This window comes from Rana temporaria, chromosome 3 (assembly GCF_905171775.1).
Source record: "Rana temporaria chromosome 3, aRanTem1.1, whole genome shotgun sequence".
NCBI lineage: Eukaryota > Metazoa > Chordata > Amphibia > Anura > Ranidae > Rana > Rana temporaria.
Genome location: NC_053491.1, coordinates 200003964 through 200292321, shown reverse-complemented (window position 1 = coordinate 200292321; position 288358 = coordinate 200003964). Strand labels below are relative to the sequence as shown.

Sequence of the window (288358 nt, the reverse complement as noted above, 5' to 3'; positions counted from 1 at the left end):
TTTTGTTGTAAATTTGAAATAAAATAAAAAATGTACTTGATTAAAAAAACAACAAAAAAAAAAGGTGGTATTGAATCAGGGGGTGTAAATACAAATGCATGCCCAACTTTTCAGATATTTGTAAAAAAAATTGGAAAACCATTTATCATTTTCCTTCCACTTCACAATTGTGTGCCACTTTGTGTTGGACTATCACATACAATCCCAATAAAATACATTTACGTTTTTGGTTTTAACATGAAAAAATTAGAAAAATTTCAAGGGGTATGAATACTTGTTCATATATATATGTATAGTACTATGTACTATAGTACTATGTACAGTATAACTGCAACAAATGCAACAAATGGTGTATTTGTATATCTCTATGGTGTTTGGCTTTAAGTACATATGAATATTCTTTAGGAAATATCTTGTTTTCCATGTGAAACCTGCAATGGATAGAAGGACTGGTAATAGCGTTAATGAAATGGAAACTGTACAGGGTCATAGCTGCTGCAATCCCCAATCTTAATGACTTGTTGAAAATCAATTGCTGGCATGTGAATTCCCATTACGTCTACAGGGCAAATAAGGACAGGGCACAATAACAAGGAACAAAGTAATCTGACTACTTAGGAGTACAATAGAAAACAGAGACTTTTGTTTGCTTGAATTATCTACAGTTATATATTCAGCAGCTGAATTCCTATTTATTTTTATTAATTTCTACAGTACGTTATTGTCTACTAATGGTAGGTTAGTGGACTGAATTAACCTTTCATTTTAGTGAAGATTTATTTAGGTTATGTTGTAATACCTTTTTTGAACTCATGTGTTTACCACTCCCTAAAATGAGGTCAGTTCAATAACAAGGTGAATAGAGAAGTGGATGTAAACAGCTATTGATACTGTTTACAAGGCTTGCAAACACACCCTCCTAAAGGAGCTATCTGATTGGATGAAAGCATCTTTTTTTATTACTCTGCATTTCAATAACATTTATAACAATTCATCTTTATCAATGCATAAAAAAAACTAATGAGTAACTGACTAAACAATTAAATCGCTGATCTCTTACAAACTATTTTAGTTATGATTTTATAGGCAATATAGCTCACACTTTCTGTGATTAAAAATCTTATGTTAGAATTTATTTTATGTAAAATCATATGTAGTTGTATGATTTTTTTGCAGTTTGAATTTACCATATCCTTAAAAATTTTGCATATTTAAAGTTGAACTTTTTTTTTTTCGAAAGTGGAACTACACTTTGGTTAAATTTTTTTATTTTATTCAAGTTTGTATTTTTAACCCATAAAAGTGTCTTCCATCGGTCTTCCAAATCACCTTTTTTCTTTTTACCTTAGAGGGGTTGAAAAGGTACAATTTTTTCCTAAATAGCTTCCTTTACCTTAGTGCAGTCCTCCTTCCTTCGATTTTGCTTTTAAATGTCCTTATTACTTCTGAGAAATCCTCACTTCCTGTTCTTCTGTCTGTAACTCCACACAGTAATGCAAGGCTTTCTCCCTGGTGTGGAGTGTCGTGCTTGCCCCCTCCCTTGGACTACTAGAGAGTCATGACGCTCTCTACATTGCAGATAGAGAAAATAACTGTGTGTTAATGGGCATCCTGACTCTCCCGTAGTCCAAGGGAGGGGGCGAGCACGACACTCCACACCAGGGAGAAAGCCTTGCATTACTGTGTGGAGTTAAAGACAGAAGAACAGGAAGTGAGGATTTCTCAGTAGAAATAAGGACATTTAAAAGCAACATCGAAGGATGAGGTAAGTGAAGGAGGACTGCACTAAGGTAAATTAAGCTATTTAGGGAAAAAAATTGTACCTATTAAAGGGGTTGTAAAGGTTTGTTTTTTATTTTCTAAATAGGTTCCTTTAAGCTGGTGCATTGTTGGTTCACTTACCTTTTCCTTTGATTTGGCTGGGGGTTAGTCAGCGTGCTCGCCCCTTCTCCTGGGACTACATCCCTGCGGGGATACACTGTGAATGTTCACAGCGTCTCCCCGAAGGGATGTAGTCCCAAGGGAGGGGGCGAGCACGCTGACTAACCCCCAGCCAGAACAGCTCGGATGATGGGTGCAAGCTTACTGAGGAAGAACAGGAAGTGAGAAATTCAGACAAAGAAATTTTTTTTTAGAAGGGTAATCGAAGGAAAAGGTAAGTGAACCAACAATGCACTAGCCATAGGTGTGCGCAAGGGGTGTGCCAGGTGTGCCTGGGCACACCCTAATCCTGGGGTTGGCAACCCGTCAAACGTGATCTACCTACTAATCGTGGGCAGGTGACAGGTAAACCGCGATCCTTCCTTGCCGATCCCCAGAATCTGGACAAGAAGGGCAGCAGGGCTGGGATATAGTGGAACCGATCTGTAATTTCCTCCTGCAGCAGCTGAAAGTAGGCTTCTCCTCCTCCCCCTCTCCCCAACATTCAGCTGTTACAGGAAAATACAGGGGGATCGGTACCAATATATGCCACCGCCGCAACCCCTTTTGTCCCTGTTCATCTTCTTTCTGCTGCCCGGATCCCCCTTGCTCCACCCCAATGTTTGAGGTGCACACCCTAATGCAATAGGCTGCGCACGCCTATGGCACTAGCTTAAAGGAACCTATTTAGAAAATAAAAAACTAACCTTTACAACCCCTTTAATGTAGAGAATGCATTAAGGTAAAAATCCTTAAGCCCTTAGAGCCTTTAGATTTAGAGTTTTGAGGGTTAGAACCACTGTCAGGTGTTAATTGTTGTCTGTGTCCCCTTTGGGAAGGTTCACCCACTCTAGAGTCATGATCACCAAATTCACTAGGAATAAACTTGAGGGTACATGCAACTTTAGGCCTCGTACACACGATAGGTTAAACAGAGGACAACGGTCTGATGGACCGTTCTCATCGGATGGACTGATCGTGTGTACAAAGCTTTAGAGTTTAGCTTTAAATTGTTCTATTGGTGTTATATTGCTGGGACCATGGAATTATTTAATTTTATTTAATTTTGTGCAATTGGACTTTCTTAGGAGCATTAAGCATTAAATGGAGCTCTTTCCACATTATCATTGCATGCATTTAGATTGTTTGGTATCACTGTATATATATTTGGTTGTGTGTTACTTAAAGGATATGTAAAGGTATTTTTTTTTTTTTTAAATAACAAAGATGTTATATTTACCTCCACTGTGCAGCTCGTTTTGCACAGAGTGGCCCCAAACCTGGTCTTCTGGGGTCCCTCGGCGGCTGTCTCGACTCCCCCTCGCAAGAACTCATTACCTTAATGCGGGTGAGCGAGCATGGTGATGAGTTGTTGCGGGCGCGCTCCTGTGATACAGCCGTAGGCCAAAGCCGCTCACTGCATCACTCGGCCATGCCCCCCGGCAGGCCGCATCATTGGATATGATTGACAGCAGCGCGAGCCAATGGCTGCGCTGCTTTCAATCAACCAATATAGACCCGAGAAGCCGACCGTAAGTAAACGGGGGTTCGGGGGGCGCTATTCCTCTGATGTTTTTTCATCTTAATGCATAGAATGCATTAAGTTGAAAAAACTTTTACCTTTACAACACCTTTAATCTGCTTCAGGTACAGCTGCTATAGCGTGAGTTTAAGGTTAGAATAGCACTTTTTTTTCTTCTTTTCTCTCTTTTTTCTATATTTTGAGATTTTTTCAATTCATTTTTAATTTCATATGACCGAAGTGTAACCTCTGTCATATGAAATTAAAAATGAATTGAAAAAATCTCAAAATATAGAAAAAAGAGAGAAGAGAAAAAAAACAAAAAGATATTGCTCTAAATAAGTTTATTTCGTGAAATCTAGGAAAGGTATTTTTTTTTATACAGAATGGTAAATTGCATTGTGGCAAGAGCTTGAGCACCCTACAGGTCCTTTCCTCTTATGAAGTTTGTCCTCACTTTACCTGCTATGTGAGATGTTTAACAAGTACTCATGCACTCACTGCTACTGTAGAAGCATTTTTCATTATCTGGAGTCTTTGATCATACAAAATTTCAGCACTGGGATAATGTAAAAAAAAAAAGTAAAAATCAGCTCTCAAACATGCTGTTGGCAGGGTTGGTATAGGGCTAAGGAATTTATTTAGAGTACACATTTACCAGCATTCTTGGTTCCAAAATAACTATACTAGCAAAGTCAACCCTTATCTTGTAATTTGAACTTGTCCTTCAGTTGTTTATGAGCTAAAATGTTTTAATTCCAAGTGTAAGACATGTGAATATATAAATAATATAATGGGAGCAGGGGAGGACTGAGAACTTTTAGCCTAGGGCGGGAGGGGGGCAAACACAACCAACTGGCTCATTCCTGGTAGAAACAGATTCCTGTAGGTTAAAGATAATGTTTGTGCTATGTGTGCCCTGATGCTGCAAGGGTGTGGGAAAAAAATTGGTGTCCCTAGGGGTGTTATTTTTTATTACACACCTTTTCACATCTTCCAGCATAACTTCATTTGTGTCTTTCTGCACATGGTCACACAACATCTGACATATTAAGATAGTGCTGGAATACTTCCCTTTGCCAGATGCTGTGATTGCAAGTCTGAAGTGAGGGCAGGTAGTTACATATAAAAAAAACATGCCTTATATCACTTACTGCAGATCCCACACTAATCAATGTCAGAATGGCAAAGCATATGCCCTGAAGATCACCAGCCTGACATATCTTATTAATAATACCCGCATGCCCACAGCAACGTCTGAGCGTTTAGTGATAGATGTCATGAAACGTCTGAGCTTTTAGTAAGCAATGTCATGCCAAAAAATGAGATAGCTACTGCTATTCTCTCCTTATAGCTACCCCATGGTGCTCTGTGGATCCTTTGTTTTGTATATTATTGTTGTGTGTGTTCATGTATACAGGACATGGAAAGAAGGCTAAGTGGCTAAACTATGCACGAAAATAAAGAAACTAGGGAACAGAAAAATGACAACAAGTTCTCTGGACTGGTGAGTCAAAAATTAAAAATATTTGGCTGTAGCAAAAGACAGTTTGTTCACCGAAGGGCTGGAGAGTGGTACAATAATGTGTCTGCAAGCAACAGTGAAGAAATTCAGGCAGATACTTATCCATCATGCCATACTAACATGAAGGTGTGTGATTGACCCCAAATGTATTCTACGGCAGGACAATGCCCCCAAACATGCAGCCAATGTCATTAAGAACTATCTTTAATGTAAAGAAGAACAAGGAGTCCTGGAAATGAACGTTTGGCCCCCCACAGAGCCCTGATCTCAACATCATGGAGTCTGTCAGGGATTACATGAAGAGAGAGAATGATTTAAGGCAACCTACATCCGCAGAAAACCTGTGGTAAGTTCCCTGAGATGTTTGGAACCACCTACCTGCAGCGTTTCTTCAAAAACTGTGTGCAAGTGTACCTAGAAGAATTTATGCTTTCTTGAAGGCAAAGGGTGGTCACACCAACTTTTAATATGATTTGGATTTCTCCTCCATTTTGGTAATTGATAAAAAATAAACGATTAAAACTTCTATTCTGAACCCTTTGCACAGTATACAATATATATATATATATATATATATATATATATATATATATATATACTGTATCTCACAAAATTAAGTTGTATAACAGTGTAATTTTGTTGTCCCCTCAAAATAACTCAACACGCAGCCAATAATGTGAGTACACCCCTAAGTGAAAATGTCCAAAACAGGCCAAAAGTGTCAATATTTTGTGTGGCTACCATTATTTTCCAGCACTGCCTTAACCATCTTGGGCATGGAGTTTATCAGAGCTTCACAGTTAGCACTGCAGTCCTTTTCCACTTCTCCATGATGACATCATTGAGCTGGTGGATGTTAGCGACCTTGCACTCCCCCACCTTCCGTTTGAGGATGTCCCACAGATGCTCAATAGGGTTTAGGTCTGGAGACATGCTTGGCCAGTCCATCACTTTTACCCTCAGCTTCTTTAGCAAGGCAGTGGTCGTCTTGGAGGTGTGTTTGGGATCGTTATCATGTTTGAATACTGCCCTGCCGCCCATTATCTGAAGGAAGGGGATCATGCTCTGCTTCAGTATGTCACAGTACATACCCCACATACGCCACACACGCTTGACACCATCTGAACCAAATAAGTTTATCTTGGTCTCATCAGACCACAGGACATGGTTCCAGTAATCCATGTCCTTAGTCTTGTGCATCATCTTTAGAAGAGGCTTCCTTTTGGGACGACAGCCATGCAGACCAATTTGATGCAGTGTGTGACGTATGGTCTGAGCACTAACAGGCTGACCCCCCCACCCCTTCAACCTCTGCAGCAATGCTGGCAGCACTCATACAGTAGGTGTTTGTGATATTGTGCTTTTAGCACGACAGCGTCGCGCTGATACTCGGCGACAGGGTGCCGAGATCTCGCCGACATCTCACACTCACTGGAATAGTGACAGCACATCCCAGCAAGCGCGTCATAGAAGCGACGGGAGATCCGACTTGGATTCCCGCCAATTCTACACGTGTGCGGCGTTTGTTATGAATCCTGAGGGGGAAGTCCCCGCCGGATTTTAAATAAAAATCCGGCATGGGTCCCCCCCTCAGGAGCATACCGGGCCCTTAGGTCTGTTATGGGTTGTAAGGAGAGCCCCCCTACGCCGAAAAAAACGGCGTAGGGGGTCCCCCTACAATCCATACCAGACCCGTATCCAAAGCACGCTACCCGGCCAGCCAGGAAGGGAGTGGGGACGAGCGAGCGCCCCCCCCCCCCTCCTGAGCCGTACCAGGCTGCATGCCCTCAACATGGGGGGGTTGGGTGCTCTGGGGCAGGGGGGCGCACTGCGGCCCCCCCCACCTCAGAGCACCCTGTCCCCATGTTGATGAGGACAGGGCCCCTTCCCGACAACCCTGGCCGTTGGTTGTCGGGGTATGCGGGCGGGAGGCTTATCGGAATCTGGGAGCCCCCTTTAATAAGGGGGCCCCCAGATACCGGCCCCCCCCACCCTAAGTGAATGAGTATGGGGTACATCGTACCCCTACCCATTCACCTGCAAGAAAAGTGGTAAAAACACAAATAAACCACACAGTGTATTAAAATATTTTATTTTTCTGCTCCGGAGGCCGCCCCCTGTCTTCTTTATTAGCTCTTTTACCAGGGGGGGCTTCTTCTTTGACGTCTTCGGGTGGGTGGGGGCCGCCGTCTGGTTCTCTTCCACCGCCGGGGGGGGTGGCTTTTAAAAAAGCCCCCACCCCCCCGGCGGGTTTCCTCCGGCGTCTTCGGCGGGGCTCTTCTTCTTCCGCTATCCCGACGGGTCTTCTCCGCTATCCGGGGGGTCTCGCCGCTCTCCGCTGTTGACTCGTCGCACCCCGGTTCTTCGTATCGCTGTCCGGTCCCTTCTTCCGTGCTGTACGTCTTCTCCTTCCGTGCTGTGATGAGTTCTTCTTCCGCGCTGTGACGTCATGTTCTTCACTTCTCTCCTTCTCCCGATGTTGACTCGCCGGTCCTCCTCGCTGAAATGACGGATGCGCGCCTTGCATCGGACCTATATAGGCCTCACAGTCCCATCATGCTCTGTACCTACCCATGTGATACCTACCACGTGGTAGGTATCACATGGGTAGGTACAGAGCATGATGGGACTGTGAGGCCTATATAGGTCCGATGCAAGGCGCGCATCCGTCATTTCAGCGAGGAGGACCGGCGAGTCAACATCGGGAGAAGGAGAGAAGTGAAGAACATGACGTCACAGCGCGGAAGAAGACGTACAGCACGGAAGAAGGGACCGGACTGCGAGACGAAGAACCGGGGTGCGCCGAGTCAACAACGGAGAGCGGCGAAGACAGAAGGAGAACCCCGGAGAGTTGAGAAGACCCGTCGGGATAGCGGAAGAAGAAGAGCCCCGCTGAAGACGCCGGAGGAAACCCGCCGGGGGGGTGGGGGCTTTTTTAAAAGCCACCCCCCCCCGGCGGTGGAAGAGAACCAGACGGCGGCCCCCACCCACCCGAAGACGTCAAAGAAGAAGCCCCCCCTGGTAAAAGAGCTAATAAAGAAGACAGGGGGCGGCCTCCGGAGCAGAAAAATAAAATATTTTAATACACTGTGTGGTTTATTTGTGTTTTTACCACTTTTCTTGCAGGTGAATGGGTAGGGGTACGATGTACCCCATACTCATTCACTTAGGGTGGGGGGGCCGGTATCTGGGGGCCCCCTTATTAAAGGGGGCTCCCAGATTCCGATAAGCCTCCCGCCCGCATACCCCGACAACCAACGGCCAGGGTTGTCGGGAAGGGGCCCTGTCCTCATCAACATGGGGACAGGGTGCTCTGAGGTGGGGGGGGCCGCAGTGCGCCCCCCTGCCCCAGAGCACCCAACCCCCCCATGTTGAGGGCATGCAGCCTGGTATGGCTCAGGAGGGGGGGGGCGCTCGCTCGTCCCCACTCCCTTCCTGGCTGGCCGGGTAGCGTGCTTTGGATACGGGTCTGGTATGGATTGTAGGGGGACCCCCTACGCCGTTTTTTCCGGCGTAGGGGGGCTCTCCTTACAACCCATAACAGACCTAAGGGCCCGGTATGCTCCTGAGGGGGGACCCATGCCGGATTTTTATTTAAAATCCGGCAGGGACTTCCCCTTCAGGATTCATAACAAACGCCGCACACGTGTAGAATTGGCGGGAATCCAAGTCGGATCTCCCGTCGCTTCTATGACGGCTCTGTCTCCATCGCGCAAGCCAGCTCGGCGCTGGCTCCCGCGATGGGGCTCGTAGGTGCTCAATCTCGCTGAGAAAGAGAGCGAGATTGACACAAAATCGGGTTCACCTACTGTACATCTATTTCCCATAGACAACCTCTGGATATGATGCTGAGCATGTGCACTCAACCTCTTTTGTCGACCATGGCGAGTCCTCTTCTAAGGCCTCGTACAGACGAGGGGACGAGGGGTCCGCCGGACCGTTTTCAGCGGAAATGTCCCCTCGGAGATTTCTGTCTGATGGTTGTACACACCATCAGACAGAAATCCGGGCGGACAGACAGCGCGGCGCGACGATGACACGGCGACGTGCGCGACGCTGGAAGGTCAATGCTTCCACGCATGCGTCGAAGTGATTCGACGCATGCGAGGGATGGCGGCCGGTCGGACATGTACGGTGAGTCTGTACAGACAACCGAACACGTCCGATGGACAGGATTCCAGTGGACATGTTTCTTAGCATGCTAAGAAACATTTGTCTGCTGCAAAACGGTGCGCTGGACAAATGTCCGCTGGAAACCTGTCCGGTCGGCCGTACACACGACCGAACATGTCTGCTGAAACTGGTCCGCGGACCAGTTTCAGCAGACATGTTCGGTCATCTGTACGAGGCCTAAGTGGAACCTGTCCTGTTAAACTGGTGTATGGTCTTGACCACTGTGCTGCAGCTCAGTTTCAAGGTCTTGGAAATCTAATAGCCTAGGCCATCTTTATGTAGAGCAAAAGTTCTTTGCCATGAGGTGCCATGTTGTGCCATGTTGAACTTCCAGTGACCAGTATGAGAGAGTCAGAGAGCGATAACACCAAATTTAACACACCTGCCCCCCCTTCACACCTGAGACCTTGTAACACTAACGAATCACATGACACCGGGGAGGGAAAATGGCTAATTGGGCCCAATTTGGAAGTTTTCAATCAGGGGTGTACTCTTTTTTGTTGCCAGCGGTTTAGACATTAATGGCTGTGTGTTGAGTTATTTTGAGGGGACAGCAAATTTACACTGTTATACAAGCTGTACACTCACTGCTTTACATTGTAGCAAAGTGTCATTTCTTCAGTGTTGTCACATGAAAAGATATAAGATATTTACAAAAAATGTGAGGGGTGTACACACTTTTGTGAGATACTGTGTGTGTGTATATATATATATATATATATATATATATATATATATATTTATTTATTTTAAATTTAATATAATTGCCCCCCATAGTTTCATTTAAGAAGAAGCTGGCTGCTAAAGTGATTTCTGATACCCAAATTATTAGAACAATACAGCCATTCTGTGTTATCAGGTATATAACCTGCTACAACCTGCTTTCCAGAAATTCAGATAAATTAGGGTCACGAAGAACAGGCTGTTTAAGCAACTATATTGTTTGCTAATACTTAACAATAATTTTTATTGGAAAATAAAAGTACATATTCTGTTATGGTATTGACACTGACTCCAGCTAAAACCATGTTGTTGACAGCAGATAATAAAGTGATGGATTTTCATGCCCAGAATAGATCTGCCTAAGCAGCCACCGACCAGATCATTATTACGCCAATGTACATTCACCAGCTTTTGTCTCTTTAAACTAACTGTGTTGACAGTTCCTCAGAATGGATAATCCAGCATGATTGTTAAGATACTTTAGTGGAAGCCTAATAAGCCTAATACAATTCAGTTGAGACCTTTACATTGTGTAAAATTCATTGTGAGCAATCAATCTCTTACCAGTGTTCGGAAACCGGATATTGATTTGTTGCAGGTTATTACTCTTTGCAAAAACGTAGGGCCAGATCCACAAAAGAGATACTCCGACTTAACTGCTGTTCAGTCTGTGTGTAACTTTGGAAACAATCCTCAAAAGGCTTTTTCCAAAGTTAGGCAGAAGATCCGGCATGTGTAATTGAATTACACTGCCGAATCTTAGGATGCAGTACCGCATCCGCCGCTGGGGGCATTTCGAGTCGAAATGCCGTTTCTAGTATGCAAATTAGCACTTAAGGCGATCCACAAAGCTTTCCAGCTTCGTTTTTGCGCCGTAAGTGTTATTTTGCAAGTGTAAAATTAGGGCTGGTTCTACAAAGTGTAAACTAGTCACACCTTGTAAAAGCCCATTCCAGCGACGGCATTTGGTATGCATTCCCGAGGGAGAACTCCACGGCAATTTGTAAAAACAAGACCGGCATGGGTTCCCCCCCAGGAGCATACCAGGCCCTTAGGTCTGGTATGGGTTGTAAGGGGACCCCCCCTACGCCGAAAAATTGACGTAGGGGGTCCCCCTACAATCCATACCAGACCCGTATCCAAAGCACGCTACCCGGCCGGCCAGGAAAGGAGTGGGGACGAGCGAGCGCCCCCCCCCCCCTCCTGAGCCGTGCCAGGCCGCGTGCCCTCAACATGGGGGGGTTGGGTGCTCTGGGGCAGGGGGGCGCACTGCGGGCCCCCCCACCCCAGAGCACCCTGTCCCCATGTTGATGAGGACAGGACCTCTTCCCGACAACCCTTGCCATTGGTTGTCGGGGTCTGCGGGTGGAGGCTTATCGGAATCTGGGAGTCCCCTCAAATAAGGGGGCCCCCAGATACCGGCCCCCCCACCCTAAGTGAATGGATATGGGGTACATCGTACCCCTATCCATTCACCTGTAGGCAAAAAGTTAGTTAGTAAACACACAACACAAGGCTTTTTAAAATATTTTATTATTCTGCTCCGGATGCCCCCCCTGTCTTCGTTATTAGCTCAATTAGCAGGGGGGGCTTCTTCTTCCGCTCTCCGGGGGTCTTCCGCTCTCCGGGGGTCTTCTCCGCTCTCCGGGGGGGCTTCTCCGGACTCCGGGGGGCTTCTTCCATCTTCTCCCCTCTTCCGCTCTTGACTCGGCGAACCCCGGTTCTTCTGCAGATGTCCGGTGCCTTCTTCTTCAGCGCTGGCTGCCTGCTATGTTTGTGTGTTAGCTCGATTTCAAACAGGCAGCCAGCGCGGTCTTCTGTGACGTCAGGGTCTTCTGTTCTTCTCCCCTCTTCCGATGTTGCCTCGTCGCCTGTTGTCGCTGTAATGATGGAAGCGCGCCTTGCATCACATTTATATAGGCATCACCGTCCCATCATGCTCCGGCAGGTACCCACGTGGTGGGTGCACGTGGGTAGGCGGAATTTTAGTTACACAGCCTTAAATTTCTAGATAAGTGCTTTGTGGATCAGGCACTTAGGTAGAAACTTTAAGGCAGTGTAACTTAAATGGGATTTTTTAAGTTACGCCAGGTTTTTGTGGATCTGGCCCGTAATTTTTAAATGCGGTACTAAATGCATCTTCTGTTATACATGTAGTCATTTTGTTTCACAAGCCCTATCTAAAAAACAGACAGCCCAGAACGACATGTATGTTAACTAAAATATTGATGAAAACCTAAACTTTACAGCTGTTCATAACTCTGCCCTTGCATTGTCTCCCTCCTGTAAAATATCAGCCTACTAGAGAAGCTATTCTAATGAGTTCCATGACAAATACAATAAATTGGTCATAAAACTAAGAGATGACCATTTGGCAATTTACGTGCCTATGGACTTGGATATATTATTGCTTATGACTCCGGTGTTCATTTTAAAGCATGTATATTGTGATAATAGCAGATAGAACCCACATTGAAACCGTTCATTAACCACTTACCCCCCGGACCATATTGCTGCCCAAAGACCAGAGTACTTTTTGCGATTCGGGACTGCGTCGCTTTAACAGACAATTGCGCGGTCGTGCGACGTGGCTCCCAAACAAAATTGGCGTCCTTTTTTCCCACAAATAGAGCTTTCTTTTGGTGGTATTTGATCACCTCTGCGTTTTTTATTTTTTGCGCTATAAACAAAAATACGACAATTTTGAAAAAAATGAATATTTTTTACTTTTTGCTGTAATAAATATCCCCCAAAAATATATAAAAAAACATTTTTTTTCCTCAGTTTAGGCCGATACGTATTCTTCTACATATTTTTCGTAAAAAAAAATCGCAATAAGCGTTTATTGATTGGTTTGCGCAAAAGTTATAGCGTTTACAAAATAGGGGGTATTTTTATGGCATTTTTATTAATATTTTTTTTTACTAGTAATGGCGGCGATCAGCGATTTTTTTCGGTATTGCGACATTATGGCGGACACTTCGGACATTTTTGACACATTTTTGGGACCATTGGCATTTTTATAGCGATCAGTGCTATAAAAATGCATTAGATTACTATAAAAATGCCACTGGCAGTGAAGGGGTTAACACTAGGGGGCGGGGAAGGGGTTAAGTATGCCTGGGTGTGTTCTTACTGTGGGGGGGGGGGGGGTGGCCTCACTAGGGGAAACACTGATCTTCTGTTCATACATTGTATGAACAGAAAATCAGCATTTCCCCTGCTGACAGGAACGAGAGCTGTGTGTTTACACACACAGCTCCCGTTCCCTGCTCTGTACCGAGCGATCGCGTGTGCCCGGCGGCGATCGCGCCCGCCGGGCACACGCACGGGAGTCGGGGGCGAGCGGGGGGCGCGCGCGCGCGCCTCCGGCGCCGCGCGCGCGCCCCTAGTGGCGGCTAAAAGGCAGGACGTCATATTACGTGCTCTCGCCTAGGAGAGCCACCTTGTGGACGTATTATGACGGTGCGGCGACGGCAAGTGGTTAAAGGAGTTCTCTACCATAACCATACACAGGGCCAATTTGGGTTTAAAATTTAGAAATTTTTGAACTGAGAGGAACCGCTGCACGAGGATATACGTCGACAAAATGGCACGGCTGGGCACAAGGGCGTACATGTACATCCCCTTTAAGATCCCAGCTGTGGGTCACGAGCTCGCCGCCGCCGGCGCTTTTGCGACCTGATCCTCTTCTCCATGACCGTCCCCGCGGGAACAGCGGACCAGATCGCTGCCGGTGTCCCACGATCTGGTCACAGAGAAGAAGAACGGGGAGAGGTAAGTGTAAACAAACCTCTCCCCGTGCTTCCTAGTGTGGCTGTCACTGATTGTCTGTTCCCTGTCATAGTGATACGACGATCAGAGTCATCACACGCACAGCCACGCCCCCCCACAGTAAGAACACTCCCTTAGGGCACACTTAAACCCTACAGCGCCCCCTCCTGGTTAACCCCTTCACTGCCTGTGCCATTTTTACAGTAACCAGTGCATTTTTATAGCACTGTTCGCTGTAAAAATGACAATGGTCCCAAAATAGTGTCAAAAGTGTCCGATGTGTCCGCCATAATGTCGCAGTCACAATAAAAATCGCTGTTCGCCGCCATTACTAGAAAAAATAATTATTAATAAAAATGCAATAAAACTATCCCCTATTTGGTAGACGCTATACATTTTGCACAAAGCAATCAATAAACGCTTGTTGCGATTTTTTTTAACAAAAATATGTAGAAGAATGCATATCGGCCTAAACTGAGGGAAACATTTTTTTTTTTAAATATTTTTTGGGGATATTTATTATAGCAAAAAGTAAAAAAATATTGCATTTTTTTTTTAAATTGCCGCTCTATTTTTGTTTATAGCGCAAAAAATAAAAACCGCAGAGGTGATCAAATACCACCAAAAGAAAGCTCTATTTGTGGGAAAAAAAGGACACCAATTTTGTTTGGGAGCCACGTTGCACGACCGCGCAATTGTCAGTTAAAGCGACGCAGTGCCGAATCGCAAAAAGGGACCAGGTCCTTTAGCTACATAATGGTCCGGGGCTAAAGTAGTTAAAGTGACACTAAACCCACATTATTTTACATCAATTGTTCTAAAATTTCAAGTATTTTCAAAAAAAGTCTACTACTGTTGTTTTCAAACTTTTTTTTTTGTCCTGTGCACTCTTTCAATCCTCCGCTGATGCAACTCACAGCTACTAGTGTAGAGTGAGCAGTGCCATTATTTCCGGCCAAATGCTCCACACTATGCATACTACAGTTCCCATAGCACTCAATGCATCTGTACGTAGATGTGTAGTCCATCTTCGGGGCGAGTAGAAAAGGGTGGCTATGCTCACATACAAAAGGGGGGGCATAAAGAATGAATGTAGCCATCCTAGAGCAGGAAGCCTGAGAAAAGCAGAAAAAAGCTTGCATTTGAGATATGAAACAATTGAAGTGAGCGATAAAGTATGTCTACTTATATTTAAACATATTTTATTTTATGAAAAAATTGAGTTTAGTGTTATTTAAAGTGCAAACTAATAAAAACTAAATCAGAATTCATCTTATTCTGCTCTGAATTCAGCTGAGTTACTTTACTTTGAAATTGTCACCTAAAGAACACTTAAAGTGTTTGCAAATATAATTTTTTTAAATAACAAACATGTCCTACTTACCCGCTCTATGCAATGGTTTTTCCCAGAGCAGCAGAGCAGCCCTGATCCTCCTCTTCTTGGGTCATCCACCAGCCCTTTGGGCCCCTCCCTCTTTCCAAGTGTCCCAATAGCAAGTCGTTTGCTATGGGGACACTCATGTGTGTTCGCTTCCAAGCTGGCTCTCTGTGTCCATAAGACACAGAGAGCGCAGCTGAGCCTCGCACCCTGCTCCTGCCATTATTGGCTGTGATTGGCAGCAGCAGGAGCCAATGGCATCTGCTTCAACATCTCAGCCAATGAGGAGGCAGAGATCCAGGAGAGCCTTTACAACCACTTTAAAGGCTGCTATATATGAATCGAAACAAGTACCAAATCCATTTATTTTGTGATGCACAGGGCTCATAAAATAAACAATAAATATATTTACCTTTCCTGACTGAGCCAAATCCTCTTTCATTTGTGCCTCATACACTCCCCTTCCCAGACACTGCAGCTCATTGTGGGAGAGTTTCAGCAACAGAGGCCTACTGCCAATCAGTTAAGGTCTGGGCAGTATTTGGTGTGGCCAAGGGCTGAATGGGCTGATTGGCAAGCTACAGATTTGTAGATCAGCAGTAACAATGCGGATAGCCACACCTCCTGTGACATGTCTTCATCCTAATACAGTGCAAGCAAATTCAGCCTACATGGGAGTGACAACTCTGCTCTAAATTCAGGAACAATGCAGCACTGTTGCCCATCACAGGATGCTGCATTAGGTGGATTTCACTGCAGGCTCAATTAGCTAGATTCAGTAAGAGTTAGGCCGGCGTATCAGTAGATACGCCGACCTAACTCGGAATCTGCGCCGACCTAAGTTTAAGTGTATTCTCAAACAGAGATACACTTAAACCTTGCACCGTCCTATGTTAGGGTGCAATATTTAGGCTGGCCGCTAGGTGGCGCTTCCATTGCGGTCGGCGTAGAATATGTAAATCACTAGATACGCCTATTCACGAACGTACGCCCGGCCGACGCAGTACAGATACGCCATTTACGTAACGCATTATTAGGCCTAAAGATATTCCATCAAATAGCTGGAATAGTAATGTTAAAGTATGGCCGCCGTTCCCGCGTCGAAATTAGAAAATTTTACGTTGTTTGCGTAAGTCGCCCGTGAATAGGGATTTACGTAGTTCATGTTTGAAACCAATAGGCCCGTGCGGCGTACGTTGCCGCAATGCACACTGGGATATGTAGGCGGACGGCGCATGCGCCGTTCCAAAAAAATGTCAATCACGTCAGGTCAAACCAAATTGACATTAAACACGCCCCCTCAGCCGAATTTGAATTAGCCGCCCTTACGCCTGCCCGATTTACACTACGCCGCCGTAACTAAGCAGGCAAGTACTTCGTGAATCATGTACTTGCCACGCAAACTTACGGCGGCGTAGTGTAAACACGATACGCTACGCCGCCGCAAAGTTAGGACGCCCTCTCTGAATCTAGCTAAATGAGTATTTGTGGGGGTTTGCAGGAGTACTAAGAGAAAACTGTAATTGCAGATTTACCATTAATTAGGTGCTGTAGTCCATAATTCTACTTTAGGAATAATGGAATTCATGGAGTAAGTATGAAAGGGTCCAGCACCCCATTTTTCACCTGAGGTGACCAGATCATTTGTGCCATTTTTCACTTTTTTATTTTTTTATTTTTTTTTTACTTGAAGCTTTGAAAGTTAGTAGGAGACTCAGCAAACCATATATTCTAAAGGCACAAGAACCCTAGAAAAAAAGTGTTAAAAAAAATAATAGTTTAAATGTTTATCAAAACTATATTTTCAATTATGAAAACACTAAAATTATTATGTGCACACACAAATACAACATAGCTTCCACAATTCCTATTAAATGTAAAAGATTAAAGTGATACTAAAGTCTCCTTTTTTTTGTTTCAAAATAAAAAAAATGTCATACTTACCTCCTCTGTGGAGTTGGTTTTGCACAGAGTAGCCCAGATCCTCCTCTTCTCAGGTCCCTCTTTGGCACTCCTGGCTCCTCCCTCCTGTTGAGTGCCCCCACAGCAAGCAGCTTGCTATTGGGGTACCCAAGCCGAACCACAGCTCCCTATATCCATTCAGACAAAGCTGCTGCCCAGCCCCACCCCCTCTCTCTCCCCATTGGCTCACTGACTTTGACAGCAGTGGGAGCCAATGGCGTTTCGCTGCTGTCTCATCCAATGAGGAGGGAGAGTCCCAGACAGCTGAGTCTCTGGTGCAACATCCCTGGAATCGGAGGGAGCTCAGGTAAGTATTGGGGGGCTGCTGCACACAGAAGGCTTTTTATCTTAATGCATAGTATGCATTGAGATAAAAAAAAACTTCTGCCTTTACAACCACTTTAGACTATATTCATGGTCAATTTTTATCAACAATTATTTGCAAAAACTGTAAATAAGCAAATTAGTAAAGTAAACATATAGCCAAAAATGTTTTTCCTTTACATACACTATAACCCATTGGTGCTCAACCTGTGGCCCTTCAGCTGTTGTGGAACTACAATTCCCACGAGGCATTGCAAGGCTGACAGTTACAAGCATGACTGCCAAAAACAGAGGTATGACGGGACTTGTAGTTCAGCAACAGCTGGAGGGCCACAGGTTGAGCACCCATGCTATAACCCATAACCACCGACTGACTGAATGCATATATGTAGTGGCACAGTGGTGGGCTTTATGCCATCGTGCCACATATGCATATGGCAAGTGTCACTGTTTTGTGCCTGGAGTGTGCTTAATTGCTCACCCCCAGCACTGTGATGAAGCAGGTCTCTTAGGAAGCCCAGTAAATGCCTCCTGGGTTTAAGACCCCATGTGCAGAAGAGGAGTGCAGAGTGTATGGAGGTGGGTAGTATGCGCAGGTGATAAATGCGGAGTGTATGGAGGTGGGTAGAATGTGAAGGTGATGAGTGCAGAGTGTACAACGGTGGATAGTATGTGCAGGATGGTGTCAGTAGAACAGTGCATACAATATTTTGATGGGACGAAGGCACCAATTTAAATAATTTTCTTATATTTATAGCACTTCTACATATCAGTAGAGCAGTGGATGGTGTCAGTAGTTTTTTTTTTTTAACATTTTATTAATAACAATAACAATTATTTTTTTTTTTTTTTTTCAAAATGCTTTTTGGGGGCTAGTGGATGGTCTCAGTAGTGCAATGGACAGTGTCAGATTTTTTAATTTTTTTTTACGATTTATTTTTGTATTTTTTTTTTCACAATGATTGGAGGGGGGTACTATTTTGTTTTGTTATTATTTTTTACAAATAATTTTTTTATATATTTTTTCACAGTGCTTCTGGAAAAAGGGGTGAGGGGGAAGGCGGGGTTTTGGGCAGTGGACGTGTCAGTAGGGCAGTTGATGGTGTCAGTAGTTTTTTTATTTGTATATATTTATTCTTTTACAATTAATTTTTTTTGGGGGGAGGGGGGGTTGGGGCAGTGGAAAGTGTTGGAAAGTGTCAGGGGGTGGTGTTAGTAGTTTATTATCTTATATTATGAACAGGAGACAGAGGCTCCTGCCCAATTTTAAACTGAAAAGTAAACACAGGTTACTCTGCTCAGTTATCACAGGACACATGAGCGATCGGTGTCCAATTCAGAAAAGGAAGGGGCTGGTAAATTACACATTTACCAGACCCTTCCTCTGCTCTCCATCCTGACACATCCTCCGTCAGCAGCTAGCGGGAGAGGAGAGGAAGAATGCCAGCTCTGGGGAGGGGGGGGGGCGAGGTGACGGAGGAGCATGACATGGGGTAGAAGGGGGACACGGAGGGAGGCCGAAGCCCGGAGCAGGAGGACACGGGGGACAGTCAAGATGATCAGTGCAGCGGAAGGGGCAGCTGCAAGCACAAATCTCCCTGTTTGGCATTTCAGCTGACAGGAAATGCAGGAAGGAGAGGAGGAGAAGCAGCTGTTAGCTGCTTCACTGAAGGCTATACAGGGAGATTGGCGCTTGCAACTGTACTACCCGCCGCAGCGATTGTCCCTGACTGTCAACCAGGGGATCATCCATGTGTGCAGTGTGGGTCAAATTGTATTTCAGTTATTTCTAGCCCACTCCTGTTAATCTTAAAACAGTATTAAACCACATACCTTCTTTTTGGGTATGTCTATACCTATTTTTCATATCTAGAGAGTGAATTCTTTGCCCATTCTTCTTTGCAAAATAGCTCAAGCTTTGTCAGATTGGATGGAAAGCATCTGTGAACAACTATTGTTTGTATTGCTATGACAATGCAGATGTTGGAAAATGAAAGTAAAATAACATAAACTACTGTCTGATCTCAGATTAAAATTCTATAGGTTCTGTCTGAACAGAGAAGACATGATAGGGGTTGGGAGCATGATGAGTGCCTGCCCTGACTTATTTACGTGTGTGTGTAAATTTGATCTTGAGCTATTGAGTTTTGTAAACAGCCCAGCTAAAGGTGCACTGTTAAAAATGTAAGAAGTGACCTGCTGGTTATATATGAAACTACAAAATATTGATATGCAATATTGCATATGTGGATAAGATTTTAACCTCTCAGGTTAAGAAAAAGTACAAAGGGGTTAGGGGTGTACCATCATCCTAGTATCGAAGATAAAGTTGACGGGTTCAGGGAATCCCCAGAAACCCTGAAAGACGACAGACAATGAGTGGGCGAGGAGGACTATACCGGTACGGGGTGAAGTGTTTATACTCAACTAGAGTGATGCAAAAGAATGGTTTAGAAAGATTTATTCACAAAATATACATAAAAAAGTTTTTTTTTAAAAAGAACAGACAATACATTTAAAGTACAGTACATATACAGCGATTAGGTCACCGGATGTGCAATCCCTTCAGAAATGAGGAGGGGGTACGGGTAAACCAGAAGCGCCATGAAACAAACAGTCTCGGGTCTCGACTAGTTTCGCGATTTATTCATCGCTTCGTCAGGAGACGATCTACAAGATGGAGTACAAGAAAAAAAGATCATTAACAAGAAACACATATAATTATAACTATGGCCAGTGGAGATTTGTCGGGTGGACCATCTCCGTAGGCCAAAACATAGTAAGCAGGGGGATTGAGGATCATGTCGCCTACCTATGGGCACAGCGTCCGGGTCTTCCAGCAAAGTCCTAGAGCGACCAACAATTGGGGGTTCACAAAGGGAATATCCTAGAAAAGACCTATTGATAAAGGTATATGTCAAAGGAGGATTAACTGGGCTTGCAGGTGATGGATGTGGGTTGGGAACAAACATGCAGTGCCTGAGATATGGGAAGGATTGTGCAGAGGGAGAGAGGGTAGGGGAACAGAAGGAAAGATGGGGAGAAGAAGGAGGGGAAAGGGAAAGGGTATGGGTGAAGGAAAGAAGAGAGGAAGGGTACTCTCAACAAATAAACAAAAAAGGGAAAGTGTGGTAGGAGGGAGTATATAATGGAGAGGGACAAAGGGAAAGAGGGAAAGAGGAAAATATCCCTTCTTTTCTTATTCCTCTTTCCCTTTGTCCCTCTCCATTATATACTCCCTCCTACCACACTTTCCCTTTTTTGTTTATTTGTTGAGAGTACCCTTCCTCTCTTCTTTCCTTCACCCATACCCTTTCCCTTTCCCCTCCTTCTTCTCCCCATCTTTTTTATGTATATTTTGTGAATCAATCTTTCTAAACCATTCTTTTGGATCACTCTGGTTGAGTATAAACACTTCACCCCGTACCGGTATAGTCCTCCCCGCCCATTCATTGTCTGTCGGCTTTCAGGGTTTCTGGGGATTCCCTGAACCTGTCAATATTGCATATGTACTTAATAATTATAAAATATGTATTTTTGTTTTGAACATAATAAAAAAAAGGAACTATATACAAAACTCTTTAGATTACTTTACTGTTAGTAAGCAAGGATTTGTTTTATTACACACCAAATACTGCCATATCTCTCAAATCTGACACAATTGCTGGTGCAGTTACATTCACTAAATGAAAATGTGTCATGATGAGCAACTTAAAGTGGAGTTCCACCCATAAATATAACATTACATCAGTAGTTTTAAAAAAATGTCATTAGTCCTTTAAGAAAACATTTTTTTTTTTTAGATGCCTTTAAAGTGTTGTTGCTAGGCAGAATAGTTAATCTTCCCTCTTCCTGCACCTAGGTGCTTAAGCTTCCTAACCTACACCGCACAGACTCCCGGGAATGTAGTGGGTGTAACTTTCCAGGAGTCTGTGTACTCCCCAGTCTCGAAGAATCATGTGACTTGGACAGTACAGGTGCTGAAACCTGATCTGAAACCTATTACACTGCTTGTGCAGCACTGAGCATGTGCGAGATCTGCAAGGCTGAAATCCAGGAAGTCATACAGTCTGGCTTCATGATGCCGACACTTAAGATGGCCCCAGTCAATTTCTATTTTATAAAGTGTCTAAATGCTGTAACAACCTAACAAAACGGACCTTAGTTTACAGACTAACTTTACTAGAATACATTAAGCTTGTGTATTACAGGGGTATTTATATTTAAAAAGTGAGATTGTGGCCAGAACTCCGCTTTAAACTTCAAATTATTCTCGAAATTATGATGTTATGCTAGTTCAACCACAGATGAGGCACTCAGGAATTTGAACATCAACTTCATGTTTTTAAATGTTTATATGAGATAGTGTATTTCCTGCCAGCTTTCTCAACAGTATCCTGAAGTGAGTTAATGAACTTAGTTTACAGTCCAGTATCCTCTGTCTTTTTTACACAAGTATGAACTCTGCAGCCAACACAAAAGTTGGCTTGTTGTCTCCAGGAAGGAAATGAGACTCCAAGAATGTGAGATTAGAACTCGGGCCAGCTTGTTGCAGATAATATTTTTTTTTATAAAATCTAATATTTACAGTATTTCACCTGAGGACTTTGAGTCCAGATAAAGTCTGTGACTGGTATGCAGCAGAAAGAACAGGATCTGTTCATTTCTATCAGTCAACGCTCTTTTTCAGAAGATGACCTATTGAACATTTCCAGGAATAGTTTTGCCAAGTCCATCAAATGCTTTCTTGGAAATACTCTTAGAAAATGGCTGCAATCCAGAAAGGATATGCCGAAAGCCCGGTCTGGATCAGAAGTTATATTTAGCTGCTAAATACAGTGGGCTGGATTCAGATACAATAGTGTATCTATCAGCCCGGCGTAACGTATCTCAGATACGTTACGCCGCCGTAATTTGGGGCACAAGTTCTGTATTCAGAAACAACTTGCGCCCTTAGTTACGGCGGCGTAACGTATCTGTGTCGGCGTAAGCCCACCTAATTCAAATGTGGAGGATGTGGGCGTGTTTTATGTATATTACTGTGACCCCGCGTATTTGACGTTTTTTTACGAACGGCGCATCCCAGTGCGCATGCTCGAAATTCCGCCGCAAATCGTCATTGCTTTCGACGTGAACGTAAATTACGTCCTGCCCTATTCGCGAACGACTTACGCAAGCGACGTAAAATTTTCAAAACTCGACGCGGGAACGACGGCCATACTTAACATAGGATACGCCTCATATAGCAGGGGTAACTATACGCTGAAAAAAGCCTAACGTAAACGACGTAAAAAAATGCGCCGGCCTGACGTACGTTTCTGAATCGGCGTTTCTAGCTCATTTTCATATTCCTTGCGTAAATATACGGAAGCGCCACCTAGCGACCAGCGTAAATATGCAGCCTAAGGTACGACGATGTAAGACACTTACGCCGGTCGGATCTTAGGGAAATCTATGCGTAACTGATTCTATGAATCAGGCGCATAGATACGACCCCGCACACTCAGAGATACAACGGCGTATCTGGATATACGCCGTCGTATCTTCTCTGTGAATCTACCCCAGTGTATTCTAGATGCATTTTCAGCTGCCTTGGGTTTTTTCTTTCCAGTATAGAAATTTTCAATGGGATCTGCTAACAACACATTGTAAAATAAAGATGCAACACACGGGGCGGATCAGTAATTACTAGTAAAAAAGAAAATAATAGTAAAAATGCTATAAATCTATCCCCTATTTTGTAGACGCTATAACTTTTGCGCAAACCAATCAATATACGCTTATTGCGATCTCTTCTACCAAAAATATGTAGAAGAATACATGTCGGCCTAAAATTAGAAAAAAATAGTTTTTTTTAAATAAAATGGGGATATTTATTATAGTACAAAGTACAAAATATTGTATTTTTTTCAAAATTGGTGCTTTTTTTGTTTATAGCGCAAATAAATTTTAATTGTAGAGATGATCAAATACCACCAAAAGAAAGTTCTATTTATGGGGAAAAAAGGACGTCAATTTTGTTTGGGTACAGCGTCGAACGGCCTTGCAATTGTCAGTTAAAGCGGCGCAGTGCCGGATCGCAAAAAAATGGCCTGGTCATTGGGCAGCCAAATCTTCCGGGGCTGAAGTAGTTAAAGCATGTTATACAGCACAGTGCTTGTGCTGTGTCATTTTCTATCCTCCCCACCCTGCGCTGACTCCGATGTATCAGGACTGCAGAACTCTGACACCGGAGTCATCAGTACGTGACTCCGTCATCCGCAGCCTGCTCTGTGTCTCCTGTGTGCTCTCCCCCCTCCTCTCCTCTCTCCCCCCTCTGCCTGACAGCACCCCGACCCTTTCCTACTCTAAAAAAAAAATAATGTATTTTTCCTCTATAGTTGCCTCTGATATATAACACTAAGCTCCCCAGTGAATGTATTTTTTTTCAATGTGCTGTATTCAAGGTACCACAGTGAAGCCACTGGAGCAGACCAGTAACACCCTTTACTCACAGTATGTCCTCGGTCTTGCAGTTTAGGCCCCTTTCACACAGATGGACTGATCGGGTCTGCCTGTCAGTTTTTTAGGCGGACCAGATCAGACCATCCATTGCTCTCTATGGAGTGTTGGATGTCAACAGACTTGTGTCCATTGATACCCGCCGACATCCGATCCGATTCTGTCCACAAAAAAACGATGGATGGGGATAGCCATCCATCTGGCGGATCAGATCAGATGACAGTTGGATTAGAAATGGACAGATGGATGTCAATTCGAAGTTCATCTCTACATTTACAGAGTAACAGAATAATCTGGGGTATAGGGTCATGATGCGGTGCACGTGAGGCGTGCGCGCGCTGAGGGAGGAGCAGCCCGCGCCGTGGACCCAGCCTGCAGCTGACGGAGGATGGAGGACGCCGGAGGATCTAAGGGTGTCCCAGCGGGGGCGGCTACGAAGCAGGGAGCGTGTCTGCTGAGCCGCTAGTCCGCCGATGGTACACCCCACACTGCAGCCTTCCTCCTGCCGTTCAGCCGAGCCCCCCCCCGCTCTCTCTCACCTCCGCCGGTCACCTGACTGGGACGACGTACTGAGGAAGTGTCGCTCAGTGCGGACGTGTTTGAGGGTGCCCAGTCCCTCGCCCCCCCCCCCCCCGCAGATACTGACATCTCTCTCGGATCCCTAGGAAGTAAAGCAACAGTCAGGTAATATCTATGCTGTATCTGCCCTAGCCGTGCTAAATGAGGTGAACAAGATGGGACTGGTAAGAGCTGTATATGCTGTATAAACCACTGTTTGCTATGCATTGCTTGCCTTCATCTGTTATCTAATCCCTTGAGAAGTGAGATGCACTATAAAGTGGCTATTGGAAACGGGACTGAGACACACTGATAAAACCCTGTTGGGGTAATACTGTCTAGGGCACAATATTATGATGGAACATAGTGTGGGAATTGTTATATGACCCTCTTTAGTGTCCTCTGGGTTGATTCCATTTCCATACTCGGTGGTAAAAACAATGGCCCCATCGCTCTGATCGTTGCTCAGTGACGGGACTTTGGGGGTACGGAAAGAGGGCAAGTATCTCAACCCCACAATAACGATAGCTATACCGCTCAAGCGCAAAATAACCAGGAAATTACACCTCAGAATACCAGAGTACCTCCCTAACAATTGACACACTCGGACGACAAGTCCCCAAACAAAGACATAAAATCATCTTTTCCTGCTCTTGCTCTCTGGCCGTGCTGGTTTTTCTTGGCCCGGGGGTCATTGCCCTGTAAGTGCGGAGGACCCCGGGTGGCAAGGTCTAAGGTATACCCCATGACCTATGGTCCAGCCCCATTTTTCCATTCACCTTTTTTTTTCCTTTTTTTGTTTTTTGTTGTTCTTTTCTCTCTTTTCTGTGCATGTGAAGTTTGGAGATAGAGGCATTTGTATGTTACGATGCATTATTTTCAGTTCTGTGTAACCATTGTGTTTTAGACCCGGCTTACCGCTGGGAATTTCTGACCTCAAATAGAGATACGACGGCTACACTGGTCCATTGCAGGCGGTTTGTTCGGGCCTGTACCCCCAGAGGCCGGGGGTAACCTTCGTTACTCAAGTGGTTATATCCAGAAAGCTCCCAGACAGAGCTGACAGCCTCTAACGGATAATAAAACGTGTATAGAGGGAGAGAAAGAGAAAAAGGAGGGGGGGATCTCCCCGTATTTTCAAACTGGGGAAACGTATCAGAGGTATTAAAAAACACAATATGAACAGGTCAACAAGGGGCTCCGCCCCAAAAATCTCTAAGGATAACCCCCCTACAAGTACCATAAGACACTACATGACCCCAGATGGGAGCACTAAAAGTCCAGGTTTAACAAAAAAAAACGAAAAGGCTGGGACATCGAAAAAGGTAGCCGGGGGGGTGGTTAACCCAGCTGCCGACACGTCAACTGAAGGCGAACACGAAGTCAGCCAAATAGACGAATTAAGAATAGACACGCACCTACCCACTAAGGTAGAACTGGAGGGGATGTTAAAGAGGCTGGAAATGGTGATAAGAGAAGATATAGGTACGTTAAGATCAGACATAACCTATATTTTGGAGCGGGTAGAGAAAGCTGAGACAAAAATGGTACAACAGGAACTGGAATTAAACCAACTAAAAGACCAATTCCACACAATGAAACAAAATCAGAGACTATTACAATATCGGTTAGAAGACCAAGAAAATCGCAATAGAAGGCAAAATTTAAGAATTCGATTCATTAAAGAGGAGAAAGGTGAAGATTTGAGGAAAATTCTTAATGATCTGTTTCTACCCCTGTTGGACAATGGCTCAGAGGAACCCCTTAAAATAGAACGGGTTCACCGTATAGGAAGAACCAGGGAGGGTGAGGGCAAATGGCCTAGGGACATAATAGTAAGGTTTAGACATTTTGAAGACAAAGCTGAGATTTGGTCTAAATTGAGAAGGAAACCTCCCCTGTGTTTTGACGGGGTGGAGATACAGATTTTCACTGACCTAGCATGGGAAACTCTGGCCAGAAGAAGGCATCTCAAACCTTTACTAGAACAGATGCGTTTGTCTAACATCAAATATCAATGGGGGTTCCCGGCATGCTTGATTGGATACAAAGATGGGGTATCAGCAAAACTGATATTCCCAGAAGATGTACCAGGCTTTTGTGGTAAATTGGATATGCCCATCGTGGAACTGCCCGGATGGGTGGAGTAGTCTTTTTGGGTGGTATAGAGAGTCGGGTTTGGTAGCGGACAAGGGGGGTTGGGGGGGGGGTGGGGTGATTGGGGGGGGGCGGTGAGGGCAGGTCCGAATCCTCACTCATATAAGATCAACTCCCAAGGACTCGTCCTTGGGGGTGAATGAGAGAGGAGGCGTTGGGTAGCTTCACCTCATTACACGAGAACCGACGGATAGTGGGGTGGGAGGATCCCTGCGGTTCAGAGGCGATGTTTGGGCCTCGTCAGGGGCAGGGGAAGGGGGGAGGGAGGGAGTGGGAGGGGAGGTTTGGAGAGAGAGAGGTGACTCTCCTCTTCCAAAAATGGGGTGGGATAGTGAACGTGGCTCCCAGTGGATCTGTCAGAAAGCTTAGCTTAGCGAAATGACGTAGGGATTTGAAATGGCAGAAGTAAAATATTTATCTTATAACGTAAAGGGCTTGAACTCAATAACTAAAAGACTGAAGATTTTGGACGAGATTGAACAATACAGAGCTGATGTAGTTTTTATACAGGAATCCCATTTGACTCTGGATTCTAATGTAAAGTTGTATTCTCCTATGTATCCTACCTGGTTCTACGGGGACGCCATTTCCAAACGCGCTAGGGGTGTAGCTATTGGTTTCGCTAGAGGGATTGGGTTTACCCTGGAGGCAAGGCTGACAGACCCGGAAGGTAGATTTTTATTCTTAAAAGGAAAACTGGGAAACACTGTCTATACCCTTGCAAATATTTACGCCCCGAATGTACACCCAACCCAATATTTAAGTAGAATCCTGGGCAAATTGAAAAATTTTGCCGAGGGGTATATAATCCTGATGGGGGACCTTAATTTCGTCATGAATCCGAGAGAAGACAGTACGTCCCGGGTGAAGGAGACAACGAACGTGCAATTACAAAAAATTAAACACAAGATTCATGATAGTCACTTAGTGGACGCCTGGAGGGTACTCCACCCAAACACACATGACTACACGTTTTTTTCTCCTCCACACGGAACGTATACCAGAATAGACCACATACTGGTAGATCATAGGCTATTGGACTTGATTACTGAGATGGACATTGGAATTATGACTATCTCAGATCATGCCCCAATCACCATGAAGATTAAAACATCCCTACAAAAGAGTGAACGGCCGAGGTGGCTATTAAACGACAATCTGATTCGAGACGAAGAGGTGGCGAGTAGGGTGGAAGCGGATCTCAAACAATTTTTTATCATAAATGATACTGAGGGGATATCAAGCGCAACTCTCTGGGAGACACATAAAGTGTACATTAGAGGGATATTAATTGCTGAGAGTGCCAGGGAAAAAAATGAGAGAAAAAGGAAGGCTGAGACCCTGACCAAAGACATAGCAAGCTTAGAACGTAAACACAAAGAACAGGGACTAAAAGAGACTTATTACAACCTAATCATAAAAAGAGACGCGCTCAAGGAGATCATGGATCTAGAAGCGAGGAAAAAACTTAACTGCATAGCCAGAGAGAGGTATCTTTGGGGTAATAAACCCAGTAAGCATTTGGCCAAAATGGCCCAAAAAAAGAAAACTAGAAATTTCATCGGAAAAATTAAAAGAAAAGAGGGGAACCTGGTCTATACGACTAGAGAAATCGCAGATACCTTTAAGAATTATTACGAGGAATTATACACAATAAAGCAGTCAGGGCTGCAAAAAGGGGAAAAGGAGGCCAAAATACGCGATTTTCTTGCAAAAGCGGGACTTCCTAGATTAGAGGAGTTTGATCGAGTTAACATGGATCGTCCCATAACCGAAGAAGAAATTAAAAATGTCTTGAAAAACACGACAGTGGGAAAAAGCCCTGGCCCCGACGGGTTCTCTGTCTGGTATTATAAGAGATTCAGTAAGATTCTAATACCAAGGATATGTAAATATTTCAACGGCCTAGGTTCAGAATACGAAACTAGCAGGGAAGCGTTAGCAGCATCGGTGGCATTAATTTTGAAAGAAGGGAAAGATTGCTCACTCTGTTCGGGATACAGACCAATATCCTTGCTAAATACGGACATTAAGCTCTTTGCCAAAGTTCTGGCTGAGCGTCTGAAAGGGGTTATGCATTATTTGGTGCACCCCGACCAGGTCGGATTTGTCCCCAATAGAGAGGGTAAAGACAATAGTATAAGAGCAATTCTCCTGCTTCAGAACATAAGGCTGAATGCGCCCCCAGGTCTATTCCTGTCGGTAGATGCCGAAAAAGCATTCGACAGGGTAGACTGGGGGCTTATGATGGAGACACTTACAGTCATGGGTATAGGCAATAGGTTATCCCGTTGGATTAATACACTCTACCATCATCCCACGGCTAGAATTAAAATCAACGGTACGCTATCGGAGGCGTTTGAGATGAAAAATGGGACAAGACAAGGATGCCCTTTGTCTCCCCTGCTCTTCATCCTATCCCTAGAGCCTCTATTGTCCACGATCCGAAATGACCCAGAGATCAGCGGGGTCAGAGTCGAAGAGGAGGAACACAAATTGTCGGCTTTTGCCGACGATATTTTATTTTATTTAACCAACCCGAGTAAATCCATCCCTAAGCTTTCTAAGATCCTGCAACAATACGGCAATATTTCAAACTTCAAAATTAACGTAACTAAATCCGAAATTTTGAACATAAACCTAAACAAAAGTGAGGAAAACCGGGTGAAAGAAATATGTGCCTTCCCATGGAGCAAAGAAATAAAATATCTTGGTATTAAACTGGCTAACACGGTACAGAAGATATATAAAATAAATTATGTCCCTTTACTAAACGAGATCAAAAATGAATTAAAAAGAACGGTAAACAAACCTATATCGTGGATTGGGCGCATTAATATGTTGAAGATGGTGGTGGTCCCTAAAATACTATATAAATTTTTACTAATCCCTATTGCCTTGCCTCAGCAATTTTTGAGAATTCTCAATACCCTTTTAATGAATTACGTTTGGAAAAACAAAAAGCATAGAATATCACTCTCTATCCTAAAACAGGGAAAGTCACTGGGCGGTCTGTCAGTGCCTGACATTAAAAGCTATTACAAAGCGGCGGTTCTATCTCGTGCGGTGGAATGGGCACGGGACAGGAAAGGTAAAAGATGGGTGCAAATTGAAAAGGCACAAGCTAGGTCACAATTGAATAATATTATTTGGATCCCTGCACAATATAGAGCACTGGACCACAAATCTTTTGATATAACACGGGACACCCTACGAATGTGGGACAGAACTCAGACACTTTTGAATAGGGAATTCAATTCTCCACTAATGATTTTAAAAGATAACGCTTATTTTGCACCTGGGGAAAAAAAAATAGGTGGTAACTGGATTAGGAATAACACGGTACACCTAGGAGATATCACAAAAGATGGAGAGATAATGACATACGAAGAATTGAAAGCTAGAACAGAATATTGGAATCTCGATAGGTGGCATTACTCCCAGCTGCATCACTTTGTGCGGCATCTCCCCCATCCTCTACGGACGGGGGCGGAGCTGACGCCACTCGAGAAGTTATGTCAATCGGAAAATTCCAAGGGCACAATCACTAAATTATATGGGATACTGGTTAAGATAGGAGCACGGGATGAAGCACCGTTTATACATAAATGGGAAAGGGAACTAGAAATCACGAGAGGGACAAACACTTTCCTGAGGATTATGCAATTAACACATTCCTCCGCAATAGATATACGAACAGCCGAGGCAAATTATAAATGCATTTCGGGTTGGTACATTACCCCTGATAAAGCTAACAAGGTTAGAACTGACCAGCCCGCTGAGTGTTGGCGGGGATGCCCGGAGAGAGGAACAATGGCACATATTTGGTGGACTTGCCCGAAAATCCAAATCTATTGGGACACAATAATAAGTCAAATAAAAGAGATAACGGGTAAGGAGATAAAGAAAGACCCCTGGGTAGTGCTCTTTCACGGGAGTCAAGAGGGTATAAAAAAATATAAGCAGTCCTTATTACCACACCTGTTAAATGCAGCGAAGAGAATCATACCAAAAAGGTGGCAGGAAAAGGAAGGTCCATCCCTGTGGAACTGGATAGACGCAGTGGAGGAAACTTATAGGTTGGAAGAGCTTAAGGAAAGTTTTTCAGAGACAAGCAATGACTTTAAGAAAAAATGGGAAAAATGGAAGGAGTACAAAAAAAACAGGGAGTTATGTAGAGAGTCTAAGGCCGGGTACTCACGACCAAACATGTATGGTGAAAGCGGTCCGTCGGACCGTTTTCACCATACATGTCTGCCAGAGGGCTTCTGTACGATGGTTGTACACACCATCGTACAGAAGTCCGCGCGTAAACAATACGCGGGGCGTGTCCGCGGTGTCGCCGCGTCGATGACGTGGTGTCGCCGCGACAATGACGCGGCGACGTGGGCGGCCCGCCTTTAAAATGCTTCCACGCATGCGTTGAAGTCACTCGACGCATGCGAGGGACGGCGGGCGCCTGGATTTTCTGCTTTATATGGTAGTGAAGTGTCGTCATCCCAGAGGGGACATGAAACAATTAGAGCATGGATAAGATTCTAGCCCCTCGCCGGATGCCGATACTTATACTTATTAACTGTGAATATATTGTATAAGTGAGGAAAAAAAAAAAAAAAAAAAAAATTCTTTTGAAGCCTAATGGAAGTTATGGCTACTTTTGCCTTACTCTGGCTATGCAAAAATACCACGCATGATGCAAACCGCAAATAAGAGACGTAAGAAGCATCGATTCATGAGCTGGTCTCTAGAATTTGGTAAAAGCTGAGGTGGAAAAAAAAAAAAAAAAAAAAAAAAAAAAGAAATGGACAGATGGTCTGTTTCCATCCGACAGCCCGTAGAGGAAAGTGAGTCGTGGTCATGTCCGCTCTGCATAAGCGGAGCAGACACAAACCAGTCATCCGCCTGCTCAGCAGGGATCAGCAGAGAGATCATCTGCTGAGCAGGCGGATCTGCTAGCGGAGTCTGCCAGTGTGAAAGGGGCCTTAAGCAAAACCGAGTATACTTCCTGAAGTCTGTGCCATGTATTGCTACTTGTTTTACCACTCACATTCAGTCTTTGGGCAGGTTTTAATCTAAAGGAAACTTCTTATGCCGCGTACACACGATCAGTCCATCCGATGAGAATGGACCGATGGACCGTTTTCATCGGTTAACCGATAAAGCTGACTGATGGTCCGTCGCACCTACACACCATCGGTTAAAAAAACGATCGTGTCAGAACGCGGTGACGTAAAACACAACGACGTGCTGAAAAAAACGAAGTTCAATGCTTTCAAGCATGCGTCGACTTGATTCTGAGCATGCGTGAATTTTTAACCGATGGTCGTGCCTACTAACGATCGTTTTTTTTCTAGCAGTTAGTAATCCATCGGTTAAATTTAAAACAAGTTAACAAGATGGTTAAATAAGCGATGGCGCCCACACACGATCGGTTTTGACCGATGAAAACGGTCCATCAGACCATTCTCATCGGTTTAACCGATCGTGTGTACGCGGCATAAGTGTTTACATTTTTTTTTATGGATCAGACTATCTATAAGTGAGAAAAGAGCCTGGAGTAGGTGTTTTTTTTTTTTTTTTTGGAGTGGCAATCCTGCATCACATGTAGGGATAACTTAGATCACAGTGTAGGCAGGGGGTAATTGTACTGCCCCTTTAATCAGAACTTTGATCAGCTGCCATGGAGAGCAATGGAGACATTTGGGGTCTAATAGACCCCTGAAGTCTCCATCAAAAGTACCTGTCACTGCCCAAAGCTACCACAAAGGGCTTGTTCACCCCTTGAGAAAGCAATAAAGTTAAATAAATAAAAAAGTAAAAAATAAATAAAAATAAATTAAAAGCACCCCCATCCTCCATACTCATGTGCAAATACATGTGAGCACGTAGGCCTGGCATGCATATATAAATGATGATTGCACCACGCATGTGAGGTATCGTCACAAACATCGGAGTGAGAGCAATAATTCGAATGCCTTAGCTCATGTTTATCTCTAAACTGATAACCTCTAAGGGTTTTGAAAGCATTGACTGTGGACAATTTTAGGTAATGTAGTTTGCCACAAGCATACGCAATTTAAAATTTTGACATGTTTGGTATTTATTTACTCGATGCAACATCATATTTAAAATGTTTCCAAAAAATTTGAGAATTATATTGTTTGTGGGCACTAAAATTCATTTAAAGTGGTTCTAAACCCTTACTTATACCCAGGGAAGTGGCTAGCCTCAGGTGATACACAGAGATGAAAAAATTCTACCTACATACAGTAGGATGTAAAGGAAAATAGTTGGAAACAACTGCGCTAAGGTAAGAGATCGGGATTAATAAGCAGCAATTAGGTTGTGTATAAACAAAAATAACGAATGAGAAAGAAAATAATTGCGCTAAACCCAAATATGCACTCGTATTAAGCAAGTGTATGTAAAAACCATTGTATCTATAAATAAATAATCCAATGGAATCAGGAAGTCAGGGTTACCTACCCTGCTGGTAATGGTGTGTATGAACCCAGTGGTCAACAACTTAAGTAGTGATAAACCATAACTTCAAAAATAATTAAAGTAAAATTAACAACATTAGTGTTATAAAGTCCATGAAGTCCAAAACTAATTTTTGGAAATAAATAGTAAGTCCATATGATGAATAAAAACACCCGTGAAGATTCCAGAAATATTGTAATTAATACACCAGACGTGAATCCTCCACCGATCATGCAGCTGCTTACCAGAAGTCTGGGTCCTGCCGGACCACTATCCACATATCTCTCAACCAGAGATTTTGTAAGGCAGTAGTAACTCCTCCACTTGCACTAAAACCACTCCGTGCTCAACGAGGGATATAGAAGACAACAAGACAGAGCTCCACATAGCATAAATCCGGGTAGTTTATTTTAAAAACAGCAGTAAGCATATATACATACAACTCACATTTAAGTTGAATAAACCAGCATTTGGCCTGTAACGCCGGCCGGACGTGTCCAGGAACAAAAGAAGGCCACCCGCTTGGAGAAATGAAGGGGATGGCGTCCACACGTCACTCACTCCACCCGACGCGTTTCGTGACAAGATCACTTCGTCTCGGGGTACTTATCATTTATCACTACACACCATTACCATACAGTAGGATGTACTCGTTTATCTGCAGCCCTCTCTTCCCTACAGCCATTCAAACTGAATAATTTATACAGCTTGTCTGAAGGGAGCTGAAAATACACTCTGCAGAGCTCAGTGAGAGCTGAACGAAGGGAAGAAATACACCCTCCTTTAAACATCACACAGGAACAAAGCTGAGGCTGACAATTATATGCTGTGTGCTTGACCTTTTTTCTCATGGTGTCAGATGTGACTCATGCAGTTAACAAAGGAATGAGAACGGACAGAAATGTTACTTAGTACTCTGGATTGAAACAGGCAGGCACAATAGAGGGATATGCTTTGTTCATAGTTTGTGTCAGAGGTTTACAGCCACTTTAAGTGTATAGTTTGCCTGAAAATTTGTGTTTGATAAACGCCTGTGCAAATATCGTATGACATAAAAAAAATTGCATTTTATTCTCCACGGCCTCTGATTTCAGAAAAATATACCGTATATACTCGAGTATAAGTTGACCCGAGTATAAGCTGAAGGCACCTAATTTTACCACAAAAAAAAGTATACGCCCAGGGTGAGAATGCAGCAGCTACCGTAAGTGCAAAAGAGGGTCAACAATGCCCATTTGCAGCTTCATTCTGACCATAAGCACACCTCACTGTGCCTATTTGCACGCCTCACTGTGCCAATTTGCACGTCTCACTGTGCCAATTTGCACACCTCACTGTGCCCATTTGCAACCTCACTGTGCCCAACCTCACTGTGCCCATTGCAACCTCACTGTGCCCAACCTCACTGTGCCCATTACAACCTCACTGTGCCTAACCTCACTGTGCCCATTGCAACCTCACTGTGCCCATTGCAACCTCACTGTGCCCATTGCAGCGTACCTGAAATTCTTGACAGGCTGCGGGCTTCCATTGTTTAAAATTGGCAGCTTCCCCCTGGTCCCGTCCCGTTCCGCGTTTGGCACTGTTTAGTGTTCCGCCTATCACAGACGTCTTCTCATCCTCGGACTCAGTTTCCCAGCAGACACTGCGTTCAGTGTTCCACCAATCACGGATGTTCTTCCATCCTCGGACAAGAGGACGTCTGTGATAGGCAGAACACTGAACACAGTGTCAAACGCCTATCACGGAACGGGACGGGACCAGGGGGAAGCCGCAAATTTTAAACAATGGACGCCCGCAGCCCTTCATGTACACTGACTCGAGTATAAGCCAAGGGGGGTATTTTCAGCCCTAACAAAAGGGCTGAAAAACTTGGTAATATTTGGGGATCTAAGTAAGTAAATTTTTCTAGCAAAAATTGGAAATATATTATTTCTTATTAGTCACTTAGTTTGTAGAGTTGCACATACAAGTTATTATTATTATTCAGTAGTATAATGGGGACAGTACAGTGACAATACAGTTCATTACTAGATGGTTAGGAGGGTCCTGCTCATGAGAGCTTACAATCTAATAGTATATACTGTATACCAGTTACTGCTAGCAGGTGGTGCTCTAGAGTCTGCGGACTGATAGTTTTCTGCAGTGTGTTACTTCCATATCGTAAACAGAGTATTGTTTCATCTCCTGCTGGATAAATCAGAGGGGGGACACATCTCCTTTCCTGGCTGTTTATAGTGCCCTGTATGAATTTTTAAACAAGCTGTCAAGAAGTGAGTAGCTACTTCTAGGCTTTCTTGTCAACCCAGTATGCTCTATATAGAAAATACAATTTGTATACAAGCAATGTTGTAAAAGACGAGATTATAACACATATAATAACATTTAAAACAAAATTATAGTTTCCCTTTAAGCACTATTCTTGTAAATACCAGCACCACCCTTCATGGCTGTTTATCAGACTTTCCATACTGCTCCCTTTTTCCTAGAAAGTTTAGTCAATCATTTGCTTGGGTTGTTCCATTTCAATGCTCATTATGATTATACAGGACTAAAAGATATCATACCTTATCAAGCTGTGCTATGATTACTTGACTTAAGATACTGTGGCTAGTCTACCATTCTGTTATACAGTAAACAGCAAGTTTGTTTTCTAGTCTCACAGCATAACACTGTTCTCTCTGTCACTACAGAAAAAGATGGGTAAAAATGAGGACGATTAATAATGGAGGTGCAAAATTACCACCAAAATAGAAACACTCAATGTCACTTATTAAGCTGCCTAATCTGCTATGTTTTTCTTTATTTGGAAAGTATTTTTTATTTTTATTTAGGGGTATGAAATAACATGAACCTTTTCACTGCCACTGTATCAACTACAGAGGCAGCAGTACCAGCAGGTGAACAACCTAATTGAGAGATGATAGCTGCTGCTCCAGGATGTGCCTCTATATGGTTGCTCATTAAGGTGTATATACACCCTGTTTGCGCCAAATACGCCCAGCTTCGACCACTCGTCCTGCCATTATGGCGCATTCGCGGGTCCTTTGCACATGCGCAGTAGCACACCTGTCTGCGCCGCGGTAATTCTCCTGACATGAGGATGCCGGGGGCAGCTCTAAAAGGGGCAGATTTGACTGGACTGACTAGAGGAAGCTGTGTCCTGGCCAGCCTAAAAAAATGCAGCTCTTTCTCCTCCTGGCAATCTCCCTCTAAAAAATGCAGTTCAAAAGCTGTTGATTACAGTAGAGCCCCTTTCCTCTGGACTGCTACCACAGTGCACTGTTGCCTGACTCAGTCTATTAAACTCTTACTGCTCAGAAGCTCTCTTCTCTTGCTGATATGGATGTTAATGAGTTAAGCACCGCAGGGCAGCAGCTATGGAGAACAGCTGAAGCCAGTGTTTCTCTCACTCGTCTTTTTTAGCCACTCACCAGGCTATATTATATCATGACCTGCTTAGCATATGCATCCTGGAAGAAGAGGACTTTGCATTGGATCAGAACTAGCATATTTGAAATACCTATGTACATCATATGCAGAATACTGTTGTAATGAATTTATAGTGCTTTTAAGGCACATGAGAGAGCAAGTAGAGGACAGCAGGAGAGAACACTACTAAAAAACTCGATGGAGGACAACTGGTTGCAGCAAGTGAAGTGCTGGTGAGTGAGGCACAGTCGGGAGGACTGGGGAGGCACCCATGAGAGAACTGGGAGATTGCAGTTTGAGATGGGTGCAGAACCAGAAGAGTGGACTGTGGAAAGGGCAGTGGAGGGAGGTCATTGCAGCAAGGCTGGCAGGGCCTGAAGAGAACTATCTGAGATTGGTAGCTGAATAGAGGACAGTTAGCACTGAACCAATTTGTACACCACAGGGACTCGAGGTCCCTGCCCACAAAAGGCAATCCACTGAGGCCTAGCTGAATTAGTGTTAGGCCTAACCATGCAGTGCTAGCTAGTCTAGAGGAGTAACAGTCTGCAGCAAGTGAAGCAAGAGTTGTGCTGGAGAGAAGACTGGAGGATATATACTGGAGTGTATATAGAAGTCCCAAGCAAATTGTGCTGAATCATCCTGGGCATCCTATAACTACCCTTTACCCATCCAAGTTCAATCCCCTCAAGAATATACAAAAAACAAACAAAGCTTATGGACTGTTCTATGTCTCTTAGTGATGGAGAGATTGATGTCTGGCTGGGCAGGGTGTCAGGTGAATTACAGTAATCAGCAACCCCTATGGGGGCATGGCTACAAGTGTAGTAAATATTCAGTATTGCACAGAAATCTTTTGTATTGATATACCAAAGGGTACAATGTTACATTTTTTGCTTACCTACTTTGTAAAAAGCCTGTTTTATGCTTAGAATGCTTGTACTATGATGTACTACCCTGAGCTCTTATTATACTGCAGCGGTGGTGCGTCCATAGTGGACGCAGGAGCGCTGCCCCCTCTCTCCCCTGCGCCTTCGGGGGTACAATACATAGAGATTCATGCAATGCATGAATCTCTATGTATTGTCACCTCTGCCGCCCACTATTCAGATGGCCGGCCCCCTGGTGAGCGCCGGCCATTTGAATAACAGCAGATTGTTGGTGTTTGGAAGTGCCTATCAGAGCCAGCGGCCTGTTTGCTCTAATCACCTTCTAAATAGTTAACCAGGTGACGCAGGGGGTGTGCGTTCCCTGGTTAACACTGACACTCGTCTCAGCCAATCAGGTTCACTGTGTCTATTTACCGGCAACCTGATTGGCTGAAGCGACATCGAGGGCGGGACTTGAGAGAAGATATTTAGGGAGCGTAGCTGACCCGAGAAAGGTATGTGCTGGGTGACGGGGAAGCAATCTGGCGGAAACTGCTGGGCACAGTGGTGACAATTGCTGGGCACAGTGGTGACAATTGCTGGGCACAGTGGTGACAATTGCTGGGCACAGTGCAGTGGTGACAATTGCTGGGCACAGTGTCTGCGTTTGATGGCACAGTGTCTGCGTTTGATGGCACAGTGGCTGCGTTTGATGGCACATTGAGGCTGCAATTGATGTTTTTTTTTTTTTGCGCCCCCCCAAAAATGTTGAGCACCAGCCGCCACTGCTATACTGTTTTACGTGACAGCAAAAGATAGCAGGGAACTCATTAATCTGATAAAGGATATGGAGGTAGGAGATCAAACGTTGCTGACCACAGTAGACGTTGAATATTTATATACCAATATCAGAGAAAGGGATCCTCTCAGTGCTACTTTATGGGCATTACAAAAATACTCGGACCTCAATGCCCCCAAATAGAATTCCTCATTAAAACTCTGGACACGACAATGACCAATAATTATTTGAGCCATACAGGGGACTTCTATAATCAAATTAAAGGGGTGGCTATGGGTGATAGCTATGCTCCTAGCATTGATAACATTTTTCTAAATAAATGGGAGGAATTTTTCCATACAATATTATAACAATATTATTAACAATAGATAGTATACATATGCCAAAGACAATCAGAAAGACATACTGCAATATAAAAATGTATATAGTGTATGACATATAACATATAAACACATATCAACACCCCTTGAAAACCCTTACCCATATGTGGTATGAACTAATATAAATGTTATTGGGTATAAAAGACCGGTGCAAGAACCTGTCACTAATAAGGAACAGAATGATATACCGGACTACTCAGATTGTTGGGCCCCTAATAGGAATAGCCATATCATATCCTCATAATACCAACAAGATTGTAGTCTGTGGTTTAATAATCCCCATCCTTGACTCCTGCAAGGGTATAAAACACATCACATGGAAAGGGTGGGGAAAGAAAAAAGAGAAGAGAAAAGAAAACGAAAAAAAAAAAAGAAAAAGAAAACAAACAAAAACCCCACAAAAGACAAAAAATAAGGAAAAACATAGAAGAGGGGAATGGAGGGGAATAATACCATCTATTGTTGTATACTTTTGTATGGAAATATTTCAATAAATTTAGATTGAAAACAAATAAATGGGAGGAAGAACAATTTTTTACCAACCAGTGGCCCCAACTTAAAATGATATATAGATGGCATCTTTATCGTTTGGGAGGGATCACAAGAGGAACTGCTACATTTTTTAAGACACATGAATCAAAATGATTACAATATCAAATTTACAAGCACATGGCATCAATCGTTAAGGGATATAACAAACAACAACTGGAAAAAATAGGGAACAAATAAGGAAAATTAATAGAAATACCCTGTTAAAACTCAAAACCAGGGAACCAACAAGGGAACGGTTAACCTTCAATATAGAGAAGTGGGAAAAAAATATAAAAAAATATTGACCCATATTGCTAAAAAACCACACTCTAAGAAATATGCTCCCAAATAAACCAAAGTTCATCTATAGGAGGGCACCAAGGTTGCATAAGATGCTAGCAAAAAATGTCCTGGATCAACCTGTTTTTTTCAGATGTCCATGCAATTTTCAATATGTTGGCAGAACCACTAGGACGCTGGCCAAGCAGGTGGGTGAACACATAGACAACATAAAGAAAGGCTTTAGACATCACAGTGTATTCAACCACTTTAGGTTGGTGCACAATAACAACCCTTCCCTTCTGAGATTCTGGGGTATAGATAGGGTTTGCCAGCACTGGAGAGGTACAGACATGATCAAAGAGGTGTCCCAAATGGAGACACAATGGATTTACAGGATTCAATCATTACAACCTCTGTGATTAACAGTGTACATTTTCAATAATATAAATTGTCCCAAAAAAGGCAGGAGCCATAACAAGCCTCCTGCCTACCTCCCCAGCCTGCAGCCTGTTCAATGGCTGTCTGATAATTAAAATTCAATATATCCAGGCCTATATCTTAAAGATGTATTCCAACTTTCCAATGTAGACCCGGAAGCCCTCCTTCCAAATCTCTGTGTCTAAAGGTGCATAGCCTAAATTCATACATTTTTCTATACGCCTATTAATACGTTTCCTAATTTCTTCAAAAACGGAAAATAAATCGAATTTCAACCAGACTAAGCGAGGAATTATTTCAGAGACAGAAATGTCTGAATGGTGAAATAAATCTGAAACAATAAATTTTAAGTTTTCTGTTTGCCAATATCATTACCTCCCAGATGTATAATCAATACATCTGATAGAGACCATCCATAAGTCAATCTTTCCAATACTGGCATCAATTCACTCCAAACCCCCCTCTTACCAAACCAATAAATTTGAAAAATGTTCGGATCCAAATCCAAATTTTCTCCATAAACTCTTTCCAATGCTCTCTTATGGGCCCAGAACACAAAGAAGTGTCTAACAATCCATATAATTTTCTGAATACCTGAAAGTCAAAAATGTAAATTAGGTCTAACATAGGAAGTATGAGCATTTGATTTCCATCTGCCGATTTTTTCTTTTGATCTAAGAACTCGTAAACATTTGTCTAATACTCTGCTGAATAGAAATTTGGTCAATGGTATATTATTCTCATGTACAAATAACAAATCCTGACCATGAAGTCTAATACTAATATACTTATTTAAGAGCTTAACTTGGCAAATTTTTGGAGTATAAAATTATAAATTAATCCATGAACCTATGCCTAATTGATCAGTTTTAGATCGTTGGAATAACATTTTAACGCAATGGTAATTTGTTTCCACTGCTTTAAACAGAAGGCCGTTTAAACCTTTCTTGTTGTGTGGTACGAGCTCAGAAATCCTCAAAAGCAGCGAAAAAGCCCCTTTGAACATGCAAGCCACAAATTTAGAAAAGCAAATACTTTCAGTTCCTAGACAGAGTTTTTCTAATAACTCTGGAGTAATTGGGTGTCTATTATAAACTGAAAATGTAGCTTTTCTATAACCTTTCATTGCTTGACGCATAAAGAAAAAACGAAATAGTGAAGCAAATCTGTATAACTTCAGAAAAAAGGAAACTACACATAATATTTTGTTAATATGTGACCATGAATATTTATTTTTCATCACAGTATTAAGAAAAGAAAGCGCTATATTTTCATTAAAAGATGACCAAGGTATATGATTGGAATTAAAATAGGATATCCATGAAAACCAAGCTGATGAATATCCTAACCAAGTGGTAGGCTCCAATGAATTTTTCATATTTCCATATATTAAATTACAGTATGTGCCAAAGATGTTGCATACCATACCATACCTATCCTGCCCGCTTCTGGGAGCAGTTCGAAGAAATCGTGTTATCTGTAACTGAGAGAGAGCATCTACTACAATGTTATCTTAGCCTGGAATGTATATTGCCTTCAACCAAATATTTAACAGTAAACATTTTGATACCAGATACCGTGGTAGCTTTGTAACTGGTGGCTATTTAGATGATAAGCAATTAATAGAAAACATCACTCCTTTATTATCTGTACTAATAAGCAAGCGATGGTCACTAAAATACTTTCCCCAAATTTCTACAGTTACTACAATCGGAAACAGTTCTTAGTTCTAAAACACTATTTTTCAATAAACCAAGATTTTACCACCGTAAAGGCCATTTTTCTGCACACCAATGATTTTTCCATATTGCAGCAAAAGCTATAGAATCGACAGATTCAGTTGCTAAGCAAAATACGTTATCTAAAATAAATTCATGCTGCAATATGGTTCTTCCATTAAAGTGTGTCACAATTTTTATCCATATGATCATGTCTTTCCTCATATCAGAAGACATGCATATAGGAGAATAAGGACTTTTTAAACCAGATATAGAAAAATAAAGTCTTCTTGAAAAAATCCTACCAACAGGTAAAATCCTGGTTGCAAAAGCTAAAGATCCTAGTGACTTTTGCATTTCTTTCAACAACATCTTTTTCTTAAGAATTTAATTTATAACTAGGTCAGAAATACTTTCCAATTTTTCCGGAAGAAGGGAAAATTCCATAAGGGACTTATCAATTGGAATTCCTAAAATTTCTAGGCAAGTCAAAGGTAGAACTTTTTTTCTTTTACTAATGGAATTCCAAAATTCTCACAAATGTTAAAAAAATAACTGTTAAAGATTCAGACAATCTTATGACCCATATGAACCAAGAAATAAAAAATCATCAAGTAGTGTAATACATATGAAGACCCAGAAATATCCGTACTACCCATTCAATGAAAGTGGAAAATGCCTCAAAATACTGTCAGAAAAGGGAACATCCCATCGGAAAGCATTTATCAAAGTAGTACATTTGTTCAAAATAATGTCCTAAAGAATTTAAACGTTCGGGTGAAGAGGCAATAATCTAAAAGCAGATTTTACATCAGTTTTAGCTAATAACCAATCAATTTTATCGCATCATCAAATGATGCATTTTCAACCGAACAAATCACATCAGGTATTTGATCATTAAGGGACTTACCTTCCGGAAATTATAGATGATGTTTAACTCTACATTTATTGGGTTATTTTTTGGGTAATATTCCTAAAGGTGATATTCTAAAATCTGAAAGGTGGGTTTTGTCGTCACACATACCTACCAAATTTTTGAGATGGGAATGCAGGACACCTATTAGCAAAAGTATGTAGGTATAGGACACACCCTCTTAACCACTTACCCACATGGCACTTAAACTCCCTTCCTAACCAGCCTAATTTTCAGCTTTCAGTGCTCTCACATTTTGAATGACAATTGCTCAGTCATGCAAAACTTTAACCATACAAAATTTGTGTCCCTGTTTTTTTACACAAATAGACCCGGTCCGAAGCTCCGTTTACCCACCTGGAGCGGCTACTCCCTTTTCCACCGCGGCCGCGGGACCCGCGGACCCGGTCACCTCTGGTGTCCCGCGATCAGTCACAGGAGCTGAAGAACGGGGAGAGGTGTGTGTAAACACACCTTCCCCGTTCTTCACAGTGGCACTGTCATTGATCGTCTGTTCCCTGATATAGGGAAAGACGATCAATGACGTCACACGTCCAGCCCCGCTCCCCTACAGTTAGAAACACATATGAGGTCACACTTAACCCCTACAACGCCCCCTAGTGGTTAACTCCTAAACTGCAATTGTCATTTTCACAGTAATCAATGCATTTTTATAGCACTTTTTGCTGTGAAAATAATGTCGCAGTCACGAAAAAAATCGCTGATCGCCGCCATTAGAAGTAAAAAAAATTTTTTTTAATAAAAATGCCATACAACTATACCTTATTTTGTAAACGCTATAGATTTTGCGCAAACCAATTGTTAAACGCTTAGGTAGAAGAATACGTATCGGCCTAAACTGAGGGAACATTTTTTTAATATCTTTTTTGGGGATATTTATTATAGCAAAAAGTAAAAAATATTGAATTTTTTTCAAAATTGTCGCTCTATTTTTGTTTATAGCGCAAAAAATAAAAACCGCAGAGGTGATCAAATACCACCAAAAGAAAGCTCTATTTGTGGGAAAAAAAGGACGCCAATTTTGTTTGGGAGCCACGTCGCACGACCGCGCAATTGTCAGTTAAAGCAACACAATGCCGAATCGCAAAAAGGGGCAAGGTCCTTAACCTGCATATTGGTCCGGGTCTTAAGTGGTTAATGCATACCAATATTCTGTTTGATTTGTTAGCAGCAGCTTGGCATTGCATGCCATTGCTGAGCCTATCATCTACTAAGACCCCCAGGTCCTTTTCCACCCTAGATTCCCCCAGAGGTTCTCCCAACCAGTGTATAGATTGCATTTATATTTTTTTCACCCAAACGCATTATTTAAAATTTTTCTACATTAAACCTAATTTGCCATGTAGTTGCCCACCCCAACCTATCACAATTTTGAATGCCCCATTTTGAAAACCCAACACCCAATGTATATTCTGAGGCATAATGAGTCTTTTCGAAGATGTAATATTTTTCCACACGCTTTTGGAAAATGTGGAAAGAAAATGAAAACGCATTTTTCTATGCATCTTTTACGGCACTGACAGGCGCTGATGAGGATCCACTGATAGGGTGGCACTGATGAGCACTTACTGATGGGCACTATTGAGCACTTTAGTGGCAATGTAGAGCACACATGTGGGACTTATGTAGCACAGATGTGGCTCTGTAGGGCACCGTAAAGCACTGATGGGGCACAGATGTTCATTGCTGGGCACTGATGTGGCACTGATGGGGCATTGCCAGCCACTGACGTGGCACTAATGGGACACAGATGTGCACTGATAGGGAATTGTAGAGCACTGATGGGCACAGATGTGGCACTGCCGGACACTGATGTGGCACTGCTGGACACTGATGTGGCACAGATGGGACACTTCTAGGGCACAGATCTGACACAGATGGGCACTGCTGGGTACTTGCAATATGGGGAAAAAAACTCACGCAGCCTCACGCTGCAGCTTCTCCCTCCTCTGCTCACATGATCAGTATAAGCAGCGGAGGGAACCGGACATGATGTCGGCTTGTTTACATTGATCGATCCGTCATTGGATGGAGCGATCACATGGTAAACGGCTGCTGTCATTGGCCCTTTACCACAAACTGTGACCCAGCGGACATGGACAGCACCGTGTGTGCGCCCGAGGGGGCACAAGGGAGCGTGATTCTGGGAGGACGTCATAGTACGCCCTCCCAGAGATATCGTGCTGCACTGTAGTCATTATTCGGCTATGGCCCGGTTATTAAGTGGTTAAAGGAGAATTATACAGAAAAAATACAATTTGTTAACCGCTTAAGGATCGCCTCCTGCACATATACGTCGGCAGAATGGCACAACTGGGCACAAGCACGTACCTGTACGTCCTCTTTAAGTGCCCAGCCGCGGGTCGAGGGCGCGCGACACGGTCCGAAGCTCCGTGACTGCGGCCGCGGGACCCGCGGACACGATCACCGCTGGAGCCCCGCGATCGGTCCCCGGAGCTGAAGAACGTGGAGAGCTGTGTGTAAACACAGCTTCCCCGTTCTTCACTGTGGCGCTGTCATTGATCGTGTGTTCCCTGATATAGGGAAGCACGATCAATGACGTCACACGTCCAGCCCCGCCCCCCTACAGTTAGAAACACATATGAGGTCACACTTAACCCCTTCAGCACACCCTAGTGGTTAACTCCCAAACTGCAATTGTCATTTTCACAGTAAACAATGAATTTTTATAGCATTTTTTGCTGTGAAAATGACAATTGTCCCAAAAATGTGTCAAAATTGTCCGATGTGTCCGCCATAATGTCGCGGTCATGAAAAAAATTGATGATCGCCGCCATTAGTAGTAAAAAAAAAATTATTAATAAAAATGCAATAAAACCATCCCCTATTTTGTAAACACTATACATTTTGTGCAAACCAATCGATAAACGCTTATTGCGTTTTTTTTTACACCAAAAATAGGTAGAAGAATACGTATCGGCCTAAACTGAGGAAAAAAAAGTTTTTTTTATATATTTTTGTGGGATATTTATTATAGCAAAAAGGAAAAAATATTGCATTTTTTTAAAATTGTCGCTCTATTTTTGTTTATAGCGCAAAAATAAAAACCGCAGAGGTGATCAAATACCACCAAAAGAAAGCTTTATTTGTGGGAAAAAAAGGACGCCAATTTTGTTTGGGAGCCACGTCGCACGACCGCGCAATTGTCAGTTAAAGAGACGCGGTGCAGAATCGCAAAAACTGGCCGGGTCCTTTACCTGCATTTTGGTCCGAGTCCTAAGTGGTTAAACCCTTAAGACCCCTTTCACACTGGGGCGGTTTGCAGGCGCCATTGCGCTTAAAATAGTGCCTGCAAACCGACCTGAAACAGCGGATTCTGTTTCTCCAGTGTGAAAGCCCCAAGGGGTTTCACACTGGAGCGGTGCGCTAGCAGGACCGCTCCAAAAGTCCCGCTAGCGGCATCTTTGGAGTAGTGAAGGAGCGGTGTGTTTACCGCTCCTCCACTGCTCCTTACTATTGAAAGCAATGGGAAAGCGCGGCTATACCGCCGGCAATGCGCCTCTGCAGAAGCACATTGCCGGCGGTATTAACCCTTTTTCGGCCACTAGCGGGGAGTAAACCTGCACCGCTAGTGGTCGAATACCGCCGCAATTCCAACGGTAAAGCGCTGCTTTGCCGCCACCGCACCTCCCGCCCCAGTGTGAAAGGGGTCTAAGTGTATTTTTTACCACTACTATTCCTTTTATATTGGTTTTTGACATTAACAAATGTAGCAATTTAGAAGTTGGATGAGTTACCTGAGTTCTCTTGTTCACTTAGGCCCCATACACACGACCGGATCTGTCCGCTGATACTTGTCCGCGGACCAGTTTCAGCAGACAAGTTCGGTCGTGTGTACGGCCTATCGGACCGTTTTCCGGCGGACATTTGTCCAGCCGACCGTTTTCCAGCGGACAAAAATTTCTTAGCATGCTAAGAAACCTGTCCGCTGGAAACCTGTCCGTCGGACATGTCCGGTCGTCTGTACAGACTCACCAGACATGTCCGATCGGCCACCATCCCTCGCATGCGTCGAAGTGATTCGACGCATGCGTGGAAGTATTTACCTTCCAGGGTCGTGCACGTCGCCGCGTCATCGTCGCGGCGACGGCGCGGCCACGTCACCGCGCTGTCTGTCCGCGCGGATTTCTGTCTGATGGTGTGTACAACCATCAGACAGAAATCTCCGAGGGGACATGTCCGCTGAAAATGGTCCGGCGGACCGTTTTCAGCGGACTGTCCCCTCGTCTGTACGAGGACTTACAGATATATTTTCCCAGTTTGGAGTGAGAAATCGGTACACTTTCTCCCATTTCAGCCCCTTCAGGACTCTGTCTGAATATCCTAAGCATTCAGGGTCTCATATCTCTGGTCGGTCGGGCACCAAGACTATAATAGCCTCATGAGAGATATTAGGGGCTCCCATCGCTCCTCTCTCTATTTGTACCATACCTTCATCTTCCTGCGTCATTCCCAGGTATGCCTTGTGATTCTGATGTGCTTCCTGTTGTTTTTCTTTCTTTTGTTGCAAGGTGAAATAGTACACTGCGATTACCTGCGGTATGTACAGATAGCTGCGATAAATCGTTACTGGACACAGTCAAACGTATTTCTTCTAACCACACAAAACCGCAGGAACTAAGCCGTTGCTAAACGCAGTGTGTGAATGGGGCCATAGGAATGCATTGTCTGAGTTTAGCTGCGGTAGATAACTTCATCTATCCACAGCTAAAAGCTGAATTCTATGTGCCCGTGTGAAAGGAGCTTTAAACACTAGGCCAAGCAAACTGAATCCAACCTCCAGGCAACACTTTTTAAGTAGTTACAGTAATGTTTTTTTTTTCTTTTTGGGATAAAGGTTTTACATAAAAGAATAAAAGCTGATCATTGTAAGCAACACTTTCAGTGTTCAATGATTTGCCTCAACCTTCTAACTTTTGTTGAAAAATAACAGACTTACAGGCTGGAATACCAGATTTAAATAAAAAAAAATAATAAAAATAATGCAGCCATCACATCTAAGAATTGGTAAGCTGCAATATACTAATTGTTTGCTTTTTGGTCCAATACAACTTTAAAGGGTCACTAAAGGAAAAAAATTTTTTTTGCTGAAATGACTGTTTACAGGGTATAGAGACATAAAAGTTAACTGATTTCTTTTAAAAATGATTAAAAATAGATTAAATTCAATCATATAATGTGCCTCTAGTTTCACTTTCGGTTTTAAACTGGTTTCATGTTCCTGTGAACTAGAGAGACACACAGAACAAAAACAAACAAATCCAGGGCAGTGTTTTGTTTTTAAAATGAATCTGATTGGTTCTGTTAAGTTTTAGACACACAGTAATGACAGCTTAGACCACCGTGAAAATCTCCCAGTACTGTGGTTATAAGGAAACAGGCAACCAGGAAGTGTGGAGACACAGCAGAATTACAGCAACTTCAAAGCAAAAACGAACAATAAGGACATGAAACCAGGACTGCAGTAAGGTAAAGGAAGCTATTTAGCTTAAAAAAAAAATTCCTTTAGTGATCCTTTAACACATAACTCCTGCCCACACCAATTTTCAGTACTCTCCCACTTTGAATGCCAATTACTCAGTCATGCAACACTGAACCCAAACAAAATTGTTATAATTTTTTTCACACAAATAGAGCTTTCTTTTGGTGGTATTTAATCACCACTGTTTTATTTTTTTGCGACAAAAGTGGAAAAAGAGCAAATTTAAACAAACAGGGGATTCCGCTGGGGACACCTGATGTAAGGGAGGACTCCGCTGGGGATACCTGATGTAAGGAGGGACTCCGCTGGGGATACCTGCTGTAAGGAGGGACTCCGCTGGGGATGCCTGCTGTAAGGAGGGACTCTGCTGGGGACACCTGATATAAAGAGCGACTCCGCTGGAGACACCTGATGTAAGGGAGGACTCCACTGGGGATACCTGATGTAAAGAGGGACGCCGCTGGGGACACCTGATGTAAGGAGGGACTCCAATGGGACACCTGATGTAAGGAGGGAGTCCACTGGGGACACCTGATGTAAGGGGGTGTTGTAATATTAATATATATGTGTATGTATTTTATATATTGTGTTATATGTATAGCACAGTATATATGTGTTACATACAGGATACAGGCATGCAAGGTTACACATCAAAGTGTGTTTGTTGACCAAAGGTGTTAGTGGCCAAACAAGATTTACTACACATATCAAAGGGGACAGATAATGACTCTGATGTGCTCAGGCCACCCTTGGTATCTGTAATCTAATTGCACATATCAAGGGAGACTTGTTGATGTTAATATGCAAGAATGCAAATTAGGGCATGTAATGACTGAAGCCGTCTCCAGCTAGGGTCATCATCTGTCACTCTGGGAGACACAATGTAGATCAAAGATGGCCAATCGAATTGCTCAGCTATTCAGTGGATAGGCAATATAAGCTGGCATTCAGTCTTGTCTAGTTATATTCTCTATGAATATGAAGGCACAGGTCTAGAATTGATCTAAGAGAAATGGGACTCTGAATTATATGTACTCTGTTGGATTTGTATCATCTGTGGACTTTGTTCTGTGTTGGAAGTCAAATAAATTGCACTCTCTGGAGAACTTGGGTATTGCTGCAGAACATAACTATCATACTAATACCTATATATGAATCATCTACTGGACACTATACTATATCACTACATTGGTGCCGTGACACTATAATATACTACTTCACTACAGGGGGGAGTCCGCTGGGGACACCTGATGTAAGGGGGGAGTCCGCTGGGGACACCTGATGTAACGAGGGAGTCCGGACACCTGATGTAACAAGGGAGTCTGCTGGGGACACCTGATGTAAAGAGGGACTCCGCTGGGGACACCTGATGTAGGGAGGGACTCCACTTTTTTGCCGCTGCTAGAGGCCTGTCGCCGGCACTGTGAATTGTCTCTGCCGCCCGCCATTTTACAGAAGACTAGCTATCATGAGGAAGAAACAAAAGGCGGAACACAGGCTCCGCCTCTTGGTTCTTTCCTTCCGCCTCCACAACCTGGTTTTCTGTAAATGGCGTGGAGACCATAAGGAGATGTAAGGCGGGATGTAAGGACATGTAAAGAGGAACTCTGCTGGGGACACCAGATGCAAGCAGGGACTCCGCTGGGGACACCTAATGTAAGGAGGGACTCCGCTGGGGACACCTGATGTAAGGAGGGACTCCGCTGGGGACACCTGATGTAAGGAGGGACTCCGCTGGGGACACCTGATGTAAGGAGGGACTCCGCTGGGGACACCTGATGTAAAGAGGGACTCCACTGGGGACACCTGTGATTTCTTCCCTAAAAGTATAAATGTTGCTCACCACCGCAAGCACCAGTCCATTTACACTGGCTCCATTAACACTATCTAGGGTATGTCTTTTTAAGATTTACTGCTTGAAGAAACATTAACAGGAGAGGTTTAGGGCATGGGATACTCCAAAACAGTTAGCAATTGGCTGTGAGAGGACAAACTTCTCCTTAAGCAACTGTGAATAATAGGGCCTCACAGCTGGGGGCCATAAAGCAAGCCTCTTTGGCATCTTAATACCATGTATCTCAAAAGCAACTTTTGCCACCCAGTGCAAGGAACACTGCACCATACAGGAGGGCACTCTTCTCTAAGCCCACAGTCTAGGATACTGCTGAGGACAGGAAATGGCCAGTATCTGAGACCCTATGCAACCTGTCTCAGTCCAAGCTACCTCTGGCACTTATATTCCAAAAGCACACAGTCACCGGAAATCAATTCAGGGTCATTACTCCCCAGGACAGCTTCCACCTTCCAGCCTCCTCCGGACATAGCCCAGTAAGTGAGACAGTCTTTCTCTAGACCAGATCCCTTTGGCAAAGTTCTGCAGTCACTTCCAAGTACCTGCTATTTCTGAGACCTCACAGAACAGCAACACAGGCAATAGCCCTCTGAGGCTGTTAACTCTTCTTGCTGGGGAAATCTCCCAAGGCTCCAGACTATTTATCAGCTTCCCAGCCACCAACTGGGCACATCACCCCAGGGGCTTGGCTATGCCCTGATCAATATTCAAGCTGGTTATTTGAATTCTCCCTGCCTAAGCTCTAGAAACTTCTTCTAGAGGCAAGGGGGCGCAATCAAATGCTCAGCCTGTGAAACCCTGATCAGACCAGACCAAACAATCACTGTTACCTTAATTGCAGAAGGAGCCAAAAACAAAATGTACCTAGCATCCTGGGCTAGAAGGGTGCTACATATACACACATCAATAATAAGGAAAAAGGAGTATGCACAGTTATGTTTCGAAGCAGGAAATTTAGGTTTTCTATGTGCAGGAAAGGAGTCCGGTTACACAACTCAGAATATAAATTTCATGAAAATATTATCTAGTTCCCCTTTAGCTAAAGTGGTCTTTTTTTTTTTTTTACCATGGTAATGGGCAGGAACATACAGAGGATATGTCAGCAAATTTTTGCTGTTGCTTAACTTACAATAGTTCAGGAAGTTGCAGTAAAATGGGAACTAAGCTCTTCGTTATATCATTTAAAGTGTTGGATTGCTGTTCAGTGTAGCACAGCTGCGGACATCTCCCACACCAGTCATCTATGGGCCATGTGCGGGGGAACAACAACTACAGGATGCCCATGTCTCCTTCTGCCAGCACTCTGCTGTGTCTTCTCATCAGATTTACAACAACAGATCCTGTGCTCAGTGAGGGATCCTTCAGATTCACTCATCCTATTCAAAACATTGCAACTGGGAGGGAACACGTTGTAGTAGCCACAGAAGACAATCTGCATCTCTTTAATCATAGGCTTGATATTGAGGCATTAAGACATCCAGGGTCACACGATGGAAGAAACAGAAGCTGTGAAGAAAAAGAAGACGCGTCACAGGTGTACTATAACAAAATTTTACTTGTGTATAATGATATTGTACTCAGTTGCTGGAATAAAAATTCAGGGGCGTGCAGGGAGTACAGTGTCAATAACCTGACTCTTCTTAAAGGATACGGTGATGAAATTGTATCATGTAACCCCGAGCATACTGCTGCAGGCTTCATTTTCCAAAAAGCCAACAAGATCTACTTTGTAACTGCTGCACCTTCCAAAAGGGAAACATCTGGAACAAGAACAGTGGTAATAAGAGAGAAGGGTGATGGTGACATATTTACATATAAAGACAAGGTTGAACTCAAGACTGTGTCAACTGTTCTAAACATTGTTGATGCATTTGAATGGAAGGGGAAGTTTATATTTCCATATTACCCATCTAATGAAATGAAGGCAAGACTGGTAGTTCTGGATTGTGAGGATTCAAGTCTTTCATTTAATTCTCAGTATAATCTGACATGTGGGACAGAGACGCAGAGAGGGGTGATTTTGTCTTCGTTTGCATTCGCCAGCTCTGGGAGTTTCTTCTGGGCTGGAATTTTTAGCACAAACAATAGTGCATCTCTCGATAAGACAGCTCTTTGCATCTACAACATCACTTTGCTGGAGAACAGATCCAAAGGTTGCATCTATACGGACTTTAATGTTAATAATGATTTCACCTGTGTGAGTATTAATACCATTTTATTCAATTCTTATTATACTTACAAAACCACTTGCTTAGGTCATAACTATTGCCACTGCTTTTGTCACTGTATTGATATTAACATTTGAAGCCCCGTACACACGATCGGAATTTTCCGATGGAAAAAGTCAGACAGAGACCATGTGTATGCCCCATCAGAGTTTTTCCATAGGATATTCCGAGGAATTCCGTCGGAGTTTAGATAGGAAACATGTTATCTTTTACTCTGATGGAATTCTGTCGGAGTTTAGATAGAGAACATGTTCTCTTTTACTCCGATGGAATTCTGTCGGAATTCCGATGTGAGTTTGGCCGAGCAAAAGCCGATCGTGCGTATGGGGCATAAGTCCGTTTCTGACCTTTATTACCTGTGTCCCACCATATATGGACCCATGAGTGTTGGGTATTCCCTAGCTGGTCTGTTTCAAGTATTTATTGCTTATATTTATCACCATAATTTAAATTTAAAAAAAAAATGTTCAATTGGGTCTGACCCATTTTTTGGATTGAGAAAGGGAGGGTTTTAACACCTGTCATTTTTTTCTGGCCGTGTCCCATTATGGATTTTTTCCTTGACTTTCTGTCCCATAGCCAAAGCAGAAAGTGAGAGGAAACTCATCCAAAGCATGGGCATCAAAATGTATGATTTTATTTCACTGGTGATAGTGATAAACAGGACAAATATAGAGGATGAATCTCTCTAACAGGGACACAGATTGCCATAAAAACTAAGGCTCGGTTCACACCTAATACTAAAGTGGCTCCCAGCAGGGGCCTGTGCGTCCTGGTTCATTGTTTCAGGTCCGATTTCAGCCCCAATTTTTGGCTGAATTCAGACCTGAAATCGACCAAAAGACGCACAGGACTCCTGTGCAAATTTGCACAAGACCTGCATTGGAGATATGTGAACTGGCTCCATAGAGAGCCGGTCACAATCCCTTGCTATTGCGAATTGGATGAGGGGATTCCGCATCCAATTGTGAACCCACTCTTAGCAGGTGAACCCACTCTATCGAAAAACTAAAATAAAAATGTTGCCTTCAGTTATACTTTAAAGTGGTTGTAAACCTCAGACATGAAATATGAACAAAGCATATTCCTCTATAGTGTGCACTTGTCTCAATTAAGAGCACTGAGTGTCATTTCTGTCTGCTGCTTTGTTCCTCTGCTATCAGCATGAATCGCTTCTGACAAGTTTTTCTGACACCAAGAGAAAAATAGTGACAAGGCAGGGCACAGCTTGTGATTAACAGCCTCAGCGTTGTTCCTGTGTGCCTATGGTGTCTCTTTCCTCCAATCAGCTCTCAGAGCTCTCCTCACTGAGCTCTAAAGAGTGTAACCAGCTCCCTGCTGCCTTTTTCTCGACTCTCGGACAAGCTTTATAAATTCAGCACTTTGAACAGTTGTAGAGAAGAGAGTGCTGCAGATAGACAGGTACAACTTATGTAAAAGTTGTAAAAGTATTCACCCCCTTGGCATTTTTCATGTTTTGTTGCCTCACAATCTGGAATTAACATGGATTGTTTGAGGATTTGCATCATTTAATTAAAAGAACATGCCAACAACTTTAAAGAAGTTTTTTGTTTATTGTGAAGCAAACAACAAATAGGACAAAATAATAGAAAAAGTCAATGTGCATAACTATTCACCCCCCTAAAGTCAATACTTTGTAGAAGCACCTTTTGCAGCTATCACAGCTCCAAGTCACTTTGGATAAGTCTCTATGAGCTTGCCACATCTTGCCACTGGGATTTTTGCCCATTCCTCCTTGCAAAATTGCTCCAGCTCCTTCAAGTTGGATGGTTTGTGCTTGTGAACAGCAATCTATAAGTCTGACCACACATTTTCTATTGGATTGAGGTCTGGGCTCTGACTAGGCCATTCCAACACATTTACATGTTTCCCCTAAACCACTCAAGTGTTGCTTTACCAGTGTGTTTGGGGTCATTGTCCTGCTGGAAGGTGAACCTCCATCCTAGCCTCAAATCACATACAGAGTGGTACAGGTTTTGCTCAACAATATCCCTGTATTTAGCACCAACCATCTTTTCCTCAACTCTGACCAGTTTCCCAGTCCTGACTGCTGAAAAACATCCCCACAGCAGGATGCTCTTTGAGTGATGTGATGTGTTGGGTTTGCGCCAGACATAGTGTTTTCTTTGATGGCCAAAAAGTAAAATGTTAGTCTCATCAGACCAGAGCACCTTCCTCCATACATTTTGGGAGTCTCCCACATGATTTTTCGCAAACTCAAAACATGCCATTTCGTTTTTGGCTGAAAGTAATGGCTTTCTTCTGGACACTCTGCTATAAAGCCCAACTCTATGGAGTATACGGCTTATTGTCGTCCTATGGTACAGATACTCCAGTCTCTGCTGGGAAACTCTGCAGCTCCTCCAGGGTTACCTTAGGTCTATGTGCTGCCTCTCTGATTAATGCCCTCCTAGCCCAGTCAGTGAGTTTTGGTGTGCGACCGTCTCTTGGCAAGTTTGCTGCTGGTCGGCAGGGAAAAGCATGAAGTGCGCTAGCATTTTCTGGTAGAGGTCTGTGCTGACTTTGGACTTGATAAAACACAGTGGACCAACACCAGCAAATCATCACTGACTGTGGAAACTTCGCACTGGACCTCATGCAAATTGGATTCTTTGCCTCTCCACTCTTCCTCCAGACTCTAGGACGTTGATTTCCAAATGAAATTTAACAATTTTCAGTCAGTGGTGATTTGGGGAGCCATGTCATCTGCTGATGTTGATTCACTGTGTTTTATCAAGTCCAAAGTCAGCGCAGCCATCTACCAGAAAATACTAGAGCATTTCATGCTTTATGGAGATGCTGATTTAGTTTTCCAGCTGGACTTGGCACCTGCCCACACTGCCAAAAGTACCAATACCTGGTTTAATGATCATGGTATCATTGTGCTTGATTAGCCAGCAAAAGGGAAACCTATTAGCAACGTATGTAGGAATAGGACACACCCCCTGACACGCCCCCTTAAAGGAGAATTACCCCAAAATGTTTTGGTTAAACCCAAAAGTGCTTTTTAGCATTACTATTCCTGTGTATTGGCTTTTGGAATTTACAAATGCAGCCACATCACTGCACCTGCACCCCTGCTGCAGGGAGACTGGAGAGTCCACTCACCCTCTGCTTCCCACTGCTGATCAACAATGGCCTTTGGGGAGAACCTACTGCTGATACTGCTAGCAGGGACTGAGCCACTGAGAGCAGGACACTAAGGCCGGGTACACACGAACAAACATGTACGGTGAAAGCGGTCCGTCGGACCGTTTTCACCGTACATGTCTGCCAGAGGGCTTCTGTACGATGGTTGTACACACCATCGTACAGAAGTCCGCGCGTAAACATTACGCGGGGCATGTCCGCGTCGTCGCCGCGACGATGACGCGGCGATGACGCGGAGACGTGGGCGGGCCTGCCATTTAAAGGCTTCCACGCATGCGTCGAAGTCATTCGACGCATGCGAGGGACGGCGGGCGCCTGGACATGTACGGTAGGTCTGTACTGACGACCGTACATGTCCGAGCGGGCAGGATTCCAGCGGACGGTTTTAAAACACGTCCAGGAATATTTGTCCGCTGGGAAAAGGCCCGGCGGGCAAATGTTTGCTGGAATTCGGCCCGCTCGCACCCACACACGACCAAACATGTCTGCTGAAACTGGCCCGCGGACCAGTTTCAGCATACATGTTTGGTCGTGTGTACGGGGCCTCAGTGTACCCAATCCATATTGCACCCTACACGGCACTTATTCCAAACCTAGACAGCACCTATACTACCCCTATGCACAAAATGCTCTTAAAGGGCCCTAGAGTTAGCCAGCTGAATAACAAAGAACTGCTGCTCCAGTCAACGGCGGATCCAGGGGGGGGGGCAACAGGGCAATTGCCCCCCCCCCGAGGCAATCATGTCACATTGGCTTTAAAAAAAAAAAAAAAAAAAAAAAAAATTTTCTTTTTTTTACTATTTTTTTTTAAACTGCTTTGTGGCAACGGCGGATCCAGGGGGGGGGGGGCAACATGGCAACATGGCAATTGCTCTCCCCCCGAGGCAATCATGTCACATTGGCTTTTAAACTGCTTTGCGGTGCCTGCAGCTCCCGCTGCCGAGTCTCTAACTCTCTCTCCCTCTCTCATCACCAGGGCTGGTAGGCTGCCTGTCCTGAGGCTGCTTTGAGCTGTAGCTGACTGCAGCGCTCCCCCTCTCTCCTGCGTGTATGACACCGGGCATCTCTGGCTGTGTGTGAGAGCTGGATCTGTGTTCGGCTGTGCTGCCTGTGCTAGACCTGCTCGTGTGATAGTAGATGGAACACTGATTGAATCAGTGTTTTGTCTATCACACAAGCCCGTCTAGGGTGGGACTTTGCTAGAGCCGAACACAGACCTACAGCTCCTGTTTGTTCCATGACACACGTCGGGAGAGGAGATACCTGCTGTGTGTGATCGAGGCAATGCCATGGTGAGTGCCATGCACAGTGTGGCTGCATTAATAGACAAAAGTGGGGCTGCATTCATATACAAAGTGGGGCTGCATTCATATACAAAGTGGGGCTGCATTCATATACAAAGTGGGGCTGCATTCATATACAAAGTGGGACTGCATTCATATACAAAAGTGGGACTGCATTCATATACAAAAGTGGGACTGCATTCATATACAAAAGTGGGACTGCATTCATATACAAAAGTGGGACTGCATTCATAGACACAAGTGGGGCTGCATTCATATACAAAAGTGGGGCTGCATTCATATACAAAAGTGGGGCTGCATTGATATACAAAAGTGGGGCTGCATTGATATACAAAAGTGGGGCTGCATTGATATACAAAAGTGGGTCTGCATTGATATACAAAAGTGGGTCTGCATTGATATACAAAAGTGGGTCTGCATTGATATACAAAAGTGGGTCTGCATTGATATACAAAAGTGGGTCTGCATTGATATACAAAAGTGGGTCTGCATTGATATACAAAAGTGGGTCTGCATTGATATACAAAAGTGGGTCTGCATTGATATACAAAAGTGGGTCTGCATTGATATACAAAAGTGGGACTGCATTGATATACAAAAGTGGGACTGCATTAATATACAAAAGTGGGACTGAATTTATACACAAAGGTGGGGCTGCATTCATATGCACAGTGAGGCTGCAATGGTGGGCACTGATGAGGCTGCATTGATCTCTTGTACCATGTGTTCAGTCTCTGACCATCTCTTATACCACGTCTGCAGTCTCTGACCATCCCTTGTACCATGCCTGCAGTCTCTGACCATCTCTTATACCACGTCTGCAGTCTCTGACCATCCCTTGTACCATGCCTGCAGTCTCTGACCATCTTTTATACCAGGTCTGCAGTCTCTGACCATCCCTTGTACCATGCCTGCAGTCTCTGACCATCTCTTATACCACGTCTGCAGTCTCTGACCATCCCTTGTACCACATCTGCAGTCTCTGACTATCCCTTGTACCATGTCTGCAGTCTCTGACCATCTCCTGTACCACGTCTGCAGTCTCTGACCATCTCTTATACCACTTCTGCAGTCTCTGACCATCCCTTGTACCATGCCTGCAGTCTCTGACCATCTCTTGTACCACGTCTGCAGTCTCTGACCATCTCTTGTACCATGTCTGCAGTCTCTGACCATCTCTTGTACCATGTCTGCAGTCTCTGACCATCTCTTGTACCATGTCTGCAGTCTCTGACCATCTCTTGTACCATGTCTGCAGTCCCTGACAATCGTCTACAAACTATGGGATAGATTTATGGCATTTATATTTAAATATTTTTTACTAGTAATGGCGGCGATCATTGATTTTTTAGCGGTACGGCAACATTGCAGCGGACACATCGGACACCTAATTGAGTTATGTAAGCAACACCTTATTTTCTGGCAGTGCCCCTCCCGAGACTAGACTCTGGATCCGCCCTTGGCTCCAGTAGTAATTATACTGCAAATCCCATTTGTTCCCCTGCCCCCTCCACTGCCATCCTCATTTTCTTTTGGACAGGGCATACCCAGTCAGTCTAGGACTAGCATCGCTGCCATAAATGCGCTCTGGTAGTATAGTTCCAGCACTCGGTAGATTAAACGTTACTACTGCTCACTGCTGCACTTGAGGTGGCCTTGCTACTGTTTATGCTGATCTGGATGCCAAATGTCATCTTATGCCTCATCCTTTCTGGTAATCACAATGTATGCTAAATTGTGTTATTACCATTGTTAATACATTTTATGTTTGGCTAGTTACCAACCATATTGCGTGAAAATATATTTAGTTTGTTGCCTGTTTTCTTTGATATAGCGCTACTACTGAGTACTAAGTGTTACGTTCAGTGATTTCCTGTGATAATGTATGTTTGTACACTCAACCTGGTGTGTTAGAGGGCAGTGAAGGCTGGTGCTCAACATTTTTGAGGGGGGCGCAAGCAAACGGAAAAAAAAAAAACAATTGCAGCCTCACTGTGCCCATCATACTCAGCTACTGTGCCCATCAATTGCAGCCACTGTGCCCATCAAAAGCAGCCACTGTGCCCATCAAAAGCAGCCACTGTGCCCATCAAATGCAGCCACTGTGCCATAAAATGCAGCCACTGTGCCATCAATTGTCACCACTGTTCCATGCCATCAATTGTCGCCACTGTGCCATCAATTGTCGCCACTGTGCCATGCCATCAAATGCAGCCACTGTGCCATGCCATCAAACGCAGCCACTGTGCCATCATTTATCACCACTGTGCCCATCAATTGTCACCACTGTGCCATGCCATCAAACGCAGCCACTGTGCCATCAATTGTCACCACTGTGCCCATCAATTGTCACCACTGTGCCATCAATTGTTACCACTGTGCCATCAATTGTCACCACTGTGCCCATCAATAATCAATTGGAGCCACTGTGCCATCAATTATAGCCACTGTGCCCATCAATTATAGCCACTGTGCCCATCAATTATAGCCACTGTGCCCTGTAAAATGCTGCCACTGTGCCCTGTAAAATGCTGCCACTGTGCCCTGTAAAACCTTTCTGGGGTCAGCCATCCTGCTTCCACCGTCCCTCGATGTCATCTCCCGCCCTCGATGACGCTTCAGCCAATCAGGTTACCAGTAACCAAAACCAGTGAACCTGATTGGCTAAGACGCCTGTCAGTGTTATCCAGGGAATGCACCCCCTGTGCATCCCCTGGATAACTATTTGGAAGCCGATAACAGCCTGAGGACTGTAATCGGAAAGCCTATCAGAGCCGCTGGCCGTTATTCAGATGGCCGGTGCTCAGTGGGAAAAGTGGGTGGCAGCAACAATACATAGATTCCTGCAATGCATGAATCTATGTACTGTTAGAGGGGCTGATGTTTTTTTGGAAGAGGTCAAGGCAAAGAACAGAGAACCCATCCTAATCAGCTGCTACAATGGGGGTAATGCTACAATCTGAGCTGATAAGGAATTTGATTGCACATTTATATAAAATCATGTCACTTTCACAATGTTGGGAAAATATAATAATTGTAAATATCTAAAGGCATGGGTTTTGCCTTTTCATTGTTTTCACAATTTGGTTACAATGGCCTTAAATCAGTAATTTAGGCTATATGTTTTGCTATTAGTTGGCATACATCTTGAAGAATTTGTGGTGTGCAAGTCGTATGGTATTTCAAAGAACTGAAACTTCCCCCTATCATTTATATGTGAAAGCATCTGCCGTTACATCCTGTATCGAAAGTAACAGCAGAAGAAGGTCATAAACGATGACATCCCATAACTCATGCAATTGTAGACACATTTGCTTGTATTATTAAAGAGAAGTGAGATTAAATAATCATGCTTTTTTGCACTATAGCAGATTTGATTCTTTATTATCATATATGCAGTTTATATTTGGACTGACTAAAAAACACATTCTGTATTTTCTTTTGGTATGTTGATATTTTGCACCTTTCTGATGAATTTTTCTGTAATTTGTTGATTTTAGGAAAATTATGATAATCCTTTGCCAATACATTCTAAACCAACAATTAGCCATGGAGACTTGACTTCAGTATATGTAATGGAAGTACAGAAGACATTGGTTCTGTTTCTTGGAACTGGAAATGGGCAGTTGCTTAAGGTGAATCAGAGAAGTCCACAGTTACTATAAACATAACATTAACGTTTATATAAAGCCAATGCTTTTTTTTTTCAAGGAATTGTAAAAGTGCTAAAACTTCTTGCTAATTTTTTACAGCACAAAACAACACAAATGTAGCACTAAAGAAACACATAGTTTTTATTTATGTAGATTGTAGGGGGGCCAGCTTGCTGAGCTAGAGAGGATCCACTCCTTTTGTTTGCCATGGCGCCACATTATCTTCTCTGGGACAGGAAGTAAAGGAAAATCTCCCCAATTGGATACTGAAAAAAAAAATGGTCGCGTGTAGGCAACGCGTTATGTGTATAAAAGACACCTGTCCACAGAATCTCTTTCTTCCATTCAAACCATCATAGGCAAGACCAAACACAACCCTATCCAACACAGTGAATACATCTTCACTCCTACCCACCTACACACCCCTCCCCTGCCAAAACACTTGTCAGCAAAACAAGTGACCTAATTTAAAGATTTTTCCTCTATTCCTGTTTCAGTGGCAATTAAAAATGTTGGATTTGCTAGTGAAAATGGCACTACGTGTAGGACAAATAGAGTGGGTTAATTTCCCCAGCAGTAGAATAGTTAGAATGACTGAAAACCTGACAGATCTTCTAACCTTTACACACTTCATCCATATAAAAAAAAAAATACTTTATATATACTTTTAAAATAGCAGATTTTCATAAATGTCCGTGGATGATTTTTTTTTACCCATACACTGTATAATTCTTTTCACAGCCAGTTATGAATAGTACATCCAGTGGTTGGTAATCCATTATTGTGTATGAGCCGTAAGATTACACAGCTGTAAAATATGAATGCTTCTGAAAGCTATGCTTCAATACACACACCACACATCATACACCATACTTGACACAAACACATACCAGTGTATATATTTGCCAGCACACCTCGAATCATCATATGTCATCTGAAAGTTTTATTAAAGAATGATCACATCACAGTGGACAAACTGTAATGTATTGGAACCACACATTATGGATTCCTTATGCCTCGTACACACGGCCAGTTTTCCCGTCGGCTTTTGGCCGGGAAAACTGCCATGGAGCACCGTGTGTGTGCTCCATGGCAGTTTTTCCAACAGGAAAACTGCCGGGAATCCCGGCGGGAAAAATTAGAACTGGCAGTTTTCCTATGGGAAACACTGCGGTGGAGCTTACACACGGCCAGGTTTCCTGGCCAAAGCTCTCATGGCAGTTTTTCTGTTAGGAAAACCAGCCTTGTGTAGGGGGGAAAAGCTGCCGAGCCGGTTCTCGGCTTTCCCCTCGGGTTTCCCGGTGGTAAAAATCCACCGGAAAACCGGTACGTGTATGCAGGGCATCAGGCTTGATTCACACCTAGGCATTTTTCGTGCTTTTTGCATTTTACAAATTTGCTCTACAGAACATGTTCCATAGGAAAACATGTTAAATGGGCTGTAGTTAAAATCTACAAAATGCAAAAAGCACAAAAAATGCATAGGTGTGAATCCAGCCTTAGTCAGGCATGTGATGACATGCCTGATGAAGGGTTCCTGTGTGACTCCAAAAATTTTTACTTTGTCCTTTGTGATGTGATTATTCTTCGATAAAACTTTCAGATGACATTTAATGATCTGTGGTATGCTGGCAAATATGTACATTAACCTGTGATGTCTCCATTGTAGCACCCTTTTATATAGGTTGCTAGTCAGTAGGGAAATGTAGTTTTTGGCTGGGTAGTAGTTATCCCAGTTTTTGATTTGTATAGTTGTGAACTGGATTTTCTCGCTAAGCTCATTTCACTGTTGTCAGTAGGTGTCACTGGGGGCTACTGATTATAGTATGAGGGTTCCCTGCCAGACTGAGTTATGAATATTCCTATCTCCCCCAGCTATCCCAGTAGGAGGTTCAAGCCACTGGGGCATGATGGTGGAAGGTTAAAAAAAAATGGGGAAGGCCATGTGCTCGCCCACTTGCCTCAGGCTAAGGCAGTGATGGTGAACCTTGGCACCCCAGATGTTTTGGAACTACATTTCCCATGATGCTCATGTTCTCTGTAGTGTAGTTGAGTATCATGGGAAATGTAGTTCCAAAACATCTGGGGTGCCAAGGTTTGCCATCACTGGGCTAAGGCCTGAGGAGCTGCTGTCTGGCTTTTCAAGCTGCTAGGTCCAGAAGGCCCACTGCGGCCTAGCTTGCCTATTTGGAGCACAAGACTACACGTCTGGCCCAAGAGAGTCACCATCTGGGAAAGCTGCATCTCTGAATGTTGTGCCACTGGTTAATTTGCTGTTTATCAGAATCCTGGCTGGGGCAGAGCCTAGGAGCCCTACCTATAACTACAGAAACAACCCGAGGACTTCACCCTTTAAGGATCCTGTCTAAGATTACTTTTCTAGAAGGCATCTGAAAGCTGAGTCTGGGTGGCTATCCCGCGGCTTCCTGAGTAAAAGACTGTCTGCAGATCTGAGTGACGTCTTTTTCTGTAAGGAGATAAGAACCAACGTAGTGTTATGGGGTACAGAATGCTTACCTACCCCCTAATCTGGCCTTTGCCCTCCAGTCTCAGGGGACAAGGTGCGCTATATTCTCATTTCTCAGGACAGTGAAGTTAGTGTTCGCTTCTTTAAATCTGCATTTATCTGAGTATCCCATGCCTTACATCTCTCCTCAGTTTACGTTTATTCAGCATTAAACTTTAAAAAAGACTAACCCCTAGAATGGTCACTGAGTCAGTGTGCGTGTTGGTGGGCTCTGCACAATCAGGAGAAGAACTCAGATTATCATCATTGTCTGGGTGAGTGTACTTTTATCATCTTTCATCATCATTAGTTATTGGCCCCTATAGGGGTACCGCTACACCAGTCTCCAACTGGCTGCAGCATCCGCTACTTCTGAGCCCATTCCAGGAGTGTGTGTGATGGGAATATTGACATTACAAACACATTCCATAGACCACATTCCAAAAGCACACTACACACCACATACCAAACACCAAACATACACACTACATGTGATGATGTTGTTGCCTTACTGACATCAAATAGCTTTTTTTTATGGTAATTATGCCCAAATGCAGGTTACTTTGGATTCAAACTATACAGCAAGCTGTCCAGAAGTTTTACATGAATTTGAGGATGAAGCTGCGGTCTTCAAAACAATGCACCTGGATCCTGTTAACGATACTTACCTGTATGTAGCCACTGTGAATGAGGTTGGTATTTTCTACTTGCTACAGTGATATCATAAACATATTCAAATTTTGCATGTTACTTCTAAGTTTTTAATGCAAAAGAAAATTACAATTTGAAGACCAATTTGAAGACCACAGACTTTTATTTTAGTTTCAAGAAAATTGCACCATTAATCTAACCTTAATATATATATTGTGAAAGGAAGTCAGGTAAATCTGGGGGTGTTGTCACAGACGGGAGATACATTTCTGCCTTGTTTAGAAACTTCACCAATTACTATCGGGTGTCAGCTGCAGAAGTAGCCAGAAAGGTTTAAGGACGTTGGATAGCTTCAGCTGTTCAGAATGAGGAAATTAAGGCCTCTATAAATTGTCCAGAGGATTACTACTCAATGCTGCATCCTGAGGCTTGTTGAGTTAAGGAGAGTAGTGAGCTGAGGAAGACTTCTGAAGGTGAAGTGGTAGTTGATATCTTTGCTGTGTGATAAGAAAATCAAAAAGACTATTGTTTTTTGCTGGAAGACCAGCAGTGTCTGCCCAGCAGTAGGCTGCGCCAGACTCCATAGGTAGGTTTCTGTGTTGTGAAGGTAGACGGCCCAAGTGGCCAGGGTTTTATTTTATGTTTTATTTTGTTTATGCTGTTTTGATGCTTGCACTTGTTTCCAGCAATATGGAAGAATAAACCATAACCCTTGTTTTTCAACCACCCACGGCTGCCTCTCTGTATAATTCAGTGTGTAGTGAACCCACTCAGGAGGTCACACACCCCGCTACCGAGCTAACCCCTACAATATATATATATATATATATATATATATATACATATATATATATATATATATATATAATATTTACAGTATCTCATAAAAGTGAGTACACCCCTCCCTTTTTTTGTTGACATTTTATTATATTCTTTCCTGTGACCACACTGAAGAAACGGCACTTTGCTACAATGTAAAGTAGTGAGTGTACAGCTTGTATAACAGTGTAAATTTGCTGTTCCCTCAAAAAAACTCAACACACAGCCATTAATGTCTAAATTTCTGGCAACAAAAATGAGTACACCCCTAAGTGAAAATGTCCAAATTGGGCACAAAGTGTCAATATTTTGTGTGGCCACCATTATTTTCCAGCACTGCTTTAACCCTCTTGGGCAAGGAGTACACCAGAGCTTCACAGGTTGCCACTGGAGTCTTCTTCCACTCCTAAATGATGACATCACAGAGCTGGTGGATGTTGGAGGCCTTGCGCTCCTCCACCTTCCTTTTGAGGATGCCCCACAGATGCTCAATAGGGTTTAGGTCTGGAGACATGCTTGTCCATCACCTTTACCCTCAGCTTCTTTAACTAGGCAGTGGTTGTCTTAGAGGTGTGTTTGCGGTCGTTATCATGCTGGCATACTGCGCTAAGGCCCAGTCTCCAGAAGGATGGGAGCATGCTCTGCTTCAGTATGTCACATGTTGGCATTCATGGTTCCTTCAATGAACTGTAGCTCTCCAGTGGCGGCGGCACTCATGCAGCCCCAAACCATGACACTCCCACCACCATGCTTGACTGTAGGCAAGACACACTTGTCTTTGTACTCCTCACCTGGTTGCCACCACACACGCTTGACACCATCTGAACCAAATCATTTTGTCTTGTTCTCATCAGACCACAGAACATGGTTCCAGTAATCCATGTCCTCAGTCTGCTTGTCTTCAGCAAACTGTTTGCTGGCTTTAATGTGGATCATCTTTATAAGAGGCTTCCTTCTGGGACAACAGCCATGCAGACCAATTTGATGCAGTGTGCGGCGTATGGTCTGAGCACTGACAGGTTGAACCCCCATCCCTTCAACCTCTGCAGCAATGCTGGCAGCACTCATATGTCTATTTCACAAGGACAACCTCTGTATATGACGCTGAGCATATGTACTCAACTTTTTTGGACGATCATGGCAAGGCCTGTTCTGAGTGGAACCTGTCCTGTTAAATCGCTGTATGGTCTTGGCCACTGTTCTGCATCTCAGTTTTATGGGTCTTGGCAATTTTCCTATAGCCTATGCCATCTTTATTTAGAGCAACAATTCTTTTTTCAGATCCTCAGAGAGTTCCTTGCCATGAGGTGTTGAACTTCCAGTGACCAATATGAGATTGTGAGAACGATAACACCAAATTTTACACACCTGCCCCCCTTTACACCTGAGACTTTGTAACACTAACGAGTCACATGACACCGGGAGGCAAAATGGCTAATTGGGCCCAATTTGGACATTTTCACTTAGGGGTGTACTCACTTTTTTTGCCAGCGGCTTAGACATGAATGACTGAGTTATTTTGAGGAGACAGCACAGTTTCACTGTTATACAAGCTGTACACTCATTACTTTACATTGTAGCAAAGTGTAATTTCTTCAGAGTTGTCACATGAAAAGATATATTAAAATATTTACAAAATGTGAGGGGTGTACTCACTTTTGTGAGATACTTTAATTTTATATATATATATATATATATATATATATACACACACACACACACACATACACACACACACACACATATATATATATATATATATATATATATATATATATATATATGCACAGTACTGTACAAAAGTTTTAGGCAGGTGTGAAAAAATGCAAATTAGGAATGCTTTCTGAAATAGAAGTGTTAATAGCAGGGTGGATTTGATTTAATTCAAGTCAATTTAAATCACTAGTAAAAAGGCTTGAATTAAATCAACTCGATTTAAATCATAATTTTTAAAGAGCAACTGTCATCTCCGTCCTGCAGTGGCTCCTCCTCTGACCCGCTGTTGACTCACCAACAGTCTCTTTCACCTTAATGGGACAGCTGGTGATGCGGCAGTGACACAACAAGGTGAGGGATGTGGCAGCAGCAGATGAGTGGATGCCCGCTAACAGGCGCTGCCATGATGGATCTGAAATGACAGGTGCACTTTAAATGTAAGGAATTATTCTTGCCGATAGTTGGAATCTTTAATATTTGCAAAATGATCAAAATGAAGGTTTCCTATTTAGATTAATAAGCTGTCAGGTCAGGGTGGATAAAAATAGATGATTTAAAAAAAAAATCAGATTTATTTTTTATTTTTATCAAATTAATTTTAATTAAATGCTTTTGGAGTAAAAATCTATCTAAATATAGTATTTCTTTTAAGATATATTAATAATTTAGTTTATTCAGCATGAAATGGAGCTAAGTTATATAGCATGAGGCTGTATATTCAAACTCATTCAATGAATCCACGCTCTGCAAGCTGAGATAACATGCACTGCATTGATGCATTCACACAATTTCACAGTAACCATGAGATAAATCAGTTCTGATATCCCTGTTTTACTAACCTGATAGCTTATTATTATAAATAACAAAACCTTAATTTAGTTAATTTTACAAATATTAACTACCAGCAAGAATAAGTTCTTACATTTAAAGAGCACCTGTCATTTCAGATCCATCATGGCAGCGCCTGTTAGCGGGCATCCTCTCACCTGCTGCCGCCACGTCCCTCACCTTGTTGTGTCACTGCCGCATCACCAGCCGTCCCATTAAAGTGAATGGGACTGTCGGTGAGTTAACAGCGGGCCAGAGGAGAAGCCGCTGTGGGACAGAGATGACAGTTGATCTTTAAAAATTGTGATTTAAATCGAGTTGATTTAAATCAAGCCTTTTTACTAGTGATTTAAATAATGATTTAAATCGACTTGATTTAAATAAAATCCACCCTGTGTCAGGTTAGTAAAACAGCAATATCAAAACCGATTCAATCATACAGTTTGTAATGTATATAGCTTTGCAAAACAATGAGATAAAAGAATAATCCTGAAATTTATTTTATCTCATGGTTATTGTGAAATTGTGTGAATGCATAAATTGTGTGAAATTGTGTGAATCAATGTTATCTCAGGTTGCAGAGCTTGGTTTAATTGAATGAGTTTACCAAAAATTGCAGAATATGCAGCCTCATGCTACATAACTAAGCTCCATTTCATGCTGAATAAACGAAATTATCAATATATCTTAAATAGAAAATTATCTTTAGATAGATTTTTACTTTACTGTAAAGCATTTTATTAAAATAAATTTGATAAAAATCAAAAAAATCTGATTTAAATAAAAAAAATCTGATATAAATCAAACAAATCTGATTTTTTTAAATCATCAATTTTTAACCACCCTGGTTAATAGCTTATTCTTTTATCAATTAACAAATGTAAAAGTAAATGAACAGAAGAGATATCCAAATTAAATCAATATTTGGTGTGGCCACCCTTTGCCTTCAAAATAGTCTCAATCCTTGCATTCTTCTAGGTACACTTGCACACAGATTTTGTAGGAACTCAGCAGGTAGGTTGTCCAAACATCTTGGAGAACTGACCACAGATCTTCTGTCTGATGTAGGTCATCTCAAATCCTGTCCTTTTATCCCAGACAGACTCAATAATGTTAAGATCAGGGCTATATGGGAGCCAAACCATCACTTTCAGGACTCCTTGTTCTTCTTTAAACTGAAGTTATTTCTTAAAGTATAAGTCCACCCTACTACTAAAATCTAAAGACATCCACAATCTAACACTAACCTATCTAATCCTGTAAAGAAGAAATAAGTGTACATACCTTCTTTAAAGCCAATTCGGTCCGGTCTCTGGCGGCGGAAGTTCTGCAGAGGACTCAGCCAACAATGACTGGGAAATTAATGGGTGACATCACCCAAAGAGTTACTATGGGGCTTCCATTTTTGTCTGTGTCCTCTGCATTGGATTTCTCTTCTGTTCATTTATATTTTGTTAAAGGAGTTGTAAAGGTTAATTTTTTATTTTCTAAATAGGTTCCTTTAACCTCCCTAGCGGTATGATTATTTCATAAAAAAGGTGCTGAAAGCGGTACCATTATTTGCAAGGAAATTTGGCGTTTTTTTAACTGTAGGCCTGTAATTCTTAGGAATAACTCACTTAAATCTGACCAAACAAGAGTCTAGGCATCCCGGGTATGATTTTTTTTTAAAAAACAAAATTATAAATTATAATTATAATATAATAAATAATTATAAATAATTATAACAAATAATAATATAATTCTAATAAAAATTATTCAATAATGTAATCAACTCAAAATCACAGAAATTTGCTCAGTTGCAGAATTGTCGCTGTCATTACTTTTATTTTTTTATGACGAATTTCCCCACAAATCGCTATCGCACAATTCTGCAAGTGATTATAATTTATTATCGCTGTTTTCTAGCTGATCTAAAACCATTTTTGACATAAAGGGACACTTTTGGTTGCTATGGACAATCTACAGTTTGCAGGCAGAAAGAAAGGTTTTTATTATATAAAAGTACATGTAGGGCACTGGGCAGACCACTAGGGACAAGGGGGGTGTGTATTTTTTACATACAGTACTGTAATCTATAAGATCTATAAGATTACAGTATACTGTATGTAAGGTGTTTGTTTACCTTTTTGAATTTGGCGCCGTTCTCCGCTCCCGTGCATCGTAACGTCGCAGGGAACGGAGATCGGCAGCACACAGAGGCACTGTGTGAATCAAGCGAGCACCCGCTCGCTCACACAGCACGGTGGCATCACTGGATCCAGGGACAAGGTAAGTAAACCAAGCTTGTGGATTCAGCGAGGCGAGCCCGAGTCTGACTCGGGGTTACCGATCGCGACACAAAAATTTAACCCCGAGTCAGACTCGGGAATACCGCCGGGGGGGTTAAGCTAGTGTATTGTTGGTTCACTTACTTTTTCCTTTGATTTCCCTTCTAAATGTTTTTTCTTCTTTGTTTTCTTTGTCTGAATTTCTCACTTCCTGTTCCTCCTCAGTAGCTTGTTCAGTAAGCTGTTCTGGCTGACTAAACACCGCTCGGATGATAGTGGCAAGTTTACTGAGGAGAAACAGGAAGTGAGAAATTCAGACAAAGAAAAAAAAATTAGAAGGGAAATCGAAGGAAAAGGTAAGTGAACCAATAATGCACTAGCTTAAATGAACCTATTTAGAGAATAAAAAACAAACCTTTACAACCCCTTTAACTGATAAAAATCAACTAGTAACACTTCTATTTCTGAAAGAATTCCTACTTTACAGAAATGTTTCACACCTGTATGAATATATACGTATATTAGAGGCACTGTGTGAAATTAGGCATATAGATTGCCTAAGCATTCCAATGAACACCAAATTTCACACATTACATGGAACATATAAATTGCATAATCTTAACAGTTACCGCAGTAATCATCACAATGGTTACTGCTGTAGTCATCTCATAAGCAGAGTCAGAGTACAATAATACATTTAGTCACACATTGTCAAAATGACAGAAATAGCATAAGAAACAATATAGCTGAAAACATTGTGTACATTTCTTCAACATGGCTTTACGCACACAATGTAGATTCCACATGACTAACATATGGAAACAATTGTTAGAATTGTATTTTGCCCAAAACTGTTATTTTAGGTTTTTGATGGATAACTGAGAGTTAAATAACTTATCAATCTTTTATATTTCTTGGGGACTCTATTGATAAAAGCTCTGCCCTTGAGCTACTGCTGGCCGTTAATCCTGATTCACACCTATGCAGGTTGCAGTTTGCATATTTCAGGTGCATTTTGCATCTTTCAATACACGTTTTTGATCCATTGATGTCTATGAAACCAAAAACCAGAAAAAAGTCCCTGGTCCTTCCCATAAAATGCACAGATGTGAACGTGACCCATAGGAAACCATGGTAAATGGACTGTAGTGTGTTTCTGCAAAACTGAAAATGCACTTAAAAATGCATAGGTGTGACCCAGGCCTTAGGCTGGATTCACACCTATGCATTTTTAGTGCGTTTTGCATTTTGCAGATTTGCACTACAGAACGTGTTCCATAGGAAACCATGTTAGATGTACTGTAGTGCAAATCTGTAAAATGCAAAAAGTACAAAAAACGCATAGGTGTCAATCCAGCCTAAGGGGTCCCACTTCCTTTGCTAGATGTCCTAATTATAATTAAGGAGAATGCAACAGGAGGTTATGAATTACACAAAGGTTCACAGAGCTCCGAATTAGGGCAGAAAGCTTATTTCTGTAGGAATATTCAGGCCATACAGTATAACAAGCCACTGAATTCCAGATTACACATATTCAAAGAAAATTTGCAGTGGCTTCATGATAATAAAGACTGTGGAAACAGTAGCATCACTAGGGTTGGTGTCACCCAGTGCGGAAAAAATTAGGTGTCACCCAGTGCGGAAAAAATTAGGTGTCACCCCCCTCCACCAACTATAGTCCCCCTTCCTCAGTACAGACCCCCCCGTCAGTGCAGACCACCCCCTCCATCAGTGCAGACCCCCCTCCCCCCTCCATCAGTGCAGACCCCCTCAGTGCAGACCACCCCCTCCATCAGTGCAGACCCCCATCAGTGCAAACCACCCCCCTCCATCAGTGCAGACCCCTATCAGTGCAGACCACCCCCCTCCATCAGTGCAGACCCCCTCCATCAGTGCAGACCACCCCCTCCATCAGTACAGACCACCCCCTCCATCAGTGCAGACCCCCCTCCATCAGTGCAGACCACCCCCTTCCATCAGTGCAGAACCCCCTCCATCAGTTCAGACCCCCCCAGTAAAGACCACCCCCTCCATCAGTGCATACCCCCTCCATCAGTGCAGACCACCCCCCCCTCTATAAGGGCAGACTCCCCCTCCATCAGTGCGCCCCCCCAGCGACGCGACTGTGTGGGAAGTTTCAATCCTGGTCACATAAAACTATAGATCCTTAGGGTCCTTTCACACTAGCGGACCGTTCGTCCGCTCATTATAAGTCCGTTAACGGACTTGTAATGAATCTCTATGGGAACGCGTCCGTTAGCGGATGGAGCATCCGCTAGCGTCCGCGTCAGTCGGGATCCGCTTTTCCGAACGGAAGAAACCCTATTTTTCTTCCGTTCGGCGGAGCGGAACTGATGCAGACGGACAGACGGTCCGTCTGCATCAGGTTCCCCATAGGGGACAGCGGAGCAGAGACAGGGCGGTCCCTGCACTGTGTGCGGGGACCGCCCTATCCGCCGACAGCTGAGCGGGGATCCCCGCTGAGCCGCCGGAGACACACAGAGCGGAACCGGAAACGGTCCGCTCCGTGTGAAAGAGCACTAACTAATAAATGTCATATAAGCTGTCAATGTGTTTTATATGGCAATAATGTATTTTGTATGTGTATGTCCACTACTTATGGTGTTTGACATCATATTTTCTTTGGTATTTTATTTGTAGTATACTAAAAATATCACTTATCTGCCTAGATTAAACGTGTGAGAATTGCAAAATGTGAACAATATCAATCCTGCAATGAATGTTTGACTGCAGCTGATCCACACTGCGGGTGGTGCCAATTAGAGAAAAGGTTTGATAATTGAGATTTTTTTAAATAATCTTATGCAGAAAACTTAGAAGTATACCTAAGCAGACCTCTCATTTTTTTAAATTAGATATTATATTTGTACTTGTTTATATTATAACTGCTGCCAACATTTGCTGTTTGTTATAATTACTTTTCTTTTTTATTACATGGAAAAAATATTTTTTAGGGCTTGTGTACATGGAATTTTGTTTGCATCAGAACAATTTTTTTCCTATATAAAATATTGGAAATGGAAAAGCAGCTTGAAGCAGTTTAGGAGGAGGTTAGATGTACCTGTAAAGGAATTCAGAAGTGTTGTAAAGTTCAAACTGATCTCAAATGTAACCTAAATGCATCTTAATCTATTGCAGTCAGGTTCAAAATAATAGCATGCGAATGTCTACAGAGAAGACATTGTGGTTTTGTTTTTATTGTTAAATTTAACCAGCGTGTTGCAGCGCTTCCTAGATTTCAACCAATATCACAATCCTATGTGCATATTACATATACCACTAATAAACACATTTTAATATCCTTAACAGTCTCTTAAATGGACATCTTGGGGCAGATCCACATAGAAATAGATGGGCGCAGCGTATGTGATATACGTTGCGCCGCTGTAACTTACTTTTGGCCGGCTCGAATCCCCAAATAATTTGCGCCGTAAGTTACGGCGGCGTAGTCTATCTCTGGCGGCGGAATTCAAATCGGCGATTAGGGGGCGTGTTTCATTTAAATGAAGCGCGTCCCCGCGCCGAATGAACTGTGCATGCACCGTTTCTAAATTTCCCGCCGTGCATTGCGCTAAATGACGTCGCAACGACGTCATTTTTTTTACTTAGACGTGAATTACGTCCATCCCGATTCACGGACGACTTACGCAATTTTTTTTTAAAAATTCAAAATAAACGCGGGAACGACGGCCATACTTAACATGGCAGGTCTAACTATACGCGACGAAATACCAGCTTTAACTATACGCCGGAAAAAGCCGACTAGAGACGCCGTAAAAAAATGCGCCGGCCGCTCGTACGTTCGTGGATCGTCGGAAATAGCTCATTTGCATACCCGACGCGGAAAACGACGTGAACGCCACCCAGCGGACGCCAAAGTATTGCATCTTAGATCTGAAGGCGTACAAGGACGTACACCTGTCGGATCTAACCCAGATGCCGTTGTATCTTGGTTTGAGGATTCAAACCAAAGATACGACGTGGTTAATTTGAAAGTACGCCGGCGTATCAGTAGATACGCCGGCGTACTCGCTCTGTGGATCTGCCCACTTGTGTCTTGTATGAGATTTCTCTGTGAAAAATCACCAGTGTGTGCTCATACTTCATCCAACTTTCTGTGTAACCACCACCAGATGCGCTCTCCCCTGAAGACCATGACCTCACATAATATGCAGCTTTTGTCCCTTCAATGGATTAGTTAGTATCTTCCAGGTGTTAAAGGAAACCTCCAATGCCACTGGGAATCCTCCGGGTTTCCAATATCCCTTTTCTTTCTCCTTGCTCTCCAATCAGTACTCTTCCTTCCAGACATGCTCCAGCCCTTCCCTCCTCTTAGCACCACATAAAGAAAAAGTACTAATATAGTGCTTTATCCTTAATAAAATTGATTCTGCTATCAAATGTCTTTATGTCATCCCGCAAGCCCCACCCCACAGGAACATGTAACTTCTTCAGGGGCAATCATATTATTATTTTGCTTGTACATATATATATATATTGGCATTATCTGGTACTATTTAGTACTTTTTCTTTATGTGGTGCTGAGGGGAGGGGAGAGTTGGAGAGTGCCTGGAAGGGAGACTACTGGTTGTAAAACAAAGAGAAATGAAAGGGATATTGGAAGACCGGAGGATTCCCATTTGGGGTCATTGTGACCCCAGGTTGCCGAGCTATGACCCTAGAAGCTCGATTTTTTTGGGGGGGTTTTATTCATTTTTTGTGATGTTTATGGCAGGTGAGGCATGGCTTCACATCCCTGACTGGTGATTACATCATACAAGACACAAGATATATGGTTAAGAGATTGTTAAGGACTTTACTATTTGTTTATTCGTGGAATATGTAATATAGATGTTGGTTGAAATCTAGAAAGCCCGACACCACATTGGTTAAATTTGGCTATTACCGCACATATTTGAGAGTAGGTAAAGTTCAAGCTGCTTTTATTCATTCATTCATTATTTATTTATTTATTTATTTATTTATACATTTATTTTTTGCAAATAATATTTTTGGTGAACCATAGCAGCTTACAAGGCAGCAATTGATATTGCTTTATTGTTACCTTTGTTGAGTACACCACGTCACCCTCTAATTGGAACTTCTTAGTTGCCAATAAGTTGGTGTCTTGAAGTTGAGAACATTCAAACCTAAGCTTGCTATTCTACAATGTTTAATTGTATACAGCTGAACTATCAAAATGAGATTAAAGCAGAGCTCCACCCAAAAGGGAAAGCTTGTCTGCCTCCTCCCCCCATTCCATTGCCATATTTGACAGGTACACGCTCCCACTTCCAGGTCAGTTCATCATGGCGAACTGAGCCGGAAGTTCGCCCCCCTCCTTCCCAAGCAGCCTTCTGGGACACTCCACAGGTCCCTGAAGACTGCAGTCCATTCACGAAGTGCAGCACAGTACAGTATTTGTAGTTGCTGGCTTTACATTTTTTTTGGGGGGGGGGGAGCCTGGAGCTTCTCTTTAAGCACAACTGTTCTCTATAGTCTCTATTAGTGGTGCTCAACTTTAAGGCCCCGTACACACGACTGGATCTATCCGCTGGGATTGATCCGCGGATCAGTTCCAGCGGACAAATCCGGTCGTCTGTACGGCCTAGCGGATATTTATCCGCGGAGATTCCTCGGGCCGATCGATTTCAAGCAGATATAAATTTCTTAGCATGCTAAGAAATCTATCCGCTTGAATCGGCTCCAGCGGATTGATCCTGTGGTCTGTACAGACTCACCGGATCAATCCATCCGCTCCCCTCCCTCGCATGCATCGTAATGATTCGACGCATGCGTGGAAGTACTTACCTTCCAGCGTCGCGCACGTCCCTGCGTAATCGTCGCGGTGACGGCCGGACACGTCACCGCGGATGAATTCCGCACGGATTTGGATCCGATGGTGTGTACACGCCATCGGATCCAAATCCGGAGGAGGAATCTCCGCTGGAAACGATCCGGCGGATCGTTTCCAGCGGAGATCCGGTGGTGTGTACGTGGCCTTAAGGATCCAAGGGCCACATTTGTATCCAGAAGTTGAGTTAAAGGCCACATCTGAACAAACCCCTTTACTATACCATGGTCAGGTTGTACAAAGCCGGCCAAAAGACTTGTGTCAGACGAGGATGCTAAAGTGTGCTTTGTTCCAATACAAATCTTATTCTGAAATGTTGCTCTTTTACTCTCACTAAAATTATGCTTTTGTTACAAAGCCCCTTTCTGAATTTGGCACACAAAACAGAAATGCAAATTTAAAAACCTTACAAACAAACAAAAAATTTGGCAAAAAATAGGGGAACAATTAGATAAAGGAGATAAGATAGTGAAAGTGATTCTGCGCAACGTATCTCACATTGCTGTGACACATAAATATAACACAAATCAAAGTGAAATAACACTGAATGGGTAAATATATATCCACTAAGTAGTCCGTGTATACAGGTGGTATAGGAGAGCTAAGTCCTGCTCAAATAGTGTCTAAAACTACTAAAATAAAATAAAAATCCGAACCAAAAATGGTAAATAAAAGTGATGTGAAAGAAAACCAAAACGAATCCTTCAGTGAAACAAATTCAGTGAAACAAAAATATTCAAAATTGTATAAAAGCTGCCAAATGATCCAATCAATATGCTGAGTATGCTGGATTAGATGTAGAGTGAGTGACCAGCAGATGAAGATCGAATCCTCCACTAGGCTCACTAGCCTCTTACCTCTAGGTAGATATAGATGAGCATCAGATCTCTCACACCGTGGTAATCCTTAAAGAGTAGTCCCTGTCCTTTCTCCCCTTGCGCTGGCACAACGTCTATAGATCCGTATAGTACTCCGCCCAAATACATACAATGGAGAGAGGGAACAAAAAAGGAACCTCCGATAGTGAAGCACAGTAAACCAGGTTGTGATTTATTAAACGGAAAAACCTGTGCTTACATTAAAAAATATACAAATGTGCAGCAATATTTAAAATGAGCGGCGTTCACAGCGCCGGCTTACGTCACTCCAGGTGTACGCCAATCCCTACGCGTTACGACACGACGTCACGTGTCTTCATCTGGGGCATCTGATTGGCGGACATTCTATTGTTTATATATCCGAGAAACCGGAAATAGCATCGCCGCCATTTTCTTGAAGTCCAAGTGATATGTATACACACTGCATTGGAATGGCATAGCTCCGCTTGGAGATTATTAAACGATATATATCTCCATGGCAACTAAATGTTAAACACTCGCTAGACTGCAACGTTAAGTCATATATGCCGCTGCATATCGGACAAACATGCATATAAAATTACAGGTTAAAAATACATATTAAAATGTATAGTAGAAATGTATATTTCCACAGCCACGGGAGGGAAAAGGGGATAATCGTTCCCATCCCAGAGGTATGAATATGGGAATAAATCCTCTCAAACAATTATGCTGTGGGAAACATAATCCATTATAAATATACAAATTCACCAAAAAAGGTGATAGCAATCATATTAAAACAGACCTATAGATTATTAAAAATATATTAAAAAATACTAAACGTATTAAAACGCAGTATTTAAAATTCATAATTAGTATATAAAAATATAAAAATATAAAATATAGTAATATACTGTAATCCCGATGGTAGATATTTATATATAAAAATATATAAAAATATATATATAAAAAAACCAAAAATATATATATATATAGGGGGGTCGCACACCTGGTTTGTCGCATCACATACCCACAATCTCTATATATAAACGATATTTCTATCTTAAGTATTCCTATTGATCATCATGTATAGACTATTTTCTCAACATACACAGAATGACTAAAATAAATCAAAAGTTACTAAGAAAACAATTGAGATCAAATTCAACGTTCATACCGCCCGGTACAAGTGTACGCATAGTATGAATCCATTTAGATTCCTTTTGGCTAATTGTACGAATCTTGTGACTCCCTCTCCAAGAGGGGTTATATTTTTCTACCCCCCAAAATTGTAATTGGGTGGGGTCACGATTATGTACTTGATCAAAATGTCTTGACACACTGTGTTTCGGAAAGCCCTTAATTATGTTCTCCACATGTTCGCTGACCCGAACCTTCAGGGCCCTCTTTGTTCTGCCAACATATTGGAGGTTACAGCTACATTGTAGCACATACACAACCCCCTCAGTGTGACATCCAATGAAGTCTTTAATCACATAGGTTTCCCCTGTATTTGTTGCCACAAACTCGGTCCGTTTCTTTTGAAACCTCTGTGATTTTCGACATGCATTACAATTCTTACATGGAAAGAAACCTTTTCCTGAAAAGAAGGTATATCCTGGTTTTGATGGTGGTTCAACCACTGTTTTCACAATCAAATTTCTCAAAGTTGGTGCTCTCTTGTATACTATCCTTGGCTTTTCTGGAAGTAATTGCCCTAAATCTTTATCTCCCTTCAAAATGTGCCAATGTCTCTCAACCAATTTGGCCACATCTTTATATTGAGAGTTATAATCTAGAATAAGAACCGGTGCATTTTGTTGTTGATGTATTTTCGGTTTATCCTGCAGCATCAGATTCCTATCTAGCTTACTGACAGTATCTATTTGTTCTTTCACCCATGATCCATCATAGCCTTTTTCTTTAAACCTCATGCCAATCATATCAGCTTGCAACATGTAATCACTCTCTTTCGTACAGTTCCTTCTAATTCTAATCAATTGTCCCTTCGGGATATTGAATAACCAAGGTTTAAAATGGCAACTGTCCATCGAAAGGTAACTGTTTGTATCAACATTTTTAAAATGTGTTTTAGTGACTACTTTGTCTTTCTCTATACTTATGTTTAAGTCCAGGAAGTCTATAGATTTCTCATCAATTTTCCACACTAGGGAAATATTCTTATCATTACTATTGAGTGTCTCCAGGAAGTTCTCCAGACCTTCTCTGCTCCCGTTCCACAGGATAATAATGTCGTCTATATACCTCTTATAGAGGGACAACTCAACTGGAGTATTTTCATATATAGCTGATTCTTCCCATAAAGCCATAAATGCATTCGCTACACTAGGTGCGAACTTCGCTCCCATGGCAATACCAATAGCCTGATGGTAATAGCTCTGATCATACCATACCGAAGGGACAATTGATTAGAATTAGAAGGAACTGTACGAAAGAGAGTGATTACATGTTGCAAGCTGATATGATTGGCATGAGGTTTAAAGAAAAAGGCTATGATGGATCATGGGTGAAAGAACAAATAGATACTGTCAGTAAGCTAGATAGGAATCTGATGCTGCAGGATAAACCGAAAATACATCAACAACAAAATGCACCGGTTCTTATTCTAGATTATAACTCTCAATATAAAGATGTGGCCAAATTGGTTGAGAGACATTGGCACATTTTGAAGGGAGATAAAGATTTAGGGCAATTACTTCCAGAAAAGCCAAGGATAGTATACAAGAGAGCACCAACTTTGAGAAATTTGATTGTGAAAACAGTGGTTGAACCACCATCAAAACCAGGATATACCTTCTTTTCAGGAAAAGGTTTCTTTCCATGTAAGAATTGTAATGCATGTCGAAAATCACAGAGGTTTCAAAAGAAACGGACCGAGTTTGTGGCAACAAATACAGGGGAAACCTATGTGATTAAAGACTTCATTGGATGTCACACTGAGGGGGTTGTGTATGTGCTACAATGTAGCTGTAACCTCCAATATGTTGGCAGAACAAAGAGGGCCCTGAAGGTTCGGGTCAGCGAACATGTGGAGAACATAATTAAGGGCTTTCCGAAACACAGTGTGTCAAGACATTTTGATCAAGTACATAATCGTGACCCCACCCAATTACAATTTTGGGGGGTAGAAAAATATAACCCCTCTTGGAGAGGGAGTCACAAGATTCGTACAATTAGCCAAAAGGAATCTAAATGGATTCATACTATGCGTACACTTGTACCGGGCGGTATGAACGTTGAATTTGATCTCAATTGTTTTCTTAGTAACTTTTGATTTATTTTAGTCATTCTGTGTATGTTGAGAAAATAGTCTATACATGATGATCAATAGGAATACTTAAGATAGAAATATCGTTTATATATAGAGATTGTGGGTATGTGATGCGACAAACCAGGTGTGCGACCCCCCTATATATATATATATTTTTGGTTTTTTTATATATATATTTTTATATATTTTTATATATAAATATCTACCATCGGGATTACAGTATATTACTATATTTTATATTTTTATATTTTTATATACTAATTATGAATTTTAAATACTGCGTTTTAATACGTTTAGTATTTTTTAATATATTTTTAATAATCTATAGGTCTGTTTTAATATGATTGCTATCACCTTTTTTGGTGAATTTGTATATTTATAATGGATTATGTTTCCCACAGCATAATTGTTTTCAGAGGATTTATTCCCATATTCATACCTCTGGGATGGGAACGATTATCCCCTTTTCCCTCCCGTGGCTGTGGAAATATACATTTCTACTATACATTTTAATATGTATTTTTAACCTGTAATTTTATATGCATGTTTGTCCGATATGCAGCGGCATATATGACTTAACGTTGCAGTCTAGCGAGTGTTTAACATTTAGTTGCCATGGAGATATATATCGTTTAATAATCTCCAAGCGGAGCTATGCCATTCCAATGCAGTGTGTATACATATCACTTGGACTTCAAGAAAATGGCGGCGATGCTATTTCCGGTTTCTCGGATATATAAACAATAGAATGTCCGCCAATCAGATGCCCCAGATGAAGACACGTGACGTCGTGTCGTAACGCGTAGGGATTGGCGTACACCTGGAGTGACGTAAGCCGGCGCTGTGAACGCCGCTCATTTTAAATATTGCTGCACATTTGTATATTTTTTAATGTAAGCACAGGTTTTTCCGTTTAATAAATCACAACCTGGTTTACTGTGCTTCACTATCGGAGGTTCCTTTTTTGTTCCCTCTCTCCATTGTATGTATTTGGGCGGAGTACTATATGGATCTATAGACGTTGTGCCAGCGCAAGGGGAGAAAGGACAGGGACTACTCTTTAAGGATTACCACGGTGTGAGAGATCTGATGCTCATCTATATCTACCTAGAGGTAAGAGGCTAGTGAGCCTAGTGGAGGATTCGATCTTCATCTGCTGGTCACTCACTCTACATCTAATCCAGCATACTCAGCATATTGATTGGATCATTTGGCAGCTTTTATACAATTTTGAATATTTTTGTTTCACTGAATTTGTTTCACTGAAGGATTCGTTTTGGTTTTCTTTCACATCACTTTTATTTACCATTTTTGGTTCGGATTTTTATTTTATTTTAGTAGTTTTAGACACTATTTGAGCAGGACTTAGCTCTCCTATACCACCTGTATACACGGACTATTTAGTGGATATATATTTACCCATTCAGTGTTATTTCACTTTGATTTGTGTTATATTTATGTGTCACAGCAATGTGAGATACGTTGCGCAGAATCACTTTCACTATCTTATCTCTATTTTTGTGTTTGGTAAAACACTGCTAGATTTTGCTGCACTGTATATTATTTGTTGAGGTGTTTGTATTTTAAGGATCTATAATAGCGCGGAAGCACTTGTCACTTTAATTAGATAAAGGAGTTAATCAAAACAAAATAGGGCTTAAATAGGAGTAATACATTTTTTTTTTTACCTAGCAGAAGTAGCTTTCTTTTATACATCAATGCTGAGCAGAACCAAAATGTGAAGCTGGTAGCTCGGTTCAGGAGTATAGTTGCTGCTCCATGGGGAGAGTTCTTTAGGTGTTCTATAGATCTGTGAAGTCACTGGTGTTTCTGAGTCTATCCAAGGTCTAGTCAAGTTTTATCCAGTACAGAGCCTAAATGAAGGGGGAGCGGTTGCCCCAAAGAGTTTTTTTATGACTTTTTTTTATAAACACTTAAAATTATCCTGAAATCTTTGATTTTAATTGAACACCTTTGAGTTGGGGCAAAAATAAGTAGCAAAAATAATTATTTGATCCCCTGTATGTTTTGTAAGTTTCCCCACTTACAAGGAAATAGAGGGTCTACATTTTTTTTCATATGTGTATTAGATTGAGACAGAATATCAACCAATAATCCAGAAAAAACATATGATGCAAATGTTATAAATTGAGCTGCAGTTTAGTTAGTAAAACAAGTATTTTATCCCCTACCAAAGAACAATAATTCTGGCTCCCACCGCCTCGCTACAGTAAGTGCTCATGTGGTACACAGATTTGTCCTATCAATTTAAGAAGGTGCTCCTTACGACAACTCGTGTATTAAAACGGCACCTGTTCACAGAATCTCTTTCTTCCATTCAAACCTCACCATCATGGGCAAGCCCAAAGAGCTGTCAAAGGATGTCAGGGACAAGATTGTAGACCTGCACAAGGCTGGAATGAGCTACAAGACCATCATCAAGAAGCTTGGTGAGAAGGAGACAACTGTTGGAGCGATTATTTGCAAATGGAAGAAATACAAATTAACCATCATTTGTCATCGGTCCGGAGCTTCTTGCAAGATTTTGCCTCATGGGTTAAGGATGATCATGGGAAAAGTGAGGGATCAGCCCAGAATTACACGGGAGGAGCTTGTAAATGATCTCAAGGCAGTTGGGCAGTTGGCACCAAACAAATACAACATGCTGCCTTGGATTGAAATCCTGCAGCGCCTGCAAGGTACCCCTCCTCAAGAAGGCACATGTAGAGGCCCATCTGAAGTTTGCCAATGAACATCTAAATGATTCAGAGAAAAATTGTGAGAAAGTGCTGTGGTCAGATAAAACCAAAATTAAGCTCTTTGGTGTTAACTCGACTTGCCATGTTTGGAGGAGGAAAAATGCTGACTATGACCCTAAGAACACCATCCCTATAGTTAAGCATGAAGGTGGAAACATTATGCTTTGGAGCTGTATCTCTGCTAAAGGCAAAGGCCGACTTTGCCACATTGAGGGGCCAATGGATGAGAACCTTCTTCCCTTAGCCAGAAGATGGGTTGTGGGTGGGTTTTCCAGCATGACAATGACTCAAAACATACAGCCAAAGCAACAAAGGAGTGGCAAAGAAGAAGCACATTAAGGTCATGGAGTGGCCTAGCCAGTCTCCAGACCTTAATCCTATAGAAAATTTATGGAGGGAGCTGAAACTTCGAGTTGACGAAATACCCGCACACTACCCGATGAATCCATATACAGGAAGCGGCCAATAACATAAAGGATTACTAAGGTTCGCCTGCCCCTGACAGTGACTCGAGCTGGGCATCGTCGCTTGGTGAAGGATTGGCTCGGGCAGCTTGGCTGCTCTAGTCCTGCAAAGGGAACTGAGTTCCTGCTGTGAAAAAAGTGCAGGAACTCCGTTCCCACGCGTTCCCGCAGGACTTGAGCTCTGAACCTACTACAAGAAACATTTTCCCTCTGTGCTTGCCAACAAGGGTTTTTCCACCAAGTACTAAGTCATGTTATGCTTGTGGATCAAATACTTATTTTACTCACTGAACTGCAACAATTTATAACATTTGTATCCTGTGTTTTTCTGGATTTTTGGTTGATCTTCTGTCTCTATCATTTAAACTACACGTATGATAAATATTATAGACCCTTCATTTCTTTGTAAGTTGGCAAATTTCCAAAATCTGCAGGGGATCAAATCATTATTTTCCCCACTGTAGTTATTTCAAAAGGCTTCTATCCCACCAAAAGGTACTATAAAGTCTCTGATTGGTAGTGCTGCTTAAATGGTCACCAGGGTTACACAGCAGAAAGAAACAAATCTCTCAAAAAAAATGGATATAAAACTAATTTGGGCACAGCGTTGCAAGAGTAATGGTCAGTGAAACTATCACAGCACTGAAAACTAAGAAATGGGCTGGTAATGAAGGGGTGTATTAACCGCTTAAGGACCGTGTCACGCCGATATACGTCGGCAGAATGGCACGGCTGGGCAGATCAACGTATACATACGTTGCCCCTTTAAGAGCGGCATTGTGGGCGCAAGCTCCGTGAGTCCGACCGTGGGTCCTGTGGACTCGATGTCCGCGGGGATACCCGCGATCATCTCACGGTGGGGAAGAATGGGGAAATGCTGATGTAAACAAGCATTTCCCAATTTTTCCTAGTGACAGGGGTAATTGTAATCTGGAGCGGTGATCAGTGTTGTGTCACACACAGCCCATCTCCCCTGCAGTTAGAAGCATTCCCTAGGACACACTTAACCCCTTAAGCGCCCCCTAGTGGTAAACCCCTTCACTGCTAGTGTCATTTTTACAGTAATCAGTGCATTTTTATAGCACTGATCGCTGTATCAATGACAATGGTCACAAAATGGCATCAAAAGTGTCCGATGTGGGGGGGGGCGTGACCGGAAGCCAGCCTGGAAGGAAGCATCCCCTGAGAGCTCCTCTCCAGCCCGCAGCGAAAAGGCAAAAAACGGGGGTAATTCCGGCCATCCATGGGCGGATCGCGGACCACCAGGTCCACTAAGGCTCGGGGAACATCCCAACCCCCGCCAGGCTCATCCTCGACCCTGAAGCACTACTTTCGGCCATCCGAAATGCCGCCGGGCGGAGGAGACAAGATGGCGCCGGACGCAGCTGCCTTCAGAACAGGGACGTCTCCCCCTCGCTCACCTCACCATCCAGACTCATCCCCGACCCGATCGAGGACATCCGATTCGCCGTCGAGCCCGGATGGCTCCCAGCAGCCGGTGAGTGGATCCCAGCATCCGCATCTCCCCGCCGCAGACCACGCGGCACAGGCCGCGGCTTTCTATGGCCCCCAGGACACTCAATGTACGGGGGCCTTCCCCCGCCTGCTCCGCACTGCCCCAGACCCTGAGTCGCAAAGCGGGGAACAGCTCTCCTCACCCACATTTAATCGGGAGGATTTCCCGGCCCTGCAAGCCACCGCCACCTCCCAGGCCTCCATAGGCTCTCCACGGCTAGGCAGCTCCCCGGCCAGTGTTAGGCCGCAATCCACCTCTCCCACAGCACAGGGGCCTATTCACCCGGCCATCCATCTCGGGGCCGGGGATAGGAGAGGGACCTCTCCCCCCTCATATGCCTCAATGGCAAGCACTAGTGCCCCGTGGCACGGAGGGGCCCCCACCTCTATGGAGGTACAGGCTCGGGCCTGGTCCGCATCATGGGACGTATCTCAGCAACCCCCCCCCGAGGCCAGAAAGCATGGAGACTCGGGTCCCAGCCACCAGCCACCCCCCATCAACCCACTCCATCCCACGCATGACACCGGGGGACCCTCCCATTTTCCCCCTCCGCCATGGCAGTCCTATATGCAGGCCTTCCCCACGAAAGATGACTTTAAACAGTTAATTGAAGACGTCAAGGCGACCTGCCGCGCTGAAATTCAAGTTCTCCATACGGGACTCAAACACTTAGCTGACAGAGTGGAGATGGCAGAGGAGGAGATCCAAGAGACTAAAATGGCAGTGCACCGCACACAAATCCAGGCATCAGATCATCATCTTATGCTCAGAGACATGCAGCGGCACATCGAAGACCTGGATAACAGGGGGCGCCGCAACAATGTCCGCATACGCGGTCTCCCCGAAACGGAGGGGGCCGAGGACCTGCAGCTCACCCTCCAGAAACTATTCAATGGCATTCTGGGCGAACCAGCAGACAAGACCATCGAGATGGATAGGGCTCATCGAGCCCTCAAGCCAAAGGGCCCTGCCTCCAAACCACGGGACGTCATATGCCGTGTAAACTCCTACCCACTGAAGGAAGCCATAATGCGCAAAGCCCGCCCCATTCGTAACCTAGTCTTCAACAATAACCCACTACAGCTCTACCCGGACCTTTCCTGGATTACCCTCCAGAAACGGCGTCTGCTTCAACCCCTGCTCCGCACCTTACAGGACAAAGACATTGTGTACCGATGGGGTTTCCCCTTTAGCCTCTCCGCCAGCCACCAGGGAACTTCCGCTACCTTACGCTACCCAGAGGACCTGGACACCTTCTGCAACACACTGGACATCCCTGTCCCCCAGCTGCCAGATTGGGACCTTGTGGCTACACCACCCCCACCACCGGTGGTCTGGCAGAAAGTCCCGCCGCTTAGGCGCCCCAGAGGCCGCGACCCTGGCCGCAACTCCCCCAGGCACAGGCCTACATGAGATGGCCACCCTGGCCACGAGAGCCGCCCTGAGCGCTACAAGAAGCTTTCAAGTTTTGTTTTTGCCCATTGTTTACATTTTTGGTTTTACCCCCGGTTGCCCTAGCCTTACCCCTGAGCTACACATCGGGCCAGTCTCGGACGAGACCCCGAAGAGGCTACCCTTCTGATTACGGACCCCCCCATGGCTGATAGCCTGAAAGTTCCTTCTTCCCCAACCCCCACGGTGGAATTTATCCACACCACCCCCTTGCCCCCCCGACCCACATTTTTGGACTCTCTGGTCGGGAGGCCCTCAAGGAACTGTTGGGTCCCGGGGGCCCTCGGGCCACCTGGACCCCTATTGTTAAATAATGTTGTGTTCTTCCTCTGTTTATTTGCTTACCTCTCTTCCTTTCTTTCCAGATATCTCTCTCTTCTCTTTCGAGCAGGCAGGACCCGAAGGCATGCCTCGGTGGCTGCCGGCCCGGCGGCCCCTCCATCCACCCTCCCAGAACCGGACGTACCGCACCTGACTCCAGCTAAGTATGACTCACGACCACACCACCCACAACATGGCTAAGTTGCTATCCCTGAACGTCCACGGGCTCAACTCTAATAAGAAACGACATTTAGCACTAAGGGAGTTCAGGCAGTCGGGGGCAGAGATCATAATGGTACAGGAGTCGCACTTCTCCAAGGGTGACTCCTTTACGTTCGCGGCTAGATATTTCCCCTTAATATACCAGGCCTTTAGCTCGCGCAAACGGGCAGGGGTTGCAATTCTGGTCAAACGGGGTACCCCCTTTACCTGTACCGACACCTACATTGATCCCCTGGGCCACTTTATCATCCTGAGGGGAACGTGGCATTCGAGAGACATAACCCTGTGTACCTTATACGCCCCCAATGCCCATCAGCACAGATTTCTGGGCCGGGTTCTCGCCCGCCTGGCCCGTTCCCCCCACGGTTTATTGGTGGTAGGAGGGGACTTCAACCTACCCCACTCAGCAACCTGGGATCGCCTGGTAGTGAACCCCCGAGCCTCTCAGACTAGGGCCCTGCGGGACTCTAAGCTCTTCCGCCAGCTCACGAGGAAACATGCTCTATTTGACGCATGGCGGGCGCTTCACCCAGGAGATCGCCAGTTCACCTTTTATTCATCCCCCCATCACACACACTCACGCATAGATTACTTTCTAGTTAATAATACCACGCTACGTGCTACCAGTTCCGCACAGATACTACCCATCTCCTGGTCCGACCACGCTCCCATCACGTTGTCCCTTGACCTGACCGCTCCCAACCGCAGGCCCTGTAACTGGCGACTGAATGATTTCCTCCTGAAGCACATCCCCTCCAAAACGGAGATAGAAACTGCTCTACAATTGTACTTTAGCGAAAACGACACGCAGGACATATCCACCACCACACTATGGGCCGCTCATAAAGCGGTAATCAGGGGACGCTGCATGGCCATCTCATCGGCCCTTAAGAGGAACGCTGAGTCAGCTAGGAAACAGGCGGAAGCGCAGCTTCGAGCCCTAGAATCCCGTCTCCAGACCTCACCCTCCCTGACGCTTCTTAAACGCATTACCCTAGTGCGGTCGTCACTCCGGGACCTCGCGCTGGGTCGAGTCGAGAAGGCCCTTGTCCGCCTTCGTCAGGTATACTATGACAAGGGCAATAAGGCGCAAGCTCTATTAGCAAGGAAGCTAACCGACCGCTCCCTCGCTTCCACCCCGCACCAGGTCCAGGACAGATCGGGCAACACCATATCCCACCCGCAAAGTATTGCGGACGCATTCGCTGCATTTTACGCGGATCTGTACAACAGGCCTGAAATTCCTCATAACCCACCCACCCCCGACCTACTTGATAGGATGACACAATACCTGACACAGGCGGGCATCCCTCGGCTACAACCAGAGGACCTGATCTCCCTTAATGCCCCCATCACGGACGAGGAGCTAACCCGGGCCATTAAGGCCCTCCCCGCCCACAAGTCCCCAGGTCCGGACGGGTTTCCATACGAATATTATAAGACCTTTCTCCCCACACTTCTCCCCCACATGACTAAACTCTTCAACGCCTTTCTACAACAGACCCCCATCCCGCAGGATATGCAGCGATCATTCATCACCCTCATTCCTAAACCTGACAAGGACCCCTCACTATGCGCAAGCTACAGGCCAATAGCCCTATTAAACTCAGACCTCAAAATCTTTACGAAGGTCCTCTCCCTCCGTTTAAACGTAGTCTTGCCCTCCCTGGTCCATAAAGACCAGGTGGGCTTTGTCCCCCTCCGCCAAGCGGGGGACAATACGAGAAAGGTGATTGACCTAATTGACGTGGCGGGCAGGGAGGGCTCGGAATCTTTGCTCCTAAGCCTGGACGCAGAAAAGGCGTTCGACCGCCTTGGCTGGCCCTTCATGCTCGCCACGTTGAAACACATGGGGTTTAGAGGACCTTTTCTCCAGGCGGTCCGACACCTCTATACCAACCCGATATCACAGGTAAAAACTCCCTTTGCCACTTCGTCCACCTTCCCTGTCACCAATGGAACCCGCCAAGGGTGCCCGCTCTCCCCCCTACTCTTCGCTCTGTGCGTCGAGCCCCTAGCAGCGACGATCCGCGGTAACCCGGACATTCGGGGTATTCCAGTAAGGGGGAGGGAATTTAAGATCTCCCTCTTTGCTGACGATATTATTCTAACATTGACGCGCCCCCGCATCTCCCTGCCCAATCTTCACGTCGAACTTGAACGATACGGGGCCCTCTCGGGATACAAAACCAACACCTCCAAGTCGATGGCCATGCCGATAAACATACCCGAACCAGAGACCCTACACATGCAGTCGGTATTCCCATATCACTGGGAGCGAACCTCCCTGAAATACCTGGGGGTCCATCTGACCCCGGACTTTGCATCCCTGTACCAGGCCAACTTCCCCCCCCTTTATAGCTCGATTAGGGCGCTGATCCATAAATGGAAGCCCCATCAGATATCCCTTCTGGGCCGGATAGCGGCCATAAAAATGGTGATCCTCCCAAAGCTGCTATATCTGTTCCAGACCCTTCCCATCCCAGTCCCATGCGCCCATTTGCGAGCCCTACAAGCGGACCTCCTCCGATATGTGTGGAACTACAAGCGCCACAGGATCCCACGCTCGGTCATGACGGCGGCGCGAACCGAGGGAGGCCTGGCCTTCCCAGACCTGGTGAAATACTACCAGGCCTCACAGCTACGAGCAGTGGCATCATGGTTCCCCCAGAAGTCCTACAATAGGTGGACGGAGGTGGAAAAGATTTGGCTGGCACCAATTCACCCCAATAACCTCCTCTGGAACGCGAACGCGTCAGTGGAGCCAGGACGGTTGCTAGGCTCCATGCAGCAGCTTCAGCGCATATGGAGGAGGCTGGCCCAAGACTGCCGACTGAAATCTGATAGTTCCCTGCTGACTTCCTTTCTCTATAACCCTAAAGTACCGACAAGCCTCACCCACCCGATGTCATGGCCCTGGGCCTCGCGAAATTTATTTCATTTTGGCCATTTAGTAGATCCCAGGTCCCGCACCCTACACTCCTTCGCTGATCTTCAAGCCAAACATGACATTCCACGACAAGCTTTCTTCAGCTACCTACAGATTCGCCACTACGCCCACACAGTAGCCCCTCGGCTCCTCTTCTCGAAGCCAACCCCATTTGAGCGCATTATACTAGAGGGCACAGCTCGAAGGGGCCTTATATCAGACATATACCAAATTTTAAATGAACACTCCTTCCAACAAAACGGTAAACACGCCTATATGCTTCGATGGGAGAGGGAGCTTGGGGAGGTGCTCTCAGAGGAGGAGTGGGGAGCGGTTTGGAGACAGGCGGCCAAAAGCTCTATCTGTACCCTTTATAAGGAGAATGCATACAAAGTGCTGTTTTTCTGGTACCTGACCCCGGACGTGCTCCATAAGATCTACCCTTCCACCTCTGACCGGTGCTGGCGATGCAACCAAGCTAGGGGCACACTGTTTCACATATATTGGGCCTGCCCCTTGATTGTCCCGTTCTGGACTCAGACACGAGAGCTCCTGACCCGCCTCCTGGAGGTGCCCATACCCCTCTCCCCGAAACTATTCCTTTTGGGCCTGTCCCAACCTCGCATAGCCAAACCTTATAAGAAGCTGTTAAGACACATTATCACGGCGGCAAAGTGCTTGATAGCACTAAACTGGAAAAAACCGATGCCCCCATCCCAAGAGGCCCTCTACGTTAGGGTCAAGGATGTAGAACTCATGGAGAAAATGACGGCTAGGATCCGGGACAAACTGGAGGAACATGACCTTGTCTGGGAGAGGTGGCATGTGAGGGAGGACCCGCCGTGAGCCGACGACAGACCACCGAGGTATGCTACCACACCCACCCCTCTTGCCTGCCTTTCACCCTCCTCTCTCTCTTTTTCTATCCTTTCCTTTTTCTTTTTTCTCTTGTCCTTTTTCTCTCCCTCCTCACTTGCCTCTCCCACTCACCCATCCCCCACCTCCTCTTTCCTTTCTCTCTTTTGTTTGAATCCTGTTATTATACAAGCTACTGATAGTACGAATAACTATGAAACCACTGTGTAAGCACATTAAGCTGGAATTGTATACCTTTTCTTTTCTCTTACACCAGATGTGTTGCCATATTTTGTACTGTCCTTTTTTTTCGAAAATAAAAAACTGTTATTTGAAAAAAAAAAAGTGTCCGATGTGTCCGCCATAATGTCGCAGTCATGAAAAAAATCGATGAATGCCGCCATTACTAGTAAAAAAAATATTAATAAAAATGCCATAAAACTATCCCCTATTTTGTAGACGCTGTAACTTTTGCACAAACGCCAATCAATAAATGCTTATTACGATTTTTTTTTTACCAAAAATATGTAGAAGAATACGTATCGGCCTAAAATGAGGGAAATTTTTTTTTATATATATATTATTTGGCGATATTTATTATAGCAAAAAGTAAAAAATATAAAAATTTTTTCAAAATTGTCACTCCATTTTTGTTTATAGCACAAAAAAAAAAATGCAGATGTGATCAAATACCACCAAAAGAAAGCTCTATTTGTGGAAAAAAAAGGACGTAAATTTTGTTTGGGAGCCACGTCGTTACGACCGCGCAATTTTCAGTTAAAGCGACGCAGTGCCGAATCGCAAAAAGTGGCCTGATCTTTGGCCAGCCAAATGGTCCGGGGCATAAGTGGTTAAAGGCTGTTAGTCAAGTAGTTAAGATTACTCTATTTTTTTTACTTTTCTTATACTTATTGACTATTTTTATGGTATGGTATTTTTTACCAATATAGGTTGACTAATTTAAGGGATTATGGGTAAATCACATCATAACTGAATACAAAAATATGTTTTAAAAACTTTCATGCATTTGGTTTTACTGTATTTTATTAGGTGTACCATGAAGGCAGAATGTTCAACATCTACTTTATTGGAAAATTGGATTGAGAAGTCAGAGGAATATGGAAAATGTTTTGGAATCCATGTTATTTCAGCGGATAAGAACCAGGTATTCTTTTCAATGTCATGCTGCTTTGCTAATTTTGCATTATAATAATATATGTCTTTGCAAGACTAAAGCCTCGTACAGACGATCGGATTTTCATCGGACAAAGCGTAGGACTTTTGTCCGAAGGGCGTTGGCCAGGAACTTGTATTGTATATAAACAGCAAAGAATTGTTGGCAACAAACACGAAACTATGTGGTTTTTCAGCTCTTTAGCACCACCCTTTGGGCAACGTCTTCTAATGTTGTGTTATGGTGAGCATTGCTTCTGAGCATGCGTGTTTGTACTTTGGAGTTTTGTCCGACAACACACATTTGTTGGCGGACAATTTTAAAGCATGAAATCCCAAATTTTTGCGAAAAATCCGACAACAATTGTCCGATGGAGCATACAATTCCTGTCAGATAATCCGATCGTGTGTACGGGCCTTAACAGTTTTTTTATCCTTTTGTTTCTAAACTTTTAAAAGTGTGCCTGTGGCTTTGGGACTAAAATGACTCCAAATCCTTCATTGCCGAATTTGTTTCTAAGCAAAGTTTTATGTTTTTTTTATTCATGCAGATCACAATAAGCCTCAAGAAAAATCCTTCATTACTTGGTAGAAATAGTAATTGGAGTTGTGAATTTCAAAAGGAGGACACTAGGGAAGTTCTTTGCAAAGGAACTGCTGGCCAACGGTCCTTGAACTGCTCCTGTCCATTTAAAACTGTCCAGTCATCTGATAGAGGTATACCTTCTATTTATACTGGGCTACAATGTTTTGTTATTTTCAGACATAAATTGAACACATTTTTTATTGTTTTTAAAGCATACCATGAAAGTGATTGGAAAGGTAAAAAAGTAGATAAAATAATATTTACAAACACGTCTATACTCACCTGCTCTGTGCAATGGAATTGCACAGAGCGGCCGCAAACCTCCTCCTCTCGGGTCCCCTCGCCGGCGCTCTTGGCCCCTCCTCTCTGTCCAGTGCCCCCATGGGAAGTGCTCATATATGCTCGCTCCCAAGCCCTGTTGCTGCATCCATTGACACAGACAGCAAGACTCTGCCTCGCACCCTGCTCCCTCGTAACTGGCTTTGTAGGACAGCACTACGAGCCAATAGCTCCGGTGCCCCGGCAAAGTCAGCGAGACCTGGAAGTGAGGGGAAATAAGAAGAGCTGCAGACATGCAAGGCACTGGGTGCAATGAGGGCTCAGGTAAGTAACGGGGAGGGGGGAGATGCTGATGCCTAAACATTTTTTACCATAATGTAAGGAATGCTTTAAGGCACATAGGCCCGGATTCATAAAGACTTACGCCGATGTATCTTTATATACGCCGCGTAAGTCCACGGATGCGCCATCGTATCTATGCGCCGTATTCACAGTACAAGATAGCCTGAATTTTGGCTTCCTACGATCGACGTAAGTCTCCTACGCTGTCGTATCTTGGGTGCATATTTACGCTGGCCGCTAGGGGCGCTTCAATTGATTTACGCGTCTAATATGCAAATGACCTAGATACGCCGATTCACGAACGTACTTGCGCCCGTCGCAGTAAGCTATGCCGTTTACGTAAGGCGTACGTCCGGCGTAAAGATAAACCACCAAATAGCTGGTCTAAGTCGTGTAGGGTATGGACGTCGGAACTTCCGTCGGATTTTACGTTGTTTGCGTAAGTCGTACGTGAATGGGGCTGGGCGTATGTTACGTTCACGTCTTATGAATTGAGCCGGCGTATCTTAGGGAGTAAATTCGACGTGATTCTGAGCATGCTTCGGCGCTTCATTTACATGGGGTCACGATTCATTTTTATACAACACGCCCACTACCTGCCTACTTTAAATTAGGCGGGCTTACGCCGGCCCATTTACGCTATGCCGACGTAACTTACGGAGCAAGTGCTTTGAGAATACTGTACTTGCCTCTCTATGTTACGTCGGCATATCGCAAATGAGATGCGCTACGACGATCTAAGATACGCCGCTCTACCTGAATCCGGCTAATAATGTTTAGGCTTTAGAACCGCTTTAATTCAATATGTAGAATATATCTTGATGAGTTATATATTCTATTGTTTGGCAATTTTTTATGTAGTGAGGTTTAAAATGTAAATGTAAAGACCAATGATGATGATGTAAAAATGTGGTAATGTGAAAAAAAACTATCGCAAAGCTTGTCTTAAAGTGGTTCTAAAGGTTGGATTTAAAAAACAAAACAATAAAAAAACATGCTATACTTATCTGCTCTGTGCAATGGTTTTGCACAGAGCATCCCCGATCCTTCTTTTTGGGTACCCCGCTGGTGGTCTTATCTTTTGATAGATGTGTAGTGCATTTTATATACAACTATATAGATCAGACCTAAATGAGGGACAAAAGAGGAGGAAAGAGGGACAGAGGGACTTTGTCCCAAATGAGGAACAGTCCCTCGAAATCAGGGACAGTTGGGAGCTATGCATGCGGCTACTATAGGGCCTGGAGTTGGAACGGGGCCCCATTAGTATGGCTGTCAAGGCAACTATTTGTGTACATGTGAATATAACACATATTCATCACTGTAATATTAAGAGTTGGAGAAGTTGCTGTTGACAATGACCCTGTACCTTAAACTGTGTAGGGGGTTCTTCACTGTTAGGGCAATAAGGATATGTAACTTTCTCCCACAAGGGGTGGTGACTGCGAGGAGTATGGATATTTTTAAAAGACTTTTAGATGTACATCTTAAAAGACACAACATACAGGCATATGGGAAAGCATTACAGACACTGATACAAATGCACCCACATAGGCTGAACTGGGTGGACTGTTGTCTTTTTTTGGCCTTACCTACTATGTAACTATGTAATGAGTAGGTCAAATGTTGAAGCTGCCATGAAAACTTTAGGAGGATTGCAAAATGTTTTGGATCTGCAATCTGTGGAGACTAATGCCCTGTACACACGATCGGTTCGTCTGTTTTCATCGGACGAACCGATCGTGTGTGGGCCCCATCGTTTTTTTTTCCCATCTGTAAAAAAAAATAGAACCTGTTTTAAAAATTTGTGATGGTTTAAAACACGATAGAAAAAAATGATCGTCTGTGGGGAAATCCATCGGTCAAAAATCCACGCATTCTCAGAATTCTCTGAAGCATTGAACTTAATTTTTCTCTGCACGTCATTGTGTTTTACGTCACCGCGTTGGACACAATCGGATTTTTAACTGATGGTGTGTAGGCAAGACTGATGAAAGTCAGCTTCATTGGATATCTGATGAAAAAAATCCATCGGTCCGTTTTAATCGGATGAACCGATCGTGTGTACGTGGCATAACAGTGATTTAAGTACCTTTGCTAATTATTTCTGATGCCTCGTACACACGTACAGGATTTCCCGAGGTGAAAGCCGAGAACCTGCTCGGTTCAGTCTCTCCCCTACACACGGCCAGTTTTCCCGACAGGAAAACTGCAATGGTACTTTGGCCGTGAATCCTGGCCGTGTGTATGCTCCATCGCAGTTTTTCCTATAGGAAAACTACCAAAAACCACCGGACAAAAATCCGCCGGATTTCCCGGCGGGAAAAAAGAGAGCTGGTTCTCTTTTTTTGTCCGGCGGTTTTTGGGATTCCCGGCCAAATGCTCTCCTCACAGTTTTCCCGCCTGGAAAACTAATCGTGTGTACAAGGCTTAAGGCGTGCCATGGTACGCTATAAAGAACTTACAATGTCACAGAGCAGCAGAAAAAGTGTCTGGAAGAAAAAGACACGCTACGTTTTGTTAAAAAAATAAAATAAAAAATGGTATTGTATTTATTACTTTATTTTGCCTTTCAGATGTATTGACTGCTAAAGCAGCAAGCACACATCTAGAGATGTTAGAACATTTCCAGTTTAATAATTGCTCTCAGTATTCACAGTCCAGGTAAATATTGACCACTTTCTTTTCTTCACATATTGTTATTGTAGTGCATGTTGGGACTAATTTTACCGCTTTGTAGCTTAGTCACAATACCTTTTCTTTGTCTTTTCTTTTGTTCTATCTTATGCTGGATACATTACTTTAGATACAATAGTACCTTAGCGTAATTTGGTCATGGTTGCCATGGCAACATCTCATACTATGCTAAGTACCAGTAAAAATAGTTGAATACTTTGTCATTATAATAGCTGCCTTTACCTCAGTCTGGAGATTTGGTTGTTTAAATATTTAGTAAATATACACAAGGACATCGCTACTGGTTTACTGTCACTTACTAAGGAAATGGATGCTCTTAAAGCGGAGTTCCACCTATAAAATTTACTTTACAGTATTCATCAGCAAATACATTTGGAAAAACATTTTTTTTTACTTACTTACTTGTCCAGGGCTGTTGCTATAGGGTCCCTTGAAACCTGACCCTTCCCCCTCCGTGGCGCCTGACGTCATTTACCTCGACGCCGGTGCTCGCTAGTGCTCCTGGGAGATGTGTCATCATTTCCCAGGAGTCACTGGGCATCGCAAAGGGCTAGAATCATGGTATTTGATAGGCTTATCATGGTTGCCATCACAACGGGGCGGGCACTTCTGACGACGACGCCCGTTGTGATGGCAACATCATAAGTTTCCTGTGGCACTTGCTGTACTTACTGCGCATGCGCGAAAACGAGTGGTGCATGCTGGTAATGCAGCAGCACTGTATCCTGGAAGTTTATACTTGTGGGCTTCGCCTGCCCACAAGTAAGATGGGAATTCCCTAGCAGCAAAAATATATGGTAATTTTTCTTATAAAATATGCACAAAATCGGCGCTAATAACGAGACTATTCATTCGTTAAAGCGGTGTTCCTCTCTCCTATTGGCCTATTGGCCTGGCAGCTGGGTGAGGAGGAGGGAGCCCTGCGCTGACATCACGGGCCACGGCCCGGATTCCTGTAAGTGTGAAAGGTATCCTGTTCCCCCGAAAGGTGCCAATTATGGCACCGGAGGGGGGGGGGATCCGATTAACGGAAGTTCCACTTAAGGATGGAACTCTGCTTCAATATACATTGGATGATAGCAAGAGATATATCTTTTTTTTAAATCATACACATGATTGGAACCGCTTTAAAGAGCTACAACCTATTTTTAGCTCTTTAGGGCCAGTTCACACCAGAATGTGCAAAAGTACGACGAGTGCGCCTTTAAAAACACCCTGCACCAAACCACATAGTACTGCAGTACGGTGTGGTGGCTGTAATGCATATTTGTAATGCCGCATACACGCTCGGAATTTCCAATAACAAATGTTCGATGGGAGCTTGTTGTCGGAAATTCCAACCGTGTGTAGGCCCCATCGGACATTTTCTGTCGGATTTTCCGACAACAAAAATTTGAGAGCTGGTTCTCAAATTTTCCAACAACAAAATCCATTTTTGAAAATTCCGATCGTGTGTAGACAATTCCGACTCACAAAATTCCACGCATGCTCTGAATCAAGTACGAGACGGAAGCACTCGGTCTGGAAAAACAAGCATTCGTAATGGACTGAAAAGCAGAAGGCTGAAAAGCGCAAATCGTCTTTCACCAAACTTCTACTAACACGACTGGTATTGAACTTCCCTTTAATAGTGTCATCGTACGTGACCGTGTTATTGGCGTTTGGAATTTCCGACAACATTTGTGCGACAGTGTATATGCAAGACAAGTTTGAGCCAACATCGGTCGGAAAAAAATCCACAGATTTGTCGTCAAAATGTCCGATCATGAGTACGCGGCATTAGATGCGTTTGGGGTGCTATTAATTAATAGTACCTGCACGTGTGAAAAAAAGGCAGTGCATTCCAATGCGATGCGGGATATGCAGTAAAGCGTTCCCCACACTACAGTTGGTGTGTACTAGGCCTTGAAAATTTTAAGTACATGTAAACACTAACTGAATGACATTTCTTTTGCTAAACCACTGTTTTGGCATACACAATTAGCAGGCTTTTTTTGTTTCTCATAAAATACTGTTTTTGCGTTTTTGTCATGCTTTGTTGCATATCAAGACTGCCAATCTCCTGCATCCTCTATGCAGCCACTTCCTGTCTATGTGCATACAATCCAGTAAATGCTGATGTTATTTCTCATGATGGGTTTGCTGACCACAGCAGACCATGCCTGTGCTTTTAGTCTCCATTGAGAGAGCGTGTGACAAGGTGACAATGCAAGAGAACAATTTGAAGACAGGGACAGAGCATTGTCACCCTATAACAGGAAGTGCCTAAAAAAGGGCATCCATGGCAGGATCACCAGGCACTGATTTAACAAAAGTTATAGATTTAAAGTTGAACTCTGGGCATAACAACTTCCTTTCAAATAAATTCTTCAATAGTAATAGATTATATATATATATATATATATATATATATATATATATATATATATATATATATATATATAAAAAAAAAACAACACTTTGTGTGCACACTTTGAGAACCCAGTTATTACTTCTACTATAAAGTAGCAATGACATCATCATTGTACTGCACATAGGCTGTGGGAGGGACCCAGCAGGGGGCGGATACAAGACCAGACACCCTGCACAAAGATTCACACTGGATAAGTAAGAATTACATATTTCCGCCCTCTTATTATTTATAAATGGTCTTCAAGGTACTAGAAAAGGCTGTTGGAGAATGGAAGTCAGCAATTGGTTGTTGGGTGCTTATAAAAAGAAATACTTTTATTAGGACAATAATTGAATATTTTCCTGTTGCAGTTGCTTGGAGTGTATATCAAATGGATGTCTGTATTGCATTAGTGAATCTAAATGCAAATCTCCCCTGACTCCATGTGCTGCTAAAGCAGATGAGGTAAATATAATGACTGTTATGTACATGTCTCTTGTATATCATTGTGGTAGCAGTGGGTTAAATGGGGGTGCTTTAACCCTTTCAACTTGTGAACAAATTTCCAGCTGCTATAGCAATTTTTTTTTATTTTCCCCTCATTTTTTTTTATACTTGACAACCTATTTGATTGATAGAGAAAGAAATCTTCCTCAATGAATGTGCAAAGGTCAGGAATAATAGTATTAAATATATTGTATTTATTAGTATCAAAAATGTATTTAAAATAAATTAGTAGTATAAAACATACATACAGAAGACACGAAAAATATGGTCTGTGGCCACAAGGCAAAAAAAAACCCCAAAAAAAACCCTAAATGTCAGTGCAAATACTGTAGGTAAACCAATCGCCAGGTTTTTGGTTTGCATACAACATTGTTTACTTTTTTTTGCCTTGTGACCACAGACCACATTTTTCAAGTCTTCTGTATGTATGTTTTATACTGTTAATTAATACATACGCTATATATAACCCTTTCATGACTAAGCCTATTTCTGACATTTGGTGTTTACAAGTTAAAATCTATAGTTTTTGCTAGATAATTACTTAGAACCCCCAAATATTATATATATATATATATATATATATATATATATATATATATATATATATATATATATATATATATATATATATAAAATGGCGACTGTTGCAATATTTTATGTCATACGGTATTTATGCAGCAGTGTTTTAAACGTAACTTTTTGGGAAAAAATACACTTTCATGAATAAAAAAAAAAGTAAAGTTACCCCAATTTTTTTGTATAATGTGAAAGATGATGTTACGCCGAGTAAATAGATACCAAACATGTCACGCTTTATAATTGCACGCACTCGTGGAATGGCGACAAATGACGTTACCGAAAAATCTCCATAGGCGACACTTTTTACGGCTACCATGTTAGAGTTACATAGGAGGTCTAGTGCTACAAATATTGCTCTCACTCTGACGATCGCGGTGATACCTCACATGTGTGATTTGAACACTGTTTATATATGCAGGCACGACTTCCGTATGCGTTTTCTTTGCTGCGCGAGCTCGCGGGGACTGGGGCACTTTAAAAAATATATATATTATTTATTTTTACATTATTATATTGTGTTTTAAAAAAAAAAATCATTTGATCACTTTTATTGCTGTCACAAGGAATGTAAACATCCCTTGTGACAGTAATAGGTGGTGACAGGTACTCTTTATGGAGGGATCGGGGGTCTAAAAGACCCCTATTCCCTCCTTTACACTTCACAGTATTCAGATCGCCGAAAATGGAAAATTTGGAATACTTAGGCCCGGATTCATGTAGCACTTACGCCGACGTATCTCGAGATACGCCGCGTAGTGTCAATGATACGCCTGAAGATAGGCTTCCTCCGACCGACGTAACTTTCCTACGCCGGCGTATCTTGGGCGCATATTTACGCTGGCCGCCTCATTGCAAATATGCAAATGAGGGAGATACGGCGATTAACGAACGTAGTTGCGCCCGGCGCATAATATACGCGGTTTGCGCAAGGCTGGGCGTAGGTTACGTTCACGTCGTATCTTAGGGAGTATATTTGACGTGATTCTGAGCATGCGCACTGGGATACGTCCACGGGATGGCGCATGCGCCGTTTGTTCGGCCCATCATTTGCATGGGGTCACGCTTTGTGTGGCACGCTATCGCTAAGATGGGCCCCGTTCAGGCCTCCCACGGCGGTGGTTGAGGCCTGCCTGTGAGCAAGAGTGATACAGCTAATTTCTTTGCCGGAGGACGTACATGTCAGCCCGCAGAGGAGTGTGACACATCGGACTTGGACTTTGTCTGACGATGGGGATGATAGATGGTTCGAACCAGAGTTTCCCGAGTCTTCGTGGGGTAAAAGCTCCCGAGCCAAAAAGTCCCGTAGATGCAAGAAACGCTTCGGCCATGCCGCACCACTTGTGGGTGTCCCACAGTTAACATGGGAGGTTGGAGTGCCAGGTACCAGTGTCGTTAACCCCATGCCTGCTCTTCTGCCTGTATTGAAGAGAGCTCCCAATGCTATCGTCCTACAAAGATTTGGGAACCCCCGTACCTTGCCGCGGCTGGCCCTCCTACAGCCCATCTTCATGAGAAGGGTGGCCATTGATTTTGGGTGGGAATATCCCTATGTACCTCCCGCCCTCATGCCTGTAATTGAAAAGATGAGAGAGGACTGGTACCAGGATGCAATCTGGGAACACTTGAATGTACCAAAGGCCGACCGCAACACAAAGTATGCATTTGTCTGTGTTGGCCGTCGTTTCGAGGATTGCTTGAGAGACTGGAGCCCTGGCCGGTACATTTTCAGTGATAGAGTGGTTCTTAAATGTCCTGGGAAAGTGGATCAAGTTTTCTCTGTTACCACTACAAATCAGCGAGAGGACATTATCACTCTGCCAGATCCAAGGTTCTACAAGTAGGCCCAATGCCTGCGTTGTCACCTTTATTCATTGCTTTAAAGAAGTTACGGACAGGAACTGTTGCCCCTTTCCAGTTTTTGTTTTCATTCCACTGGATCCACACTTTGTTGTTTGTGCAGAACTTTGGGGGGTTTGAAAAGTTAGTAAGTATAGGGTCTTGCCGGCTTCTTCACAGCACCAGGAAAAAGAAAGAAGGAGAGGAAACAGTTTTTATGTCTCTCTTTTTCTATTGATTGTTCTGAGTGAGCAATGGACTGCCTTACCCTGGTAGTACCAGCGTGCTGACCACTAGGGGCAGTGTTCTGCAACCTCTACCAGCACAGAAAGTAAAGACTATTGTACATAACTATGTTTTCTTCCTTATCCTTGTAGAGCAGGGGTGGGGAACCTACGGCCCGCGGGCCGCATGCGGCCCGCAAAATCATTCCATCCGGCCCCCCTGTGCCGCTGAGTGTGTGCCCCGAGTCCCACGAGCAGGAAACCTTTTTTTTTAGCCCTTCCGCCTGGTTGGCTGGTGGAACTGTCTGTCTCTCTCGATGTGGGAGTGGCGGGGAACACCAGCCAACCAGGCGGAAGAGCTGAAAAAAACAGATAATGGCAGCGATTGGCGGGCAGTGGAGTGGGAGGCGCTGTGCCTCTGCGCTGACGTGTGCACGTGTTTACAGCGCGGTGGCGGCGCGCCAAGTTTAATTTTCTCCATCTCCAGCTGCAAGGTAAGCAAACACTCTCCTGTACCGCTGGGGAGAGAGAGACATTGAGCAGCGCTGAGTAGAGAGTTGCTGAATCTAACATAAGTAAACCAGCAGGTGATTGCCCTCTGTTCAGCGCTGCTCACTGTCTCTCCATCTGCATGATTAATGCAGGAAAGAACAGAGCTGGGGGGGTGTCTGTGTAAATCTAAAGGGGTCTAGTGGTGCAGAGTGTTGCTGTGTAATGTAAAAGGGGTCCAGAGTGCTGTGTAATGTAAAAGGGGTCCAGAGTGCTGTGTAATGTAAAAGGGGTCCAGAGATGCGGTGCTGTGTAATGTAAAAGGGGTCCAGAGATGCGGTGCTGTGTAATGTAAAAGGGGTCCAGAGATGCAGTGCTGTATAATGTAAAAGGGGTCCAGAGATGCGGTGTTGTGTAATGTAAAAGGGGTCCAGGGGTGCGGTGCTGTGTAATGTAAAAGGGGTCCAGAGATGCAGTGCTGTATAATGTAAAAGGGTTCCAGAGGTGCGGTGCTGTGTAATGTAAAAGGGGTCCAGATGTGCGGTGTAATGTAAAAGGGGTCCAGGGGTGCGGTGCTGTGTAATGTAAAAGGGGTCCAGGGGTGCGGTGCTGTGTAATGTAAAAGGGGTCCAGGGGTGCGGTGCTGTGTAATGTAAAAGGGGTCCAGGGGTGCGGTGCTGTGTAATGTAAAAGGGGTCCAGAGGTGCGGTGCTGTGTAATGTAAAAGGGGTCCAGAGGTGCGGTGCTGTGTAATGTAAAAGGGGTCCAGAGGTGCCGTGCTGTGTAATGTAAAAGGGGTCCAGAGATGCAGTGCTGTGTAATGTAAAAGGGGTCCAGATGTGCGGTGCTAATTTTTAAGTTGATCATTTTGTACGGCCCCCAAATGATGTTACAAAAATCCAAATGGCCCTTGGCAGAAAAAAGGTTCCCCACCCCTGTTGTAGAGGGGGAAAAAATACATAAATATAATTATTGTTGTTTTATATGCCTCAGCACTTAATGAATGTCTCTTTGGGAGAAAGGGAAATTTTGCCCTCTGACGAGAGGGTGCAGTTTTAATTCCAATCTTAGTGATTGTATATATATATAGTTATTTGGATGTGTCTCTGGGAGGAAAGGAGATTTCAACTTAGTTGGCAGAGGTGCAGCTCCAGTTCACCCCTCAGGGATCATAAATTTAAATAATTAATGTACGGTATATGTGTTTTTTTGGGGGATTCTTCCAATTTTTAGGTAGATTCACAGACAATCGGCTAAACTTGCGGCGGCGTAGCTTAGCCTGTTTAGGCTACGCTGCCGTAAGTTAGCTAGGCAAGTACATGATTCTCAATGTACTTGCCTGCTAATATACGGCGGCGTAGCCTAAAGCGGGCGGGCGTAAGGGCGCCGAATTCAAATGTCTTTGAGGGGGGCGTGTTTGATGGCAATGAGGCTTGACCTCACGTTTTTTACGTTTTTCTTAACTGCGCATGCGCCGGGCGCCTACATTTCCCAGTGTGCATTGTGGCTACTTACGCCGCACGGGCCTATTGATTTTGACGTGGACTTAAACAACGCAAATCCCGATTCGTGGATGACTTACGCAAACGACATAAAAAATTTGAATCTCGCGGCGGGAACGGCGGCCATACTTTAACATTGTTATTCCACCTAATAGATGGAATAACTTTAGGCCTGCTAATGCCTTACGGAAACCGAGTAAATCGACTGCGGCGGCCGGGCGTACGTTCGTGAATCGGCGTATCAACTCATTTACATATTCTACACCGACCGCAATGGAAGCGCCACCTAGCGGCCATCCAAAATATTGCAATCTAAGATACGACGGCGCAAGCCGTCGTATCTTAGATATGTTTAAGCGTATCTCTGTTTGAGCATACGCTTAAACATAAGTCGGCGTAGATTCTGAGTTAGGTCAACTTATCTACTGATAAGTCGGCCTAACTCTACCTGAATCTACCTATTTGTGTTTTGCAGGTGGAGTGACCAGCTATCAACATCTGTCGGAGAATGGGGCAGAATAGATAGCCAGGATTGTAAAATGTTCTGTGTATCACTGTACATAAATGCTTATATGATAATGCTTTAAAATGTTTCTAAATTTTCTATTTTCTTCTTTTCTACTATCCTTTTTTTGTTATGCAGATTCAGGTCAGGTATTCAGGAGTGAATACCCTTTCTTGAGACACTGAGGACAGTGTCTATTCAGGTAGGGGGAGTGTGTAGCGCCTGTGTACTTTATAGTACCGGCAGAGCTTTTGTTCTCAGAAAATAGGTGCAGGAACTCAACCACGATCCCGTTCAGATTTCACAAACAGTAGAAGGGTCTTAATGGGGCATTAAATACCAGGATTGCATTACATACAGAGTGCAGAGTTCAGGGGGGTTACACACAGAGTGCATAGCTGTCACTTGTAAACACAGAAACCAGACTTCTGTGTTTACAAGTGATTGTGGTGAGCAGGCACCAAAGGGTCTGAGCCAAAGGTGGTGGAACTGAGTTCCTCCAAGTTCCCCCTGAAAAAAGCCTGTACCGGTGCTAGTCAAATTTAAGGGTAAGATCAGAGTGTAGTTAGACCAGGGCTGGAGGTGTTCCTCCAGCCCTGGTGCTGCAGGTGGCAGCAGTGGAGTCAAGGTTTGGGTGCTCTTTCCCAGCAGCCAATCAGGAGGGTTTGACTTTGCTGGGAGGGGTATTTATGGGGCACACTCCATTGGTCCTGGGTCTTCTTCGTCCAGTGTGGCACCCACCTTTAGGGTGGCCACATTACGGCGCCCCGGATGTTATGGCCTACCTGACCGGGGGGGGGGGGCACGCTGTGTTTCTGGTTTCGGGGCCATGCTAGCCCGGAGAATCTGAACAGCGACGGATACCCAGTGAGTGACTGGGTTCCCACCTTTGAGGATCCAAAGCTGTACTGCTGTTCGGTGGGGAGTCAGTCTGAGGAGCACAATTGAGAGGCTGACGGTCCAAAAGGGCCTGGACAAACCACTGGGGATCGAGGTAGCCGGACACTGAGGGATTGATCACCTGTCAGTCGGTACCTGGGCGACAAGTTGAAGGAGATCCAGGCGTAACTCATCTAAGGAGGGATATCTCCAAGAATTCAATCCAGAGAGGGCCTGTGGCAGAGGTATCTTTCTGAGGCTCACCGAGGAGGGTCTGTGGCAGAGACCTTTCCTCAAGTTCAAGTTCACCAAGGAGGGTCTGTGGCAGAGACTTTTCCTACAATTGTTCGAGTGATACTCCGGCTGCCAGGTCAGTGAGAGAGGCCTGTCCGGGTACGCTAAACCCACTCCGGCAGGAGTAGCGCAGAGAAGTGTTACGATTGGGAGCAAGACTGTTTCCCTATCCTCACGCCTGAATCTGCTATTCTCACTTCTTCTTCAACTTTACTTTCCTCACCATAAGTTTACTGTTTTTACCCGGCTGGGTAATGAAGAGCATAGCAAAGAGCACCTGTCGTGGACATTCCTTTACTTCTACTATATGCAATACGCATCATTTACCCCTAGAAATTCGAAAGAGCCATGAGGTAATGTGCCGCCCAAACATCCAGCAGCTCCTCCGGGGGTAATGCTACATTAAAATTATTTGCTGCTGTCATATGCTCTTTCAGTGCTGCTTACCTGAACTGTGGGTCTTCACAGAAAGAGTTATGCCGCGTACACACGATCGTATTTTCCATCGGAAAAACCTTGGATGGTTTTTCAAACGGAATTCCACTCAAGCTTGGCTTGCATACACACGGTCACACAAAAGTTCTCTGAACTTTCGACCGTCAAGATTGCAGTGACGTACAACACTACGACGAGCCAGGAAAATTAAGTTCAATGCTTCCAAACATGCGACAAATTTATTCCGAGCATGCGTTGGAATTTTGCGCATCAGAATTGCTACAGACGATCGGATTTTCCGATTTTTTCAGTCAGAAAATTTGAGAACCAGCTCTCAATCATTTGTTGGTGGAAATTCCGACAGCAAAAGTCAGATGGAGCCTACATACGGTCGGACTTTTGCTGTCAGAATTTACGATCGTGTGTACGGGGCAATAAAAGTGGGTAGTGCATGCTTGAGTTGATCTGTTAGCCTGGATAAGGAAAAAGGAAGGAGGGAGGAGCAAGGGAGAGTCTTGCCATCCTAGGTTATGGGGCTTTGTGTCTCTATTGATGTATACAGTGTAGAAAGATACAACTCTAGTCCCTTTATGTGAGGGTAGCTCCATAGGACACTGCAAGAAAAAGAGCCACCCTGAAAAAAGAAACCTGGGGCAGTGGACATGGCACCTGATTCAATTGGAATGTAGGCAAGTATTGAAAGATAAATAAGCTGTATACTCAGTAAGAAAATTGAATTAGCTCCTAAAAGTGTTAAAAAAAAAATGCGAGTTTAAAATCACAAAACAATTATAGACCTGTATCTAAGGCAGTAAGGTAAGTAAAGCTGCACCAAAGCCTGGGATGGACTGGCCATTGGGACTCCTGGGAGATTCCCGGTGGGCCGATGGCTCAGTGGGCCGGTCGGAGGTCTGCAGCGATCTACCCATCAATCACGACAGCTGGCGCTTGACGGGTAGATCGAGATTTAGCCACTTAGCCAGCATGCAGAGTAGCGCAGGCAGCAAGCGTGTGCAACAAGTTCTCTCTCATGTCTCGCTGCGGCTGCTCCCCACCCCCCGGCGGCCCCTCCTCTCTTCTCGTCCAACCCAATTTGTTTGTGACATCATCTGGGATGGACGAGAAGAGAGGAGAGGCCGTCGGTGGGCGGGGAGCAGCCACAGCGAGACATGAGAGAGAACTTATTACACACGCTTCCTGCCTGCGCTACTCTGCATGCTGGCTGGTAAACAATGTGCCCTGATGTGCGCCCTGTGCCCCCGTGTCCTGATGTGCCCCATGCCCGTGTGCTGATGTGCCCTGTGTCCTGATGTGCCCTGTGCCCTGATGTACTATGTGCCTTGATGTGCCCTGTGCCCTGATGTGCCCTGTGCCCTGATGTGCTATGTGCCCTGATGTGCTCTGTGCCCTGATGTGCTCTGTGCCCTGATGTGCTATGTGCCCTGATGTGCTATGTGCCCTGTGCCCTGATGTGCCCCGTGCCCTGATGTGCCCCATCCCCTGATGTGCCCCATTACCCGAGCTGCTGTGCCTCAATGTGGTGTGCTGTGATGGGCCCTGATGTGCTGTGCCCTGTACCCTGATGTAATGTGCCCTGTACGTGTTGTGCCCTGATGTGCCCTGTGCCCTGATGTGCTGTGGCCTGTACCCTGATGTGCTGTACCCTGATGTGCTGTGCCCTGTACCCTGATGTGCTGTACCCTGATGTGCTGTGCCCTGTACCCTGATGTGCTATGACCTGATGTGCTGAGCTCCCAGGCTCGTGCATGATATATGTAAATCACCTGTCACTCACAGCATGGGGGAAGAACTGACACCTATTTCTCTGTGTGTCAGTTTTTACCTCACTGAAAAAAGATAAGAGGACTGCTCAAAGCTGGATTAACTCTTTGTGGCAAGACTGAGCATAGATGACATGAAATTCTATACTGTACAAGGTGCAAGCCTTAAAGTGGAGCTCCGCCAATTTTTTTTTACAATGTTTTGCCAAGTCAGCAGCTATAAATACTGCAGCTGCTGACTTTTAAAATAAGGACACTTACCTGTCCAGGGCACCCATTATGTTGGCACCCCAAGCCAATCTCTCCTTCAGGCTCTCAGGTGGAGGCGCCGCCATCTTCCGTAAGAGAATCAGGAAGTGAAGTCTTACGGCTTCATTTCCTGGCTCCCTATTGCACATGCGTGACTCGCGCTGCCCGTTCCCACTAGTCCTGACTGTTTTCTGGGACCTGTGTGCCTCCCAGAAGACAGCGGGGGGGAGCGGGAAGTGGCATAGATACCCGCAGGTGGCTCGGGTATCTATGCCCGGAAGTGGGAGAAAAATACCTGTACTACACAGGCATCTGCTCCCCCTCCCCCTAAAAGGTGTCAAATGTGACACAGGAGGGGGGGGGGAGGGTTCTGAAAGTGGAAGTTCCATTTTTGAGTGGAACTCTGCTTTAATTATTATGATTTTTTGGGGGGTTTACATCCACTTTAAATATATAGCAAGAACTCCTCTTGCAGGTTTTCCCACTAACTCTGCATATACAGGTGGTTCTCAAAAAATTAGCATATTGTGATAAAGTTCATTATTTTCTGTAATGTACTAATAAACATTAGACTTTCATATATTTTAGATTCATTACACACAACTGAAGTAGTTCAAGCCTTTTATTGTTTTAATATTGATGATTTTGGCATGCAGCTCATGAAAACCCCAAATTCCTATCTCAAAAAATTAGCATATTTCATCCGACCAATAAAAGAAAAGTGTTTTTAATAAAAAAAAAGTCAACCTTCAAATAATTATGTTCAGTTATGCACTCAATACTTGGTCGGGAATCCTTTTGCAGAAATGACCACTTCAATGCGGCGTGGCATGGAGGCAATCAGCCTGTGGCACTGCTGAGGTGTTATGGAGGCCCAGGATGCTTCGGTAGCGGCCTTAAGCTCATCCAGAGTGTTGGGTCTTGCGTCTCTCAACTTTCTCTTCCCAATATCCCACAGATTCTCTATGGGGTTCAGGTCAGGAGAGTTGGCAGGCCAATTGAGCACAGTAATACCATGGTCAGTAAACCATTTACCAGTGGTTTTGGCACTGTGAGCAGGTGCCAGGTCGTGCTGAAAAATGAAATCTTCATCTCCATAAAGCTTTTCAGCAGATGGAAGCATGAAGTGCTCCAAAATCTCCTGATAGCTAGCTGCATACACCCTGCCCTTGATAAAACACAGTGGACCAACACCAGCAGCTGACATGGCACCCCAGACCATCACTGACTGTGGGTACTTGACACTGGACTTCAGGCATTTTGGCATTTCCCTCTCCCCAGTCTTCCTCCGGACTCTGGCACCTTGATTACCGAATGACATGCAAAATTTGCTTTCATCCGAAAAAAGTACTTTGGACCACTGAGCAACAGTCCAGTGTTGCTTCTCTGTAGCCCAGGCGCTTCTGCCGCTGTTTCTGGTTCAAAAGTGGCTTGACCTGGGGAATGCAGCACCTGTAGCCCATTTCCTGCACACGCCTGTACACGGTGGCTCTGGATGTTTCTACTCCAGACTCAGTCCACTGCTTCCGCAGGTCCCCCAAGGTCTGGATCGGTCCTTCTCCACAATCTTCCTTAGGGTCCGGTCACCTCTTCTCGTTGTGCAGCGTTTTCTGCCACACTTTTTCCTTCCCACAGACTTCCCACTGAGGTGCCTTGATACAGCACTCTGGGAACAGCCTATTCGTTCAGAAATTTCTTTCTGTGTCTTACCCTCTTGCTTGAGGGTGTCAATGATGGCCTTCTGGACAGCAGTCAGGTCGGCAGTCTTACCCATGATTGCGGTTTGGAGTAATGAACCAGGCTGGGAGTTTTTAAAAGCCTCAGGAATCTTTTGCAGGTGTTTAGAGTTAATTAGTTGATTCAGATGATTAGGTTAAGAGCTCGTTTAGAGAACCTTTTCATGATATGCTAATTTTTTGAGATAGGTATTTTGGGTTTTCATGAGCTGTATGCCGAAATCATCAATATTAAAACAATAAAAGGCTTGAACTACTTCAGTTGTGTGTAATGAATCTAAAATATATGAAAGTCTAATGTTTATCAGTACATTACAGAAAATAATGAACTTTATCACAATATGCTAATTTTTGGAGAACCACCTGTACACCAGACAACATTCTTGCTCCATCTGTGTATTCTACAGTACATTATAGTCTCTATCTTTTGCAGCCATGGGGATACAAACAATTTGATTCTGTAATCTCTTTCCTCCAAAGCCCAAAATATAAGGGCAATGTATTTGGGTTAGAAAATGGCAGACTCTGTGTCCACTTTTGGTATCTCTCTGTCATTTGTCGTTGATTATTCCAAAATTATTCCAAAAAGTCTTTAATAAGTCTTTAATAGAAGTCAGGGCTTTGGGTGGTTGTAAGAATAAGCTGTAGGGCTCCTCATAAGAAATTGTTACCGCCAAAGAATGTTGATATCAGTACCAAAGTACATTTGTTTGCAAGGATCTGATTTGATTGTTTATTTTATTTTTTTAATTTCAGACTGATTGCAAAACCATAGAGCATACGGCAGCCATTGGACCATCATGTGGTGTAAGTTTTAAATAACTTTTATTATTTTTTTCTAATAACGTATAACTTTGCTTTGAAGGTGTGAAGTGGAAGATTATACTGTCAGACAGGGGAGGGCTGGCAGCCTTAGGCCTGGGGGGCAAGTCCAGTCAAGTGGCCCATAGGGCGTGGAAAAGTGATGGATCAAGGAAAACAGTCTAAGATTTTTCATGATCAAAAGAGTTCGCACAGAGGCCCCCCTTACATCAGAGTCTGCACAGAGGCCCCCCTTACATCAGAGTCTGCACAGAGGACCCCCTTATATCAGAGTCCATATACATCAGATCTGATGTAAGGGGTGTTCTGGGAAACTTGATTTAAGGGTGCATGCTGTGGACTATTGTGTAAAGAGGGTCTCTGCTCACCAAAGCCTGCCCCCTCCCCTTTAACAAAGTCCACAGAGCACCCCTTTTTATACACTAGGAGGCAGGAGAGACTAGAGAGGGTGAGCTTACCAGGATGGAGGCTGAGGCACAGGCAGGCTGTCTGATGCTTTTTTGGGTTCAAACTTCCTGTCCAGTTCCCACACATGCCTGGGGAGTGTGGGCAGACTCAGAAGGAGGAGCAGCAGATGAGCTCTATCTCTCCTTGTGTCTGTGCAGAGAGAGAAGGGGATGTCATCGCTGGTGTGCGCTGAGGCTGAGCTATGTGTGAGACGAGACATAGCTCAGCTCTGCAGCCATCTACCTCGGAGCTGACACAGGCACGCCTGCACAGTGGGAGGTGAGCAGCGGCCATGACCTGTGTTAACAGAGCTCCAGCAGGCATATTCCTGCTCTGCAAAAACAGCATTTGGTAGTGGCGGCCGGTGGCTGTGCATAGTGTCACCAGCCGGGGGGGAGATTTCCACCCTGCCCCCCTGCCAGCCCTCCCCTGCAGAGGTGCTGAGAGTAACATTATATCTGATCAGATGTTTTTTTTCACAGCATTTTACAAGAAGTTTAAAGAGCTCATAAGCATGAGATTGTAGTCATACTGGGTGGGCAACCAACCCCAGGCAGAGGTAGGCAGGAAAGGAGGATCTGAGAAGGGTAGTCAAACAAGCCAGGTATTTCAGGAACGGGTCAATTCAATAACAGGTAAACAGGAACACAGGTATAGCTGAAGAGACAATCCAGCATTGATGCTCAGGGGATTCACGTTTAAATAGGGCGCCGCACGCCGGGATTGGGGGGGAACGCCCATGCGCACAGGCGCGCAAATGCATCCGCGCGCTACCGCGCATGCCCGTTCCGAGTCCTATACGATCCATTCTAAGTGTCCCCGCATGCGCAATAGTGCTCACAGGCCGGGAATTCCCTGCTGACACCCGGAAGTGGGTGTTTGCAGCACTGGGTCTCTGACATCCTATCTTACCTCTGACACTTTGGGTTCCATTCTGAAAAGTCACGTTAGTAATGAGAAACTCACACAATGTTACTGAACCACTCAGAAATGTTTACTGTGGTATAAAATAACACAAGGAAAGGGATTATGAATAACAAATGAATGAACACAAGTTATGATTGACAGAGGTATAATTCTGTGCACATATAACATGCACTTGTAACCTGGTGACAACCTGAAGGGGGTATATGTGAACAGGTGCACAGGGAAAAAGATCCTTAATACTTTTAACACATGGTATTGAATACCTTCCCACTGAGGCCTCAGCACACAGACCAGTACCAAAAATGCACAACAGTAACTACAGTAAAAAAAATGCAGGATCTGACTATTTCTCACTAAATGTCTCCCCCTAGGTTGCAGTTCAGGGAAGAACTCCAATGTAGTACAGTTTGTAAAAGAAGAAAGTGGTAAATGTTCCTCAACTTCCAAATGTCTTCAGCTAGCCTTATATTATACTTGCTTCTAATCCAAAAGAACAAAAGGGCAATGGTTGCAGAATAAGATGCTAATGATTGCTCAGCTGAAGAACTATTCCCACTTGTAAATTTCTTTTTATACGTGTGAGTAATACAGTACTGACCTTACAGTACAGGGGAGAAAAGCAAGGCACCAAAGTCTAGCTGTATGATGCCTGGCCCTGGGGCGGGTGATCTGACTCTACGCTGTAGGCCGCAGTCTCTCACTCCTGGTCACACACACAGACCTCCTTCTGGCAGTTGAATGGCCTCCAGAGAGGCTGAAAGCAGGCCATGATGTCCTTTTATTTCCCCTCCCAGCAGGCTTTTCTGTGCGCTTTGCATTGTGTGTCCTGTAGTCCTGTAGTCCAAAGCTGGTTCAACAAAACTAGTAATTTCCTCATCCAGACTAAATATCCCACAATGCATGGCTCTGCTTACTTCACAGACCCACAATGCATGGCTCTGCTTACTTCACAGAATGAAGGAAAATCCTAACATAGTTCAGTGGTCACTAGAGGGAGCCAAACTCTAATTTAAGAAAAAATGAACCATTCAACACAATATCTATAGTAGCAACCCCTGGGCTACACATTCCCCCCCACTTAAACTCTTTGGTCCCCAAAGACAGGGAGGAAACCCTTCCCACTTTTTTTTTAAAAAGGAAGGAATAATGTATAAGTGATTTGTTTCAACATTAAAGGGGTTTGTGAAGGTAATTTTTTTTCCTTAAATAGCTTCCTTTACCTTAGTGCAGTCCTACTTCACTTACTCATCCTTCAATTTTGCTTTTAAATGTCCTTATTTCTTCTGAGAAATCCTCACTTCCTGTTCTTCTGTTTGTAACTACACACAGTAATGCAAGGCTTTCTCCATGGTGTGGAGAAAGCCTCTTGAGGGGGGGGGGGTGAGCAGGCAAGTCAGGACACTCTTTACGTTGCAGATAGAGAAAGGAGCTGTGTGTTAGTGGGCGTCCCGACACTCCTGCTCACCCCCTCCCCCCTCAAGAGTTTTCCTCTACACCAGGGAGAAAGCCTTGCATTACTGTGTGTAGTTACAGACAGAAGTACAGGAAGCAAGGATTTCTCAGAAGAAATTTAGGACATTTAAAAGCAAAATCGAAGGATGAGGTAAGTGAAGGGGGACTGCACTAAGGTAAAGGAAGCTATTTAGGGGATTTTTTTTACCTTTACAACCCCTTTAACCACAAAATTAACCACAATCTAGGTCTAACAAATACACACTTTTGGGTTCCTTTGTAACCATCTATACACATTTTCAGTCAACTCATAATCAGTCTTAGAACAGGCCAGGGCAATTGCTGTGTCCCACCCATTGGTGTCAAAGGTTAGAGTAAAGTCGCCCCCCACCCAATTGACAGTAGGGGGTGTTGCATCAGGAGCTGTCCTGCTAATGGTATGAATACGCTCCTCCAAGCTCTCTCCCAGTTTGTCATAAGTGAGTCTTTTGGGAGGGTACACACTTCATCTCAGCCATACTGGAGAGTATGTTCCAGCAATCTGTGTAAAGTCTTTGGCTGTTTCATTAGTATTATCTTGAAGGTTGAGCTCCATTGAAGAGTGCTCGCTTACAGGTTCAGGACTCAACATAGGACATGGAATACAATCCCCTTCTGAGGGAAGAGAGGGATCTTCCTGTTGATCTGTTCTCACTCCTCCTAGATTAAAGCTTTCAACTCCAATAGTGTGATTTGATTCAGAGACTGGTAAATGTTCACCAGAAAAGTCTATCAAGTTCCTTGTCTCTTGCTCAGGGACAACTTCCTCAGCGTTAACCTTCCACACATCCTTGAGGGGTGGCAGTGACTTCAGCACTGGTTCAGGGGACCGACGTACCACCTTATCTGTTCCTGTAGGCTGTGGAGATACCATCTTAGTTTCTTCCCTTGGTCGCTGTGGTAACACTAGCTTAGTTGTTTCCTTTGGTCGCTGTGGCAAGACCATCTTAGCCATTTCCTTTGGTCGCTGTGGCAACACTTCAGTAGCTACTGTCTTTTTTTTTCCCATTCTCTTCAAAGAGCTGTCTGTTGGGTCACTATCAATGGCCCTCATTCTCCTCCTTCTCAATCCTCCTTCCTGGTGAAGACACTGAACTAGAAGAAGACACTGGACTGGAAACTTGTGAAAACACATAGTTCTCCTAACTCTACATCCTCTTCCTTATCCACTGTGGTAAGAATTTCTTTTTGTGAGCATGTCAGAGGTGAAGTAGGTTTTGAAGAGGGCTTTAGGGGTACTTGAGGCACTTTTACCACATCTGATATTGGTAGCAAATGGTTTCTGTGCCACATCTTCAACGGTCCCTTCTCTCCATCAGGTCTAATTTGATACACAGGTAATCCAGGTAGTTGCTTGCACACAACATAGGGCTGAGGCCTCCATCGATCTGTCAGCTTACATTTTCCTAGATTTTTCAGTAACACTCGGTCACCTGGTTGCAGATCCTGTATCTATACTTTCAAATCAAAGTTTTGCTTGTTCCTTGATTCTCTAGTAGACGCATGTATCGGGTTCCTGTTCCTGTACCTGTATCGGGTTCCAGGCACAGAAAGTCAATGCAAACCAGATCTAACAGCTCATGGCTCTGTAAGTGACCCATTGGGGCAGCCCTAACCGGCAAAGTTTTCCTCTGGATACAGGTCAGACATGAGTGGAAATAGCTCTCTACTTCTCCTCTCATACTGGGCCAATAAAACCTGTCTCTAATTAAACAGAATGTCCTTTGTGTTCCTAAGTGACCACGATCGTCATGCAGGGATATCAGAACAGTGGGCTGATGTTTTTCCGGGAGGAACAGCTGCCACCTTTCATCCTTATCTCCAGTCGGGCAACGTCTGTATAACACTCCATCTCTAATTTGGGCCAATAAAACCTGTCTCTAATTAAACAGAATGTCCTTTGTGTTCCTAAGTGACCACGATCGTCATGCAGGGATATCAGAACAGTGGGCCGATGTTTTTCCAGGAGGAACAGCTGCCACCTTTCATCCTTATCTCCAGTCGGGCAACGTCTGTATAACACTCCATCTCTAATTTGTAACCAATCCCTTTCCCGATGTAAGGTCTTTGCTCCCTTGATGGGGCTGTTCAACAATAACCCGGGGTCCTGCTTGTTCAGAGCTTAAAATCCCTAGATAACGGGTCTTGTTCTTGATCTCTCCTCAAATCTCTCTTTGTCAGCTGAGGTAGGCCTTCACCCCTCACCCGTGTCAATCCACAGTAGCGTCTTGGTATTCCAGAGGGGTGAACCCCAATGTATTCCGCAACCACTCTTCCTTTCATGTTCTGATCCATGCCCTGATACAAGGCTCGCACTCCTTTCTCAGACACATGAGTCCATCCCTCTGAGTCTTCCTCCCTCCATTGGGGTCCTCGGGATAGAGCATCCGCAACTCTTCTTCAACTGCCAAAAAGCTCTTTCACATTGAGAGGTCCACTGGGTTTGGACAGACTCTCTTTTCTTGCGAACATCACTCTTCTTGTACCTGGCTTCCTCTTCTCCTTCTCCAGTGACCACTTGCAACAGCTCATTGAGGGGCCGAGCTATCTTAGCAAAATTGGCCACAAAGCATCGGTAATAGGAACAGAATCCCAGAAAATATCTTAACTCGGTTACAGTTCTTGGTCTGGGAAGGGTGATAACAACCTCCAGCTTCTGTGGGTCGATAGAAACTCCTCCGTTAGAGACAACATAGCCCAAATAAGTGATGAATGTTCTATAGAACTGGCATTTTTCCAGTGATAACTTCAGTCCTTCATCATTGGAGGCGGGAGAATACCCTTTCTAACTGACTCTCGTGTTCTTCAAGTGTCCTTCCAAACACGATGATGTCATCCAAATACAGCAGCACCCCTACGAGATTCATGTCCCCCACTGTTCCTTCCATAAAATGTTGGAAATAGAAAAAAAGCATGACAGGCCCTCTTTAAAGTGAGATCTGGGGTCAAAAAGACCTCAGATCTCACATTTCCCTTAGATTGCAATAAAGAATATATTTTTTTTTATTTTTTTTATCCCCTTTAAGACCATTGGACGGAAGTGACGTTTGACGTTGCTTAGGTCATCCAATGTTAGAGAGCCAAGTGGCGGGCCATCTTTCCCTCATTCGGCTCAATGCTACTAAGGGGACAGCTTCGGATCGTCTCCACCACTACCGGCGGTTCCGGTAAGCGTCGGAGATGACCAGAGCGTGGCGGGAGGGGCGCCTATAAAAGTGATCTTGTGGCGATCCTGCCACAAAGACCATGTTTATCTTAAAGATGACCGCCGGCCGATGGAGAAAATACTGGGATTATGGCTAGTATTTCAAGGGGGTGGAACAAAATGCCTGTCTGGAGTCCGGGCTGAGGCTGCCATTCACTTCAATTCACAGACATGGGTCTGCGTTTTGATGTGTGTGTTCTTCAAGTGTCCTTTCAAGTACGATGATGTCATCCAAATACACCAGTACCTCTACGAGATTCATGTCCCCCACTGTTCTTTCCATCAAATGTTGGAAATAGAAAAAAGCATCACAGGTCCTCTTTAATGTGAGATCTGGCGTCAAAAAGACCTCAGATGTCACATTTCCCCTACATTGCAAAAAAAAAATATATATATTTTTTTAAATTTTCCCCCTTTAAGACCATTGGACGAAAGTGACGTTTGACATCGCTTACCTCATCCAATGTTAGAGAGCCGAGTGGGGGGCCATCTTTCCCTCACTTGGCTCCATGCTACTGAGGGGACAGCATCGGATCGTCTCCACCGCTAGCGGCGGGTTCGGTAGCGGTGGAGACTATCAGAGCGTGGTGGGAGGGGGGCACTTCTCCCACCGCTGATAAAAGTGATCTTGTGGCGAACCTGCTGCAGAGACCACTTTTATCTTAAAGAGGACCACCGGCCGATGGAGAAAATACTGGGGTTTTAGCTAGCATTTCGTCTGCCCGTGTCATCCATTTTCATCACATGACAGCCAATAATGCTCTTAAAAACACCCCCTTATTCTCAGAACTCCCATCCCTATGATTAGGCTCCAAGTAGTGGAACAAAATGCCTGGCTGGAATCCAGGCTGAGGCTGCCATTCACTTCAATTCACACACATGGGTCTGCTTTTTGATGTGCGGATCCTTATGGATCCTTTGACTCTGCTGCCTTCCACAAGACTTTGATCGCCATCTCTTGGAACTGTAATGGCCTTGCTCTTGTGCATTCGGACACATGGACTTTAAAGGCCCTCCAACGACTCTCCCTCACTCCCTCATGCGTTCTATTCAGCACAAATAAATATTCCTTACCATTGTTGACATTTTGTATGTGATTCACACCAGCAGACCCTTTTTCTGGAATATGTACTGTAATGCTTTAATTGATCACACATGCCTTTTCATATGTGTAAACACCAGTACTGACAGCTGATCTATGACCAACCACTTTCTGTATTGCATTGTACGTGTCAACATGATTTTAAATAAAAATATTGAACAAGAAAAATATTGTTTTTAGTGGTTGCATTATGTCTCCATGCCTGACTACCCTCAGATGTCTAAGACAAGTTTTACTGTAATTGAGCAGCAGCTCCTCATACCGCTTTTACAAGTTAAACTTGTTGGAACATTTCTAACACATATTTATAAAATGTTTGCACCATACTTAAACTTGTAAATTTTTCAGTGTCAGTAGAATGGTTGTTCCTCTTTCCAGTTATCATGTGTTAAACCCCTCTAATTTAAAAAGTTTACAGGGTATAGAGACTTTTAAAATTGATTAAAAATAGATAAAAATCAATCATATAATGTACCTCTAGTTTCGTTTTTGCATCTAGTTTCGTTTTTGCATGTTATCCTGCCTCTGTGCTAGACAGAGCCATAGAGCAGTGATGGTTTGGAAAATGAAACTAGAATCTCCCAGTACTGTGGTCATCAGGAAACAGACAACCAGGAAGTGTCCAGAACAGAGAAGAATTACAGAAACATCAGAGCAAAAATGAACAATGAGGACATGAAACCAGGACTGCAGTAAGGTAAAGGAAGCTATTTAGCTAAAAAAAAATTCCTTTAGTGACCCTTTAAAGCAGAACTAAACCCTTCTATCTATTACAGCCACAGAAGCTGCAATCTTGATATCTGTTTAATCTGCATTTCTCATTGTGCTACACAAGTGATCAACTATGACACCTGTCATTTGATGGCAGTGGCAGTGTGTCCATTAAGAGCGCCACCCCTCACTCCAGCCAACCCCCTCTGTGTATAATGGATAGATTTATTGCTGGTGACAGTGAGGGGTTCTTTGGCTATGGAGGGTTTCCTCTCAAGTCCTGTTTAGGCTCTGGGACGTGAAGGAAAATGTCCCCAATGGAACATACAATATATTGTGAAAAATATTGGGACGCCTGCCTTTACACGCACATGAACTTTAATGGCTTCCCAGTCCCAGTCCAGCAGCCTGTCATCACACAATTCCTGTCGGAAAATCCAATCGTGTGTACGGAGCTATAGTCCGTAGGGTTCAATATTGAGTTGGCCAACCCTTTGCAGCTATAACAGCTTCAACTCTTCAGGGAAGGCTGTCCACAAGGTTTAGGAGTGTGTCTATGACAATGTTTGACAATTCTTCCAGAAGTGCATTTGTGAGGTCAGGCACTGATGTTGGACGAGAGGGCCTGGCTCACAATCTCCATTCTAATTCATCACAAATGTGTTCTATTGAGTTGAGGTCAGGACTCAGAGCAGGCCAGTCAATTTCCTCCACCCCAAACTCACTCATCCATGTCTTTATGGACCTTTGTGCACAGTCATGTTGGAACAGGAAGGGGCGATCCCCAAACTGTTCCCACAAAGTTGGAAACAGGAAATTGTTGAAAATGTCTTGGTATGCTGATGCCTTAAAGCGGTTCTCCACCCTAAAGTGGAGTCCCGCTGATCGGAACCCTCCCCCCCTCCGGTGTCACATTTGACACCTTTCAGGGGGGAGGGGGGTGCAGATACCTGTCTAAAGACAGGTATTTGCACCCACTTCCGGCCCGGCATTCACGGGCAAAAGACGGGCATTCCGTCACATCCCGTCGCGCCCCCGTTGTGTGCTGGGAACACTCGGCTCCCAGCACACATCGGGAGACAATCGGCGGGCGCGGCACGACTCGCGCATGCGCCGTAGGGAACCGGGCAGTGAAGCCGCAGCGCTTCACTTCCTGGTTCCCTCAGCGTGGATGGCGGGGGGAGCAGCAGAGAGACGAGCGATCGCTCGTCCTCTGCTGCGATCGGCGCTGGACTCCAGGACAGGTAAGTGTCCTAATATTAAAAGTCAGCAGCTGCAGTATTTGTAGCTGCTGGCTTTTAATATTATTTTCCCATGGCACATCCGCTTTAAGAGTTCCCTTCACTGGAACTATGGGGGCAAGTCCAACCCCTGAAAAACAACCCCATACCATAATCTCCACTCCACCAAATTATTTGGACCAGTGCACAAATTGATCTGTATTTGTTGTTGTAATAATACTTTTTAATTTGTTTTTTTGTTTCAGACTTTACTTCAAAGTGCTGATCCCAATTCTCGATCGGTGTTTGCTCCTGTTGTTGTTATACTGTTGTATTGATATTATATTTGAACCTGCCAACAAATGGGTGCTGTATTCTTATACAAGTCGTATCCAGCAGCATATCTTATATCAGTAATTAGCTTAGCGCATGGGTGGCTGAAACATCAATGCTGTCATTAATTCATGTATGAGCAAAAAATGTAGCTCTTTTTTGCTACAACCCTTTGCTCTTTTTTTTTTGTGGTCACTGGGGACTGGTCGTGTGTTGGTGCAAATGACAACTACTTCTGGGTCCATGAGTTGGTCCTCTCAGCTAGGGACTTACATTGCATTTTATACAGGATTGGCCAGGGTATCTACTTTTTAAGCCTTTATCAGTGGTATTTTTTTTTAAGATTCTTACAAGGTCTATTAAAGACTCTCATTTTTACCCTGGGTACTTCCTGTGGTTTCTGGGAGATGTGGTTGCTTACAAAAAACCTTGGGGCAGATCCACGTAGCGCGGCGCATATATCCGCCGGGCGTAGCGTATCTAAGATACACTACGCCGCCAAAACTTTTTTTTTCGAATCCTCAAAGAATTTGTACCGTAAGTTACGGCGGCGTAGTGTATCTTTGGCGGCGTAAGGGCGCGGAATTCAAATGGATGTGATGGGGGCGTGTTTTATGTAAATACGTTGTGACCCGACGTAAACAACGTTTTTTTTTAACGACGCAAGCGCCGTCCGTGGGGGTATCCCAGTGCGCATGCTCGAAATTAAACTGGAACAAGCCAATGCTTACGACGGTGACGTCATTCTACGCAAATCCCTATTCGCAAACGACTTACGCAAACAACGTAAAAAATTCAAAATTCGACGCTAGAACGACGGCCATACTTAACATTGAGTACGCCTCATAATAGCAGCTTTAACTATACGCCTGAAAAAGCCGAACGCAAACGACGTAAAAAATGCGCCGGTCGGACGTACGTTCGTGGATCGCCGTAACTAGCTAATTTGCATACTTGACGCGGAATTCGACGGAAACGCCACCTAGCGGCCGGCGGAAAAAATTCATCTACGATCCGACGGCGTACTAAGACGTACAACTGTCGATCCGAGATGCAGTCGTATCTTGTTTTGTGGATACAAAACAAAGATACGACGCAGGAAATAAAAAATTATGCGGCGTATCAATAGATACCCCAGCGTAATTCTTTTGTGGATCTGCCCCCTTGTATGCAGAAGAGCTTAGTAATTTTTCTTTCATATACATTAAGTTTTAAAGATTGAAAAGGGTTTTACAAATTTACTAAAAACAAAGTCTAGCTGGCACTGAAAGTGTTGTTTTCACAGCAGGAAATGTAAGCCATGCACACCCCACACCACAGATTTAGCAAGCCCTACAGTCATACAGAATTAGCACATATTTTTCATTGTACTTCCTGAAATTGGTAATTATCAGTAGCTGCTGCATGTTTGGAACCATAAACCACTTTTTTTAACACTTAAGAATCGTCAGTGATAACAGTGTGGTTTTTGACCAACTACATTTAGTATGAATAAAAAGTAAGAACAAATAATGACACAAACCAGCATCTGGACTCCTAATCAACAGACTTTAAACTGCTACCAAATCTCTATAGGCTCTAGTTGGAATAGGAATCAAAGAGAAAAATTAAAATTGCCCTCCATAGTGTAATAAATTCAAATAAAGGGATGTTTATTGCAAATAAATGGACTCTAACATCAAAATAGGCTTTGATATCGCGTTGTGACGTAACGCGTAGTGCGTGGCCGGAGACCGGCCGCAGACAGGAAGTGAGGTGAGAAGGCGTATAAGCGCTGTGTTTTTATTCTGATGCAATTTTAAAGCCTATTTTGATGTAAGAGTCCATTTATTTGCAATAAACATACCTTTATTTGAATTTATTACACTATGAAGGGCATTTTTTATTTTTTTTATTTGATTCTTATTCCAACTGAAATCTATAGAGATTTGGAAGCAGTTTAAAGTCTGTTGTTTTGTTTACCCTATGGATTTCAGGAAGGCGTAAATATACCAGTAATCCTGGAGTGATATCTTATCATAGTTTTGGTCATTCACGTTTTTATTATTAGTTCACTTGGTAGCGCGAAGGACCTTCACCCTTAGTTTTTACATTAGATTGCCAACCAGTGGCGGTGCGTCCATAAGGGCGCACAGTCGTCGCTCCCTCGCTCTAGCCACCCCCTCTATAACCAATAAATAGATTCATGCATTGCAATCTATCCATGGCTGCCGCTGCCACCCCTTATTCAGGCGCCCGGGCCCTTTTCGGGTGCTGTTACCCGTCACCTGATTGGCTGAAATGACAGGCGCCGCTATTGGATGCCTATCAGGAGGAGAGGATGGGAGGAGAGGATTGCAGGAGACGCATGGAGGACCCCGCTCATTGCCGTCACCTGCCGCCCCACCAAGACAGGGTAAGTGGCGGGCAGACGGCGAGCGGGCGGGGGGTCACACTGGCGGCATTCGATGGCGCAGTGGCAGCATTTAATGGGCACACTGGTAGCATTTGATGGGCACACTGCCAGCATTTGATGTCACAGTGGCAGCATTTGATGGCACAGTGGCAGTGTTTGATGGGTGCAGTGGCAGCGTTTGATGCCACAGTGGCAGCGTTTGATGGGCACAGTGGCAGCATTTGATGGGCACAGTGACAGCGTTTGATGGCACAGTGGCAGCGTTTGATGGTATAGTGACATTGTTTGATGGGCACAGTAGCAGCGTTTGATGGGCACAGTGGCTGCTATTGATGGCACAGTGGCTGCATTTGATGGTACAGTGGCTGCATTTGATGGCACAGTGGCTGCTTTTGATGGCACAGTGGCTGCAATTGATGTTTTTTTTTTCAGTTTGTTTGCAACCCCCCAAAAATTTTGAGCACCAGCCACCACTGTTGCCAACCCTCATGAGCTGAGGAATACCATCAAATCTTTGTACTTTAAACAGCTGTATAGGAGAGGAGAGGGGGCTGCAGTTTCAGCTCTAAAGCTTGTCTTTGTTTAAAACATTTTCTCTTGTATTAAAAGTTAGAACTCAAGATATGTTTTTATTGATGAATGTGTGCAAACTGGAATGATTCCTGTGGCACCAGGACAAAAAAGAGGAAGTACAGCGGTGTCCAAAGTTGGTGGAGCACTATAAAACTAAATGGGGAAAAAAGGCAGGGGGGAGAGTCCAAGCACGTAGACTTGTCAAAGTCACATGACCAGCTCTTCTTTAATCATCAAGCTCTCTCTTATGTACTGGTAACTGAACCATAACCGAATTGTAACTTTGCTTCTAGCTGCCATAGTAAAGTTGTAAACTTAAACTTTAAGTGTTATGTCATCTTCCCTTATTTCTACTTACAGAGGAACTGTATCCAAAACATCATGATAGAAAATAATGTTTTTTTAGCAAGGAACATACATTCCACATTAATAATTATGCTACCAAAATTAGTGTGTTCTGTAAATTGCCACCAACATTGCTCCTGTTTTTTCTTGCCGGAGACTGCCATGTTGTCAGCAGATTGGTCTCTAGAGGCTCAGATTTTCAACACAATTCCAAAAATGGAGAGCAACTGAGCAAGTGTATTACTGTCTTATTTTTTAATGTGTTACATACTATACCGGCAAAGGGGGCCAACCTGAAGTGATCTAGCAGGACTTACCGTATTTATCGCGGTATAACGCGCTCCCGCGTATACCGCGTACCCCTAAAGTTGCCCCGAATCCTGTGGAAAAAAAGTTTTTTTTGTACTTACAGTTTTGGTGTCTTGCGCGGCGGCCTCGTCGGGTCCGGCGTTCGTCTGCGACTTCGGGTGTCCTCTTCGTCGGGTCCGGCGTCCTTCTGCGGCTTCGGGTGTCCTCTTCGTCGGGTCCGGCGTCCTTCTGCGGCTTCGGGTGTCCTCTTCGTCGGGTCCGGCGTCCTTCTGCGGCGTCCTCGCGTCCTCCCCGCTCGTTTCTCGCGCCGAGTTTGAATACTGCGCCGACATATACAGAGCGCAGTACACTCGTGTATTGTCGGCAACGCTCGCGCTGACGTCCTGTACGTCCAGGACGTGAGCGCGGAAGGTGCCGAGACTGCCCGACTATACCCGAGTGTACTGCGCTCGGTATATGTCGGCGCAGTATTCAAAACTCGGTGCGGGAAAGCCGGTATCGGCGTATACCGCGCACCCACGATTTTTCCCTGATTTTCAGGGCAAAAAAGTGCGCGGTATACGCCGATAAATACGGTAATTTTCTGACTAAAATTCCACTTTGAGTATGGCATTAGCCAATTTGAGTCAGCCTAAATGCCTTTAGGTAGCCTGTAGGGATTGGCTTTTGATAACTCTTAATGAATATATGAAGCTTACTTTGCTACCTGTTGGCTAGAAGGTATGATTGACGTCTTCATTGGCCACCCCTGTTCTTACTCTTTTGGATACTGTGTGCCATTCCTTTACTAGTCAAGTGGAAAAGAAGGAACACTGCCTATTTAACCTGGGAAACAGCTACACATCATTGCACTTGCACTGAGTTTTCATTAGAAATTTGGTTCTTTCAAGATTTTGAATGGTGGGAAAGTACAGTGGGGGGGCATACAATTATCATATGCCCCTGTTAGTTTTCGGAGGATCCCATGAACATCTGTGCCCGTTTCTGAAGCCATGCATGGCACCCTGTACAACAATATGTTTGCAGATGCCAAAACGTGTATTTTTTACATTTATATTTTTACTAGAATTGTCACTTTTTTGATTCAACAAACAAAATGCACATGCTATTAAATGGTTGATATTTGGTTAGAACCGAATAAGCCCAATATACTTTGGAGAAAATGTGTTAATTTTAGATTTTTCTTCCTAGGTGCCAGGGCTGAAGCTTATAATATTTTCTTTCGCACCCAGGTCAAGATTCAATCAGTATACCCTTACAGGATAACCTATGCCGGAAAAAGGAATGTTCTGATTACTGGAGAGAATTTGAAGAATCTAACAAGATTGTTTTTAGTAGGCACCAGCAGCTGCAAACCACAAGAGTAAGTTAGAGCGCACCAAACACTTTATGTAGCATGTCCATAGTTATATACCACCACATAGTTTAGTGAAATGCAATGTTGGACATACATAAGCAGATCTTTTGCCAACAAATAAGGATCCAGCATTTTTCTGCAAACTATTCAGCAATCGGGGCATTTAAAATTTCTAATTTGTATTATTTCTTCCATTGGTCCTATGTCTTATCAGGCAAATTACAGTATTGTCTCATAGAAGCATGGAATTTTGCATGCAATCAACATCTTTGCACTTTGGGGGTTATTTACGAAAGGCAAATCCACTTTGCACTACAACTGCAAACTACAAGTGCACTTGACATTGCACTGGAAGTGCAGTCACTGTAGATCCGAGGGGGACATGCAAGGAAAATAAAAAAACAGCATTTTAGCTTGTACATGATTGGATAATAAAATCAACAGAGTTTCCCCTCATTTCAGATCTGCCCCTCAGATTTACAGTGACTGCTCTTCCAAGTGCACTTTCAAGTGCACTTTGCACTTTGCATGCTGGCAACAAAAGTGAGTACACCCTAAGTGAAAATGTCCAAATTTGGCCCAAAGTGTCAATATTTTGTGTGGCCACCATTATTTCCCAGCACTGCCTTAACCCTCTTGGGCATGGAGTTCATCAGAGCTTCAGAGGTTGACACTGGAGTCCTCTTCCACTCCTCCATGATGACATCAGAGTTGGTGGAGGTCTCTAACCTTGCGCTCCTCCACCTTCTATTTGAGGATACCCCACAGATGCTCAATAGGGTTTAGGTCTAAAGACATGCTTGGCCAGTCCATCACCTTTACCCTCAGCTTCTTTAGCAAGGCAGTGGTCGTCTTGGAGGTGTGTTTGGGGTCATTATGTTGGAATACTGCCCTGCAGCCCAGTCTCTGAAAGGAGGGGAGCATGCTCTGCTTCAGTATGTCACAGTACAGGTTGGCATTCATAGTTCCCTCAATGAACTGTAGCTTTCCAGTGTCGGCGGCACTTATGCAGCCCCAGACCATGACACTCCCATCACCATGCTTGACTGCAGGCAAGACACACTTGTCTTTGTGCTCCTCACCTGGTTGCCACCAAACATGCTTGGCACCATCTTAACAAAATAAGTTTATCTTGGTCTCATCAGACCACAGGACATGGTTCCAGTAATCCATGTCCTTAGTCTGCTTGTCTTCAGCAAACTATTTGTAGGCTTTCTTGTGCATCATCTTTAGAAGAGGCTTCCTTCTGGGACAACAGCCATGCAGACCAATTTGATGCAGTGTGCAGCGTATGGTCTGAGCACTGACAGGCTAACCCCCCACCCCTTCAACCTCTGCAGCAATGCTGGCAGCACTTCTACAACTATTTCCCAAAGACAATCTCCGGATTTGACGCTGAGCACGTGCACTCAACTTCTTTGGTCGACAATGGCGAGGCCTGTTCTGAGTGGAACCTGTCCTGTTAAACCGCTGTATGGTCTTGGTTACCGTGCTGCAGCTCAGTTTCAGAGTCTTGGCAATCTTCTTATAGCCTAGGCCATCTTTATGTAGAGCAATAATTTTTTTTCAAATCCTCAGAGAGTTCTTTGCCATGAGGTGCCATGTTGAACTTCCAGTGACCAGTATGGGAGCGTGAGAGCGATAACACCAAATTTAACACACCAGCTTCCCATTCACATCTGAGACCTTGTAACACTAACGAGTCACATGACTTTGGGGAAGGAAAGTGGCTAATTGGGCCTAATTTGATCATTTTAACTTAGGGGTGTACTCACTTTTGTTGCCAGCAGTTTAGACATTAATGGCTGTGTTGATTTATTTTGAGGGGATAGCAAATTTACACTGTTATACAAGCTGTAACCTCACTACTTTACATTGTAGAAAAGGGTAATTTCTTCAGTGTTGTCACATGAAAAGATATCATACAATATTTACAAATGTGAGGGGTGTACTCACTTTTGTGAGATACTGAATTGACACATAGCTTCACTATTTTCTTGGCACTGAGATACAGCATGTATAAACATTAGAACAGTCAGATCATGCTTATTTTGGGTCAGTAAATTAAAGTATTATTACTGCTACCAAAGAAAAAAGGCAAGCAAAATTGAATAGCAGATATTCAGATTCTTACAAACACCTATTCCTGATTTTTTTAAACAATGTATATGACAGAATCACACAACTTGTGACTAACGTATGACTCCTACTTATATACAAATGTGTTTAGTTTAAAATTAAATATTTTTTAATAAGCTGTATGTTATTTTATCATTTCAAAATGTGAAGCCATAACCATAAACAAAATATAAAGGGGTCAATGCATACAAGCACCTTGGGGTACTGTATTTGTCATTGGTCATCCTGATGTACTGCATATTACTTTATTGCATTCTTAGTTCTGATTGATGATATGTTAACACCCATACCCATAGGGTTAAACGTGATCAAACTTTTTCTGAAACCACTACTTGCAGAATGCGAAAATAGTCACATGTACTCTTTGTGTTGAGGAACACATTAGTGGGACTCTGTTAGCCAAGAAACAATATATGTTTACCCACTGGTTCAGACAATGGGATTTTTTCTGAATGAAAGTCCAGGACAAACCTGCCCCATTTACAAAATGTTTACAAGACGGAAGAGCACAAGGATGACTTAGGGATAACCTTATCATTGTTATGCTTCTTCATCATTGTCCAATCAGGGAGCTGAGGACTTAAGATTAACCTCATGATTGTGATGCTTCTCCTTCATTGTCCAATCAGGTAGCTGAGGCTGGGTTCAAACTGTATTGGTTACCTGAAGAAGGAAAATGTGAAATCACAGACCTTACTGTGATGTCAGGCAGAGATGTATAGATTAAAAGACTGGCTGAGCAGAATAATAAGTAATTTGATTCACTTACCGTATTTATCTGGGTATTGCGCGCTCCGGCGTATAGCACGCACCCCTAATGTGGACCCGCATTCCTGTAAAAAAAACATTTTAGTACTTACAGATTTGGTGTCTTGCCATCGGCAGCCTCGTCGGGTCCGGCGTCCGTCTGTGCTCTGTGACGTTTATGCGTGAGCACGAGCGAAGCCAAGCCTGGCCGAATGTAGCCGAGTGTACTGCACTCGGTATATGTCGGTGCAGGCATTCAAACTGAGCGCGGGAAGTGGGTATCGGCGTATATCGCGCACCCACGATTTTCCCCTTATTTTAAGGGGAAAAAAGTGCGCGGTATACGCTGATAAATACGGTATATACTGTATGTTTTTTTTTTTCCTTTTTTTTTCTCCCCTTTTTTCTTTCCCCCCCTTCCCTCCCTTTTTCTTTTCCCCCTTTCCCTCCCCCTCTCCCCCCCCCTTTGCCTTCTTTCCCTCTATTGTATATTATTTTATCTATCAAGTTTAATTATAAAACCATACCTACCCCCCTCCCTCCCTTATCCCCTAATGGTTTGTTCCTTCCTATTTTTTATCTTCTTTTATCTTCTGTTGTCATCTATTATTTTTCCCAGGTACTCCTGCGATGATTTGAAGTTTTTCCATTGTCTCCATCTTCTATTATATGTATTAAGTTGGCCCACATCACTACTGCATAGATATTCCATTTTACTATAGTTTTCCACTCTTTTGAACCATTCTTTCATCTCTGTTTTTTTTGTACTTAGAAATTTTTTTGGTATCAAACCTTTTGCAGCATTTATCAATGGTGGAATTAATGTTTTCCTATAGCTTATATTTAATTCTGTTGGTTCATGAAACACACACGCTTTTATGCTATTAGATATCCTTTTTCCAGTTATTACTTCCACGTGTTTCCGGATTTTCTGCCAGTATTCCTTTATCTTTGCACAGTCCCACCATATATGTGTAATATACTGTATGTTTTAACTGATTGGTTAAGTGTTGATTTCTGGGGTATAGCTGCAAATACATTTACTGTTTTTTCATCGTTAGAGTTCAAATCAAAAAAGAAAAACACTGGAACGACACACATGCGTTTATCTCTCTGCCAGTTGCCAAGGAAGTCAAGCAATTATGTGTTCAATGTGAAGGGAGGTGTCAACAAGGCCCAAGCATCTTTTATGTATCACTGCCCACATGTTCTGTGAATGATCCAAATGTTGTGTGGCTCAGGTAAAAATGATCAAGCTAAGCATTGTAGTTTTATTTTAGTTTCTGCTTGTTTAGTCTTGGCTTCAATTAAAAAAATAATCTATACTAGGATACAATTGTCTGTCTCTAAGCCCACCCCAGTTAAGCTTTAGACATTATTCTAAAATAATCAGCTAGAAACCTTACTAACATATCAGCCATATCTCTCAAAAACTCAGCAATATATAAATGATGACTGATTACCAAATGTTGCAATAGTTTGCATGCTTTAGCAGAGCTAATTATCAACAGTGTTGAGAAAATAGAAAATAATTTGATTTAATTTGGTGCAAAGAGGAGTTATTGGTGTCACTGCAATATTCTACATCAGTGGCTCTTAACCTGGATATGAGTACCCTTGGGGGTACATGCCAGACTTTCAAGGAGGAAAAAATAATAATAGAGGAACAGTGATTTACCCACTTATGTAAGGCATACTGCCAGCAGTGTCACTGAAGTGGAGAGCCAAGTCTGAGGAAGAGGAGAGAGCAGGGAGGTATGGGGGGCTGTGCTCTCTCTCCTTTTCACTGTGCGGTTTCAATGCCATGTGGGAAAACGCACAGGATTTGCTGGGTTTCTCACATCGCATCAGTGTGAACCTAGGCTAAAGGTAGAGAGGGAACTGTTAAGACCAAATTACGCGGCCAGGTCAATATTTTAATAAAGGATTTATCACAAATTAAAGTGGTTCTAAAGGCAGAAGTTTTTTTTTCACCTTAATGCATTCTCTACATTAAAGTAAAGAACCTTCTGTGTGCAGCTCCCCCCACCCCTTGTACTTACCTGAACCCCATTTCGATTCAGCGCTGTGCCTGAGAGCAGCGTCTCTCTCGCCTCACTGGACAGAGAGGCAAAAATGGGAGCCATTGGCTCCTTTCGCTATCAATCACAGCCTAATAGGATCAGTAGTCAGCGGATCTCACCACCTTCTTCGCCTGTTGCGTAGACTCATCCCCTTCATCCCGGAAGGAGACACAGCAGCAGTAGTTGGAACAATCATCAATTCCTGACTCGACTACCCAAACTCCCTCTACCTAGGGCTTCTCAAATACCAAATTTCATGTCTACAAGTTGTCCAGAACACAGCAGCCAGACTGGTTCTGGACAAGCATCCTCCATTGGCTAGCCGTGAAGGATTGGGTTACATTTAAGACCCTTTGCCTCACTCACAAATGTACACAAGGAAAAGCTCTGCAATACCTCTGCGACAAAATAAAAGCATTACACTCCAAGTTGCCCCCTCCAGTCAATTAACCAGAACCTCCTCCACATCCCCAAGACCCGCAACAAATCAAAAGGCGAACAAAGATTCGCAGTCCAAGGACCCCGGCAATGGAACGCTCTACCCGCGGACATCCGCTTGGAAGAAAGCCATATGCCCTTCAGGAAGAAGCTTAAGACCCATCTCTTCTGAAGACACAGGTGGACACTGGCTGCAAAAGCGCCTTGAGGCGATTTAGTTCACGTTTGTAGCGCTATACAAGTTATTCATTCATTCAGCCTGTGATGAGAGAGTAGAGGCAGGGCCCAGTACCTAATGTATGGTTTTCAGTTCAAAGAAACAGTTCTACATTTTGTTCTTGGTATATTGTGACTTATGTCTGTATATTTTCTATTTAGTGGTGGTCGAAAACTATCACTGTCTGGAAAAAACCTGGAGCTTGTGGATACATTTAGTATAAAAGGGAACACTTTTTACAAAGTAAGTAAAAACCAAACATCAAAATTTGCTTTCAGGTCTTATACAAAGTTTTACAAACTTGAAGCTTTTGTGGTCCTGATCTGATGCAATTTTGTATCAGTTTCTATATTTATAGGGGGTTCTGTCCTGCGCTTTCTGTTACAATTTTGATTAATGGCTACCATGTACTTAATTTTTGATAGATTTGGGAAAGTAAATACACCTGAGAAATTTTCATTGCTGTCCATAACCCATTAAAAAAAATTCACCTCACTTCCTGTCCTTCTGACAGCCTGTGACAGCAGGACAAGAAATGAGGGGAATGGCTGTCACAGGAACAGAAAGCCTAAAGCCGTGTACACACGACCACTTTTAATGTCCTGGAAAAAACGAAGTTTTCGATGTGATTCTTGTCAAGCCTGCCTTGCATACACATGATCGTGGAAAAAAAATGCTCAAGCAAAGCGCAGTGACGTACAACATGTACAACGGCACTATAAAGGGGAAGTTCCATTGAGATGGCACCACCCTTTGGGCTGCTTTTGCTGATTTCGTGTTAGTAAAAGTTTGGTGAGAGACGATTCGCGCTTTTCAGTCTTCATGCTTTTCAGTCTGTTACAGCGTGACGAATGTGCTATTTCCATTAAAAACCTGCTCCTGTCTCATAACTTCTGAGCATGCACGTTTTTTTCCCGTCATTAAAGCCTACACACGACCATTTTTTCACGCCGTGAAAAACGACAATTTTAAAAACGACGAGAAAAATTAGAGCATGTCCTAAATTTTTAATGCCCATTTTTCACGTCGAGAAAAATGCTCTGTAGCCTACACACAAACTTTTTTAATGACCAATTTAAAAAATTGCATTTTTCACGTCATGAAAAACGGTCGTGTGTACGCGGCATAACACTAATAATATCTCTAACCCTTCCCAAAATAAAATATATGGTATTGCAGTCTTTATTCCTTGAGGAGAAATTTCTCAGTGAGGGGAAACTGCATTAATAATAAGTTTTGTCTAGAGCAGAGGTGTCAAACTCAATTTCATCGTGGGCCACATCAGCATTATGATTGCCCTCAAAAGGGCCGGTTGTATCTGTAAGATTAGATGTCCAGCGCATTGCCTCCCCTTACATTAGATGCCAAGAGCTCCCCCACCATCAGAAGTTGAGTCCCCCACCCTCCCTTACATCACAGTGCACCCCCCTTTCCTTATGCTGCTGCTGGGAAGAAGCTGGATGTATTGCTTAAAAGCAGAAAGTAAGGGTCTTGAGGAGGACCAGAGGAGGGCTGCAGCTGCAGGAGAGGTGCGAGGGCCACGTGAAATGGCCTGGAGGGCCGGATTCAGCCCGCGGGCCTTGTGTTTGCCACCTATGGTCTAGAGCAGGGATATGCAATTAGCGGACCTCCAGCTGTTGCAGAACTACAAGTCCCATGAGGCATAGCAAGACTCTGACAGCCACAAGCATGACACCCAGAGGCATGATGGGAATTGTAGTTTTGCAACATCTGGAGGTCCGCTAATTGCATATCCCTGGTCTAGAGTTTGACTTAACCCTATGCAGTAACAAATAAGACAGCCACACCTGGCTCATAAGCCACGTTCTTATTTTTCTTATTAAAAAATATATATTACAGATCTCATTAAAACTCTATTTAATGAGATTTAGGATCATGGCTCAGACAATTTTATTATGAGATCGTCCAAAAAGAAAGACTTCTGTACACAGCATTGCTAAAGATAGCAAATGAGGAACTTTGTTTGCTATTACAAAGAGCTTGTATTTTCTATATGAATAGTCCCCAGAGCTCCAGCTATTTAAAGGCTGCCCAAGAAGTACCTGCCTGATTATAACCATATTAAGGGGGATTTTTGCTTGGCTTGGTAATATGCCAAAATAATAGGTTTCACTGCAAAGTAATCGTAGCTTGGAGCTTATACTTACAGCAGAATTCCAATACACACATGCTTGCCAAATGTACAAATTATATACAAAATACCCCAGTGCTGCCACAAAAATATACTTTATTAAGTGTACTTTCTATGTATTTTACTTTATATTCAGAAATGTTTGTTCTGCATTCTACAGGACATTAAATGTCAGGAGAACAAAACACACTGCTATTTTATAGCTGAGCCATTAAGTGAAACCAGCCAAATTCTCAACATTAGTATTCACGTTGAAGGAACTATTGTAAAATGTGGGACTGTACATTCAAAGCCAGATCCTGTGTTCACTACTTTTACTGCAATCGATGTCGGCGATGCCATTGAACTTAGTATAAGGGCAAGTATTTTGCTTTTAACATGATCACATATTTGTATACTGTTTGGTAATATTCCTATAGTTTTATTTAACAAAAATGTTGAACTAAGTTATTTTGCTGAACAATTTATACTTTGTTGTTTACACATTTAGTGCCGGTTCACACTACCGCGACTTGGGATCCAACTTGTGTCGCCCCAAGTGGCGCGACATGAAAAATTCAATTGAAGTGAATGGAGCCGTCTTAATACTACTGAAGTCGCTCCGACTTCAGAAAAGGTTCCTGTACTACTTCAAGGCGACTTCTAGGCAACTTGTAGGCAACTTGTACCCATAGATTTCAATGGAGGTGGCCTCCAAAGTCGGATCACCATCTTAACTGAAGCAACTTTACAGGAAGAGAAAATACTTTACTCAGGCAAACCCCTCCCTCCCACAGAGCTGATTATTCTGCGATTAGCCAAAGTCACCTGTCCTGGAGGCAACTTTGTTGCAACAAGTTGCTCCAAGTCGCGCTGAAGTCGTGTTGAAGTTGCCTTGCAAAGTCGCGCTGTAAGTCGAGTTGCCCCTGTGCGAACTGGCTCTTAGACATACCAAAACTGGCATTCTAGGTATAGGTAGAGCCTAGGGTGCTAAGCCACAGCTCTACATTACTCTAGTGTTAAGCTCTCTCTGCCCTGGTTCCTGTTTATGTTCCTGTCAAACCTAGGTACTTGCACTGCTATAGTGTGGGTGTATTAAGGTGATTCATATCTTTACCTTGTATTCTCTAAAAAGAAAAAAAATACACATTTAAAAGGATAAGCGAGAGCATCTCATAATCCCTGCAACAGTTGTATGGACCTGTACAGCCAATGCAGAGTGCTTATCAGTGGAGAACCTTAGAATTGTAATGTAGTGCTTACCCCAAGGAAGCTGCTGTTTCTTCAGGTCCCTGTTCCCAGAACCCACAACTTTACAAGCAGCACCACGCTCCTTGACAAATCCGGGATGAAGAGGGAATGTTTATTGTAATAATATTCTCAGTATATACAGTTGTGTACAAAACTTTAGGCAGGTGTGATGCAGGGAAGAATTGCAGCCAAAAAGCCATACCTCTGACATGGAAACAAGGTTAAGACTCTGCTATGTACAAAACATGGGGAAAATGGCAGCAGCTGCTCTGGACTGATGAGTCAAAAGTTGAAATATTTGGCTATAGCAAAAAGCAGTTTGTTTGCCGAAGGGCTGGAGAGCTGTACATTACTGGGTGTCTGCAGTCAACAGTGAAGTATGGTGGAAGTTCCCTGCAAGTCTTAATTTCTATAAAAATAGAGTTGGGAATTTGGTCAGGATCAATGGTGTCCTCAAAGCTGAGAAATGCAGGCAGAAACTTATCCATTATGCCATACCATCAGGGAGGCATGTGATTGGCCCCAAATGTATTCTGCAGCAGGACAACAACCCCAAACATACAGTCAAAGTCATTAGGAGCTATCTTCAGTGTAAAAAAAAGAACAATAAGGAGTCCTGAAAGTGATAATTTGGCCACAGAGGCCTGATCTCAACATCTTTTAGTCTGTCTGGGATTACATGAAAGGAAGGAAGAATTTGAGGCAGATCTGTGGATAGTTTTCTCCAAGATGTTTGGAACAACCTACATGTTGAGTCCCGTCAAAAACTTTGTGCAAGTGTGCCTAGAAATTTTTTTACTATTTTGATTTACAAATATTGATTTGATTTTCACTTCTGTTCATTTACATTTTGTTAATTGATAAAAATAAGGGCCCAGATTCACGTAGAAGCGCGCATCTTTGTGCGGGCATGACGTATCCTATTTACGTTACGCCTCCGCAACTTTGACAGGCAAGTGCAGTATTCTCAAACCAAAGTTGCGGCAGCGTAGCGTAAGTAGGCCGGCGTAAGCCCGCCTAATTCAAATGTGGAAGATGTGGGCGTGTGTTATGTAAATTTAATGTGACCTCACGTAAATGACGCTTTTTACGAACGGCTCATGCTCCGCCTGTGAAAGTATCCCAGTGCGCATGCTCCAAATTAACCCGCAAGAAGCCAATGCTTTCGACGTGAAGGTAAATGACGCACAGCCCTATTCGCGAACGACTTACGCAAACGACGTAAAACGTGAAGAATTCAACGCTGTTCCGACGTCCATACTTAACATTTGTACGCCTCATCTACGCCTCATATAGCAGGGGTAACTTTACGCCGGGAAAAGCCTAACGTAAACGGCGTATCTGTAATGCGACAGCCGGGCGTACATTCGTGAATTGGCGTATCTAGCTGATTTACATATTTCTAGGCGTAAATCAGCGTACACCCCCCTAGCGGCCAGCGTAAATATGCAGTTAAGATACGACGGCGTAGGAGACTTACGCTGGTCGTATCTTCTACAAATTCTGGCGTATCTGATTCTTTGAATCAGACGCCAAGATACGACGGATCAGACTCAGAGTTACGACGGCGTATCTGGAGATACGCCGTCGTATCTTCTACGTGAATCTGGGCCAAAGTATTAAGGCTGGCCATACATTATACAGTTTTCTTGTTCAATTTCTTTTAAATTTACCTTAAACTATGTAGTGCAAGGGCCTGCTAGATTGCATACAAATTGAACGTGTTTAGGTTTGACTATTCTCAAATCTCTCTTTAAACACATTTTTTTTTTTTTTTTTGTAATACAGAGTATTTTTTCATGAGCTACCGCACAAGGAAGAGAAATATAGTTCCAATATATTTAGAAAAAAAAATGATATATGTGACATATACAGTATGTCACATATATAAAAAAATCTAAATATATTGGAAATATATTTCTGTTCCATGTGTGTCTGTATTAAAAGCAATGACAATGGGACTGATTTATTTATATTTATGAGATGATAAACTATAAACTAAAATAATTCCCTTGTATAATTTCTCTCATATCTGCATTGCCATTATTCTCATGTAACAACTTCCTTAGAACATCTTTTCCAAAAACATATAACAGTAACAATGTTAATATAATTATTTCAACAGAAAGAAAAGGATGAACTGCACATTCGAGCTGATGAGATTCAAGTTTCTATTAATTCTAACATAACATGTAAAGTGCGGAATATAACAGAATGGTCCGACCGGGATATAATATTCTGTAAAACTGAAAGGGGCTCCACCAAAAAAATAGATGTGACTAAAATAGAAGTAGAGGTGAGTTATAAGAGTGGAATAAAATCTAGGGAAATGGCTGTAGCTATCCAGGTTTTAGTGTTTCAATTTTAAATGGTGTGCAATCAAAACAGAGACCATCCATGTGTGGTGTGCCACAATGCATGTTATTATATCCTGTTATGTTCTTGGGTTAATCATGGGTCTACACTGAGGCACAAATTTTAAAGATGAACTCCTGCCTCATAAATGTATTTAAATATATTAATCAATAACCACAAAGGATATATATACACTTTATGTGCACCAAAGGCCTTTTTTAAAAACCAGTTAGTAACTTGTAAAAGTAGTAATGACATCATCAATAGTTTGTGGGGGACCAAGCAAGACCACCCACAAGGTGCCTGTATACTTATTGTAAGTGCTTGTCCCAGCAGGTCCTGCCGCAACTCTGCTTTCTGCATTGTAATTGACCATGACAAGTGCTTGCCCACAACTCAGATGGTCAGATAGAAGAATTGAGTGCCATCTGCCAGGGGAGTGAGGCATAAGGCAACAAAAGTGAGTACACCCTAAGTGAAAATGTCCAAATTGGGTCCAATTGGCAATTTTCCCTTCCCGATGTCATGTGACACACTGCAGGTGTGTAAAATTTGGTGTTATCGCTCTCACTCTATCATACTGGTCACTGGAAGTTCAACATGGTACCTCTCTGAGGATTTGAAAAAAAAATTTGTTGCTCTACATAAAGTTGGCCTAGGTTTTAAGAAGATTGCCAAGACCCTGAAACAGAGCTGAAGCATGGTGGCCAAGACCAGACAGTGGTTTAAAAGGACAGGTTCCACTCAGAACAGGCCTCACCATGGTCAACCAAAGAAGTTGAGTGCACATGCTCAGCGACATATCAAGAAGTTGCCTTTGGAAAATAGACGTATGAGTGCTGCCAGCATTGGTGTAGAGGTTGAAGGGGTGGGGGTCAGCCTGTCAGTGCTCAGACCATGCGCCGCACACTGCATCAAAATGGTTTGCATGGCTGTCATCCCAGAAGGAAGCCGCTTGTAAAGATGATGCACAAGAAAGACCGCAAACAGTTTGCTGAAGACAAGCAGACTAAGAACATGGATTACTGGAATCATGTCCTGTTGTCTAATGAGACCAAGATAAACTTATTTGGTTCAGATGGTGTCAAGTGTGTGTGGCGGCAACCAGTTGAGAAGTACACTACAGTCAAGCATGGTGGTGAGAGTGTCATGGTCTGATGGTCTGGGGGCTGCATGAGTGCTGCCGGCACTGGGGAGCTACAGTTCATTGAGGGAACCATAAATGCCAACATGTACTATGACATACTGAAGCAGAGCATGATCCCCTCCCTTCGGAGACTGGGCTGCAGGGCAGTATTCCAACATGATAACAACCCCAAATAGACCTCCAAGATGACCACTGCCCTCCTAAAGAAGCTGAGGGTAAAGGTGATAGACTGGCCAAGCATGTCTCCAGACCTAAACCCTATTGAGCATCTGTGAGGCATCCTCAAACGGAAGGTGGAGGAGCGCAAGGTCTCCAACATCCACCAGTTCTGTGATGTTGTCATGGAGGAGTGAAAGAAGACGGTAACCTGTGAAGCTCTGATGAACTCCATGCCCAAGAGGGTTAAGGCAGTGCTGGAAAATAATGGTGGCCACCAAAAATATTGACACTTTGGGCCCAATTTGGACATTTTCAAATAGGGGTGTACTCACTTTTGTTGCCAGCGGTTTAGACATTAATGGCTGTGTGTTGGGTTATTTTGAGGGGACAGCAAATTCACACTGTTATACAAAATGTACACTCACTACTTCACATTGTAGAAAAGTGTAATTTCTTCAGTGTTGTCACATGAAAAGATATAAAATATTTTCAAAAATGTGAGGGGTGTACACATATAAAAAAAACATAAATGTTAAATCTGACAGTAAAATAATAATTTAATCAGTTATGAAAGATGTTTTACTTTGGAAATGTTTTTCCTGTTATCTTTTTTCATTGTGATATGGTTTGTGTTCTGATAATGTTAGAGAAAAATTAGGAAACTGTTTAACCGTGTGACTTATCAGTAGGCTTGTGGCACAGTTTTCATCATTAATGAAAACCAGTACATAAGAAAAACATTTGCTACTTTTTAGAACTATTCAACCCGCAGTTTACATTTTCTAAAGCAGCTTTCTCAACTACAGTTACATGGAACCCTAGGGTTACTCTGAAGTTTGCTAAGGGTTCCTTAAAGTGTTAATAAACCCAGTAATATGAATATAGTTCATATAGTTTGTTAAAACGATAATGAAAATACCCGAAATTCAGGCGAAAACTAATGCACATGTCTAATAACCACTGACATAAATTTTATCTTTTCAGCTACCTGTAAATGGCTACTGGGAGCTGTAAAAATAGTAAATTTTAGCAGGGGTTCACCAAAAGACTGGAAAGTTATATCAAGGGCTCCTCTATGTTAGAAAGTTTTAGAAAGGCTGTTTTAAAATTTACAAATAAAATGTGAAGAATAAGAATAGTTGAGAACAGCTCAGAACATTTCCATTCACTTCCTTACTGGGCACATATACCCCTTCCTGACCAGGTGAAATTTCAGCTTGTGGCACTGCGTCACTTTAACTGACAATTGCGCGGTCGTGCGATGTGGCTCCCAAACAAAATTTACGTCATTTTTTCCCCACAAATAGAGATTTCTTTTGGTGGTATTTGATCGCCTCTGCGGTTTTTATTTTTTGCGCTATAAACAAAAATAGAGCGACAATTTTGAAAAAAAAAAAAATATTTTTGACTTGTTGCTGTAATAAATAGCCCAATTTTTTTTAAAAAACATATTTTTTCTCAGTCTAGGCGATACGTATTCTTCTACATATTTTTGGTAAAAAAAAGAAAAAAAAAACGCAAGAAGCGTCTGGTTTGCGCAAAAGTTCTTGCGCTTACAAAATAGGGGACAGAATTATTATTATTTTTTATTATTTTGTTTTAATACTAATGGCGGCGATCAGCATTTTTTTCTGCGACATTATGGCGGACATATCGGACACTTTTGACACATTTTTGGCGCCATTCACATTTATACAGCGATCAGTGCTATAAATATGCACTAATTACTGTATAAATGTGACTGGCATTGAAGGGGTTAACACTAGGGGGTGAGGAAGGGGTTAAATGTGTACCCTGAATTGTGTTCTAACTGTGTGTGGAGGGGGGTGACTGGGGGAGGTGATCGATCTATGTCCCTATGTACAAGGGACACAGATTGGTCTCCTCTCTCCCCTGACAGGACATGGATCTCTGTGTTTACTAAGGCTCTTTCACATCTTGGCGTTGCGAATCATGGGCGGAATCACGGCGATTCTGCCCATGATTTGAAATAGCGGCAAATCGCGGGGTGCCCTTGGGATCCCTGTCACTTCCAATGGCACCCGATCATGGTACAATTTTGGCGCAATTGTCGCCTGACTAATTGCGATAAAATCACACAAAAAGCAATCAGGGGACACCTGTCTCCCAAAAGAAGAACTTATTTTTGGTGATAGGCATCCCGCGATTCTGTTTGCACAATTTTACCAAGATTGTCGCCCTCCAAAATGCGTCAAAATTGTGCTACAATCGTTGTGCCATTGGAAATGACAGGGATCGCACGGGCATCCCACGATTTGCTGCTATTTCGAATCGCTATTCCACCCGCGATTTAGAATGCTAAGATGTGAACGGAGCCTTAAACTGGAGAGTGCAAAATCCGGTGCAGCTCTGCATAGAAACCAATCAGCTTCCAGTTTTTTATTTAAAGCTTAATTGAACAAGCTTAAGTTAGAAGCTGATTTGTTACCAATGCACAGCTACACCAGATTTTGCACTTTCCAGTTTTAATAAATCAACCCGTGTGATTGTGGGAAAATGTACATGTATTTTAGTACTGTATTGAATGTTTTTTTTTTTTTTGCATAGACATACACTTAAATATTGAAGAAAATATATATTCAGCGCAATATTCAAACTCAATAATAATGGAAAATAGTGCAAAATAACTATTAAGATATTAAGTAATACTCAATGATTCAGTGTGTTGGCCTACTAATGGGATTAACGTGATTGCTGCTAACATCTTTCAGAGCGTATACACATGTGACTCTTATAACAAAACTTTAAAACAAATTCAAGTGTAGCGCAACCAAAAATAATAATTATCAATAAATCAAGTCCTCATAATAAGTAAATTCCACCTTTGTGCAACTTTAGGTGACAGTTCATAATATCCAGTGACTTCCGTGACCACCACCTCTAGCTGGAATGCCTGCTCACCTCCAAAAGTTGCCCCCACTACAGAGTCACCCACGCCTGTTGTTATAACACTCAGGATACAGCAGGAAAAAACAAATCCTCCTCCTGGCGTTCCTGAGCTACACCGACCTCCTCCTCAACTCTCCAAATGTAGACCCCACTACAGAGTCATATACACATGATGATCTCTCTTGGGACCCCCCGGGAACACAAGTCCTCCTCCTGGTATCTCTGGGCAGCCCAAGACCTCCCCTTGTATTCTCAATCAGTCATATGTGGCCATATAATGACAAAGACAAACCATAGTGCTCTCTGCTATTGATATTTATTTGAAACTTAACATAATGATTAAAAATACTCACATAAATATGTGACAAACAAGCATATGATCAACTGTGAACGGAAAAGACGTCCTGAATGGCGGCACTTCACACCTGTATGCGTTACCCTCTCCAATGAGCTTCTTCTGCAGGTCTGTACCGAGGTCAACTTTTGGAGTTGAGCAGGCATTCCAGGTAGAGGTGGTGATCACTGAAGTCACTGGATATTATGAACTGTCACTTAAAGTTGCTAAACGGTGGAATTTGCTTATTATGAGGACTTGATTTATTATTAATTATAATTTTTTTAAGCGCTACACTTGAATTTGTTTTAAAGTTTAATACACTTAAATATGATAATTTTTTAAGTACCTTTTCAATTTATTTATTTAAATGAAATTTTTTTAGGCTCCATTTACACCTGAGCGATTTACTGTTTTTTTCATGCATTTTTGCAGCTTTTAACAAGCGTTTTTAAAGAGTTTTAGAAGCATATTACTAGCGTTGGGGAGATAAACACTAGGGGGAGGAGAGGGAGTGGAAATTAGAGGTAAAGAGCTGTTATTTGAGCAGAAACCGCTCGTAAAAAACGCTCTAGTCAGGTGTTTCTATTGAAGTCTATGGGACCAAAAATGCTTGTAATCTGCCAAAAAGAAGCTCATGTACTTATTTGAGCCAAGGGCATTTTGCTTCAGAATGCTCAGATGTGAACAGGGACCATTGAAATGAATGTGATTTGGCTTGTTGAGCATTTTAGAGCTACAAGCTTCAAGCAGAAAATCCCTCAGGTGTAAACGGGACTTTAATGCTTGCTTCAAGTGTTTCTCTATATTCTGGTGCACTGAATTCCATTTTGAGCTCTTTGTAGCATTTTTTTGCTAATGCAATCTGTCAGCACAAAACTATGAATTAGGTGTTCCCACACTAGATGTGCCCATGATCCATCAAGGCGACTCTCTCACCAAGTAGGAGAGCCAGGGTGAGCATGATTACCTCAGGCCCCGTACACACGACCGAGTTTCTCGGCAGAATTCAGCCAGAAACTCGATCGGAGCTGTATTCTGCCGAGAAACCCGGCCGTGTGTACACTTTCGGCCGAGGAAACCGACGAGGATCTCGTCGGGCCAAATAGAGATCATGTTCTCTATTTCCTCTTTAGTCAACGGGGAAACTTGGCACGATGTGTTTTGCTCGTCGAGTTTCTCGGCCGTGTGTACGGGGCCTCAGAGTATTCACTTTTTAAAACAGCAATGGCAGTTCCCATATCTCTTCTGGCAGACTGATTTTCTTTTCAGGTACAATGACTAATTTCACCTTTTTCATTTTTAAAGGTTGTTTTGGGCAACTATACAAAGAAACTAGACAAAGTATCAGGGACTTCCCTCTATATATTTATACTTCTGGTTATTCCTCTTCTACTAGTTGTGGTTATTGGTAAGTGTTATATAACAGAATTATCCTTCATATACATAAGTTATAACACATCTACTAATTTCTGAGCTTTAACCACTTGACCTCCGGAAGATTTACACTGTGTTACACTGTTTAACAATTTAAGGTTAAATTTGAACAACATTTGTAAATATATGTGAAAGCCACACTGCTAGGGTTGGCACCTTTTTTTCGAGTCAAACCCGAACACTTTAGAGGCACACTGTAATTTTTCCCGTCTGTGTGTGTGTGTTTAGGGGGTTGTTAGTGCTGGTTTTGGGCAGTGTGAAAGAGTGTAACAGACACTCTCAGCTTAGACAACTGCAGCCAGCAACCCTGCTGGGAAGCTATAGTCTAGTCTAAATAATGTGTCCGGGCTCCAGGCAGTCTGAAACCCAGACACATGATTCCAAACCCGAACTGTGAATCCTGGACAGGTGGCAACCCTACACACTGCCTCGTTCAGGCTCCTCTGTATAGTGCAGTCATAACCTAATAATAAGCACCTCTGGTGGTCAGAGGAGCTAAGGGTCACACAGGAAGATTGTCCACCTTGTTAGAAAGTCTCCCTACCACTAGGCTGAATTCTTTACAGTTTGTGCTAGGTGAGCGCGGGAAGAAAGTATTATAATGTACAGGCGATGATCATGATGAATCCGTGGGTTCATACAAAGCACTCTAAGGTTATCAGATATCTCCCTGCTTGTTGTGTTTTTTTTAGCAAATATCTGCCCTTGCATGGTATCCCCTAAAGCAAATCTGTGCTTTGTCCAAGCAGGGGAAAGCAAGAGGTTTGGTTTAATGTTCCTCCTCCTGGCAGCAAAAATAACAACTTTCCTTTTCTTTGATACCCCTGCTCAGAGGCGGCTCTAGGCTTTGTGAGGCCTTAGGCAAAAGTTGACATGGGGCTCCACTCACACCCATGAAGGGAAAAATAATTCAAGGACAAGAGCCTCTTCCCCGCAACCCTGGCCGGTTTCTGTGGGGGTCTGCGGGCAGGGGGCTTATCGGAATCTGGAAGCCCCCCAGATCCTACTCTTTAATAACCAGGGGGGGGGCCACCCGGTGATGTCATCTGGTGAACCCGCCCCCTTGTGACATCATTGATCGAGGGCATGCTGGGTCATTGACGTCACAAGGGGTGGTGTCAGCGATATTCACTGGTTGTTAGGGATGCTGGCGGCCCCGCTCCTGAGTCAGGGCTCTTAAAGCTGCCTGAGCACAGCTGCGTTAAGGTCCCCTGTCCCTCAAACCTGGGGTAATGCATTGGGTAAGTTAGGCGGCCGCGAGGCCCCTGTGAGTGCGAGGCCTTAGGCGACCGCCTAATTTGCCTAATTACAGAGCCGCCTCTGCCCCTGCTTCTGCATTTGGAGTAAAGAAAGATTACCTTGTGTAAAGCAAGCCATAGATAAATCAATTTTCTTTCCTTCCACCACTGGTGGAACGAAAATAAATTGCTCAACTTCCCGCTTCAACAAAATCGGTGTTGATGGTGGAATGCCTCCCACAGGGATATTGCATTATTCTGACAGTAGGGGGGGCCTTCCCAGCAAGCAGAATACAATTAGTATTGCTAGCTACTATAGCCTCTGGCAGTAATTACATGTACAAAAATCAAACAGGCTGGTTGTACCCAAGTCGATCGATGAATCAACTTGGGTTTAATCAGCCTGCCCATATCCGGATCGAAATTTGTCTGGTCCCTGCTGAACCGGCCCAATTCCGATCCATGTATGGCCAGCTTCAAAGAGAAGTATGGGGTTTGACTTTTTTCTGAATCATACTTACCTAGGTGGATTTAGCATTGGTCCGATGCTGCAACTGTTCCCCACTGGCTCTAACACTGAGAACTGAGCGATCCCACTCCGCCGGGGTGGGAGCGGCCAGCTCAGCCTCTCAGTGGCTCACTGAGAGGCAAAGCCAAGTGCTGGTCCAAGCATGTGGGCGAATCTCGACTTCATTGTTGCGATGTTGCCCGAGCCCAGACCGGCTCTGTGACGTCAGCCGACAGCTGGCCTCATCCCGCTGTCTGCTGAAAACGGGGCACAGGAGTGCAAAACGAACTGCACTCCTGTGATCCATAGAAAATGAGTGTTGGCTGTACTTCTCCTTTAAAGGGGTTGTAAAGGAAAATTGTATTTTTATTTTTACTTACCTCCACTGTGCAGCTCGTTTTGCACAGAGTGGCCCCAATCCACGTCTTCTGGGGTCCCTCTGCGGCAGTCTCTGGTCCTCCCCGCAAGAACTCCACACATTCATGTGAGCTCCCTCATATAGTGTGGAGTCCTTGCGGGCGTGCTCCCGTGATACAGCGAGTGGTACCAGCATAGTTCACTAAGTCCCCAACAGTGGGGATCCCACTTTATATGCCTGGTATGTGAAGTCAGTGTAAGTGGAAGGAGAGACATTTTATTTCTGGCAAAATAAAAAAAAAAGATAAATGTACTAAAATGTAAACACTTCTGCTGTGACATTACAGAATCATTCAGTGACAAACGTATTTGCATTAATTGAGCATTTCAGGGTTTGCTAGGTAACACCACCTATTTCATTGTGATTTTCCACCTTTTTTCAAGGAACTTTAGTTTTACAGCATGTCGTTTTGGTGCTTTATAAGTAAATGTAAAAATGACTAGCAATATGCAGCAAATTACTAATGAAACCCACAGGAATAAAAAAAACATTTTGCTTACACATGGTCCCCTTTTAATGTTACCATGCTTCCAAAAGTGATACATGTATCGGAGAATTCAAAAACCTCCCAGTAGCACTCAGTGACACATACAAACAAAAGATTACTCAATGGGGGTTATTTACGAAGGGAAAATCCACTTTGCACTGCAAATGCACTTGGAAGTGCATTGAAAGTAGGGTGACCAGACATCCCCAGTTTCAGGGGACAGTCCCCCGTTTGAGGACACTGTCCCCGGACCAAGTCTGTCCCTGGTTTTGTCCCCAGATTGGATTTAATAGGGGGCAGGGGCAATTTCAAAGACAGTCAGTGCAGAATTAAAATAAACAATTTTGAATTACACACCCCGTCGCCGCCGTGCCTACTAGCATAGAGGGGTTGTATTTTTCCCATTATCTGTGCCCCTTTCTGATGATCATGTGCTGGTCAGAGCGGAGGGAATATTTCTTCAGTTTCGGGCGAATGCCCATTCAGCTTCGCTCACATGTTCTTCTGTCTTGGCTTTAATCCTGGCCAGGTATGAACCCATGAGTAAGTCGCGTGCCTGTGACGTAACGCGTAGGGAGGAGCCTGCGATCGAATCCGAGTGCATCGGATCGAGCTGAGGAAACAACATACTGAGTGGCGTTTTCATGCTTTACTGAAAGCGGGGATTCGTGAGTGCATATGTCAATGCTCTGATTAAATTTTTTGATCTGTCATCGAATATTGCGCAATGAGGCTTTTTTTCTCTTTTCTTTCATGCAATCCCTGTCTGTGAGTGCCTGTATCATCTGATCACAGTGGTGGAGGGCTGGATTAGCATTCAGATTGAAGAGAGTGATTTTTTTTTTTTTTTTTTCCTGCATGGAATCCTGCTAATCACTGTGCACTAATTAAGGACATATTAGTAATTCACAGTTTATGGAGTGTTTTCCCTGATTAGTTTTTTTTTTGTACGTTTATATCACCTTTTAAGTTAATATTAGCGCATCTATATTTTATATGTTTCACTGTTTGGATTTGGTATTACTCAAGATAGCAGCTATATTATTTGGTTTTTTATTTAGGTGCACGTGGAATTGATTATTTAATTAGCGCTGTAGTATATTTTTCACTTTAATCCTGGCCAGCCACCTGCCTATCTCTTTGCCTCCCTGGCGGAGTTATCTTCCTCCGCTCCCCATCCAGTAGTAGCCGGGGCCCGAAGAGAAAGACTTGAGAGGCTGTGAGGCGGGCGGTGACGGGCAGAGAGTCGCTGATTGTTGCCATTACTAGTAAAGAAAAAATATGTCCCCGGATTTCATTTTAAAAATCTGGTCACCTTAATTGAAAGTGCACTTGGAAGTGCAGTCACTGTAGATTTGAGGGGAAGATCTGAAATGAGGGGAAGCTCTGCTGATTTTTTTTATCATCCAATCATGTGCAAGCTAAAATGCTGTTTTTTATTTTCCTTGCATGTCCCCCTCAGATCTACAGCGACTGCACTTCCAAGGCCTCGTACACACGGCCGAGGAACTCGACGTGCCAAACACATCGAGTTCCTCGGCCAGTTCAGCACTGAAGCCGCCGAGGAGCTCGGCGGGGCGAGAGCTCCCATTGAACAACGAGGAAATAGAGAACATGTTCTCTATTTCCTCGCCGAGCTCCTCGTCGGCTTCCTCGGCCGAAAGTGTACACACGGCCGGGTTTCTCGGCAGAATTCAGCCAGAAACTCGGTCGGAAGCTGAATTCTGCTGAGGAAACTGGTCGTGTACGGGGCCTAAGTGTACTTTCACGTGCACTTGCATTGCACTTGTAGTGCAAAGTGGATTTGTTTTTCCTAAATAACCCCCAATGTGTAGGCTACTCATTTGCATACTGGCTGTCCTGCCAGTTTCAGGAGATAAGACAGATTTGTTCATAGTCTATATTAAAAAACGTAAACAGCTCCTAGATAACACAGAAAGTTTTTGCTTTAAATATAGTTCTTTGATTTCTTATGCTATGACCTTTGTTAATTTATTTTTCCTGTGTCACATCCAGCTACCTGTGTAATAACCAGGCGAAAATCATCACAGCTAAGTGAGCAACAGAGAAGGAAGTTGGAACAGCTAGAGTGCGACATTAGACAAGAAATACGTGATGGTAAGTAATCTTTAGCAAAAAATGTGTTTTAGTGTTGTTGGCATATTGAGCTCAAAGTTTCCTTCAGGCTGGGTTCACATATGAGCTGCATGCGGCTCACAGCAGAAGACCGGTGCGTCCTGGTTCACCGTTTCAGGTCCGATTTCAGCCCGAATTTTTGGCTGAATTCAGACCTGAGACTAACCAAAGACGCACAGCCAGTTCACACAAGTTTGTAGTAGAGAAGGGTAGTAGAATTGCAATGGCGGTACTTGAAACTATTGAGTACTCACTATTCAATGATACCCAAAACGTATCCAAAGCCACATCTTGAAATTTTATTTGTAATATGCCATCTTCCCTGATCTCTGCCAGTTGCTCTTGTGCCGCTAGTAGCAAGACTCTTGAGCTATCCAATGCACATGACCTCCAAAGGTTACGGACCCAGTCAAACTCTGCAAAAGCTTCTGATGGAAAATAGTGACTAAATCTTTCATCAAGAATTTGTAGGTGTTGAGAGATAAGATCAGAAAGTGTGCTGCCCTTTGAATGTGCATTGCACAGGGGAAACATCTCAAGGCTGCCCTGTTCTACAAATGAGCGCCAGAGTGTCAGCTTGGATCTGAAGCCATGTTATTTGTCAGACGAGGTGAGAAGATTTCTTCTTTGCCTTGCATTTTAGCACTCTGAAAATGTCGGCCAGGCAGGGCCGCCATCAGGAATTATGGGGCCCCTTACACAGCTTCAGGCATGGGCCCCCTGGAGCAGAGAACCAGGGGGTGGGAGGTGCTGCCGCCTGAAATTGAGAAGCGGGGGGGGGGGGGCTGGCGCGAATTGAGAAGCAGGGGGGGGGCCCCTTTACGAAAAAAAGAAAAATATATATAAAAAAAGGGGGATAGCCATCTGGGGCCCTGGAGACCTCTGTATATATATACAAATTATTATTATCTTTTTATAAAAAGAAATTACAAAAAAAGGGGGGTTGCCATCCGGGACCTCTGGACCCTTTAATAATAATAATAAAAAAGAAACCTCTGGGCCCTTTAATAAAACATAAATAAATAAATAAATATATATAAAAAAATAAAATAAACATTTATAACAAAAAAAAGGTCCTGGGGACCTCTGGGCCCTTTAATAAAAAAATATTTAAACAAAAATAAAAAAATAAACATCTATAAAAAAAAGGGGGGGTTTGCCACATGGGGCCCTGGGGACCTCTGAGTCCTTTAATAATATATATATATATATATAATATAAAAAAGATTAAAAAAAATTGGCCCTTTAATAAAAAATAAATATATAAAAATAAATATATTTTTTTTATAAAAAATAAAGAAAGAAATGGGGCTTGCCATCTGGGGCCCTGTGTGCCTCCGCACCCTCGGGACCTCCTAACCTCTAAAAAAAAAAATTTTTTTTTTTTTAAGGGGGTTGCCATTCGGGCCCCTGGGGACCTCCGGGCCCCTTACAGGTGTACTGCCTGTACCCCCCTGATGGCGGCCCTGCGGCCAGGTATGCAAGTTTCGCACACCATTGCATGTCTTCCATCAATTCTGCATATGCAGACTTCTGTCCTATTAGAAATGTTATGATTTCTTCTCTTAACTTGTATACTCGGTCCAAGTGAAAGCCAGCCGACTGCGGTGTGTATCAACAAGCTACGATGCTCTGCTCCCATTTTTGCGCACAGAATTGAAAACAGACGTGTCTTTAAGGGCCACATTTTAATATAATTTACAATGTTCACTGCTCCATCCAGTACATCTGACAGTTCATGTGGCAGGGTCTTTGCAACTAGTGCCTCCCTGTGAAGAAACCAGTGAGTGTTTCGCACACTTGGGTTCTGAACTCTGACTCTGCTGATGAAGCCTTTGGCACTACCCATCATGGCAGCAGCTCCATCAGTGCAGACACTGAGGCCTCGTACACACGACCGAGGAACTCGTCATAAATGAAACATCATTTTCCTCGACGAGTTCCTTGTTAGGCTTGTTGGGAAACTTGACAAGCTTTCTTTGCGTACACACTGTCAACACCAAATCTCGTCGTTCTCAAACGTAGTGACGTACAACACATACGATGGCAGGGGAAGTTCGTTTCCACTGGCACCACCCTTTTGCTAATCTCATGTTACTGCGTGTTAAGTAAAAGTTTGGTAGGAGACGATTTGCACTTTTCAGTCTGTTACAGCGTGACGAATGTGCTATCTCCATTACAAACGCTACTTTTACCAAAGGTGCGCTCCCATCTCATACTTTATTCTGAGCATGCGCGGGTTTCTAAGCATACACACGAACGTGTTTCTCGTCGAAAACCAGCCCGACGAGGAAATTGAGACTCCCGACAAGGAAAAAGAAAACTTGTTCTCTTTTTTTCTCGTTGAGTTCCTCGACAGTTTTCTCGAAGAAAAACATACACGCGACCATTTTCCTCGGCAAAAAAAGCTCTGCCACCAAGTTTCTTGATGGATTCTGTCGAGGAAAACGGTTGTGTGTACGAGGCCTGATACAGTTCTTCCAGCTTAATCTGCCCTGTTCAAGACACTCTGTTGTCACACGATAAATCTACTCTACACTTGTTTTCTCAGGTATCGGTTTGCAAAAAAAAGTCTCCCTGATATGGTCCTCATCTATGAATCGAACATTTGCCAAGAGCTGAGCATGCCCACTTATGTCAGTGGATTCATCAACTTGTAAGGAACATTTCCCAGTAGATCAGATTTAAAAAAAAAGAAACAGGTTTTAATATCTGCAGACATTGATTCGCCTTCCAATCTTACTGTTTGGCAGTGGAAATGTTGCTGTTTCTTTTGCTGCTTGTGGGCCTAGCATTCTGTTGGCAATAGCTGTGCATGCTGGCAAAATGACTGTTTCCGCAATTGTCAGTAGCGACTGGCGCAAACAAATTGAAACATTTCTAAAAAAAAAAAACATCAATTGTAGCCTCAGTGTGCCATCAAACGCAGCCACTGTGCTAAACATTCAATGGACTGTGCAGAACAAAATGTATATTGTGATGATAAATATTTAAAAAAAAATGTCTCCTACTACTTTCTGCTTACAAGAGGCTTCTTACTTTAACATGAACAGGCTTACAAACCTCTACATTCCTTGATCCACCATTAACATTTTTTTTTAAACTGAAATTCATGTATAATTTAGTAGAATGGAGTGGAAATACTATCAGTAATTATGAGCAGAAGAATAGTATTTAATTAGCACTGTGTCTATATTATAATGGTATATCTCAGGTGCATGTTATGTTATGCTAAGGGGACACCCATGGTCGTTTAAAATGTAGGTCCACTTGAAATAAATTAACAATTTTTATTGAAGAACGATCAGACACATTGTTTTGTTTGTTAATTGCCGTGTAAAGTTCATAATTGTATGTTAGTACGTGTTTCTCACTTAAAGTCTCTGTCTTCAGCAGATGTCAACAGTCTCCTCAGCAGGACATGAGTGTGCAAAAAAATCTGAAATTGAAGTAAAATGTTAGGCAATAGGAAATGACTAGCCGCATACTGTATTTCACAACGTGACCGTTCTCGTTCTGTTATGTCAGCTAGACGGCTAAGCAAGGGCTTAGCCAATGTGTGGTTGGTTTGATCCAGCTCATATCTTTTGCTATTGAATGTAGTTGAAACACTTAGAAAACTGCTCTGTATATGGCAATCATGGGGCAGCTACCAGCACTTTGAGCTTTTCAGTGGCATGCAGCTTGGCCTCAGAACCCTACTGCTTTTCCATGGGATACCAAAATTAAATAAAGCCAAAGGCACCCCAATACTTTTGCAGAGTACTAATCAGACTGCTATCACTTTGCAAACTTTTCAATATGCAGACATAAAGAAGGTTTCCTTGTTGTACTTGTCTGCACCAGCTTAGAAGTCTCACTCTGCAATAGGAAGACTTGCTAGCCACTGCACTGAGTCACTGGAGGTAATGCTTTCCAAATGTGGCTCTCTGTGGCAGTGTCAGTGATTATCTGTTCCCTGATATAATGAGCTAGTATGTACCCGTTCTTCTCTGTGGCAGTGTCAGTGATTGTCTGTTCCCTAATATAGGGAACGACGATCACTGACATCACACGGTGTCAATTAATTATCATTACCATGTGGATATTGTTAATGCATTGAAGCTCTATAGTCTTATAATGCACTCTTATGTAAGGCCATTTAAGAATTTGACATGGCTATAGAACTTGAACTCCTTATCGACAGTCTAGTTACAGTACCAGAACTAACTCCATTAAATTGTATTTTAATCCTGACACTAGATAAGATGTGAACTTGACTTATAGTAGTTACATATCTATAATAATGTTTTCTGTTCATGTGATGATCATTTTTATTTTCTGTAAACAGTTGTATACCTGTGTTATACATTTGCAGGTTTTGCAGAATTTCAAATGGATAGAGAAATTGTGAACTTTGAGGCATTGGGTACCATTCCATTCTTTGACTACAAACATTTTGCTTTAAAAACATTTTTTCCCGAGGTAAACAAATTATTTCTCTAAAAGATTTAACACATAAAATTGAAGTTGAAATCACCAGGGGCTGGTGTCCCTGGCTCCCTGGTAGATTTTGTATAGAGAACTTGTATGTGTGTGTGTTTGTGTGTGGATGTATACGTCCAACTATATATACGGTATCTCACAAAAGTGAGTACACCCCTCACATTTTTGTAAATATTTGATTATATCTTTTCATGTGACAACATTGAAGAAATTACACTTGGCTACAATGTAAAGTAGTGAGTGTACAGCTTGTATAACGGTGTAAATTCACTGTCCCCTCAAAATAACACTTAATGGCTGTGTGTTGAGTTATTTTGAGGGGACAGCAAATTTACACTGTTATACAAGCTGTACACTCACTACTTTACATTGTAGCAAAGTGTCATTTCTTCAGTGTTGTTACATGAAAAGACATAATAAAATAATTTACAAAAAAGGGGGGTATACATACTGTGTATATACAGTAGGGATCGAAAGTTTGGGCACCCCAGGTAAAAATTTGTATTAATGTGCATAACGAAGCCAAGGAAAGATGGAAAAATCTCCAAAAGGCATCAAATTACAGATTAGACATTCTTATAATATGTCAAAAAAAGTTAATTTTATTTCCATCATTAACACTTTGGGCAAATGTTTTGGCACCCTGCAGAGTTAATATCTTGTACTGCCCCCTTTGGCAAGTATCACAGCTTGTAAATGCTTTTTGTAGCCAGCCAAGAGTCTTCCAATTCTTGTTTGAGGTATCTTTGCCCATTCTTTCTTACAAAAGTCTTCCAGTTCTTTGAGATTTCTGGGCTGTCTGTCACGCACTGCTCTTTTAAGGTCTATTCATAGATTTTCAATTATGTTGAGGTCAGGAGATTGTGAAGGTCATGGCAAAACCTTCAGTTTACTCCTCTTGATGTAATCCCCTGTGGATTTTGAGGTGTGTTTAGGATCATTATCCATTTGTAGAAGCCATCCTCTCTTTAACTTCAGCTTTTTCACAGATGACATCAAGTTACCATCCAAAATTTGCTGACATTTTATTGAATCCATTCTTCCTTCTACTCGTGAAATGTTCCCTGTGCCACTGGCTGCAATACAACCCCAAAGCATGATTGATCCACCCCCATGCTTAACAGTTGGACAGAGGTTATTTTCATTAAATTCTGTGCCCTTTCTTCTCCAAACGTACCTTTGCTCATTCCGGCCAAAAAGTTAAATTTTTACATCATCGGTCCACAGAACTTGTTTCCAAAATGCATCAGGCTTGTCTATATGTTCATTTGCAAAGTTCAAACGCTGATTTTTGTGGTGAGGACGTAGAAGAGGTTTTCTTCTGATGACTCTTCCATGAAGACCATATTTGTACAAGTATCTCTTTATAGTGGAATAGTGTACCACAACTCCAGTGTCTGCCAGATCTTTCTGGAGGGATCGTGCAGTCAAACGTGGGTTTTTAATTGCTTTTCTCACAATCCTGCGAGCTGTTCTGTCTGATATTTTTCTTGGTCTTCCAGATCTTGCTTTAAATTCCACTGTTCCTGATGACTGCCATTTCTTAATTACATTCCGAACAGAGGATATTGACATCTGAAAACGCTTTGCTATATTCTTATAGTCTTCTCCAGCTTTGTGAGCGTCAACTATTTTCAGTTTCAGTTTTCTAGACAACTGCTTAGAAGAACCCATGGTGCTGATTGTTGGGGCATGGTCAGATGAGTCTGGGCATTTAAAACCTTTGAGATTGACATCACCTGGTCTTCCCAGACGATGATTGAGAACAATCCATGACACAGGCAGGTCTCAGCTTTGCAAAGGGGGCAGCGCATGCTATAAATTCTGCAGGGTACCCAAACTTTTCCAGATGCCATTATTTTGTTTTCTCAAATTTTGAAAGTGTAAATGATGGAAATAAAATCTAACTTTTTTTGACATATTATAAGAATGTCTAATCTGTAACTTGATGCCTTTTGGAGATTTGTATGCACATAAATACAAACGTTCGATCCCCCCTGTATGTGTGTGTATATATATATATATATATATATATATATATATATATATATATACTGTATATAAAATATATATTTGACAGATAAAAGGATAAATAATTTGTAAACATTTGTAAAAATTCAAGATCTAATATCTATTAGGTTCCATTAAGTAAACCATTGCAATATCTTACAATGAATTATTTATGAAAAACATATACAGTCCTTTTAAGATGACAAAACTTTTTAAGATGTACAATACGCTGTGTTCCGATCCATAATTTGTACAGATCTGAACGCAACAGTATTGTATGCTTTTGGCCCATTAAACCGCTCTATTTTTGTCCATAGCATTTAGCTACATAAATCAAAAGTAGAAAAATTTGCATTCATGGCCGGATCTTGACGATAAGCACCCATTTGTGCTAATGTTTAGATGCGTAAAGTGTAAATGGACCCTACGCACCACCACCACTGCCTAGTGAATTCTATGCCAACATTTAGAATGACCGAAGGGTGAGGTCATTCCAGGCCTATATTGGTGCTGCTGTTTACACCTTATTGATGTTTACATCTCCCTCTGAATGAACCATTCATGCGGAATCAGCACAAGCACAGAATGACTTCAGCTTTTGCTCATTCAGAATGACTGAAGACCAAGGTCATTATGCATTGCCACCACGTAAATTGGTCATTCAGGGGAAGATTTAAACATTAGTATGTAATCAGTGGTGATGGCACAGATGCAGAATATTCATGGATGGTGTAAAGCGGATACGAACACATTTTTATGCAAGATCTTGCTGTCAGCAATATCCTGTGTAAAAAGATTACATTTTTTAATAAATAAATATTGCTTAAAACCGCCCAAATTATGTAATGTCCCACAGTAGGACCCTTTCTATATATCACCTATATTTAAATATACTTACAATCTAACTTTTATTCCCCCTTTATATACAGATTTTTTTTTTAGGTCCAAGTTAAAGGTTTTCAATGATCCAGTCATAAATTTGCTTTGTGAAGAGATGGGATAGTCCTTCTTCTATGCATTTTACAGCCTGGCTTCCACAGGAGGTTATAGGAGGGCTAATATAGCAAATATTACCTTCTAAATACACCAATGGGGAGTCAGCAACCCAGACAATGGGCCAGATTCAGGTACGGCGGCGCATCTTTGAGGCGGCGTAGCGTATCCTATTTACGCTACGCCGCCTTAAGTCAGAGAGGCAAGTGCTGTGTTCTCAAAGCACTTGTCTCCTAAGTTACGGAGGCGTAGCGAAAATGGGGCCGGCGTAAGTGCGCGTAATTCAAATGAGGATGAGGGGGGCGTGTTTTATTTAAATGAATGGTGACCCGACGTGATTGACGTTTTTTACAAACGGCGCATGCGCCGTCCGTGTACATATCCCAGTGTGCATTGCGGCAAAGTACGCCGTAAGGACGTATTGGTTTCGACGTGAACGTAAATTACGTCAAGCCCCATTCACGGACGACTTACGCAAACGACGTAAAATTTCGACGCAGGAACGACGGCCATACGTAACATTGGCTACGCCACCTAGGGGGCAGATTTATCTTTACGCCGGCATACCTCTAACGGAAACGGCGTATCTTTACTGCGACGGGCAAACGTACGTTCGTGAATCGGCGTATCTACTCATTTGCATATTCTACGCCAAACTCAATGGAAGCGCCACCTAGCGGCCAGCCGAAATTTTGCACCCTAAGATACGACGGCGCAGGCCGTCGTATCTTAGGTAGGTTTAAGTGTATCTCAGTTTGAGCATACACTTAAACATACGACGGGCTTAGATTCCGAGTTACGTCGGTGTATCTACTGATACGCCGGCGTAACTCTTTATGAATCTGGCCCAGACTCTCTAGGGAAGTGAAGGCTTCTAGGAAATTTTTCAGGAGCCTGTGGTCAGTGAGCATGGAACATCGGGATTCATAATTGATGCTGGTCTGTGTATTTTTTTGTTCATTCTCAACCTAGGCAACTATTCTTCCATAGGAATATTACATTTCTATGGGCACTGTGATCCCAGCAAGATAATGGCAATAACATTGACAATATGTGTGCTGTCAGACTCAAGCAAAAAATTTGGTAATTAAATTGGACCTTCAGACCCCCAAGAGAGAGGTGCACCATCTTTATGTCAACACATGTATAATTCACTTTCAACAATTAACTGATAAAAAGCTTGTATGAATGTACAATATGGATTTATAAAGTATGGGGCCCAGTACACTACAAATGCAATGTTTTGTCAAACTTCTTTGTAAGTAAAATATAAATATTGGAAATTGGTTTATTGTAAACTTTAAATAAATTCACTTATCTTTGTTTTTTTTTTCCAGTCTGATGGAAACAGGCAGGACTTAAGTGAAAAATTGTGTGAAAATGTTCCTTCAGTAAGTTGAAACTTTGTGGTTTGAGGGTAAAAGACAAATACTTTATATATCTAAGTCTTAAGTTTAAACATGGGTGATAGGAGATGCAAAATACCAAATGAGTAGTATGTGTGAAAGCAGCCCTGTGTGTTCCTCTGTTAGCTGGATATTCCATTTAGTTGCACCCCAGAAGACATCCCAGAACCATATGAAAGTAAACCCGTGACTATACATACTAAAGTAGTTTTATATTCTGAAAAGGCAGTTAAAGAACTTTGAGACATGCTATTATTCTCCACTGTTGCTGTAAGCTTTGTAGAGAAAGTAATCTTCAAAGTTCGCAACAGAGTCACAGAAATCACAATTTCCTTACCCTGTAGGCCTTTTTCACATGGGTGCCTGAGCCCATGCAACTTAAATTCTGGTGTTTTCCAAGAATAGAATTTGGTCTATTTTTTAAGCTGTATATACCATATTCTCCTGTTTACGTGAGCACCAGTGTATTTCCAGGTCTTGTATGGAACGTTGTGCAAATAACAAGAAAATAAAGCACATGGACACCTTAAAATTCATACGAAACTGTTATCAGAACATGCAGCCTAGCATGCCAGGAAAGGTGGGGGACAGGCCCTGGTCTAGAACCATACCAGGCCACAAAGGAAGGGTACCTGGCCAGGTAGCCCCCAGCAAAGCACATTGTTCCCATGTTGATGAGGACATAGGCCTCTTCCCCATAACCCTGGCCTGGTGGTTGTGGTGGTCTATGGGTGGGGGCTTATCTGATGGCCCCCAACGTGAACAAGTGGTTGTACATAGTATCCCTACTCATTCCCAATTTTTTTTTAAATACATACGAAAATACTGACATACGTTAATAAGTTCTTTATTTTAAAAAATCCACAATGTAAATACATTGTCAATCACGCTGTCCAGTGATGCAGATCATACTTAAATTTGCGCTGTCACTGAACTCCGAACATGCAACCGATGTTCAGTCTGAATGTGAAGCTCATCCCTAGTGGAGACAGCACTACAGGATTATTTGGACAGAAGGACATATATATGATTTACAAGCAAAGAGTCTAATGGCTGAAATATGAGTCAATGTATTATATTTGAATGTAATTTTGATATGTTGATATTGATAGAATATTTAAACAATATATGTATTAATATATCCCATGGTTATGAGTAATGATAAATGGGTATTCATTATATGGTTGTGCATTAATTCCATGAATAGGGCAGAAACATATGTTTTGTATATACATTGTATTTGTTAAAATTCTCAGCTATATTTTATGCCAGATAAAATATGAGCTTTGATTTTATGGGCACTGCTGCTGCAACTTTGCATTACGTACAGTGATTACAGGGGGTCACTTGCTCAGCACCTTGTTTATTTAGAAAACGTATTGTAGTCTTTTAAAGTACATTTTCTGTCAACAGACAAGGTGGAGAGGAGGTATGGATGAACGGCATGATCTGTCTTCGTGCAGTCACAATGCGCCATGTGTACATTGAAAATAATACGCAACATTTTCAAAATGAACGGAGTGACAAGTTAGCAAGTCATGTTGGGGTGCCATTCAAAATGAATGGCACTGCATTGTGTCAACAAATTTGACTTGTGGTGTCATACATTGCGGTAACGTGTGCATTAATGGGTGCATTATCACAACAATCTAGCAATGGGTGAGACGTGTGGCAGCACTGGTTCATTGTATGCTTATTTCACAACTGTATATAATAATAAAAATTGTAATTGGTGCTTTTATTGGCAAATTAGCATGCAACTTCCCTTACCCTAGCTTGTTCAGATGTTATTTTCTTATAGGGTTACCATTCACTTTTTTGTGTAGAATAAAATAATTAGTTTCATTGTAAAATATTAATTTGTGGTTCATTTCTCAACAGCCTTTCCAGAAGAATCCTAGAATTCAAACAGATGAGAACGATGCTGTAACTATTTTGAAGAACTTATTTCAGAACCAAGGATTTCTAGTTCTGGTGATTCACACATTGGAAAAGCAGAAGGATTTCTCAGTCAAGGACAGGTGATAAAGTCTGACTTAAAAAAAAATGTTAGGTTCACTTAAACCAATTGCATGGATTAGCCTTTCTCATCCATGGTTCTGTAGAATCCTAGAGTTCCTCCAGAAGTTGATAGGGGTTCCTTGAGCAATGAGCAATTTCTGCCTTTCAAATAAGCAATCACTGACCCAGTGATGTAATCACTAATATATGGGAGCACCAGGGATGTCTTAATGAGAGGGCACACCTGGGCACTGCCCAGGGGCCCTAGCTGCATAGGGGGGCCCCTGCCCTTTCCCCAAAGCAGCTGATCCATGAGCCCAGGCTGCCGCTCTGCATCCCAGATATCCCCCCAGCACTCTGACCCCTCTACACCCTAGATATCCCCTACCTCCTACCTACTTGATTTCTGTTTACCTCCACTGTCTCCATTGTAGGGGCCTCAGAGCATTACTTTGCCCAGGGGCCCATGATGCTATTAAGACGGCCCTGGGGAGCACCATACTAGCAGCCAATGTATATGGGCATACACTGAGCACGATTGTAAGATGGCTCTTTTGGAATTACCACTAATGTAAGGATATGTACGATACCTTTTTACTGACCACCAACGTAAGGGGGTATTTCTCCACTCACCACCAATGTATGGGCATTTCTCCACTTATGATCAAAGTAAGGGGCCCTTCACTATTGACTACCAATGTGAGGGAACATTACAACTTTTAATGTCAATTTTCAGTGCATTTCTTTTCTGATTATTATTATTATTATTATTATTATTATTATTATTATTATTATTAATAATATTATTTTTTTCATTTCATTATTATTGCTGAAAATAATTATGTTGTATAATTGGGTATGGGTGTCGCATATGCTAAGAATTCCACATTTTTATTTTTCTTATATCTCAGCTTACTGCTTGTGCTACTTAGATACAGTAATTGGTAATAGGGGGCAAGTTATTTCAAGGGTTCCTTCAAGGTTGATAAAGGCTGCAATAGATTTTAATTTGCCATAGAAGAGTGTAAGGTTTACCAAACATGGACAGATTACCAAGTGAATGTGATATCCAAAGTTTTTGACCTGACTTTTCTTTATTGAAGTTTACAAGTTATTAATTACATTTAAAATATATCTAAACTGAAGAAGGAAAACATAATACATTGTAGCTTACCAGTCCCCAGACGTGGTGGTTGCTGTACAATTTCTGCAAAAATAACAGTTGATCCTGCAAGAAATTCAGTGCCCTTGTAACTTCTTGTTCACTGAGCTAAAATCATCAATTTTTTTTGCAAATATACAATGCAGCAAACTTAAACGGCCTTGGAATGATGTGTCTATACTCTGTATGGTTGTCTTATCCTATAAAAATAGTTGCATTTTTTTATAAATATCACCATATCTTAAGATAATAGCCTATGCACTTTTATGAGCTATGCTTTAAATATTATCATTAATGCACAGCAATAATAACAGTAAGAATAATAATTATAAAAATGTCAGATTTGTATCTGCCCTGTAACATTTCTTTTTTGCCTATCCTGACCTCTTCTAAAACCCGAAAGGATGTAAACAAGGTTCATGCAGAGTGTGAATGCTAAACACAGGATTTCCTTTAAAAAAAAAAAAAAAAAATGATAGCTTGCTGCTACTTTTGTATGAATAGTTCAGGGAGAATTTGTATTGTTTAATCAGTAAACTTTTATAAAGGCACAGAATCAGAGCTCAAGTTTTAAGCATAGAGCAATATCTTCTTCATTACCATTTATAGTAGTTGATGATTTAAATTTTTACAAAAGCATACAAATGCAATAGAAATTGTTCCTTTGCTCTTGATAATTATAAAACTGGATTCACATAGGCAGCAAAACATTTTGCAAATATTTCTGGCCTAAGCTCCCCCTAAACAACGGGGTTGAATTTAACTCAGTTTACCTGTTTGGTTGGTAAGCAGTACTGTGCGACTTCCTGAATGTTTTGATCTTAAAGAGAAGCTTCACCAGTCTCTGAAGGGATGGGATCATGCTCTGCTTAAGTATGTCACAGTACATATTGGCATTCATGGTTCCCTTAATGAACTGTAGCGCTCCAGTGCCAGCAGCACTCATGCAGCCCCAGACCAGGACACTCCCACCACCATTCTTGACTGTAGGCAAGACACACTTTTCTTTGTACTCCTCACCTGGTTGCCTCCACACACGCTTGACACCATCTGAACCAAATAAGTTTATCTTGGTCTCATCAGACCACATGACACGGTTCCAGCAATCCATGTCCTTAGTCTGCTTGTCTTCAGCAAACTGTCTGCAAGCTTGCTTGTGCATCATCTTTAGAAGAGGCTTCCTTCTGGCATGACAGCCATGCAAACCAATTTGATGCAGTCCTTCTAACGCTGCAGCAATGCTGGCAGCACTCATACGTCTATTTCCCAAAGACAACCTCTGGATATGACGCTGAGCACATGCACTCATCTTATTTGGTCAACCATGGCGAGGCCTGTTTTGAGTGCAACCTGTCCTGTTAAACCGCTGTATGGTCTTGGCCACCGTGCTGCTGCTTATTTTCAGGGTCTTGCCAATCTTCTTGTATCCTAGGCCATCTTTATGTAGAGGATGAGGTGCCATGTTGAACTTCCAGTGACCAGTATGAGAGAGTGAGAGCGATAACACCAAATTTAACACACCTGCTCCTCATTTACACCTGAGACCGTGTAACACTAATGAGTCACATGTAGTCAGAGAGGGAAAATGGCTAATTGGGCCAAATTTGGACATTTTCTCATTTATTGTACTCACTTTTGTTGCCAGAGATTTAGACATTAATGACTGTGTGTTGAGTTATTTTAAGGGGACAGCAAATTTACACTGTTATACAAGCTGTACACTCACTACTTTACATTGTAGCAAAGTGTCATTTCTTCAGTGTTGTCACGTGAAAAGATATAATAAAATATTTACAAAAATGTTAGGGGTGTACTCACTTTTGTGAGATACTGTATATTTTGGATGCTCTTCTGCATTCTTCTGAAGAAAATCTTTTACAAACTAAGAGTACTTTGTCATGCAGTAATGCGTTGATTAGATCAAATAACATATTTTCACCATGTTATGGTGTAATGCAAAATTAATTTCAGAAATAGTTATGTTAAAAATTCTTTGCAGAGTACAGAGGTTCCAACCCTATTTCAGAGTTTCTGAATCTGTTATGTTTACCAGCTACAGACAGTAGCACTGTGTCTCACCAGAAAGTTCTTCAATCATTGTTCTTATTAATTACAGAGACAGTGTAACTGGCACTAACATTTCACCACAATATGTTGGATTCCCAACAAGATACAACAGAAAACTCAGTTATGCAGTCAACCAACATCATACCAAAGCAGGCATACCAATTTTACTGCTCTTATGCCTCAAGAAACACATTATATACTGTTCATCTAAAGATTCTCACCAGACCTTATCCTTTGATAAGCTTACAGCCAACCACAACTATGCAGTTAACCGCTTAACGACCGCCGCATGTAAATATACGTCCACAGAATGGCACGTACAGGCATATGGTGCGTACATGTACGTCCCCGCCTTCTTGCGGGTCGGGGGTCCGATCCGTTTTTAGCCGCCCCCTCGCGAGAGCTGAAGAACGGGGAGAGCCGTATGTAAACACGGCTTCCCCGTGCTTCACTGTGGCGACTGCATCGATCGAGTGATCCCTTTTATAGGGAGACTTGATCGATGACGTCAGACCTACAGCCACACCCCCTTACAGTTGTAAACACACACTAGGTGCACCCTAACTCCTTCAGTGCCCCCTGTGGTTAACTCCCAAACTGCAACTGTCATTTTCACAATAAACAATGCAATTTAAATGCATTTTTTGCTGTGAAAATGACAATGGTCCCAAAAATGTGTCAAAATTGTCCGAAGTGTCCGCCATAATGTCGCAGTCACGAAAAAAATCACTGATCGCCGCCATTAGTAGTAAAAAAATAAAAATAAATAAAACTATCCCTATTTTGTAAACACTATAAATTTTGCGCAAACCAATCGATAAACGCTTATTGCGATTTTTTTACCAAAAATAGGTAGAAGAATGTGTATCGGCCTATATTATATATATATATATATGTTTTTGGGGGATATTTATTATAGCAAAAAGTAAAAAATATTGAATTTTTTTCAAAATTGTCGCTCTATTTTTGTTTATAGCGCAAAAAATAAAAACCGCAGAGGTGATCAAATACAACCAAAAGAAAGCTCTATTTGTGGGGAAAAAATGACGCCAATTTTGTTTGGGAGCCACGTCGCACGACCGCGCAATTGTCTGTTAAAGCGACGCAGTGCCGAATTGTAAAAACGCCTTTAGGCATTTAGCAGCATATTGGTCGGGGGCTTAAGTGGTTAAGCAATCAGAGTGGGAGAAGATTTATACAAGCACAGGAATAATTGTTCTAGCGGGAATTATACCTAGATCCTCACCAATGAAGAACTCCAGTTGTAGGCGTTGAACCACCATGCTATAAGGAATACTGTACATGCTATAAAATAAAACTTTTGTAAAAGGTGTAAACGTCATTAGTAGAATTGTGGGATGGAATGCATATGGATTTCTTTAAAAGAAAAAAAACTATATATGTTTGAATTTTGTTGCTCCTAGATGTCTGTTTGCATCCTTCCTGACCATCACCTTTCAGAATAATTTGCTCTACCTCACTGGATTGCTTGATACATTGATTAAAGATCTAATAGAGCAATCAAGCAACAAAAATCCAAAGCTGATGCTAAGGCGAACAGAAACAGTCGTGGAAAAGTTATTGACCAATTGGATGGCCACTTGCTTGTATGGCTTCCTGCGGGTGAGAAAAAAATCATACTTAGTTACAACAGTTTAGATGTCACAAAACTGGCCTGCTATTCCGCATTTAATAACTTATTTTTATGTACAGTAAAACCTTGGCTTGAGAGTAACTTGGTTTGAGAGCGTTTTGCAGGACAAGCAACATTTTTAAATACATTTTGACTTGATATACAAGCGATGTCTTAATATACAAGTAGCGTCATGTCACATCTGAGTATAAAAGAGAAGCGAGGCGCCTCTAGGTGTAGCAATATGGTTACATGTAATGAAGGTACAACATTTAGCACCATATTGCTACACTCAAGCCCCGTACACATGACCAGTTTCCTCGGCAGAATTCAGCTTCCGACCGAGTTTCTGGCTGAATTCTGCCGAGGAAACTGGTCGTGTGTACACTTTCGGCCGAGGAAGCCGACGAGGAGCTCGACGAGGAAATAGAGAACATGTTCTCTATTTCCTCGTTGTTCTATGGGAGCTCTCGTCCCGCCGAGCTCCTCGGCGGCTTCAGGGCTGAACTGGCCGAGGAACTCGATGTGTTTGGCACGTCGAGTTCCTCGGCCGTGTGTACGAGGCCTCAGAGGCACCTTTCTTCTCTTTTATACTCTGTAGCTCCTGCTGGATTTTGCTTCTAATCCCCTTGTGGAGGCTTCCATTTGTGGATGGATATTTTATGGTTACACAACCTGTCACATTTCTATAATCTTTTTATATGGACTATAAACTGGAGGACCTATGAATACATGGTTGTGGAACAAATTATTTGAGTTTCCATTATTTCTTATGGGGAAATTTGCTTTAATATACAATTGCTTTGGATTACAAGCATGTTTCTGGAACTAATTATGCTCACAATCCAAGGTTTTACTGTATTCCATTATGTTAGACTACATTTTAGATTAAAGATGTGACTTTTATTTGTATTTGATCAATCCTAATTATAGTTTACTCTGGCTTTGTGCAGACTTGCAGTTGGGGGGTGGCAAAAATGCACGGTTGAGCCACGTTTATGCTGCCTGCCAACCGTCTCCCCCCACTTAAGCTGCAATAGGCGATGGATTGGGGATGATGCTTTGTTTTGCGCACGTGGCAAAGTTCACCCAAGGGCTGATTGTAGTAACCCAGTTCAACCATGGAAAATTAATATCACTAATTGGACTTCTGTGATTGGAAATCTGATTGGTCATTGTAGGACATGGCACTTTTCACAGCAACAATATTGTGCTGTTTTACTTTTTTTTAAAAAGGCCTGACTATATCATTTCAGATGACACTGTAATGACAGTGTCAATAAATTACATTTTGTGCTGTTTTTTTGATATGAGCTCCTCCTGCTCATAAAAGAGTAAATGAAAAGAATGAATTTCTGTTCCCTGTTTTAATTATTAGACTGCATGCAAACACACATAGAGGAAGCTGAGTCTGGAACATTTATGCAGAACTGAAGAATCTGCTAATTGGCTGCCAAAATGCATTTAATTTCAGTATGAGTGTACAAAATTTGCATAGTTTTGCACAGTTTACATATTTTCCTGTAAGTGGGTTTGCAAAGTTCTATTTTTTGTGGCTATCAAAGGACATATTTAAATGACGGTTTCCTTTAAGGAACCAATGGGGTTGATTTACTAAAGACAAATAAACCGTGCACTAGCAGTTGCTTCAGAGATTAGTAAATGAGGGGGAGAACTGCTGACTTCTATCATCCAATCACGTGCAAGGAAATTGTTGTCTTTTGTTATTTTATTTTTCTTGCATGTGATTGGGTATTCTTTGAAAAGTGAAGTTTTACCTCATTTACTAAGCTCCGCAGCAACTACCGTATTTATCGCGGTATAACGCGCTCCCGCGTATACCGCGCACCCCTAAAGTGACCCCCAATCCTGTGAAAAAAAACTTATTTTTGTACTTACAGTTTTGGTGTCTTGCGCGGTGTCCATCGGCAGCCTCGTCGGGTCCGGCGTCCTTCTGCGGCTTCGGGTGTCCTCTTCGGTGGGTCCGGCGTCCTTCTGCGGCTTCGGGTGTCCTTCTGCGGCGGATCCGGTGTCCTCTTCGGCGGGTCCGGTGTCCTCTTCGGCGGGTCTGGCGTCTTTCTGCAGCGTCTTCGCGTCCTCCCCGCTCGTTTCCCGTGCCGAGTTTTGAATACTGCGCCAGCATATACCGAGCGCAGTACACTCGGGCAGGCTCGGCAACTGTCGCACTCACGTCCTGTACGTCCAGGACGTGATCGCGGAAGAAGCCGAGACTGGCTGACTATACCCGAGTGTACTGCGCTCGGTATATGTCGGCGCAGTATTCAAAACTCGGCACGGGAAAGCAGGTATCGGCGTATATCGCTCACCCACGATTTTGCCCTGATTTTTTTTTTACGCCAATAAATACGGTATTTGCCTTTAGAAAATCTACCTCACAAACTTTTGAGCTTTATAAACTACAGGCTTTTCACAACAAAGAAATAAAGACGACAGAGAAGAATATGTGAAAGGCACTATTAACCCCCCTGGCGGTATTCCTGAGTCTGACTCGGGGTTAGATTTTTGTGCTAGGATCGGTAACCCCGAGTCAGACTCGGGCTTGCCTCGCTGGATCCACAGACAGTGTTTACTTACCATGTCCTTGGATCCAGCGATGCCACCGCGCTGTGTGAGCGAGCGGGACCTCGCTCGATTCACACAGTGTCCTCCTGTGCCGCCGATCTCCGTTCCCTACAACGTTATGACGCACGGGGGCGGAGAACGGCGCCAAATTCAAAAAGGTAAACAAACACATTACATACAGTATACTGTAATCTTATAGATTACAGTACTGTATGAAATAAATACACCCCCCTTGTCCCTAGTGGTCTGCCCAGTGCCCTACATGTTCTTTTATATAATAAAAACGGTTCTTTCTGCCTGCAAACTGTAGATTGTCCATAGCAACCAAAAGTGTCCCTTTATGTCAAAAATGATTTTAGAGCAGCTAGAAAACAGCGATAATAAATTATAATCACTTGCAGAATTGTGCGATAGCGATTTGTGGGGAAATTCGTCATAAAAAAATAAAAGTAATGACAGCGACAATTCTGCAACTGAGCAAATTTCAGTGATTTTAAGTTGATTACATTATTGAATAATTTTTATTATAATTATATTATTATTTGTTATAATTATTTATAATTATTTATTATATTATAATTTATAATTTTGTTTTTAAAAAAATGTCATACCCGGGATGTCTACTAGACTCTTGTTTGGACAGATGTAAGTGAGTTATTCCTAAGAATTACAGCCCTACAGTATAAAACGCCAAATTTCCTTGCAAATAATGGTACCGCTTTCAGCACCTTTTTTCTGAAATAATCATACCGCCAGGGAGGATAAGGGAAGATTCACATAATGTGCTAGTATGCAATGCATACTAGCACTTTATGGCTTTACCTTGTAGGTTTCAGAAAAAAAAACAAGAATTGACTACTGCTTTAAGCTTCACCTGTTGGCTGTATTGAAAATATAAACTGTAAAATATAAAATACTAATTTGGGTTTCATAATGTTTTATATTTACCTGACTAAAATATATACTAAAATTCAAAAATGTACCATTAACCATCCAGTGCAAGAGTCCACCTGATTGAGTATGAATTGAACTGGTTGTTTTACACAGACCTTCATACTACATATTTATTGTTAAATATTGTAGATCTATTTGACAATCTATGGGCAAGCAAAGAGGTGTGTGGCCAACTAAAGCTATGTAGGTCGGTATAACTTGCCATAGACAGCCATGCAGGCCTTGAATGACAATTTACAGATTTGCTGAAATGATCTTTGTAGTAAAGAGATGGAGTTGGAGATGGAGTTGCATGTCCTGCACTACTCAGTTTACAATAACTGCATCCTACAAATGCATCTTGAATTTAAATATTGACCTGAGTATTATTGCACATAGGGTTTTCAAAGTGTGGTCATGCAAGTCTGGGCTGGTATGCTTTTATTTTTCTGACTGCTTCTTAATCTTTACCATGCCTGTTGTGAAACCTAGCATAAAGCTTTGGATTGTATATTTTACATAAAGTTTTGGCTCCTAATAATGTCATTACTGTCTAGGAATCTGTGGGAGAACCTCTGTATGGTCTTGTTTGTACCCTGAATCAGAGAATACACAAAGGTCCCATAGATGCAATAACAAGTAAAGCCCTGTACACTTTGAACGAGGACTGGCTGTTATGGCAAATGACAGACTTTAGTAATGTTGTAAGTATTTTTTTTCCTGATTATTTATTTGTTATGTTTTTTTATATAAATTACCATATAACACAATTAATTAGATTTACTAGGTATTTGTGGTATTGTACTATTTATACTGTGTTTTAGACACTTTGCAGAGCAGTACATTTTGTTGTATTAGACATAGGGGGTTACAGGCATACCCCACTTTTAAGTACACAATGAGGTTTATTTACTAAAGCTGGAAAGGGCAAAATCAGGCTCACTTCTGCATAGAAACCAATGAGCTTCTAATCCCAGCTTGTTCAACTAAGCCTGCTAATAAAACCTGGAAGCTCATTGGTTTCTGTGCAGAAGTGAGCCTGATTTTGTGCTTTCCAGCGATAGTGAATGAACCTCATTGTGTACTTAAAAGTGGGGTATGCCTGTATTTACTAAAGGCAAATCCACTTTGCACTACCAGTGCAAACTACAAGTGCAAAGTGCACTTGAAATTGCACTGAAAGTGCACTTGGAATTGCAGTCGCTGTAGATCTGAGGGGGACATTCAAGGAAAATAAAAAACAGCATTTTAGCTTGCACATGATTGGATATTAAAATCAGCAGAGCTTCCCCTCATTTCAGATCTACCCCTCAGATTTACAGCGACTGCACTCCCAAGTGAACTTTCAGTGCAATTTCAAGCAGATTTTCCTTTCGTAAATAACCGCCATAGTGTGATAACTAGTGTAATTTAGTGAACGCAGTGTACAACACACATAGATCCATAAACACATTATGGAAAGCTACCAGCACAGATTATACAATGTTATACTGACTTTCCTGTTTAGTTCTGTGTAGTTTCTACAATTTGAATTTCATTTTTGACCCCCATAGGACATTAATGTATATTACCCAACACCAGAAAGTGAAGCTGTTGATGATGCCAGTCCATGCATAAAAGTAACAGTTCTGGATTGTGATACCATCGGGCAAGTCAAAGAAAAAATCCTTCAAACTTTCCAATCAAAAAATGGCTATGCTTTTAGCTTCCCTCCTTGTGACATTTGTTTAGGTAGGTATTTTTGAATAAACTCAGTGTTGTTTATAATGTGGTGTGATTTGTTGTATGGATAAAATAGAACAGTAATCTTTTTACTTTGAAGTAACACTTTCTGTGAACAACACTTCAAAAATGTCCAATACCCAACTCATTACTGAATGGATCTGCTCTTGTCATGTAAACCTTAGTATTACTCAATAACCACTTATTGTCAGCTGCAGCCTGCATAATAAAGACACATATGTCTATCCCTTCCAACAGATTGAACTACTATACTGGATGCTGACTGATGGTCCGTCGTGCGTACACACCATCAGTTAAAAAAACGATTGTGTCAGAACGCGGTGACGTAAAACACGACGTGCTGAAAAAAACGAAGTTCAATGCTTCCAAGCATGCGTCGACTTGATTCTGAGCATGCACAGGTTTTTAACCGATGGTTTTCCATACTAACGATCGGTTTTGACCTATCGGTTACCAGTCCATCGGTTCAATTTTAAAGCAAGTTCTCATTTTTTGACCGAAGGTTAACTGACCGATGGGGCCCACACACGATCGGTTTGGACCGATGAAAAGGTCCTTCAGTCCGTTTTCATCGGTTTTGACCGATCGTGTGTACGCTGCCTAAGCTTCTGAAATTTTTACCTCTAATCTTTCAAAACCCTCCACAATACGGCTTTTTAAGTGGCTTAGAGGTTCTGCCTTGTAGCACTAGGGTCATAGGTTCAAATCCAAACCATGACTGGGTGGAGTTTGCATGTTTTCCCTGTGCTTATGTGTGTGTGTTTCTATCAAATACCTGTAATAAATAATAATACATTTCTTCATTAATCTCATGATACCATTTCAAACATTTATTTCTCCTATTCTCCAATCTAGTCACCTCCCCACATGCTCAAAGCCAGGACATCTGTTGGCTCTCTTTCCTTTTTCTGGAATTCCTTATTAGATACTATTTGACCCTGTACCTGACACCTTCAAACACATCCTTAAAGTGCTACTAAACCCAGGACCCTGCATTCACTATTTCTGGTCTACCACAGTACACAGAACATGGAAATGCAATAATTTTAGTAAATATAAACTACCGTATTTGCCGGCGTATAAGGCGACCGGGCGTATAAGACGACCCCCTAATTTTACAGTTATTAAAAGATTTTTTGCCTGTATTAACCGTATAAGACGACCCCTATTCCGATGCTTCATATTTCTTTCTTTTGGAGCCATATTCTTCTTCATTCTTGCTGGAGCTGAAGCCAATCACGGCGAGCGATGTATTCTACTAATGAATACAAAGCCTGCTTGGATTGGCAGAGACTGTAACATCATCAGCCCACGCTTCTCTGACTCTCAAAGCCAATCCGAGCAGGCTACTGTATGTAGGCACTCGGATTGGCAGAGGTTGTTACCCCAATCCGAGCAGGCTCTGTATTCATTTGAATACATCGCTCACCGGGATTGGCTAAGCGGTATATACTGTTTGTAGCCAAAGCTACATACAGTATTACCGCACATGCAGCAGGCATTCGAGCAGCTGACCCAGTGTATAAGACGACCCCTGCTTTTTGGCCAGTCTTTTTAACTGTAAAAGGTAGTCTTATACGCCAGCAAATACAGTACTAAAAAAACTTTTCTCGTCAACAGTATATAGAAGTCTTGTGACTTCTATCAGTGCCTGGTTAAAGCTTGTAGGAGGAGTTTTCATACTGCACTGGCTGTCCTATCAGGATGCAGGACCCCTGACCCTCTGTCTGGACAATGCTGATTGGCCCTGCGCTGATCACATGCACTCTCCCAAGAAAAAAAAACCTCTCAAGCAATACACACCAAACTGAGCATGTGCAGCCTGACTGCAGTAACTTTGTTTTATCCGGACATGTTTTGGGGGCAGTGCAAGAAGGGGAGAATCTGTGCATACAGGATCAAATAGCCTTTTTATGCAATGCAGAAGATTACCTCCTTAGGTTCCACAGTGAGCATAACAAGCATGCATTACTGCATATACAGACTGATTTTACTGTTGTGGGTTTAGCAACACTTTAAGATGTGTCCTTAAAGAGGTTGTAAACCCTCATGTTTTTTTATCTTAATGCATTCTATGCATTAAGGTGAAAAACATTTTTTAGTGCTGAAGCCCCCCTGTTTTACCTCCCTGGATGCTTTTAGCTTCTGTTCTGGAACAAGCACATCATCTGTAGCTGGTGTGTCCTGATTGGATAGATTGATAGCAGCACAGCCATTGGCTCCCGCTGCTGTCAATCAAATCCAATGACACAGGTGTCGGAGGGGGGCAGGCCGAGTTCGGCATTCGTGTCTATGGACGCAGAATGCTGGACTCAGGAGTGCGCCCATAAGGTAACCCCCGTGAGAGCGCTTCTTCTAGGGGGTTATCTGAAGTAAGGAGGAGCCATGAGAGCCACCGGGGGACCCCAGAACTTGATGTTTGGGACCACTCTGTGCAAAACGAGCTGCACAGTGGAGGCAAGTATGATATGTTTGTTATTTTTATTTTATTTTAAACGATCCTTTACAATCACTTTAAGGACATGCCTATATTCTGAGCTAACCCTGATCACTTCCATCACCAAACCAACACTGCTTTCTCCTCTACAATCTGACAAAGGACACTGTAATCTTATATTTAGCTTACTCATTTTCCTTACCTATGGTTTTCAAGACTGGGATGCCATTAAAGCTCATGTGCGTGTAAAGGCAGATGTCTCAATACTTTTGGTAATATAGTGTATATTTAAAAAAAAAAAATCAAGTCAGTCCTGGTTTCAGATGACATATATGTGCACAAAGCTAACTGGCTCCTAAGCTAATTTTGAACATTTTGGAGGCATGGTAATGACTGAAATTCTGGTATATTTGGATAATTTTAGTAATACCTGCACTTGTTGTTTTTATGATGTATAATATTCTCTCCATATGTGTTTATTTATCTTCCCTCAATGTACAGAACTTCATTATGGTCAAACATATAAGGAGCTGTTAGATATAGATGCCTCTTCTGTTGTGATGGAGAATGGTTTTAAGAGACTGAACACAGTAAAACATTACAAGGTAAGTAATAGATTTACAGATTAGCTGAATTACAATTTTTCCTTTCTAAAAAGAACAGTACAGCCATAAAAAAGGAGGCATGTCTTTCTAGAATCCTGGAACAAATTCCAATTCTTTTTTGTTAGATAAGTCCTCTTGCACTTGGCAGAATAAAAGTATAGAGTTCTTTCATAAATTACTATCTGGGGATAGGAAGGCCATGCTGCCTCTTCAGGTAACCCATAGGACTCAGTGAATAATTTGTCACATATTATGGGCCTATTTACATCTATGAATGATGGAAAAAATGGTGCATATCTATTTTTCCTTGTGTTGCAGAGCGTTGACAGCACATTCAATACACAGTGGGGGACATTTATAATGCAAATTAGTGACACAGTTAGCCAGGCCATACACGTCTCAAATTTGGCCTGACGTCTGCTGAATCAGCTGAAGTTTAAGCTGCGAGTGGTCCTGTTGGCTTGATAAAAAGATTGGAAAGCCAGGTGGAAAATTGTTAAATAAACAGTGACAGTTCGGCAGGTACCTCTGCCTGCTAAATACAACAGTCCCCAGGGTAGATTCCATCATCCGCACTGTTTAGCATGGGTGGAGAAATCTACTAGATTTCTCTCATTCAGCTCTCTTGCAAAAGGGTATGACTTTTGACACAAATCAGGCCAAGGTTTTTCAACAAGTTTACAGTGTATTTATGACCCTTATACATGTATTTCTGGGCAGCCAACTGTGACAGATTACCAAAGCTCTGAGACAGATTTGTTACTGAAGATTATAGAGAGACATGCAATTGGGAAGTGGTCAGGGTCAGGTTTGATTCTGTCGCAGTGCTTCTTTAGAGCAGCTGAGGGAGGAATGTATGACTCAAGCCTTGTACACACGACCAAGGAACTCGACGGGCGAAACACATCGTTTTCCTTGTCGAGTTCCTTGTTAGGCTGTCGAGGAACTCGACAAGGCAAGTTTCTCCATTACTGTCGAGGAAATAGAGAACTTGCTCTCTTTTTGGCTCGTCGAGTTTCTCGACAGTTTCCTTGACGAAAATGTACACACGACCGGTTTCCTCAGCAAAAAATATCTCCCAGCAAGTTTCTTGCTGGTTTTTGCCGAGAAACTCGGTCGTGTGTACGAGGCTTCAAGCTGTGACCTTGTTATAAATCATATTGATATAAATCTCACAATCTGTCTTACTGCTCCTGTTTCTCATTGTCTTGCTGCTTGATGGAACTAATAGATGTCCCCCAATGTGAATGGGCCATATTCACAATAACATGTGAATGGGCCCTACCCCTCAGTGTTTATTTTCAAACGAAAGAATATATAGTGTAGCATAAATAAAACCATTGTGGAATCCCCTGAATTTCATCAAGAGGCAGGGGAAGGATCAAGATTAATCAGATATTCCAATAGTACCCACAATAGCTCTTTGAATTTCAGCTACATTTCTATAGGATATATTTATAATCGTGACATTCCTCAAACATTCACTGCAAGTGAATCTTCCTTGTGCATGTATTTTAAATTACAGAGATTGTTTCACGTGCAGCAAATGCTTGGTGAATGTTGCATTCACTGTTTTATTAATATGCCCCTATGTGCTTTCAGGCATGTTCATTTCAAAAAATGTATAGGTTAACCTCCTAAAAAGTTTTATTTCATATTGTATTTAATACATTTTTAATTATACAGTATTCATGTTTTTTTTTTTTTATGAATATCATTGTATCATAGCTAGAATAAAATGACCCAATATCAGGTTATTTTGTTTTTATTGCCATTTTAATGAATGTACTATATTCTAATTAGATTAAAAATATATATGAATTTAAAGTTTATAACTTTTTTAATGGCACACTCTTTATCCTTTTCTCTTGTAATAAGGAACATTTCAAGTAGAACTCAAATCAAAACCCTGAATGCACAGTTAAAATACATATACATTGCCTTGAAAAAGTTTTCATATACCCTTGACATTTTTCCACATTTTGTCATGTTACAACCAAAAACATAAATGTATTTTATTGGGATTTTATGTGATACACCAAGTGGCACATAATTGTGAAGTGGAAGGAAAATGATAAATGGTTTTCAAAATGTTTTACAAATAAATATGTGAAAAGTGTGGCGTGCATTTGTATTCAGCCCCCTTTACTCTGATACCCCTAACTAAAATCTAGTGGAACCATTTGTCTTCAGAAGTCATCTAATTAGTAAATGGAGTCCACCCTATATGTAATTTAATCTTTCTTATGGGAAAATTTGCTTTGATATACGAATGCTTTGGATTACAAGCATGCTTCCGGAACAAATTATGCTCACAATCCAAGGTTTTACTGTATTTGCCTTTTTTTGCCCCGCTCATTCTCTCCCATGCATGCCCATACATACCTATAGCCAGTAGAAAAGGTTCTGTCATCAGTGCACAATAATTACAGTAAAATACTTTCTTTTTTTTTTACTTCCAGTGCTATTTGTCAATAATTTTAAATTCTTAGTTCTATAACGCTATCATCCATATCAAGTACGTATGGAAACTGCCAGGGCTCCTTATTTTTAACGGGAAAGGTCTTAGCCATAATTTACTATTTCAAATTCTGCTCTAGGTTGATTCTGTTGTCATTTTGCTGGACCTGAGTTTATGATGAGGGCCCTTCTACTCAGTTTTCTATATACAGCAGTTTTCAGTATGTGCTCAGTATTTTATTTCATTAATTTTAGTTCTCTAACTCGTAGACATGTCTAGTTTCATTTGTACATTTTTACAATATACAATAGTTACTTCCTTCTGACTACTTGTAAAAGGAAGTGTTGATGGTTGCATGACATTTGTGGAACACCATTGTATGCATGTGGGCAGCCTGAAAACCATAAAACACGAAGATGTGCTCATATAGGCCTTTTAATATGCTGTTTTGCTACCTTTTACGTGGTATATCACCAATACCTTCTTCTCCAGTCCAAAAATTTTGACATTTTTAGTGGAAATTTTTCATTTTTTAAGGGACAACATAATGACAATTAGTGATGAGTATCTCTTAAGATCTGTTTCACTGGTGATCCACGGAATCCATCTCTGTGATCCCTTTTATTAGACTAAATTCAATCAATCTAGCAACTAGCGAAAGACTGGCAAGAGTTTTTTGGACCCCTCCATGGCAAATGTCATATTTACGCCACAATCCCTATCTGGACTTTTATAAATAAGGAAAACATTAAAGTTAACCAAAAAAAAAAACGCAATAAGTTAATGTTATTGTGGTCCAACCATAAGGCTTCAATCCAAATCAACCATAATAAATACAATTTGTTGGTTCCTCCACTTTTTACCAGTTCACTTACTTTTGTTCATCACTTTTGATGAACATCAGTGACTTGCCAGTTAGCCCAATCTGCTTTAAAACTCAGTTCTGGTTTATTGATTAAATCACTATGCCTAGTGATAAGAAAAAAAAAAAAAAGCGAAAAAAGGAAAAAACTGCAAAAAATGAAAAAAAAGAACTAAGTAACTGAAAAATATATATATAGATAGATTTTATCCCATTGCCAGCATACTTCTGCTGAAAATTATTGATTTTAACTGGTTTGGGGTGGTATAATGTCAATTAAAAATAAACAGCAGAAGCACTTTCGGCAAGGTCATCTGCAGAATAGATGTCAATTAATTATTTTCACCTTGATTGGTACAAACAAGTCAGTAAGTTGTTCAGATCATCTGTAAAAATAGCTAACATTGTTGGAAAAAACACTTCTCTTTAAAAAAGTAAAAAAAAAATGTATCCATACCTAGTCTCCCATAGCTGTTTACCAGAAGCAAAAGCCTCCACCAAATTATGGGAAATTGTAAACTGTGCGTAGTGAAGTTTCAGACTCCCCGCGGGGAATGGGCGTTCCTATGCAGAGGGAAGATGATTGACGGCCGGCTATGGCGTGTCACGTTTCCCGAAAATAGCCGAAATAGGACTTGGCTCTTCACGGCGCCTGCGCAGTCATCTTCTAGTCTGTGTGCAGGTGCCGTATAGCGCCTTGAAGAGCCGAGACCTACTCTGGCTATTTTCGGGAAGCGTGACGCGCCATAGCCGGCCGTCAATCATCTTCCCTCTGCATAGGAACGCCCATTCCCCGCGGGGAGTCTGAAACTTCACTACGCGATTAAACTGTGAGTACGGCGCCAAAAAAATAAATAAAGGCATACTGTAGCTCACGCTAGTATGCTGGATTTAATGGTAAAAACTTGTTATTTAGGGTGAACCACCGCTTTAAGGCTTCATGCACACAGGCTTTTTAAAAAGCTTGATCTCTCTGCCACGAGCTGGTGAAAAAATCAAACATAAATCAAGCATTTTGGTGCATAATTACATGAGTTTATGCATGCTTAATTATGTTTAGAAGCATGTGAGCGCAAACTCATTCTAAAGGCCAGAATATTTATTTATTCTAGCCAGTGGGATGAATCAGTAAATTTTTATGCGCGGATGTACATCAATTATGCTAGTAAGCTCCTATCCAAAAGCAGTTTTGGGGCATTTTACTGTGCCCCCGAATGCTGCTCCAAAGTATAAAATCTAAATGCCATGGACCCATTGACTGAAACAAAGCTCTCTCCAAAGGCAGAAAAAGGTGCTGTTTTTTCTGCCTGTGTGCACAAGGTCTTTTTTATATTACAATAAAAGAAATAAAGTACAAGAAATAAATACAGCGCTATGGCGATAAATAAATAAATGGTGTTAATCTTTGCAAACAGTACATGCAAACACAACATATATAAAAACATGTAAGCAAATCACAAACAATATGTCCATCAATTGTGTAAATCACACACTAACACCATATCATTGCTGCACAATCACATTACAAAAATGTATTACAGAAATAAATAGTGCATAATAAAGTCCACGTCAAAGTGCTTTGTGTTGTGTATAAAACAAATCCAAATCGAAAATAGTGCAATCTATTTCAAAACAAAGTCTGTCAGTTGCCCTACACATACATGAGCATTGTGCACTCGCTAGGTGCCCCCACCTTCAGATATAAATGACCCCTTGTACTAAACAAGCAAGTCAAACCCACTTAATAGATCTCCTGGGGAAGGTATTCCTGGTGCTTGGTACATCTGCCCACCAATTTCTGCTTGGGAACCCGGTTGCTCACATTATCACAAAAAAGATAGCAAGCAGCTACAAGGGAAAGAAAATGGGAGCCTCCATAGCATAAAACCAGTGCCACTGTCACAGTATCTCAGCATGTGCTCCAAAGAGCTGAAATTATGTCATTCATGAGTCCCACCCAATGTGTTTCGTCATCAAACATGGATGTCATCAGGAACAGGTCACTTTTAATAAAATAAATATAACTACAGTATCTAATATATTTTACAAAAAAAATACTGCACCTGTGTATAAAGTGCAAATAGATGAGCAGCAACAAAAAATGTGAGACATATACACATAAACAAACATAGCATACAAAGTAAGTTGTGCTAAGTGAACATAATATAAATGTGGATGGATGGTAAAGTCCAAAAATTAGTCAGCAAAATAAATTCCTATAGTCAGTCCAATTCCTTGAAACATTTGCTGAATAAAGTGTTGGGTGCTGTGAACTCCAAATGGTATCCTTCACCAGGTGAATCACCAACATAAAGTCGGGCTGTACTCTTACCCCACACGGTGGACCATCTGTTATGGAAGTTCAGACAAGCATAGGAAACTGTCAGCTCCCGGTGCCAAGGTGAAATGGTGGTATAAGGAATATACTTATCTTCAACAGCTCCTCCAGATGACTGGATCAGAACCTCATGTCCAATGAACAGATTTCCAAAATAAATAAGAAGGGGGGCTTTCAATAGTTTAAAAAACATTTAAAAATGTGTTTTATTCAGACACTGTGCACAACATAAGATACACAGTGCATATAAAGCATAAAAACTGCAGTTTAAAATTCAAAGTTTAAAAGAACTCGTAGTGGCGTAGATGGTGTCTCGTCGCCCAACCGGTTTCATCACTACAAGGACTTCTTCCGGGGCATGCAAGTTTTTTTAAACTTTGAATTTTAAACTGCAGTTTTTATGCTTTATATGCACTGTGTATCTTATGTTGTGCACAGTGTCTGAATTAAACAACCTTTTAAAAGTTTTTGTTACACTATTGGAAGCCCCCCTTCTTATTTATTTTTGGAATCTGTTTGGCGAACATGAGGTTCTGATCCAGTCATCTGGAGGAGCTGTTGGAGATAGGTATATTCCTTATACCACCGTTTCCCCTTGACACCAGGAGCTGCTTCCTATGCTTGTCTGACCTTCCATAACGGAGGGTAAACCGTGTGGGGTAAGAGTATAGCCTTACTTTATGTTGGTGATTCACCTGGTGAAGGGTACTAATTGGAGTTCCCAGCACTTTATTTAGCATACAGTGGGCCAAATTTAGGTAGAATTTGCCCCTTTTTTACGGAGGCACAGGGCAGTGTTTTTGCCCTGCGCCCCCGCAAATTTACTGCGCTACCCGCGATTCACGGAGCAGTAGCTCCGTAAATTGCGGGGGCGCTGTGTAAACTTGCCCTGCGTAAGGGCGCCTAATGTAAATGATCCCGTAGGGGGCGGGAATCATTTAAATTAGGCGCGCTCCCGCGTAGAGCGCATGCCCCGTCGGGAAACTTTCCCGACGTGCATTGCGGCAAATGACGTCGCAAGGACGTCATTTGCTTCAGAGTGAACGTGAATGGCGTCCAGCGCCATTCACGAATCACTTACAGTAGGTGAACCCGATTTTGTGTCAATCTCGCTCTCTTTCTCGGCGAGATTGAGCACCTACGAGCCCCATCGCGGGAGCCAGCGCCGAGCTGGCTTGCCGCGATGGAAACAGAGCCGTCATAGAAGCGACGGGAGATCCGACTTGGATTCCCGCCAATTCTACACGTGTACGGCGTTTGTTATGAATCCTGAGGGGGAAGTGACCGCCGGATTTTAAATAAAAATCCGGCATGGGTCCCCCCCCTCAGGAGCATACCGGGCCCTTAGGTCTGTTATGGGTTGTAAGGAGAGCCCCCCTACGCCGAAAAAAACGGCGTAGGGGGTCCCCCTACAATCCATACCAGACCCGTATCCAAAGCACGCTACCCGGCCGGCCAGGAAAGGAGTGGGGACGAGCGAGCGCCCCCCCCTCCTGAGCCGTACCAGGCTGCATGCCCTCAACATGGGGGGGTTGGGTGCTCTGGGGCAGGGGGGCGCACTGCGGCCCCCCCACCTCAGAGCACCCTGTCCCCATGTTGATGAGGACAGGGCCCCTTCCCGACAACCCTGGCCGTTGGTTGTCGGGGTATGCGGGCGGAAGGCTTATCGGAATCTGGGAGCCCCCTTTAATAAGGGGGCCCCCAGATACCGGCCCCCCACCCTAAGTGAATGAGTATGGGGTACATCGTACCCCTACCCATTCACCTGCAAGAAAAGTGGTAAAAACACAAATAAACCACACAGTGTATTAAAATATTTTATTTTTCTGCTCCGGAGGCCGCCCCCTGTCTTCTTTATTAGCTCTTTTACCAGGGGGGGCTTCTTCTTTGACGTCTTCGGGTGGGTGGGGGCCGCCGTCTGGTTCTCTTCCACCTCCGGGGGGGGGTGGCTTTTAAAAAAGCCCCCACCCCCCCGGCGGGTTTCCTCCGGCGTCTTCGGCGGGGCTCTTCTTCTTCCGCTATCCCGACAGGGCTTCTCCGCTATCCGGGGGGTCTTCTCAACTCTCCGGGGTTCTCCTTCTGTCTTCGCCGCTCTCCGTTGTTGACTCGGCGCACCCCGGTTCTTCGTCTCGCTGTCCGGTGTCTTCTTCCGTGCTGTACGTCTTCTCCTTCCGTGCTGTGATGAGTTCTTCTTCCGTGCTGTGACGTCATGTTCTTCACTTCTCTCCTTCTCCCGATGTTGACACGTCGCCTTTCCTCTCTGCAATGACGGGTGCGCGGGTGCATCGGACCTATATAGGCCTCACAATCCCATCATGCTCTGTACCTACCCATGTGATACCTACCCACGTGGGTAGGTATCACCTGGGTAGGTACAGAGCATGATGGGATTGTGAGGCCTATATAGGTCCGATGCACCCGCGCACCCGTCATTGCAGAGAGGAAAGGCGACGTGTCAACATCGGGAGAAGGAGAGAAAGGAAGAACATGACGTCACAGCACGGAAGAAGAACTCATCACAGCACGGAAGAAGACACCGGACAGCGAGACGAAGAACCGGGGTGCGCCGAGTCAACAACGGAGAGCGGCGAAGACAGAAGGAGAACCCCGGAGAGTTGAGAAGACCCCCCGGATAGCGGAGAAGACCCGTCGGGATAGCGGAAGAAGAAGAGCCCCGCCGAAGACGCCGGAGGAAACCCGCCGGGGGGGTGGGGGCTTTTTTAAAAGCCACCCCCCCGGCGGTGGAAGAGAACCAGACGGCGGCCCCCACCCACCCGAAGACGTCAAAGAAGAAGCCCCCCCTGGTAAAAGAGCTAATAAAGAAGACAGGGGGCGGCCTCCGGAGCAGAAAAATAAAATATTTTAATACACTGTGTGGTTTATTTGTGTTTTTACCACTTTTCTTGCAGGTGAATGGGTAGGGGTACGATGTACCCCATACTCATTCACTTAGGGTGGGGGGCCGGTATCTGGGGGCCCCCTTATTAAAGGGGGCTCCCAGATTCCGATAAGCCTCCCGCCCGCATACCCCGACAACCAACGGCCAGGGTTGTCGGGAAGGGGCCCTGTCCTCATCAACATGGGGACAGGGTGCTCTGAGGTGGGGGGGCCGCAGTGCGCCCCCCTGCCCCAGAGCACCCAACCCCCCCATGTTGAGGGCATGCAGCCTGGTACGGCTCAGGAGGGGGGGGGCGCTCGCTCGTCCCCACTCCCTTCCTGGCTGGCCGGGTAGCGTGCTTTGGATACGGGTCTGGTATGGATTGTAGGGGGACCCCCTAGGCCGTTTTTTTCGGCGTAGGGGGGCTCTCCTTACAACCCATAACAGACCTAAGGGCCCGGTATGCTCCTGAGGGGGGGACCCATGCAGGATTTTTATTTAAAATCCGGCGGGGACTTCCCCCTCAGGATTCATAACAAACGCCGCACACGTGTAGAATTGGCGGGAATCCAAGTCGGATCTCCCGTCGCTTCTATGACGCGCTTGCTGGGATGTGCTGTCACTATTCCAGTGAGTGCGAGATGTCGGCGAGATCTCGGCACCATGTCGCCGAGTATCAGCGCGACGCTGTCGTGCTAAAAGCACAATATCACAAACACCTACTGTACGCAAACGACGTAACATTCAAATATCGCGACGCGGGAACGACGGGTATCCTTTAGCATTGGCTGCGCGTGCTATTAGGATGTGCAACCTTACGCGAAACCCGACATACGCAAACTACGTAAATTGCGTACGCAGGGCTCGCGCAACGTTGTGAATCGGTGTTAGTATGCAATTTGCATACTATACACTGAGCACAATGGGAGCGCCCCCTAGCGGTCATCGCAAGAATGCAGCCTAAGATATGCGTGGCATAAGAGCCTTATGCCACGCAGATTTTAGGCTGCAGTCGGCGTTACGATGTTCCTGAATCAGGAGCATTCGTAACGCCGGCGCAAGTAAGCAATTGCGCTGCGTAACTATGGTTACGCAGGCGCAATTGCTCTCTGAATCCGGGCCAGTATGTTTTAAGGAATTGGACTTATTAATTTATTTTGCTATAATTTTTTTTTTTTTTTGGACTTTACAATTCATCCACAATTATATTATGTTCACTAAGGGCAACTTACTTTGTACAGTATCTAAAATAATGGTAGTCAGCACTGCATATACAGTGTTACAGATATTCTTACTGTATAAAGATATACTTTGTTTTGGAAGTCAATGTTTATATTTCTACAATGTTTATTAATCTACAAAAAATGCTTTTTCCAGATAGAGAGTGGCACAACAATCAAAATAGTTCTCAGAAAGAACTGTGACCCAGGTAACTTACTGATCTGATTTAACGTTTCAACCAAACATGTAGAGATAGAAGTAGCAGATGAATCGATTGTGAATGTGTGTCCAAATTATGCAGTATGGTTGAATAATCACTTTCACTTTGCAAAGTAATTTCTTAGTGCAGACACAAAATGATGTTTCTAAATTTTCCACGAATGTACTAGTGTATACTTTGCAAAGTGACTGTTCACTGTTTTCACTAAGGTAGGTGAATATTCACTTTGCAAAGTGAACATGCTTGTAGGCTGTAGAATGTACGCCAACTACAGTGAGACAGTGCTTTTTATAAGCACTGCCCTCACTAAATATGGCCTGAGGTGTCAACCGGGTGACAGCTTCCAACTGAATAGCAGTCCACCTGATGAAATGTGAGAAGGTCCAGGTGAAATGTGCATTCCTTCCTCCTCCACTCTCTGTGCAGAGCGGATGACAGTGCCATCAGTGCAGGGAGGTCATACTACACCTGCCTACATGCTAAATGCTTTTAATAAACCTGCCAGATACTACATCCAGATCACAGATAGGCCATGGTGCCTAATTTGCTGGAGCCAGGCCTGTTTTTCCTCACTGAAGCCTGTAGGCTTGTAGCCTTCAGTTCCCAAAGAAATCTTGCCTCTGCTAAGATCATCTGGTTTACACTGAACATTTTCTTGTTTTACTGGTCCCAACCTGGCTAACAATATACCAACAGTTAATAACGTTTACATGAGAAGAATGTTTTTCTGTTGATCATGGGGAAAAAAATATGTGGTCGGTAAAAAGCTTCCTTGTTGCTTCTGCAGCCTTTACAGTAGATTCTAGCCTAGCCCATTGTGCCTAATGTTAAACTTGATCTTGGCTAGGGGTGTTGCCATGCTCTAGGGCAGTGTTTCTCAACCTTTTTTTCAGTCAAGGCACCCTTTAAAATTATAGACAATCTCAAGGCACCCTTTGAAACATATGAACAGTCTCCAGGCACCCCATTGTAAAATTTAAAAAAACTATTCTAATAGCTTTACACAATGCAGCAAAATTCACACGTAGGACACCCAACGTTAGAGATGATTTATTCTTCCAAAGCAAATACACTTTGGCAAACTGGTGCTGACTAGTATTCCTATGTTTCTCTTCTCCCTCAATTTCTCTCCATCAGTCAGCTGATGTCACCCAGTGCTGGGGGAGCAGGGCAGAGGAGGGTCAAACAAGGATGCTGTGGAGGCAACAGACATCCTTCTTATTAACTGATGATGTCATTGGTTGTTAGGATGCCAGTGTCTAGAAAGTCATAATGATGCATGATGAAAACCCTTGGCGTTGTGTAACTAAAAGGAAGGCTTCCTCCACCTGCTGCCTTGTATACAATTTTTGATACATTTTTTGTCATTTTGCCAAGGCACCTCTGAAGAAACTTCAAGGCTCCCTGGTTGAAAAAGGCTGTTTTATGGAAAGGAGAAAAAAGGGCAAGCAGCTCATTATTTTATCACTGACAGAGAAGGTGAACATGAGGGAAGCAGTTCACTGTAGGGACATACATAAATTACTGCTGCTAGCTAGCAAACAGGACCCGCTGTATTTTTATGGCAAAGCAAAAATGTACATGTAGTCATTATTTACAATTTCTTGATTTCAGTCTGGGATGTCCCACTCTTAGGCCTCGTACACACGACCGAGTTTCTCGGCAAAAACCAGCAAGAACCTTGCTGGGAGATATTTTTTTGCCGAGGAAACCGGTCGTGTGTACATTTTCGTTGAGGAAACTGTCGAGAACCTCGACGAGTCAAAAAGAGAGCAAGTTCTCAATTTTCTCGACGGGAGTCTGATTTGGCTCATCGAGATCCTCGACGGGCTGGTTTTCAACGAGAAACTAGGATGTCTGTATGCTAAGAAACCCACGCTTGCTCAGATTACAGTATGAGACGGGAGTAAAAGTAGCATTTGTAATGGAGATAACACATTTTTAAAGCTGTAACAGACTGAAAAGTGCAAATCGTCTCTTACCAAACTTTTATTTAACACGCAAACACATGAAATTAGCAAAAGCAGCCCCAAGAGTTTAGCCAGTGGAATCGAACTTCCCCTGCTGTTGTATGTGTTGTATGTCACGGTTTGACATGTATGTTTGAGAACGAGGAGATTTTGGCTTGACTGTGTGTACGCAAAGCAAGCTTGTCGAGTTCCTTGACAAGCCTAACAAGGAACTCGACGAGGAACTTGATGTGTTTTGCTCGTCGAGTTTCTCGGTCGTGTGTACGAGGCCTTAGGCTGCTTTCACACTGAGGCGCTTTGCAGGCACTATAACGCTAAAAATAGCGCCTGCTATTGGTCACAGGTACTCGATAGAATGGAGTTATTAAAACTATCGGAGAGAATTTACCACACAATACATGATAGTCTTCACATCTTTGAGGCCAAATGGTCATATTGGTAGGTCAATATGTGATGCCTATGTTTTATCTCTTATTATTCTTTTTTTTATATATACACATTAAACTTTGGTGATATGCTGCTGGATTACCCTATACTCACCCAGGGACCAAACACTACAATGTGCCTTATGTATTACCATGTCATTAATATACCTCTAAAGAGGGTTATGTTTTTTCTACCTATGCTTGTACTCTAATTTTTATTCTCACAATAAAAAACTTTTGTAAACAAAAAAAAAATAGCGCCTGCAAAGTGCCTTGAAAGAGCCTCTACTCAGGCTTTCACACTGCAGCGGTGCGCTGGCAGGACGTTAAAAAAAGTCCTGCTAGCCACATCTTTGAGGCGCTGTAGGAGCGGTGTATACACTGCTCCTAAAACGCCCCTGAAACTGAAATCAATGGGCAGCGCCACCAAAGTTCCGGCAAAGCGCCGCTGAGCTGCGCTTTTCGGGCAGTTTTAACCCTTTTTCGTCCGCTAGCAGGGGTTAAAAGCGCTCAGTTAGAGGCTGAATAGCGCTGCAAAAACAACAGTAAAGCGCCACTAAAAATGGCGGCGCTTTACCACCAACGTCTCAGTGTGAAAACAGCCTTAAGCATTTCATCCACAAATGGGCTTAATTTTAGTATACAATTTAGCCCAGGGGCAGCCTCTTTATTTCTGTCATTTCAGGTGAGTAAGGCTTGGAGGGTAATTAAGAACTGGGGTTGGAAAACATTTGCCAAATCACATTTTACCAATACCTCACTTCCTACTTAATCTGATATTTTTTTATTTATTTTTTTTAGCTAAACAATATTCCAGCGATTATGTGCATTTGGTAAGTAGCAATTTCTTCTTTACAGCCAGTTTTCCTGTATCTTCATCCGCTGTCTTTATTTAAATAATGCAGGTATTGTCAGTCAGGAGAATGCAATAATCAATTTTGTAAATGAAATTGATCACAATTTGGGCTTTGTTGCTGGTTTTGCATATTACAGCCTATGCTCCTGTATGCAGTGCTTATATATACAGTCTATAGAATGTGAAAAATGTGAACATATCCTATAGTTCAATGTACAATTAAAGAGCAAAGCATAAAGTATCAAATAAGTCATGTTACTTTGTTCATAAGTTTATTGTTGGAAATCCCAACTTGGCCAGTATTGACATCTTAGAACTTATCACTTCAACCAGTATATTAAATCTGGCAGATCAACTTTTTCCGTTATCCTTTCATGTTGAGATAGATAGTGGAACTTTTTTCCTCCCTACCCCACACACATTTATAGGCAATATATATATATTGTAAAGGAACAGGCTCCACTAGTATTGGCAGCAGCAAACCATGCATGAGACAGGGACACCAAGGAACAATGTAAGCAGGTTTGTCTTTTAAACACATTTTCAGTGCAGGAGGGCTTTGAACATGACGTTCATAGCATAAACGCATCTGTTCAGCTGGGTTACTAAACTCAGATCAGTTTATGAATCTTGATTAACAGGGTGGCCCCTAATAATGCCCCCCAAAACAAACTGTCAGCACAAGTCCTTTCTCAATCTCTTCATAAAGCAGCAGGCTCCCACAGCATAAGGAGAAAGAGCACTGAAGCCCTTTACACACGGGCCAGAATCTCGTCAGGAAAAAAACGTTGTTTTCCCTGACGAGATTCTTAGCAAGAATCTCTTGCCGCCCGAGTGTACAGACTCTCCTTCCAAAAGAACCGCGGCTCTCTTGAAAGGCAAGAACGTGGTGACGTCATCACGTACGACGGGCATGCGCTCGTCACATTCGATGCCGTCGCCGCCAACTTGCTGCACCCTACCTATGCTTAGGAAGCTACCGCTTATGCGTCAAAGTCATTTTGAACATGCGCGGGTTTTCACGGCGACAGGTAAGTAGATTCTGGGCAGTTTTCTTGTCGAGAAACCTGAAAGCCTCATACACACGCTCGGTATACTCGGCAAGAAAGCTCTGCCAGCAGTTTTCTTGCTGGTTCTTGCTGAGTAAACCGAGCGTGTGTATGAGGCTTGAGAATAAGACAGAGCACAAATATAAAGGACTATGCACACATGAGACTAATAACAAGATCTGGCTTCCAGGTAAAATGTGGAGCTAGGAATGGAGGTGTTATCCCTCCCATATAGAAAGCATCCCGGCTCTGTGACTCCGAACAGGACTTAAGATTCTGAGAAAACAGAAACTTTGTTTTCCCTATATCAGTCATAAACCCTGGAGCCCCTTACCATGTGTAGGTGAAAATCTATGAGCTACACATACATTGTCCATAATATAAAATCACCCTAATAACATGCTAGTGTTTCATTCCCTTAAAAGTGCAATCCCAGTGGCTCAGGATTGCTCATCAGATATGTTTGACCTCTCTTTGACAAATGATTATAAGCAAGGAGATGGATGGCTACCTTGTTGCTTTATTATTCCCTCATGTATCTATTCAGTAAAGAACCGAAAAAAAGTCTGCAGTGTAACAATATATATTTTTTTTAAACAGTAAGATTAAAACAAATCGTACTTACAAAGCAAGTGCTTAACCCAGCACTCAGGATAAACAGCCTGCAGTAAATGTCTGAAGTAAATGCAGTAAATGCAGGACTGCAAAAACTGACTTATCACAAATCCATGTTTGCAGACCCCTTTCATGTATGTTACATACTTACATAGTTAGTCAGGTTGAAAAAAAGACACAAGCCCATCCAGTTCAACCAATATATAACTGCTTTACAGTGCCTAGCTCAGGCCAATGCGTTTCGCCACACTGGACATCATCGGGATGGAAAAAAGCATTGTATTTCCATAGCAGTATATATACAGCCATTAACCTCTTGACCACTGGGCACTTAAACCCCCTTCCTCACCAGACCAATTTTCAGCTTTCGGTGCTCTCACAATTTGAATGACAATAACTCAGTCATACAACATTGTGCCCATCTGAAATTTTTGTCCTTTTTTTCCCACAAATAGAGCTTTCTTTTGGTGGTATTTGATCACCTCTGCGGTTTTTATTTTTTGCGCTATAAAAGAAAAAACACTGAAAATTCAGTAAAAATAAAAAATAAAATTCTCGTTTCTGTCATATTAGCAGGTATTGCGGAGTGTGGGGGGTATTGCAGAGTGTGGGGGGTATTGCAGAGTGTGGGGGGTATTGCAGAGTGTGGGGGGTATAGCAGAGTATTGCACAGGGAGGGAGGGATGGATCTGTGACTGCATTTGTCACAGATCCATCCCACAGCAGCTGCTGCTGCTGCCGCTCTCCCCCCTCTCCTCTCACACTGTACCGATCGGTACAGAGAGGAGAGGGAGGAACCGGCGTCATTACATGACGCCGGTTTGTTTACAAGTGATCGCTCCGTCATTTGACGGAGCGATCACGTGGTAAACCGCCGCTATCAGCGGCGATTTACCGCGATCTGTGATGCGCCGGGTCTTCTAGACCCGGCGCTCACAGATGCTTCTGGGAGCGCGCCGCAGGGGGCGCGCGAGTGAAGCATTCTGGGAGGACGTCCCAGGGACGTCGTCCCGGAATAACTCCACCGCTCTGTAGACGCCTTTTGTCTATGGAGCGGTGGGGAAGTGGTTAACTCTCTGCAACCCTTAAAGCAGAGCTCCTCCCCAAAGGGGAACTTTAAGCCTACTTCAGCCGTAGGCGATCCGAGCTGAAGTGGGAGCGGGTACCTGTGAAAACCAGGTACCCGCTCCCCTCTTCTCCAAAGGGCCCTTTTTTTGGGGGGAGTGGCTACCTGGTTTTCACAGGTACCCGCTCCCACTTCCGCTCGGACCGCCTAGGCGGAAGTTCTCCTCCCTCCCCACAGTCATCTCCCTCGCATCATAGGTGCCGGGAGACTGCGAGATCAGTCACATTGCGCCGCTTGGCAGTGGGAACCCTGCTATCAGAGCCAGGTGCCCACAGTTGAGATGCTGGCGCCGGGGAGAGAAAACCAAAGGAAGGGAAGGCTCGGATGAGCACATCGCTGGATCATGGGACAGGTGAGTTTTTGTAGCTGCTGACTTTTAATAAACACAAAAATTACTGGAGTTCCCTTTAAGGTCATATTAGGCGTGTATCATGTATTAATCACTCTTCCTCTAATGATCATATCTATATTGCACTTCATCCTTGCTTCAAGTACCCAATACTTAGCCTCAACGTTTAGCCATTGTACTGCATGTTTTATCACTTTTTATTTTTTATTTTTCTTTGCTATAAAATGAGCGCAAAGCTCATACAACTTTTTATTTCATGTAAATATAGAAACATTACATTTTTGTTTCCAGGAACTGCCAGAATTTGAAGAAAGTGATGATCTACAAAACATGGGAAATAAAGGCAAACAAAAGTTTAAAGTAAAGGAAATGTATCTGACAAAACTCCTTTCTACAAAGGTACAGTGTTGTATTTTAATAGCTATTTAATAGCTATTCAACCCAAAGCCTAATAGATATCACTAACCAGCTGCAAGCGTTACACACGTCTCATAAGCTTGTGCACATAGACAAAAATAGTAAATTATATGCTGCGCTTTGGGATATTACACAATAAATGCGTGCTGTAACTCTAAACAGGTAACCTGTAGAAATTTCTATGGAGAGTTTTAGGTACCGTAGTCTGTCGCCATAACACGAGTGTGTGCAATTTCAAAGAATGACATGCTAGGTATCTATTTACTCGGCATAACAACATCGTTCACATTATAGAAAAAAAGTAGGCCAACTTTAATGTTTTTTTTTTTATTATTATTCATAAATGTGTATTTTTTTAAAAATTGCGTTTGAAAGACCACTGCGCAAATACCGTGTGACATAAAAAAATTGCAATGGTCACCATTTTATACTGTAGGGTCTCTGCTAAAATGTGTGTGTGTGTGTATAATATACTGTATAGATATCATAGTTTGTACATGCTATAACTGTCACACAATCAATATACACTTATTGGGATTTTTCTTTTATTAAATACATTTTGGCCTAAATTTAAGAAGAAATTTGATTGTTTTACTTTTTTATTGGATATGTGTTATATCACAAGATAAAAAAATACAGCTTTTAAAAAAAAAATCTGTTTTTCCTTTATATAATAATAATAATAATAATAATAATAATAATAATAATAATATAAAAAAAAAAAAAACAATGATGATCAAATACCACCAAAGGAAAGCTCTATTTGTGTGAAAAGAGATTATATGAATTTAATTTGGGTACAGTGTTGCATGGCCACGCAATTACCAGTTAAAGTAGTACAGCGCTAAATAGCAAAAGAAGGCCTGGTCATGAAGGGGGTAAAATCTTTTGGTGGTTAAGTGGTTAGGGAGGTTATACATTCTAGAAAAAATACGTTCATGATTCTGACTCCTACTAACATTTAAATTACTACTACTCTGTTGATACTATGTAGGAATACAGATGTCAAAGTATCTCTGTTGGTTCTATTTCCCAACTTATCAAATGATCCCTTTTATATTGCAGGTCACCATACATTCCTCTGTAGAAAAACTGTTTCACAGCATTTGGACAATCTCGCAAAAACCTCCTATAGCTATAAAATACTTTTTTGATTTTTTGGATACTCAGGGAGAAATCAGAAAAATTTCAGACCCAGATGTATTGCATATTTGGAAGACAAATAGGTATATTTGCATGCTTTGATTATTTAGTGTAAAGTATATTGAAGCCCTTAAGGCAGGGGTGTCAAACTCAATTTCATCGTGGGCCGCCTCGGCATTATGATTACCCTCAAAAGGGCCGGTTGTATCTGTAAGATTAGATGTCCAGTGCATCCCCTTCCCTTACATTAGATGTCAAGAGCCCCCACCATCAGAAGTTGAGTCCCCCATACTCCCTTACATCACAGTGCATCCACTTTCCTTATGCTGCTGGGAAGAAGATGGATGCATTGCTTGAAAGCAGAAAGTACAGGGTCTAGAGGAGGACTGGAGCTCTCCTGCAGCTGCAGGAGAGGTGCGAGGGCCACATAAAATGGCCTGGAGGGCCGGATTCGGCCCGCGGGCCTTGTGTTCGACACCCAGTGGCGACTGGTGCTCAAAATTTTTGGGGGGGGCGCAAACGAAGAAAAAAAAATCGCAGCCTCACTGTGCCCATCAAATGCAGCCACTGTTCCATCAATTCGCACCACTGTGCCATGCCATCAAACTCAGCCACTGTGCCATGCCATCAAACGCAGTCACTGTGCCATCAATTGTCACCACTGTACCATGCCATCAAATGCAGCCACTGTGCCATGCCATCAAATGCAACCACTGTGCCATGCCATCAAATGCAGCCACTGTGCCATGTCATCAAAAGTGGTCACTGTGCAATCAATTGTCACCACTGTGCCATGCCATCAAATGCAGCCACTGTGCCATGCCATCAAATGCAGCCACTGTACCATGCCATCAAATGCAGCCACTGTGCTATGCCATCAAATGCAGCCACTGTGCCATGCCATCAATTGTGGTCACTGTGCCATCAATTGTCACCACTGTGCCATGCCATCAATTGTGGTCACTGTGCCATCAATTGTCACCACTGTGCCATGCCATCAAATGCAGCCACTGTACCATGCCATCAAATGCAGCCACTGTACCATGCCATCAAATGCAGCCACTGTACCATGCCATCAAATGCAGCCACTGTACCATGCTATCAAACGCAGCCACTGTGCCATGCCATCAAACACAGCCACTGTGCCAATTGTCACCACTGTGCCCTTTAATTGTCGCTGTGCCAATTGTCCCCACTGTGTCACTGTCCAGTCATCCATCCACCTCGGAGCTTTATATAACCTGCTGGGACTTGTAGTTCTCCATCGTCTCCTGGGGCTCAGGTGCATGCAATCCACCATCTTTGTCTAGTTTTTCTCACTGCTGGGACTTGTAGTCCCATAGAGGGTGGATTGCATGCACCTGAGCCCAGGAGAAGATGGGGAACTACAAGTCCCAGCAGGTTATAATATAAGACACCCATCCACCTAGGAGCCTTATATTATAACCTGCTGGGACTTGTAGTTCCCCATCTTCTCCTGGGCTCAGGCTGCTGACGGCTGGCATTTCACCCATAATATGCATTGCATTGAACATTAAAAATCATTATCAGTGACGGCCGCCCGGAAACTTTCAATAAGCAGGGGGGGGGGTCCTGACGGCCGCCTATTCGGCCAGATGGTACATTAAAAAAGTTTTAATAAGTGGGGGGGTTAGTGCTGGAGGGTGCCGCGATTTTGCCCGAAAATATATTTCTCACATGGGGGACTGGGGGGGGAAGGCATGGCTTCAGTTAGTTCCCTACCTCTTTGCAGAAGATCCTCTCAGGCCGTGCGTGTTCTATTGAGCTGCAGCGCTGAGGTCACTTCCTGTGCTTGGAGACTGTGAAAGAAAGCACCGCCCACTGGGGCGGTGAAATAGTTCTATGCACTGTGTGCACTCACTGCACCCGCCCGGCCATAATACAGGCCATCGCGCCGGAAATAGTGGCGCGTCGGTTTGCGCCACAAAGGCATATTTTAGCTGCCAATGTAGCGCCGCGTCTGCAATCTTGTGATTGCACAGACGTAGCTCTACCCATACCGCACTATGCCCGGCGCCCGGTGCCGGGACACAGTGCACATAAGGATTTTTTTTTTTCGTTTTTTTTAAAGGGACATGTTTAAAAAAAAGTTTTTTTTTTTGTTTTTTTTTTACTGGCTGGGGGAGGGGGGGCGGCGCCCGGGCGCCCCCTATGGACGGGCCGCCACTGTCGACACCTGTGCCTTAAGGTATCAGTGAAAATATGATGTAATAATAAAATTGCATGGATGAACAATACAAATGTTAGTATTATATTAGAAACTGTCAAACTGAATTACCTGCCATGTAGGTTACAATAGTCTTCAGATTTATGGGCATATGAGCAGTGAGAACTGTTAGATTTAGTCTTGCTCTAATAGTGCTTTTACTGAACCACTTAGTGTTATGTGATATGTCTATATCTATTCTTCTAGTCTTCCTCTGAGGTTTTGGGTCAACATACTGAAGAACCCACAATTTGTTCTTGATATCAAAAAGACCGCACTTCTAGAAAGCTGCCTATCAGTAATTGCACAAGCCTTTATGGATGGATTTTCTCTTACAGAGCAACAGTTAGGGAAGGTAATGTATCATGTAAGGGGTTTTAGGAGTACATATTTTCCTGTTCTTTGAAAGTTTTCATGGTCATGAATAATTATACTTATGTGTTTTAACATGACAAACATACTATAATTTGAAGCCGACACTAACATGTTTTACGATCCAGTCTTCATTCATTACTATGCCTGAAAAGTGGCAAACTTTCCTATTAAATTTCACATAAGCAACAGACAACTGCTAAAACTAATGGTGTCTTCCAGACTTTCTAACAACATCATCATATCATGCATTGCCTATCTAAATGGATAATAATTGAATGAATATTTTGGTAGGCCTTCACGCAGGATATTGTACAGAGGTTGAAAAAATCTAACTGCATACATGAGGCTCTGGGAGCACCAAAACCACAGCCCATTAAATTGTAAAATATTATTTGTTCTTTCATTATAGACAGTGAAAGATGAGATATTTTGGGTCTAAGGTCCCCAGACCAGAGAACCAAGGGGGAAGGAATGGGCCAATTAGGACTATCGCGGTACAGGTACATAAATGAACAAATGAGGATAAGTATTTAAAACAAAAAATACATTTTTATTCAAAACATGTTTTGAATAAAAAATTTATTTTTTGTTTTAAATACTCATCCTCATTTGTTCATTTATGTACCTGTACCGCGATAGTCCTAATTGGCCCATTCCTTCCCCCTTGGTTCTCTGGTCTGGGGACCTTAGACCCAAAATATCTCATATGATCTCAGGATGATGGTACCTCCAATACTTGTATTTACATATCTTACCCAGAGGCTCCTACTTTATATAGACAGTGAAAGATCACCTTGATTACTTGCACAAGGTGAGAAGTGCAGACTAGTTATACCTGCAGTTGTCACATACTGATCTATCTGCTTGAATCCAGCTTACTGTAAAGGAGAAGCTGATCTCATTTGGTATGTTACATAGGCTTAACACAGCAGTGTGTCAAGAGGAAGCTACTAGTTATGAACAGTCCTACCTCAACCTGCCTGAACCTTCCTTCAGACTGCCGGGCTACAATATCTGAATGTTCAGATTCAGTGGCCTCCTGTATTTTGGGGAAATATGGAACTTATATAGAAGTGTATTATAAACTAACCACCAAATAAATAAATAGGACTGCCCCATAGGCCACCTGCCACGGATGGGGTCCCATTAAAATGTTGCTATGGGACCCTGTGTTGTCTTGACTTATGTTGACATATGATCAACTTTGAGTGTTCACAGAGAGAAAAAAAGGGCATACTTTTAATACATTTATAACTTTTCTTGTTTTTGTGTTGAAAGAAGTGTACTTGCATCTTTTACAGTCAGCACCAACAAACAAGCTGCTTTATGCGAAAGACATTCCGCAATTTAAAGAGGAGATCAGATCCTTTTATAAAAACATCAGAGATGCTCCTTCATTGTCTTCCACAGAGCTGACAGAGTTTCTGACTTCAGAATCAAAGGTATTTCATGAAATGCATCAATTTAGTACAAAAGTAGTTGTGCACATGATGTGAACGCCATATTATAACTAAGTTGTCAAACTGACATTGTCAATGCTATATATTTTATGTAAGGCTTTGTGTACACTGGACGTTGTTCAACCTGAACGATTTAACTTGACAGCTAGAAACCGGCGTCTAAAAATGTCCGTTTAGCAGCGTTTACATGCTGCGTTTAGCCGCATTTACATCTAGATGCGTTTGGATTTTTTTTTTTTTACATTTTTTTTGGTTAAAATTAAAAACATCTGTAAATGAAATGCTGCTAAACGCGAGTTGCCACATTTAGGTGCGTTTGGCGCTTGAAATGCCTCTACACACAGCTTCTGAATGCATTTTTTGGGGTTCCAGAAAAAGCCTCTAAACTCAACTGCCTAGAAACAACTATAAATGACCGTGTATACATGTACTGATAAGATAACAGAGGAGAGTTCAGAAGCAGTTGGAAAAAAATGCCCAACTACTCCTAAACATCTGTTTACCAGCAGCAGTGTACATAAGGCCTAAACAAATGGTGCTCATCAAATGACTTCAGGAGTTTAAGGGGTTGATTTACTAAAGGAAAATCCACTTCATACTACAAGTGCACTTTAAAGTGCACTTGTAAGTGCAGTCGCTGTAGATCTGAGAGAAGCTCTGAAATGAGGGGAAGCTCTGCTGATTTTATCATCCAGTCATGTACAAGCAAAAATTATGTTTTTTATTTTCCTTGCATATCCCCCTCAGATCCACAGCGACTGCACTTCCAAGTGCATTTTCAGTGCACTTGTAGTGCAAAGTGGATTTGCCTTTAGTAAATAACCCCCTAAGTGTACTAAATACAATATATTTCCATTTCCAGGTATGTGTTATGACAGATCAGGATTTGCTCCTTTCTGTGAAAATATGAACACTTCCATGTTGTTAAGATAAAAGAGTCAGCGCCCAAAAAGAAAATACTAATATTAGTATGCAAATATAACTGTGTCTTACCTTTATTACATTCCATATCTGTTACGGATGTCCTCTCATCCGAGGCTGAGGATGAGAAGGCATCCGTGATAGGCAGAACACTGAACAGAGGCTCTGCTGGGAAAATTAGTGTTCCGCCTATCACGGAACAGCCTGGAGGAGGAGGCACGGCTTTTGAATCATGGATGGCCGCCGTCTGACAGACAGGTACCCGGCGTATAAGACGACCCCTAACTTTTGGGCCATTATTTTACATGCAAAAGGTCGTCTTATACACCGGAAAATACGGTAACTGTTATTATAAATTGGCTGTAGTGATTAAAGTAACCCTTGAAATTGGAAATCCATGTTTCTCTCCCTTAGTCTTCCAGTACCCCCAGCTAGTAATTTATTTCAATCAATTAACAAAGTGCTGATAATTACTGAGACAGTACTTCTGATTAAATTACATGTACAAGGTAAAGGATATCCTTAATATATGGTCCGTTGGAGAGATATAAGGACTGGATTTGAGAACAATTAGATACAAGTTTGTTGAGTTATCATACCTAACCACGCATTGCCAACCATCCTCAAAATAGCTACAGTTTCATAAGCAAAGAGCCCTATGCATTTTAACATCTAGCCAGTGTACGTGGCATCCATGTGCTGCCCCATGACAATATAGTCTTATGACTTAGTAGTCCGGATGTTGTTATCTGTGGTTTGGGTGCTGATTCAACTGATAGCTATCTAGAGGAAACATCTTGGGCTTGTATATCCTATTCCTGATTTACTGGAATTCACAATAACCTACAGTACATAAGTTACAGTTTGAAGGATGACTTGGATAAAGAAGCATGATCTAACCAGGTTGACTAACCCAGATGTAACTAGTTAGCTTTGTCATCCCCTGGTTATTGGGTACCTTTAAAATTCGTGATCACATGACAACTAAGCATTTATGGAGTATCTAAGACCTTATGGGTAACTACCGCAGCGTGTATGACTATGGGATGTTATTGTCTTAATTTGCCCAAAATGATTATGTTCCATCATGTAAAAACTGCTGATAATGAGTGGTATGCTTTTGTTCTCAAAGCAGTTTCAATACTAGTTTGGCAAATTACATGGTGCTACTGGTGTAGTTTTGGTTTCAGAAAAAATACTGTTCGATGAGGTTCTAAAGTGAGCCGGGTATTTTGGGTTCATGCAATTTACCAGTGCTTATCTTTTGCAGTACCAGTGTATTTCTCAAATTGCAATCCATCTTTTATAGATCTACTATAATTATACTGAGCTTCCTTGGTAATCGCTACTATATTTTGCACATCATTTTTGCTTTTTGCACTGCTCTAGTGAATAAGTCTATATATAAGCATGAAACACACAGTAATAATAAAACTCTCTAAAAATGTCCCAGAGTCCAGTATACTACTGTAGCAGCGCTACTATCAAACCACCGTTTGAAAGACCTTTATGTGTGGTGCACATAAGAAACAATAATGATGCAGGGAAACAAGATGTAGTTGATCAAATCAGTTCTTAACCAGTGCTCCTTTCACCAAGGGATAATCACCACGTGGGGGGGATGTTCTCCCCTTTTGGGGATGCACTTACCAAAGTGTAATATTAGAACCGCATGGAACTATAATCTACATCTGCCATTACTATTGCACTCTCCACCACTTGCTCCTGCTTGTTGAATTAAGTGCGCAATACCATAAGAGGAAATAAAATTCATATAGTGCAGTACCATTTAAAAAGTTTTTGGAAAAAACCCACCAGTACCCCTTATACAAATATGCGTACCCCAAGAAAAAGATCTCAAGCAAATAGTGTGTTACTTGTGACTGTGATCGCTCTGGTCACCATGACAATGAAGTCGCTCTGATTGCCAGTACTTCTGCAGGCTTCCTTGTTCCTGGTCCTTGGAACGCTCACAGTGCTTCCGATCCTACGTTAGGAGTCACGTTCTGACGCGTTTCGTCATTGGCTGACTTCGTCTGAGCACTGTGAGCGTTCCAAGGACCAGGAACAAGGAAGCCTGCAGACGTACTGGCAATCAGAGCGGCTTCATTGTCATGGTGACCAGAGCAACCACAGTCACAAGTAACACACTATTTGCTTGAGATCTTTTTCTTGGGGTACGCATATTTGTATAAGGGATACTGGTGTTTTTTTTTCAATAAACTTTTTAAACGGTACTGCACTATATGAATTGTATTTGCTCTTATGGTATTGCGGACTTAATCCAACAAGCAAGAGCAAGTGGTGGAGAGTGCAATAGTAATAGCAGATGTAGATGATGGTTCCATGCTGATCTAATATTACACTTTGGTGAGTGCATCCCCAAAAGGGGAGAACATCCCCCCACGTGGTGATTATCCCTTGGTGAAAGGAGCACTGGTTAAGAACTGTTTTGATCAACTACATCTTGTTTCCTATGTGCACCACACATAGAGGTCTTTCAAACGGTGGTTTGACAGTAGCGCTGCTACAGTAGTATACTGGACTCTGGGACATTTTTAGAGAGTTTTATTATTACTGTGTGTTTCATGTTTTATGTATTTTAAGCAGCTGCTTTTTTTAATCTTATATTCACATCCATACTATATTTGGTTGCTAACTTCCTTAATTATTTATTATTGAGCGCTGAGCAGTGCTAATTTTAGGTAGGACATCACTAGCACTTTTGTTGCTATATATAAGAATATTTATGCAGAATATAAAGGTTGTATATTGTAGTGATATCTTAGACCTGTACTAAATATTTTTTTATATGACACATGCATTTCACTAGTATCTTTATTATGTCCTTAGAAACATGAACATGAATTTAAAGATGATGTGGCTATTTTAGAACTGTACAAGTACATTGAAAAATACAATGATGTGGTATGTATACAGTTCATTTTATTGAAAAATATATTTTGTGTTGTGAAAATCAATAATATTACATATATACAGTGTGTGTGTGTGTGCATATATATATATATATATATATATATATATAATTACATGAGGATTTTCAGAGAAATTAATACAGTACTACCATTTATGCTGCTCTGCACAAAAGCTTGTCATTTAATGTCCACAGCAGACCCATACAAACTGTAGGGACAGTTTGTGCAAAAATCAATAAGCCAAACAATATGTAAAAATTAACTTAGGATCTCAGGGCCAGATTCATGTAGAATCGCGGCGGCGTAACTTATCCTAGATAAGTTACGCCGCCGCAATTTTTCATCGCAAGTGCCTGATTCACCAAGCACTTGCGATGAAAACTACGCCCGCGGCCTCTGGCGCAAGGCGGGCCAATTCAAATGGGCGTGTGCCATTTAAATTAGGCGCGCTCCCGCGCCGGACCTACTGCGCATGCTCCGTTTCCGAAATCCCGCCGTGCTTTGCGCACCGCGACGTCATTTTTTTGAACGGCGACGCGCGTAGCGTACTTCCGTATTCCCGGACGGCTTACGCAAATGACGTTGATTTTTAAATTTCGACGCGGGAACGACGGCCATACTTTAGACAGCAATACACTTGCTGACTAAAGTTAAGGCACCAAAAAAAAAAGTGTAACTTTGTGACGGGAAACTTGACTAGCGGCGACGTAGCGAACGTGAAAAACCAGCATGGATCCGCCGTAACTCCTAATTTGCATACCCGACGCTGGTTTACGACGCAAACTCCCCCCAGCGGTGGCCGCAGTACTGCATCCTAAGATCCGACAGTGTAAAACTATTACACCTGTCGGATCTTAGGGATATCTATGCGTAACTGATTTTATGAATCAGTCGCATAGATAGAAATAGGGATACGACGGCGTATCAGCAGATACGCCGTCGTATCCCTTTTGTGAATCTGGCCCTCAGTGTTACTAAGCAGAGATTTTAAAGTGGAACTTTAGTCAGAAAATTAAGTCATTGTGCCAAAAATGTAGAGGCCAATCTGCTGACAGCCTAAAGATATACTGGCGTCCAGGGGCTCTGGGCTTCAGCAAAATGGCTGAAGAAACGGGATCAATGCTTGAGGCAATATACAGCACTCATTTTGGTAGCGTAATTATTAATGTGGAATGTAAGTTGTTGTGGATAAAGTTCTACGTTAATCACTCAACCAGTGTGTACCTGTATTATGTGAAGAATTAGAGCTCAAGGCTAAGAGGGTATACAGTATGGTAAATCCAGTATTAAAATAAATTGTGTGAAAGACATTTTAATATAACCAGTTTAAAAAAGAAGCAGTGCACAAGAGAAAACAAAAACAAGTTTGCTGTTTAGTTAGTGTCTCTGTAAATCCCACCATGTAATATGTTCTCTTCATCAATTCAAAATGAAAATGGCTTTGAACTGTACCCCAGTGAAAGGCCAGATCATTCCTATGTAGGATGTAGGAGGCTTGCCTATGCTACAGCATCAGAAAGGTGGATTGGTATCTGCACCGGGACACTGAGAGGCAGAGAGGTGGATCTTGGCATAAAACATGGGATGTAGTGATACCGTACGGTGCCCACTCGTATGATGACCACTTGTATGCAAGTGTTATCTTGTGCTTTTTGCTTATGTAGTCATAGGGCTAGATTCACATATATCAGTGGATCTTTAGATCTGCGTGACCTATGTGATTTAAGATCCGCCGCCGCAAGTTTAAGAGGCAAGTGGGTAATTCACAAAACACTTACCTCCAAACTTGCGGCGGCCGATCGTAAATCCCCCGGCGGAATTCAAATTCCGCGGCTAGGGGGAGTGTACTATTTAAATCAGGCGCGTCCCCGATTTAAATGCGCATGCGCCGTCCGCGAATTTTCCCAGCGTGCATTGCTCCCAATGACGTCGCTAGGACGTCAGTGGTTTCGGCGTGAGCGTAACTTGCGACGAGCGGGTTTGTGAATCGGCGTACGCAAACGACGCGGGAACGACGGCTATACTTAACATTGGCTGCGCCTCATAGAAGCAGGGGTAAGTATACGCCGGGAAATCGCTTACATAAACGTCGTAACAACACTACGTCGGGCCCGCATACGTTCGTGAATTGGCGTATCTCGCTGATTTACATATTTCTCAGCGTAAATCAGCGAAAACGCCCCCAGCGGCCATTTTTAAATTGCAGTTAAGATCCGACGGTGTAACACAGTTACACCTGTCGGATCTTAGGCATATCTATGCGTAACTGATTCTATGAATCAGTCGCATAGATACGACCGGCCTAAGTCAGAGATACGACGGTGTATCAGGAGATACACCGTCGTATCTCTATGTGAATCTGGCCCATTATCTGTATTGCAGAATACTTGCCAAATGAATAAAAAAAAATCGAATTCTGTAGAAATAATATTCAGATACTGACAGCATTGTTTGTCATATAATAGAAATATAACAAATGAGATGCAGAATAAAAACATAAACAATGGGGAGAATAGTATGTGTGTTACAGGTTTACTTTAAACAGAATAAGTGTGAGCGTGATGGTTTTTTTTGTGCAAGAAAGAAATATTCAATGCTTTTTTTTTGTCATTTATGCCTTATGGTTGAATGAGATGGTTTCCTTCTTAACAAGTAATCAAGCTGCACTGGTTAATTAGATTTTCAGCTGTTTTTAAAGAAGTAGCCTAATATATTGTATCAAATGGTTTGTTAAATGTTTTCGGTATGTTCAAAGATTAAGCGCACTTTAAATGATAACTTGAGAAAAAAAAAATCTGCTTTTAGTAACAAAACCATCTATACGAGTCAAGTCGATGTTTTGCTTTTATACAGTTTAAAGTGACACTAAACAATATCCTTTTTCTCAAAAACCTAATTTCAGGGAGTTGGCGCTCTGCTCTGACAACCATCTCCAGATATCCCAACCTTGAAAAACCTTATTTTAGGGAGGTGGCAAACTCATTTCAGGGAGGTGGCGCTCTGCACTGACAACCATCTCCAGACATCCCAACCTTCAGGGAGGTGGCAAACTCACTTCAGGGAGTTGGTGCTCTGTTCTGACAACCTCCCCCCAATTTTACACAACTATATAAAAGTTGTTGAATGGCCCCTGTGGACACCTGCTAAGTAAATTGCCCCGTTTAGAGAATCTGGTCCCTGCAGTGCTGACTCAGTGTCCTAAAATGGGCCCTGCTCAGACTTGGCATGCTGTGACTCACTGCTCTCTGGGATCATCCTGAGTGACACTTGATGAGTAAGTGAGCTAAGAGATGTGCAGAGAGAGTGACACACGGTGATGCTCAGCATCACTGTGTCACTCTATTCACACTCTGCAGAACTCACACACTCTGGAGGACCAGCCTGTGTGCACCAGAGTCAGTGTGAGTCCTCCCTTCTCACACAGGCTGGTCTTCCTGGCAAGGACGTCTGTTATCACATATGGCCGCCCGGCAGGTTCACATTGCTGGCAGTTTCAGGCTGTTGCACAGTCTGTCTGCCAGCTTACAAACTGACTCTGTCTGACACCATGGCTGGCACTGCATGATGATTTGGGGATCTGGATCAACTGCCCGCCGCACGGTCGAGTGAATGGAGTATGGCTGCGACGGTCGCTAGGGCTGCTGTGGCTGAGTGACAGACTCAGCCGGGATATTGTGCGGGACTCGCGGGTGTCAAATGCGTGAGACTATCACACCTCATGGGATACTTGGGATGTCTGCATCTTATATACCAAAACTGTACAATATGTGCTCTTAACCTTTGCCATCTACTACCATAAGAACCTGAATTCTGATGCTTGTGTTACCATAAATGAGTCCTGAGGTAAAAATTTGTAAACTTACCTCGATTAGTGATTAATAAGGCCCCAGTGTGTCCCTAAAACTCTTTTGCTAGATAATTTTTTTAAAACAATTACAGCATTGACAAACACTGGCTCTATTGCACAATGTAATGATGGGGCCTCTAATAGATTGCCAAAACCTCTACATTGCACCATGGGATATGATGTCTAGGCTGCTGAGAAATCTGCAAAATCATTGAGTGCCCTTCAATCAATAAATTAAGTGAGTTTATTAAAGCCTAAGTGCAATCAAAATAAAAATAAAAAAACATGAAAATCATCACAGGGGACATAAATTGCAATCAGTGTTTCTATTTTGACTGAACTTAGGCTATATCTAAACACAGGTTACTTTAAGCACTATGGGCCAGATTCACTTTCAAATTTGCCGCGTCGTATCTTTATTTGTAATTCACAAACAAAGACACGAGGGCTTTTGGCTAAGATCCGACAGGCGTACGGCTTCGTACGCCTTTGGATCTTAGGATGCAATACTTCGGCGACCGCTGGGGGGAGTTTGTGTCGTTTTCCGCGTCGGGTATGCAAATTAGCTGTTTACGGCGATCCACGAAGGTACGCGCGTTCGTCGCATTCTCTTATGTCGTCGCTAGTCGGTTTTTCCCGTCGCAAACTTAAGCCTGCTATTTCATGGCTTAGATTTAGACCAGCCATGTTAAAGTATGGCCGTCGTTCTCACGTCGAATTTCAATTTTTTTTTTTGCGTAAGTCGTCCGGTGAATATGAAAGGACGTAACGCACGTCGCCATTCAAAAAACACGTCAGGGCGCCTTAATTTCGCGCAAAGCACGGCGGGAAATTTTCTAACGGAGCATGCGCAGAACGTTCGGCGCGGGAACGCGCATAATTTAAATGGTACACGCCCCATTTGAATTAGGCGGGCTTGCGCGGACGGCTTTACGCTACGCCGCCGCAAGTTCTTCTTTTTTTTTTTATTGTGAATTTTTTTTTACCCGGCGCGATCCTCAAAACTCGGCGTATCGTAAAAACACGCGATGCACGTCGGGAAAAATGACGTCACGGGCATGCGCAGTACGTCCGGCGCGGGAGCGCGACTAATTTAAATGGGAATCGCCCATTTGTATTAGGAACGCCTTGCGCCGGACGGAGTTAAGTTGCACTGCCGAAAATTTCCAGGTAAGTGCTTTGAGGATCGGCACCTAACTTGGGAGATTTGCGGCAGTGTAACTTAACTCGGAAAAGTTAAGTTAAGCCCGTTTTTTGAGGATTTGGCCCTGTGGTTTCAAGTACTACTATTTTTTTTTTTTTTTGTAAACATACCCATTGTACCTCTCTATAGTTTTGAGACATAGAATGTTGAAAAAACAATTGCCATTAGTAATGATTTTCCCAACTTTTTCAGATTTTAAGCATTCTAGAAAAGGAGACAGGATTTGACTCTGAAGTGAAGCAATTGTTGAACCTTCAAAAATTAAGCAATAACAAGAAAATGTGTTCATGGGAATGAAGATGACTAACAAGAATAAAAATGTAAATGGTCAAGCACACAGGGATCTTAGGACAACCTCTTCTACCCTCCAGGAAAAGGCTTAGAAAAGCATGCAGCCTTTAAAGAAACGTATTGATGTTCAAGGGCCATAATACAAATGGCTATGAATGAAGGGAGAATGACAGCTAACATACCAAATGTACATTCTGAGGCGGTAAATGAACTCAGTACAGAGACAATATTTTTTTTCTAAGATAACCTTGATTTACATTCTGAATACGTAAGGACCTGGGCATTGTATACTGCTTTCTTTTTTTTTCTGACTGAATGCATTTTCTGCAAGTACAGAAAAATAGCGTTTGATCCTGACAGGAATCCAGTGTCTTTGTGTACTGTACTGAAATCTCAAATAATGCTATTAAACTTTCCAGTTCTCTTCTGTGAACTACAGAACATCCATATGTAATGCAAACAAGGAGATGGGGAAGTGTTTGTAGTTCAGATCAGGAGAGCAACCTAGGGTGATAACACTGTTCCTTCATAGATAGAGTATGGTGAATGAGCAGAACGGGAAGTGTACTATTGGCAAAATCAAGGTTAAAAAAAAAAAAATTAACCTTAAAAAAAATAGAAATTAATGCAGTCAACTTCTAAAAGCTGATAAGCTGCAACATATACATTTTTTGGTTTTGAGCTTAGAAACACTGGAGGTGACCATAGGCAATGTAGATCATTTTTATTAAACATTTAGGTCTACAATTACATTGTTATACAATGTATAACCACCTACCTCACCATGTTATTTCCGTTACAGCTACAAATTGGTACTGTAGCTGATATGGTATTTTTTAAGCTGGGTACACACTAGAAGTTTTTTTTTTTCATTCAACCTAGCAGGCTGCACAAAAAAAACCTGACAGATTGCCGTACTAACACAAGTGATGTTAGTACAACGATCTCCCCTGCTGTGCCTTTGTGTTCTGACAGGGGGAGTGTGCCCGTCCAGAAAACACTGGTTGCCAGCGCTGATCGGATGCTGGTTTTCCAGCATGCCTGTTAGACTGGCTTCTGTAGAACAGACAGCTGTACACACGGGCAGAAAGTCGGCCTGTTCCCACCGAACTGACCGATTTCGGCCAATTTTCGGCCCTTTGTGTACAAGGCTTAGATAGCTTTGGATTACATTGCTTACACTAATTAGCAGTCATTCTTCATTTAGCATTCTTGATTGATCTGACTACCTTCCAAAACACAGTGGTATGCAAACATATGCATATGCAGAGATCTTTATGCAGCCTGTGCATGGATGGGCTCATAGAAAAAACACATTGGTTATTAGGTTAGGAAATGATATGCAAAATCCAGTGACCTATAACACCCAACTAGTTTCCTGGTCCTTTAGGTAGAAAAAACCTCCTGACAGTTACCTCACTTTGCACACTGCTCTTTGCTTATTTAAAAAGCCTGAATGCCTCTTGCAGTACTAGACATATCTTATGCGTATGATTTTTACCAATAAAATGCTAAACAAATATTTTTTTTCAAAGCAAATCATTTCAATTCTACAACTTGTAAATACAAATGTAGCGCTACCCCTGAAGGAGTCGCTGGTTGATTTGGGATCTACTCTCTTTTTGGCTCAGCTCACCCCTATTAACTAGCTCGAACCCTCCCTTGACACATCAGAAGCCTGGTGGTTGAGATATTGTGACCCCTGTTGAGCTGGGGTCACAATATCAGTAATAACCCAACAAAAGAATTACCTGCTATTAAGGGTGGTTCCTCCAGGCAAGAAAATACACTCTACACAGTTAATATATTTAAATGAAAAGAATAAGTTTACTTTGTGGAAACTTGAGGGAACAAGCATAGATTTTAGTTATGAACACAGTTGATAAACAATGACTCACTATGATTCGCAAGGGCCCTTGCAGGAATCAGCAATTAATGACAGTAAGGCCTCATACACACGACCGAACATGTCTGCTGAAACTGGTCCGCGGACCAGTTTCCGCGGACATGTCCGACTGTGTGTAGGGCCTACCGGACCGGATTCCTGGGCTAGCGGACAGGTTTTCAGCGGACAAAAGTTTCTTAGCATGCTAAGAAACTTGTCCGCTGGAAACATGTCCGTCGGACATGTCCGATGGTCAGTATGACTCATCGGACATGTCCGCTGGTTATGACGTATAACCAGCGGCCTGAAATCCGGCGCATGCGTTGAATTGATTAGACACATGCGTGGAAGCATTGAACTTCCGCGCCAGAGAACGTCGGTGTCGTATACATCACTGCGTTCTCTGTCCGCGGGGATTTTGGTCTGATGGTGTGTACACACATCAGACCAAAACATCCCAGCAGACATGTTCGATGAAAACGGTCCACGGACCGTTTTCATCGGACATGTCTGGCCGTGTGTACAAGGCCTTAAAGAGAAACCTAACTAAGGAATGGTACCACTCATTTAAACTAAGGTAGATTGTCTATGCTCGCGAGTGCCCTCTAGCGGCAGTTCTACAGAACAGTTAATGTCCCTGTAGCGGCCGGTTGGTGCACGTAAAAAATTGTAATCCAAGATGGCAGTTTAATGAGAGAAACTTAAATAACAGAGTGTCTGGAGCAATAAACGTTGGTGAACTGACACTCGTCAGTGTCGGCCTCTTCTAAGAGCACTTCTAAGAGCACTCGAACAGTTAACTGGGCCTCTAAGTTTCGGTTTGAGGCCGAAAACGTATCTCTGGCCTGCAAAGTGGCTCTGGGTGTCTGTGTAAACGGAGAGTCAGAAGTTGAGCAAGTGCTCTCTCACCCGACAGGCCGATCCGCCTGAATTCTCCTCAGAAGGCGCGCTGGTGAATCACCGCTCCACAGCACAGAGATCCCGGACGAGGGTGTTCCACAGGTTCAGCTGACAGCTGGATTGCCTCTACGATACCCGGGTACATGGACTGGATGCTGGAGTCTTGCTTCCTTCCGGACGGCAGGTCTCTCGTTGGATTTAGGCCCAGGCTTCTGGCCTAACCACACGGCTGTGCTCTGTCCACTGTTCCGCAGAGCAGAGAAGTGCAAGTCCCAAGAGAGAGTAATCAGCCGCGCCCTTTCTTTAAGTAACCTCCCCCATAAGTCTGTGCGGAGGTGTCACGTGTTCAAATAGCACAGGGCATTGTGGGAAATGTAGTCTATTTCTCATAAGAGTCAATATCTCCTGCTACTTGCAATCCCACAATGCATAACTCCTTAAAGGTAACTTGCATATTTACAATGGTGTGGACAAAGTTCCAGCAGGGATGGCCTGTCATAAGACTCTGGCAGGAAGACCCCGCTACACAAAGTTGATATGCTTTCTGTAAAGTACAGTGGAAAAGTTTTAGGCAGGTGTGAAGAAATGCTGTAAAGTAAGAATGCTTACAAAAATATATATTTTAATTGTTTATTTTTATCAATTAAAAAAAATGCAACGAACAGAAGAAAAATCTAAATCAATGTTTGGTGTGACTACCATTTGGCTTCGAAACGCTTGCACACTTTGTACACTTGCACAAAGTCAGAGATTTTGTAAGATTAGAGTCAGGTGTATAATTAATCAATTATAGCAAGCATGTGCTAATGATCATCAATTTTTTATGTAGGCTGAAACAGTCATTACCTGAAACAGTTATGTATGAGGCTTAAACCTGGGTGAAGAACAGCCAAGCTCTACTACTCAGGTGAGGTTGTGGAAGGCAGTTTCATGTCACCGGTCATACTGTACACCATGGCAAGACTGAGCACAGCAACAAGACACAAGGTAGTTATACTGCATCAGCAAGGTCTCTCACAGGCAAATATTTCAAAGCACAAAAAAGAAAGGGATAGTCCCTGATGCCGCACATCTGAGGAATCCTATAAAAGTGGATAGAGTGGCAACCTCAGGCTGGACACTGACCAGGCCACGCCGTGTCCAGGCTGAGCAAATGTGGAAAGAAATGTTTGGACAGCCGCACTCTGAAAACTTTTACCAATAAAAGGCAACCGAGAGGTTTCTTCAAACACCACACATCACAGCAAAAAACATGGGTATACAGCTGACGCGTTTCACACTATTGGTTAGTGCTGAGGTTGCCACTCTATCCACTTCCACAGGACTCCTCAGATGTGTGGCATCAGGGGACCACCCCTTTCTTTTTTTGAGCCACTGCAGGATCAAGGACGGGCTCCATCCCCTGCCAGCACTCTCAGCAACAGATGCAAAGGTACCTGCCTATACGCCCCCTATCCTGAGCGGCACACAAAGAGCTAACAGGTCACAAAGATTTCAAAGCAGACTGGGGTTTCAAGATGTGCTGCTCAAGCTGTTTTGAAGAAGCACAAAGAAACCGTCAACACTGAGGACCATGGATACTGTGGTTGGCCAAGGAAGCTTAAAGGGTCACTAAAGGAAAAAAATGTTTTTGCTGAAATGACTGTTTACAGGGTATAGAGACATAAAAGTTAACTGATTCCTTTTAAAAATGATTAAAAATAGATTAAATTCAATCATATTATGTGCCTCTAGTTTCACTTTCGGTTTTAAACTGGTTTCATGTTTCTGTGAAGTAAAGAGACCCACAGAACAAAAACAAACAAATCCAGGACAGTGTTTTGTTTTTAAAATGAATCTGATTGGTTCTGTTAAGTTTTAGACACACAGTAATGACAGCTTAGACCATCGTGAAAATCTCCCAGTACCATGGTTATAAGGAAACAGGCAACCAGGAAGTGTGGAGATCACAGCAGAATTACAGCAACTTCAAAGCAAAAATGAACAATAAGGACATGAAACAAGTACTGCAGTAAGGTAAAGGAAGCTATTTAGCTAAAAAAAAAAAATTCTTTAGTGACCCTTTAATGCAGCAGATGACAGACACGTCATGCTTACTTCCCTTCGACATCAGATGTTCAGCAAGGCCATCAGTACAGAACTAGTAGAAACCAGTTGGACTCAAGTACACCCATCTACTGTCTAGGAAAGTCTGGCAAGAAAGTGAATAAGTCAAAGTTTGTACCGTTTAGCTGTAACAGGAGGTAATTTTGTTCACCGAGGGGCTAGAGAGTGGTACGATAATTAGTGTCTGTAGGCAACAGTGAAGCATGGTGGAAGTTCCTTGCAAGTTTGGGGCTGCATTTCTGAAAATGGAGTTAGTGATTTGGTCAGGATCAATGCTGAGAAATACAGAGCAGATGCTTATCCATCATGCCATACCATCAGGGAGGTGTGCGATTGGTCCCAAATTTATTCTGGAGCAAGACAACAACCCCAAAAATACAGCCAATGCCATTAAGGAACTATCTTCAACATAAAGGACAAGGAATCCTGGAAGGGATGGTTTGGCCCCCACAGAGTCCCGATCTCAACATCATAGAGTCTGTCTGAGATTACATGAAGAGACAAAAAGGATTTGAGGCAGCCTAAATCCTCAGAAGATCTGTGGTTAGTTCTCCAAGATGTTTGGAACAACCTACCTGCAGAGTTCCTTCAAAAACTGTGTGCAAGGGTACCTAGAAGAATTGATGCTGTTTTGAAGGGAAAGGGTGGTCACACCAAATATTGATTTGATTTGGATTTCTCTTCTGTTCATTTACTTTGGGAGGAACTGCAGTCTGCTCACATAATTTGTAATAAAAACATATTTGCCATTTTGAAGCTTCCCTCCAACAACTTTGCATAGTATTTTTATATATACTGTAATTCTGTACTTGCCAAATATGATGCAGAAATCTCTGTCCACTGAGTCTGGTTACAACCATTTTAACTGTGGGCAGCTGAAGCTTCACTTCCTGGATTTACACAGAGGCACACCTCCAGCTCTGCAGCTCTCATTGGCTCTTATGACCCACCCCCCCTCCCTTCCTGACAAACTTTCAGGAGAGTTAGAGAGAGAGAGAGAGAGCTGTGCATGATGTCATAAGCCTAGGCTTTTTACCAGACAAGAAACAGGAAGTGGGCTGTATAAGGTTTTTACTGGCAAAAGTAAAAGTTAAAAACAACAAGGGCAGAAGATTTAATAGATGGAAAGATGAAATAATGACTGAAATTCTGGTTTTACATTCCATTAATTGATAAAAAATAAACTATGAATACTGCCTAAAACTTTTGCACAGTAGTGTATCTTAAAGAAGAATTCTGGTTAAAACATGCATTTTTCTTTACTCCTGAATGGTAGAAACATTTAATTATATCAGTATAATGTGTTCATTTGTTATCCATTTACGAGGATAGAATGCATGCCAATATTCAGACAATTATAACCTTATTTGTAGTGCTCATCCTGCTCTCAGATCAGTAGGAATTGTTCCGTGTCTATCCTTTCCTCCCCAAAACATACTTGCCAACAGTCCCGATTTTTCCGGGACAATCCCAAAAATTAGACCCTCGTACCAATCTGAGCGTGTCCCGCTCAAAATGCAAATTTTTGCTTTTGTCCCGGGAATAATCGGGACTGTTTTTGGCACCGACCGTGCAGCTTCTGGCAATGAAAACATGGCCGTGAGATCTCCTTCCGGCTAGCAGGTCTCTTTCCCTGTGTGTTCAGAGGAGACGGGAGGGGCCTCCAATCCATGCAGCTAATCAGGTTCTCCCTTCAGTGTATATAATTTGCTTGTACACTGAAGCCGGTTAGCTGCACAGATCAGAGGCCTCTCCACTGAGCATGTGGGGAAAGAGACCTGCACTACATTGCCAAAAGTATTGGGAAGCCTCCCTTTACACCAGTGTTTCTCAATTCCAGTCCTCAGGCCCCCCCAACAGGTCAGGTTTTCAGGATTTCCATTATTTTGCACAGGTGATTTGATCAGTTTCACTGCCTTAGTAATCACCACAGCCTTTTCATCTGAGGGAAATCCTGAAAACCTGACCTGTTGGGGGGGCCTGAGGACTGGAATTGAGAAACACTGCTTTACACGCACATGAATTTTAATGGCATCGGATTCAGATAGGAGTTAAGACGGCGTATCTCCTGATACGCCGTCGTATCTCTGAGTGTGCGGGGTCGTATCTATGCGCTTGATTCGTAAAATCAGTTACGCATAGATTTCCCTAAGATCCGACCGGCGTAAGTCTCTTACGCCGTCGTATCTTAGGCTGCATATTTACGCTGGCCGCTAGGTGGCGCTTCCGTAGATTTACGCGAGGAATATGTAAATTAGGTAGATACGCCGATTCAGAAATGTACGTCCGCCCGGCGCATTTTTTTACGTCGTTTACGTTAGGCTTTTTCTGGCGTAAAGTTACCCCTGCTATATGAGGCGTATCCTATGTTAAGTATGGACGTCGGGCCAGCGTCAAATTTTCCATTGATTACGACGTTTGCGAATAGGGCTGGGCGTAATTTACGTTCACGTCGAAAGCATTGGCTTCTTGCGGGTTAATTTGGAGCATGCGCACTGGGATACGTTCACGGACGGCGCATGCGCCGTTAGCCAACAACGTCATTTACGCGGGGTCAGCCTTCATTACCATACTACACGCCCACTGCATGGAGAATTTGAATTCCGCGGGCTTACGCCGGACCACATACGCTATGCTGCCTTAACTTAGGGCGCAAGTTCTTTCTGAATACAGAACTTGCGCCCTAAGTTACGGCAGCGTAACGTATCTGAGATACGTTACGCCCGCCGATAGATACGCATTTGTATCTGAATCCGGGCCTTAGTCTGTAAAGTTAAATACTGAGTTGGCCCACCCTTTGCACCTATAACAGCTTCAACTCCTCTGGGAAGGCTGTCCACAAGGTTTAGGAGTGTGTCTATGGGAATGTTTGACTATTCTTCCAGAAACGCATTTGTGAGGTCAGGCACTGATGTTGGACAAGAAGGCCTGGCTTTCAGTCACCGCTCTAATTCATCCCAAAGGTGTTCTATCGGTTTGAGGTCGGCACTTTGTGTGAAGGGTTAAAAAATTATTAATTTCACTTCCTAGATGTTTCCAATACTTTTTGCTATAAAATCAGAGGCATCACATTTAGCTTCTAAAACTAGTTGACAATCTATGAGCACTGTTTTTAATCTCAAATGCATTATAAGCAACTCCTCAAAAATTGGTGGAAACCATCATTTTACAAACGTCAAATTACAAAAAACACAGCATAGTCTTGGACATGATGCACATCCAATATTGAGTTTTAAATGAAGTGTCAATAGTGCCACCTTGTGGAATACTTCTAAAAGTAACAAGGTTACACAGAAACCGTCTTACACCATGAGTGCTCAACCAGTGGCACACTAGCTGTTTCAGGACTACAAGTTTCATCATGCCTGCCTCTGCCTTTGGAGGTCATGCTTATAACTATCGGCCTTGCAATGTCTCATGGGACTTGTAGTTCCGTAACAACTAGAGGGCCAAAGGTTGAGCATCCATGCCTTACACATTAATATTAGTACAGTTCTCGGATTTTAAGCAGCAAAACATACAGTCAGCTTAGCGTTAGCAAACTGAGCCTCTCCTATAGGCTACTAAAATAGATTTCTTACCATTCAGATTCTGGCTTGAGTAAAACTGTACTAGTAGAGTTCCAGTCCAATAGCCAATAACACAGCTGTGAGAGATTAGAGAACCCGCGCTATGAGCGAAGTAAAAATATAATATAGTAAAGCACTCCCCTCAAAGTGCTATACTGCAAATTTTGTAGAGTGTGGGGTGTGTATTAATTGGGGGTGCTGAAACAATGAGCTAAATTGCCAGTACCCATCCATCAGTGCCACTGCCAGATTTCAGTCAGTGACATCTATCAGTGCCCAGCCATCAGTCAGTGCCCAGCCATCAGTGCATGCCACCTATCAGTGCCCATCAGTCAGTGCCACCTATCAGTGCCCAGCCATCAGTCAGTGCCTATCTATCAGTGCATGCCACCTATCAGTGCTGCATAATCAGTGCCACCTATCAGTGCTCATTAGTCTGTGCCACCTATCAGTGCCCATCAGTCAGTGCCACCAATCAGTTCACTGTATTGTCAGTGCTGCATATCAGTGCCACCTAATCATATCAGTGTTGCATATTAGTGCCTCCTCATCAGTGCCACCTCAGTGCAGCCTATCAGTGCCCCATCAGCAGAGGTGTATCTAGTGGAATGGTGCCTATGGCAAGCACCAAAAATGCGCCCCCATCAAAACATTCATCCCCCACAGTAGTGTAGTAGTATATCCTTCTCTGCCCAATTCACCCCCCACAGTAGTGTGTAGTGTCCTGACCGTCTTTGTTGTGGGGGAGTGCCACTGCCTTAGAGCCGCCAAGACTGTCACAGAGTGCCTTACCTCCATCACGCCATCCCTCCTTCCTCCATGATCCATACCTTCTGTCACCATCACACCATCCCTCCCGCCTCCATGATCCATTCCTCCTGTCACTATCACACCATCCATCCTTCCTCCATGAGCCATCCCTCCTGACACCATCCATCCTTTCTCCATCCCTTCTGACACCATCCATCCTTCCTCTATGAGCCATCCCTCCTGTCACCATCACACCATCCCTCCTGTCACCATCACACCATCCTTCCTGTCACCATCCCACCATCCCTCCAGCCTCCATGAGCCATCTCTCCTGACACCATCCATCCTTCCTCCATGATCCATCCCTCCAGCACCTCCTCTATTTATTAACTTAAGGTGTGCCTGCCCTGCCTGGGCTGGTCCGTTTGTGCTGTGGATGCCTGGGCTGGGCTGTCACGCTGTCCCCAACAATCTGGATCGTCGGCAAAATACTCAGACCACTACGATGGCTCCTCCGTTCCGCCTGCACAGCTCGCCTACTCCTGTTGACTGATTTTAATTCTGGCGCACAATGAGTGACATCACTCGCCTTGCCACCAGTAGTAGCGCCTCTCAGTCAGTTCTCCACCTTAGAGACTTCACGACGGTGACGTCACCGACCCACTCGCGCACGGGGAGAAGATGAAGCTGCGCTGCGAAGAGGAGGGTAGGCGAAGCTTTAGGCTCCACCTCCCCCAGTTAGCCTAAAGACGGTCTGGCCGGTCACCGTCATAGACAAGCATGAGGGCACCCGCAACTGTCACGCTCCTACAATATACTGCCAGCCAGCCAAGGTACTTGCAAGTGAATTGCTGTGCCGCCGTCGGCACTAGGGCTATAGTGCAAGAGGCTGCCGCAGGAGAATGGGTGGGAATTTTTTTTCTTGCCATGGCTGCCATTCCTTGGATACGCCACTGCCCATCAGTGCAGCCTCATTAGCGCACATCAGTGAAGGAGAAAAAGTACTTATTTACAAAATTTTGTGACAGAAACTTAGAAAGGCTTCTTTTTTTTTTTAACAAAAAATAAAACCCAGCAATGATTAAATAAAATGAATACCACCAAAAGAAGACCTATTTGTGTGAAAAACATGTTTACATGGTGTGGTCTAGAACAATGCCAAAAACATGATAAAAGGTATGGAAGATGCTGGACTTCCCAGTATTTCATGTGTGGCACATTCACTGCAGCTGGCTGTCTCAGAGGGACAGCACAGAATTAAAGATGCTGTGGGAGACTGGCACAGAATAATTGGCCACTTCAACATTCTAACCTGGTATACTCTTGGCTGCAGGACATCCAGATACAGCTTGGTCAGGCAGTAAGAATACTCCAACAAGACGTGCAGACTCGTTGGAACAGCACATTTTACATGCTGAAGTCTGAGCAGAAACGGGCCCTTGGAGTGTGTCTGAACATGAGCTCCCTGCCACAATTACTGCAAACCAATGGAATCTGATGGAGAAGATGATCAATATCGTGTCTCCCTTTGAAGAGATGACTCGTTGAGTGAGTTGTTCAGATACGTTTGCCTCTGATGTAATGCCTGCAGTCACAGCGCTAAATAAAGTGGATGAGGACCGTGGTATCAAAACAATGAAGAGCACTTTGCTTGCCGCATTGCAGAAGTGCTTCTCAGGTGCTGAGCGGAACCCACTTTACTGTATCGCAACTTTACTCGATTCAAGGTAATGTTAATTTATCTGCTATAAAAAAAAATCTTAATTCACAGAAAGAATATGCTGCATTTATTCATTGTTGTTTATTTATATATTAATTCTGTGTATAAAGATTGCTTTTTCTGTAATTTAGACACTTCCAGGGAGGAAATAGAAATGTTCATACTAAACTGAAAAACATTTCTGAAGAGACCATTGTATCTGAGGAGCATGAAGAACCAGCTTCCAAAAGGCCTCGCCGTGATCAGCCAGGTACCAGTCCGGACAGTATATTTGCAGAAATTGCTGGTGAAGGTTCATCTACGTCGGAGAACAGTGCTCCAAAAGCTGCTACTATACAGCTGGAAGCTTACCTGGGAAAGATCACTGTACCTTGGTCTGCGAAACCACTGAAGTACTGGGCAGTTCATAAAGTGACATTTCTAAAATGGCCCATAAATATCTTTCTGCCCCATGCAATAGTGTTGAACGTGAAAGACTGTTCAGCTTAGCGCCTAACGTCCTTACTGAAAGCAGAAACAGGCTTATGGCTGAACATGCAGAGATGCTTCTGTTCCTTAACCTCTTCTCCACCGCCCGCTGTCAAATGACGGTAGGAGACAGACCCCATTTCCTTGGTGGACGTCATATGACGTTGCGCCCTTTTAATCCACTAGGGGGCACGTGCGCGCCCACCGCATCACTGGGAAACGGCCCCCCCACGATTGCCCAGTAACTGAGCAGGACCATGGATCTGTGTGTGTAAACGCACAGATCCACATCCTGTCAGGCAGAGGAAACCGACGGTGTGTCCCTTGTACATAGGGACAACCATCGGCCACCGCCCCCAGTCACTCCCCTCCCCCCACAGTAAGAATCACTCCCTAGGGAATACATAAACCCCTTGATCGCCCCCTAGTGTTAACCCCTTCCCTGCCAATCACATTTATACAGTAATCAATGCATTTTTCTAGCAGGGATCGCTGTATAAAGAAATAAAAACAAGCAAGAAATAAAAACCGCAGAGGTGATCTAATACCACCAAAAGAAAGCTCTATTTGTGGGAAAAAAAGATAAAAATTTAATTTGGGTATAGTGTTGCATGACCGCGCAATTGTCATTCAAAGTGTAATAAACAAAAAGAAAAAATACTGCGCCGACATGTTTCGTTACAATAAGAACTTCATCTGGGGTTCTTATTGTAACGAAACATGTCGGGATGAACTGCTGTTGTTCCTGCTACCCTAATTTTATGAGCTTGGTTTATCATTGCAAAATGTGAGTTATTCTCTTTTTAAAATAAATATTGATTTTTACGGAATTATGCTATGTGCGCCCCACTTTTTCTTTTACATACTCATCGGTTGAATAATCGATATGCCCTCCTTGTGATCTGTTGAATATCGCTGCTTGCTGGGAACCATCCCTGAATTGTCTGCCTGAGGTCTCTTTTTCAATAATACCGAATCGCAAGACGTGTATGGTGTACCCTCTTCAGTGTATCATCTTTAACAAAGCTTGATTGGCCTAATAGGTATATGCCTTTCTGGGTCCAATCCATCCGGTAAGCCCCTTGTCATAAGTGGTGGTGGACTTCTCACCGTTGGATTTTGTTTATTTATCTAGTTATTGAACGTCTTTCAACATAGTTTCATTCAATTCATTTATCAAGGATTTATGGACTTTAATTATCACCGATACCATTAGTTCACATGTGGTGTTGCACGATACAATTTAGATTGTTTTATCACAATTGATTCACGGTTAGCGCTACACTTTTTCTACATATGTCATTCAAAGTGTGACAGCGCTGAAAAATGGCTTGGGCAGGAAGGGGGTGAAAGTGCCCAGTAGGCAAGTGGTTAAAAAGAACTTGCCACTAACTTTTGAGACATAATAATTCTATAAGCTAAATTGCCTGTCAATCCAAGCTATACTGTTCCCCATGATTAAACAATGTACGGTTATATTTTTTACTGTTTTACACTTTTGGTTGGTTGGTTGGTTGGTTGGTTGTGCGTTTTTACATGTTATTTATTGCTGTTGTTATTATTAATATATTTTGATGTTGTAAAATATATTTATTGTATTTATCAACATGTTCTGTGAAAATTCTTTGAGTTTTTTACAACTGTGTGAGAAGCAAATTCTTTTATAATGTCTTGAGTTCTTCATAATTATAAAGAAGATATCATTAGTCTGTATTGTGGTTTGAAAACTGTCACATGACATTAAAGCGGAGTTCCACACAAAAGTGGAACTTTCGCTGTCCAGATCCCCCCCCCCCCCCTCCGGTGTCACATTTGGCACCTTTCAGGGGGGAGGGGGGGTGCAGATACCTGTCTAAGCCAGGTATTTGCACCCACTTCTAGGAATAGATAGCCGCAGAATCTGCGGGTATCTACGCCACTTCCCGTCCCCCCCCCCCCGCTGTATTCTGGGAGACACACAGGTCCCAGAAGACAACAGGGACCATTCAGATTGCACAGCGCGGCTCGTGAATCCCTTAACGAAGATGGCGGCAGCAGCATTCGAGGACTGAGGGATGGGTCAGCCTTGGGTGCCGACATAGCGGGCGCTCTGGACAGGCAAGTGTCCTTATTTTAAAAAGTCAGCAGCTGCAGTATTTGCCGACTTTAAAAAAAAAAAAATAGAGGACCTCCGCTTTAAAAAAAAGAAAAAGTATCGATAATCGGCATCAGTGAGTACTTGAAAAAAAGATATCAGTACTTGTACTCTGTCTTAAAAAAGTGGTAATCGGGACAACCCTAGTATGTACCCATGTGGGCATTGCAGTGTATGCAAATATGTAACAAAGAAACAAATCCTTCACCGATTCAGAAGGTAAACAGACATACAAAATGAGGTATTTTGGGAAAAACGAGACGGGAATTCTGCAAGAGAATGGGGGAACATATAGCAAGCATAGGGAAAGGAGAGGAAAAAAGAGATGATGAATCACTGGTAACACTACATTTTAGAGAGGTACATGGGGCCTCAGTGGATGGCACAATACAGAGCTGCAATATTACATTTCAAATTCAAACTAAGCATACCAGAAAAAAACAAAACCTAATATTTTACACAGTGCAAATATTTAATATGCTCGACTTACAGTAAAAAAATAATTGTGGAAATCACATAAAAAAAAATTCAGATAAACATCATTCACACTGGTGATAATAAAGTATATTTGATAATCAAAGGACATGTCAGATGAATGTGTACAGATATTTCTGATTTGATATAGGGAAGCATAAAGATCACTCTTCTTCCCCAAATGCAGGATGCACCCCAGAATCCAATCGGCAACCATTGATGAGACGTCTCCTCTGTTAACCCACTGCTGTCCTTGGCAGGTTTGGATCACAAAATGTTAAGCTACAAAGCATTACAAAAATAATTACATTTTAAGGAGACAGCAGACTAGATATTTCCCTCAATACAAGTTTCCTTCAATTGTTCTGAAAAGCCATTTGACCATCGTGCGTGTATTCCACGCTTGCCACATTATAACCATGTAAACGGTAAAAGTTAACAGAAATTTCACATTATAATATAAAAAATGTAAACGGTATACTACATTTCAAAAAGCTTTACAAACAGTCACATTGGCAATAAAAAAAAAAAAAAAAAAAACACACATTTAGGGTGGAGCTGTCTGAAAGCTAACCCGAGCCGCTATTCTCCTCTTCTGTTCTCCTGCGCTGAAATCCCGAGTCTCCAATCTCTATCTTACTGCGCTCTGCGGGTGGAGCAAGTTCTTCCAATTGCCTCATCTGTGCAATTTCCAATTCCTCAAGTCTATTTCGAAGCATAGAAAGCTCTCGTTGATGCTGCTCCTCCTGAAAGGAAGACATGTTATGTTATAGTAAAAACTTAAGTTGACCATACCTTTATGTCACTTCTTTCCCCATAAAGGGCCTTCCACTTTAATCAGGGATGTCAGTTTAAAGTCCAGCATGTAGTGTACTGTTTCTGATACACTTGTGAGAGATTTGGGAATAAACATAACAGAGCCCCATACTTACCTACAGTCACCACAGAAATAAAAATAGATAAAATCAGATGAAACAGGAGAAACATATAAAAAAAAAAAATTGTCATTCATAGAACAAATGAACTGAAGCTTTAAAGTGTCACTAAACTCACATCACCAAAAACTATCAATAAATGGTGTATTACATGCTGTTCATACTCAGTCACTATGAGATTCATTTTCTGTATTCTGCAAAAAAACAAAAAAACACTGGTTGATCCTGCTGTTCTCCATTTCCAACTTCTGTTCATGCCCCCAATTCAGCTAGGGATTTTGCAGAGCAGTGTTGGCAGCTCTGCACTGGCTCAGTTTTCAGTGAGTGTCTATGCTGAACACTTGCGCCCTATAACATCTGAGCAGCCCATGTGACTATAGAGTCACACATCTGGGCATATGCACAGTGGTAAATGACAGCCCACTTACTCTCTCCACCTCCATGCCCACTAACCAGCTAAACACAATGGGGGAAAGATTGTAGATTGATGGAGGCTTCACCTCCCTCTTATTCGAAGACACAGGTTGGAGGGGCATGACACAGCCTGTGACTGGCAGAAATCCACCCACACCAATGTTATTGGCCAAAATACACTGGAACCTTGCATTGCGAGTAACACGGTTAACGAGCGTTTCGCAATACAAGCACTGTATTTTTTTAAAAATCGTAACTCTGTTTGAGAGTGTCGTTTTAGAAAACTAGTAGGATTCAGGCCAAAGCAATGTGCAGTACCGCGTTTGGCCTGAGGTGGGGGGGTGCCGGAACCGTTTGGAAATTCTCGGAAAGACACGGAAAATACTCCATTCCCAACCCTTTCCGAGGCCAGCTGAGCTGTCCTCGGGCCTTTCCGGCTGTTTCCGAGGCTCTTCGGTGCCCCCCACCTCTGGCCACATGCGGTATTGCATGCCATTCAAGTCGATGCAGAACAAATTTTAGTTTCCATTGACTTCAATGGGGAAACTCGCTTTGATATGCAAGTACTTTGGATTACGAGCATTCTCCTGGAACGGATTATGCTCATAATCCGAGGTTCCACTGTATATGTTTGTATGACAATATAAAACAGTTTATTGATATTATTTATTTTTACTCTGTATTCCAAAAGCAGTTTTTTTTTTTTTTTTGAACATGTGACCAGCAACAGAGATCTAGAAGCTTCTTCTGCTTATGTTACCCTGCAGACAGGCTAGGAAAGAGCTGGGTCATGTGACAGCTGTATATAGATTAGGAAAAAGGTACTTGGAAGTTTTTTTTTTATTAAAATAATTACAGTTCCATCATCCACATAATGTAAATTAAACAGTGTGTGTTTAATATCACTTTAAATCTTGTCCTCCCACTAAAATTTACCAATGAAGACAATATTCCAGGCTACATACAGAAGAACCAATTGGTTGTTAATGTAGCCTTGACTTAAATAAGAAAGCATTAAAACCGCCAACAGAAAGATTTATGGCAAAGAGCAGAATTCCCAGTTCCCCTCCCATAAATTAGCTAATGAACAAGTAGTCCAAGAGATCACGACAAGCTTGTGAAGAGTAGATTATATTATGCCGACAGCTCTAGAGGCCTTAAAACCAGTGCCAAAAAAATGCTTTTGACTGGAATGCTTTTGAGATTATTCAGAAGCTTATATTCTTTTAGCTGCTTTTGACCTGCTTCAAGTAAATTTGCATTCCAATAGACTTTTGTAAGTGAAAAACCCATCCAAAACAGAAGAGGCCACAGGCTCTTATTAGAGCCTCTCAGGGAAAGAATAGGAAATGATCCTATATGGCTCCATTAGCAGGTATAAACTTTGCACTCAAAATGGAAAACTGCTTTAAACAGGAATGATAACCTTTAACCTTTTTACCCCCCCCCCCCTTTATGACCAGGCCATTTTTTGGCGAAATGGCACTGCGTTACTTTTACTGACAATTGAGTGGTCGTGCGACGATGTAGCCAAATAAAATTGTAAATATACATACATTTTACTTTATGCTATAACACACACCCAATAAAAAAAAATCTAATTTCCTCATCAATGTTTTGGCAAATATGTATTCTGCTACATGTTTTTGGTATTAAAAAAAAAAAATCACAATAAGCGTATATTGATTGGTTTACGCAAAAATTATAGCATTCACAAACTATGGGATAGATTTATAGGATTTTTATTTATTTTACATGGAATGGCAGTGATCAGCAATTTTTTAAAATACAGCGGAAACACCGCGGTGGACAAATCTGACAACCGACACTATTTTGGGGACCAGTGACACCACTAGTAATCAGTGCCAAAATTATGCACTGTCATCAGCAGGGAAGGGGTTAACATCAGGGGCGATCAAAGGGTTAAATCTGCTCCTAGGGGGTGCTTTCTAACTGTGTGGGGGATGAGCTGCGTACATATTTACCAACACCTTAACAGAGCGGCGCTTCTTCAACCCTGCAGTGTCAATCTCCCAGGTTTACACTTTGTATTTAAGAGTATTTTCCCCAATGGGGTTTTTAGGCAGCTCAGTTAATGAATTGGAATACAATGTAAAAGAAAAAGTTTTTTATTGGAGAACACGTACAAAAAAGGGGGATGGTTTTTTTTTTGTTAAGATATGAGTTGCGGTATTACAAAATCATTAAAATTCCATACATTTTACAGAACACAACAGATTGATATACAGCTTGATGTGTGTAGGCACAAGCATATAAAAACAAATACTAACGCGTTTCGACCCTAAAGGTCTTCTTCAGAGGTTTTTGTTGTGACTGAAAGAAATTTGCAAAAAATGTATTATTATTATATGTTTTATCAACTATCCCCCTCCTTTGCCCCATCTATGTAAGTAGGGGGATAGTTGATAAAACATATAATAATAACTTTTTGCAAATTTCTTTCAGTCACAACAAAAACCTCTGAAGAAGACCTTTAGGGTCGAAACGTGTTAGGATTGTTGTTTTTATATGCTTGTGCCTACACATATCAAGCTGTATATCAATCTGTTGTGTTCTGTGAAATGTATGGAATTTTAATGATTTTGTAATACCGCAACTCATATCTTAACAAAAAAAAAACCCATCCCCCATTTTTGTACGTGTTATCCAATAAAACCCTTTTTCTTTTACATTGTATCCCAATTCATTAACTGAGCTGCCTAAAAATCCCATTGGGAAAAATACCCTTGATGCCATTTTCGGGGTGAGCAGCACCATCTCTCTACATATGTGTTTTGCCCCTTGTCATACACTTTGTATTTAGGTGCTAGAAGAAAGAGCACCTCACTCCAAAATATAATATAGCATGCATATACTGCCACACACTGTATTTAACTCCAATGTAAAGCCGAATTACATTTTTCATTCACCTTTTATTGAATACAGTGTGCTCCGGTATCTGCATCCTGTGTACATGCACATTAAGATACTGCTGAAATAATTTCATAATGAAATTTCCTATTGTGACATCAATGAAGGCGAGAGCATGGTTTACCTGAACACTATGCACTGAAAACCCAGCGCCTGGAACCAATGTGGAAGACAGGTAACTAGCTGGATTCAAAAAGCCAGATGTGCCAATGTTGGGTCCAAGTATTACAGTGCGAAATTCATTGTGTCGCCGCTGGAGGTCCTTTAACCTTTTCTGAAGACGTACATACTCTTCTTGGGGAATGTTTTGTCTAAAGCAGGAGTAAAAAAAGGAATTAAAGACCAATCTGTTTACATTCGGGGAAAAAAAAAAAAAAAAAAAAAAAAGATGCAAACATTTCAAGTTTTCGCTTCAGAATTTGGTTGCTAGATAAGGCAACTAGGTTTTACATAACTGTAAGTGGACCACTGCAGACCTTTGAGGGGTACATCATGCGGTACTTCATAGGTAGTGAGGGTATTGGGCATTGTGACCCCATACGGAAAAAAAAATGAAGGCTGGCGCTCCAGGCTCTAGTAGATCCTTACAAGCTGACAACTGTTGGGAGTGCAGACAGGGAAAGAGATTGTCTCAGCTCCATAGAAATCAATAGGGAAGGAAAAGAAGTCCCACACATTACACAAAACCCTCCTGTAAAGAGTGGAAGCAGCCTCAGCCTACATTCTGTCTGGACCACACCCAGTCATGTTTCGCCCCCCCTATGGGAAGGACAAAGCCTCATGGGAGGGGTGAAACATGTTGGGGGTGTAGCCTTGACGAAGTCTAGGCTGAGGCTGCATCCACCGTTTGAGGGTTTTGTGTGATGTGCAGTTCCTGGTATTAGGCATTGACCATCTGTGTGGAAAAAATACATTTGTGATAAAGCAGACCTCCATACAGCAGGGGGTGATGTCACCATTCTTTCAACAAGAGCTCAAGGAAAATGGAGTACCTGAAATATTGCGAGATGATGCTACAGCACAGGGCAGTAGCATCTTCTCACGAGATTTGGGCTACTCGTATCTAGGCAAAGCAGGCTGAAGGGGTGGGAGGTAAGGCAAGTATATTATTTTCTGCCCCACAGTAGAACAAGTGACAATATATTGCAGACAATTAGTAATGAATGAATAAGCATACCTGGTTTTAATTGCACAAACACAAACACTGAGGGCCCATTCACACCTTGGCATCCGGGTGCATTGCATCAACATGCGATTTAGCATACGTTAATTTGTTTGGGGAAGCACATTCAAAATTTCAAATGAATGTGCATTAATGTATATTGCGGTAATACATGTGTTATTGCAATACAACAGTGTGAACTGGCTCCCGACTTCAAACACAAAGTAAAAATAATAACCCACAAAGGTTGTGTCAACTCACACTGCATGTCACTGAGCCCTTTCCTTAACCAATCGCAGGAGTAAAGGGGTCAGGGACAGGAGTGTCCCAAGGTTTTAAAATCTTTTAGCAGATCCTTTCACTATGTATATTTCCTGATTATATTCGTAATTTAGGATTACCATCTTTTACATCCAGGCAACCAATATGTATATTACACAGAATTATGCTGCAAGTGGATGGAGACTAATCATGAGGTATCACCTATGTGTAGATTCCCTAGAAAGAGAAAAAAAAAAAAAAGTGTCCAATCTGCCTCTTATGCGGCGTACACACGATCGGAATTTCCGATGAAAAAAGTCAGACGGGATTTTTTCCATCGGAGTCTTTCCTTCGTAAATTCCGATGGACTTAGAAACAGAATATTCCGTTCGTCTGTATGGAACTCCGACTGAGAAAAAAAACATGCATGCTCAGAATCAAGTCGACGCATGCTCGGAAGCACTGAACTTAATTTTTCTTGGCTCGTCGTAGTGTTGTACGTCACCGCGTTGTTGACGGTCGGAATTTGGTGCAACAGTGTGTATGCAAGACAGCTTGAATGGAATTCCCTCTGAAAAATCCGTCAGAGTTTATCCTGACAGAAGTTCTGATCGTGTGCACAAGGCATTATATCTCATAATATCGGTGTGTTTAGTCTTAAATTGATTGTTACTTCCTCATACCGTCATATGTACCCTTTTTATAAAGCTGAATTATAGAGTTACAACAATGTTATCCAGCTTAACAATAAATTTGGGATCAGTCAATATCGTCTAAAGCAGTGTTTCTCAACTCCAGTGCTCAAGGCGCCCCAACAGGTCATGTTTTCAGGGTTTCCATCAGATGAAACGGCTGTTGTAAATACTAAGACAGTGAAACTGATCAAATCACCTGTGCAAAATAATGGAAAGCCTGAAAACATGACCTGTTGGAGCGCCCTGAGGACTGCAGCTGCGAAACACTGGTCTAAATACAAGAGTCATGTACAGTGTATCCGGAAAGTATTCACAATCACTTTTTCCACATTTTGTTACATTACAACCTTGTTCCTAAATTGATTAAATTCATTATTTTCCTCAAAGTTCTACAGACAATACCCCATAATGACAACGTGAAAGAAGTTTGTTTGAAATCTTTGCAAATTTATTGAAAATAAAACAAAAATCACATGTACATAAGTATTCCCAGCCTTTTCCATGACACTAAAAATTGAGCTCAGGTGCATCCTGTTTCCACTGATCATGCTTGAGATGTTTCTACAACTTGATTGGAGTTCACCAATGGTAAATTCAGTTGATTGGACATGATTTGGAAAAGCACACACCTTTCTATAGAAGGTCCCACAGTTAACTATGCATGTCAGAGCACAAACCAAGCCATGAAGTCCAAGGAATTGTCTGTAGACCTCAGAGACGGGATTGTATCGAGGCACAGATCTGGGGAAGGGTACAGAAATATTTCTGCAGCATTGAAGTTCCCAATGAGCACAGTGGCCCCCATCATCCGTAAATGGAAGAAGTTTAGAACCACCAGGACCGACGGCTAAAATGAGTGATTGGGGGGAGCAGGGCCTTAGTCAGGGAGGTGACCAAGAACCTGATGGTCACTCTGACAGAGCTCCAGTGTTTCTCTGTGGAGAGAGGAGAACCTTCCAGAAGAACAACCATCTCTGGAGCACTCCACCAATCAGGCTTGTATGGAAGAGTGGCCAGATAGAAGCCACTCCTCAAGAAAAGGCACATGACAGCTCGACTGGAGTTTGCTAAAAAGGCACCTGAAGGACTCTAAGATCATGGGAAACAAAATTCTCTGCTCTGATGAAACAAAGATTGAACCCTTTGGCATGAATGGCAAGTGTCATGTCTGGAGAAAACCAGGCACTGCTCATCACATCATCGCCAATACCATCCCTTCAGTGAAGCATGGTGGTGGCAGCCATATGCTGCGGGATGTTTTTCAGCGGCAGGAACTGGGAGACTAGTCAGGATTGGGGGAAAGATGAATGCAGCAATGTACCGAGACATCTTTGATGAAAGCCTGCCCCAGAGCGCTCTGGACCTCAGACTGGGGCTAAAATGTATCCTCCAACAGGATAATGACCACAAGCACACAGCCAAGATAACAAAGGAGTGGCTACGGGATCTGAAAATGGCTGTGCACCGACGCTCCCCATCCAACCTGATGGAGCTTGAAAAGTCCTGCAAAGAAAAAAATGGGAGAAACGGCTCAATAATAGGTGTGCCAAGCTTGTAGCAGCATACTCAAAAAGACTTGAGGTTGTAATTGGTGCCAAAGGTGCTTTAACCAAGTATTGAGCAAAGGCTGTGAATACTTATGTACATGTGATTTCACATTGTCATTATGGGGTATTGTTTGTAGAATATTCAGGAAAATAATGAATTTAATCCATTTTACAATAAGGCTGTAACATAACAAAGTGTGGAAAAAGTGAAGCGCTGTGAATACTTTCCGGATGCACTGTATAATCTTCCTTCAATCTTGGTGTACTTTGTGCATTTTGTCCAGATCTGTGCAGTAATCCAGTGTGATCTTTGCCTCTTCTCAGGAATTTCCTGTATTAAAGACCGGTCACTTCTACTCTCTGTCTTTTGCAGGGTGACTGGTCTAGTCTCCACCACCTTCTGTCGTTTTCTGTAGGCAGCCTGTAGTGGGTGGAGCATGTTGGATCCCTCCCACAGCTCTGCACAGGCTATGGACAGCACAGTGACTTTTACAACGGATAATCTGCATTTGTAAAAGCATTTGGTGCACACAAATGCCGCGTACACACGATCGGATTCTGCTCAAGCTTGGCTTGCATACACACAGTCACACAAAAGTTCTCTGAACTTTCGACCGTTAAGAACGCGGTGAAGTACAACACTACGACGAGCCGAGAAAATTAAGTTCAATGCTTCCGAGCATGCGTCGAATTGTTTCCGGACTTTTCTTGTTAGAAATTCCGACAGTGTGTACGGGGCAAAGGTTTATATCCTTTGCAGCTATTGAGGAATATATTTAAATAAAAATGTGTTTGCCTGGAGTTCAGCTTTAACTCAAAACCTATACTGCAGATGTGTTTCGCATACCAGACAGGGCTGGGTAAAAAGGGCATACCGCTAATTTTATAATTGATTTTATAGCCCCCAATTATTCATTTTGATCACTCCTCATCAGTTTTAAAGTTATAAGGGTACTCCTTATCATAGCCATCAGCAGTTTACAACAGTCAATTAGTGTTCTTTGATGCTGTGCAGACTGTAGGCCAACGAGCGTTTATTCCACTTGGGCTGTTTAAGAAATATCTCGCTTAATAGTGCTCTGGCTTAACACTCATAACCTCAGTATAATAATCACAACAGATATGCTCAAAAATGGCCACTGAGATGCATTCCTGGGATTATAGCCATGTTCTGGGAGGGGCTTGAAAATTTTAAAGTAGAACACCACCCTAAAGGAGAAGATCCGCTTTAAAGTGGAGGTTCACCCTAAAACAATTATCTAACATTACATCCAGCATACCAACGACAAGTACAGTATGCAGGTATTTTTTTTTTTTTTGCCGTACATACTGTTATATTGTTATTTTCCCCCCGGCTTCCGGGTTCCGATTCCCGCGGGACTGGGCGTTCCTAACCCTGGGTTAGATGATTGACGTCTGGTGAAAAACTTCCCATGGCGCACAAGGCACGTCACCAGTTTTCCGTAAATAGCCGACCTGCGAGTCAGCTCTATATGGCGCCTGCGCAGTCAGCTCTACACCGCGGGCGCAGGTGCCGTATAGCGCCGACTCGCAGGTTGGCTATTTACGGAAAACTGGTGACGCGCCTTATGCGCCATGGGAAGTTTTTCACCAGACGTCAATCATCTAACCCAGGGATAGGAACGCCCAGTCCCGCGGGAATCAGAACCCAGAAGCCGGGGGGAAAACAATATAACGGTATGTACGACGAAAAAAGAATTCCTACCCTCCTCCTCTCAAATATTTGACATGTTTTTTTTTTTTTGGGGGTGGGGCGGTTTTACAGGTACCCACTTCCACTTCCACTTCCGCTGGGATTGCCTAGGCAATCTGAGCGTACGTTCCCCTCCACATCTGCTGTCTTCTCGGATGCGTAACTGGTCCCAGAAGACTGTGGGCTCTTTCACAAAGCGCAGCGCAACTAGCACATGCACAGTCGACAGCTGGCTGTAAAGATGAAAGCTGCATAGCCAGCTGACTACAGGATGTTGGTGAATTAAGAAATTTATAAATATTGCATACAAAAAAAAAAAAATTGGTAATCTGATTTGTAATGTATCCATATTAGTGCATTGCAGACATAATTAAAAATAATGTTGACTATATACAATCCAGCTGTCAATACATGATTGACTAGTTGTGGCTCTCGTATTGGAACAGCGTCATATGATGTAGTCCCAGAACGGCCGCTCTCGCGCGCCCGCGGGGGTTGAGCAGTGTGGCGGCCATGCCGTGTTGCTAGGACACGTCGTGACCCCGATCTCTGTAAAGAGCCATGTCCACGACTCTTTAACCATGTGATCGGCTGTGTCCAATCACAGCCGTTCACACGTAAACCTGGAGATGCCGGTAATCGGATCTCCTTGCCTCACACTGACAGAGTGTGTGGCGAGGAGAGCCGATCAGCAGCATCTCCACACAGGGAGACATCTAGGAATGTAGTCAGGGCACTGATCATCAGCGCCCCGATTACAGTATAGCAATATAGTGTCACCAGTGGCAGCAATCAGTGCCCACCAGTGCCCATTAGTGATGACAGTCAGTGCTGGCTATCAGTGCTGCCCGTCACTGCTGTCGATCAATGTCCATCAGTGCCACCCATCAGTGTCAAAATAAATAAAAAACCCAGCAGTGATTAAATACCACCAAAAGAAAGCTCTATTTGTGTGAAGAGAATTATAAAAAATTTGTTTGGGTACAGTGTAGCATGACCACGCAATTGTCATTCAAAGTGTGACAGCGCTGAAAGCTGAAAAATGGCTTGGGCAGGAAGGGGGTGTAAGTGCCCTGTATACAAGTGGTTAAACGAAAGTTGCATCCAAAAGCTCAAAGCATTTTGTGACTCTGTTCCAATGGTTCCCAGGGAAGTGAGTCTCACCCGGAAGTAATAAGCGACCCCAAGGGGGTGTTTTTTTCCCATGAGGATACTTAGAAGCCACACTCTGGGCTCACAGCTCTTGATTTATGCAACTACTTTGGGTGCCATCATGAATTGCTTACCCACGTTGAATATGCTTCCCGTTTGTCCCCTTGGGTTATCGCTGAGTCGCACTTCCACAGCTCCCGGGTGAGACTCCCCTGGCGATCACCATTTGGAAATACTGTTATATCTATTCTTAGCTGATTTATACTACCCATGCATTTACTCCCGAAGAAGTAAACAAAGTCACGAAACGCATCAAAATTTTGGATGCAACTTTAGTTTAATCATGTATTGACAGTACATATATAGTGAGGAAAATAAGTATTTGAACACCCTGCTATTTTGCAAGTTCTCCCACTTGGAAATCATGGAGGGGTCTGAAATTGTCATCGTAGGTGCATGTCCACTGTGAGAGACATAATCAAAAAAAAAATTCCAGAAATCACAATTTATGATTTTTTAACTATTTATTTGTATGATACAGCTGCAAATAAGTATTTGAACACCTGTCTATCAGCTAGAATTCTGACCCTCAAAGACCTGTTAGTCTGCCTTTAAAATGTCCACCTCCACTCCATTTATTATCCTAAATTAGATGCACCTGTTTGAGGTCATTAGCTGCATAAAGACACCTGTCCACCCCATACAATCAGTAAGAATCCAACTACTAACATGGCCAAGACCAAAGAGCTGTCCAAAGACACTAGAGACAAATTTGTACACCTCCACAAGGCTGGAAAGGGCTACGGGGAAATTGCCAAGCAGCTTGGTGAAAAAAGGTCCACTGTTGGAGCAATCATTAGAAAATGGAAGAAGCTAAACATGACTGTCAATCTCCCTCGGACTGGGGCTCCATGCAAAATCTCACCTCGTGGGGTCTCAATGATCCTAAGAAAGGTGAGAAATCAGCCCAGGACTACACGGGAGGAGCTGGTCAATGACCTGAAAAGAGCTGGGACCACCGTTTCCAAGGTTACTGTTGGTAATACACTAAGACGTCATGGTTTGAAATCATGCATGGCACGGAAGGTTCCCCTGCTTAAACCAGCACATGTCAAGGCCCGTCTTAAGTTTGCCAATGACCATTTGGATGATCCAGAGGAGTCATGGGAGAAAGTCATGTGGTCAGATGAGACCAAAATAGAACTTTTTGGTCATAATTCCACTAACCGTGTTTGGAGGAAGAAGAATGATGAGTACCATCCCAAGAACACCATCCCTACTGTGAAGCATGGGGGTGGTAGCATCATGCTTTGGGGGTGTTTTTCTGCACATGGGACAGGGCGACTGCACTGTATTAAGGAGAGGATGACCGGGGCCATGTATTGCGAGATTTTGGGCAACAACCTCCTTCCCTCAGTTAGAGCTTTGAAGATGGGTCGAGGCTGGGTCTTCCAACATGACAATGACCCGAAGCACACAGCCAGGATAACCAAGGAGTGGCTCTGTAAGAAGCATATCAAGGTTCTGGCGTGGCCTAGCCAGTCTCCAGACCTAAACCCAATAGAGAATCTTTGGAGGGAGCTCAAACTCCGTGTTTCTCAGCGACAGCCCAGAAACCTGACTGATCTAGAGAAGATCTGTGTGGAGGAGTGGGCCAAAATCCCTCCTCCAGTGTGTGCAAACCTGGTTAAAAACTACAAGAAACGTTTGACCTCTGTAATTGCAAACAAAGGCTACTGTACCAAATATTAACATTGATTTTCTCAGGTGTTCAAATACTTATTTGCACCTGTATCATACAAATAAATAGTTAAAAAAATCATACATTGTGATTTCTGGATTTTTTTTTTTTGATTATGTCTCTCACAGTGGACATGCACCTACGATAACAATTTCAGACCCCTCCATGATTTCCAAGTGGGAGAACTTGCAAAATAGCAGGGTGTTCAAATACTTATTTTCATCACTGTATACAGTACAGACCAAAAGTTTGGACACACCTTCTCATTCAAAGAGTTTTCTTTATTTTCATGACTATGAAAATTGTAGATTCACACTGAAGGCATCAAAACTATGAATTAACACATGTGGAATTATACATAACAAAAAAGTGTGAAACAACTGAAAATATACCGTATTTTTCGCCGTATAAGACGCTCCGGAATATAAGACGCACCCAATTTTAAAGGAGGGAAATCTAGAAAAAAAAGATTCTGAACCAAATACTGTAGTAAAATATTTGCCCCCCACTCGTCATCACCATCACACCACCCCCACATTAGTAATAGCCAGTAACATTGTCCCCACATTAGTAATAGCCAGTAACATTGTCCCCACATTAGTAATAGCCAGTAACATTGTCCCCACATTGGTAATACCCAGTAACATTGCCCCCACATAGTAATAGCCAGTAACAGTGCCCCCACATAATAATAGCCAGTAACAGTGCCCCCACATAATAGCCAGTAACATTGCCCCCACATAATAGCCAGTAACATTGCCCCCACATAATAGCCAGTAACATTGCCCCCACATAATAGCCAGTAACATTGCCCCCACATAGTAGCCAGTAACATTGCCCCCACATAGTAGCCAGTAACATTGCCCCCACATAGTAGCCAGTAACATTGCCCCTACATAATAGCCAGTAACATTGCCCCTACATAATAGCCAGTAACATTGCCCCCACATAATAGCCAGTAACATTGCCCCCACATAATAGCCAGTAACATTGCCCCCACATAATAGCCAGTAACATTGCCCCCACATAATAGCCAGTAACATTGCCCCCACATAATAGCCAGTAACATTGCCCCCACATAGTAGCCAGTAACATTGCCCCTACATAGTAGCCAGTAACATTGCCCCCACATAGTAGCCAGTAACATTGCCCCCACATAGTAGCCAGTAACATTGCCCCTACATAATAGCCAGTAACATTGCCCCTACATAATAGCCAGTAACATTGCCCCTACATAATAGCCAGTAACATTGCCCCTACATAATAGCCAGTAACATTGCCCCCACATAATAGCCAGTAACATTGCCCCCACATAGTAGCCAGTAACATTGCCCCCACATAGTAGCCAGTAACATTGCCCCCACATAGTAGCCAGTAACATTGCCCCCACATAGTAGCCAGTAACATTGCCCCCACATAGTAGCCAGTAACATTGCCCCCACATAGTAGCCAGTAACATTGCCCCCAACTCACTGTTGCAGATCGCTCTGGTAGGAATAGAAGATCCCACGCGAACCCTCTGCTCAGCGCACACTGCCGCCGGGTGTACCAAGATGGCCGACCGCTCCGGAGCTAGGCCAAAGCCGTGGCCTTTCCTAAGACCGCGACGGCAGTGCGCTCCGCGGATTGGATCGGTCGGATTGGTGAGTCAAAAAAAAGGTATATTTCTTCGTATAAGACGCACCAACTTTTCCCCCCTAGCTTTGGGGAAGAAAAAGTGCGTCTTATAAGGTGAAAAATACGGTATTTCATATTCTAGGTTCTTCAAAGTAGCCACCTTTTGCAGCAGACACATCTCTAGAACTGGTAAGAGGAGACTGTGTGAATCAGGCCTTCATGGTAGAATATCTGCTAGGAAACCACTGCTAAAGAAAGGCAACAAGCAGAAGAGACTTGTTTGGGCTAAAGAACACAAGGAATGGACATTAGACCAGTGGATATCTGTGCTTTGGTCTGATGAGTCCAAACTTGAGATCTTTGGTTCCAACCCCCGTGTCTTTGTGCGACGCAGAAAAGGTGAACGGATGGACTTTACATGCCTGGTTCCCACCGTGAAGCATGGAGGAGGAGGTGTGATGGTGTGGGGGTGCTTTGCTGGTGACACTGTTGGGGATTTATTCAAAATTGAAGGAATACTAAACCAGCATGGCTACCACAGCATCTTGCAGCGGCATGCTATTCCATCCGGTTTGCGTTTAGTTGGACCATCATTTATTTTTCAACAGGACAATGACCCCAAACACACCTCCAGGCTGTGTAAGGGCTATTTGACCAAGAAGGAGAGTGATGGGGTACTGCGCCAGGTGACTACCTCTTGAAGCTCATCAAGAGAATGCCAAGAGTGTGCCAAGCAGTAATCAAAGCAAAAGGTGGCTACTTTGAAGAACCTAGAATATGAAATACATTTTTAGTTGTTTCACACTTTTTTGTTATGTATATTTCCACATGTGTTAATTCATAGTTTTGATGCCTTCAGTGTGAATCTACAATTTTCATAGTCATGAAAATAAAGAAAACTCTCTGAATGAGAAGGTGTGTCCAAACTTTTGGTCTGTACTGTATGTTCAACATTATATTTAATTATGTATTAAATGCATTAATATGGATTCATTACAAATAAGCTTGTTACCATATTATCCTCTTTTTGTATGCAATATTTAATAATTTATTAAAGAACAATGTTGGAAACTAGTTATTCATTGGTCGTATGTGTTGCGCCTCATTTAAAGTCGCAGGAGAAATAAATTATCATCACACTAACCAATTACACACTAGCCTGATCGGACACTCACCTATTTAATACAGATTTTTCTGTCTCCAATTCTTCTTTTTTTGCCTCCAAAATTTCTATCCTTTCTTGTAGTCTTTTACACTTGTTGTCGTTTATGTTTTTTCTCTACGTTCAAAAAAAAGATACAATTGACCAAAAAAAACCCAACATACATAAAAAATCTAAAAACGTACTATTCAAATACATCCCCACGTCAAGCATTCCACACCAAAACCTACATAAATTATTTAAGAAAACAAAATAAAATAATTTGTTAAAACCTAAATTAAGGTTTGATAACATGGATATAATTATTCTGATTGCTAGCATGAGCTTGGGGAACGCCTCATGCTAAACATTTAGGAATTCTCAACTCCGCAAAACTGTAACTTTGCTATTCAAAAGAACAGCCCCACTTGGGACAGTCCCAACAATGGGCAAGATATTCGTTACACTCCTCAAACCCCAGTACCATCACCTGAAAATACTGAATGCAGGTTTCTGAAGTTTTGATAAAGAAGTATGAACAACAAGTTAAACCAATCAGTGGGCTACTAACACTATCCAGGAAGCATGCAACTATGAGAAGTTTCTTAGTAGGGAGAAGCATTAATGAGTCTTCAGTGGGTGCATTTGGGATTTTCTCCGGCATCACACACAGGGGTTTTTAGATTGCCGACTGTCACAGTTTGCTGTGTTTAGAACTGAAGGATCAGTATGCCATTTCTTAGTGGGCCCATGCTCGATTCCTGTTCATCTACACCTGTAGAGACAGGATTTTGTACATAGCTTCCTGAAAACCTCATCACACCCTGTCTACCCCTTCTACCAGCCATAGACTGCCGGCACTGCATAAGGAATCACACAGACCCAGAGACAATGTCACCAAGTCTAAAATATGATATGTAATGAAAACGGAAAGGTTTCATTTAAAAATTTCATTAGCATGTTAATGATGGGGTAAGGAGAAATCAGAGAAGGCAAACATTTAGGCAGAGTGAACATGAGCTTTAAAAGCTTTGTATGGAATTTTAAATAAAACTACCTTTTTCTGAGCTACAGCTGCTCTTTGCAATTTGTCTTTTAATTCCTTGTATTTTTCTTCTAGATGAGACAGGTTCTCCTGTAGTTTATGTTTTTCCTGTAGCCACTCAATTCTATTCCCCTCAAGTTCTCTGTAGAAAATAATAATAAAAAAGACATTAAGTTATAGGAGCATGAACAGGCTTATCGCAGCATCTTTACTTTTACGGAAATGAGAACAGTGAGACAATTAAGTTTAATAGCTGGATGAGGACTTGCAGTACACAGAGAATTTATATTTAGAACTAAAGATCACAAAAGTTTTTAAAATATATAAAAACTATAAAATGTTAAAGTGCACCTCACAGAAGTCCAATATAACATGCCCAATAAATGCCAAAACAATTGAAATAGTACCGCTCGAATGCACCCCCCCCAAACCTGTGTCAGTCGAATTGGCATGTGAATAGACTGATGCAAGACAGAATCGGCCTGTCAGGCTCCAGTAGACTTCAACAAAAATGGTTGCATAAATGTGAGTGAGATGGGTAAAAAATGGCTTCAGCTCCTATTCTCAAACTGTAGAGAACTCCTCAAAGATGTTTCGCCCTTTTTGGGGTCTAATCATACAGACCTCTATGATTAAGCCCCAAAAAGAGCGAAACATGTCTGAGGAGTTCTGTACAGGCGAAGAATTGGAGCTGAAGCCATCTTTTATCCATCTCACTCACATTTATGCAACAGGGAATCGCTGTCTGTGTGCAGACGGCCAATTTGTTGATGCCTAAAGAATCCCACTACATAGGTTTTACTTGTTTGTCTTGCAGTCTGTTCTCTACATCCCTTAAAAAGTGCAGATTTGTAATAAACTTCTTCTGCATCGGTCAAGAGCAGAGAGGAGGGGGCGGAGAGCTGCAGATACAGTGTGCGAGAGCTGATTGGAGGAAAGGACAAATCCCCCTTCACAAACAGTACAGAAGAGAAGGAAAGATACAGAGCTGTGTGCTGAGCTCTCACCCCTGTCACAAATTTATCTCATGCTTCGGGACAACTTCTCAGAAGTGACTCATGCTGATAACTGAGGAACGACGCACCAGAGAGAAATGACAATTAGAGCTTTGAGAAAAACGCTACAGATATAGGTGCTTAGATCAGATTTCATGACTGAGGTTTACAACATTATCAGACAGCTTAGGCCCAGATTCTCAAAGGGCCTACGACGGCGCAACGCAATGTACGCCGTCGTAAGTCCTATCTATGCGACTGATTCTTAGAATCAGTTACGCATAGATATCTATTAGATCCGACAGGCGTAAGGCTCTTACGCTGTCGGATCTTAAATGCAATTTTTTTTTGCCGCTAGGTGTCGCCTCCGTCGTTTTCCCCGTTGAGTATGCAAATTAGCAAAATACGCGAATTCCCGAACGCAAGCGCGGCCGACGCAGTGAAGTTACGACGTTTATGTTAGATTTGCGACGCGTAAAGTTGCCCCTGCTATATGATGGGCAACCAATGTTAAGTATGGCCGTCGTTCCCGCGTTGAAATCTTAAAATTTACGTCGTTTGCGTAAGTCGTCCGTGAACGGGGCTGGACGCCATTTACGTTCACTTCGAAACCAATGACGTCCTTGCGACGTCATTTAGAGCAATGCACGTCGGGAAATTTTAGGGACGGCGCATGCGCATTACATTCGGCGCGGGAACGCGCCCAATTTAAATGCTATACGCCCCCTACCTGCCTAATTTGAATTAGGCGGGCTTGCGCCGGGTTATTTACGCTACGCCGCCACAACTTTACAGGCAAGTTCTTTGTGAATAAAGCACTTGCCTGTAAAACTAGCGGCGGCGTAACGTAAACCAGATACGTTACGCCCGCACAGTTTTACACCCAGATACGAGAATCTGGGCCTTAGTGTTTAGCCAGCCTTATACAAATACAAGTAGGGTGTGGATGGAGATGCTCATCTGTCAAGCCCCGTTCATATCTCAACGTGGCAGGAATTCACATTCTTGCATGCGTTTTTTTTTGGACGTTTTTTACCAAGCCTCTTGGTGCGTTTGCAAAGTGTTTCTGAAACAAAATGGCAAAGCGTGCATTTTATTTGTGGTTTGCCATGCGTTCAGAAATGCACAGATGTTTCATTGTTCTTGTGTAAACACACCACGTTCACTTTTGGCCCCATTCACACTTGGTGAAATAGTGGGAACACACGTCTTTTGGCACATTTTCAAATGACATGCACAGGGTCAGCCCGTTGATTTCAGAGGGCTGCCCTACACGTGGCAAGGTAGCTCATGGGACATTGTGGGGTGTTGCACATTTTTTACTGTACATTTTACTGCATTTTACTGCATGTGGCAAAATGTGTTCACACTCACTCACTCAAAATGTATTTAAATGTTTGGACCTAAATTATAGCATAAAGACTTACTGTTATTGCTTATAACTATATTCAGACTTCTCTTGCATTAAAATATAAAAATAATAATAAAATCAACCCTAATAAAAAGTCTCACTTTTCTGCATCATGCTGGGCCTTTTCAGCTTGGCTTCTAGCGCTGCGATTTTCCTGTTGGAGATGTTCTACCTTTTCCCTCAGTTTCTCATTAGCACGCAGCAAGTTATTTTCAGACTCTGATAAAGATGCTATCTGAATTTGTAAGTCCTTCATTTCCTGTTTAAAAAAATAAATTAAAAAAATCAGTGTTTCTGGAGTATAAATAAAGACTACTGTAGGATACCACAATATGCATAGTGTGATCATAAATTACTGTTGGGGTAAAATTTGAAATAACCATTCAATAATTCAAAGAGGTGACCTGTCTAAGAATTTTTCCTTCTAAGACCCTGGAGCCCAACATGTGGCCTGTGGGCCGTGTCTTTTATTACTTGATCCTACCAGTCAAATAGGCCAAGCTGTCAAAAAAGTTTAAGGACAAACTATTTAAAACTGACAATGGTGCTTACCAACGGTCAGTTCTTATACATAGGGTTTAGGGGTCAGTTCACACCACATGTAGTCTAGTGCATGTTTTGTTTCTACATCAAAAAACGCATGGAAAGCAGGTTATGTGGTTTCCAATGGCGTAGTTCACACCAGTGCGGTCAGTTTCAGGGCGTTCCAGTTCCAGACACAAAAAAAAAAAAAAGTAGAACATGCTGCATTTTTCCTGCACTGGAATGTGGTAAAATGCATAAAAAAATGCACCGGAATGCACAAAAACCACATCTGGAAAGTGCAAAAAATGCACCTGGAACGAATCTGGGGTGCGTTCTTGTGGTGTGAACCAGCCCTAAACCTTGTATCCAATAGAAAACAGTTGACGTATCTGCTTAAAAAGTGTTAGCCTTGGTTTACGTGTGCAGTAATTTCCGTCCCCTTGCTTCGAGTGACAGGGTTTTTACATATCTCGTGCTTATCATATGGGGGGTGATCCACAGTTCATTGTGAGAGGTAATGTATGTCACTCGAAGCAAGGGGACGGAAAGGACTTTTTATTTAGACAGGTTTTTATCTGGAAGTCTGTTAATTTTCACTGAACAATAAAAGAGGATTGCTCAGAGCTGGATTAACTCTGTGTGGCAAGACTGGACACAGATGATAGGAAATCGTATTCTCTACATTGTGACATTAATGCTTTTCTTCAGCAGGGATGGGGAAGCTGGTCAGAGTTGATGGAAAGATGAATGGAGCCAAATACAGGGCAATCTTAGAAGAAAACCTGTTATAGTCTGCAAAAGACTTGAAACTGGGACAGAGGCTCACCTTCCTGTAGGACAACGACCCTAAACATACAGCCAGAGCTACAATGGAATGGTTTAGATAAAGGAATATTCATGTGTTAGAATTGCCCAGTCAAAGTCCAGACCTAAATCCAATTGAGAATCTGTGGCAAGACTTGAAAATTGCTGTTCACAGATGCTCTATATCCAATCTGACAAAGCTTGAGCCATTTTGAAAAGAAAAATGGGCAAAAATGTCACTCTCTAGATGTGCAAAGCTGGTAGAGACATCCCCTAAAAGACTTGCAGCTGTAATTGCAGATAAAAGGTGGTTTTACAAAGTATTGACTCATGGGGGCTAAATACAAATGCACGCCACACGTTTCACATAATTTGTAAAATAATTGAAAACAATTTAGGTAATAAAATAGCGTAACAGAAGGGGCTCAGAAAAACAAAAACTGCTGTGTAAATGCTAGTGACATCATAGATGCAATTTTAGATTTTTCTCATAGTTCCAATTTAAATGTGGCCAGACTAGCTAGAAAGCCGAAAAAGGAGCCCAAATAAACAGCAGAAATAACCACAGAGGGGAGAGACAAAGGACTAGCTGGAAAAGCCATTGCCTTCAAGCAGCTACAACTAGGACTGGGCAGGACGTCACACACCAGGTATAGTCAGGATAAAAAAATATATATATATTGTACAATAACATCTGCTTATAAACACTCGAAAATAATATTAACCTAATAATTTTTTTTTTTTTTTTAAATAAACTAAATAAAGCCAGTTTCCTGTAATCTGCATGCAAAACATTAATGTTGTATATGCATGAGCAGCCTTACTCGTTTGAGCTCTGCTACATCATGGACTTCTTTCTTTATCTGTTCTGCATAGGACATCTGTTGCTGGAGTTTAGATCTACAAAAAGGAAGAAACAAAATAGTTTAGCCATAGCATACTTGAATACCACCAAATATTTAATGGGCAATCAAATAGATATGCAAATATTAAATAGTCCACGGGTTTCTCAAAATAATAATAAAGAAAAAAAAAAAAAGGAGGATATAAGGGATCTGCCATAGGCATGCGCACAGAGTGTGCCAGGTGTGCCAGGGCACAGCCCAACCACCCCATTTGGAGAATATTCCCCCTGTTTAGACCCCTGGTATTTCAACAAAGCCCCCCTAACTTTGTAAAAAAATAAAAAAAAAAATTAAAACTACCAACACCGTCCACTGCCCTGCTGACACCATCCATTTCTCTACTGACACTGTTAGTATATATACACACACACACACACACACACACACACACACACACACACACACGTGTGTTTGAGCATTGGAGGTGCACACTCCAATGCAACAGGCTGTGTAAACCTATAGGATCTGCTCTTCTTTATCTCAAATGCTGATGCTGCACCTACAATGACTTTTCCCCACCCTCAGGCAATGTTAACCTATGAAGCCCATGCAGTATAGGGACTGCTCCCAGGTCAGCGTGTAAACAGGAAAGATCCTGAATTAGTCGCATAGAAGTCTGTGTGATAATGGATATTTCGATGATCACTAGGCATCACTAGGCATCTCCTGCACTGTCCATATACTGGAAGAAATGTTATGAAAAAAAGCATTACTTGCTGGTATAGAGTAGAGTAGTGTCTGGGAAATCTTTGTACATGTATTTTTATAATATTTACCAGAAACATACAAACCTAGACAGTTGCAGCAATACAAAATTACATTGCATAACACAAGTAGTAAACTTGCATGTTGGTAATGGGAAGGTGCCACATCATATTGTTGCAATGCATGGCCACCTCCCAGATATACATTTACAGCCTCCCAAAGACCCCATGTGAATACAGAAATTATTTCTGCACTGAGAAAAACAAAGCTGCAAATGCCGAGCTCTTTCAGAAATTGCTATTTGCCTGCCTGTTCTGTCTCTGGCCTCAAAACTTGAGTGACCTGGAAAAGTTCCTGGAATTAGAGGCATTATTATTTTTTTTAAAAGGGAGCTCCAGATGAAAAGGGAAGGCAGTTTGATATTTTAATTGTAAGATGTGAAGGAAGCCTCTTCTAAAGATGATGCACAAGAAAGCCAGAAAACAGTTGCTGAAGAGAAGCAGACTAATGACATGGATTACTGGAACCGTGTCATGTGGTCTGATGAGACCAAGATAAACGTATTTGGTTCAGATGGTGTCAAGCATGCGTGGCAGCAACCAGGTGAAGAGTACAAAGACAAGTGTGTCTTGCCTATAGTCAAGCATTGTGGTGGGAGTGTCATGGTCTGGGGTTGCATGAGTGCTGCCTGCAATTGGGAGCTACAGTTCATTGAGGGAACCATGAATGCCAATATGTACTGTGACATACTGAAGCAGAGCATGATCCCCTCCCTTCAGAGACTGGGCAGTGGGGCAGTATTCCAACATGATAATGACCCAAAACACACCTCCAAGACGACCACTGCCTTGGTAAAGAAGCTGAGGGTAAAGGCGATAGGCTGGCCAAGCATGTCTCCAGACCTAAACCCTATTGAGTGTCTGTGGGGCTTCCTTAAACAGAAGGTGGAGGAGCGCAAAGTCTCTAACATCCACTAGCTCCGTGATGTCATCATGGAGGAGTGGAAGAGGATTCCAGTGGCAACCTGTAAAGCTCAGGTAAACTCCATGTTTGAAATCAACCACAGCTTAACCACTTTAGCCCCGGACCAAAATGCAGCTAAAGGACCAAACCAGGTTTTGCGATTCAGGACTGCGTCGCTTTAAGACAATTGTGCGGTCGTGCGACCTGGCTCCCAAACAAAATTGGCGTCCTTTTTTCCCCACAAAAAGAGCTTTCTTTTGGTGGTATTTGATCACCTCTGCGTTTTTTTTTTTTTGCTATAATAAATATCCCCCAAAAATATATATAAAAAAAAACATTTTTTTTCCTCAGTTTAGGCCGATACGTATTCTTCTACCTATTTTTGGTGAAAAAAAAAAATCAAAAAAAATCGCAATAAGCGTTTATTGATTGGTTTGCGCTAAATTTATAGTGTTTACAAAATAGGCTATAGTTTTATTGCATTTTTATTAATACATTTTTTTTAATACTAATGGCAGTGATCAGCGATTTTTTTCATGACTGCAACATTATGGCGGACACATCGGACAATTTTGACACATTTTTGGGACCATTGTAATTCTCGCAGCAAAAAATGCTATAAAAATGCATTGTTTACTGTGTAAATGACAATTGCAGCTTAGGAGTTAACCACTAGGGGGCACTGTAGGGGTTAAGTGTGACCTCATGTGTGTTTCTAACTGTAGGGGGGCGGGGCTGGACATGTGACATCATTGATCATCTTTCCCTATATCAGGGAACAGACGATCAATGACACTGCCACAGTGAAGAACAGGGAAGGTGTGTTTACACACACCTCTCCCTGTTCTTCAGCTCCGGTGGCCGATCACGGGACACCGGCGGCGATGGGGTCCGCGGGTCCCGTGGTCACGGAGCTTAGGACAGCGGCACACTCGTGACCTGGTCCTGTTCTCCGTGACCGAGCCTGCGGGACCCGATCGCCGCCGGTGTCCCGTGATCGGGTCACAGAGAGTAAGAACGGGGAGAGGTGAATGTAAACAAACCTTCCCCATTCTTCCTAGTGTGGCTGTCACTGATCGTCTGTTCCCCTTGTTAGGGAACGATGATCAGTGATGTCACACGCACAGCCATGCGCCCCCACAGTAAGAACACTCCCTTAGGGCACACTTAACCCCTACAGTGCCCCCTTCGGGTTAACCCCTTCACTGCCAGTGTCATTTTCACAGTAAATCAGTGCATTTTTATAGCACTTTTCACTGTGAAAATGAGGACAATGGTCCCAAAAATGTGTCAAAAGTGTCAGATGTGTCGGCCATAATGTCGCAGTCATGAAAAAAAAAAATCACTAATCGCCGCTATTACTAGTAAAAAAAAAAATATTAATAAAAATGCCATAAAACTATCCCCTATTTTGTAAACGCTATAAATTTTGCACAAACCAAATCGATAAACTCTTATTGCGATTTTTTTACTAAAAATATGTAGAATACGTATCGGCCTAAACTAAGGAAAAAAAAATGTTTTATATCTTTTTTGGGGATATTTATTATAGCAAAAAGTAAAAAAATATTGAATTTTTTTCAAAATTGTCGCTCTATTTTTGTTTATAGCGCAAAAAATAAAAACCGCAGAGGTGATCAAATACCACCAAAAGAAAGCTCTATTTGTGGGATAAAAAGGATTTTGTTTGGGAGCCACGTCGCACGACCGCGCAATTGTCAGTGATGCAGTGCTGAATCGCTAAAAGGGGCCAGGTCCTTTACCTGCATAATGGTCCGGGTCTTAAGTGGTTAAGCAACATTTCAAAAATATAGTCTGTTATAAAAAAAACAAAATGGACACTCGAGAATTAATACAAAATGTTATCTAACCTTAAATTTTGAAGTTCTTTTCTGGCAGATTCCTCTGCTAACTGAGCAATATGAACCTTTTCTTTGAGTTGACTTATTTCCGTGTGGTTATGTTGGTCCTGATCCTCTTTATACTTCTCCAGTTCAGCTACTCTGTTTTCTAGTTCCAGCCTAAGGGAAAACATAGCAGCCAATATATAAAATGTAAAAAGGCAGAGAACCACACACACATGAAATGGAACAATCAGGTGTGTGTACAGTAAATACAGCAGATTTATGCCATTGCTGACCTTTCAGACAGGATTGTAGCAGTTTCCTGTAGGCCTGCTTCTTTGGCAGCTTGCACTCTACGTATTAATTCACGCTCTCTCTCAGCCAGGAGCTCCTTTTGGCGTTCTAGAGTTGCTTTCAGAATCCCATTTTCTGTTTCTAATTCTGCCGAATAGAATTTTCCCGTCTCAAAGTTACTTTATTTTCTTACACATTAATAACTTCAACCAACTAAACGGCAGGTATAATTACTGCATTTTATGTAGGAACATTATCATTAACTCTAAAGCAGCATACAATACTTTTTTACTAGGCTAATGGGAGATAGCAGGAATCCTAACCACTGAAATAACACCATCACTCTTTAATATTATGAAACATGCAGGAAATTATGTGCAATAAATGCGACTATACATAGTTTTAAAGAAAACTATTGCTAACGGAATTAAAGTGTAAAGCATTCATATGTCAAACTAGTGCCACGCAGTGCTGAAAAATAAATATACCCATTAAATTAAATCTTTATATTGTGATGAACCAACCTCTATTGAAAATGTGATGAACCAATCCTCAAGTAATAGAACAGTCCAATATGTCCATAAGCACTTGCCGACCGTAATATGTAATATACACATTGTGGTTTGCAAGTGGTTTACCGGGGTTATGACTGAAACTATCAGCACTAACCCCAGTATTTTTTCTTCAGCCGGCGGCTGGCTCTCATTAAATTGCTTTGAGCAGCTCATGAGCCGCTGGAACGCTCATCTGTGTTTCTCGGGCTTACGGTTTCCACTTGCGCACAGAGACAATAAAACAGTATATCATCTTTGATCGTTTCTATGGCTTTGGAGAACCGGAGCAACGTCACGATGTCACTTCTGCTCTACGCTGGAAGTAAAAAAATTGATAAAAAAATTCTAAAAGCAAAAAGATCACCTTTTGTTTTTTTAAAAAGTAAAAAAGGAATGGTTTGGGGTCTTTCTGACCCCACATCTCTCCCATAAATATGTCACTCTTACTTCTATTACAAAGGATGTTTATATGCCTTGTAATAGGAATAAAAGTGGACAATTTTTTTTTTTTTTAAAAGAACAGTGTAAAAATAAAAAATATAATAAATACGTAAAAAAAAGAACGCATATGTAAGCCGCATTTGTATATGTAAATGGTCTTTACACTACACGTGAGGTATTACCGCGAACGTTGGAGCAAGAGAAATAATGCTAGCGCTAGACCTCCTATGTAACTCTAAACCGGTAACCTGTAACAAAATTAAAACAACACCTGTAGAGATTAAGTACCATAGTTTGTCGCCATTTCACGAGCATGCGCAAATTTTAAAGCATGACATGTTAAGTATCTATTTACTTGGCAGAACATTATCTTTTATATTTTACAAAACAATTGAATTATATATTGTGTTTTGTTTTTTATAAAGTGTATTTTTTCCCCAAAAATTGCGTTTGAAAAAAAAGTTACGCCAATACTGTGTGACATAACAAATTGCCACAATCGCCATTTTATTCCCGAGAGCGTCTGCTAAAAAAAAAGTACACACACACATATTATATATATATATATATATATATATATATATATATATATATATATATATATATAAAAATATATATATAAAAATGTTTGGGGGCTATGAGTAAGAAAATGCTTGGTCTTCAAGTGGATAATCCTTATATGGCTCAATCCAATTTAAACAAGAAACTTCTTCACATACAGCACTTCCAAAGATACTGTATGCTCGTATAGATATATCTGTGATGTTCTTTCACCTTAAATGCATATCCATTCACCAACACTTGTTATTCATGTAAAGCTAAAAAAAAAAAAAAAAAAGAAAAAAAAAAAAAAAGGGGGATATATAGCGCTCTCCATATAATTACTAATATTTTTTGTTAGAAATGGCCAAAATTCTGAAAACTCAACTTCAATTGTGCACATATCCTGGTGCACAATAGTTAACATGCATTTCAATATGAAAGAACATTTCCCATAACAGCAGACCAAGTACTTCTGGCAAGCAGCATGACGTCACAGGCTACTCCCAACACGTTGCGTCACCAAATGATGAGACTTCATCAGGACAAAACTGTTGTGCACCAGGATAGGCGAACATTTTAAGTTTCGTTTTTTTTAATAAAAGAACATTGGTAATTATACAGAGATTGCTAGATATCCTTTCCTTTTTTGAGCTTTACCTGAATACCAAACCAAGGATTGACAATTAAATATTAATCCTTTAAATATCATTACAGCACAGTTTTTTTTTTGTAGTGATTGCGCTGAGGTCCTATAGAATATTTAGGTATAAAGCATTTGGCAGGTACTTTAAAGCCTTCAAAAAAAAAAAAACGTTGGAACCAGAATGGGCAAATTAAACATAGGTCTTGATAAGTGAAGTGACTGTCACTTTAAAACAAGCTTGTTTTAAGTAACAGTCAGCACTCCTCCCACCACCACCAAACAAGGAGCCAAATAGTGCTCTGAAGGCTACAGAAAAGCGGTTTAATGCTTGTTGAAAGCTTTTCAAATACTTTGCAAAAACTTTATATATGCACACTGTTCTTAGACATGCTGAAGCCCATATAACAGGCCTTAAACACTCAGTCTTGTCAGGTACTGAAAACCCATCTGACTGCTGCTTTGCGTCTTGCACATCGTCAGTGCATATGTGAACTAAGGAGAACCCAAAGAATGAGCCTCCTATCATATTCTATTACGAAGGCTGACATTTTTAAAAACAACAACATAATTACTGTATAAAAACAAATTTTCAAAAAAAAAATTTATATATATATATATATATATATATATATATATATATATATTATATATATATATATATATATATATATATACATATACATATACATATACATATACACACACACACACACACACACATACACATACATATATACACACACACACACACACACACGTTTCAAGTCATTTCATGTTTTAAAAATAATTGTCTAGTGTGTTAGGGATACACTACCTTCGAGCTGACTTTGAATCTTATCTTTATCTTTCTCAGTTTCATTCTTCGCTCTGGCAGCTTCTAATTTTATGTTGGTACTTTCAATGTTGTGGGAATGCTTTAGTTTATCAACCTGTATAATACAAAAAGGAGTATGTGTCAGTGCTTAAAAAGCCAATGTCATAAAATCGATTCTGTTTAAGTATATGCAAATATAAAACCTCCCTTTTAACCCAATACTATATTTAAATGCAGCACAATATTTAAATACGTTGTACAACCATATTGCACAAATACTAATGGGAGCAGTGGACGAATAAGTGAGGGGAGGGGGCAGAGGGGAAGTAAATACATTAGTCAGTAAGCATAAGTTAAGCTAAGGAATAGCAGGTGCTTGCAGCAACCTCACATCAGAGCGGCAGCTACCCATCATCCTCTATACCCCACAAGTCTATCCAGTCTGACCAAATTTTGTCAAATTCCTTATCTTAAGACATTTTCGATTAAGATAGGTAAACTTATATAAAAAGGCAAAACGCTATTCACAGCAGATCGCCAAGAAACGTCAGCGGGGGGCTTATCATATTTCCAACAAAATAGCTCTTTGTGAGCATAAAAGGAAACATAGCAGATGAAAAGTTTTACACATTGGATTAAATGAGAATCAAAACACTTGAGAGGAACATCTTGGGGTACAATACGAGTTAGACCACACGCCGAGTTAACATCCGAAACCATCTGTGTCCAAAACGACTATAAGGAGGGACAAGAACATACCATGTGCAAGAAAGGAGCCTCTGGAGCCCGACATCTTGGGCACATGAGAGAGTAGGAGTCCTTCCAGCCCAGATGACCCTCAATTAATAGTGGGAGTAGGTGGGAGGGAGCCCCAGGAAAAACATATCCTAATATCCAGGTATTTAAATTCAGCAACCCAGTGGAGCAGGGTACCGGAAGGGGGCTTAGGATGAGTTGGATGTAGTGGAAATAAAAGATTTTCCCCCCAATTAATTTTGATTCCTGAAAAAAAGCCAAATAGATCTATAATTTAGAGGGCAGCAGGTAATGAAGAGGTGACGTCAGTTAAATAAAGGAGGTATCGTCAGCATATAACTATATTTTTTCTTCTCTGAACGGAGTCAGCAGTCCTAATCAAAGTGGCCAGGGATTCCATTGCCAGAGTGAATAGACCAGGGGACAAGGGTCATCCCTGTCTCATACCCCTCTCAAGAGGGAAGGGCGGGGACAATTAATTATTTGTGAGAATTGTAGCGAATGGGGTGGAATACAACATGCAAATTCAGGCTATGAAAATTGGACCAAACCCATAATTAGGAAGGACAGCCCAGAGGTAGGGCCACTCTACTGAATCAAAGGCCTTTTAAGCATTAAGAGAGAGTGCCCAGTTGCCCTGGCAACATGGGTGAGTTGTCTACAGATATTAATGTCCGTTTTCCTGTCTGGCATGAACCCAGTTGTTCCAGATGTACCAATGCATTAATTACTATTTTAAGGTGAAGGGCCAAGACCTATGCTAGGATATTGGCATCCACATTAAGCAATGAGATGGGCCTAAATGAAGAGAAAAGATCCGAGTCCCTGCTGGGCTTAGGGAAGACAACAATTACCACCTCTCTCCTGTATGAAGGCAGGGAGCCTGACTCAAAACGCATTCAGTAGTGTTTTATGGTAAACGGAGGAAAAGATTAGCATATTTTTTAAACAATTCTGCCGGGAAGTCATTCGGGCCTGGAGTTTTCTTCCATTGGAGGGATTTAACAGCCAACTGCAGCTCCTCCAAGGTTATAAGAGAGTCCATCTTATCTCTATATGTATCAGTTAAGCTAGAAAGGCCAATGTCCTCCAGGTATACAGCCACAGCCTCCTCCGAGTGGGTGGCCTCTGATGCATAAAGGTCTTGGTAATATGCAGCAAAGCAAGCATTAATTTGTCTGTTTAGGTAAACACAATCATCTATTACAATCACCACCATCCCCACCAGAATCAGTAATGCGGGAGATAGAGATGGGGTCAAATTGTTCTCTAGCTAACCAGGCCAGGAGATGTCCCATCTTCTCGCCCTGTTCAAAGATCTGCTGGGTCTGGTGGAACAGGTGCACATTAGTAGCCTCTGCACTAAGGACGACTACTATACGTAATGGCAATTGCAATGACTGGTACACCTGGATGTCCCACGTCTGCATGTAGGTAGCCTCTAAAGCAGAAGTACTAACCTTTGTCGCCGCTAAATCAGCCCCCATCTCCATCTTTACCCTCTGAATAAAAGTTTGCAAACTGCCCCTAGAAAAGGCTTTAAATGCATCCCAGGTCAAAGAGAGGGAAACAGAGGCATCCTGTCTATTCCAAAAATCTAGGAGCTCACTACGGTATGGCATGTCAACTGTCGGATTGGTTAACCAGAACTGCAAGAATCTCCAAAGGCCCTCCGCAGGAGACAGAGGTACCCAAACATAAAAGAAGGGCATGGTCTGAAATGCCCAGGGGGGAAATGGTAGCATCCCTGACCCTGCAGAGGATCAGTCCACCAGAGAAGGCCGAGTGGCAGGTATAGGCTCTCAACACAGGATTCCGCCACCACCAAACATCTACAAGATGAAAGGCGTCCTCCCATGCCTGTAAATTGGGGCATGAGGCGACAGTGGGAGACATCCTATCCCGTTTAGGGTCTGGCATCATATTAAAGTCCCCCAATAATAATTAAGCCCATTGACAGGTGTTACAGGCAGGAAATAAATACCCACCAACACCATCTTTAGACTGTGTATAACAGCATAAACAATTACATAGTGACCATCCAAATCCAGATCCATAGCCAACAGTTTAAACGGGAGTGACCGGTGCACCAAGATGGTGACTCTTCAAGAAAAATTAGTGTGTGTGAATGAATGAATGAATGAATGAATCAGTCATCTTGCTGATCGATAGGGGATAAAAATATTTATTTCACTCATTAACCACTTAAGGACCGCCTCCTGCACATATACGTCGGCAGAATGGCACGGCTGGGCACAAGCACGTACAGGTACGTCCTCTTTAAGTGCCCAGCCGTGGGTCGCGGGTGCGCTCCCGCGACCCGGTCCAAAGCTCCGTGACCGTGGGACCCGCGGACCAGATCGCCGCTGGAGTCCCGCGATCGGTCCCCGGAGCTAAAGAACGGGGAGAGCTGTGTGTAAACATAGCTTCCTTGCTCTTCACATAGGGAACCACAATCAATGACGTCACACCTACAGCCACACCCCCCTACAGTTAGAAACACAGATGAGGTCATACATAACCCCTTCAGCGCCCCTTTTTATTTATATATATATATATATATATATATATATATATATATATATATATATATATATATATATATATATATATATATATATATATATATATATATATATATATATTTATTTATTTTGGGGGGGGGGGTATTATAGCAAAAAATATTGCATTTTTTTCAAAATTGTCGCTCTACTTTTGTTTATAGCACAAACAATAAAAAACGCAGAGATGATCAAATACCACCAAAAGAAAGCTCTATTTGTGGGAAAAAAAGGAGCCACGTCGCACGACCGCGCAATTCTCAGTTAAAGAGACGCAGTGCCGAATCGCAAAAACTGGCCGGGTCCTTTAGCTGCCTAAAGGTCCGGGTCTTAAAGCGGGAGTTCACCCGAAATTTTTAACATTAGATTGATGCTCATTTTGTCAAGGGGAATCGGGTGTTTTTTTTTTTAAATCAAAGCAGTACTTACCGTTTTAGAGATGGATCTTCTCCGCCGCTTCCGGGTATGGTCTTCGGGACTGGGCGTTCCTATTTGATTGACAGGCTTCCGACGGTCGCATACATCGCGTCACGAGTAGTCGAAAGAAGCCGAACGTCGGTGCGGCTCTATATGGCACCTGCGCACCGATGTTCGGCTACTTTCGGAAAATCGTGACGCGCTGTATGCGACCGTCGGAAGCTTGTCAATCAAATAGGAATGCCCAGTCCCGCAGCCCATACCCGGATCTCTCTCTAAAACGGTAAGTAATGCTTCGATTTAAAAAAAAAAAAACACCCGATTCCCCTTGACAAAACGAGCCTCAATCTAATGTTAAAAATTTACTTTTTGGGTGAACCTCCACTTTAAGTGGTTAAAATGCAAATTAATTTAGAACTTTTTTGAAATGCGTTTTTCAGGATATTTTTGTTGTTATTCTGTCTCTCACTGTTAAAATAAACCTACCATTAAAATTATAGACTGATCATTTCTTTGTCAGTGGGCAAAACATACAAATTCAGCACAGGATCAAATACTTTTTTTTCCCCCTCACTGTAAGCCCAGCACCCTCCCACCCACCAGGTGAGTCTCCTGTAGTATACATGTGCGGGTGAGGCCTTAAGCAAAAATGTAAACAGACGAACGCTTAACCTTGGAGTTCAAACCGCGCACATTCCATGATATTTATTTACCATTGGTCATACTTTAGTAGGGAAAAAGTTTGCAGGAGAAGAGGCAACAGCGCCACAAACCCTGCTCCAGGAGCAGACGTATCAAAATAAATAAAAATAGACAAAAGCATACAGGAAAAAAAACAGCACACTATGCACCATATTAACTATAGTAGAATATTGTATATATTGCAAACCCCATTTTGCATCCCCTCACACTCCCACTTTGCACTAATTCCCTGCCCCCCTCCCCACCCAACCAGGCTGGGGACATTGTATCAGTTACCAGGTACATGTATGCATATGCGGCAATCAAAGGTGGTTCTGCGAGTTGGGCTGTATATACTTAAACTGTATATATTACATATACCTGACACACCTGACCCCTGCACTGCTGTACCACCTACGCTACCCCTATTCACCGGCATTCAAAAGTTCACCGGTATGTTAATTTCCTGGCCATGCACTAAATACCTATAATCAGAGGCGGCTCTCTAATTAGGTGGTCGCCTTAGGCCTCACACCTAGTTTGCCTGACGTGTATGTGGGAGGGAATATCCCCGTCAGTGTCCCCACTGAGCGAGCCGGTGGATGAGCTACTAGTATGCAGCCGCAGCGCTGCTATATCATCAGCGCCGTGCTTACCTGAAGTCTCTTCCTGTTCCCTCTGCCACTCTCTGCATTCTCCAGTGTCCCTTCTCAGTCTCCTCCAGGCAGCACCACCTGCAGACAGATTATGCAGGTGGAGGCGGAGCTGCCAGCCGCTGCCGAATCCAGAAGGGATGCATGCACATGCAGGAGTTCGTTTTGATACAGGACGACAACGGATGCATGCATGGAGGGAGGTAAGCTGACAGACTTGTGCGAGACTTGTGTGCACTGTGCAGGGACTTGTGTGCAGACACTCAAGATGGGGGAAGGGCGTGAGTGCAGTGTCTGCAGCAGGCTTGGAGACTAGTTCTCGTGCTGTGCTATCAACTTCAATTGCTCTATGCATGCCACTGCAAGATGGCCTCTGCAGTGATGGAACAATAAATTAGGGCTCACACCATATGCCACTTTTCTACCATGTGCACCCCTCTCATGTACATACTACCCACCTCCATACACTCCACACCTCTCTCCTGTACATACTACTCCCCACTATACACTCCGCACCGCTCATGTACATACTCCCCCCCCCCACCATACACTCCGCATCCCTTTCCTGTAATACTACCCCCCCCCCCCACCATACATTCCGCACCTCTCTCCTGTACATACTACCTCCCCCCCCTTATACACTCCGCACCCCTCTCATGTCATCTTACCCACCGCCATATGCTCGCACCCCTCTCATGTCACACTACCCCCCCCCCCCACCATACACCCCTCTCCTATACATACTACCCCCCACCATACACTCCGCACCTCTCTCCTGTACATACTACCCCCCACCATACACTCTGCTGTACATACTACCCCCCACCATACACTCCGCACCCCTCTTATGCCATACTACCCTCCACCATACACGCTGCACTCCTCTCATACAAAATTGTTTTATTATAAAAACAGTTTATGTTTTTGGTGAGAGTTTTTTGGTTTCTTTGGTAAGATTAGGGGGTCAAAACAGATCCCTGAAGTCTCACTTTGAGACAGGGAAAGGCATGATTCCCCGGTCCCTTTCTCTCAAGCCTCAGCTGCACTGCAGATTAATGAACAGGCGACAGAGGCTGGTAATTCATAAACCCAAGCATAGTAAACACAGTCACACACTCACTGTGTTCATTTAGAAAAGGAAGGGGCTGGTAAATTACATATTTACCAGCCCCTTTTCTTGAATACCTCCCACAGCAGTCAGCAGGAGAGAGGAGGAAGGAAGCCATACAGTTATTTTTTATTGCTTGAATTATTTTTACAATTATGGATGTGAGTTGGGCCTCATGTCTAAGTTTTGCCTAAGGCCTCACAAAGTCTAAAGCCGCCTCTGCTTCTAACAACAATAAGCTGTATTCCTGGATAACAAAGTCAGGGTACTCACTATTGAAATGTAATATAGATGGATCTTTTTGTCCAAAAAAAACTGTAAATGTGTTTAAGCTGTTATCTACACACAAACTTTAACAGCCAATTTGTTATTGGAAGTAATACATTACTTACTTTGCTAGTGAGTGTATGAGCCTTTCTCTCAGCTTCCAGCAGTTTCTTATTTAAAATGTCGTTTTGTTCTGTAGTCGACTGAAGCTCATTTTCCAGTCGTTCAAGGCTCAGCTTCAAAGACTGCTTCTCTGCCTAGAAGATGAATAGGCACCAGTGTAAACTCACATAACAGTTGTATTCAAAGACCGAGGGACAAATACATCAAACTGTTCACCTTTGCTCAGATGATTCACTTGCAAAATGCAGAGGACCCAATCACTAGAAAACATTCTAATCTGTGTCAGTAATGTTTACTGAATTTCATTACAGACTATACTAACACATCCGCGACAAGTAACGCCGCGTACGCGGCGTATTTTGCCGCGATTCGTGTAACTTTTTTTTTTTTTTTTTAACAAATCTTTCCCATTGCTTTCTATTGCCGAACGCCAATGCCGCCTGAAAAAAAGGGTCCGGGACTTGTTTTCAGGCGGCAGGCGTACGGCGTCTATGAGATGTGAACCATCTCATAGACAGCAATGGAAATTCTCCCCTCCAGCCGCACGAGCGTCCGGCGTTTTGTCGCCAAGGTGTGAATGGAGCCTAAAACGGTTGTGTAATTTGCAGCAGTTACACTTGAGAAAGGGTGCATGTCCTTGAAAAGTGTTGCCCGTCGGCTCCACAGACTTTCCTTACCCACATGTGTAACTAGACACTGCAAACGCGCCGCTTCCTTGACAGTTGAGCGGGTCTCGCACATTAGCGCCAGCTTCTCATCTTTGTTGTTCTGGATTTAGTCCCATGGCTGTGCTGTGGTGTGGATCCCTGTGTATGTCTCTGGATACTTATCATGTAATAGAACATTATTTTAATTGTTCAATAAATATACCTGCCATCAATCCTTTCCTGTGTATATCCCTACGTATATTACGAGTATCTAACACTTTGACATAAATGAACACTGAATAAATATTAGTGTATTCTCATACAATGTTAACAAGATTAACTTAATACCCAGTCCTATGAACATTTACCTCAAGGGATCGCATAGTTGACTGGGTCTCACTAAACAGCTGCTTTTGTGATCTCTGTACATTGTCAGCTTGTGATCCATAGTGGTCTCTTGCTGCTCGAAGTTCTGTCACCTCAGCTCTTAAATCTTTTATAGTTTGGCACAATTGGACTTTTTCTGCTAAAAGAGCCTCCACTCGTTTGCTATCTCTTGTGGGATCAATGCTGATTATCTGATTATGAAGCTCCTCTTTATCTTTTTCCAGCTGCGAAATCTACAAGAATTATTCAACATACAATAACATTATTAGTTCTTTCATACCCAAACATCCAGACTTTACTTACGGTAATCTAGTGTGCTTTAATTCCACTACATATAGTTGGGGGTTTAAAAAAATACACAGAAGCTCAATCAAACTACTCACAGATAGAGCTCAACGTTTAAGCAATATTAACAAACTACAATATAACAATCTGAAATTGTATGCACTGGACATAGAACTGAAGCATCTAAAACACGTATTGAACAAATTTGAGGGTATTTTTAAAAACGTTCTTACTAGCAGAATAGAATTTAAACAGTGCTGCTCCTTACTACATTACATGATTTAAATCATAAACATCCTGTGATCCATAAGCGTAGGGGTAAAAGCTGTAAAACCCCTTTGAGGACAGAGACTGGAGTCACTGGTTCTAGGTAATCTGTAAAATTGTGCTTAAAAGTATAAATAAATGCAATTATTTAGCTTTGGATAGAGTAGAGTGGATATAGAACATTTGTTAATTGTTGTCTGTGCCTCCATTAGGGAGATTCACCCTCTCCATTTGTCTTATTTACTATTATCATTGAAAGTGAAAGAAAATCCCAAATTGTGGGTTGTCCCTAAAACACGAATGGAAGGAAAAAATATCAGTGGGGACAGGAGTCCTGGTGACAAAGCAGGGATTGCCTCACTTTGTAGAGCTTTTCTCTCACTTTTTGTTGTGGCTAGGGGGCAGAAAGTCCTTATGAGACTGTGTGTAGAGGGAGGAGGGGGGTATCCTTTGCCTCCAACAGATCTCAGATTACCCTCAGCTCCCTGCTCTATGCTGTGTAGTGTGTGAGGCCTCAGATCCTTGCTCCATGCTATACTCTAAATAGCTGTAGAGGATAGAAAACTGAAGATAAACTAGTACAGCTTTTGTGGAAGGATTTGTTCAATCAACATGGATTACAACCACTTTAAGCAATTACTGATCAAAAGACTGTACAAACTCCTTTCAATTTACCAAGTATAAGCATTATTTGACTGAATATAAATTGAATAGATTATAAAGGTAGGTCCTACACAGTTTCTGCCTAAAGAAGATCGTTAAAAATGTGTGCTATCTTAAAGTGGAACTGAATTTAAAAAAATAAAAATTCCTATGTTTAAGGGAAAATTTAGAAATGGTAAAATGTCTCCAAGCAGTACCCGAAAATATATCTTTTGTATGAAATGCCTCCTAAAAATAAAAACTGCAGTGCACTTCATTGTATGTAAAGGTGCCTAGACACACCTGTGCATATAAAGCCTCATAGCTTTATATGGACAGTGTGAGATCTAATGCCGCGTACACACAATCAGAATTTCCAAAGAAAAAACTAACAGTGTAGCGCAAGCCGGCGGGGACTCTTTCCGTGCTGCCCCCCTGCAAAGTGCTGGCCTGGGCCTTGTTGGCCTAGGCCAGGATACAGCACTGCGTCTACATGCAACTTCAACGAAGAAAAAAACCCACACATGCTCAGAATCAAGTCGACGCATGCTCTGAAGCATTGAACTTTTTCCCAGCTCGTTGTAGCTGTTCGCGTCACCGCATTTGGGCAGTCAGAATTTGGTCTGACAGTGTGTATGCAAGACAGCTTGATCGGAATTCCGACAAAAAATTCATTTTTTTAAAGATATTTTTATTAGCATCCAACGAAAAATTCCATCGGATTTTAGGCCATCATGTGTACGGGGCATAAGGCATCGCTGACTCCGACTGCTAACTTCAGGAGAATTGGAATGAGATTTGATGATGTCACTCCTATGCTGTTCATTGTTCTCTTTACTGGAGGCTCTGACGTGAAAAAAAAAAAAAAAAACGCCCCGCCTCTATGACTGGCGGCCCCTACACACAAACGCAGTGCTAAGCAAGGCATGGCAAGTCATCAATGGGAAAAAGCAGCTAAAGGGAGACACAATCACAGGCAAATACAGGCGACTAGTCCTTTGCCCTGTCTGGGTTTTTTTGGGCACAGGTTCCAGAGCTCAGTTCCTTTTTTAGATTAAAATAAAGACTCAATCCAAAACACTAAAAGTCTGGGCATCGCCAGTTGGAGGCAACAGAAAAATGCACCTCAAAGCGGTCTCACAAAAATAAGTTCACATTTCATAGACAGGAGAAACAGTAGGCACACTGTAGCCTAAAGGAGTTGTATTTTTAGGAAGCCCAGTAATCTTTTTTTTAATCCTGTTTTATTTATTTCATGTCATAAAGTTCCTTTTAGCTGTCATACCTTCTCTCTATGACCAAGAAATTATGATCTCTGATGCCTCGTACACACAACCGGTTTTCCTGGCAAGAAAACTGCCATGAGAGCTTTTGGCCAGGAATCCCGGCCGTGTGTATGCTCCATCACAGTTTTTCCCGACAGGAAAACTGCCGGGAATCCCGGGGGGGGGGATGAGAACATGTTTTTTTTTTTCCTGCCGGGATTCCCGGCGGTCTTTTCCCCGGCAGTTTTCCTATGGGAAACACTGCGATGGAGCATACACACGGCCGGGATTCCCGGGCCAAAGCTCTCATGGCAGTTTTCCTGCCAAAAAAACGGCATTGTGTAGGGGGAAAAAAGCTGCCGAACAGGTTCTCGGTTTTCCCGGCAGACTTTTTACCGCCGGGAAAACCGATTGTGTGTACAAGGCATTACTGTGTGAATTTGTAGTTACACCACTGGCTCAGGAGGCATTTGTCATCCCAACCAATTATTCTTCTCCCTCTACAATGCCTCATATTGTAATGTTGTTTTTGTTTCTTATTTCAAATAAAAATAGGTTCATATATACATCTTACATGTAATATATCTATGCAAGTTCACCAGCACTAACTAATCATAAATAAGAGGCTTTTAATAATTACTTAATATCCTCTTTTTCTGTTCAGGTTATTGAAGAGATTTTTTCAATCTTTATTAACATATCATACCTCAGCTTCATACTTGATCTTCTGCTCTGCCAAAACACGCATCTGCTCTTCTTTTTGTTGCTCAATCTGAGCTGCAAGAATACTTGTTTCATAACGCAGTCTGTTGAAGTCTCCACGATATTTTTCAGCATCCTAGAAAATGAACTCATGATTAGGCTCAGAAATTGTATTTTAAGCTAAATCTTTATAAATATTGAAGATTGGAAATTTAACTGCATTAAACAGATTAGATGTCATCTACTGTTATGTACATTAAGAAATGTTTTATATATATATATATATACACATACACACACACACACACACACACACACACACACACACACACACACACACATACACACACACACACATAATCTCACAAAGTGAGTACACCCCTCAAATTTTTGTAAATATTTTATTATATGTTTTCAAGCTGCCAGGAGTATAGCAATTGCTGTACTCTCTGCACTCAGTAAAAAAGGCAGTTGTAAATAAAAGAGATAAGTCTGCAAGGTGTTATGCACCTTGATGGAATTATAGTAGGCCCGAACATTTTATAGACAGTGGCTAAATTCCTGGACTTCAGCTTTAACATGTACTGTTTGATCTATATTAAACTTAATTCCTATAAATTTTTAAGAAACTACAATTAGGCTTTTTTACCATAGATGTTTTAAATGCAGTGAAAAAAAATGCAAGCTGTACAAATAAAATTTCTCATGCTGTCCCCATCTTCACACCAACCAAGCTTATTCTATTTGTTTTGCTCATTTAAAACGGGTGCTTCACTGGAGGCTCAACCAGTTCTTCCAAAGGAAACCAAAAATGAAAGGTGTACTTACTTCAACCAATTTTTGACAATGTTGTCGCATAGGAGCTTCTATGTCTTGCTGTATTTGAATTTTTAGTAGGTCTAGTTTCTGAGGCGACAGCAACTAAAATAAAAAGATTTTATTTAACTGGTAAACAAGGATGTGCGATTTATTTTCTAAATTATGATCTCAGCAAGAAAGAATACACTTGAGAAAAAATTAAAAGCATGGCTTTTATTGGCAGCAACCAATCTGGTTTTAGCTGTCTCTATTTATTCGGAGAGAAATCACATGCAAACTAGTGGCGACAAACAAATATTGTCTGCAGTTCTGCTTTTAGAGAAATATGAAATGTATTTATCTTGGTCCATAATATGACTGCAAAAGAAAACGAAGAGCAACAACAATATAGCCTGAGTATATTCAGGAAAAATTGAAAATTATATTAGATACTCATTAAATGTTCCTTTTCTTGTGCCCATTTATGGAACTCCACCTCTAAGCACTCCCTCAGGACCAGTGAAAACCATAATAAATAAATAAATAAAATAAAAAGAATGGTTAAAATGGTTGTTAAGCCTCTCTAACCTGTATACACCATCAGAACTGCTCCCTATTGCAGTGTCCCCCTCTGTGTATGATTTGTAGATAAATTGACAGCATTTATATTTATAAATAATTTACAGAGGGGGACACTGCAATGGGAGACAGTGCTGATGGTGTATACAGGTTAGTGTTACGAGAGCAGCAGGGGGGAGAGGGGTGGCACTGTCACTAGCAGATAGAGAGAGAGGGGGGGTGGGGACACTGGAGCAGAAAGGAGAGCTGCAGATAGCAGGCTACAGATGACAGAGGTATATAAACGGAACACAGTGTCAGGCCCAGCAGCCATGATACACTGTGGTCAATTTACAGAGGGGAGACTAGAAACTGGCAGGATCAGACAGGTTTTTTAGGTGTTCCAGGGGGCCAACTGACACAGGACAAGCACTGTGTCATATAACATGCTTTAAAGGGAGCAGGATCCATTTTTTTGAGGGGGGTTAACAAACGTTTTAAGGACCTCAGTACTCTCAGTAGCAAGCCAAATACTGAGGAGGGGAATGTTTGCTGCCATGAATAGGTATCAGGAAAGGAAAAATTGCGGGGAAATATACATTATGATACACTTTTCGAATTTCCTGGAAATTGTTATTATGAGGATAGGACAGAAGATTATATTGCTTCTCTGCCACAGTGGACAGGATTCCTGGGTGAACCTCGTAATGCCTTAGGAAAGTATGATGTGAAGACCATAAGACTGCCCTGCAAATGGATTTCATGGAAACTCTGGAGTGAGCCGCCCAGAAAGTTGCAATCAATGTCGTAGAGTGTGTAATCACTATGAAAGGCAGATCCAAGCCCATTGCTCTATAAGCACTTTGGATAAGTTTAACAATACAAAGGCTAGCATTCTGAAAGTGGCCTCTTTACCTCTGTTCCTCCCAGCTGAAATGACAAAGAGTCTCTCCAATCATCTGACTGAAGCAGTGGCTGAAAGATATTTATTGGAGTCCTGGAGACACTACGCTAATGCAAAGTACCAGTTTAATCTTCTGGATAGTTAGGCAATGCCCAGGTTTCTGACATATAGAAAGATGTTGCTACCTTGGCACAAAATGGTCCAATGGTTGAAGTTTCACTCTGTCTGGAAAGAATAAGATAAATCTTTGACGCTCCTATGGCATGTAGTTCTGAAACTTTTCTACCAGTGGTTACAGCCACGAGGAACACCTTTATAGTTATGTCCTTTATGGAACATTGTTCCATTAGAGCAAGAGGCTGAGAATGTATAAAAAAATAAAATTATAAAAAAGTAATGACATGTCCCACTGGGGAAATAATCTTTTTCTGGGAGGGCGAATCTTCAGCACCATTTTGAGGAACTCTATCACCAAATGCTTTTTAGCCCACCTAGACAGGAATTGCTGTCACGTGAACCTTTAGCAAACTGAGGTTAAGGCCTAGATCTAGTCCAGTCTGAAGGAAATCCTTAAAGTGGAGCTATCGTCAGATATATTATTTGATGGCAAGTGCCTCAATGCTACGTATGAATACATTCCTGAGATGTCACAAATATACAAGAAAAGTTATCATTAGTAGATAAACTGTACCTTTTTAAATTGTAAAGCAATTTTGAAAGCTAGAACTAAAGTTGTTCCTTTATATATATATATATATATATACACACACACACACACACACAACACAATTAAATTGCAAGGTAAAAATTCTGCACGTATCCACACTTTAAAACAATAGATCTTGTGGCAATTTAGACAATTGTCTTTGCTCTTAAAAAAATCTTAATATAGCATTGTCCTTAAAGTAGAACTAAAGTCGAAAAAAAAAATCCCATTTTGGATAGTTTTTTTTTGCCATCTGTGTCCTATTGGCGAGATTTCGTTTCAATTCTGTCCCATAGGAATTGAAAGGAAATCCTTCTGAAGTAATGAAATCCCTGGTTTTCATTAGCTTCAGTGTCCCCATTGGAAGATTTTCCCTCTGGTCCTGTTCTGGGGATTTTCTTCACTATCGATGAGAACGGTAAACATGACACATAGAGGAGGGAGAATCTCCCTAATGAGGACACAGCCAGCACTAAAAACCTGATTGGTATTCTAAATTCCTCCCCACTTTGTCCAAAAACTAAAGAAAACGTTTTGCCTTTAGTTATACAGTACATTAATACATCTTAAAAGCAGTGTTCCGCCCAAAAAATAAAAAATTAAATTAAAACCAGCAGCTACGCATACTGTAGCTGCTGGATTTTAATAAATGGACAATCATGCCTTGTACACACGGTCAGACTTTTGACCATGCAAATGTCCGCTGTGAGTCCGTCGGAAAGATAGAGAACAGGTTCTCTATCAAAGGTCCGTCGGACTTCTGACAAAAAAAGTCTGATGGAGGCTACACACGGCCGGACTTTCTGAGAAAAAAAGCCCGTCTGACTTTTTTTCCCCCCCTCGGAAAGTCCGGCCATGTGTACGAGGCATTACCTATCCTGGAGTCCAGCGATGTCGGCTTATGTTTCCATCAGCTGTCGGGTGCTGCCATTGCGGGTAAGGGTAACCGGCAGTGTAGCCTTTTCAGCTTCATGCCGGGAACCCTACTGGTCATGCGCAAGGCCTGCTCCTCTCTCCTACTGGCCCGGCAGCCATGGGAGAAGGAGGGAGCTCCACGCTGATGCCACGGGCCGCGGCCTGGACTCCCGTGCGTGGGAAAGGATACCTGTCAAAGACAGGTATCCTGTCCCCCCGAAAGGTGACAATTATTTTATTTTGTTATTCTTTGCCAGGCAGTGGGTGTATAATAGGGCAATTAAAATTCCTAACCAATCCTCCTCCGTTCTTACTTTTAATAAAGCCATTCGAAAAAAAAAAAAAAAAAAAAAAATTGTTGTCAACAAATGAAAAGGGAGAACATAAGATGGGACTCAAAAGGAGACACCTTTTTCTGAGCAGGGATGGTCCCTGCTCCCTTATACCAAAATAAGAGTATAATGACATACTGAGAGGGAAGTCTGGAAAGCCTACGACTTCTGATATAAACCCCCTGAAGCCTCCTGGGATAACATAACCTGTCCCAGAAGGCTGCAGGACTAGTCTTGCAATCTACAGTAGGACAGGTGCAGTGGAGAATAGAAGGAAATTATAGCTAACTCCCAAATCCAAGATGGTGGTGGCAAGAATTTGCAGCAGTGGGAAGAATCGGCTGTAGGGAAGAGTGCACTGGACTGAAAGGACAAATAAGTACCTGTTTTTTTAAGTCAGTATTTCTCTTTAAAGCTGGCCAGGGGTGCCAGGAAAAAGACCTGTTTCATGTACAGTAAGTACTGTAACTAGGAAAGCATCAAGCCTATTTTTTTTTGTAGTGTGCAAGTTAATTTAGCTCGCACTGACATTTCAAATTTAATTAGAATATGTAAGATTCTTTACACTATCAAAATTACACAGTTTCAAGCAAGGGTATGGCTACACAAATATTCCTTTAGACTGTGGCATATTTGTTGCCATGACAACAAGACCAAGCTCTCCAAGATTTAAGTCTCAGAAGACCAGCGATCTTGCAGGTGTGCTTGTTCAATTCATGTGGGATTTAACTAAACAAACAAGTGGGGAAAATACACACAAAAGAATGAGAAAGCACAAGAAAATGCATGAAAGGCACACAAATCAGCCCTTTTATGTGGTACACAGATCTTACTTGTAGCTTTAGCTCCTCGATTTCACACGTTTTTTCATAAAGCTCTCCACGCAGTTCCTCCAGCAGAAGTTTATATTTTTCATGCGTGTTTCGAACCTCGGCGGAAAACTGCTTACATTCATTTTGAGACTTTATATGATCGGCTTGCAACCTGCAATCAATATTTGTAGTGTTATGTCACCATATTAAACGCTATTTGAGGGAGATGATATAATGTTATTCTAAATCAAAATTAATTACAGCTATGCAATTTTTACAGCTGATGCAACAGATTTGACAGTTACGTGTGATAATTGGGTAGTTTTGCTGTAGGCAAATGTGTGTGTGTGTGTATATATATATATATATATATATATATATATATATATATATATATATATATATATATATATATATTTTTATGTGACAGAGTTGCTAATAAAGCACATCTGGCAGTCTTGAAAGAGCGCACAGCTTAATAAGGCAGCATGAGCAAAAAGGCACAAACAGACATTGGACATTTAATATAGAGGAATGTGCCTTGAAAAAAAGAAAAAAAAAAAAAGCTACACAATTTTTATTCAAAATTCAATTACGGTTTGGCCATTAGGGCCCCACTCACACGTGAGCGTTTTGTAGCTCCAAGGAATACAGTAAAACCTTGGTTTAAGAGTAACTTGGTTTGAGAGCGTTTTGCAAGACAAGAAAAATGTTTTAATACATTTTGCCTTGATATACAAGCGATGTCTTGATATAAAAGTAGCGTCATGTCACAACTGAGTATAAAAAAAAAAGAAGAGAGGAGCCTCTAATGCCGCGTACACACGATCAGTCCATCCAATGAGAATGGACCGATTTCATCGGTTAACCGATGAAGCTGACTGATGGTGTGTAGGCACGACTGACCATCAGTCAGCCTCATCGGTTAACCGATGAAGTCGGTCCATTCTCATTGGATGGACTGATCGTGTGTACGCGGCATTAGAGGCTCCTCTCTTCTTTCTTTTTTTTTATACTCAGTTGTGACATGACGCTACTTTTATATCAAGACATCGCTTGTATATCAAGGCAAAATGTATTAAAACATTTTGCTTGTCTTGCAAAACGCTCTCAAACCAAAAAAAACGATCGTGTCAGAACGCGGTGATGTAAAACACAACGACGTGCTGAAAAAAAACGAAGTTCAATGCTTCCAAGCATGCGTCGACTTGATTCTGAGCATGCGTGGATTTTTAACTGATGGTCGTGCCTACCAACGATCGGTTTTGTCCTATCGGTTAGGAATCCATTGGTTAATTTTAAAACAAGTTGGCTTTTTTTTTGACCGATGGTTAACTAACCGATGGCGCCCACACACGATCAATTTTGACCGATGAAAACGGTCCACCAGACCATTCTCATCTGTTTAACCGATCGTGTGTACGCGGCATAAGTGTAGCAATATGGTTAGATTTAATGAAGGTACAACATTTAACAACTTATTGCTACACTTAGAGGTGCCTCTCTTCTCTTTTATATCCTGTAAAAAAAATGCTTTGATATACAAGTGCTTTGGATTACAAGCATGTTTCTGGAACAAATTATGCTCGTAAACCAAGGTTTTACTGTATAGCTACAGTAATTTCCCAGCAAAGTGAAAATTAGAGATGTGCACAATGGAAAAAATTGTTTAATTTCAGATTAATTCGTTAAGTAAAAAATCATTTTGTTTTGTTCTATTTGTTGTTAGAATGATTTGGTTTCAGAATTTGTTTTGAATATTCTGATTAATTTCATATATTTATTCTGAATTGATTCAGTGCCTTCAGTGTATCAATGCCTAATATTATTACTGTCACTGGTAATGTCAGTGGCAGTAAGCAAGTTCCCCCCAGTGTCAGTTAGTGTCAGATTGACTGCCGCAGTATTGCAGGTGTGGTATAAGTCACTGATCACCGCCAGTGGTATAAAAAGGAAATATAAAAATGAAAATCCCAGTATATATATATATATATATACACACACACACACACACACACACACACACCATAGTTTGTAGGCTCTATAACTTTCACACAAACCAATCAATAAACACTTATTAGAATTTTTTTTATTTAATTTTTTTTAAACATGTAACAGAATACTGAGGAGATGACATTGTCATCAGCCTCCATCCCTAATCAAATATACAGAGGGGGGACAAGAAAGCAGGACCTGAAATTAAGTACGCAGAGGTTCAAATGTTGTGTGGAGTTATAATTAACATATCTATAATTAGGGTTGTCCCGATACCGATACTAGTTATCCGAGCATTTGCTTGAGTACTTGTACTCGGGCAAATGCTCCGATGCTTCACCGATACCTGGGCAGTCAGGGTGATCAGTGCGGTGGGGAGTTACAAGCACTGATCACCCTGTATAGATTTAAAAGTCTGACAGCCAGTCCTTTCTCAGCCCCCCCCCCCCCCCCCGTGGCTTTCAGCGGTGATCGGTGCTTGTCCCCCACACACGATCACCGCTGACTGTCCCCTATCCTCCTTCAGTCCCCCTCCGTTCTGCTGTGTCCACCTCCTTTCTCTTCCGTGTCCCCCTCCATGCTGCTCCATGTCCCCCTCTCTTCTCCCCCTCCGTGCTGCCGTCCCCCTCGATATCTCAGGATGGAGAGCAGAGAAAGGAGCCGGTAAACCCGGCTCCTTAGTGATCACTGACTGTCCATTCACATAACTGAAACATTGTAACCTCCTGTGATTACGATGTCTCAGTTAATGAATGAAGAGAAGCTGCTGTCTTCTCTCCATTCATTTTCAGTGCAGCGGAGGCTGCTGAGAAAGGGACTGGGGAATATGTGTCCCTTTCCCTGTCTCAAAGGGGGGATGTCAGAGGTCTGTTAAGACCCCTGATATCTCACCATAGCCCTCCAACAGGGCTGATAAAAAAAATAAAAAAATAAAAAACCCACACTGACTCTGTCTTTTTTCATTTATAGCGCAAAAAATAACAAACCTTGGGATGTTCAAAAGAAAGCTCTATTTGTGTGGAAAAAAAATGATATAAATTTAATTTGGGTACAGCGTAGCATGTTTGCGCAATCGCAGATAAAGTAGCGCAGTGTCGAATAGCAAAAAATGGCTTGGTTATGAAGGGGGTAAAATCTTCCAGAGCTGAAGTGATTAAATGAGCTGGACTCATAACTCATATCGACTGGAGTCGCGTGCATCTAAATTCAGTTCGGATTCATTCGTTATGTTATGAATCGGAAATTCTGATGATCCACCTCCATCCAACCCAAAAACACAATAAAGTAGGAATCATCTTATTTCACTTTTATACCTTACTGTATTTATTGCAATATTTTTCCATTTCACGTGTAGTGCATTTTTCGATAATTTTTATAATATTCATGCTACGCTCACTGGGATAAAAACAATTTGGATCATTTGTTATGTTGTCACGTTATTTCCAATGCTTAAACATTAACAAATGACCCAAACTTTTGCATCATGTCATCCAAATGAAAACTAACAAATTTGTTGCTTTCGTTATTTATTTTGGATTTATTGAAATCCTTTACTATTATGATTTGAGGATTCGCAGACATCTGAATCTCAGAATAACAAAAGGGTTGTGAAAATTTAGATTCGTAATGAAATGAGTCGCACATGTCTAGTGGTAATATGTGATCTATTTAGCAAAGAGGCAATCAGAAGAATTGCTTTGGTGAAGGTTCAAAGCCCCAGTAATCATAACAATAAACAGCAGTTATCAAAAATCTTATTGTATAGCCCTCTTCAAAAAAAAAAAAAAAAAAAAATGCACACGAAAAATAAGTCACAGAGCTGCTTGGATTGTGAAAATTGCAGTATATTGATCAAAGCCAAGTCTACCCTCTTCAAAGAAGAAAACAAAAATTACAATTGCCCGAGCAGCTATAAATATAGAAAGAAAACAAGAGAGTTATCAAAGCACGGTGGGACTGAAGGATTAGAATACAGTACCTGGTGTGCTCAGCCTTTAGAGTTTGATAGTTGCTCTTGTGGTCTTCACATCGCATTTTTTCATCAATTAAAAGTTTATGAAGCTCTGTCTCTGTCAAAGGGACAGTAAAAGTTCCACTTGTTTGGGGGAACACAGCTGGAAAAGAAGGCTCCATCTCGTCTTCAGTAGAGGTGCTGCTAACCGTGTAGAAATCCACAGATCACAAATGTGACATTGGTTGATTTCCTCTTTTTTGTTTCTTTACATCACTTCCCTGAGGGATAAATTACACAGGTAATGAGAAGCTGGTCGAAGAGAGAGAGTGTGCTAATGACACAAAAAAAAAAAACATTATTTAAGACATGTATTCACAGATCATGTGTATACACACACACACCAATGTATTTAAATATTATTCCGATTTGGATTTATTAATGCTCACTTTAAATAAAAAATATATATATATATTTTAATCTTTTTAAAGCCGATTGCAATAAATAGGCCGTTTGTTCAAAAATGACCAAAAAAAGGAATTGGTGCATTATGCATTAAGGTGAAAAAAAAAAAAAAAAAAAATTTTTTAAGGGTTAGGGGTTAAGGTGAATTATTTTTTTACTATTACATAGTATTCATTTATTGTGTTTATTTATGATTATTTATACTTATTTGTGTTTATTTTTACATTAATGTATTATTATTATTTTAACTCCCTGCAAGGTAAAGGAAAACTGTGCATTATTACTAGCACATCATGAAATACTTACCTTAGAACGAAGCCCTCCAGCAGCACGCTTTCACCGCTAAGGGGGCTTCCACATTCACCCAGTCTTCTGCCCTGCACACACGATCGGATTTTCCGTCAAAAAAAGTTGGATGTGAGCTTTTGGTCGTATTTTCCAACCGTGTGTATGCTCCCTCCAACATTTTCTGTCAGAATTTCTGCCAGCAAAAGATTGAGAGCAGGTTCTCTATTTTTCCGACGGAAAAAGTTCTTGTCGGAAATTCCGCTTCTCTGTATTTAATTCCAACGCGCAAATGAAACACGCATGCTCAGAATCAAACAGAAGAGCCGAACTGCCTATTGAATTTCATTGATCTCGACTCATCATATGTCTTGTACGTCACCGCGTTCTTGACGGTCGGAATTTGAGACAAGTTTTGTGAGACCGTGTGTATGCAACACAAGTTTGAGCCAACATTCCATCAGAAAAAATTCACGGTTTTCTTGTCTGGATTTCCGCTGGTGTGTACGGGGCATTTCTATTGGGTTCGAGTGCTCGGGCCATCTGATTGCAGCAAATTATGTCACTCCCGCACATGCACATGGGAGCCCCAGACTGCGGCACGGAACTCGGAAGGGATAGCACCGGTATGCAGTGTGAATATCTTCTAAGCAGTAAAAGTTATTTACTGTACCTAGCCTTATCATAGGCTTACCTCTAGGTGCAAGTCAAAAATAAAGCCTCGTACACACAGTACGATTGTTGGAAGGGGATTGCCTGTTGATAGACTGTTGTCCTAAATTCTCACCATTGGTACGCTCCTTTTGACAATTGTTGTCCAATTTTCAGCCAACAAATACTGGATGACAGGCTAGTAAATCTTCGGCGGACAACAGTTCCACGTCTGATTTTCGTATGGCGAGTACACAAATCCGTCACACAAAAGTAAAAACGTACAAACACGCATGCTCGGAATCAATGCTCACCAAACACAAAATTAGCAGAAGGGGTCCAAAGGGTGGCGCTCAAGAGCTGAAATTCCTCATAGTACGTCACTACGTTCATGTTTGTGGTACGACAATTGTGTAACGTTAGTATGCAAGATAAGATCCTGGCACACGCCCTTTTGACAAAAATCAGACGCTCGGTTGGCCAACAATCTTACCGCGTGTACGAGGCTTAAGAGTTCACTTCAACTTTAACACACTAACAAAATAATAAGACAATGAATAAAATATTAACCCCTAACCCAAACACTAACACTAAGGGCTTAGAATCCCCTGCTGACGCCAGCCGGGAGGAGAGGGTCGGGCGGTCACGTGAGTGCCGCTCTGAAAAATGGTATACAGCTACATATTGTCTGTAGCTGTATACCTTTTTTCAGAGCGGTGCATGAGCACTGTTATGTAGGGTATGTCATGATACCGGGGGGGGGGGGGGGGGGTGGGGGGGCACGCCACCTGCCAGCAGTAAATGTACTGTTGGCAGTCTGCAAGTGCTTAAAGTTAACTCTGTTTAGGATTGGGATACAGGTGGTAAAGTAGAAGTACATGAGTTGGATTTGGTAACAGCCTGTTAAAATCCACTGTGTAGCAGAGCTTCAGTGTGTGAGAGGGAGGGGACCACAAGAAGCTAGTGGGCCGGATTCAAAGAGATTTGCGCATTATTTACGGAGGCGCAGGGCAACGTTTTTGCCCTGCGCCCCCGCAAATTTGCTCCGCTGCCCTTGATTCACGGAGCAGAAGCTCCGTGAATTGCGTGGGCGCGCCGGCAAAATGCGCGGCGCTAGAGCACGCAATTAAAATGGTCCTGTAGGGGGCGGGAATCATTTAAATTAGGCGCGTTCCCGCGCCGAACGTAGAGCGCATGCTCCGTCGGGAAACTTTCACGACGTGCATTGCGGCAAATGACGTCTCAAGGACGTCATTTGCTTCAAAGTGAACGGCGTCCAGCGACATTCACGATTCACTTACGCAAACGACGTAAAATTCTAATTTCGCGACGCGGGAACGACGGGTATACGTAGCATGGGCAGCCTTGCGTGAAAACCGCCGTACGTAAACGAAGTAAATTGCGTACGCAGGGCTCGCGCAACGTTGTGAATTGGTGTTAGTATGCAATTTGCCTACTATACACTGAGCACAACGTGAACGCCACCTAGCGTCCACCGCAAGAATGCAGCCTAAGATATGCGGGCATAAGAGCATTATGCCGCGCAGATCTTAGGCTGCAGTCGGCGTAACGAGGTTCCTGAATCAGGAACACTCGTTACGCCGGGGCAAGTAAGCAATTGCGCTGTGTAACCTATGGTTACACAGGCGCAATTGCTTCTTGAATCCGGCCCAGTGAGTTGTACTGCAGTGTTCATGGACTAACAAGAAGCATGCTTATGAGAGGGGAGAGAGCAGAGCGACAAAGAAATCGGCTTGTCTGTCTGTTTTTCTTTTCATTATGCATTTACAGGCTGGTGGAGGGACAAGATCTGTGAGTATTACATATTCACGTCTACTGCCCTACCAGGCACAGCTGTAAATCCCAGGACTGGATGGACAGAAATACAAAACCTTTAGCAGGTAAAGTTACTCCAATAGTACTATATCTGTATAATTAGTTGTTTGCCCGGTGTTCAGCTTTAAAAACATGCAAAAAAACAATAATTAAAAAGTGAAGATACCTCAGATACCCTAAAAAAATAAATAATCCTGCCCCATAAAAGCATGAATTACAGCACAGTGCTTGTGCTGTGTAATTTGGCCCTTTCTATCCTCGGATATACCGGATCCTGCCTGGTTCTGCCCCTCCCCATGTAAACTGACCACCGTTTATCGTGGCTTCTGAGCCCTGAACTTGTGGTCAGTTTAAGTTCTCTCTCCTGTCCTCCTCTCCCCGCCTGTCAGCTAGTGACAGTGCACGCCCCTCCCCTCCTGCTGCTATAATAACTTTATCATATTCGGGCAAACCCCTGTGTTAAATAATGCAATGTCTCCAGTGCCTGTGCTTTATTAAAATAATGCCCCTGTATACTTTATTTCTGGCACCTTTTAGGGGGGAGGGGGGAAATGGGGACCTTTTTTGACAGATCCCCTTCCCCACTTCCAGAGACGGCGCAGTGCAAAGCTCAGCCCCCCTCTCCTCCATTGCCGGGCCAATTAGAATGCGCAGCGTGCTTTGCGCAGTAGGGAACTGGCTGTGAAGCCGAAAGGCTTTACTGCCGGGTTCCCTTACTGGCAATGGCAGCAGCTGCACCCGACAGCCGATCAAGGGGTGCCGACATTGCGGGCTCCCTTGACAGGTAAGTGTCCATATATTAAAAGTCAGCAGCTGCAGTATTTGTAGCTGCTGACTTTTAAATTATTTGTGGCGTGGGTGGACCTTTTCTTTAACACAGGGGATTGCCAGAAAATGATAAAGTGGGTTTATAACCACTTTTAGATGCCAGTTCGCCCCAGAATCGCAAAGGTGTTCCCCTGCTGTGTGATTTGTCAGCGGCTGCAAATCGCATCAGATCACACAAAAGGCAGTGTATGCACTACTTTTGAAAAACGTGCTGCACCAGTGCTGTGGTACTTTGTGATCTGGTCCTGGCAAACACAGTTTGCTTGTGTTGCCTTTAACACAAAGACAGTGTGTTATGAAAATAATGTGAGAAATGCTCATGCAACGCGTTCTCGGGGATCCCAAATCCTTGCTTTGCACCTCTCAGACTTGCTGACAGAAGATGTAAACCCCCCCATTCAAACCAAATCTTGTATGTGTCGTGTCGTGTATGGGCACACATGAACACCAATAACAATGTATGCACAGTGTGTTATTCTCCTAGTCCTGTCATAAATCAGACTGCACATACAGAATCATAGCAGGCTCATACCTTTCTCTGATTGCCATATGTCCTCCTCACACACCCGGGTATAGACCACTCACATGAGTAGTGATTCCGGCGTCCAGTTTCCATGGTAACCACCAGTCACATGATCAGACCAGGCTGGAAGTAAAGCTGACACCGATTTACAGAACTGGGAATGTTGCCATCATGCCAGGCGACCAAAACACCTCACACCAGTCAGGATTTCACTGCTACAAACTGATCATTAACGTTCTGCCCTCCTCATCCCATACAGTGTTTTCTTTAAAAAGGACACGGGTTGCCCTTCCCAGATGCAGCACGTATAATACTAATACGTGACCATAGAATTCGAAAGCACCGCGGCACCATTCCCGAAAGGCCAAGTTTACATGACGTCAATGGCAACGGACGAGCGTGACTCCTCCCAGACGTGGCACATGCGCAGTTTCCCCGCCGGGCTCAGGGGAAGGGAAGGAGAGAGATTCGACCGCGGGAGGGCGCGCGCCGCTTGGTCAGCGGGAATTGTGGCGGGATCAGTGCGGCGCGGGTGACGTCATCACTGAGCTGTGTGATCTGTACTGTGACTGAAGTGCGGGTGAAGGATTCCATTCATTTTATGTGTACAAAGAGAGAAATACTATCCACTGTAGATTTTCTATAGACCCCTTTCACACTGAGGCAGTTTTCAGGCGTTTTAGCGCTCCCTGAAAACTGCCCTCATTCGTTTGAATCAGTGCTTTTACACTGCGGTGGTGCGTTTGCGGGCTGGTAGAAATGTCCTGCAAGCAGCATCTTTGTGGCGTGCTTGGAGCGCTGTAAAAAGTGCTCCAAAAGCCCTTGCCCATTGAAATTAATTCTTTTTTTTTTTTTTTTAAAGGTCCCGTCGTCAGGTGATCTTAACCACTAGAGGCCTGCGCTATAGCCGAATGACGGCTACAGAGCGGACCCCAATTGCCGGGAGGACGTCAATAGACATCCTCCCCTTTGCATGCGCGCTGCGATCACTGAGACTTGGGTGATCACAGATCCCCAGTAAGGCCCCTTTCACACTTGCAGACTGTATGTCCCTTTTTCATCCATCCGTGTACGTACGGATGAAAAAGGGACATACATTGGTCCCTATGAGATTGCGGGTGTCGGCGGATTCTGCAGACGGAGGAAAACCCTATTTTTCCTTCCGTCTTCTGATCGGGTGAACACGGACAGACAGTCCGTCTTCATCCAATCCCCCCATAGGGGAGAGCGGAGAAAAGACAGGGCGATCCCTGCACAGTGTGTGCGGGGACCGCCCTGTTATCCGCCGGCTCAGCGGGGATCAACGGAGCGATCCCCGCTGAGCGGTTACTGATCCGCCCCGTGTGAAAGGGCCCTAAGGGGCTGGTCCCTGCCCCTTACCACGTGATCAGCTGTCAGCCAATGACAGCTGATCACGTGATGTAAACAATGCTCGGTAATCGCTTTTTTTTTTCACCTCGCTCTGACAGCGTGAGGGGAAAACAAAGCCGATCCCTGGCTCCTGCATAGGGGACATCAGTTCCCAGTGGAAGAGGCACATCAGCCTCATTAGTGCACACCAGTGCCCTCAGTGCCACCTGTCAGTGCCAATCACTGCCACCTATCAGTGCCCATCACTGCCACCTATCAGTGCCCACCAGTGGTGCCAGTCAGTGCCACCTAGCAGTGCTGCATATCAGTCTCACCAGTGCTGATCAGTGCCCATCACTGTCACCTATCAATGCCACCTATTAGTGCCAATTCTCATTTTTTTGTTAACAAAAAAAAAAGCGCAGAGGTGATCAAATACCACCAAAATAAATCTCTATTTGTGGGAAAAAATATATAAAAATTTCATTTGGGTACAGTGTTTTATGACCGCGCAATTGTTATTCAAAGAGTGAGCACGCTGAAAGCTGAAAATTGGTCTGGGCAGGAGGGGGGTTTAAGTGCCCAGTAAGCAAGTGGTTAAAAAACCACATGCCAGCGGCCAAAAACCGCCGCTAAAGCACCGCAAAAACGCTTGGCGCTTTAGCTGCTGTTTTAGCAGCGCTTCAGTGTGAAAGTGGTCTAAAGGCCAGTTCACACTACTGCATGGTGCGAGAGTACAAATCGAATGCGATGTCTGTGCGATGCGATTTTAGCCAAACTTGCACAGAACCCTTTTTTTTGTCCGCACCAGAATCGGATCGCATATGTGTTCACACCCATGCGATCCGATTCATGTCCGAACTGACGGCTCGCAGTGTGATATGTGAGCTGAAATGAGGGTGTCATTAACAATGTATTGACACTCCCCTCAGTTCGCATATGGCAATGTGAACTGCGATGCGGGAACCCGCAGTGGATTTGCAGGGTTCCTGCATCGCACAAGTGTGAACCGGCACTAATAGTCTGTAAACTGCCTATATTCAGTGGGGCAGATTCATCAATAGATACGCCGGCGGATCTCCTGATCCGCCGTCGTATCTGTGAGACCCAACGGTCAGATCTGTGAGATCCGACGGTCGGAGCTATGCGACTGATTCATAAGAATCAGTTCCGCATAGATCTCCCTTAGATCCGACTGGTGTAAGTGACTTACACCAGTCGAATATTAGGCTGTAATCTCCCACCGGCCGCTAGGTGTCGTCGCTATTTTTTACACGTCGCATATGCAAATGAGGAAAACCGCCGATTCACGTCCGTACGCCCGCCCGTCGCTCTTTTTCTACGTCGTTTGCGTTCGGCTTTTTCCGGCGGATAGCTACCCCTGCTAATATGAGGGGTAGCTAATGTTAAGTATGGCCACCGTTCCCGCGCCAAGATTCAAAATTTTTACGTCGTTTGCGTAAGTCCGTCGGGAATCCCTATGGCCGCAATTGACGTACCCGCTGCTAACAATGACGTCCTAGCGACGTCATTTGGAGCATGCGCACTGGGCTTTTTCACGGCGGCGCATGCGCAGTTAAATCGGCGCGGGAACACGCCTGATTTAAATTGTACACTCCCCCTAGCATTCCGCCGGGGGGAGTTAGGATCCGACGGTGCAGTTTGCGAGGTAAGTGCTTGGTGAATCATGCACTAGCCTCGCTAAATTGCACCGGCGGATCGTAAACCAGGTAGATCTAGCGGATCTAAAGATCCGCAGATCTACATGAATCCGGCCCAGTGTCTTTAATACCAAACTGAGCTTACAACCTGATACAACCTTCTGTATTGCTCCTGTATGACCGAAGGCTCCATTCACAGCTGGCTGTTCCAGAATCGCAGGCAGAAATGCCGGGTGTGTTTGCGAGTCCATTACTTTTTTAACGGCACCCCAATTGCAGTGCGATTTTGCTGCGTGATAAATTGCAACGCTGATGCCCAAAAGAAGCTCCTGCTCCTCTTTGAGCAACATACTTTGCGCATTGCGATTTTGCCAAAGTTGCAGCGTGATTTATCACGGCAAAATTGCACCAAGATTGGGGTGCCAGTAAGAAGCAACAACATCTTTTTATGCACTTCCAGATCATCAGATGCTGGCCAAATTTAGGATATCTTCCATCTCGCATATCCTAGAGAATTATTACCTTTTTCCCTTTTCCAATCTAAGCACAATATCCCATTATTTGTTTAGACATGTGCCGCATGCGCACGCCTTTGGCAGTCAATTTTTACACAAACCTAAACAACTAGAGTGTTCAGACCTTGAGCTTCTCCTTCCTTCAGACTCTCTTGATAAACCAGCTTCGATGTTATACTCCCATTTATCGATGGTGGCGTTGCCTGATCTAACATCTCTTAGGAAAACATGGGTGAGTGACATCCCGGAGCTGGATGATGAGGATTGGACAGATATCTGGGATGATCCATTTAAACAACTGGTCTCCCTTAGAGACAGGCAAATTCAAATTCCCCGGCCAGGGGAGAAGGGGAGCCCCGCGGTGACATCACAGCTTCGCGGCAGGGACTCCTGGAAGTGGGAAAGGATACCTGTCATAGACAGGTATCCTGTCCCCCCTCCCCTCTGAAACGTGCCAATTGTGGCATTGGAGGGGGGAGGGGAATAAGATGAGCGGAAGTTCCACTTTTGGGTGGAACTTCGCTTTAAGTTGCAGCTCAATTAGAACAAAAAGATGTATTGGACAGACGCACTCAGAACCAACGTAGCTTTATTAGTAAAAAATGGAAACAAGCACTACAAGCCACAGCAACCAAAACCAGGACAGCTGACGCATTTCACACTACACTTAGTGTTTACTCATAGCTATGAGTAAACACTAAGGGCCAGATTCTCGTACATCCGCGTATCTTTGCGCGGGCGTAACGCAACTTAGACGGGCAAGTGCTGTATTCTTAAAGCACTTGCTCCGTAAGTTGCAGGGGCGTAGCGTAAATCGGCCGGCGTAAGCCCGCCTAATTCAAATGTGGGACAGGGGGGCGTGTTTTATGTTAATGTTATGTGACCCAACGTGATTGACGTTTTTCACGAATGGCGCATGCGCCGTTCGTGGACATATCCCAATGTGCATTGCTCCAAATACGCCGCAAAGACGTATTGGTTTAGACGTGAACGTAAATTACGTCCAGCCCCATTCACTGACGACTTACGCAAACGACGTAAAATTTTCAAATTTCGTCGTGGGAACGACGGCCATACTTAACATTGGTACGCCGCATTAACGCCTCATATAGCAGGGGTAACTTTACGCCGGGAAAAGCCTAACGTAAACGGCGTATGTATACTGCGTCGGCCGGGCGTACGTTCGTGAATTCGCGTATCTAGCTAATTTACATATTTCAAAGCGTAAATCAGCGTACACGCCCCTAGCGGCCAGCGTAAATATGCAGTTACAATGCGACGGCGTAAGGGACTTACGCCTGTCGGATCTAATAGAAATCTTTGCGTAACTGATTCTAAGAATCAGGCGCATACATACGACGGCACAACTCAGAGATACAACAGCGTATCTGGAGATATCTCCTTTGTGAATTCGGGCCTAAGTGTAGTGTGAAACGTGTCAGTTGTCCTGGTTGTCCTGGTTTTCGTTGCTGTGACTTGTAGTTCTGGGCTGGCTCCCAGCTGATGGTGGCTTCACGTGTGGATTCTCTGAACAGAAGTGGATTCTTTGAACACAAGTGCTTGAGTTAAAAACCAGGAGTTAAGACAGGAGTCTTCATTATTTTATCGATCACTGACCCAGAAAAAGCTTGCAACTAGTAAAGTTAGAACTCTTCATATATAGATTCAGCGGTGCAGCAGACGCTCTTACCTTAGTCTGCTCACCCCAGGGACAGTGAGAGCAGGACGCTCTCAAACAAGTCGGCTCTCCCCAGGGATAGTGCAGCCAGGCAGGGTCCTCCCAGCTCTTGGCTGCTGCAGACACAGCACAAACAACCAGGACTCCCATAGTTTAACACAGGGGTACACACCCACCCCCCTACACACACACCCCCCCCCTAGGCAATTGATCCAGGGTTGCACCCATCGCCCATTGAGGGGGTCAGGAAGGAATTTTTTTTCCCCGGTCGCTGCAGATTGGCACAGCATGCCTGGGTTTTTTCGCCTTCCTCTGGACCAATCGGGGAGAGAAGACAACGAGTGACGGCTCACTTGGACAGTCTTCCGCCCATCACCATATAAGACCCCCCCAATCAACATTACTTCCCTGCGTTTTTTTCTGCAACCATGGGTTACCTAAAATACTCTGCAGAAACCATCCGGGAACTAAAACCATTTGCCTCTATACTCCCAGTTGTCACCAAAAAAGCTCTAAGGAATGAGCGACTGTTGAGAATCAATCAACAGTCAAAAACTACGCGCAGGTGCCCAAGCGCATAATATGCGCTTTGGTCAACACAAGATCGGCAGTAAAACACAGACAAGAAATCTATGATTTCATCCTTCAACACGATCTAGACTGCCTCTTCATCACAGAAAGTTGGCTCACAGCCGACTGCAACACCATTCTAACAGAATTGGTGCCAGCAAATTATCGCATTCAAATGCAAAACAGAGTGGGGCAAAGAGGGGGGGGGGGGGGCCTGGCAGTGATCCACAAGACTCGCCTCTCGATCACCAAACCAGTCCTTCAAAACTCACTTCCGTTCATGGAAACCCTCACTCTGCAGCTGCAAACAAATCCCCAAGATACGGTCCATATGCTACTTTGCTATAGACCACCAGGCCCAAAAACGCACCTTCTCACTTCGTTGACGGAATTCATCTCCACATATACCCTAAACATCAAACACCTTTTGGTGCTTGGGGATTTCAACCTCTGGGCCAACTCCTCGCTGGACCCCGTAGCAGACGCCTGCATCGACCATCTGGAAGGATTAGGTCTGCAGCAACTAATACAAGGCCCCATTCATGCCTCAGGCCATACGCTCAATCTCATTTTCAAACAAGATTTGGAAATTGACGTCCTGGAAAATGAGCCGCAACCATGGACCGATCACCATGCCATCAAATTCACAATCACCAAAAACGCCAGCCCAAAAAAGACGACAAAACCGGTGACAACTCACTGGACTAGAAGAAGCTCCACTAGGAACTCTTCAAAACAACACTAGGGAACAAAATAAAAACCCCCCAAAAAAAAAAAAACAGCCACAGAAACACTTGACGCCATCAACAAGGCGCAACTACAGTCAGCTGACTTGGTAGCACCAAAACGCAAAACTTGCATCCGGAAAAACAACTCCAGCTGGTTTAATGACCAGCTGACGTTGCTAAAGCAAGAGCGTAGAAGAGCAGAATCTGCGTGGAAAAGGTGCTCTTCAGATAAAAACAAAGCAAAATCACAAAGAAATCTTCACGGCCAAAAAAAATCATTTCTCCAACATCGTCGCAAATGCCCTTAACCGCCCCCGAGAACTCTTCAAACTGGTCACTCAGACTATGAATCCAGCTTGTTTAGAGGCCCCCAATTCTGATTCACAAGAATTTTGCAACGAATTATCGGATTATTTCATTAATAAAATTGAAAAAATCCGTGAAAGTATTCAGCAAAATGGAACCGTCACCAACTCCCCCCCCAAATCACAAACCTAATACCCACATAAATCAGCCGCAATCACCAAAATTCACTCTAAAACCCATTTCCATCGATGCCACTAAAAATATCATTGGGACTCTGCATAACAGCACAGCACCCAATGATATCATCCCCACTAAACTGCTGAAAGAAAGTGCCGATATACTGGCACCAGCTATCACGCAGCTCATAAACCAATCATTCAAGGAGGGCATGGTGCCCTCCTTGCTGAAACAAGGTACAATAAAACCAATTCTAAAAAAAATACCCTCGACCCCAAAGACCCAAACAACCGGAGGCCCATAACAGGTCTAAATGTTTTCTCCAAGGTAATGGAGAAAGTAGTCGTACAACAGCTGCAAGTGCATTTAGACACCCATAAAATTACTTGACCCGTTTCAATCAGGATTCTGTCCCGGTCACGGAACAGAAAAGGCGCTGCTCAAAATATGGGATGACGCTCTAGAGGTCGCAGACAAAGGAGAATCTTGTCTCCTGATACTGCTGGACCTTACTCTAATAGATAACTGGATGACAAACAGTTATCTTAAACTCAACGGTTCGAAAAAATAGAACTTCTCCTGTTTCACGCTAACCAGAAAAATCACCCCGCGTCAACATGGACTCCCCCGCCGATTCTGGGTAAAACTATCACCCCCTAGCACCAAAGTCAAAAGTCTCAGAGTCATTTTCGATACCTACATGACAATGGATGCACAAATAGGGTCAGTAGTCAGCGGATCCCACCATCTGCTGCGCCTACTACGCAGACTCACCCCCTTTATCCCGAAAGAGGACATTGCAGTCGTGGTGGGAACAATCATCAATTCCAGACTCGACTATGCAAATGCCCTCTATCTAGGACTCCCCAAATACCAAATAATTTGTCTGCAAGTCATTCAAAATACGGCCGCTCGACTAGTGACTGGAAAAAAAACATGGGAATCAATCTCACCTTCACTGAGATCCCTTTATTGGTTGCCAGTAAAAGACAGAATCACTTTCAAGGCACTCTGTCTAATACATAAGTGTATTCAAGGCAACGCCCCCCAATATCAATGCGAAAAAATAAAAGCCCATAACCCCAATCGCATTCTGCGATCGACCAATCAAAACCTACTCCAGATACCCAAAGACAGATACAAGTCCAAAGGAGATCGAAGATTTGCAGTCCAGGGACCTCGCCTGTGGAATGCACTACCAACCACCATCTGACTGGAGTCGGACCACTTGGCCTTCAGGAGAAAGATTAAAACCCATCTCTTCTGAGGTCAAGGGGGTTCCTTACCCATGAAATGGATACAGCGCCCAGAGACGATTCAGTTTGCATGTGTTGCGCTTTACAAGTCTCTCTCACTCACTCTCACTTCCATGTTTTACTAATAAAGCTACGTTGGTTCGGAGTGCGGCTGTCCAATACATCTTTTTGTTCTAATTGCTACGTGCATTGCCTGTACCCTTGGTTCCTGAGAGAAAGACAACAGCCAACTTGACCTGCCTGGAGCGGCAATTTCTTTGCTCTCTAAGTTGCAGTTCAGTAAGTAAAATGAGTATTTGATCCCCAAGCAAAACATGACAGTATTTGGTGGAGAAATCCTTGTTGGCAAGCAAAGAGGTAAGAGATTTCTTGTAGTTGGTGACCAGGTTTGCACATATCTCAGGAGGGATCCTGGTCTACTCTTCTTTACAGATCTTCTATAAATCCTTACGTTTTCTTGGCTGTCTCTTGGCAACTCAAATTTTTACAATACATGGCCCCCTCAATGTGAGTATGTGACAAAGTCGGCCTGTACCTTTAGCAGAGAAACAACCCCAAAGCATAATGTTTCCACCTCGTGCCTGACTGTAGCGATGGTGTTCTTAGGGTCATAGTTGGCATTTTTCTTCCTCCAAAAACGGTGAGTTGAGTTATTGCCAAATAGCTAAATTTTGGTCTCTTTTGGTTTTTGAAAACCATTTATAATTTTCCTTCCACTTCACAATTAGGTATCGTATCGTCTCAACCCCCTGCTCTTGAGGAATACTGGAGTAGAGAGCCTCCACGTCCAAGGTCAGGAGAAGGGAATTGGGAGGAACGACCATTCCTTCAATCTGTCTAAGGAAGGCTAAGGTGTCTTTAGTGTAAGAAGGTAATGCTATGACATAAGGCATAAGTACAGAATCTACAAGCCTGCTTGCATTCTCAGTAAAGCCTCGTACACACGATCAGTCCATCCGATGAGAACAGTCTGAAGGACCGTTGTCATCGGTTAACCTATGAAGCTGACTGATTGTCCGTCGCGCCCACACACCATAAATAACCGATCGTGTCAGAACGCGGTGATGTAAAACACAACGACGTGCTGAAAAAAGTTCAATGCTTCCAAGCATGCGTTGACTTGATTCTGACCATGCGTGGATTTTTAACCGATGGTCGTGCCTACTAACGATCGGTTTTGACCTATCGGTTAGGAATCCATCGGTTAAATTTAAAGAAAGTTTTTTTTTTTTTAAACGATGGTTAAATAACCTATGGGGCCCACACACGATCGATTTTGACCGATAAAAACGGTCCATCAGACCGTTTTCCTCTGGTTAACCTATCGTGTGTACGAGGCCTAAGGCATCCGATGACATTTCTATAAAATAAATTATCTCGTTTATCATACCTATCGTGTGCCTTCAAAGTCCACAAAAATACTAGTCTCTAGCCAAAGTCTACATATGTTTTTGGTTGTAACATGATAAAATTTGGAAAATTTCAAGGGGTGAGAATACTTTTACAAGGCACTGTATCTTGGGCTGTTAGAGGTGTGCCTTAGCTGAGAGGGGGCATTTCCTAAATGGAAAAACAGTAATAACCTGACAGAGGCTCTATCCTTCACCTTCACTGCCCAAATCTAACAAACTGTCTGTGGTTCCATCTCAATAATAATATTTCTATTTGTGTCAGCTAGATATAGCATTAGCATTAATCAGTTTAGCATGCAAGCTTGTCATCTGATATTCAATAGGATCATTTATGAATATTTTTCTTGCCCTGTTATTAAGAAACGTATGCATCACATTCTGGCACATCGCTTTTATCCTTCCATGCCTTTGTGTCATCTATTGCTCCTCAGTAAAAAATCTTTGTAAATGTAGTAATGCACTCTGAAAATCCTGCAAATCTTCAAAGGAGCAAAGTGTTCTATATAACTTGCTGAACTCTGCAGGAAAACCCTTTAAGTCTTCACTGTTTTCTTCAGATTTAGCAGTTTTGTACATTGTATTTTAGAGGCATGATTGGTTGAACAGTCCAGGAATAATCCAGTCCTTGCTGACACTGACAGACATATGGCACAGTAGTACATTTTATTCTCAAACAGAAACCAATTATGATTAGATTGAAGAAAATCCCAGGCATCTGATACAAGATATTTTAAAGCAAAGCCAAGCGATTCATCATTTGCAAGGTGTTATCACTGAGGATAGGTATGTAGCGGCCTGCTCCTGTTGGGCTGGCGCTGCTTTAAATTTAGGGGGGAGTCTCAGGCCTCGTACACACGATAGGTTAACCTGAGGACAACGGTCAAAACCGATCGTGTGCGGGTCCCATAGATTATTTAATCATCGGTTAAAAAAAAGCCAACTTGCTTTAAATTTAACCGATGGATTCCTAACCGATGGGAAAAAAACGATCGTTAGTAGGCACAACCATCGGTTAAAAATCCATGCATGCTCAGAATCAAGTCGACGCATGCTTGGAAGCATTGAACTTCGTTTTTTTCAGCACGTCGTTGTGTTTTACGCCACCGCGTTCTGACACGATCGTTTAACCGATGGTGTGTAGGCGCGACGGACCATCAGTCAGCTTCATCGGTTAACCAATGAAAATGGTCCATCGGTCCGTTCTCATCGGATGGACTGATCGTGTGTACACGGCATGAGAGTTAATTGACTCAGACAGGTATGATTTTGAGCAAATTTGACTACGGTTTCAGCCATGGCTGTGCTGTGAGTGACCACTATTGTTCGCCTGGGGTGTCGTTCCTACTCCAGGCCAAGGGTGGCAGCAGCTAGGTCAAGGTGATTTGGGTATTTCCCCTCGGCAGTCAATCAGTGGGGCACAGCTTCGCCTCTGCGCACACAAACACTCTTTCTCATCTAACTGAAGAACACCTTGTACACCAGGGGAAGGCAACCTCTGCCCTACAGCTGTTTTGAAACTATAAGTCCCATGAGACATTGCAAGACATTAACAATCGCAGACATGACTCCTAGAAGCAGAGGCATGATGGGATTTGTAGTTTCACCACAGCTGGGGGGGCGAGGTTGCCAACCCCTGTTATACACATTTGGAAAAACACAAGGCATTTTCTGACTATGAGCAGTGCAAGCAGGAAACCCCTATGTTCAGTGGGCAGAGGGGAAGCTGCTTGAGCAGGACTCGGAAGATTGCAGCTATCACTGTATGTAGTGCAAGATACCACACTGGTGATTAGCATCCATAGCAACTAGATTGACTGTAAATTATAAATAAATCCATTGTATGTTGGCACTAAAGAGAATTCTTGAAGTTCTGTTTTAAAAGTAGATATAAAGCACATCACTCACTGCAGTTACATATTTATTAAAATCATTGCATGAATTTTAAATGCAATTGTGTAAGTCACCAACTTTGGCATCAGCCTCTTGTAAGCCTTTTGTAGAGTAGATTAGGGGGCAGTTAGTCCCTGCTTTAGGCACATGGATTGAGAAGGAACATCCTGCCCCAAGGTGAGTAAAGGCATAAGCTCATCAGAAGTGCTTGCTGCTTCTTCAGTGTCCAGTTGCAGGCTGTGGCAAAGAAGTGACCTAGTTGTATTGCTTCAAGTGTTTGTGAAGCTAAAACTTTTTTTTTCTTCGGACAGAGGGGTCTTGTAGCTGCCTGTCCCCTTCAAGGATATTTACTGTCTATCTGTCCTGGTGAACAGAGCCATCAAGATTGAGGATAAAGGAGAAAATTGAGATCATGAGTAGGCACATACAGAGAAATCCCCCAATGGGGAAACTTGTTCTGGTGACAGCTGGCCAAGGCTAAATTTCCCTCACTTAAAAAAAAAAAAAAAAGTTGGTGACATAGATGGTTGAATAAAATGACAAAAAATTAATGCCATTTCAAATATGAAGGGGGGGGGGGGATTCTTTGGCTTTATATATACCGTACTTCATCTTCAGCAGAGAAAAGTCGAGTCACCAGACTGGCTTTGCCGTCTTGCAGGGCTACCAAAGCTGAAAACTGGGAGGACAGAAACGCCAATCTTTTTACAGAAAAATGGGCTTTACCAAAAAGCTGTAATTTTGTTAAGCCCTGGTTCACACTGGGCTGCGGGAGTGAAGCCGTGCGAGTTCAGCTGAACTCGCACGATTTCACTCCCGCCGGCAGTCCCGATTTCGACCGCGATTTAAGAGACATCTGTGCAGGTTTCTGCACAGATGTCTATGTAAATCGTGGCCCGAAATCGCAAAAAGTAGTACAGGAACTACTTTTTGAAATCAGTGCAGCGCCGCAGTTGCGCCGTCGCACCGATTAGGACAGTGTCATTGGCGGCAAATGCCGCCGATTTGAGATGCGATTTCACATGTGAAATCGCATCTCAAATCGAAGGAAATCGTACCCAGTGTGAACCTGGGCTTAGTCTGTTTACAGCACATTCTCCCAAAAAGATTTTCAATTCCTCAGGTAAATTTTGGCAAACACTTTTTTTTAATCAGGGTTTACCTCCAAGATCTCTGGAGATGGACTTGTAACCTTGAGATTGTCCATGCTTTTTACACAATTTTGTTCTCATATCCTCAGACAATTATTTGCTGCTCTCTCTTCTCCATGCTGTGTGTGGCACAGAGACAAAAATAAAGGTTCAGTACATTTACCATTTTAACTGGTTGCAGGTGTGATTTCTATATTGTCAGCACCTGCTAATTGATACAGGGGAGTTTAATTACAAATTGCAGAAGCATCACAAACTTGGAATTCAATTATTTTTCACACTTTTGAGAAGGTGCCAAAATTTAAAATTTTTAGAGTTTTGCGTGGAACGTGGCAGATTTGGCTTTTTGTTTGTCCACTTTGTGTCATACCGATACAAACAAAAGAAACACGAGAATGCCTAAACATTTGTAATTGTAACAATTTTTCTGGGCGAAGCGGTGTATTATCCGACAGAAATGCAGGGGTGACAATATTTCCATGCCTGTATATAGAATAAAAAGTATTTATAAAGTATAAAATGGGTGTTGGCTGCAAAAATTTAAAAAATAAATTAACATATAGGCAAATGTTTGCCATGGGAAACCAGATTTATAAAATAATAGAAAACACTGATGTTAAATATACAGTAGTTTGATGATTTATTGTTAGATTTTACTTTTTTTGTTCATAGAAATTTGTAAATACAAAACGTACATAATCTACATGAGGATTTAACATAATTTATCTCTTGCAATAGATTCTGAAAGCTTCACCATTTTCATTAAACTATTTACACTTTCTTATAAACAATCACAGTTGTCAGTCATTTTCATTCCATAAAACAAGCCAATAATTTCTGGACTGGACAGTACATAAGGTCTTTAGATCTTATTTAAGATTTAAAAATCTTGAAAACATGCAGTCAATACAACAGAAAAAGGTGGTAAACATTGAACAAATATAGACAACATTAGCTACACATCCCAACGGATTCCTTGGACTGATCTACATCTGTGGAAAATGTTAACATAGAACTTTACAAATAACAGGACTACCCCTACTTAGAACAGAGGAGCAGTTTTATCAATATGGCATCAACATATCAAGTGGATATAAATACTTATTACTAAAATATTCTGCCATTAGTAATGCACTGTTCTATAATGCAACAATTTTCAATAGGTTTCTACACAAGAACACCTTTCAGATATCCTTACATTTACAAAATTGTGGGCACACACGCTTCAATATTTATATCCAATTGTGATACTGAATCAATATAGTAAATTATAATAATTGAAAGCGCCATAACGTTCCTTTCCGATCCAGTTTAACGAAGGGCAGATTTGATTGATTGGTGAAGATGGAGAATTATCAAGAGTTTTTCCTTGATTGGAAGCACTAAGATACTTTCGTGAATAGACTATTTCAACCAGTCAGATGAGATTACATGGTGGAAATTTAGATGCGAGCGATAACCCATGATCATATAGCTATCATTTGAAATTTACTTGCCTGTGTTTAACAATTCAATCACATGGGTTTTCGGCTATAGATTAAATTAGAACCATCAGAAGAGAGGGATCAGAAAAAGAAATTGATCATTTATCGAAGTGTGTATGGCCACCATAACAACCGTTCGTCAACAAGCAGTTTTGGTGAATGTGGAATGTTGATCTTAAAAGAGATCCAGTCATTGATTTTTTATTTATTTTTTTAAGCACCAACCTTCTGCGAAAACTTTACTGTATGTTTTTCCAGGTTAATGACTCACTAGTTAATGAAGATGAAGTCAAGATGTCCCGGAGTCCGCACCATTAAAATTAAGTCGGCAATGGCAGCTCCCATTTCGGTCCTTACAAGTTCACCTTAATATGTGTAGTATAAAGTTTTGTACTGAAAGAATGTTTAGTTCTGTAAATAGAACCCAATTTGCTGAGATGTCTGCCAATTTGCAGCACTCCACACTACGGCAAGTGCTGCAATTCTCAGAAACGCATGTTCCCTTAACACATACGTTTGAAGCCAGCTTTAATGTAAACTTAGTCTCCAAAATGTAAAAATAGTAGTCATTTGCAGAGCTATTTCAGGAATGAACAAAGTAACTTGCCACACTGACTATGTACTTTAAATCTTGCTCTATAAAACATTATTTTTATATAATAACAGCAGTCCTGTCCAAGATCCCATGTGACAGATACTGAAAAAGTATCTGCAGACATTCTTCAGTCAAACGTAGTAGCAAGAAAGGACATGATCTTATTTAAAAGAAAATAAAAAATGAAGCCACCTGCGTAGGTATATTTAAGTGTTACTGGATGAGCGTTTTTCTTTCATGCCCATAAATCGGTGATCCAGCTACATACTTGTAAGAAAAAAAGTTTAGATAAAAGGTTCTTTTGCACCTCAGTAAAATGATTTTAGTCATATTCAAAATATATGTATAAAGTTATAAATCTATGTACCTAAATATTTTTTTTTACAGATTACAGTGCCAATTTCCTTTTACTGGCTTCCAAGGTTAAATAGGTTTGCATATGGTAGTTTTTAGTAGAGATGCATCGAAATTTCAGTGGCCGAAAATGGCATTATAATTTTGCTGATAAGAAAAAAAGGTGCCAATAATTTACACTCAAACAATTGATTTTACGGTGCTTATGGTGTTTTTCATAGGTCATGCGACTCAAAAACTGCATCAAACGTAACACGGGTGCGTTATTGATGCATTCTTGTTGCGTTTTCAATAGGGAGGTGCGTTTATTTTAACTGACCAAAAATGCAGCAAGCAGGATTTTTTAACACCACAACGGAAGAGAGTAAAAACATACATAGAATTTAAAGGGATACAATTTTCTTGAGCTTTTCTTGCACTAAAAAGGCACCAATAATGTAAAATTCATGGTATTAAAAACTGGAATATAATACAATTATATATAAAAATATATTTTTAAAAACTCATTTTCGTTTTTCGGCCAAGTGCATCCTGCACTTTCGGTACCAACATTTTTATTCGGCGCAACACTCGTTTTCAGTTGTGGAAACTGACAAGTATGCACAATGCCAACGAAATAAATGCGATACAAGATCACTGTAGAATCACGCTGCCTTGTAAGAGATGTGAATCATTTTAAAATTGGTGTCATTTTAGGATGCTGCACAATATACTAACTTATATACGAATAATTGCTGGTATGCAGAGCTCTGGACTATTCATCTTTTTTAACTTGAATTCACTTTAAAAAGTTTTTACCCTTGCAGGAAAAAGACAAAAAAAACTTCCCTCAAAATACACTAGGTTAGCATAGAGAATAAGGAAAAACGTTTTTCCTTCTGCATAATCCACATAATGGTGGAAGGGTGAGACCTTTTTTTTTTTTTTTTTTTACACAGCACTGAAATATACAAGAAATGGTTACAAGTAAAATGTGCAAGTTAAAATGTAACTGTACATACATGAAAAACTTCCATAGTCAGCATGTAAGACTGAACGCTACAACAGTTTAAAAGTCCTTTCTGTTTGAAAGGCTAATATGTGTAAACATTACTGATAACATACTTGATATTGGCAGCTCCACAAACATATACTTTAAATAAATATTAAATCCCTGTACAACAAAACCTGGCATTGCACAAAGTAGCCACTTAGAACATCCTACGTGAACGAAACCACAAAAATTCTAATAGGTCATCAGTTTGGCTAGAAATCTGGATTATGCTCAAATGAAGCTGGTTTGATGCAAGGCTGCATTTTAAATCTTTTGAAGTGGTACTATACCAAATAGAGCATACCTTCTCCATTTTTTACCATCATAAAAATAAACCTGTGTTGGTGAAACTTGCCATAAAATAACCGGTATAAGTGAAACTGTAGCCATTTTAAGTCCATACAAAAAACTAAAATCCGGGCATCTATAGGCACCACCGACCAAACACCAACCTAGCCCTGTAAAGCCACTCCGACCCAATCCCACGCTGAGCTGTCAGCTGCAGCTTCTCTGTGTAGGTGGGTGCAGAGGACACGGATGACAATGGAAGCCCCATAGTAAATCTATGGGTGACGCCACTTCCCATTCATTGTCAGCTGTGTCCACTGCAGAGCTTCTGGCACTGGAGATTAGGTTGGATCAAAATTTAAAAAAGGGTATGTATAATTTTTTTCTTTACAGGGCTAGATAGGTTAGTGTTCGATCGGTAGTGTCTATAGATGCAGGGATTTTAGTTTTGGACTTCCACTTTAAAGATTTTCTATCACATGAAAATTGTTAGGGTTTCTGCCAGGTTTTTATTGCCACCATTTTACCCATCTGATGTACAGTATGTGCTAGGGCTGGTGGCATTGCCATAAGGTTAGATTTAGACATCTAAATCTATCTTTCCTCTGAAGTATGATCCACATTTGGATTGCGCTTCAGAGGCAATTGACAGGCAGCTAGGAGACCGACGCCTCCTTACAGCCTTTTTTAAAGTGTTAGTAAACCCACAACAGTAAAATCAGTCTGTATATGCAAATCATGCTTGTTATACTCACTGTGGAACCTAAGGGGTTAATCCTCCACATTGTGTAAACAGGCTGATCCTGTCTTCTCTGATCCTCCCCTGCTTTTACTGTCCCCAATCCATCTGCTGATAGTACAGAGCCTTGGATGCACTTTGTACATGATCAGTTTGGTGTGTATTGCTTTTTTTTTTTAGGGAGGGGTGGTGCATGTGATCAGCACTGTCCTGAGGGTCAGGGGTCATGCAGCCTCATAGGACAGTCAGGGGAGTATGAAAACTCCTCCTACAAGCTTTCTTGACCAGACACTGATCCAAGCCACAAGACTGCCGAGTCACAATTAGCAGTTTATAATTCACTAAAATAACTGCATTTCCATGTTCTGTGGGAGACCAGATATAATGAATGAATGCAGGGTTTAGTAACACTTTAACCCCATTTTTGCCAACCACCACAGAACAAGCATTTGCACTACACGTGGTTGCGTGGAAGCATTTGCAGTTTCCCGTTTGCCAGGCATGCCTCTTGCTGATCACTACACACTGGGTAAATTTTGCCACAAACGCAAAAAATCACAAACATGTTCTATAAACACTGCTGTCTATTGCAGTTGAAGGAGGGGCAACAAAAGCACATTTTTACCAACCCTGTGCCTAAAGACCCCTTTCACACCAGGGCATTTTTCAGGTGCTTTTGGGCTAAAAATAGCTCCTGAAAAATGGCTCCCCTGCAGCCCCACTGTAAGAGCACAAGTGCTTTTCCCAATGTCCTGCAGGCAGCATCTTTTGGGCGGTACGGGAGCGGTGAATAAGCCGGCTCCTCCACCTCCCCTGCCATTGAAATCAATGGGCACTTGCAAGCACTTTTAAATCTTTATTCAGCCGCTAGCGGGGGTTAAATGTGCCCTGCTAGTGGCCGAAAAGTGCCGCTATAACAGCGATTACCACAAACGCCTTAATGAGGCGTAAATCTCAATGGATTATATAGGCATAACATCCTCCAAATAGAATTTCAGCTCACAGTAATGCCCTGGTGATCACTATAAACAGAAGTAAATAGAATCCTTCCTAACAGAGAAACAAACAGCAATAAAACATTAACAAAAGATACATTTCCAGGGGAAAATTATGACATCCACAGCTGCCACTTGGCATATGTCAGACATGCTGTGTTGGGCTATCAAAATCTCATCAAGAGAGTATAGGGTACCAACTGTGATTTTCTAAGAAGCCAATCTGGATTGCATGGCTCCATCAAAGTAATGCGTAACTAAATCAGATTTGATTGTAGCAAACTAGGAATAAAAATAATAAACAAAATTCACAAATGGCTTCACCTGGATTGGATTTGTGATCATTTCGTCTTACTAAAGTTTTCTAGATGTGAAAGTATCACTCTTACCATTGCGAATAAGAAAATACAAAACACCATATACAATTATCCAACAAAGAGCTGTGTTCTGTATAAAATGACATGTGCATGCATGTGGTTATCACGCATTATGATCACAATCAGCGAGGAAAAAAAAAAAAAAAAAAGTGTTTGCCCAGATTTGCAGTCTGTGATTCACATGGTAATAACTAGGACTAATTTGCCTACCTATGGTTTACATTTTTAAATGCCATGGTTAATATACCCTACTAAAGTCCACAAAAAGGGGCATGGTCTCTAAAACAAAACATTATGCTACACAAAATTATACTTATGCTTGTACAAATAAACATTTATTACCTAGTCAATTCAATGAAAATCTGGTAGGTTATAGAAGAATCAATGAATAGATACATTCATAGATAGCAAATCAATACATTATATACACCCCAGAAGTGCACTACTACACATTTTGCATCAGATCACTTCTTCAGGGGACCAGACCCAGGAGAATCGTTGGGCAACAGTGCTTTCCTTTTGTTGGACTCATAACACTGAAAATATTGTATGCCGTGCGAGTAGATCTGTATAATAAATTGGCTGGTTTCATTGATACTGAGCCATGGAAAAAAATAATAATTCTGAGTGACATATGTTTTGATGGAGTGGATGAAAAACTGGAGTTGTTGGAAGTAACTCTGAGCCATTTGGCCGGCGAGGAAAGCCAGAGGTGTAATCCAGGCAGAGGCTGCTTTGCTTGTGGGTTTTATCAATGCTAGAACAACCTCCTATAAAACTTTAAAGCAGTGGTTCTCAACCTTTCTAGTGCCATGACCCCTTAATAAAATTTACCAAGCTGTGGGGACCCCCAACAGTAAAATAATTTTGTAGCGTGGGTTGTCAGCACCCAAAACAAGTAATTTGCACCCCTAACCCACAGACATTTAGCACTCCCTGAGTGCCTTTTACTCGTACAGTATTAAACCCCTTAAGGTACATTTTAGGATGTACCACTCACTTTGTTCTACTTTCTTTCCCTTTTCTCTATCCTAATTTATTTTCTTTTTTTCCCCATCCCTCTCTCTAGCTGTCTTTCTTGTTCTTTCTCTCCCCTTTTTTGTTCCTCTCCCTCCCCTCCATGTATTCTCTATTTTTATTCCTTCTCTTACTCCTTGGTGGGGGGGAATAGGATGAGTAGCAGTGCTGGCGGTGAGTTGGGATCAGTGACCAACTTAGGCGCTCCTGATTAAGATCATCTGCTGATCTGAGAACTGTAGTGGGGACTTTTAATGGCAACTATAATCACAGGTAGTGTTACTCACTGTGTCTCAAACCTTTGTGGTGTCTCGTAGCAGTGACACCTATGCCGAAATCAGGAGATAGGGTCTCCTCCCACTTCACATTCCTCACCAGTCAGCTGACCTCTAGTCTCTTCCCCCCAGCCATGCCGTGAACGGAATGGGTGGCTGCAAGGAGGCTGAGTGGGCAGCCGCGGGCTCCAGGAACAGCCCAGCTGGGTGGCCGCATACAGGCTGGGAGAGCGGTTCAGGCTTCAGGAACAGCCCAGGAAATGGTGACCCCTGGCAAATCATCATTTGACCTCCAGGTTGAGAACCACTGCTTTAAAGCCTACTTGTTTGGTAAGGAGTTTGGAAAGCACGAGCTGCAGTTGGAATATTTGACAAATGTTAGATGGACTTAATGAATTTTATAAACTTTTGATTTATACACTGTAGCACATGTTTGCAGTTTCAGGGTGTACATAATGTATTTGATATCTATGAATTTATTTTAATATCACATTCCAGATTTAATTGAATTATGAAAAACATTTTTATAATTTATTGGTAGTATGAGCACTTTTATAGAATTGTGTAGCTTAACACCATTTGTTTTTTTAAAGAGACAGCACACCGATAGTGGGTTTTAATTTGGTATATCTTATATTCAGATATTTTGTTGCAGCATTCTTTATATTGGCATTTTTGATCCTTTTAAATACTGTAATTATATCTTACTATTACAGTAATAAAACAAACAGAAGCAGTGTGGCACTCTACAAGTTATATTGAGGAACATCCAGCTTCCTGCTTTTAGGAGATTTGCATACAGAATTTTCACATGTGCTTGTGCACCATCTGTATCTGGTCTATAGCAGGAAAAAGCTCGAACATGTATATATTAGTATAACAGAAGTTTGGAGTTCACTGTAGATGAAAGTCAGAAAGTAGTACCGACTTAAAACGGTATTAAACCCAAAATGTCAAAGCTTACTAAATCAGATGTGATAGCAGCATTAGTTTTACTTTTATTCCCCGTTTTCACCTGGTGATCTGGCTAGTGAAACACCTCCAGGCACCGCCATTCTAACTAAGGGAAACCGGCGGAGGAGCCTTGTCGCTTCACTGACCGTTTCCTATTGTGCATGCACGAGTCATGCAGTGCTTTGTGAATGGGCAGCTGTCTTTGGGACACACATGTCCCAGAAGACAGTTTATGGGGGGGGGGTTGCCACACAAAAGGATATGACATCCTGCGCTACGGACCAGAAGTACAGGCTTTACTTCATAAAAATGGTACTATAGAAGAAACATTTTTTTTTTAATATCTAAAAATGAGAAGTGGAGAGGTGGTCTATCGTTTAAGACCACCTCTCAAAAGTGGTCTACAAAGATGTTTGTAGACATATGAACATCACACCCACCTATATGGTCAAAAGTCTGGACACCCCCATTAAAGATGAGTGTAGGGGTTTCCAACAAGGCGTACTATTAATTCTACATGCAAAAAAATCTTAAACATCCTAGACAGTTGTGGGTTTCTAGCCTTGTGGCATCATCAGTTTTTGTAAAGGTCTTCTTCCCCTTTCACCATGACTTTGCCCTTGTGCAAGTTTGGTGTGAAGGAACTTAAGTAGCCTGTACAAAACTCCAATTTCAACCCTACTGAACACCTTTGAGATGAACTGAAACACCAACTGCAAGCCATGTCTTAGCCAACATCAGTATCTATTCTTGGAAATGGGCACAAATTTCCACAGACACCATCCAAAACCTTGTGGAAAGCATTTCCAAAAAGAGTAGAGTATAGTCACTGGTGTGGAGGGGGGCTTACTCGATATTACCCTCTTCCTGCCAGCTGAATATATGTATCCTCTCAGTGGGTGGGTTTTAATGGTCGAGGTGCCCCATACATGCAGCCCTA

The 288358-nt window shown here is 42.6% G+C and overlaps 2 protein-coding genes across 3 annotated transcripts; one reads left to right on the top strand and one right to left on the bottom strand.

Moving 5' to 3' along the window:
* The first annotated feature begins 50891 nt into the window (after positions 1-50891).
* Positions 50892-202010, top strand: PLXNC1 (plexin C1). Its single transcript, XM_040344126.1, has 31 exons — positions 50892-51935; positions 59942-60076; positions 63158-63292; positions 71575-71675; positions 90456-90570; positions 91130-91295; positions 94362-94449; positions 97246-97339; positions 108647-108697; positions 123003-123133; positions 127075-127254; positions 128893-128974; positions 131044-131241; positions 134239-134409; positions 140327-140429; positions 145123-145224; positions 149600-149706; positions 154068-154121; positions 156018-156157; positions 160791-160989; positions 165073-165219; positions 166069-166246; positions 169197-169300; positions 179217-179268; positions 182477-182508; positions 185962-186069; positions 187153-187313; positions 189665-189812; positions 191134-191274; positions 195067-195141; positions 200393-202010. The coding sequence occupies exons 1-31, from the start codon at positions 50982-50984 to the stop codon at positions 200495-200497; spliced, it is 4557 nt and encodes a 1518-aa protein (XP_040200060.1). The 5' UTR covers positions 50892-50981; the 3' UTR covers positions 200498-202010.
* A 12346-nt stretch (positions 202011-214356) lies between these two features.
* CEP83 (centrosomal protein 83) lies at positions 214357-267028 on the bottom strand. 2 transcript variants are annotated; one of them, XM_040344124.1, is made up of 16 exons: positions 266623-267028; positions 262053-262306; positions 258101-258251; positions 253883-253975; positions 253059-253190; positions 249875-250126; positions 248862-248993; positions 242294-242408; positions 239301-239445; positions 239032-239181; positions 235412-235487; positions 233360-233517; positions 230865-230994; positions 229842-229945; positions 218902-219088; positions 214357-215243 (listed from the first exon to the last, which is right to left on the bottom strand). In XM_040344124.1, the coding sequence occupies exons 2-16, from the start codon at positions 262205-262207 to the stop codon at positions 215067-215069; spliced, it is 2157 nt and encodes a 718-aa protein (XP_040200058.1). In that variant the 5' UTR covers positions 262208-262306; positions 266623-267028; the 3' UTR covers positions 214357-215066. The 2 variants fall into 2 exon arrangements, with proteins under 2 accessions (XP_040200058.1, XP_040200059.1); XM_040344125.1 differs by having other exon boundaries at positions 266676-267028.
* Positions 267029-288358: the final 21330 nt, after the last annotated feature.

What these genes read in the sequence shown, in the direction of transcription:
- PLXNC1 (XM_040344126.1), top strand. Translation starts at nt 50,982, where the DNA reads ATGGGCCATGTGCGGGGGAACAACAACTACAGGATGCCCATGTCTCCT. An exon ending in TGACTAAAATAGAAGTAGAG is followed by an intron (nt 134,410 to 140,326) that starts GTGAGTTATAAG and finishes TCATTTTTAAAG; the next exon opens with GTTGTTTTGGGCAACTATAC. An exon ending in ACACAGTAAAACATTACAAG is followed by an intron (nt 169,301 to 179,216) that starts GTAAGTAATAGA and finishes TGCTTTTTCCAG; the next exon opens with ATAGAGAGTGGCACAACAAT.
- CEP83 (XM_040344124.1), bottom strand. Translation starts at nt 262,207, where the DNA reads ATGGAGCCTTCTTTTCCAGCTGTGTTCCCCCAAACAAGTGGAACTTTT. An exon ending in CTAAAGGCTGAGCACACCAG is followed by an intron (nt 258,252 to 262,052) that starts GTACTGTATTCT and finishes TATTGATTGCAG; the next exon opens with GTTGCAAGCCGATCATATAA. An exon ending in AAAGAACTTCAAAATTTAAG is followed by an intron (nt 235,488 to 239,031) that starts GTTAGATAACAT and finishes TCCTTTTTGTAG; the next exon opens with ATCTAAACTCCAGCAACAGA.